The 279255-nt window shown below is 42.7% G+C and overlaps 7 protein-coding genes and 1 pseudogene across 9 annotated transcripts in view; 4 read left to right on the top strand and 4 right to left on the bottom strand.

Moving 5' to 3' along the window:
* The window catches only part of LOC129697342 (amine sulfotransferase-like), a 22800-nt gene extending 6993 nt beyond the window's left edge, over nucleotides 1-15807 (top strand). Inside the window, exons 4-7 of the mRNA XM_055635794.1 lie at nucleotides 3471-3597; nucleotides 6060-6154; nucleotides 9345-9516; nucleotides 13190-15807. Coding sequence (XP_055491769.1) covers nucleotides 3471-3597; nucleotides 6060-6154; nucleotides 9345-9516; nucleotides 13190-13305 — 510 coding nt within the window. The 3' untranslated portion in view covers nucleotides 13306-15807. The remainder of the gene's footprint in view (nucleotides 1-3470; nucleotides 3598-6059; nucleotides 6155-9344; nucleotides 9517-13189) is intronic.
* Nucleotides 15808-45095: 29288 nt separating this feature from the next.
* LOC129697341 (amine sulfotransferase-like) lies at nucleotides 45096-62058 on the top strand. Of its 2 annotated transcripts, XM_055635793.1 has the most exons (9): nucleotides 45096-45204; nucleotides 53250-53437; nucleotides 56919-57127; nucleotides 57341-57443; nucleotides 58098-58177; nucleotides 59511-59637; nucleotides 60461-60555; nucleotides 61014-61194; nucleotides 61661-62058. In XM_055635793.1, the coding sequence occupies exons 1-9, from the start codon at nucleotides 45119-45121 to the stop codon at nucleotides 61777-61779; spliced, it is 1188 nt and encodes a 395-aa protein (XP_055491768.1). In that variant the 5' UTR covers nucleotides 45096-45118; the 3' UTR covers nucleotides 61780-62058. The 2 variants fall into 2 exon arrangements, with proteins under 2 accessions (XP_055491768.1, XP_055491767.1); XM_055635792.1 differs by lacking the exons at nucleotides 57341-57443; nucleotides 58098-58177 and having other exon boundaries at nucleotides 45104-45204.
* LOC129697740 (U2 spliceosomal RNA) lies at nucleotides 46272-46376 on the top strand (annotated as a pseudogene).
* A 4446-nt stretch (nucleotides 62059-66504) lies between the features above and the next one.
* rwdd1 (RWD domain containing 1) lies at nucleotides 66505-99024 on the bottom strand. The gene is made up of 7 exons (XM_055635791.1): nucleotides 98847-99024; nucleotides 91170-91235; nucleotides 79234-79364; nucleotides 77037-77183; nucleotides 70904-71033; nucleotides 69501-69563; nucleotides 66505-66817 (listed from the first exon to the last, which is right to left on the bottom strand). Exons 1-7 carry the CDS (start codon nucleotides 98917-98919, stop codon nucleotides 66708-66710), a joined length of 720 nt encoding a protein of 239 aa, XP_055491766.1. The 5' UTR covers nucleotides 98920-99024; the 3' UTR covers nucleotides 66505-66707.
* Nucleotides 99025-103442: 4418 nt separating this feature from the next.
* LOC129697665 (calcium homeostasis modulator protein 4-like) lies at nucleotides 103443-118549 on the bottom strand. Its single transcript, XM_055636374.1, is given in 3 exon segments — nucleotides 103443-107301; nucleotides 110673-110810; nucleotides 118003-118549. Coding segments are annotated over 3 exon segments (1020 nt in total). The 5' UTR covers nucleotides 118399-118549; the 3' UTR covers nucleotides 103443-106815.
* Nucleotides 118550-143142: 24593 nt separating this feature from the next.
* Nucleotides 143143-174543, top strand: LOC129697339 (trafficking protein particle complex subunit 3-like). 2 transcript variants are annotated; one of them, XM_055635789.1, is made up of 6 exons: nucleotides 143143-143846; nucleotides 145983-146030; nucleotides 156615-156712; nucleotides 161423-161522; nucleotides 168002-168184; nucleotides 173681-174543. In XM_055635789.1, the coding sequence occupies exons 1-6, from the start codon at nucleotides 143805-143807 to the stop codon at nucleotides 173804-173806; spliced, it is 597 nt and encodes a 198-aa protein (XP_055491764.1). In that variant the 5' UTR covers nucleotides 143143-143804; the 3' UTR covers nucleotides 173807-174543. The 2 variants fall into 2 exon arrangements, with proteins under 2 accessions (XP_055491764.1, XP_055491765.1); XM_055635790.1 differs by lacking the exon at nucleotides 145983-146030.
* Nucleotides 174544-179286: 4743 nt separating this feature from the next.
* LOC129697338 (calcium homeostasis modulator protein 5-like) lies at nucleotides 179287-186529 on the bottom strand. The gene is made up of 2 exons (XM_055635788.1): nucleotides 183888-186529; nucleotides 179287-182278 (listed from the first exon to the last, which is right to left on the bottom strand). The coding sequence occupies exons 1-2, from the start codon at nucleotides 184425-184427 to the stop codon at nucleotides 181853-181855; spliced, it is 966 nt and encodes a 321-aa protein (XP_055491763.1). The 5' UTR covers nucleotides 184428-186529; the 3' UTR covers nucleotides 179287-181852.
* Nucleotides 186530-194178: 7649 nt separating this feature from the next.
* dse (dermatan sulfate epimerase) lies at nucleotides 194179-278354 on the bottom strand. The gene is made up of 6 exons (XM_055635786.1): nucleotides 278170-278354; nucleotides 258989-259453; nucleotides 232050-232303; nucleotides 207773-208012; nucleotides 206615-206822; nucleotides 194179-196634 (listed from the first exon to the last, which is right to left on the bottom strand). Exons 2-6 carry the CDS (start codon nucleotides 259399-259401, stop codon nucleotides 194930-194932), a joined length of 2820 nt encoding a protein of 939 aa, XP_055491761.1. The 5' UTR covers nucleotides 259402-259453; nucleotides 278170-278354; the 3' UTR covers nucleotides 194179-194929.
* Between the last annotated feature and the right edge of the window lie 901 nt (nucleotides 278355-279255).

The following is a 279255-nucleotide window of genomic DNA, read 5'->3' as shown; positions in this document are numbered from 1 at the left end:
GCAGACTTTCCTGGAGTCCGACCCGGAGCTTCAAGCCACAGGTGTGGCGCGGACTTACCATCGTAGAGTCTGGGATCTCTTGCCGAGGATCGCCAGTGTTGAAGCTCCGACCACGGGGCCTGTGGACTTTAACACTGTGAAGCAGCGGTCTCCAGTAAGAAGCGGCTGACTCTGGAACTTCTGTCTGTCCCGACACCGAAGTTTCGACTATCCCGACGCGAGGGCTTGAACATCGGACCGTCGGCAAGGAGGGTTCAAGGCCCCAACCACGGGTGAACAAAGGAGGAAGATGACTGAACTTAATTGTCTTCCATCACAGTGAGGAATGTTGATTCCACTGTGGTGGATGTTTATGTTAAACTTTATTTTATGTGATGTGTGTATTTTAGCTTATTTACTTAGTATGGCTGTGTGGTAACTCAAATTTCACTGTACCTTAATTGGTATATGTGAACATTAAATGGAATCTTGTATCTTGAATATTGGATTACTTTAAATAAAATACGATCACAGGTAGATAGGGTGGCCAAGAAGGCTTTCTACACATTAGCCTTCACAAGTCAGGGTAGTGAGTATAGAAATTGGGATGTTATGTTACAATTTAACAAGACATTGGTGAGGCTGCATTTGGATGAATGTGCTCAGTTTTAGTCACCCTGCTATAGGAAGCATGTAGTTAAGTTGGAAAGAGTGCAGAGAAGATTTACGAGGATTTTGCCAGGACTTGAGGGCCTGAGCAATAAGGAGAGGTTAGGACATTATTCCTTGGAGTGCAGAGGATGACAAGTGACCTGAGATGTATAGATCATGAGGGGAATAAATAGGGTAAATGCATTTTATCCTGGTAGAGCCTTTTACCAGAGTAGGGGAATCAATAACTAGTGGACATAGGTTTAAAGAGAGAGGGGAAAGATTTAATAGGAACCAGGGAATCATTTTCACACAGGGAGTGGTGGGTATATGGAACACACTGCTGGTAGAGGTGGCTGAAGCAGGTACTATAAAAACATTTAAAAGTCATATGGACAAGTCCATACATAGGAAAGGTTTAGACGAACATGGGCTAAATGTGGATGAATGGGACTGGCATAGATGGGGATTCTTGGTCAGTATGTGAAAGTTGGGCTGAAGGGCCCATCTCCATACTGTATGACTATAATTACACATGGTATTTTTTGTCTGTTAACCAACCTTGAATTACCTATAGTACTAATATTTATGTCTAACAATTCCATGAAGCAACTTATCAAATTTATTTTGTAAACATCAAATCCATTATTTCTGTGCAACTAACCACGTGAGATGGTTGTGGTCATTTGTAATTAGAGAACTGTAATTCTCTAAATACCAAAAATAATAATGTATTCAGTAGATTACATGGTTATGAGTCACCTAAAGTTGTTTGAATAACAAAAATCAATGGTGTTTTCAAAGTTTGTGTCCCAGAACCACAAACCAATAGGTTTTTATCACGGAATCCATTTCAGAGGTAATTTCCTAAGGCATCTTTCCTTGTTGCATGCTCAGTAAATAACCTCAACCTTTTTCACCAAACTTCAGGATTCATCTTGACTTTTTGGAACAATGCAAAACAAAGTACAGTAGGCAAGGGTGTGTTTTGCCTTTTTTAATGCAGAAACAACTCGTCATAATCACATAAAATGCATCCGAAATTAAAGTAAAAATATATAATGTTCAAAGATTTCAAAGTTCAAAGCAACTCCACTGCAGCAGCTCAGTGGTGCAGTGGTAGAGTTGCTATCTTATAGCGCCAGAGGCCCGGGTTTGAACCTGTCTATGGGTGCTGTCTGCATGGAGTTTCTACGTTCACCCTTTGACCACATGGGCTTTCTCCGAGTGCTACGGTTTCCTCCCACATTTCAAAGACATGCACGTTTGCAGGTTAAGTGGCTCTGTAAATTGCCCCAAGTGTGTAGGATGTGCGGTTGGGCCAACATCGAACTAGTGTACAAGTGATCGTTGGTCGGTGTGGTATTGGCCAGGTGATGAGCGGTGCCTGGTTTCTTCCAGACGTAAGGCTTGGCATTCAGGCCAAAGAGTTAAATCTTGGTTTCATCAGACCAGAGAATCTTGTTTCTCATGGTCTGAGAGTCCTTTACATGCCTTTTGGTAAACTCCAAGCAGGCTGTCATGTTTACTGAGAAGTGGCCATTCTATCAAGCATCACGTCTGGAGGAAACCAGTCACCGCTCATCACCTGGCCAGTACCATACCTACGGTGAAGCGTGGTGGTGGCAGCATCATGCTGTGGGGATGTTTTTCAGCAGCAGGAACTGAGAGACTAGTCAGGATCGAGGGAAAGATGCCCGGAGCAACGTACAGAGAGATCCTTGATGAAAACCTGCTCCAGAGAGTTTAGGAGCTCAGACTGGGACGGAGGTTCACCTTCCAACAGGACAACTACCCTAAGCACACAGCCAAGACAACGCAGGAGTGGCTTTGTGACAAGTCTGAGAATGTCCTTGAGTGGCCCAGCCAGAGCCTGGACTTGAACCCAATCGAACATCTCTGGAGGGACCTGAAAATAGCTGTGCATCGATGCTCCCCATCCAACCTGACAGAGCTTGAGAGGATCTGCAGAGAAGAATGGGAGACATTACCCAAATACAGGTGTGCCAAGCTTGTAGCATCATACCCAAGACGACTTGAGGCTGTAATCGCTGCCAAAGTTGCCTCAACAAAGTACTGAGTAAGGGGTCTGAATAATTATGTAAATGTGATACTTCAGTTATTTATTTTTAATTACTTTGTAAACATTTCTAAACACCTGTTTTTGCTTTTTTATTATGCGGTATTGTGTGTACAAATCAAAATGAGCGTAACGTAACGTAACAAAAGGTGGAAAAAGTGAAAGGGTCTGAATACTTTCTGAATGCACTGTATATCAATTTGATTGCCTAAAGAAGTTTCATGTCTCCAAGCTGTCTCAGAAAGTGGGATGTAAACTGAAAACGACACACTTTAAAATTGACCAGAAAAAGCACTTATTCAGAAAAGAAAGCCATCAGGGCCTGCACCCGGTTGAGATCCGGTGGTCTGCTTGGGTTGGTGGTTCCTCTGCGTCGGGGCCCAGACAGACCCTGTTGTCTGGTTGGGTCATCAGCTACATGAGGTTGAGGCTTCGACGAACATGTGTAGGCCGCAGGCTTTGCCAAGCAGGTTAGGCCTCACTGGTGGGGTTGGCTCAGGTCATGTGAGGCCTTCAGTTGCGGAGTTCATAGGAAAAACTGATGTGCAAGAATATTAAAGAAAATATCACTAGCACATTTAGAAATGGTGCTGTACTTACAGGTGGAAAGATTATTTAGAAGAGTAGGCTGATTATATTGGATGGTAGTAAATCCTTCTCTGGGTGATGAGCCTTCTGGATGAGGCTCCCGCGCCTTCTTGTAGAACCAAAGACTCTGTCTAATCATTCATATTCAACATTTCCAATATTTTACATTCAGGTTATTTACTTGACTCGAAATCCAAAGGATATTGCGGTTTCTTTATATCACTTTCAAAACTATGTTACTTTTCTGGAATCACCATCAAAGTTTGAAGACTTTCTGGAGGAATTCATTGATGGCGACGGTAAGAATTGTTTCCCATCTAGTACTTCAATGCATACCCTTTACAATATTTATAATCAAGTTTCAGCTCACCTTGACATTCAATTTAGTTGTGTGAATCAATTTTTGGTTCCTACATTCCACATTGTGAATGCCTCAGTCCCTGGTCTGAGGAGAGCCTCTCTTATTGCTATTCAGTGCCAGGGTTAGGGGAATGAAAGTAACTTGAAAGCACCTTCCCTGCATTTCTAGGAAAATCACTCTCACCTAATAGAAGGTTATAACCAAAACCAATTGCTCCCATTATTAAGTGCGTGAGCTCCTTCAGTAAGAGTCATACAACACAGAAACAGGCCGTTCAGTCCAACTCGTCCATGTTAAACAAGACTCCATGTCTAATCTAATCTACTTTACCTGCATTTTGTCCTTTTCCCCCTCACACTTTCCTATCAATGTATCTGTGCAAGTGTCTTTTAAATGTTTTTATAGCACCTGCCTCAACTACCTCCTCTGCCACCACTTTCTGTGTAAGAAAGCAATATCCTCTGGTTTTTGATTCTCCTACCCTGGGTGCAAGACTCTGTGCATTCACCTCCCCTCATGATTTTGCACACCTTTATAAGATCACCCTTAAGATTTGCTTTTTTTTATTTTTGGATAACCCTCTTCATTGTCTTCGATGCCAGCTGCTTTAGGTTCATCTGCAAACTTGATCAGCCATGATTGAATGGCAGAGTAGACTTGATGGGCTGAATGGCCAAATTCTACTCCTGTCACCTATGACCTTATAAATTATCCATGTACCTGCCGATTGGTTTGTTAAATGTAGGGATAGTCCCTGCCTCAACTACCTCATCTGGCAGCTTGTTCCATACACCCAACACCCTTTGTGTGAAAAAGTTACCCCTCAGATTCCGATTAAATCTTTCCCCCTTCACCTTAAACCTATGTCCTCTGGTTCTCGATTTACCTACTCTGGGCAAGAGACTGTCTAATCTAATCTACCCAATCTATTCTTCTCATGATTTTATACACCTCTATAAGATCACCCCTCATATTCCTGCACTCCAAGGAATAGAGTCCCAACCTACTTAACCTCTCCCATTAGCTCAGACCCTCTAGCCCTGGCAACATCTTGACATCTTCTCTGTACCCTTTCCAGCTTGACATCTTTTCTATAACGTGGTTCCCAGAACTGAACACTATACTCTAAATGCGGCCTCACCAACATCTTATACAACTGCAACATAATCTCCCAACTTCTATACTCAATACTCTGATTGATGAAGGCCAATGTGCCAAATGCCTTTTTGACCACTCTATCTACCTGTGACTCGACCTTCAAGGAACAATGCACCTGCACTCCTAGATCCCTCTGGTCTACAACACGCCCCAGAGCCCTACCATTCACTATATAGGTCATGCCCATGTTAAACTTTCCAATATACAACACCTCACATTTATCTGTATTATATTTCATCAACCATTCCTCAGCCCACCTGGCCAATCGATCAAGATCCTGCTGCAATTTTTCACAACCATCTTCATTATCTGCAAAACCACCCACTTTTGTATCATCTGCAAACTTGCTAATCTTGCCCTGTATGTTCTTATTGATATAGATGACAAACAGTAAAGGGCCCAGCACCAAACCCTGAGGCTCATCACTAGTCACATGCCTTCAGTCCAAGAAGTAACCTTCCACCATCACCCTCTGCTTCCTTGTGAAGCTACAAAAATTCTAATCATGACCTCGGGCTCCAGAATTTCCACAAAAGGTTAAAATATGTAGTAAAATACCTTGTTCATTGTTAGAAAATGCAAAATATAATTCACACTGAAAACTCACAACAACTTATTTTGCTGATCAAATATGATCAAAGAAGTTTGTGCAAAGAGTTCTCACTTTTTGATTGGCCAATGTGGTTTGTAATTAAAACACAATGTTCCAGTTTTTAGTGCTATCAGCCTATATGTAGTCCAGATAACTGTGTGAGTCAATGGGTTTGTAGTAGACATTAGTCGATGGTTTGTCCACTGTGATAGAGACAGAGATCAGGAGAGGGGAGTCAGAGATAGTCCAAATGAATTGAGGGCAGGTTATACATTAATGGCAAAATGAAATCAATAAGTTCTATGTGAGTGCTGGAGGAGGTAGTGATAGGCAGTCTTTTTAGGCATACTATACTAGAGCAGGCTGTTTAGGCACACTATAGCAAAATGTATGTAATTTGGACAGGTACATGGATAGATAAAGTTTCGAGGGATATGGGGAAAAAGCAGTCAGGTGGTATTAGCATGGTTGGAGCATCTTGGTCGGTGTGGGCAAGTTGTGTCGAAGGGCCTGTTTCTGTGCTCTATGATTCCATTGGCCATCATCCAATTGTCAAGTATGTGGAAATTTAGTAAATGTTAAGTATGTTGTACTCTTTAGAGGCCATTTACATTTGCCTTTTGAAATCATGCAAATATTTCTTCCAACAGTAATATACAGCTCTTGGTTTGATCATATTCGTGACTGGTATAACCACAAGGATGAATTTGACTTCCTATTTCTGTCCTATGAAGAAACCAAGAAGGTAATTCAGGCCCGTGCGAATCTTTTCAAAAAGGGGGGTGGCATGACAGGATTACAAAAAATTTAATGTGAAATAATGTGCGCGCTGCACACATCACGAGCGCGAAGCGTGAACCCCCAATGCCGTGTGCTTTTGCGGGTTACATTTGCTACCCGCCAATCCTCAGGAACTACTCCAGAATCTAAAGAGTTTTGAAAGATTATTACTAATGCATCCACTATTTCTGGAGCTCCTTCCTTAAGCACTCTGGGATGCAGCCTATCTGGCCCTGGGGATTTATCGGCCTTTAATCCATTCAATTTACCCAACACCACTTCCCGACTAACCTGGATTACACTCAATTCCTCCAACTCCTTTGACCCGCGGTCCCCTGCAATTTCCGGCAGATTATTTATGTCTTCCTTAGTGAAGACGGAACCAAAGTAGTTATTCAATTGGTCCGCCATATCCTTGTTCCCCATGATCAACTCACCTGTTTCTGACTGCAAGGGACCTACATTTGTTTTAACTAATCTCTTTCTTTTCTCATATCTTCTCTTTCTTTTCACATTTATGGGTGGAAAGGAACATAGGAAAGGAGGGGGAAGAGTGGGCTTGGGCAGATGGGTGAAGGAAAAATAGACACAAAGTGCTTGAGTAACTCAGTGGGTCAGGAAGCATCTGCAGAGAATATGAATAGGCGACATGTCACGGAGTGCTGGAGTAACTCAGTGGGTCAGGCAGCATTTCTGGAGAAATGGTATAGATTATATTTCGGGCCAAGACCGTTCTTCAGTAATATTCATGATGTGACATGCATAGACATTCCTGAATGTTACCCAAACCATCGTGAGCTGCTTTGTTACGGTGCTTGCCCTGTCCAATAACGTCTCTGCTGCCTTGGGTGATGCAGGACAGGACACAAGCTTTGGGACACAGTGTGAAGCTGTTGCCATCTGTCCCAGCCTGGTAAAAACCTGGATGGAGTGGATTTGGAGAGGATGTTTCCACTAGTGGTAGAACCAGTGGCCACATCCTCAGAATTAAAAGACATTCCTTTAGGAAGGAGATGAGCAGGAATTTCTTAAATCAGAGGATGGCGAACTGTGGAATTCATTGCCACAGACAGCTGTGGAGGTCAAGTCAATGGACATTTTTCAGGAGGAGATTGATAGCGATTCTTGATTGATACGGGTGTCAGAGGTAATGGGGAGAAGGCAGGAGAATGGGTTTGAGAGGGAAAGATAGAGACCGCATTTAGAATATTGTGTTCAGTTCTTGGCACCATGTTATAGGAAAGAAGTCAAACTGAAACGAGTACAGAGATCCCCATCCTGGATCAGTCCAATCAGGATTGTGTCGTCCGCAAACTTCAGAAGCTTGACAGAGGTGTCTGTGGAGGTGCAGTCATTGGTGTGGCGAGAGTAGAGGAGAGGGGAGAGTACGCATGTTGCGGTGCTCCTATGCTGAGCGTTTACGGGTCCGAGATATGCTTTCCCGTCTCACATGCAGCTTCCTGTCTGTCAGAAAGCTGGTGATCCACTGACAGAGGGGTTCAGGCACAGTCAACTCAGAAAGTTTGGAGCAATGGTGTTGAATGCAGAGCTAAAATCAACAAACAATATCCTCGCATAGGTCCCCTGGTGGTCTTGATGCTGGAGGATGAAGTGCAGGTCCAGATTGACTGCGTCATCCACAGATCTATTGGCCCAATTTGCAAAATGCAGAGGGTCCAGCAGGGTGGTTGTGATATTTTCCAGCACAAGCCTTTCAATGGTCTTCATTTTTTTTTTCCAAAATGTCTTCATGACTACAGAGGTCAGTGCGACAAGCCTGTACTCATTAAGACCAGTAATCCTTGCCTTTTTGGGTACTGGGGGACAATAGTGGAGGATTTGAGTTCAAGAAGGAACTGCAGATGCTAGAAAATCGAAGGTACACAAAAATGCTGGAGAAACTCAGCGGGTGCAGCAGCATCTATGGAGCGAAGGAAATAGATAACGTTTTGGGCCGAAACCCTTCTTCAGTCTGAAGGTAACGTTTCGGGCCGAAACGTTACCTATTTCCTTCGCTCCATAGATGCTATTGCATCCGCTGAGTTTCTCCAGCATTTTTGTGTACCAGTGGAGAATTTAAAGCAGCCGGTGGTGAGGCTCCGAAGCCACGGATGGAAATGCTAGACCAGGTGGGCAGACACCACACCGCGCACCGCGCATCCCCCCCCCCCCCCCCCCCCCCGCCGCCGCCGCAGCAAAGCAGCAGCCGCGGATGGAAACATTGGATTAAATACTCTGGGATGCAGCCTATCTGGCCCTGGGGATTTATCGGCCTTTAATCCATTCAATTTACCTAACACCGCTTCCCGGCTAACCTAGATTTCACTCAGTTCCTCCATCTCATTCTGTCTCACCTTGAAGGGCTCTATGGTGGTGAGGGAGGAAGTGTGCAGACAAGTGCTGATCCTCCTAGAGTTGCAGGACAAATACCATGGAACCAAGGAGAGTGGATGGGGAGGGATGAGCAGACTAGCGTGTCACGGGAAGAGTGTTCCCCACTGAAAGCAGAATGAGGGGGATAGAGGGTAAAGTGCCACTTGTGGTGGGATCCCATTAGAGCTGGTAGAGGTGGCGATGGATGCTAGTGGGTGAAAGGTGGGGACCAGCAGAACTTTGTATAGGAAGGAACTGCAGATGCTGGTTTAAACTGAAGATAGACACAAGAAATTGGAGTAACTCAGCTGGACAGGCTGCATCTCTGGAGAGAAGAAATGGGCGACGTTTCGGGTCGAGTGTCTGAAGAAGGGTTTTGACCCAAAATGTCACCCATTCCTTCTCTCCAGAGATGCTGCCTGTCCCGCTGAATTACTCCAGCTTTTTGTGTCTACCAGGAGAACTTTGTTCTGTCTGGTGCGGAGTGAGGTAAGAACAGACATGCAGACAATTAAGGAAATGTGTGTGGGGACTCCATCAACTGTGATGAGGGGAAAAGAAGGAAGACATTTCAGAAGGCCTCGTCTTGATGACATATTTAGTTTTTAGTTTTAGTTTTAGAGATACTAAAACACAGATCTGGTGGGGGTGGAGAAAGTGAGAGAGATTTACAGGAGGCATGATGGGTGGGAGATGCAGCTGTAACAGCTATGGGAGTCAGTTGGAACTTGTTTTTCTTACATCTCAAAGATTAATGTTAGGTAAACAATTTAATCCCACAGGATTTAAGAACCACAATTACAAAAATATGTGACTTCCTTGGGAGAAAGTTGGGTGAAGATAAGCTTGATATAGTGGTGGAGGAGAGTACCTTCAAAGCTATGAGCAATAATCCAATGGCGAATTACAAAGATTTGGAAAATAAAAACCCAAATGGGTCATTTCTCCGAAAAGGTAAAGTTTCTAAATTTCAATATCTTGCCTGGAAAACAGATAGCCAAAGGCTCATGGTACCAGGGTAATGAAACACAGAATAAATACTTGGTGCTGGACTGCTGTCCTTGTAGGAGGAAATATTACATTATATTTCACTTTTATGGCCTTCAATACATTCCGCTGGCCTTATGCCGAGGGAACTGTGGGACCTAATATACCTTTCAGTGAAAAGCAAATCTTGCCGTTATTTTTTTGAAGAGCTTGTTGTAGACTGCACTGATATCATTTGGAACTATTGTGAATATTTCTTTTTCTTTTTGTAGGCTCCTATAATAATACCTAGCCAGTCAATATGACAAATTGAGAGCTTGCTTCTACAGAGTAGGAAATGTGACAGTGCTTCTTGTGAGAGACCAACCATAATATAAGAAGAGATAAGGAAACCGTGAAAAGGGGCAAAAGAGCTATGATGATGGAAAGGTTTGCACTGAAGATTTAAGACTGACTAAAACATTTGCCAGCAACAGTTCTGGGCTATCACAGAGAGATAGGAGGTCTTGACAGGACCACTCAACCCCATTTTCACTCCTCATATATTCCCATGGCCCAGAACTATCACCACTATTCTCCTCACATTAAAGGCTGTGGAATCAAGAAAACAAACTGTCTGGAAACCTGGGCTCCTCCTGATCCTCAGCATATGAATATTTTAGGTGTTGGATGCTGAAATGTGAAAATGTTATCCAATGTTATCATGCACTGTGGAGCACTGGATGAAAACAGGACCTCTTTAGGCTGTTTCATCTGTGATCAAAGTAAGACAGAAGTTGAACACAAGGTTGGAGAGTGATGGAGATTTCAACACATACTACATGATTCTTATTGGATTACAGTAAACTAACCACATCAATGGCCATTATTTTTGCCTGTAGTCCATGGTCTGTAAAAGAGAAAGATTTTGCACTTTCAGAAAAACTGAACATTCCTCTCCCTCTGTGATTTTCAGAAAAGAAAGTAAACTAATTGCATTATGTCACCCATTCCTTCTATCCAGAGATGCTGTCTATCCAGCTGAGTTACTCCAGCATTTTGTGTCTATCTTCAAACTAATGGAGGTTATGACCATTAGGTGGAAAGAGGGAGCATCTTTGGCTTGCATTGGCCTCCTCCAATGTGTCACTAAGTTTGAGCTCAACAGAAGTGTGAAAAGTAACAACTGATCGTGCATAATGGTGAAATAATGGACAAATCAAACTGGTAAATGTCAGGGAGCTCAGGACTCACTGTAATCACGTTCCCATGCGGAGATCTCAAATTTACTAGAAGGGTCAGGATGCCAAATCTGTCTGCTGAGACTCCAGCATAGTTATATTGGGGGACCTCCTTACACATCCCATTCCATTCCAGGCACCGTACAAGATCAGAGAAATGAGTCGGTCGGGTACATTGAATTTTATGCAATTCACTGAAACTGACAGGACTGGATTCCGCTAATTCACTTGGACAGCCTCGCCAAATGAATTAGCAGGACCCAAAGACCAAGAGTAGTAAATCAGAAAACAAATGAAAATGAAAGACGCCAAAAACACTCATTGGGTCAGGTAACTTCTGTGGAAAAGTCAATGTTGCAGGTCTGTGTCTCTTTCCACAGATGCTGCCTGACCTGCTGAGTGTTTCCAACAATTTCTGCTTTTATTTCAGATTTTCAGCATCAGTAGTTTCTTGGAAGTTCAAGAAACTACGACTCTAAATGAAAGAAATAATTGGCTAAGAAAAAATATCAGAGCAAGCATTTGATTTTTCAAAATGTATTCCCGACAATTAAAATGAGTCCAGCAGTTCCTGAGGTTTTGCACAATTATTATCACTACTATAGTGCTACAGGCCCCAGGTAGTCAAGATGGGAGGGAATACATCGAAGTCCCTCACCCTGAGCACAGGATCGCCCCAGGGTTGTGTCCTCAGCCCCCTATTGTACTCCCTGTACACACATGACTGTGTGGCTAGGTTCAGCTCCAACTCAATAATTAAGTTTGCTGATGACACTGTGGTGGTGGGCCTGATCTCAGACAACGACGAGAAGGCCTACCGGGAGGAGGTGGCTGATCTAGCACTCTGGTGCTAGGATAACAGCCTCCTCTTGAACATCAAAAAAACGGAAGGAGATGATCATGGACTTTAGGAGGGCACATCATCTGAGGACGTACACTCCATTGAGGATAAATGGGGATCCTGTGGATAGGGTGAGCTGTTTTAAATACCTGGGAGTCCACATCTCTGAGGATATGACATGGACATCACACGCCTCAGCACTCGTGAGTAAGGCAAGGCAGCGCCTTTACCACCTCAGGCAATGGAGGAAATTCAGAGTGTCTCCAAGGATCCTCCAGTGCTTCTACGCAGCGGCTGTGGAAAGCATCTTGTTCGGGAATATTACCATCTGGTTTGGGAATTGCTCTGCCCAGGACAAGAAGGCTCTGCAGAGAGTAGTGCGTTTGGCCGAACGCACTATGGGAACTTCACTCGCCCCCCTGCAGGAACTATACATCAGGAGGTGCAACTCCAGAGCTAATAAAATCATTAGAAACCCCTTCCACCCATGCAACGGACTGTTCCAGCTGCTACGGTCAGGCAAACGCCTCCGTTGCCATGCAGTGAGAATGGAGAGGTTGAGAAGGAGTTTCTTCCCAGAGGCCATTCGGACTGTAAATGCCTTTCTCACCAGGGACTAACTATACTGAACGTTTTTCCTTCCAATATTTATTATGTAAAAGAATATGTGTGTTTATGATTGTGTTTATAGTTTGTTTGGTTGTCTTTTTGCACAAAGTCCGCGAGCATTGCCACTTTTCATTTCACTGCACATCTCATATGTGTATGTGACGAACAAACTTGACTTGACTTGATAATCTATTGATTATTGGGGTTTTTTAATTTCCCCCAAACATTGATTTTATAGTGATTTCTGAAGGTTGATAATTTACCAATATATAAGTTTATAATGGTTTAAAAGTTTTTTATAGCATTTTGAAAGCCATTACGGAGATTTTAGTTTAGTTTAGAGAAACAGTGCGGAAACAGGCTCTTCGGCCCACCGAGTCCGCAACTACCAGCGATCCCCACTAGGGACAATTTATGTAATACCGGTTTAAATCGATGGTAGACACAAAATGCTGGAGTAACTCAACGGGTGAGGTAGCATCTCTGGAAAGAAGGAATGGGCGATGTTTTGGGTCGAGGCCATTCTTCAAACTCATTTACACTTATACCAAGCCAATTAACCTATGAACCTACACGTCTTTGGAGTGTGGGAAGAAACCGAAGATCAATGTAAGATAAAGGAGATCTTTAACCTACTGCAGCTCAGCTATTTAGGTTGTCAGGGCCAATATCTTTGCCTGCTTTCATTTTTATGGAGAGAGTGCGTGTGTGATCAAACACATATGTTGTTGGGCCCTGATCAGGGAGATTACTGGAGATATACTTTTTTAGCAAACATTGCTGTTTACTTACAAACTGCTAAGTTCAAGAAAGTATATTATTTTGATGATAATGCCCTTCTATTTGCTTCTGCAAAGATCGCCTGTGGACTGTAGTTTTTCTCTAAGATTCATCCATTTTATTACTTATCACTCATGCAATTTAGTTTTGTAATCTCAAACGTTTATTTATTTTTTCTATTTCCTTTCAGGAATAATTGGAGATTGGAAAACTCATTTCACTGTGGCTCAGTCGGAGAAGTTTGACAAAATATTCCAAGAAAAAATGAAAGGATTTCCTTTTAAGTTCACCTGGGACAGCAAATAATGAAACAGATTATCCACACAACAGAGACCTAAGTTACAGAAATAAGTGGAATGATGTATTACAATACAGGCCGATGTTGTGTGAATGAGCATATGTTAGTTTATAAACAAGTAAACATGATGTTACAACTTGACTTGTTACATAGTGTGAGTAGATGGGAAAGTGGGATAACATAGTACTAGTGTGTATGGGTAATCATGATCAGTGTGGATTCAGAGCCAGCTTTCATGCTATATCTTTCAATCAATAATTTTTTTTTTAGTTGAGTTTATTGTCACGTGTACCGAGGGACAGCGAAAAGCTTTTATTGCATGCTATCCAATCAGCAGAAAGACAATACATGATTACGATCGAGCCATTTACAGTGTACACATGATAAGGGAATAATGTTTAGTGCAATGTAAAGCCAGCAAAGTCCAATCAGGGATTGTCCAAGGATCATCAAAGAGGTGGATAATAGCTCAGCACTGCTCCCTGGTTGTGGTAGGATGGTTCAGTTGCTGATAACAGCTGGGAAGAAACTGTTCCTGAATCTGGAGGTGTGCGTTCTGACACAATGATTTAGAGGAGAGCACCTAATGATATAAAAGTTATTAACAAAACAAGTAGAAATTACCTGTGTTTATTAAGTTAATATTCTCCAGAATGCATTGATTGAAAATGTGCTAGTAACATTCAATATTAAACTTCAAAAGTGAGTAAGATAAGCGGAGATAAGTTTACAGGCATGTAGTGATAAAGAATGGAATGGGACTGATTGGATAGTGTCTTCAAAGGGCCAACATCAGAACAATGAGACGAAACGTATGTATTTTGAATGTTGACTGTAAGAATATCTCTAACACATATTGTATTCCTCAATATCTTCAATAAACATCATGTATCCTCTTCACATTATATGATTGGCAAAACTTTATCTAGCCTGGTATCAATCAACCATTATAATCACACTAATTATCATGAATAAATAACTCAAAAAGGTTCTGAAATGTTTCAGTAATATGTAATTATCACTTGGCAGGAACTTGAAAAATCTAAATGAATTGAAAGAGCACCCACAATTCCAACAGATTTTTAATTCATTCTGACCTGTCGACTTCACAAAATATCATTGTTACTTTCTTTGTCTAATAATTTTTGTCCAGGAATGAGTAATTTGTGCTTTCTTTGTCTTAGATTGAAGACTGGATCTTGTACGCATTGACTGTCTGCAACCCACATCCAATAATTCTTGTCTCACAATCCCTAACAGGGAGGACACAACTGTATTATTGTGCCCACTTGTAAGAAGGACAGTTTAAGAACAATATTGTTCTCAGAGAAACGTCAGACATTGGCTGTTAGTAAGGAAGTAAGGTGTATACCGTAAAAGACCTGGCAATTATCATTTCTAATTAGAGAGGGGTCTAATGGCATTACCATCAATATCATGGTGATGATATTTGACCAGAAGCTTAAAGGGCCTGTCCCACTTACGTGACCTTTACAGGCGACTGCCAGCAGCCGTCATAGGTCGCCGAAATTTTCAACATGTTGAAAATTCTGCGGTGACCAGAAAGACTCTACGACTCTTTGGTACCTCTCAAGACCATAGGAGACCTCCCACGACCATACAGGCGACTCCTGGCGAGATGTCGCGGGTGACCTCTCATGACCATAGGAGATCTCTCACGGACATATAGTCTGTATGGTCGTGAGAGGTCTCCAAAGAATCAAGCGTCTTTTTGGTCACCGCTGAATTTTCAACTATGACGGGTGCTGGCAGTCGCCTGTAAAGGTCGCGTAAGTGGAACAGGCCCTTAAGAGGAGCACTCACGTAAATACTTGGTTACCCAAGCAAACTGAGTAACCTGTTTAAAAAAGGTCACCTCCTCACACCCCAGTTTTTCCACCATCTACAAAGCCTGAGTTATGTAATACTCTCTATTTGCTTGGATGAATACAACTCCGACAAATTTCAAGGGGTTTAACACAATTCAAGACAAAGTAAACATATAGTAAAAGGAACTGCAGATGCTGGTTTATATCAAAGATAGGCAAAAAATGCTTGCGAGTAACCCAACGGATCAGACAGGATCACTGGATTAAATAGATGAGTTACATTTCGGGTCGGGTCTGAAGAAGGATCTCGGCCCAAAACATCACATCCATTTTCTCCGGAGATGAAGCCTGACACGTTGAGTTACTCCAGCACTTTGTGTCTGTCCAGGACAAACCATCCTGTTTAATTGGCATCCCATCCAAAACCTTGAACCTATAATTTTTTCCTGCAATGGGTACGATTTATGAAATATGCTGCAGTTAATCACAACCCATCAGCTCTGTGAGAGTATCTTTACGGGAAGGATCGCTGTGGGCAAGGCATTGCTCACAGCTATCTTCCCAACAACATACATGGAAGGGCAATATGTTTTTGTATATCTGTAAAACAGTGTAATTGAAAGTTGATCTTTGTTTTTGGGAAACCATTGATTCCTGTTATGGCAATGCATCTGCAGCATAATGGACCAAAATAACACAAGGTTATCACTGAAGTATGGTTGGTCTGCATCAAATTATAATTAAGTGATAACGTTAATCTAGATTACATCAATAAAATGGCTCTGTGGAAATACGTTTTGTTTTACCGAATAGAAGTAGATGGAGACACAAGAGAATGGAGATGCTGGAATCTTGAGCAAAAAGCAGTATTGCAGGAACTCAGTGGGTCAGGCAGCATTTTTAGAGGGAATGGACAGAGGGCATATCAGGTAGCAAACTTTCTTTTGACTGATGAAGGGTCTTGACCAGATATGTCATATGTCCATTCCCTCCACAGATGCTGCCTGACCTGCGGAGTTCCTCCTGCACTTAGCATTGTGCTAAAAGCGGAGTTCCTCCTGCACTTAGCATTGTGCTAAAAACAAACATTGTGTCTATGGAACTGTCACGCTACAGTGCTGAGCACTATATTCTACACTCTGTACCTTCCCCTTTGGTCTATCCATTGGACTTGAGTTTGACTTGATTGTATTTATGTATATTTATGTATATTATTACCTGATCTGATTGGGTAGCGTGCACAATACCTTGGTATATGTGACAATGATAAATATAAACCTAAACTTAGAATCACACTGGTGATTCAATTAGAGATATTTGAGAGAATTTTAAAGACACATTAAGAACAACCTTTTAACATTTGCCTTGGGAAAAATAATCCATCTACAAAGTTTTCAAAAAATATGCCAGGAAATTTAAAGTTGTCCCCACTCCATTGGCCGGTGTTCCTCAGCAATGCCATAGAAGACACATTGATATAATCAAACAGGGCTTCTCTCACATTGCCAGAGTGTAATGGCAACTGCTCCAAAATAGTTATTGGCCTAACACTCCAAAGGAGGGCATAGAGATGGATTAAAAATATAACAAGTAAACATTTTGCTCATCAACTGGGAACTACCTATAACCGCTACCAGAGAAGTAATTGACAACATTGGTGGGCAGAGTTGGTCCAGTGAAAAGCGTGGGAAAATAATGAGTGCTCATTCACAGTCTGCACACGCTCATTTAGGCCCAAGACAAATATATCAAATCTCATTAGAATTCTCCATGCTATTAGTCAGAACAAGAACGTATAGAGAATAAAAACATAGAGGGGGAGAGAGGGGAAGAGAGGGGGATAGATGGAGAGAGGCAAGAGAAGGGGAGAGAATGGGGGGGAGAAGGAGTGGAGACATTTTTAAGAAGTATAATAAAGTTTAGTGGGCGTTTTACCTACCGGTAGGTTTTCCTGGGTCCTGTAAACTCCAATGAGCCAATCAAAATGCCCGGTCAGCAAAGGAGATTGCCTACGGCTGCCCTCGACTGCCTGTAACCAAATAGCGACCCCACTCCACTGCACTACGAATCAAAACGAACCATGCCAGACTTCCGGTTTGAGAGGTAGATAGAGTAGATGCACTAAGCGAGTGCTCTGGTAAACTTTACATTTTCACATCATTCCGCCCTCTAACTTTTACACCAGAACGAAATCAGCTTTTTTTACTCGTCTGACATTTCTTTAGAGTAAGTGTGACCGTCTCTCTAAATGGCTTCGTAGGAGGGTACAAGGTTGAGCAAAAAGGAGGACGTTGACGTTAGCTTGTAGGCTATTACCACGCAGCTCGAGCAACACGAGAAGCACTAGCCACCGAGTTTAGAACTTTGTTTGGTCGGCTCGACTCAAAGTTAGACCAAATTAAGCTTACAGTGGAGGACCATGATCAACGTGTCTTGTCCCTGGAACTTTCTGCAGAGGACCATAACCAGCAAGTCGTCAACCTTGAGAACATTTGTTCCACTCTGAGTGGTGACAATACTAAGCTAAAGGCTAAAGTGGCCGACTTGGAGGGCCGAAGTCGGCGATAAAACATACGCATCCTCGGTCTACCGGAATCCACTGAAAGCGGACGGCACACTGGGTTTTTCTCAAGTTTGCTGCGAGAGGTTTTCGGGAGCGAGACGTTAACATCCCCTCCAGAAGTCGACAGAGCCCATCGCTCCCTAAACCGGCCCCCAGCCAGAGACCGCGGCCAGTCATTCTCTGCCTGCATTGGTACCAGACGAAGGATCTCCTCATCAGATAGGCACGGCGGAGAGGGAAACTCGAATTTCGCGGCAAACCAATTCGGATTGTGGAGGATTACAGCCCTGAAGTTCAGAGCCAGCGGGCAGAGTACAGAGATGTCATGGCAGAACTTTACAAACTGGGACTAAAACCTGCTCTGCTATATCCAGCTCGACTCCGTCTCACATTGTCCGGTGGAGCCAGAAAGTGGATGGAGGAGGAGCAGAAATACATCGACAGCCTCCCTATGTCACCTAAACCCCCATAAAGATTCTGTTTAGGGATTTTGAACCCACTGGATGAGAGGTAATACTGTATAGCTCTACCTATTGGCACGACGTGCAGCATGTCAGCTAGCATGTGGTTTGTTTACAAGGCTGAACGTGCTTATTCATTCGGGCGTGCTGCTTATTTACTAAGATACTTATACAAAATGGCTACAGCCAAATATCACTATATGTGCACTGTAAATTAGAAACGATTTCTAGTTGGATTTTTGTGTGCTGTTACCACATATGGCCTGGCCCTATATCTGTGTGCTGTTGTGTTCTAACTTCGGCTCTTTAAAAGCTTTTATTGGCCAGTAAGTAACTTTCAAGCTGCAATCATATTTTTAAGGACATGTTAACCCATGTGAGTTTTCGGTTACGTATAACCATTTAGTTCACTGTTGACACAGTTCAGTGTTTGCCCTGTTCAGTTATTCCAAAGTTGATATTCAGTCTTCATAGCCATATTTTTTTGGGACTACAGGTGCACAACCTTTTATCCGAAAGCCTTGGGACCAGACACTTTTCGTAATTCAGAATTTTTCGGCTTTCGGAATGGAAGATTTTTAGCGTAGATTTTAACGGCTGGCTCAGTGGTAGAGTGCTCGGCTCGTATCCGTAAGGTCGCGAGTTTGCGCCTCGATCCTGGCAGTTACTCGATCGCGAGTTTGAGTCTTCAATGTAGTTTTTTCTTGCAGAATAGGAGAGAATAGGGAGGGTTAGGCTGGGATCATTCTCTGCGAGATAATCTTAGTGCGGGAGACAAGTGTGGAGAGGTGTACTGACTGTGTGGGCATTTTTGGAAGTGCATTTAACCATTCTCAAAATGCCGCTGTGTCTCCCTGTCCCTAAACTAGTGAGAGGAATCCGTCAAAGATGGGCCGCCTGTTACAAGTGGCAGTTTTTTTTTTTTTTTTCGCATCTGTAAAAACTCATCCGCAAACCGGAAATAGCTCTGGAGTTGGAGCGGGGCAAGGCTAGAGTCATATCCTGGCTGTGAGACAATGGGATCCCGTCTCTTGTCAGTTGGGCCTGGGGCAGGGTGTTCCGATGAGGGGGCGCAGCTCAGGCTGTGGGCGAACTGCGGAGTCGCTGTAGCGGCCCATCGGGGAGCGGCTTCTGGTGGTCCTGACGTCTCATAATGTGATCTCTGACCAGGGGGGTGGCCGGAGACGTCAGGACCAACAGGAACCCGCTCCCCGATGCGCCGCTACAGCGACAAGTGGCAGTTCGCCCACAGGTAGAGCTGCGCCCCCTGTATCCCCCTATGTAGGTTCCTCTGGAGTCGAGCGGTTATGGGCTAGAGTTGCTGCTGGCTGTGACCTGAACACTCCTCTCTTGCACTCGGTGTCCCGTTGGTCCTGACGTCTCCGATCACCCCCTTTTAATGGAGCGATCCTCTACTAACCCCAGTACAGTAAGTAAATCTGCTTGTGCAAACCAACTCCTTTCTCTCCCAGTCTCGGTGTCTGCGAGGTGTGGCGCTCGTCACATCCCAAGATGCGCCCCCTCATTTTTCAACATCAAGACCAATACGCACTTTAGCATTAACAGCAGCTTGATAACCACTTGGACCCCTGGTTCATTCCTGTGATCCATTTCTGGAATGGAACGGGGCTGGGCTGCTGCTGGCTGTGGGTCTCTGGGATCTCCCGTGCTTGCAGTGGGACCTGGGGGCCGGTGTCAACTTGGTCCTGACGTCTCCGGTGACTGGCACTAGCTCCGACGTGAAGACAGTGCAAAATAGCCGCGCCGGTGCAATCCACGGGGAGCTGGAGAGGGGAAATCTCTAGGGGATCACACACATGCCCTTAAGCAGACCTTAGGGGGCAGATCATATCTTACAGGGCTCGACAATTTGCGGAAATCCTGCCCGCTGAGTTAAAATCTTGCTCATGCAAATTGGACGAAATGTGTACAAGTCTAATATGTGGCAACTTTTTAACTTTTGGGATTTAAGCAATCAGATTGCAATTATTAACCCTCCCGCGCAATAACCCTAACAACAAGTTTATGAATGGGGATTTAATTCCCTTTCTTCTCACCGACCGGAGGTTCCGCTGTCACCTCTGCGGGCCGCCCTCGGTGAACGTTTTCAAGGACCTTTCTTCAAGGACTGAAAAAATGTCGCTATTCGGAGGTTTTCGTTATTTGGAACTTCGGATAAAAGGTTGTGCACCTGTATTTGGATAAGCCAAAATGTTATTATTGAGGTGCTTAAATGTATTTTTTAGTAGATAATACTGGAGAAATAGATTAACGTTAGACAGGAAGATTCGATTTGTAAAATGTTTGTTTGGAAGAGCTTGCTGCTTCTTTCTATAGCAGCTTTCTTGGGTGAGGAGGGGGGTTATGTCACTGCCAGTAACATTTTAGCAATTTATATAAACACATCATTACACACTAGTCATTTTCAACCTGCACTGACCCGTTGCTTCATTATCAGCCTGTCATTTGGTTCATTGTATTTACATTGCAACTTAACGTTTTTCTTTATTATGCATGGATAGACACATAAAGCTAGTGAGCTGGAATGTCAAAGGTTTAAACCATCCTGTTAAAAGAAGAAAGGTTTTTTTCGCATCTTAAACAACTCAAAACAGAAATAGCCTTTGTGCAAGGATCTCATATCCGTTGCTCAAACAATGGCCGTCTCTTGTCATGTTGGGTGGGGCAGGGGTTCCACTCTTCCTTTCAGGCTAAAGCCAGAGGAGTTTCAATCCTTATCAACCAGAATATTTCCTTTGAGCCACATAATGTGATCTCTGACCAGTTTGGTCGGTATGTAATTGTGACTGGAAAATGATACAATACACTGGTAGTATTTGTCAACGTGTATGCCCCTATGTAGGTTTTTTCGAGCGGTTATTTTCATTACTTCCAGACCTGAACACATACTCTCTTATACTCGGTGGTGATTTCAATTGTTGTTTAGATTCTCTTTTAGACCGATCCTCTACTAACCCCAGTACAGTAAGTAAATCAGCTTGTTTCATCCAAGCCTTTCTCTCCCATTACGGTGTCTGCGAGGTGTGGCGCTCTTTACATCCACAAGATAAGGAATACTCATTTTTCTCACATGTCCATCATACGTATTCTAGAATTGACTATTTCTTTCTTGATAACCAACTTGGACCCCTGGTTCATTCCTGTGACTATGAGAGTATTGTCATTTCTGACCATGCCCCTATTGCTCTGGCCTTGTCCCTTCCAGATCTCCCCGGGTCAAAAGAGTAGACAGTGGCGATATGATTCAACTAGGCTCTCAGATCTGCGATTAGAACAGTTTATGTAAAAAGATAGCCTTTTTTTCCCACTAATATATCCCCTGAAATCAAACTAGCCTGATCGTATGAGCGGCCCTGGCTTTGGGGGCAGATTCCCAAATGAAGCGGAATCCAGGTTTAGGTTTTGCTCATCAAATTGGAGAAATTGACAAGCAATATGCACAAACTCAAAATCCAACTCTTTATAAATGACGATTGGAACTCAAAACCAAATTTGACCGACTCACTACTCACTCAATTGAACACATACTTTTAAAAAATAAAGCCATGTTTTATACATATGGAGATAAAACTGACAAATTACTTGCAAATCAACTTAAAGGTGCTAAAGCGAGACAGAATATTTCTAAAATTTGCATGCTTAACTGCCAGTTCTCTTCGGATCACTTGCAAATTAATGACGCTTTCAGAGACTTTTATTCCCAGCTTTATACTTCAGAATCTCAACTGGATCATAAGGTAATGCACGACTTTCTGAGCAGTCTAAATATTCCCAAACTTTCATTAGATTTTAGGGAAAGATTGGATGAACCCATATCACAGGCAGAAATAGCTTCAAACACAGTTGTTTTCCATTCTATCTGCATCCTACAGACAAGGTTCTCTTCCTCCATCCTTTGCCGAAGCCTGTATTACTCTTATTGCCAAAAAAGATAAAGATCCAACCGAATGCGCCTCCGACAGACCTGTCTCCCTTCTAAACACGGGTGCTAAAATTTTAACTCAGGTTCTAGCTCGTAGACTAGAGAATGTCCTCCCTACTGTTATATCTGAGGACCAAACCGGCTTTGTTAAGAGCAGACATTCCTTCTTTCACATACGTTGATTATTAGATATTGTCTACTCTGCTTCTGAGGATGTCCCTGAATGTGTCATATCTATTGATGCAGAAAAAGCATTTGACCGCGTTGAGTGGGTCTATCTATGGGCTGTTCTGGACAGATTTGGTTTTGGATTGTTTTTGGAACCAAAGTGCTTTACAGAGATTTTAAATTAATAACAGATCAATGCAATAAATCCATACAGATCAGGAAAAAGAGAAAAAAGAAAAAAGACACAGAAAACAGTACACTATAGAAATCAACATGAAACGTCCCCCCACAGCAGAATTCACTGTGAGGGAAGGCACCAAAAATATCCAGTTTTCCCCCTCACCCGAGGTCGGGGCCTATATATGGATCAGGTTACTATACTCTTATCCCACAGCCTCAGTTCGGACTAATTTCCAGTTGTCCAAGTCGATCGACTTGCATCGTGGAACCCGCCAGGGGTGTCCTCTGAGCCCCATGCTTTTTGACTTGGCCATCGAACCACTTGCCATGGCCTTTCGCAGCTGTGAGGACATAGCTGGTATTTGGAGGGGCAGTACACAACATAAGGTCTCACTATATGCTGACAACCTTTTGCTTTTTGTCTCAAACCCAGGCACCTCTCTGCATTCTGCTATGTCACTGCTCAATAATTTTGGTCAATTTTCAGGTTATAAGATAAATCTTGGATAAAGCAAACTGTTTCCTATTAACTATGAAGTACAACCCTCGGATCTTACCAACTTGCCATTCAAAATTGAAAAAAACAAGCTCTCATACTTGGGCATTTCAGTTACAAGGAAATACAAGGATCTTTTCAAAGAGAATTTTAGCATTCTGTTAAACCAGATGAAACAGATGCTAACACAGTGGTCACCCCTGTCAGTCACTTGTCGGCCGGATAAATTCAATCAAAATGACCATTTTACCAAAATGTTTGTACCTTTTTCAGGCCTTACCGGTTTTTATCCCCAGGTCCTTCTTTGACCATCTTGATTTAGTTATTTCCTCCTATATATGGAGAGGTAAGCGGCCTCGTCTTAATAAGGCCCAACTTCAAGAAGCAAGGCTGCGGGTGGCCTGGCTCTCCCAAACGTTTGCTTTTATTATTGGGCTGCTAACCTGCGCTGCCTTGCATTTTGGTCTTTCTTTCACAGCCAGCCCGATTGCCCTGACTGGGTAGGCATGGAATTACACACAGATGATAATTTGTCCATACCTGCACTACTTGGTTCCTCACTTCCACTCCCCTCAATTAAATCTGTAAAAAATCCAGTGGTTAAACACTCTTTGAGGATATGGGTTCAATTCAGGAAATGTTTTGGGTTGCATAACTTTTCTCTACTGAGCCTTTTTAAACCATCAACTCAGGACCCTGGCTTTAAAGAATGGCATAGGAAGGGTATTGTGCGTTTCAAGGACCTGTTTATGGGTAACACTGTAGCATCATTTGAACAATTAAGCAACAAATTCAATCTTCCAAAGTCAGATTTTTTCCGATACCTGCAAACAAGACATTATGTGTTCTATAAACTTCCCAGCTCTCCTATACCAACAGACACAACCCTTGTTGATACAGTTCTTTCTTTAACACCATCTCAGAATAGACTTGTCTCAGCTTTATATGGCAGGATGTTGGATCTAAGGCGACAAGGCAGCATGGGAGGAAGACTTGGGCTTCTCTCTCTCAAAAGATACATGGAGTTCCATTCTTAAAGTGGTTAATTCCACCTCTCTATGTGGTCGTCACTGCCTGATCCAATTCAAAGTGGTACATAGGGCTCATATCTCAAAAGCCAAATTATCTGCTATTTACTCTGAGGTTAGTTCATTCTGTGTTCAATGTAAAATTTCTGAAGCCCCTCTAATCCATAATATATTGGTCATACCCCAGCCTTAACAAGTTCTGGCTAGAGGTCTTTCATACATTATCCCAGGTGTTAAACATCAAATTGGAACCAAAGCCTCTAATCGCTCTTTTTGGGGTCACTGGTGAGGAGGTTAGATTAACTGCAGATAAACGCCGCACTATATCTTTTGCTTCTCTTCAGGCTCGGCGAACAATCCTGCTCGGGTGGACGGAACCTACTCCGCCCACTCATACACAATGGCTGACAGATATTATGCCCTGCCTAAAGCTCGAGAAAATCAGATACTCACTTCAACATTCAAATGGAAGGTTTCAGAAAGCGTGGGGACCTTTTTTAAATGCACTCCAGGCTTTGTAAAAGCTTGATCATCAAGTACAGTTTAACAGCTTAACAGTCTACCCATTCACTTATCGTGGATTATTGTGTTGACATGCTGATATTTGCATATGCTCACTGGCAGTGACTGGGGAAGGATTATTATTTTTGGTAGCTCGTTTTTCTTTTATTGTTGTTGTCTTGTTATATGTTGGCATAAGTTGTTTTTTATTTATTCTTTTTGTACACTCTGTCTGTATCAAATGGACAACTTTGCACTTTGTTATGTCCTGAAAACCAAATAAAAAAGATTTTGATTTAAAAAAAAAAGGAACCATGCCGACCAAATTTTACTTGCAGAAAATTTTTAAACATGCTGAAAAAATTTCCGTTACCTAGCTGAGGCTACGAGTATTCGGGAACTTCCCTCGAGCATGAAGGAGAGTTCCAGTGACCTCATCGGACCTCCTAGGACCTCGTGTCGCCCATGCTGCGAATTTGAGTCGAGGGCAAACTCGTCTAAACTCGCAGATTAGGTCGCCGCAGTGGGACAGCCTCTTTAACAGCAGATGTGGATTGTTTTTCACAATCAATTGCAATGTAGAAAGCATTCTATTGGGATGTATCACAACTTGGCTTTGCAAAAGCCTTGCTCAAGAAGCAATAAGTTGCATAGAATTTTGGATATAGCCCACTTCATCACACAAATGAGCCTCCACTTCATCAACTCCATCAAGGCTTCATGCTGCCTCTGGAAAGCAGCCAGCAATCAATTAACATTTACACTCCAATCATTCTTCTCTTTTCCTTCAGGCAGGCCATACAAAAGTTCGATAGCACAAATAATTGAATTCAGGAACAGCTTCTTTCCCACTCCAGGTTACTAAACAGATATCTCCTAAACTAAGGGCCTACTACCAATCTCCCAATTTATCTCATTGCAGACCTTGCACTTTTTCTATCTGCATTTTCTCTCTAACTATTATGTTATAACACCATAACATTATATCTGCACACTGGTATTTTTCTCTTTGCACTACCAGTTGAACGTGTATGACTTGATTGTACTAATGTACAGTATAATTTGAATAAATGAAATAAGCAGTATTGAATTTAACTTTACTCATTATTTTGTATAACTTTTGTTAGTATTTTGACAAAAGGTCGTTGACCAGAAATTTCTCCTCTTCTTGCCTGATCTCCTTGAAATATCAAACATTTTTCTGCTTTATATTAAAATTATCACTTGGGTTTTATTTATTCATTTAGACTTGGTGACTGGCCAGGTCTGAAGAGCAGGGTGCTGTGTGCGGTCTTAAATTGCAGCAGTCTGTGTGGATACTTGAATCAATCATCTCATCTTGCGAACAGCCGCTAGTTAGCTGTCCTCTGAATGTTTCTCCTGACCTGATGCAGATCATGACTTTTTCTAGTGTTTATCCAGGAACACTAAATCATGCTAAATCATGCTGCCCAGAGGCATTTTTACCATCAGAGTACAAACATCTCTCAAGAACAGCTTGTTCTAAAACATTTAGTAAGCATCAAAAACTAGAGGACAGTTATTATAAGAATATTTTGAAGGCAGAGATTAAAAGATTCTTGCTTAGTACGGGTGTCAGAGGTTATGGGGATGAGTCAGGAGAATGGGGCTAGGAGGCAGAGATAAATCAGCCGTGATTGAATGACGGAGAAGACTTGATGGGCCGATGGCTTAATTCTGCTCCAATCACTTAATAACTCATCAATTGAAAATATTTGAGTGGAAATGAAATGGGTGATTCATGGTTCAAAGTGTGGAAAGGGACAAAACAATTAAAATTGTGCAAATATTGATTTGGTGGAAGGATAACTTCATGGAGTTGAGATGGTATCTGATTATTATGAATGGAAAGTTATTACACTAAATATTGTACCCTTTATCCTTTGTCTTTGCTCTGTGGAAGGCTTGATCATATTCATGTATTGTCTTTCTTTGACTGGATAGCACACAAACAAAAGCTTTTTACTGTATCTCATTATAATTGACAATAATAAGCTAAACAAAACAAAACTAAACTAAAGAATCTTCGGTACATGAAGAATATGGAACTTTAAAGGGGAATGGAAAGCATCAGAAATGAGAGCTAGGATCATGCTAGGATTGTGTGTGTGAAGGAGAACGTTAAGAGGCACCAAGGAGATATGGACAAGCTAAGTGACAGGTAGAATATAATGTTGCAATAGCAAGCTCATCAACTTTGGTGCATTATATTTTTAAATGCTGATAAATTAAGTAGTGATAATGTTCAAAGGGTCCCAATCACTGAAAACTAAACTGCTGATGAAGCAAGTGATTAGGAAGTCAAACACTTTGTAAGAGAAACCAAACAGAGGAATGAGGAAGATAGACACAAAATGCCGGAGTAACTCAGCGGGACAGGCAGCCTCTCTGGAGAGAAGGAATGGGTGATGTTTTGGGTCGAGACCCTTCTGCAGACTGAGGGTCAGGAGAGAGGGAAACTTGAGATGCAAAAAGGTACGGAACAAATCAGAGCCGACACAGATGGCCAAAGAGCCCACAATGGTCCATGGTTGGCCGTGGAGGAGGTGGATAACGAGGGGATATAAACAGTGAAACTAGCAGGATGACTAGCATGGGGGAGGGATGGAGAGGGTGGGAATGCAAGGGTTACTTGAAATGAGATAAATCAGTATTCATACCGTTGGGTTGTAAGCTGCCCACACAAAATATGAGGTGCTGTTTCTTCAACAGCTTTTGTAAATCTGATCACCTGGGTATGCTTCAGCTTCCTTGCTTCCAAGCAGAAACTGAAGCCTCCTGGTACAGTCATGTAGTGTTGGTCCAAGGACACAGATAACATCCTTTGCGACGGCTTTGAGTCAGTGGACTGGTTCATATTCAAGAACTCTGCGGCTAACCTAGCTGAAATGCTACTGCTGTCACAGATTTCATCAGCGAGTGTGTAGAGGACTGTGTGCCAAGATGATACATATGTTCTCAATTGGTAACCATAGATGAACCTATCGCAGGTGAAAGTTAACTCCCAGGCAAAGTCCAAGTCCAAGGTCCACAGCAGACACCATCTCCCTGGCCCTAGACTCATCTCTGGAACACCTAAACAAGGACTCCTACATTAAACTCCAATTTATCGACTATAGCCCCACCTTCAACCCCATAAACCCATCCAAACTCATCTCCAAACTCTTAGGAATCAGCAACAGCCTCTGCCACTAGATCCTCAACGTTTCAACTCACAGACCACAATCGGTGAGGAAAAACGACAACCCCCTCCACAATAATTCTCAACACCCATGCACCACAAGGATGCCTTCTCAATCCCCTACTATACTTCCTTTACACTCTCGGTTGTATTACCACATTGAGCTCTAAACCATCTTCAAGTTTGAAGACGACACCTAAATGGAGAGACGGAGTATAGGGAGTATTGGGAATTTAATATCATGGTGTCACTACAATCGGTCCTTCAATGGCAGCAAGATGAATGCACTAGTTATTGACTTCAGGAAGCGTGGTGGAGTACATGTCACAATCAACATCAATGGCGCCAAAATGGAAATAGTTGAGAGCTTCAAGTTTCTTGGTGTTAATATTATCAAAAATCTGTCACAGATGACACACAACGCCTCTACTTCCTGAGGAGATTGAGGAAATATGGCATGCGTCCAATGACTCTTACACACTTCTACAGATGCACTATAGAAAGCATGCTGTCGGGTTGTATCACAGCTTGGTTTGTGAACAGATTATTTCCTGCTGCACCCGCTGTGTTTCTCCAGTTTTTTTGTGTACCTTCGATTTTCTGCAGTTCCTTCTTAAACAGGTTATTTCTTCTTCTCCCTGCTCCCTTCCGGCAGAAGGTACAGAAGCTTGAAAGTGTGCACAACCATACTCAGGAACAACCACTTATCCCACTGTTATCAGGCTTATGAATGGTCCTTCCATAACTTAAGTATTGTTTAATGCATCTCTATCCTATTGCAGACATGCGACTTTGTCTAAGGAACTGATGTGCAACAATGCTGAGAACAAAATTCTGCACTCTGTATCTTCCGCTGTGCTCTATCTATTGTATTTGAGTTTGACTTAATTGTATTTATGCATAGTATTAGTTGATCTGTGTAGGAAAGAACTGCAGATTCTGGTTTAAATCGAAGGCAGACACAAATTACTGAGTTACTCCAGCGTTTTGTATTATCTGATCCGTTTGGATAGCATGCAAAACAAATGTTTTCATTGTACCTCGGATACATGACAATAATAAACCTAAACTTAAATCTAACCCTAATCTTATTGAGGTGTATGAAATCATGAGGGGAATAGGTAAGGTTAATGTGCAGAGCCTTTTCTCCAGGAGAGCAGAATCAAAATCTAAAGGGCATTGGTTTAAGGTGAGAGGAGAAAGATTTATTAGAAATCTGAGGGGCAACTTTTTCCACACAGATGGTGGTGGGTACAAGAAACAAACTGCCAGAAGTGACAGTTGTAGCAGGTAACATAACACCATTTAAAAAACATTTGGACAAGTATATAGATTGGAAAGGTTTGGAGGATGTGGCCAAATCAATGGAACAAGCTAAGAGGGACATTCTGTTTGGCATGGACAAGTTGGTTCGAAGGACCTGTTTCCTTGCTGCATGAATCGACTGTAGAAGATAAATGTAAGAGTAGGATTCAAGATCTGGATGACTGTGGATTTACTTGTATTTCTTATGTTTTATGTGTGGTTCATATTTCAGTAGAAAAACAAACTTAAGTTAAAAAGTGAACTTGAAAAGGGAAAAAAAGAGGTTATAGGAATTTATGAGATTAGTAAAGGGTCTGCCCCACTAGGTGATTTTTTAGGTAACTGCCGGCGACTGTCATAGTTGTAGCAGGTTGCCGAAAAAAGGCGACTGGACTAATGGGCCTGTTCCACTTAGGCGATTTTTTAGGTGACTTCCGGCGACTACGACAATGGAATTCACCAAATTCAACAATGGAATTCAGCACCGACGCCAACCTACACACCAGGCGACAACGTACGCCATCCTGGCAACAACCTACGCCATCCTGGCGACAACCTATGTCAACCAACGACAGCACCCACATCAGGAGAAGACAAGCTACGACAAGCCCACGGTTGCCGACTGTTGCCGTAAAGTTTTGAACATTTAAAAATCCAGTGGCGACCAGAAAAACTCTCCAACTCTTTGGGCAACTGAGGAGACGACTCACGACCATACAGGCGACACCCCGGTGACCGTGTGGCGATAGCCTAGTCACCAGCAGTCGCATAAAAAATTGCCTGTGGGACCTTTATAGAGTCATATTGCATGGAAACAGACCCTTTGACCCACCCCGTCCATGCCAACCAAGATGCCCCATCTAAGCTAGTCCCATTAGCCATATACCTGTAATAGTAGTATAAAGACATAAACAGTAAAAGAAAAATCAAAGATTTGATGAGGCCAACTAAGCTCCAAAAAGATCATTTTGTTATGCCAGAATTTGACTGAGGTACTAAATGAACAGTTTCAATCTGCTTTGCCAATGAAGGAAGGTTTTCATAAAAGCTGTAACTGAGAATGCAGAAGGAACATTTTTGGTGATAAAAATTGATAAAATGGAGGTAATTAAAATGTTGGCAGCACTGAAAGTGGAAAAGATAGCTGATGTGAATTATGTTTCCGGGACCAATGAAGAGAGAGTGGAGATATTGAAAGCTCTGTCACGATCTTCCATTCTTTCTTGTATATGTAAATGCTCATGGGACTGGTGATCTTCAGATGTTACAATTCTAGTCAAAACAAGAGGAAGAAGGTCTGGAACACCAGGCCAGTCAGCCAAATGTCAACGATGGAGCAATGTTTTTAGAGAAAAGATCTAAAAGAACAATATTGGGAAACTGGCATGAATTTGTGAAATCATCTTTAACTAATTTAATGGATTTCTTTGAAGCAGTGACAGAAAGTGTTTATCGACATAAAAAGCTGTTGCAAAAATTTGTTGCAAAATTTTAATGTACATTATTAACTAAGGTTTTTACATGAATAGTAACAAAAGGGACTGTTGTCCAGAGAATGTGAAGGTGCTGCCGGTAATTCGGAAAACAGAAACATCAGATTGTTGCAAAAATTTGACTGGTTCACTGATATTCTTCAACGGAGAAAATTTGTAAAATAACTATTCTTTATGACATTCTGTTTTTTTGTTTCCTACAATTTTGTATCCGTGCTGTCGGAGTCCTAATAATCACATGGACTTTAATTTTAGTTTGTGGCATTAGTCAAACCCTACTCAACACTTCTGCATATAAACACTTTCTGTGTAAGAAGGAACTGCAGATGCTGGTTTAAATTGAAGATTATCACAAAAGTTGGAGTAACTCAGTGGGACAGGCAGCATCTCTGGAGAGAAGGATTCAGATTCAGATTCAGAAAACTTTATTGTCTGTCGTAACAGAAAATCTTCTTTGACGTGGCTCAACATACAGACAGGACAATGTACTGATAAGCAGTCATACAACACAGATTTCTGCGAGCACACACAGTGTGTATCGATCTTAAAAGCAAATATAAAGATTAAAAACTGTAAAAATAGACAAGATAAAAGTTGTGGATACGTGTAAAATGACAATGCGTCAGGGTTAATTTGCCCATTGTTCATTTTTTATTTAAGCTGTTTATGGCAATGGGTATGAATGCGTTTTTGTGGATGTTTTTCTTGGATAGGGGGACTTTATATCGGCGGCCTGATGGCAGAAGTTGGAAAGACTTGTGCAGGGGGTGGGTGGGATACTGTGTAATGAGATTGGCTTTCCTTTTAACTGCCTGGGTGTGGAGTACTGATAATTGATTTTGAGTTTTGCCAGTTATTTTGCTTGCCTGATTGATGATCCGGGAAAGCTTTGATTTGTCTTTGACAGAGGTGAGGGTGAACCAGGATGTGATGTTAAAGGTGAGTACAGATTCTATAAGTGATTTATAGACAGCTGTTAAAATGTCCTGTCTGACATCAAAGCTCCTGAGTTTCCTCAGCAGGAACAGGCGTTGCTGTGCCTTCTTGTACACAGAGTCTGTGTGCTGGGAGAAGGACAGGCGGGTGTCAATCTCTGTGCCCAGGTATCTAAAGGCCTCTACCTGCTCAACTGTCTGCCCATTCAGCCTCAGAGGTTCAAAAAGAGGTTGGGGGGAAGATGTTCGCCTCCCCCCACAGCACAGCTCCTTGGTCTTGGAGATGTTAAGCTCCAGAGAGCTCTCTTTGATCCACAGCATCAGGGTGTTGACCTGCTGATAGTAGGCAGCCAGAGAAGTGTGATCCTTGATGTGGGCCACCAGGGCCATATCGTCTGCATACTTAAAAAGGGAAATGTCACTGTTATTGTTTGTTATGTTGTTTGTGTAGATGGAAAATAAAATCGGTGATAAGACACAACCCTGAAGGACACCAGTGTTTAAAATCATGTTCTTGGATTTAAAACCATTTACCACCACATGCTGAGGCCGGTCCTGCAGAAAGTCTTTTATCCACATGATAAGTGATGGGTTGACTTGTAGATCCAGAAGGCGGTTGCAGAGGGTGACAGTGTTAACTGTGTTAAAAGCTGAAGAAAAGTCCATAAATAAAATCCGTGTGTGGGGGTGTGGGGAGTCCAGCTGTCTGCTAACTGTGTCCAGGAGAGTCAAACAGGCATCCTCCACCCCACGCCTTGCCTTTTAGGCAAACTGGAGTGGGTCAAGCCTGCCCACCACCATAGCAGTGAGGTGATCACTTACCACCCTCTCCATACACTTGGAAAGAATGGATGTGAGTGCCACCGGTCTGTAGTCCTTCATCTCCCTGGCGTTAGATTTCTTTGGCACCGGTATGAGTGTGGACTCCTTCCACATCCGTGGGACACAGCTGGAGTCAAGGAGATGCTGGAATAGCTGAGTGATAACATCCCAGCTGAACTGAGCATTCCCTCAGCACCTTGCCCTTGAGCCTGTCCGGGCCAGAAGCTTTGTGAGGGTTGATGCGGCCCAGTATAGATGTAACCTTCCTTTTATCCACTGTGATTGATGAACTGCTGGTGAGGGTCCAGTCATTCTGGGGGTGTGTCCTGTCAAACCTGCTGTAATAGATGTTGAGTTGCTCAGCAAAGGTGGCAGGGTCAGAGCATTGGATCAGGGCCGGTTTCTGGACTCTGCCCATCATGGTGTTAAGTCTCCCTTGCATTGCCAGTGGTGAATTTTTCCTCCACTTTGTTTTTGTAGTGGAGTTTGGCCAGCCTGGTCTTCCTTCTCAGCTCACTATTATACTGTTTTACTCTGTGTTTGTCTCCCTGTAGGAATGCCACTTTTTTGTTGTTAAGACACTGCTTCAGGTCCTTGGTAACCCAAGGCTTGTTATTAGGGTACAGCTTGACCTGTTTTGTTGGTATAACAGCATCCACACAGAATGACAAATAGGAGGAGATAGAGTCTGTCAGCAGATTTAGGTCTCCCTCACAACTTTGTAAAAATATTTCCCAGTCAGTAATCTCCATGCAGCCCCTTAATGCATCGACAGAGTCATCGTTCCAGACTTGAATAGTTTTTGTTTGTATATTTTCTGTTTTTAATTATTGCCTGTATTTTGGAAGCAGCAGAATGACATTGTGGTCGGAACGAACGAGTGGTGGGCGGGGCTTAGAGACATAGGCTCCCGGTATGTTACCAAAACACAGATCCAGCGTTCTGTCAAGTCTGGTAGGTGTGGTAACATACTGCTCCAAGTTTGGAAGCAGTGTGGTGACATCGCATCTGTTAAAATCCCCGAGCAGGAAGACAGGCTGATCGCTGCTCGGATTGACAGCTCTGTTGAAACAGTCAGCAATGGGATGGGTGACATGAAGGGACAAGACTGATCAGTCTGAAGAAGGGTCTCGACCCAAAATGTCACCCATTCCTTCTCTCCCGAGATCCTGCCTGTCCCACTAAGTTACTCCAGCTTTTGTGATAATCTTCAGTTTAAACCAGCATCTGCAGTTCCTTCTTACACTATTTTCTCTAGTTGCACCGTGATTACAATAACATTTTCAATGTTAACACGTTAATATTAATGTTATTATTAATGTGTTAACATAGTATAACTTACAAGAATATTTCCACCACCAGGGCGAAACCAGGGGCGCCACCGTCGGTCGTTCAATCGTTCGTGTCGCTGCCCGCTGGTTCAGTCTTCTACAAGGTATATTTAAGAAAGAACTGCAAATGCTGGAAAAATTGCAGGTAGACCCTTCTTCAGACTGATGTGGGGGTGGGAAAAAGAAAGGAAGAGTTGGAGACAGAAGGACTAGAAGGAGAGCTGGAAAGGGGGAGGGGGAGGAGGGAGACGACAAGGGCTATCTAAAATTAGAGGTCGATGTTGATACCGCTGGGGACTACCCAAGCGAAATACCCAAGGCTGTCTCCTCACTACATTTACTGCTGGCTTCAGTCGCCAATCTGGGTTTTTGAGTGATCTGTGCAAGGCATTCATTGATGCTGGAATTCCACTGTGGAAATTGGAAAACAAATCTCTCAGATGATTTTTAGAGAATCATATACCAGGAACAAATACCAAACGAGTCATCATTTCGGAAAAATTATGTTGACAGCAACTTCAACATTGTTGTACAGAAAATTAGAAATTAAGTTGCATGCAATAAAATATGGATCTCAATAAACGAGATAACCGATGTTGTGGGGAGATATTTTGCCAATGTGGTCTACACTGGAGGCAGGTCAACCATCAAAGGAGTATTTGTTGACATGGGAAGTATTGGAGAAGTCAAACAACTCAACTATTGCTCAGTTGTTTACATCTTCACTTGCTGTATTTTGGCCAGAAGGTATAAAACACTAGAATGTTCTTCTGTTTGTGACTGATGCAGCTCCGTACATGAAAAAAACTGCTCGTTCTCTTAAAGTTTTATTCCACAATATGTTGCATTTGACATGCTTTGCTCAAGGACTTCATAGAATTGCCAAACACATATGTAGCTTGTTTCCAAATGTCGATCACCTAATTTCCAATGTCAAGAAAATCTTCCTCAAAGCACCAGCACATGTGCAGTTGTTCAAGGGAAGGCACCTGAGATTCCGCTACCTCCTCAACACATTTTGACTAGGTGGGGTACATGGCTCTCTGCTGTACTCTACAATGCTGCAAATTTTGAAAAGGTAAAATAAATTGTCAACTGTTTTGAAGAAGAAGAATCTGCTGCAGTCAGGATCGTCAGTGAATTCAAGCCGAAAAAGTCCTTCCACTTGTGTTTATTGCTTCCAATTTTCCAAACTTCCCACAAACTATCACTTCCCTTGAGAAACGTGGTGAAACATTAGTGAATAACTTGCAAGGTCAAGGAGAATTCATTTGCGAAGATCTGGGAAAATGGACCATTTATTTGAGCCATGACACCAACTAGACAAATGCCGAGCTAGATATGGGAAGATTGTGTTAAATAGAACTAGATGGTATGTTTGTGTGAATATTGAAATATCTCCAGATAACTAATCAATGTAACTTTTGTTTTAATTTGGTAAGTGAACCACACGGTCTTATTCCATTTTAAAATTTATTTAACCATATAACAATCACAGCACGGAAACAGGCCATCTCGGCCCTTTTAGTCTGTGCTGAACACTTACTCTCACCTAGTCTCATCTACCTGCACTCAGACCATAACCCTCCATTCATTTCCCGTTCATATACCTATCCAATTTATTTTTAAATGATAAAATCGAACCTGCCTCCACCACTTCCACTGGAAGCTCATTCCACACAGCTACTACTCTCTGAGTAAAGATGTTACCCCTAAACTTTTGTCCCTTAATTCTCTAATCATGTCCTCTTGTTTGAATCTTCCCTACTCTCAATGGAAAAAGCTTATCCACGTCAACTCTGTCTATCCCTCTCATAATTTAAAAATACCTCTATCAAGTCCCCCCTTAACCTTCTGCGCTCCAAAGAATAAAGACCTATCTTGTTCAACCTTTCTCTGTAACTTAGGTGCTGAAACCCAGGCAACATTCTAGTGAATCTCCTCTGTACTCTCTCTATTTTGTTGATATCTTTCCTATAATTTGGCGACCAAAATTGTACACCATACTCCAGAATTGGCCTTACCAATGCCTTGTACAATTTTAACATTACATCCCAACTTCTATACTCAATGCTCCGATTTATAAAGGCCAGCACAACAAAGGCTTTCTTTACCACCATATCTACATGAGATTCCACCTTCAGGGAACTATGCACAGTTATTCCTAGATCCCTCTGTTCAACTGCATTCCTCAATTCACTAGCATTTACCATGTACGTCCTATTTTGATTTGTCTTGCCAAGATGTAGCACCTCACACTTATCAGCATTAAACTCCATCTGCCATCTTTCAGCCCATTCTTCCAAATGGCCTAAATCTCACTGTAGACTTTGAAAAATTTACTTCATTATCCACATTATCTTAGTATCATCTGCATACTTACTAATCCAATTTACCACACCAACATCCAGATCATTGATGTATATGACAAACAACAGTGGACCCAACACAGATCCTTGAGGCACCCCACTAATCACCGACCTCCAACCTGACAAACAGTTATCCACCATTACTCTCTGGTATCTCCCATTTAGCCACTGTTGAATCCATCTTGCTACTCCAGTATTAATATCCAACAATTGAACCGTCTTAACGCACCTTCCATGAGGAACCTTGTCAAAGGCCTTACTAAAGTCCATATATACAACATCCACTGCTTTACCCTCATCAATTTCCCTAGTAACCTCTTCAAAAAATTCAAGAGGATTAGTCTAACATGACCTTCCAGGCACAAATCCATGTTGACTGTTCCTAATCGGAATCTGTTTATCCAGATGATTAAATATATTATCTCTAAGTATCCTTTCCATTAATTTGCCCACCACTGATGTCAAACTAACAGGTCTATAATTGCTAGGTTTACGTTTTGAACTTTTTTTAAACAATGGAACAACATGCGCAGTACGCCAATCCTCGGGGACTATTCCCGTTTCTAATGACATTTGAAATATTTCTGTCACAGCCCCTGCTATTTCTACACTAACTTCCCTCAATGTCCTAGGGAATATCCTGTCAGGACCTGGAGACTTATCCATTTTTATATTGTTCAAAAGTGTCAGTGCTTCCTCTTCTTTGATCCTAAGTTTCTATAGCTACTCTACTTGTCTCCCTTACCTCACATAATTCAATATCCTTCTCCTTGGTGAATACCGAAGAAAATAAATTGTTCACTATCTCCCCCATCTCTTTTGGCTCTGCAGATAGCTGTCCACTCTGACTCTCTAATGGACCAATTTTATCCCTTGTATCCTTTTGCTATTAATATAGCTGTAGAAACCCTTTGGATTTACTTTCAACTTACTTGCCAAAGCAACCTAATATCTTCTTTTAGCTTTTCTAATTTATTTCTTAAGATTCTTTTCACATTCTTTATACTCCTCAAGCACCTCATTTACTCCATGCTGTCTATAATTATTGTAGATCTCTCTCTTTTTCCGAACCGTATCCAATTTCCCTTGAAAACCATGGCTCTTTCCAATTATTACTCTTTCCTTTCAACCGAACAGGGATATAAAGATTCTGTACTCTTAAAATTTCACCTTTAAATGTCCTCCATTTCTCTACTACATCCTTCCCATTAAACAAAATGTCCCAATTCACTCCTTTTAAATCATTTCAAAACTCCTCCTCAAAGTTAGCCTTTCTCCAATCAAAAATCTCAACCCTTGGTCCTGTTCTGACCTTCTCCATGATTATATTGAAACTAATGGTATTGTGATCACTGGACCCAAAGTGCTCCCCAACGCATACCTCCGCCACCTAACCTGTCTCATTTCCTAACAGGAGGTCCAGCACTGCCCCTTCTCTAGTAGGTACTTCTATGTATTGCTGCAAAAAACTATCCTGCACACATTTTACAAACTCCAAACTATCCAGCCCTTTTACAGAATGTCTTTCCCAGTCTATGTGTGGAAAATTGAAATCTCCCGCAATCACTACCTTGTGCTTACTACTAATATCTGCTATCTCCTTACATATTTGCTCTTCCAATTCTCACTCCCCATTTGGCGGTCTATAATACACCCCTATAAGTGTTGCTACACCTTTCCCATTTCTCACTGCCACCCAAATAGCCTCCCTAGACGAGCCCTCTAATCTATCTTGCCAAAGCACTGCTGTAATATCTTCCCCGACAAGCAATGCAACACCTCCACCTCTTGCCCCTCCACTTCTATCACACCTGAAGCAACGGAATCCTGGAATATTTAGTTTCCAATCACAGCCATCCTGCAACCATGTTTCACTAATCGCCACAACATCATACTTCCAGGTGTCAACGCAGGCTCTAAGCTCATCCACCTTTCTTACAATGCTCCTAGCATTAAAATATACACATTTAAGAAACCCACCACCTCTTATTCTCTTCTTTTTTTTCCCCTATCTATTTATTTTTTTTATTTTGATTGTTATTTTTCTGATTTTGTTTTGTTGATGGTGATGGTGTTGCACTGTTTTGCATATATCTCTGTGAAAAATCAATAAAAATTTAAGTGAAAAAAAAAGAATAACTTGCAGGTTTTCAGCAAAGTAACTCACGACATTCATAAAGCTCCTGGCGATGTAGGAAAATGTAGGACATACAAGGAAAATGTGAGAGAGTGATTTTAACTAACAAAGATCTTGATGAAATACAAAACATAGCTAAAGTTCTCAAAGATAGTTGTAATACACACAATATTGACATGAATATAGAGTCTGTAGCTTGTTTCAGGTATGCACCAGTGACCTCAGCTGAGGAGAAAGACGTTTTTCCACAACTGAAGCATATTCTGTATGACAGACGGCATAATTTAACACCAGATAATTTGAAAAAGATGTTAGTAAATATGTGCAACCAGGCAACTTTGGTCATATAATTTAGTATACCTTTATATTATCATTTTTACCCATATTTTGGTGGTGTAATTACATGCCTTTGTATGCTTTTTTTCAATAAACGCCTTTATCGTGCCTTTTTTGTAATTTTATTCTGCCTTTTTGCCTGCCTATTTCAAAGTTTTTTAGTGCCTAAACATCCTGGCTCTAGTTATGTCTAATTGTTTACCTCACTGATGTCCAGAGGGATATGGGAGTCCAGATCCATGGCTCCCTGAAGGTGGGCATAATGGAAAAGAAGGAGCATGTTATACTCACCTTCATTGGTTGGGGTATTGAGTAGAAGAGTCAAGAAGTCACAATGCAACTCTATAAAACTTTGGGTAGGCCAATACTTGGAGTATGGCATGCAGTTCTTATAGCTCCATTACTGGAAGGATGTAGAGGTTTTCGACTTAGACTTCAGGAAGACTTGGACAAGTAAACAAGTACACAGTGGTAACCATTGTAGGGGGATGTTTTATTTGTGTGTAAATGATTATTTTATTCTGTGTCCAAGATGGCTGCCGGAAGGGAGAGTGGACGCTGGCACGCTTTAGCTGCCGCTGCTCTCTCTTCATATTGTGTTTTTGATTTTTGTCTTTGGATTGAATTCTGTCTTTAATTTGTATACTGGTGATGTCTTTACTATTTATTTCATTCCGCTTACATGTTTTTACTCAATTTGCTAAATTTTGTAAGGTGTCCTTGAGACTCTTGAAAGGCGCCCATAAATAAAATTTATTATTATTATTATTATTATTATTAAACTTCTCACTGGTGACACTTCAGCTGTTTTGTAGATTGCTTCTTGAAAATAAATTCAAAGAAAAAAATAGATGTGACTTCACGACAACAATAAACCTATAAAGACTGGAGAGACTGAGTTTTTCTTAGAAGGGAGATTTTTTAAATAATTTAGAATAAATTGCTTACATAGAAACATAGAAACATAGAAATTAGGTGCAGGAGTAGGCCATTCGGCCCTTCGAGCCTGCACCACCATTCAATATGATCATGGCTGATCATCCAACTCAGTATCCCGCACCTGCCTTCTCTCCATACCCCCCTGATCCCCTTAGCCACAAGGGCCACATCTAACTCCCTCTTAAATATAGCCAATGAACTGGCCTCAACTACCCTCTGTGGCAGAGAGTTCCAGAGATTCACCACTCTCTGTGTGAAAAAAGTTCTTCTCATCTCGGTTTTAAAGGATTTCCCCCTTATCCTTAAGCTGTGACCCCTTGTCCTGGACTTCCCTAACATCGGGAACAATCGTCCTGCATCTAGCCTGTCCAACCCCTTAAGAATTTTGTAAGTTTCTATATGCTCTCTCAATCTCCTAAATTCTAGAGAGTATAAACCAAGTCTATCCAGTCTTTCTTCATAAGACAGTCCTGACATCCCAGGAATCAGTCTGGTGAACCGTCTCAGTGCTTACATTGTCAGAGGGTCTGATGAACTAAAGCTGCAGATTTAAAGAGCCAGATAGAAAATGGAATTGCACACAATGAGTTGTGAGCTGGATTATGTTGCCTGAAAGGTTGACAGAAATAATTTGTACAATTGAATTGGATAAATAATTCAAGGGCAAAATTGTACAGAACTGCTGTGAGCAAGGAATGTAAAGGAACCAAATGATAAAGTTTTTAAAAACGTAGGAATTGTAGGCCAAATGCCCTCTTCTGTGAGGAATGTATTCAAATGATTCAAATTAAGTGCGTTCCAGACGGAAACTAGGAAAGGCTACTTCTAGTTTGATTAGAACTCCAATGTGCTTTAAACCCCTTTCTCACGGGGCGACTTGACGCAAGAGTTAACCAGAGTTGAACATTGTGGGAACCTCTTGCGATAACCGTACGGCATTCGTGGACCACCGTGGACCACCGTGGCGCTAACGGCAGGCACTCGTGTAACTTGCGAACAGTGAACCCGGACCATCGTGGACCACCGTGGACCACCGTGGCGCTAACGGCAGGCACTCGTGTAACTGCGAACAGTGAACCCGGAAGCTGGACAGAAGGGACAGAAGGTGAGTAAAAATTGTCTTCTGTGGGATTGAATTTAAAAAATAAAGATTTGCATCCGCATATGGACATCAACTTATTCATGAGTTATGTTAATGAGATTCAAGAAAATAACTATAATCTTTAAAAGGGACTTTACTGGAAGGTCCCGCATTTTTATGGTCCGTGAGAAAATTTTCACATGTACTTCTTTGAGAGATACAGCTCGGAGTCCTCGCCGACCAGCGATCGATGCCTTTCCGAAGCAGGGTCCGGAACGCTACCAATCAATGTTCTCCAGAGACCCGTGTAAAGGAGTGAACTGCACATGCTGGTTTAAAACGAAGACAGACACAAAAAGCTGGAGTAACTCAGCGAGTCAAGCAGCATCTCTGGAGAAAAATAGGTGATGTTTCGGGACGAGACACATCTTCAGACTCAATTCCGATTAGGATGTCTGAAGAAGGGTTCCGATTCGAATCGCCACCTATTCTTTTTCTCCAGAGGTGCTGCCTGACACGCTGACTTACTCCAGCTTTTTATGTTTTTCTTCCCAGATCTGACTTACCTGCTGAGTTACACCAACATTTTGTGTCCTTTTGTGCGTATTAACCAGCATCTGCAGTTCCTTTAGACATTAACTAACTTCAGATTTTAGAGATATAGCGCAGAAACAGGCCCTTCGGCCCACCGAGTCCGCGCCGACCACCTATTCTTATACACTCCAGGGACAATTTTACAATGTTACCGAATCCGATTAACTTACAAACCTGTAATCTCTGGAGTGTGAGAGGAAACCGGTGCACCCATGGTCAGGATCGAACCCCGGTCTCTGGGGCTGTGAGGCAGCAACTCTACCACTGTGCCGCATGTAGTCAGATTTAATAAATTGCTGGTGTTGCTTCCAAAGACAGAGGCACTTATAATATTAGATCAGAATTGCACCTTTCCGCTAATAGAGTCAATTATTAGTCAATTAATAATAGAATCAATTATTGTTGGTGACAGTTCACCTACGAATATCAGACTATTTTCGCAGAGGTAAGGGCCAATTAGGCATAGCAAAAGGTATGAACACTTTTAAACATTTTTTTCCGACTATTTTGTCAAATACAAATGCAGGGGGAATGATCAAAGTGCTCACATGGCTCACTCTGTTAGAAGCGTTCTGAGTTTAAATGTTCCATGTATTCCTTCTTAAAGTATAAATTTTTGTGTGGCCAGGGGTGCGATTGAGAACAGCTGGGAAAGGGCGGAGGGGGCGTCACGAATAACAGCGTTTCCCTGGCCATATTATGGCCCATTCCCCAACCGTAACATTAATCAAGCTTTGTCTAACTCCGCCTTCACACCATCCCCCTGTGACATGGGTTAGTCATCGCTGGGCGGGCTGTGGGCCGAATGGCCTGCCAACGGGAGTCAGAGACTTGACACTGAGATCCATTGTGCAGGAAGGAACTGCGGATGCTGGTTTTTACCGAAGATAGACACAAACACCACCTGTTCATTTTCTCCAGAGATGTTGCCTGACCCATTGAGTTACTCCAACATTTTGTGTCTGTGTTCACTATGAACATTGAATTATTTAATTTTAGGTAACTTACACTCTCTCTCTCTCCCTCGCCCACCCCCTCCTGCCCCCCAGGTGGGGGAGTCGAGGGAGAGGAGGGGGAGACAGATGGGGGTGTCTTCATTTACTGGTGACGGGTGTCTGTCACTGAAACAGGCAGGTGAGATTTCACATCCACCTTGTGTGTGCCTCTCTCTCTCTCCCTCCCTCCCTCTCACACAGGCTGAGAGACTCTGCCTCTGTGAGTGTACGTCTCTTTCTCTCCCTCTCCCACACACAGTAAGACCGAGGTACTGTGCTCAGTCCATCTGTCTCCCACATACACAGTAAAACTCTGCTTTGTGTGTGTATATACGTCTCCCCTCATTTCTCTTTCTCCCCCCCCACCCCTCTCTCTCCCCCCCCACCCCTCTCTTTCTCCTCCTCCCCACCTCTCTCTTTCTCCCCCTCCCCCACCTCTCTCTTTCTCCCCCCACACACAATAAGACCGATGTATTCTGCTTAGTCTCTCTTCGCTCCCACACACACAGATAGACCAAGGTCATGTGCGCTCTTTCTCTTCCGCCAGTCACCCCGAAGTACATCACACTGCCTCTGTGCCTCTCTCTCTCTGTCTCTCTCCCCCTCTCTCCTAAGTAATGTGGCATCTTCCTGCAGTAAAGTCGCTGCATTAGTACAGGCACGTCTCCAAATGAGCCAATTCAACCAAGGGAGGATATTTATAGTGTGTGAAAAAAAAAGTGACATAATTTGTGCCACATGATGATTTAATTACACTTGACAGTTCACAATGTCATTCAAGATTTAACGGGAAAGCTCGGGAGACGGACAAGTCACTCGCACAAATAACAGAAATGCCGAGTACCGTGGGAACTCTTTGTCTACCCCCCCGTTATATCGTGTAATATCGTGCTAGACCACGACCACTTCACTCTGGCTACATCTTGCGTCAAGTCGCCCCGTGAGAAAGGCCTATTACTAAGTCACAGGTACTCTAAAATTTAAATTGCTGCTGGTATCTATCCAAGTTGGCAACTTGTGGTAAACAGATCACATTTCCATTATTTTGCTGAGTTTGTAATTGCAGCTGAAGGTTGGAATGCTTGCAATGTGCAGCATAGCATCAACAGATATTATGTACCACATCCACTAGGGATCACAAGGACAGTGACCCTACATTCTGCTCTTATCTTGATGGTTCAAACCTCTTGTGTGTTCTTGCAGCTGCACCCATTCAAGGGAGAATCGAAGATAGCATCACATTCCACATGCAAGTTTTGAGGGGCACAACGCAGAATATCCAACTTAGATCCTGCTCGTGTTAAGGTATTTTTGACATCATGACATTTCTTCGTTCGGAAGACTTAAATCAGAGAAAGGGAAAGATTAAAGAATAGTTGCGAAGTGAAAGATACTGTATGCTTTATGGGTGAGCATGGATAGCAGGTTGGCTGGATGGCAGAAGACAAAGAGTGGCAATAAAGGGGGCTTTTTCGGGTTGACTGCCAGTGACGAGCGAACATTCACAAGGGTCGGTGCTGGGGCCGCTACTCTTCCAATGTGGTTGCATGTTCTTTTGCAGAAATAGTCATAAGTTTATGAGACGTTGTCTGAAAACCCTAGGTGAGCAGATGTGCATTTTGTTGATTATTCTGGTTTTAAACCTTTAATTCATGCAGCACAGATATTGTGCCAATACAAAAAGAATTAAGATTATTTCAATTGGCATAAATAAGTTATGACTCATTTAATGGCATCCTTTTTGCACAACTTTAAAAGCTACCAGATGTGCCTGTACTTATTGCCTGAATACACGCAAATTTATAGTTGTATTCTGATTGTTATTTCTTCGCTGTCTGCAGTGCTGGGAGATTGCCATTAACTCCAGGAATGTTAGCCAAGGCTGCTGGAATTACTAAAGAAGCAAGGCACTGTGAGTAGTTTGAAGTCTGACCTGCATTTTAAAATCACTGAATGTTTGTTCACAATGCTTTAAAGCTATCTCCAGGCAATTCAGATTTCTGTTTTCTGACAAACAGCCTTACCACCATATGTTCATCCTAAACGCAAATCTTCCTCTGATATGCGAGAGATTCTTAAGCATTTTTGGATATTATAGAGAGAAATGGTAAATAGATTTTTAATCCAGAGGAAGACAGAACTTACTTTCTGAAGGAGTGGCTGAGAAGGAATCGCCTTACATTTAAAAAAAACTGTAACGGCAGGGTTACACTTCGAATGCTGGAAGGTGAAGTTGTAGCCTAATAACGTTTCCATTGGCATCGACGTGATAACCAAAACAATCTCCTTCGGTGACATATATTTTCTGTGATTCTGCTTGCTGTGAGCAAACGAGGTTGACTGTCACTTTAACATGCATCTCTAACTCTATTGTACTCTTATGACTCAGTGTAATTATGCATCAGTGCTTCTTTAAATTTCCCTTCACAGCTCCCAACAGCCATTCTACATGTCCTGCCTCTCTTTGTCCTCAATAGACTGGAATTAATAGTGCGCAACTGGAAAACAGATTTCCTTCCTCATCTTAATTTTATTCAACAAATTCAATCCAATTATTATTTCCTGTAACACGTTCAGTTTTGTCCTTTTCAACTTTTCAACAGTGTATTACCCCACAGATAAATGCATCTATTTCTTGTTTACTTTTACATTTCCTCTTAATTAATACTATTGCAAATATTTAATTTCCCCTGCGCGCTCACCTTATTCATTTTAGAAAGTTTACATAAGTTTAGAAAATAATGAATAAGTAATGTGTGGAAAGTTATCACATAATAACGGTTCCTATTAAGCAAATTAATTAGTCTTTAACGTGTTTAAAAGTAAAATGTTCCATAGATTCTGCCGTTAAATGACTTCAAACATATTGAGAATGCAAAGAAGATGTTAGTAATTTTACACAATGTTCTGTCAACGTCAGAATAACTATCAAATATATAATTTTATAAACAACATGATGCAGTAGGTAGTGCTGCTGACTCACAGTTCCAGCAATCCAGGTTCAATCCAGACCTCTAGTAATGTGTGTGTGAAATTTGCACTTTCTTAATTTGACTGTGTGATTTTACTTCGGAGTCACGTGAGTGACTTCGTGAAGAACCCCGCTTCCACGCATGCGTGCCATATCGCTACACGCATTCGAACTCGTCATCGCTGGAGGAAGGACGTTCCTCCAAATCGGCAGGGGAACCTGCAACAGGTACGTAAGGGAACTTTGTTTTCTTTACTTACCCTTGTTTATCAAGAAGGCTGATGAAGCTGGCTGGGGAGAGTCTGCAGATCTGCAGGCAGCCAGCAGCGGCTGGGGCCCGTTAATTTATTTTTAAACAGGAACGGAGCCGACTTTAGCTCCAGGACAACGGTCGCTGGAGCAGAGAGTTTTCCCGACAATTCGGAAACAGCCCCACTAGTCATTTAGTGGATTTAATATTTCATGGGTCCGAGGGGCTGGAAGGTGCGGAACTGGCGCGTTAACGGGGGTTCCGCAGGTCTAAAAATAGCGGCGAGCGGTCAGTGCCCGAGATCACTGAGTACGCGTTGGACCCGCTGGACCGCGCTGGAGCACCGCAGAGGCAGGGGGAAAACAGACAGCAGCAACAGGCTGAACTCCCGTAATGGGAATAACTGTGCCAGACTTACCCCCCCGCCCCGACTTTTGCTCCTGTTTTTCCCTCCCGAATTTTGCTCCCAACTTCGCTCCGCGCCGACCACGGCTGGTTGGGAGAGGAAGGCATAATCAGAGTCGTGGACTTCGAGGAGTAAATTGAAAGTCGGGAAAAGCAGGTAAGAGACTCTGCGTTCCTTCCACTTACCTTTTAGGTGCAGACATGGACCGGGTCCAGTGCAGACATGGACCGGGTCCATGTCAGCTGCAGAAAGCCGGCGGGAGAACCGCGCAGTGCAGGCAGCCGGCAGGAGAGCAGCAACGGCAGCCGGCAGCGGCAGGAGCAGCAGCAGCGGCAGCGGCAGCGGCAGCGGCAGCGGCAGCGGCAGCGGCAGCGGCAGCGGCAGGAGCAGCAGCGGCACATCGATTCCCAGAGAGGGAAAACACCTGTGCCCGACTTCGCTCCCGCACCAGGAGAAAAATTAATTTTCTCGACCAGTATGCCAGTCTCGCTTTGGAAGCGAGTCTGGCTTCATGCAGCGCTACCGGCCAGCGCCGAGGCCAAGGACATTGCAGTGGACTTGACTGGCTGCAATCGACCGCGAGGGACCAGTACTGTGAGTACCGGGGTCGGTCCCAGCGGGTTTTTTTTAGTTACAGAGATCACTTCTTGGCCTTTTGGCTAAGATCAAGTATAGTATCTGTTTATTATCAGTTTTAATATCTAATACGTCCCTTATCTAAGGACCATATAAGCAGGAGTGCCCAGAACTGAGGGCATTAGAGTGGGGTTGACCGGCTGCAACGACTGCGAGGGACCAGTACCGTAAGTACGGGGGTCGGTCCCAGCGGTCTGAGATAAACAAGCAGCCAGGAGCACTGAGAGCGTTGGAGCTGGGTTAAAGAAATGGGCTAGATGGAATCAGCTGTGCCAGATGTCCTCCACACCGGCCATATCCACTCCACGGAAGGAAGGACAAAGCTGGAGAAGGAGGACCGTGAAGCAGCGGGCAGCCAGCGGCACTTGGATCAACCGTAGTGGGATCAACTGTGCCCGATGTCGGCCCCGCACCGGCCAGATCCATGCGGCCGAGCGGTAAGGCTAGACACAAAACAAACAAGGTCGTCGACTCAGAAGGGTCCGACTTTGCATAACCGCCGGCAACCAGCGCCCGAGAGCGCTGGAGCAGGGAGAAGCGGTGTATGGAGCCTTGCTCCTACGTGATAAACCCACAGCAGTACCTCTTTGAGGGCTGCACAGTGCTTCTACCCCATCAGAGGGGAGCACTGCGGGTCAGTTTCTGGGCTGACCTGCAAGAGGGGTCCGCAGAACAAAAGACAAGTGGGCAGGAGGTAAGCCCCACATGGGTACCCCGTACGGGACCCTAGAGATCTCTAACTCTATAAAAAAGAGTAGGCAGGACCCTGATGGGCCAGAGCCTGGTAATACAGCATCCCATGATCCTAACACAGCAGGGACTCTGCGGGACATGGTGGCTGATTACTTTAACCAAGTCAAACATGGGTAGACTTGGATCCAGGATGGCAATAGTATTACTATGTGTCTGGCCACAAACGCCAACAAGAAATATTTACAGAGATTGGCCAGACATCTGCCACCTGGCAACGGTGAGGCATTACAGGTGCCCAGTGTAAAACCAATGCATTTGGCAGCATATGGGGACGAACATCAGGAACCAGGACCTCAAGATCCAGAAAACCTTAAAGGGATTGACGGAAGGGATCACAGCATACACCCGCACCCTGGACTAAACGGAGATAACCAAAGACCATCAAGACACACTAGCTCGGTTTAGTAATATGCAATATGAGCTGAACTACATGTGGAAGGCTGCCATTCAGCCAGCACTGGACCCCTAAAATGCTACCATTTGCAAACAAAGAACCGTGGGTGGACGAAGCAAGACACTGGGGCTCATCAAGGCCAGCGCAAGGGCCTATTTTGGAGCACGATACCAGCCACATGCAAGGCCATAAAAAATGTGGCTCATACCAGTGGCAGTGCCAGAAATCAATATAACCCGCAGTAGCCTTTTAGGGTATGGCCAGGGCAGCACCCTGGCAGATGCGGAAGCCTCAAACCTCCCACACTACCCCGAACAAGAGATCTAACCAGAACCCCCTTTTCAAAAAACCAAGGAAATAACACAACCACCGGTAACCATGGAGGTAGGTGGGTGTGGTTTCTTCTGTTAAAAAGGGACCCACGATGGTGGGAAAGAGGAGGTTGCAACACTACAGTTATGTATGGCATAGAATCACTACAGATTCATATAATCTCAGCAGTATTCAGGGTTATCTGATAGAATTTACTCATCCCAATAACCCCAGTAGAACATACACCAGAATGGCATTTTGTCCTTACATAAACCAAACAATCTAAAGCCCACATGGTGCTACAAAAATTGTACACAAAAGGTGTGATTGAGCATACTTTTCATGGAACATTAGAATTTGTATCAAACATATTTATTAAAAATAAAATAGATGGGGGTTGCAGGATTATCATTGACTTTTCAACCCTAAACACATTCGTTCAAGATGTTCATTTTAAGATGGATACTTTTATTACTGATAAAGACTTGGTGTCAGCGGGGTTTTTCTTTATGGCAGGCATTGACTCAAAAAAGGGGGAACTTTGGCAATATAGAGCTTACCAAAGGGGCTAACATCAGCCCCAATATTATTTACAAAAATTCTAAAACCAGCTTGGCATTGTTATGTAAACAAAGCCATAGGGTGATGTATTTCCCCCGTTCTGCCCCATCAATGGGGTACTAGGGAATTCAACTAGACTCGGCATCTGGAATTCTGAGAGTACCCGACTGGCCTACTAAATCATGGTATTCGGCCATACAGGGGATGGTGTTAGAACCATGTTCCCTCATGAACATAGCCAAATTTATTAATTCATCCAGTGACTGGGGGCAGTCAACCAGGCCATAAGACTATGGATTTGTTGATTTGTAGAGTCTAAAAGACCCACTACACGGCATGGGGCTGTCAGACAGGACGATGAATCTCATCTCATCTGCGCTAAGACTGTCAACACGGAAGCAGTACCTTCGACACATCAAGAAATGGGGCATATACTGCTTGGACAACAACCTCGACCAAAAGGCCAAGAACATTCTGGCTGTATTGGAATTTTAACAAGCCTCCATTATGATAATCGATGGAGCTACAGTGCCATCAATAGTGCCAGAAGTGCACTCTCCAATTACCTATCACAAGGAACGGAGTGGCACACGGTGGGAACGCACCCCCTGGTAACAAAACTCATGAGGAGCATATTCAATGGTAATCCCCCTAAAACCAGGTACTCCGAAATCTGGGACGTGGGTGTCGTTCTAAACATGCTGAGGAGCTGGTAGCCCATAACAGCATTGTCACTTCAGTAACGGACCATGAAGATGGTTATGCTCATGGCGGTAGTTGCCGCACAACGAGTCCAGCCATTAAGCAAACTGAGCCTGGACTCCCTGATCATCTCACCCGAGAAACTGGTGCTTGTCATACAGGATTTAATAAAAGAAAACAGACCAGGTTCATCGGGTCAAGTGTTTGAATTTATGGTATACCCATATGACGAACGACTGTGTATAGCAAGACACATCCAACTATACATAGAATATACTAAGAGCATTTGAGGTCAGAGAATGCCGTTGTTAATCTCTTACAAGAAACCGCACAAAAGGGTCACGACCCCAACTATATCAAGGTGGCTCAAATATGTCCTAAAGATGGCAGGAATAGACACTAATGTTTTTTAACTCTCATTCAACCAGGGCTGCAGCAACATCCGCAGCAAAAATCCTAGAGGTACCCACAGACCAAATCCTCAGAATGACAGGATGGTCATCCGAAAGGGTTTTTTCCAAAGGGTTTTATAATAAGCCAGTTATATTTTGGAGCCATCATCGTGTTCGGAAACCATTTTATGTTCAACAATATAATTTGCCCGAAAGGTTACAGGGCTATGATTGTCAATTTAAAACATTTATATATTTTTCGTTATACCAAACAACTCTTTGTATAAGTGTGTTTTAAAATTACTAATGATACTCTCTCCCAATACCCAAGGCAGTTGTGAGCATGGACTCGTTCCACGGCATGAGGTCACAGAGCTTTGAAATCTTCACGAAGTCACTCACGTGACTCCGAAGTAAAATAGTAAGATTAAACGAGAATTTACCAGTTTGAAGTTTGATCTGTATTTTATGAGGAGTTACGATGAGGGATTACGTGCCCTCCGCTCCCACCCTCTTATGATCATATCAAAAACTGGTATCTCTTTGATAATCTTACTATGTTAGATCATTATAGGTTCCTGTGACCTCACACCGCTGCTTTGAAGAATGACACGCATGCGTGGAAGCGGGGTTCTTCACGTAATCCCTCATCGTAACTCCTCATAAAATACAGATCAAACTTCAAACTGGTAAGTTCTCGTTTAATCTTACTATTTTCCCTCATTTCCTCTCACATGCCAAAGATATGCTGGTTGGTAGGTTAACTGTTGTAAATTGTTGGTGGGTCAGTGGAGAAGTAAGATGGTGTTTAAGAAGGAACTGCAGATGCTGGAGAATCGAAGGTACACAAAAAAGCTGGAGAAACTCAGCGGGTGCAGCAGCATCTCTGGAGCGAAGGAAATAGGCAACGTTTCGGGCCGAAACCCTTCTTCAGACTGATGTCGGGGGAGGGAGCAGGACAAAGATGGAATGTAGGCGGAGACAGTAAGACTGGTGGGAGAACTTGGAAGGGGGAGGGGATGGAGAGAGAAAGCAAGGGCTATCTGAAGTTAGAGATTTACCCGGGAAGGGGATGGTTTGTGTGGGAAGGGACAAGTTGACCAGGGAGTTTCGGAGGGAACTGCGCTCAGGATGAGGTGTTCCATACCAGGGCATCGGAGATGTCCTCATTCTTTAGGAAATGGGGGTTCCCCTCATCCATTATAGGTGAGGCTCTCACTAGGATCTCCTCGATATCCTGCAGATCACCTTCCACCTCATCAGCCGTCGCATACAGCATATAATACTCCAACATTTTCGCCACCTCTAACGGGATCCTACTGCTGGCCACATCTTCCCATCTCCACCCCTTTCTGCTTTCCGCAAAGACCGTTCCCTCTGAAACTCCTTGGTCAACTCGTCCCTTCCCACCCCAACAACCCCAACCACCCCCTACCCGGGTACTTTCCCCTTGCAACCGCAGGAGATGCAACACCTGTCCCATTACCTCCTCCCTCGACTCCATCTCAGGACCCCAACAGTCTTTCCAGGTGAGGCAGAAGTTCACTTGCACCTCCTCCAGCCTCATCTACTGTATCCGCTGTTCCAGGTGTCAACTTCTTTACAACGAGCGCAGGCTCGGCGATCATTTCACTGAACACCTCCGCTCAGTCCGTTGTAACCTACCTGATCTCCCAGTTGATCAGCATTTCAACTCCCCCTCCCATTCAAAATCTGATCTTTCTGTCCTGGGCCTCGTCCATTGTCAGTGAGGCCCAGTGCAAATTGGAGGAACAACGCCTCATATTTCACTTGGGTAGTTTAGACCCCAGCGGTGTGAATGTTGACTTCTCTACCTTCAGATAGACTTTATTTTCTCTTTCCATCCCCTCCCCCTTCCCAGTTCTCCACTAGTCTTACTGTCTCCGACTACATTCTACCTTTGTCCCTCCCCCTCCCCTGACATCAGTCTGAAGAAGGGTCTTGAACCGAAACGTTGCCCATTCCTTCTCTCCAGAGATGCTGCCTCACCCGCTGAGTTACTCCAGCATTTTGTGTTTACCATTTAAACCAGCATCTAGTTCTTTCTTACACATGGAATTGATGGTAATGTGGGAGGAAATGGGTTTCAAGAAAATAAATAGGGGGTAGAATTGATGATTTTGCTTTGAGAGGTAAGATAGATGTATGGATTGAATGTGTCTTATGAAACAGAAAGAAATATGAGGAGAAAAAAATAATTGCCATCCTTAACACAATATGACAACTGACAACAGCATTTTATTATTTCTATTGTCTTGTTAATCTTGCAAGTAAAGAATTATAGAAAAGTCCATCTGAAAAGACCAACTGACTCTTTGATAGACACAAAATTTTGGGGTAACTCAGCGGGACAGGCAGTATCTCTGGAGAGAAGGAATGGGTGACGTTTCGGGTCGAGACCTGTCTTCAGGATCTGTGAGGAGGATGCTAGGAGACTGCAAGGCGACTTGCATAGGCTGGGTGAGTGGGCAAATGTTTGGCAGATGCAGTATAATGTGGATAAATGTGAGGTTATCCATTTTGGTGGCAAAAACGGGAAAGCAGACTATTATCTAAATGGTGGCCGATTGGGAAAGGGGGAGATGCAGCGAGACCTGGGTGTCATGGTACACCAGTCATTGAAGGTAGGCATGCAGGTGCAGCAGGCAGTAAAGAAAGCAAAAGGTATGTTGGCTTTCATAGCAAAAGGATTTGAGTATAGGAGCAGGGAGGTTCTACTGCAGTTGTACAGGGTCTTGGTGAGACCACACCTGGAGTATTGCGTACAGTTTTGGTCTCCAAATCTGAGGAAGGACATTATTGCCATAGAGGGAGTGCAGAGAAGGTTCACCAGGCTGATTCCTGGGATGTCAGGACTGTCTTATGAAGAAAGACTGGATAGACTTGGTTTATACTCTCTAGAATTTAGGAGATTGAGAGGGGATCTTATAGAAATTTACAAAATTCTTAAGGTGTGGGACAGGCTAGATGCAGGAAGATTGCTCCCGATGTTGGGGAAGTCCAGGACAAGGGGTCACAGCTTAAGGATAGGGGGAAATCCTTTAAAACCGAGATGAGAAGAACTTTTTTTCACACAGAGAGTGGTGAATCTCTGGAACCCTCTGCCACAGAGGGTAGTCGAGACCACAGTTCATTGGCTATATTTAAGAGGGAATTAGATGTGGCCCTTGTGGCTAAGGGGATCAGAGGGTATGGAGAGAAGGCAGGTACGGGATACTGAGTTGGATGATCAGCCATGATCATATTGATTGGCGGTGCAGGCTCGAAGGGCCGAATGGCCTACTCCTGCACCTAATTTCTATGTTTCTATGTTTCTAAACCTCAGAGTGTGTAGGAAAGAACTGCAGATGCTGGTTTAAATCGAAGGTAGACACAAAATGCTGGAGTAACTCAGCGGGCCAGGCAGCATCTCTGGAGAGAAGTAATGGGTGACGTTTGGGGTCGAGACCCGTCTTCAGACGGTTCTGTATTGACTCTTTCAAAGATAAATCAAATTAGTTTCACACCCCTGCTCTTTTTACACAATACTAATATTGTTTTTCCCCTCCCTTTGAAAATATATCCTCTACTCCAATAGCAGCCCATTCTAAACTCTAGCAACGTTAAATAAAAAAATATTTTCCTTACCATTCTTTTTGTTCAGCCATTCTGTCTAAACGTTCATGATTTAAAAAAAGATCCATTAAATCTCTTAATCCTCACTGATCAGCAAAGAACATTCCCAAGCTTCTGTATTCTATCCGTATAACGCCTTGACGCAAACACAAATACAATTATTTGTATATTTAAACTCATCACATATTAACCAGCAACGAGTTACTTATTAATTGCCTTTACGATTTACAGATCTTTGGTGCTTCTAACATTTTGGAGTGGAATAATGGCAGACAGTGAGAGTGATTTCCAAACAGTTAGGCTATTCAATTACAAAGGATGCAAGATGTCCGGCATTCACACCATTCAACGTTTGGATCAGATGGAAAATTACGAGGTGCGAGATTCTGACGTATTCGTGGTAACATATCCTAAATCTGGTGAGTAGTTCATTAGATGATCCTTGTTGGTCACATCTATGAAATACTGTACACTCCATGCTTCACCTGCAATCAAATAACAAAAAATGCGTTGTTATTATGATAATTAAGAATAAATTCTCTAGAAGTATTATTATCTTAATTCTATTATATTTAACAAGTCTAGACAATTCTGAGTTAATTTGTCATTTATCCCTGCTTTTACTGTGAAATCTGAAGACTTGCTTTCATTATGGACGTGGAGTGAAAAACTCTTCTTAATGGTAGTGCGCTGTTTTTTTAATTTAGAAGCATAAAACAGCACAGAATTTTCCACGGGTAAAATTTGATAAAAATGAAAGGCCCTGAAATCTAACTGGTTTGCCTGCATTGTCTTTCCTCTTCAATGTGGGAATGCCCAATTTGCCGCAATTTGCAGGCATTACCGAAAGGACCATGGCATTTGGTCAAAGGTAGACATAAAATGCTGGAGGGTGAGGCAGCATCTCTGGAGAGAAGAAATGGGCGACGTTTCAGATCGATATCCTTTATGTCGTTTGGTCAGACGACACTGTTTATTTCAGCATCATGTGAATGAAAATGTACTTTCCCATGATGGTAATTATTTCATGTCTCTCCAAAAATTCAACTCTCTGGCACACAAAGTGTCAACTGCTCTGAGTTCCACTTGTCCAGGTGTTAAACACCACACCAAATATGTATCGAATGAAAAATATTCTCACTAACTACCATTTATTTCACTCCATAAACTTTAGAAGGCCCAAAGGTCTGTAAATCTCAAGGACGATTAATAATTAACTCATTACAGGTTTATACTTGAAGAGCTCCAATATACATGCCCAGTGCTGGTAGTGCTATTTTGCTGCTGTGCCGATTACATTTATTATTATTTCCCATACCTTTGTGGTTGACGATTATTCACAAACCCATCAGGTTTTTATCATGCTCCGTGCTCAATAGCTGTGTTTTGAAGATCCACTCACATTGCCATTTGTAGCTTCAGCATTTCACAATGACATGCAGCCTTTTGTGGGGGACATCTGTGTGTATATTTGGTGTGATTCAAACTGCATTGCTATCATGAAAGCCTTCAGATTCCTGCCAAACACACCAGCCAATGAAGTTGAAGTTGCTCAAAGCAAATGGTAGCCATGTCATTTCTGAGTGTAGTTTACAGAGTTCTGGCCATGGAGACCAGTGCGTCCACACAAATAGAATCTTATATTTCCTGGAATGTGATGGTATTTCCTGAAATTTTCAAAAAATGCCCCCCTGCGGGCTATTTGTTGTTGGGTTATTTTTGTGGGCACACATTAACAACACAAAGAAGAACAAGGCAAAACAGGTATATATAACTACACCGTATCTGCCTGCTAATGTTACTCACTTGTACAGTGTTATGCAAGGCAGCTTTTATTGCCTCCTCCTCCAACAGCTTTCGTTGTTTTTTCAAATTCTCTGCTCCCTCTCTCTCTCCCTCTCTACCCTTTCCCTTCCTCCCACTCTCCCTCTCTTCGTCCCTCCCTCTCTCCCTCCCTCCCCCTCTCCCTCCCTCTCTCTCCTCCCTCCCCCCTCCCTCTCTCCCGTCTCCCCTCCTCCTCCCTCTCTCCCTCTCCTTCCTTCTCTCCTCTCCTCTCTCCCTCTCTCTCTCTCTCTACCCATCTCTCTCTCCCTCCCGCTCCCTCTTTTCTCTCCCTCCTTCCCCCTTTCCCTCCCTCCCTCTCTCACTCTTCCTCCCTCTCTCTCCCCCTTCCTTTTTTCTCCCTCCCTCGCTCCCCTTCCTCTCTCTCCCTCGTTCCCTCCTCCTACATTTCCCCCCTCCTTCCTCTCTCCGTCCCTCCCTCACACTCTCCCTCCCCTCTCCCTCCTCTCTCTCACTTTCCTCTCCCTCTCGGCCCTTTGAGCCCACCCACCGTTCTGTAACATCAAGGCCAATCCCAATGTAACTGCAATTCCACCGCCCACTGGTAAATTTCCACCACTAGGCTTATCCAGAATTCTACCACTGCCTGAAAAATAATTAAAGGCTCAACTTCCACTGAGAATGAGAATACCAAAGACTCAATGTTATACGAGAATTTTCCCCAAACAGCCTGTGACCCATAGTGCTGTGGCCATAGCGCTATGTTTAAAGCACATAACGCTGCAGCCGACAGCTCTTTGTTTAAATTCCCACGCGTTAAACTGACAGCGCTCTGATTAAACCATTGAGCGCCAAACCGGCAGTGCTGTTGTGTATTACCATTACACCCCTTTGCAGGCCCGATGCCATTATTCCATTATTCCATTTGCCTAAAATGACCCGAAGGCAACCAGAATCATGGCCGTCCAAAGGGGGGGGGGGGGGGGGGGGGGGGGGGGTGCGTTAGGTGTAACTGCACCTACCCCCAGTTTACCCAAAAGTCAGGCCTATTAAGGTCATAAACTATTGATGAATGAGGAAATTCCATTTCCAGTAGCTGAAGACTTGATGACAGTACGGAGCTTATACCCCAGCTTGTCTTCATGTTGGAAGGGAAATAGGGATGAACAATAAACGTGACCAAGACAGGAACATCCATTTCAAGAAAAATGAAATAAAGATATCAACATATGATAGAAGAAAAGATTTTTGAATAACTTGAAAGATGGCAATATGTCCATGGTGACTAACATTGAATATGTGTGAGAAAGAAGTTCACCAGGTTGAATTCTGTCAGTATTTTCAATTCCATTTACTTCAATGGAACCAATTGTTCAAAGACATGTACTGTAGGCGGTAGATGACAATAGATTGCTAGAGCTAATTAGGGCAGCACAAGGGTGCAGCAGGTAGAGCTGCTGTCTCGCAGCGTCAGAAACTCAGGTTTGATCCTGACCTCCGGTACTATCTGTGTGGAGTTTGCATGTTCTCCACGTGACTGTACAGATTTTCTTCAGATTCTCCAGCCACCTATCATATCCCAAAGACACGGCGGTTTGAAGATTCATGTGGTCTGTGTTAAATTCCCCCTATTGTGTAGGGAGTGAATGCTGAAATGGGACAACGTAGAACCAATATGAACGGTGATCACTAGTTGGGATCGACTTGATAGGCCGAAGGGCCTGTTTCCATGTTGTATCTCTAAGCTTTGCTAAGCTATGATAAATGAACACTCAAAAGATAAGCTTCTCCACTGCAACATGCAAGTTTACTGGCATGCTCGTGATGTTTTTGTTTCTTATGAGTTAAACAAAAAAAGCAAAATCTTGGAAAGGAAGTCCTGCAATCTAATCAAGGAGAAAACAGAAGCGGTAAATATAGATAAATCCCAGAGCCACAGAAAGAAATTCAAATCTTAGCTTATGTAAATACATTTCATATATTTTATATTAATATAGCAACATATGTATGCAGAAAGTGATATTTAATTCATTTCATTGTACATTCAATGTTTGCTTTAATAATTTAATAAATTAAAATTGGTTTGTTAAACAATGTTTTTGTTTATCGAACACTAAGGAACAATATGGATGCAGACAATTTTGATGTATATTTTTATGGATGACGATTTGCAAACAGGAGAAACCAAAGCATCTTTTTTCAAAGCACCATGGCTTGAGCTATCAATAAAAGAAATTAATACTGATGACCGTCCACCACCTCGCTTGTTTGTTACTCATTTGCCTTATCAACTCATCCCAAAAGCTTTGAAGAACAAAAAGGCCAAGGTAAGAATTATTTTTCCCAATCCCATTCAAGAGCACTTATATATTACAACATTAAAGATCCTGTGTCATGCAAAGTTCAAATATTGGTAAGCGATAATATTTTTGGCTATATAATCTTCTTAAACCTATCGAAACCCTGTACTCTGTGAAAATGTGCCATCTTCCACTGTATTATTACTACAACTCAGAGATAAACTCCCTTCACCTTCACAGGGCTCTTCTGCTGCAGATCACATCAAGGAGCAGACATCAGCCACTGACTGGAATAAACTGCAGACTGTTATTCAGGCTGACAACAACTTTAACTTCTGCAATTGTGTATAAGAGATTTCATTTGCTGATTGAATGTGTAAAGCAACTGCATGCTTTGGGTGTGTGAAACTGAAATGCACTTAAAAACACAATCAAATGCTTCTGTGCATGTTTGGGGCATTGGCTACTAATTGCATTCAGAGTTCAATTTTGCACTAGTTTAATCCCACTGCATTGCTACATTGAATTAAGGCCAAGATTTATAATTAACTAGACCAAGTGCAGACCCATTGGGTCTGCTCCCCCAACGCAAGATTCCACCACTCAACCGTTCCCCCAACGCAATATTGACCGTCGGATGTGTGAAAATGGGAAGGCTGTGGCCTAGCATTTGGAAGAAGATAGGAAAAGCAGATTGACACATCGTGGGCAGAAACAAGAAGAGTTTTATTATTATACTAGACTAAGTGGGACCCATTGGGTCCCATGTTCACATGGGAGGGCTGGTCCCCCAATGCAATATTCCACCTCTCCACCAATTCCAATATTGCAGCTCAGTCACTCAGGCCTGGTGGGCTGGCAGCTCAATCACTCAGGCCTGGTGGGCTGGCAGCCCAGAAACTGCCAGAAACCCTGCCCAAAACAGGTGAGAGACTGTGAGGGAGAAGGGGGAGAGGGTGGAGAATCAATTTTAGACATTTTTCATCCTTTTTTGCAGATCACAGCAATGAAGGAGAAAAGTCTATCCTGGCCTGGATCTCACAGGGAGCAAATGAAGGGAGGGAGAAAAATACTGGGGTGAGGTTTTATACTTGCAGGGGGAATACTTACTGATGGGCCGAAGGGACTCCTGGACTAGTACAGGCCTGCTGGGCCGAAGGAGCTCTTTTAAAGAAAATCTGTGAAATCTCAGTGAAAGGCACTTTTTCTGGATTTTTCCTGGTCTGGCACGGGCTTTTTGGGCCAAACTGCTCCTCCTGGGCTAATACGGGCATGTTGGGCAAAAGGGGCTGGTTTCTCGGCTAATAGCGGCCTAGTGGGCCGAAATTTGTGGTTTCAGGCAGGCCAAACAACTCATTTCATTTAATTTCCAATTGCATTGCAGTTTCAAGCACAGGGCACAGCGAATATCTCATTGCATTTTCATTTCACTTCCATTGCCAATGCAGTTTCATGCACAGGGCAGGCCAAGCCAAACAGCTGATTGCATTTTTACTTCATTTCCATTCCTAAATGGAGGGCGCATGGGGCCGTGCTACCAGCACCGGCCGATCAATGTCAATATGCGCCGGTTTCAGCCGCGCAACCAAAGCACTCACGCCGACCCCCCATGTCCAGGACAAAAGTGGACGAGCCATGTTCCAGGACCCGGAAGAGACCATCGTACGACCGCTGGAGGGGTGTTCGATGAGCATCCGTGCGTAGGAAGATGAACTGGCAGTCCTCCAGAGCAGAGGGAACATGCGGACAGAAGGACCCATGACGAGACGTGGACACCGGCACCAGCTTGCCCATCGTCTGCCGGAGACGTTGCAGGGCGTCCGAAGGCTGCTCCACCCAGCTTCACGCCGGACGGGAGGAACTCCCCGGGCACCGTCAACGGGGACCCATACTCAAACTCAGCGGAGGAGGAGGCCAAGTCCTCCTTGGGTGCGGAGTGGATCCGCAGCAAAATCCACGGCAGAGCGTCCACCCAGTCCGGATCATTGAGCCGTGCCTTCAGGGCATCCTTGAGTTGACGGTGAAACCGCTCCACCAGTGAACTGAGGCCCCCGGTCGGATGTTATGTCCAGCGGCATCCCGAACCGGGCAATCCAGTGCGCTGCCAAGGCCGCTACTGCTTCATCACACTTCTCAACCTCCATGCGATGACCAGTGATCAGGTGGAAAAGCAGGCGCATGATTGCAGCCGCCGCTGGCAAGAAACGGTGATAAAACACAACTCTTGAAAGCATCCAGAGAACCGGCTTCCACCTGAGGCAGAGAATTACAGACTCACAACTCTCTGTGAGAAAAAGTGTTTCCTCGTCTCCATTCTAAATGGCTCACTCCTTATTCTTAATTGACCCTGTGTAGATCAGTTGTGCAAAATGAGCATTATCATTAATTGCAATCTTGTTTTACTTAACAGGTTATCTATGTATACAGAAATCCCAAGGATGTTGCAGTTTCTTATTATCATTTTCACAAGTTTGCTAATTATCTAGAAACCCCAGAAAACTTTGGTGCCTTTCTTCAGGCATTTCTCGAAGGCCAAGGTACGAAACCACAAAATTACTAATGTTTTAATAAATGTCATTGCTTAGAACATAGACTGGAACTTGATATTACACCAGGTAGCAATGAAATTAGTATGTCCTATTCAAATTTTGAGTAGAAGAAACGTGTGAGTTTATATAATGACAAATGTTGAAATATTTTTGAATCTTAGTACATATTTATGAACGCTTCTAGATTTACAGAGCCTTTATTTAAATGATAAATTCATTATGTAAGTATAATTTATTTATTAATAAGAAATTAATTTTATTATGTCAATTTCATGCGTCTTATATTTAACAGGTTAATATAATAGCTGTAGCACTGCAGGAACTAAAATCTGATCAACAGGATTAACTTAATTAGGATTAGTTTGGAGGGATGTGGGCCAAACACATGCAGGTGGGACGAGTAGATAGGACATGTTGGTGGTCAGTGTGGGCAAGTTGGGCCGAAGGGCCTGTTTCCACTGTATTAAGCTATGACTCTATAATTACAGTTTTGCTGTATTTCTTCAGCAAGGCACTCCCAGCAAATCAAAGTTAATACTAATATTAGCCAATTGGTTTTATAATGCACAAAAATAATTTTGGATTTTTTTAGTATTCATTCATTGTATTTTAACTTATTAAGTATTGAAGCTATCTGAGGAAATGTGTGGTGTTATGTCTGTCTTGAAGCTGTTGTGGCACTGTAATTTCCTGTAAAGGATTATTAAAGGTTATTCAATTCAATTCAATTCAATTGCTTTAAAATTACAAATGATATGTTATGTGCTTGATCATTTTATCTGGTTCAACAATATTATCTATTTTATTATAGTGGATTACGACAGCTGGTTTAACCATGTCAAAAACTGGTACAATCACAGAGAAGAATTTAACATTATATTCCAGTCTTATGAAGAAATGATCGAGGTAACGACTATTTAAAATTGTGTATTTAAATTGCTATTTTATTAGTACACAAGGTACTCAAACTGACGCTGTATCTTTCCTTCAAAACTGCTAAGCATCCCACGCACTTTTAGAATAATAGCTTTTATTCTAATTACTCATTACATTTAAAAACAATCTTATTTCCTTCTCTGGATCACGTGTGCACTAACTACACATTGTTACCTTGCACCCAGAAGAAGAAATGACAATTTTCTGTATTGCACGTTACAAGATAAGTAATATATTCTCCTGTTGTTAATTCCTGGCCATAATTCATAAGAAATGTTCAACAGCTTTGATATTAAAATGCACCGCAAGAAAGGTTAATAGCGACCAATGTAATAGCTATACTTTCAAAGATTTAAGGTCACTAATTCTCTATTAAATTCTCTCTCGTACACAATGGAATATTAACTATTACTGCTCTTGTACTCTAGGACCTGAAAATGGCAGTACTGAAATTCTGCAAATTTCTTGGAAAACCTGTGGATGACAAAAGTGTTGACGCAATCGTAGAACACTCCACCTTTAAGAACATGAAATTAAATCCAAAAACAAATTATGAAACTGCAGGATTTCCTCTCTTCAACCCATCACTTCCAGGTTTCATGAGGCGAGGTACTTAAAAGTTGTAACTGAATGACTACAGTAAATCAACAAATAAATTAATCATATTGGCAGTAAGACTTTTGACTTTTACCAATGCTAATCCTACAGAATAAATCCCACAAGTCCCACCTGACCCATAATTAATTCAAAATCTACATTACACATTACCATGGGTAAGAAATTACTATCTCTTTCCTCAGATGAAAGGTCAATGACCTGAAACGTTGAGTTTTTTTTGTTTACCACAGAAGCAACCTGATACGGGTATCAGTTACGGGGAGAAGGCAGGAGAATGGGGTTAGGAGGGAGAGATAGATCAGTCATGATTAAATGGCGGAATAGATTTGATGGGCCGAATGGCCTAAATCTGCTCCTCACATGATAAGCTGACTATGTCCAGCATTTTCTATTTTTTTATTTCTGATTATTAACATCTATAATTGTTTCCTTTTCAATCTCTCTTTTTTTTACTCAGGGATAATAGGAGACTGGAAAAACTATTTCACTGTGGCCCAAAATGATATGTTCAATAACATATTCCAGGAGAAAATGAATGCCATTCCTCTAAAGTTCATCTTTGAAAATGTTGAATAATGGTTTATTTTAACAACACTGAATGCTGGATGTTGGTCAAAATGTTTCCAGGCAACTAAAAAAATTGCATAGTAACTCTGCAATCATTTTAATTGTTAAGTCGTATTCCTATTTCATTGTTTGTCCTTAATTTACCCAGAGAAATGTTATCAGTACATATGTAATCCTTTCCTGCTAGTGACTAGTTTTATAATGTGACGCTTTATTTCATTTACCTACCAAACCTTTAAAAGTGGTGTTGATTTAGTCAAAAACTTTATAATAAATGCATCATCTGTATATTTCTGCCTTGATTAATTTGAGCAATGATTGATGTTGAAGAAACGTAAATAGAAGGACGCTTTTTAAAAAAAATTCAGATATTTTATAATAGCCATGTTTTGGTTATGTATTTTAAACATTTTTTACAACTCCAGTTCCATAACATATTTTACAACTCCAGTTCCTTAACGCAATAGCACAACAACATAAGTAGACTCATATTACAATTGATCTTTCCCACAAATATTGCCAATTAAATTAAATTCCTGACTTTAATATCATAGTCTCGGCTCTCAATAAGCACACAAAGCTCATTTGTATCCTGATACAGAGGTGTATGTGCATATCATGTAATTCGAGAAAATGTGCAAACAAATGCAAGATAGCTTCAGCAATGACAGATAGAGTTAGAATAAACAGGCCATTTTTAGTCTGTAATAATTTAAGTAGAAGGGTGCTTCAAGAGTCTGTTCTTGCCCCACAACTACTTATTTATACCAATGACCTGTGGTGGGGGAGGCTCACAGGGGACACCCAGTGTCAAGTCCAGGTCTCTGGACTAATGTATGGGTGATCGCTGGTCGGCCTGGACTCAGTATTTCCATGCTAAATCTCCAAATTAAACAAAGCTAACATGGTTTAAAAACACCATTTATTCAATCCGCCTAGTGGTTATTCCATGACACACCAAACTCTGTCTACAATAGATTTGGTACGCTATAACCAAAATCCTTTAAGATGACGTTTGTTAACACAAGGGTTTACGCACTGTATTGTTGCAACCGGACAGCTTACAGGCGAAGCCATCAAGTCACGTATCAAATATCCTTTATTGTCATTCAGACTTTTCAGTCTGAACGAAATTTCGTGCCTTGCAGTCATAACATAGAATAAAATAACACACACACAATAAACACAGATTTAACATCCACCACAGTGAGTCCGCCAGGCACCTTCTCACTGTGATGGAAGGCAAAAGTCTTAAAGTCCTTGTCTCTTCCCTCCTTGTTCTCCCGCTGCGTTGAGGCGATCCAGGCCTCCGATGTTGTAATCCTGCCAGGTGATGGTAAGCAAGTCCCGCGGCTGAATCTGAGCTCCGCGAACGGGCCGGTTCAAACTCCGCGGCCCGGGGCGGTCGAAACTGCCGCCCTCCAGTCCAGCGGACAAAGCTGTTGTTGCGGGACCTCTGGAAAAACAGGCCACCAACCTGTGACCTGTGAGCTCCCGACAATGTCATCCACTGGGCCTGCGGCCGAGCCTCCGAAGTCAGGTCGCCGCCGCCGCCGCCGCAACGCCGCTACAGCCCCGAAGTCGGCCAGCCTCGCGTTGGTAAGTCCTGGCTGGCTCTACCTCCGGAGCCTCGAGGTATGTATCCTAATATGCCTTTCCCATTTAAGTGCCTCTCTAAATCTTGTTTATGGTGATTGTATCTGACTCCACCATCTCCTCTCACAGCAAGTTCTAGATGTAAACCACTCTGTGTTTTAAAAAAAAACAACTTCAAGGGCCCTCAAATCCCATTGGAAACTCCTTTCACCTTAAACATAAACCCTTGTAATACAATTACTATGGAGAGAAAAGATTCTGACCTTGTACTCCAATCATTTACTTCAATCCAGTCCACATCCATGTAAAAGTCCTTTGGACTTTTTGTAGTTATTTCACTTTGCAACTACATCCTTTCTACATGTGTTTAAGAGGGAACTGCAGATGCTGGAGAATCGAAGGTTACACAGAAAAGCTGGAGAAACTCAGCGGGTGCAGCAGCATCTATGGAGCGAAGGAAACAACTATTCCTTCGCTCCATAGATGCTGCTGCACCCGCTGAGTTTCTCCAGCTTTTCTGTGTAACCTTCCTTTCTACATGTGTAGTGTTCCAAAAGTGCAGCCTAACCAGCCTATGTAAAGTTGCAACATAATGTCACAACTTTTATGTCCTATGCCTTGATCAATGAAGGCAAGCATGTCAGATGCCTTCTTCACTACCATCCTTATGTTGCCACTGTTGGGAAACTTTGGACTTGAACCCCAGGGCCCATCTGTTCATCAACCATTTATAGTACCCTACCATTAACTGTGTATGTCCTACCCTAATTTGACTTCCCAAAATGCATCATCTCACACTTGTCAGCATTAAGTTCCATCCACCAACCTAAATTCTTAAAACAATGAGGGATGATTAAATAGAGAAATACAAGATTCTGAGGGGGCATGTCAAAGTGTTTGCACCGGGAGAATGGCAAACAAGGAAACAATGTTACATTTGGGGCAATGTTTAAAACCAGAAGTGCAGGAATAATTTCGCATAAAGGCTAGTGAATCTCTGGAATTCTCTACCAAGATGTGTTTTAGAGGCTAGACTGCTAGGGGCATGTCAGGAAGTAGACCTTTTTTGAATGATCAGGAAATTGGGCCATGGCAAACTCACACAGAAGAGAAGCGGCCTGGGGAAGATTAGTTAATGATCATATAGAATGATGGTCAGACTTGAGGGGCTTAATTGTCCATCCGCGCTACTAATTTATCAACGTTATTCTACGTGGACTTAAAATCACATATATCTTTATGAAAATTAATGCTCAGGGACAACAAAAATTACATCCAAATTGCGTTAAACACAATCCTGAACATTTAGTTTCCAAATTTCACTTAATTATAAGGTTAACCTTAACATATGTTGCACAGTAATTGAAATTAGTTTCAGTAAGTTAGGTTTTTAGAAAAAAAAACAATCCTTTTCTCTGTTAGTTAATACTGATAGACTCAATAATTCTGAAGGGTCCCAAACTGAAACATCGTCTGTTCATTTCCCTCCACAGTTGCTGCCTAACCCAATGAGTGTATTTTGCAGTTTATTTGTTCAAATTTGCAATAGAGGTGGGAGAATGTTTTCATCAAGATATCTATATAACTAAGTCTCATCTTGACCACTTCCAGTCTGCGCTGCATATTGATTTTGGAAAAAACGCTACCCGTTATCGCTGATTTTTGGCCATCATATTCACAGTCCTCCTCCGCTGAGGCAGCCCCGAGGATATTTCCGATCGATGAAAAAATAAAAAAGTTATTAAAAAAAAATCTTGAGATCAGCTGATTGGTCCTATCGCCTGTCAATCAACATGATAAAGGTAACGACCCTTCTGGGGGGAGGGCGGGACTATAAAACCTCGGATGCCTGGACGTTAGTCAGTCACTCTGAAAGATCGCAAGGGAGAGGCCACAACTCTGATTCTGTGGTGAGTCTACTGAACTGTGAATTTACTGAACTGTAAGTTTACCCGTTATGTGCTTTATGTGGTTATGTAGTTTATGTGGTTATGTGCTTTATGTGGTTAACCCTTTATGTGCTTGCAATAAATGATTTGTTAGCCGGCAATGTGCTTGCAATGAATGATGATTTGTTAACCCTTAATGTGCTTGCAATAAAAGATTTGTTAGCCCTTAATGAAATGAGTTGTTTGCCTGCCCTGTGCTTGAAATTGAAATGAAATTAGTTGTTTGGCCTACCCTGTGCTTTTGCTTTGCTTGAGCTCACCTGAACTGAAAGCAAATGGATTGTATTGTTGGCTGGCCCCGTCTGCCCTGTGCTTTTGCCTTGCTTGAGCTTGCCTGAAATGAAAGCAAATGGATTGTATTGTTAGCTGGCCCCGCCTGCCCCGTGCTTGACGACTTGAAATGGATTGACTTGACATGAAATGGATTGTTGGCCCTGCACTCACTGTGCTTGACTTGACCCACAACACCCATGCTAGCGCTCCAGAACCCACCCCCCCCCATTGGCCACCAGTATTGGAATCGGTGGAGGAGTGGAAAATTTTGTTGGGGTATCAGCCCTCCCATGTGAACCTGGGACCCAACGGGTCCCACTTAGTCTAGTATACATTTATGAGGGGTTAAATAAGACAAATTGGTAAAACGTATTTCCCTTAATAGAGAGGTCAATAGCTAGCGTGCATATATTTAAGGAATTTAGTAGACTGATGGAGGGGAGAGACACATGATGAGGGAAAAAATATAATGAAACTGATATTTCTGGAAATCAATGTTTGAAAGGGTGTCAAGGCAAAAGTCCTGAATGTACAGTATTTGAAAGTAAATTGATACGGCATTGTCAACAACGTGAGCTAGGAAGTGTGAATAAACTGAAATATGCTTTATGGGCAACAGGGCATAAAGACGGTCTAAATGGCTTTCTTTCATAATACAAATGTTTATGAACTTGGAGAAACTTCATCTGCATGAATGAAAGATTGAATATATGTTCTTCTTATAATATTATTATTATTATTGGCACTTCAAATTATTAATTACTAAAATATTCCAATAACCTTGAATTACAAAAAGAAATTAATAAACTTTAATAAATTAACCATTGATTGTACATATAGGTGGAAAAGACTAACAAGTTATGAGTAAGGCTAACATTCCCAAGGAAAATAAATATTTCTTGCCAGATTCAAAATATTGACTTTTGGAGTAAATTTATTGAACACAGTGATGAAACCATACAGAAATGGGCATTAGATAAAAAAAGCTTTGTATTTTTTCTCTGCTTGCTAATTGCAATACAAGTAGTCACAGATACTGTGACTTAATTCTCATTCACTGATGTCTTTAAATCCTGCCATTTGTAAATGGTGACTTTTCCCAAAATCATTTCTTTGAATTCAGTCTTCATCGCTTACTAAATCAGGATTATAATCTGGGTCATCATCGTCATCTAATTCTAGATCATCCATATCTTGGAAAAGGGATTCGTCAACTTCCACATTGTTACCTGTTGTAAATGCACACAGAACATTCAATTACAATATAGTCATGCGGTTTAAACAAGTGAAACATCAATACTTTATTCATGCTTCCTGAAACATAGAAACATAGGAAATAGGTGCAGGAGGAGGCCATTCGGCCCTTCAAGCCAGCACCACCATTCATTATGATCATGGCTGATCGTCCACAATCAATAACCCGTGCCTGCCTTCTCCCCATATCCCTTGATTCCACTAGCCCTAGAGCTCTTTCTATCTCTCTCTTAAATCCATCCAGTGATTTGGCCTCCACTGCACTCTGTGGCAGGGAATTCCACAATCACACTTGTGATTTCTTCTGGGGTGGCAATATTGCTGCTTCACAGCTCCAGATGCATGACTGCTTGATCCTCCTACAATAGACTCCTAAGAATACAGTTCCACCTTCAACACCTTAGTCCTTTCGAAATCCACCTCCAAACTCCTAGACCTAGGAATCAGCACCTCTCTGCCACTGGCTCAACTTTCAGATCCACAGACCACAATCAGTGTGGTGGAATACCTCCACCACAATAATTCACAACACCAGTGCCATTCAAGGATGTGATTTTAGTCCCCTACTATACATCCTATACTCATGACAGTGCGGTCAAATTCGGAGCTGTGGTGGGCCAGATCACGAACAATGATGGGACAGAATGCAGGATGCTGATAACTTGGTTATATTGTGTCAGAAAAATATCCTCTCCCTCAATGTCAGCGAGATGAGGGAGCTAGTTAAAAGGTTTCAGAAAGCATGATGGAATACATGCCCCAATCAGATTCAATAATGCCAATGTGGAAATGGTTGAGAGCTTCAAGTTCCTAGAATTTAATATTACCAACAATCTGTCATAAAACAACCACATTAATATGACTGCAAAGAAGTACACCAAGTTGAATGAGGAAATTTGGTGTGTCTCCAATAACTCTTATAAACTTCTGACGATGCATCATAGAAAGCATACTGTTGGGTTGCATCACAGCTTGGTTTGAGAACAGCTCTGACCAAGACTGCAGGAAATTAAAGAGAGTTATTGATGCCCATCAAACAAACAACACTTCCCTGCATGGACTCCATCTACACTTAACAATATCTCAGAAATGCAGCCAACATAATCAAAGACTTGCCCCACCCCGATCATTCTTCCTTCGCTCTGCTCCTGTATGGCAGAACGTACAGAAGCTTGAAAGCATGCACCGCCAGACACATGAACAGTTTATTTCCCCTCAGTTATCAGGCTTCTGAACGATCCTTCCATAAGGATTTGGGCATGGAGTCATGCAGTGTGGAAACAGGCCCTTCGGCGTAACACGCCAACACCAACCCAACATGTCTCATCAACAATAGTTCTACCTGCCTGCGTTTGGCCCATATCCCTCTAAATCTATCCTATCCATATACCTGCCAAATGTTTCTTTAACGTTGCAATAGTACCTGCCTCAACTACTCCCTTCGGCAGCTCGTTCCATTCACCCACAATTCATTGTGTGAAAAAGTTACCCCTTGGGTTTGCATTAAATCGTTCCCCCCAGACCTTAAAGCTATGTCCTCTGGTTCTCAATTCCCCTATTCTGGGCAAGAGACTCTGTGCGTCTACCTGATCTATTCTTCTCATGATTTTGTACCTCCATAAAATCACCCTTCATCCTCCTGTGCTCCAAGGAATAACTACGGAAATCTACAGAACTGATGAACGATAACGTAGAGAACTACATTCTTAACTCTGTACCTTCCCCTTTGCTCTATCTGTTGTCATTGAACTTGACTTGATTGTATTTATCAATTGTATATCTGATTTGATTTGATAGCATGCTAAACAAAGCCTTTCACTACACCTCGGTACGTGTGACAATAATAAACCTAAACCTCGAGTGAAGTTTACGTGTTCTTTCTGCGATTATATGGGTTTCCACAAATGCTCTGGTTTCCTTCAGTGGTGCAGCTGGTAGAGCAGCTGCCTCACAGCGCACCAAAGTTATATCCTGACTTTAGGTGCTGTCTGTGTGGAGATTGCATCTTTGCCTTTTGACTGTGTGGGTTTCCTTTGGGTGGTCCGGTTTCCACCCACATCCCAGATCCATATTTGTAGGTTGATTGTCCTTTGTAAAATGCCCCTCGTGTGTAGGGAATGGAAGAGAAAGTTGCATAACCTAGAACCAGTATGAATGGGTGATCGATGGTCAGCATGGATTCTGTGGGCCAAATAGCCTATATCTTTCAATCAATTCAACATGCTAAACACCTGCTGGGGTAGTAGGTTAATCAGCTACTGGAACTGCAGGGGGATTGGAGAACCAGGAGAAATGGTAAGGATACGAGTGAAATTGTGTTGATGGACAATGTAGATACAGGACTGAATGACCTGCTTCTGTGCTATATGATGCTAACATTAATTTGGGATATAGTTTAAAAAGTGTATTTTTAAAGTAAAACATCACCATAAATCATAAAAAGTCAAAATACATATTTGCACTTATAACAAATTGATTAAAAGGCAAACATTACACTAGAGAAACAGAAAACTGAAAGTTTGTAGTCCTTCCTCTGTCATATTCATATCTACAATTAGACACACAGTATGCCCAGGATTCTCAAATTAATAATAAATATTAGACACAGTAGCAGACTCAGTAAAAACCATACAGAAATGTAAATACATTGTACTTTACCTTCTTCCAAGAACTGAATGTCAGATGTATCAAGGTTGTGGTCAGTTTCAAACAGCTGCTTTCCTGAAAAATAAATACAACTTCAAAAGTGCAGGATTAAATTTCGTCAGATTTTTACAGCTCATTTGGACTAAAAAATGTCTGCCAAATGCATGAAATATAAATATCCATCTAGTCTCAGGATTAGAGTCGTGGACATTAGGAAAAAGATATCGAGACAAAAATCAGGAAGAATTACAAAGATTTTGCCGTAAAAGCAAAATGCAAGTAATGTCTTGAAGCAAAATTTATCTAAAAGAAAATGTTTGACAAGATCTTTCAAGACACGAAGCATGGTTAGCTGAAAGGATAGATTCCAAAATGGTGGGGATAAATTAGACTTTATTCTTTATTTTACTTTAGAGATGCAGCATGGAAACAGCCCACTGAGTCCACGCCGACCTACAATCACCCCGTATACTAGCACAACCCTACACACTGGGGAAAATGTACAATTTACAGAAGCCAATTGACCTACAAACTTGTATGGTGTTAGAGAGTGGGAGGAAACTGGAGCACCTGGAGAAAATCCACACGGTGACAGGGCGAATGTACAAACGCCATACAGACAGCACCCATAGTCAGGGTTGAACCTGGGCCGTTGACGCTGCAATGCAGCAATTCTACCACGTGCCATTGTCCCGCCACTGATTTTTTTCGTTTTGTAATTAAAGAAAACTTTGGCTACGATAAGTATAACACAAGGCAACTAATTTAATCTATAATTTATACTTGGGAGGGTGATAGAGGTTCAAATGGTAATTGGAGCAACCCAGTTTGCAGATGACAACGGTCAAAAGTAAACAGTGAAAGTATACATGAAAGTAAAAGTCTTAATCAACGCAATAGCTGCCTCGCCAACAGTCTGTGTTAAATGTATGTTTTAATGTTCCTTGGCTTGTTTTACGAGGGGGGTGGGGGAAACTTAAAAAAAATCTCTTATCTCGACGGAGATGTGATTTTTTCCCGTATCATATCTCTGTACGCACTGTGGCCTAACGTCGAGGAGCTGGCCTTTGCTGGAGACCGTTTTCAGGAGCTCCAACCGCGGAAGGCTGCGGTCTTTAACATCGTGGAGCTCGCGGTGTCTGGTTAGAGACCAATTCGGGAGCTCCAAACTGCAGGAGCTTCGACCGCCGGCTGCGGGAGCTTCGATCGCCCAGACGGATGGTTCGACTGCCCCGACCATAGGAGAAAAATTAGTGCTTTTTTTTAGTGTACCTGTATGGTAATACGAATATCACTGTACCTTAATTGGTACACGTGACAATAATAGACCTTTGAAACCTTTGAAGAAGGAAACTTTAGCACTGAAAAATATTCCAAACAAAATCAAAGTAATTTCACATTTTCAGTTCACAAACCTGTCAGTTTAACTTTTCCAGCCTGCTCCTCTTCCTTTTGATTTTTTCTTATTTCAATTAACTCTGCATCAAATCTTGCTTTCCATGACAAGAAATTTTCAATTGTTAGAGGCGTACCATGGAAAACAGCCTAGAAAGAGTTTGCAGAAAACATTTGACTCTTACATGTAAACGCAGAAGACCAAAAACTCAATTTAAAATATCAAAAAAACGATCTTTACTACTGACAAGTTAGAATTACAATTTATTATGCAGTTTTTGAATCCAAGGTCAAATCAAGGCTTCACTGTTATCCTATGGATACAGATAACTTTAAAAAATATTTCAAGAGTTACTTTTCCAGTTTGGTATGGATCATGTGCCTGCAAAATACACTCATGTATTTAGCTATAGATTGTAAGCCTTTATTTCAGTAACCCAGTCATATTATGAGGGTCGTTGTTCCACATAGGTATTGCCTTGTATAAGATGAAGCAGATGAGTGACTGTCAAGATTAGGTTAGATTTAATTGATATTTTGAACCACATTGTCAAAATCTGAACTTTCTTAATGCAGTTTTAAGTAGATTGTCCAAATGTTTTGGAACATAGAGAAGTATAAGCACAGGAATAGCCCGCTGACCTGTGCTGACCATGATGACAATCAAAATTAGTCCCATCTATCTGCTCCAAGTCCATATCGCTTTACTCCCTATCTGTTTCTAAAACACTACTATTCTATCTGATCCTTAGGTAGGTATAATCGCTCATGTCAGCCGCTTCCCGCAAATCCTTAAATTCTGACAGCGCGATCAAGGGGCCAATTGAGGTTACTCGCTGTGGGAATTTAAGGATTTGCAGGAAACGGCTGACACGAGCGAAGCCAGTGAGTGCAGGTGAGAGATGTTCAGACGGAGAGCGCTGACGGAGGCGGGCGGCAGAAGGCGCTGATGTGGTGGCCAGTTCTGCTGTCCGGCCCCTGCGGCCGCTCGCAGCCATCCGAGCTGCTTCCCTCCCCGGCCACAATGCGGTGGCTCCGCGCCCGGAGCGCCGCGGCAGTCTTGAGTGAGTGGGTTACTGGCATGATCCCCGACCCCCTCCTTCTCAATGCTCCTGCCCTCTCCGCAACTTTACCCCTGGCCAGGCTCTCCACATGATGTGAAAGGAGCTCTTCCCCCAATTATAATTAGTATAAACTTATTAATTAATTCATTCGTCATTCAATAAGATCACAACTGATTCAACTGGTCCCGGTGTGCTCCCGTTTTTCCCACCATTTATCCACCCGCCGTCACCCTCCAACCTCCACCACCCCCAACCCCCACCCATTCAGTAATTTAGAATGAAGGAGATTTGGAAGCCTTGGGCAAAGTGAATTGTTACTTTATTTATTTTTATGTTTTATTTTTACGGAGATGAGAACAATCTGCGCATGCGCGGTTTAAGAATTTTATTTAAAGCCGACTGACTGCCTACCATGAGTAATTACTCACAGCACGTGCCTGACCGATATGCATATCCTTATAACTATAAAACTCTGATCTTGGATGCGTCTGTGTGTGTGTGAGCGTGTTTGTGTGTAATCACATCTTCTCAAATTTTTTTTTACATATTCCGATAGATGTTTCCAATGGTCAAAAATCACCTTATCACAAAATGTCATGCTTTATTTCTCGTTATTAATGAAAATAATGAAAAATCTCAAAAAACTTGGGAAAAAATAACTGCTTATTCCCTATGCTTGCAGCTGTGACGTCACAATGGGATTATAGCCCTGCTCGCAATATTGTTGCTAACCAAGTACACTGGGTCCTGCTAGCACTAGTAAGTGCAAATGCGTTTTTTTAAGTCACAGTACACTGAGTACTGCTAGCTAGCAAGTCCAATTACATTTGTTTTAACTTTAAAAATGAGGGAGAGTGAATAAGGTGAAATGAGCTGCCCCTGCACAGTTGTCGGCTATGGGTGAGTGGTGGAATATTGCGTTGGGGAACGGGTTGAGTTGGGGGACCAGGCCTCCCGTGGGGACTATGGGTGAGTGGTGGAATATTGCTTTGGGGAACTGGGTTGCGTTGGGGGACCAGGCCAACAGTGCGACAGGGGCCCAATGGTTCCCACTTAGTCTAGTAACTATTAAAAGTCTTATCTTGTGTGTGTATTTATTTATTTGTGTATGTGTGTTTGGGTATAATCACATCTTCGCGAAAAAACGACGAGCAAACTGTAACATTTTTACATATTCAGGTAGAGATTTTACCCCTGGAGTTCAAAATCACCTTATCTGAAAAATTAATGCTTTATTTCTCGAGTTATTAATGAAAATGTTCACTAATCTGGCAAAACTTTGAAATAAAAACGGCTGTCTTTCGCTGATTACGTCACAATGGGTCTGCGCCGTCTTGCTCGCACTGTGAGTGACGTCACCCCCCACCCGTCCCTCCTCCTTTGGTTGATGCCTGCCGCCCGCTCCCCCCCCCCCCCCCCCCTCCTCCTCCCCCCCCCCATCTCCACTGCCCACACTCCTCCTATCCCCCTCTCCCCTCCACTACCATTCCATCCTCTCCCCCTCCCCCGGCCTCTCTCCCCTCTCCACCATCCACCTACCCATCCTTCTCCTCCCCCCCCCCCCCCCATCTCTCCTCCCCCCCCCCCCCTCCTCCTCCTCTTCCTCTACCCCCTCCTCCTGTCCCCCCCCCCCCCCATCCCTCTCACTCCGTCTCTGCCCCTCTGTCTCTGCCCAATGGTCTCTGTACCCTCTCTCTCTGCCCTCTCTCTGTACCCCCGTCCCTCTCCAGAAGCGCCTGCAAGTTGGGGGCTATGCGTGAGTGGATGGGTCGGGGATGGGGTAAAAGGAGCGAATGAATAATTTTAATATAATATCAAGGTGGGTGGTTAGTGTGTGTGTGTGGGGGGTGGTTAGTGTGTGTGTGTGATGCCGCAGGCAACCCCCGCAACCGGGCGTTGAGGGGACGGAACCCAATGGGTCCCACTTGGTCTAGTGATCTTATAAACCTCAATGTCACCCCTCAGCCTTCTGCGTTCCAAGGAATAAAATTATTGCCTGTTCATAACCTCTACCTATAGCTCAGGCCCTCGAGTCCTGGGGAAATTCTCATAAATCCTCTCTGCATTTTTTTTCCAGTTTCCTGGCACCTTTCCTATAACAGGGTGACCAAAACTGAACAGAATACTTCAAGTGTGGGCTCAGTCATAGTAAAGCATGTCAGCAAACAGATAAATTGCCATGATTTAAATCAATTATATGATGAATTGAGAACACATTAAATGTTCTACTTCAAATGATTATAATTTGGCCCAAAATAGTAGGAGATGTTATGATATAACATAGTCTACTAGAACTTAGGAAGAACATACACATCACATACAACAGACACCAGAGGGAAATACAAAAATGAGTAAATTAAACCTGTACTTGATTACGCTGCCAGCAGTAAATTTGAGTGTGCTATTCCAAAAATACCAGTGTGGAAATCAAGCTTTGGTATGAAAGGGAAAATCATATTATTGTAAAGTACATATATCACACAAGTGTAAAACACAGGTGCCTGTAATGTCAAAGTCCAGTTTAGTGTCACGTGTACGGAGGTACAGCGAAAAGCTGTTTAGCTGCACGCTGTCCAGTCTATACCAGGGCTCGAAATTAGCGATTGCCCGGGTGCCATTGGCGACCTAAAGTGCCGCTAGGCAACATGAATGCAATGCCATTTTGCCCGGCTTGGCAAACAACTGGGACACCTATCGTTTAATTCTGAGCGCCCCCCCCCCCCCCCCCCCTCTATCTCTCTCTCTCTCTCTGTCACTCTCCGTTTCCGCCCACCATCCGTATGCGTGTCCGGGTCTCAGCTCAGTCCTCATCCGCCGGCACGGCCGGCTGCCTTACACATGCGCACTGCCACGGCCTGCACATCCTCCCCCTACACATGCGCACAACCACGTCCAGCACATCATCGGCCGCGGTTGTGCGCATGTGCTGCCCTGCACATGCGCACTGCTACGGCAACTAGTTGGCATCGGACACTTTCTCCCTCCCTTTGCATTGTGGGAGATATGGCCACCATTGCTGTCCGGTCACCGCCTCACCGCGACAACTGGAAACCAACACAGAATCACTCCCTGGAGCTGGAGTAACTCCCTGGAGTAACTTGCTTCTTGGTTTCCTGGTCCACCAATAATATTCCAAATGGAATTTAAACAGGAGTGGACCCACCACCAACAAACTCCAAACTCTGAAAAATAACAACCTATTGCACTTTATCCGTTTATTTATTGTGTATATATATATATATATGGTATATAGACACACTGAACATTTATCTCCTGTTCTGTATTATGTTTGCATTTATGTTGCGCTGCAGCAAGCAAGAATGTCATTGCCCTATTTGGAACACATGACAATAAAACTCTCTTGACTTGGACTTAAGCAAAAAAGGGATCTTGGGAAAATAAAGAGTTATTAGTTTTAACAAATGTTGAGCATCTGGTTCTTGAAGGCCACACCCGAAGACTATATAAATGCCCGGAAGTGTGCGGGGGAACTCCATGGAGCAGTCCGGCATCTATAGAAGAAATTGAGGGGAAGGTAGAGGCCATGTCTTTAGATTTCCTCTGGTTTTAGTGTGAATAACACTAAAGATGTGACAGGTTTTAACAGGCCAGAGCCCTTAATGTCCACGCCGACCACCGACCATATAGTTGGAATAGTTTTAAAACATTAGCGATGTCAAGAGTGTTTTATTCTCTTTAGGTTTTCCTTGGCAAATGTCAAATAGTACTGTAAACAATGTTGCCAGTTTGGTTTGGAAATGCAAAACCTGCGTTGCCTAATTAAAGTTGCCTTGCCTAATTAAAGTTGCCTTGCCTTCTATATAATTAAAAGTCTAATCTTGACCACTTCCTGTTTGCGTTTTATATATGATTTTGCTCGCATTGTATCTATGGCCATATGTATTGTATATCTTTATTGTGTCCTTTTGCATTCCTTTTGATTTTTTTCCCCATCTGTTTCCTGAGTATTCGCATACCATTTACATATGCCTTTGCAGACCTGGTGAACGTTCCATGAAACAAAAAAAAGACGTAGAAGGAGTACAGAGAAGGTCAACTAATTCCTGGGATGTCAGGGAGAAGAAAGACTAGATAGACTCGGCTTGTACTCGCTAGAATTTATTCAGTGGGGTTGGACAGGCTAGATGCAGGAAGAATGTTGGGAACAAGGGGTCACAGTTTAAGGATAAGGGGGAAATCTTTTAGGACCGAGATGAGAAAAACATTTTTCACACAGAGAGTGGTGAATCTCTGGAATTCTCTGCCAACAATTGGCTATTTAACACCCTCTAAGGAATCTAAGACATTCAACTGAGCCGTTCATATTGAATGGTGGTGCCAGGCTCGAAGGGCCATGTACTACTGTGAATTTTATGTTTCCCTCTCCTCACCGCTCACCCATCCCTCTACCCCCCCAGAAAGCTCTCCACCTGAGTACCCCCCCTCTTCCGCTCATCCCCTCAGGTCCCCACTCTTCCAGTATTTTTCCCATCGATGAAAAATAAAAGTCATTAGTGTTTAAAAAATGTTAAGATTCTCTCTTCTGTCAATCACGCCATGAAGGCCACGCCCATTCTGGTGGGAGGGGAGGGACTATGAAACCCAGAAGTGTGGGCATGGCTCAGTCTCTGCAAGATGGATGAGGGAGAGGTCACGACTCGCTGTCTTTAGAGGCCTTGCACCCTGCTTGAAATGGTATGATACTGCACGAATTTGGTGGCCTTGCACCCTGCTTGAAGTGGTAAGAAATTGCACTTAAATTTGGTGGCCTTGCACCCTGCTTAAAATGGAATTTCAAGGAATAGCCGTGAGTCAACTGCCAGCCCACCAGCCGTGAGTGAGTGAGCTGCCAGTACAACAGGCGTGAGTGCCTGAGCCGCCAGCCCAAGAATCCATTCGGCCCACAATGTCCATACTAGTCCTCTGGAAACCAGTCCCACCAGCCCACAAATTTGGTGCCCCCTGTACTAGCACTCCAGAAATAGCTCCCCCTCCCCCAGCTTCCCTCCCCAGGGACCTGACCCCCGCCCCCCCCCCCCCCCCCCCCCCCCCCCCCCCACCACCTCCCCCCCCCCCCTGGTCTGCAAACCTTTTCAATTTCTTCTTCAGCTTCTTTTTCTTGTAATAACTTCACCATTTCTTTGCGAGATTTCATTTGATCCACAATTTCATTTAATTTTTCTTGAACAGCTGTCACTAAAGTAAATATCATCACCATCCCAATATTTTCTTGTGCCTGAAAGACATGTTGTACAACAACAAAAGCACAAGATGAAGAAATAAGATATGACAATTCTCATCATACAAGGTTGATCAGAGATCTCTCATAGCAGGTAGCTGCAAATCTCAGGATGGGATTAAAAATTTAACTGATGACATTGTAGTCTGTTTAAACAAATGAATTTCACCAGGTTTGAACTCAAATACTTAGTTCGGGAGAATACAGCGTACCCGGGCCCGGAGTCCAAAATAGGGCCCGGGAGCCGAAGGAGGGGGCGGGAATTTCCTGCATGGGTCTTCCCTGTAGGAGGGGGCACTTGGACCCAGCAGTCATCACTACTGATTGGGTCTTCTCTGTAGGAGGGGAGGAGAGGGCACAAGGACCCAACAGAGTCAGACCACGTGTTGTCTGCATGGTGGAGGTTGTGGGCCTGGTGCTGAGCTTGGAACTCTGGTGAGATGACGGCTCTAGACCGCTGGTGGCCGATGGAGAGGCGAGGGTCGGCGGAGTCGCTGATGGAGGCTCGTGGGGAGCTGGAGTAGAGATATGGGCAGTAGCATCGGTGGCTTTCTGAAGACAGTGAAGGTCGGCAACTGTGGCTGGGGTGGTCTCGCCCGAGGAGGAGGCGAGAGATGGCAGCTGCGGCAGCTTCTGTGGTCCGAGCCTGGGTTTGGGTGTGACTGTGTGTGTGGGAGGGTGTGAGTGAGTGGGAGGGTGTGAGTGGGAGGGTGTGAGTGGGGGTGTGTGGTGGAGTGTGGGTGGGGGTGTGTGTGGGTGGGTGTGTGAGAGTGTGTATGTGAGTGGGTGAGTGGGTGAGTGTGTGTCTGAGTGTGTGTGTTAGTGGGAGGGTGAATTTTGTAGATGCAGTTAAAACCATTAGATCTGTTGAACGTTAACCGAGTATAGACTTGGTGACCTGTTTCCAAATGCTTGTGTTAGCTTAAGAATACTATTAACAATTCCAGCAACAGTAGCTTATGCAGAGAGTTCATTTAGCAAACTCAAGCTGATTAAGAATTATTTAAGGTCTACAATGTCTCAGGAACGTCTTGTGGATTTGGCCAGGCTCAATATTCAAAGTCAAAGTCAATTTTATTTGTCACATGCACCCAAAGGTGATGCACTTAAAAAGAACACACAATACACAACAAAATCTAACACAAACATCCACCACAGCATTCTTCACTGTGGTGGAAGGCAACAAGGTTCAGCCAGTCCTCCTCCTTTAAAAAAGCCAGGGAAGAGCTCCTTCGTGAAGATGCGCAGCTCAAGAGTGATTTCATGGAACAAAAGCTCACCACGTTTTGGCTGAAAGTGAAGGACGGTCCTGTTCTTTCGAAGAGGGACCTGACCCTATTGGTCCAGTCCCCCTCAACTTAACGCTGTTAGGCTACATTCTCAGGCATGGTAACTATGAAAACAAAGGTACGCAATAGGTTTGTGATCGACGCTGACATGAGGTGCTGCCTGTCGAGCATTCGTCCTCGTTTTGATTGCCTGATAGCTGCAAAGCAATTTCAGCCATCCCATTGACTGAGCATTGGCAGACATGTTTTAATAAATCCTGTTTTTTTCTTCAATTTTTGTTTCGGGAGTCACGGTACTGACCAAGAATGTCTGAAGGGGTCGTGGGGCCAAAATGGTTAAGAACCACTGATTTAAATGATAGTTGCCATCTGCTGGTTAGCCTTTGAATAGCATACACGATGCAAATAGGAGATAGAAACTAATATTTATAATTATGAAATGAATATCATGTACCAGAATCATTATTTTATTCCAGTCAGTTCAGTTCCCTAAGACATCATTTCATGTGACCACAATATAATATTTACGATGCTTTATGCAAGAGATATAATAGAGTTGAATACTTTCAGCTTTGTTTGAGATAAAGCATTTCCTGAATTGTGTTTTTTAAGTCTCCTACTTTGAACAAGAAGAATACTTAAGGTAAAATAAGATGGCTTTCTATAGGAATGTAACTCATGTTGTCCAATTTCCTTCAATAAGTCCACTTAACAATGTTGAAACAGAAACTTTTATTTTGTGTATTTAATTCACTTACCTGGTCATTTAACAGTGACATTATATCTGCAATATCAGACGTCTGAAGATTCTCATGTGCCGCAATTTCAAACTTTGGAGGATCATCTGGATATTTTTCCACATATGTAAATTGGAGCGTTGATTCGACAGCTGATGAGATAATTAGAATAATAATATTGACAGGTTAGAGTATTTTCAGAAAACATTCAATTTAAATAAGGAATTAGGCATGTACAAATTGTAATTACTGCAAAATCTATTGGACTAATACAGACACAACTTAAAGGGGGTTTTGGTCCGAAACGTTGCCTATTTCCTTCGCTCCATAGATGCTGAGTTTCTCCAGCATTTTTGTCTACCAACATCATGGTAATGCAGCTTTAGACTCAAAGTTAACCAAAGGCAATAACGCTATCGGAGTTAGGAAAAATTAGCTCAACAGAATCAATAAAACTTAGCAGCATGTCATTTCAAATCTATTGTCTCTATTGTTATTTCATACGACTTATGTTTTTAATTTTTTTAATTAAGTTTTTTAACTGTTAATTTCACTCTGTTCCCCTTCCCCACTTTTGTTAGCGTCAAGATAATTCAGAAAAATAAATGAACATAAAACTGCCTTGCAATGTGTTATGTGTTAAGATGGACGATAAAAAAAAATTAGGATTGATTATTGATTTTTTTGTTTAGTGAAGCTTCATTTCAAAGAGCAACATTTATACAATGATACATCAAAATAAAACTCTCAGAGGTAAAGGAAAAAACTTAGTAATTCATCGACAGCAAATATACACATGTTCTCAATCCCTACAAACTTAGCTTGTTACTCCACAAGATCAGCAACATAGAAAATAATATGTGTAGGAAGGAAGTGCAGATGTTGGTTTAAACCGAAGATAGACACAGAAAGCTGGAGTAACTCAGCAGGACAGGCAGCATCTCTGGAGAGAAGGAATGGGTGATGTTTCTGGACGAAAGAAGAATTTCAACCCGAAACTTAACTTATTCATTTTCTCCAGAGATGCTGCCTGTTCCGCTGAGTTACTCCAGCTTTTTGTGTCTATCTTCAACGGAAAATAACTTTGAACGAGTCATGTAACATTAGAGAGACTAAGGCTTGGACATTACGTAAAGTACAGTATTAGTACGAGCAGAAGGAAGGGGAAAGGGGAAAGGGGGAAACTGCCTTTCAGGGTCCCTACCTGGTCGGAGAGGCAGCTTTTCTCTGGGCTGCAGCTTCGACCCGTCCTCGCGGCCTACCAGCGGGTCTGGAGCGGCGTTTCCTGTCACAGACCGCCCAGAACCTCGGCTTCGGCACAGCACTGGAGCGCTATCGTGGAGCGGGCGATGCCTTGTCTGGGTCGCCGCGCTGGAGCTCCGGTGAGCTGAGACCGCCGGGAACAACATCGCGGAGCTGCGGGACTGTGGAGCGGCCAGCTGCGGGCGGCGGCGCCGAACTTTACACTGGGAGCCTGGGATCTCGCGACGAGATCGCCAGTTGTGGAGCTCCATCCGGCGCGGCCTTGTCGGCTTCGGAAGCCGCGGCCTCCAGTACGGAGGCGGCCGCTCCAGGGTTCCCATGCTGCTGTGAGGACTCTCCCTACGCCGGAGCACCACCACCCAGCGAGAACGGCCAGGAACATCGGGCCTCCGTAGAGGCAACTGTGGAGGCCTCAATAGGCCCGACTATGGGTGAACTGGGGTGGGGACTGGACTTTGTGCCTTCCCTCATGGTGGGAGCCATTGTGGTGGGATGTTCTTTGTGTTTAAGACTCTCATTGGTGTTATGTCTGTATTCTCTTTTTTTGTGTGCTGCAAAATGGCAAAAAGCATTTCACTTCATTACACCTCGGTGAATGTGACTAATAAAAACCTTTGAATACTTTGACGGCATATCTCGCACACATGGTTGATACAACATTTTCAGTCATAGTCATAGAGTAATACAGGCCCTTCGGCCCAACTTGCCCACACTCGCTGACACGTCCCAACTGAAAAAAATATCAGATCCCATTCTTATTTTGCAAGTTTAAATATCTTGGCATTTTCCCTGTAAGATGTGTCCTTAAAGATTAAACATTTATTTAATCCGTTAAAAGAAAATTGGGACCATTTAGAAGAAATTAATATTTTGCAGTTTGGTTGTGGGTATCTATGGAGGGAGAGGAAGGGATACAAGGTTAATTGTTGTGGAGGAAGGAACTGCAGATTCTGGTTTAAACCGAAGATAGACACAAAAAGCTAGAGTAACTCAGCGGGACAGGCAGGATCTCTGGAGAGAAGGAATGGGTGACGATTCGGTTCGAGACCCTTCTTCAAAGTTAGTTATTGATGTCTTTTAAAATTACTGATCCTTAGAAGTGCTGCAAAGGACAACAGTATGAGGAAGCAAAATGAAGTTGTGTGCAGGATTCAAATCACCTTTTTCATATTGCATTTGATTCTCATTCTCATTGCTGAAATAGGAACCAAATCAAAAGAACAGGAAATAGACACAAAAAGCTGGAGTAACTCAGCAGGTCAGGCAGCATCTTTGGAGAAAAGGGATAGGTGAGTTGATACCGTTCTTCAGTGAGAGTCAGGGGACTTTCTGGGTCTTGATTGGAAACGTCACCTATTCTTTTCTCCAGAGATACTGCCTGGCCCGCTGAGTTACTCCAGTTTTTTGTGTCTATCTTCGGTTTAAACCAGCATCTGTAGTTCCTTCCTATATATCAAAAGAACAGGATTAATAACAGGATTAGGTCACAGAGCCTTTCAAATTTACTCTGCCATTCCTCAAGATTATGACTGGTCCACCTATTTTCTGCACTAACCTCATACCAAAAATTCCATGAATATCAAGAAATCTATCAATCTGTTTTGAATGAACTCAATTACTTGGCCTCCACAGCCCTCCAGTTTCTTCACCCTTTTACTGTGGAAAATCTCTCTTCACCTGTCCCAAACAATCTATTCCACAAATGTGACCACTGGTTCTAAACCCCCAGTCAGGGTAAACTTCCTCCCTATATCCGGTCTTTTGTAAGAATTGTAAAACTCCAATTCTTCCAAAATCAAGAGTACGCAGTCCCAGTCTACTCAATCTCTCCTCATTGACTAAACTCACTATCACAGTAATTAGTCTGGTGAATCTTTTTTGTACCCAATGGCATTTTTTGTTTACTTTCAGATTCAGATTCAGATTCAACTTTAATTGTCATTGTCAGTGTACAGTACAGAGACAACGAAATGCAGTTAGCATCTCCCTGGAAGAGCGACATAGAATATGATTTCAATAAATAAATCTATTTACATGCATACAGTCATAGACTTCTTTTTTTCCTGTGGGAGGAGTGTCCGGGGGGGGGGGGTGATTGGCAGTCACCAAGGTACATTGTTGAGTAGTGTGACAGCCGTAGGGAAGAAGCTGTTTCTGGACCTGCTGGTCCGGCAACGGAGAGACCTGTAGCGCCTCCCGGATGGTAGGAGGGTAAACAGTCCATGGTTGGGGTGAGAGCAGTCCTTGGCGATGCTGAGCGCCCTCCGCAGACAACACTTGCTTTGGACAGACTCAATGGAGGGGAGCGAGGAACCGGTGATGCGTTGGGCAATTTTCACCACCCTCTGCAGTGCTTTCCGGTCGGAGACAGAGCAGTTGCCATACCATACTGTGATACAGTTGGTAAGGATGCTCTCAATGGTGCAGCGGTAGACGTTCACCAGGATCTGAGGAGACAGATGGACCTTCTTCAGTCTCCTCAGGAAGAAGAGACGCTGGTGCGCCTTCTTGACCAGAGTTGAGGTATTGTGGGTCCAAGAGAGGTCATCGGAGATGTTGACCCCCAGGAACCTGAAGCTGGAAACATGTTCCACCTCCGTCCCGTTGATGTGGATGGGGGTGTGCCCGGCCCTAGACTTCCTGAAGTCTACAATGAGCTCCTTGGTCTTCTTGGAGTTAAGGGCCAGGTTGTTGTCAGCGCACCATGCTGCTAGGAGCTGGACCTCCTCCCTATAGGCCGACTCATCGTTGTTGCTGATGAGGCCAATCACCCTTGTATCATCTGCATACTTGATGATGGTGTTAGTACCATGTGCAGGTGTGCAGTCGCAGGTGAAGAGGGAGTGGAGGAGGGGGCTCAGCACACAGCCCTGTGGAACGCCGGTGTTCAGGGTGAGGGTTGAAGAGGTGTGCTTGTCTAACCTAACAGACTGGGGTCTGTTGGTTAGAAAGTCCAGTATCCAGTTGCAGAGGGAGGGGTCGATGCCCAGGTTACCGAGTTTGGTGATCAGTTTAGAGGGTATAATGGTGTTGAATGCTGAGCTGTAATCGATGAACAGCATTCTTGCGTAAGTGTCTCTGTTGTCGAGGTGGGAGAGGGCGGAGTGAAGTGCCGTTGAGAAGGCATCCTCCGTACTCCTATTCTGGCGGTAGGCAAGCTGATAGGGATCCAATGTGGGGGGTAGGCAGCCTTTGAGGTGTGCCAGGACCAGCCTCTCAAAGCACTTGGTGATGATGGGGGTAAGTGCAACTGGGCAGAAGTCGTTGAGGCTTGCCGCAGTGGAGTGTTTTGGCACCGGCACGATGGAGGTGGTTTTAAGGCACGTGGGGACAACTGCTTGGGCAAGTGACACTTTCTAGATAACGGGACCAAGGCTGTATGTAATACTCAAGATGTGATCTCAGCAAGCCCCAAATAATTACATTAAGATATTTTTACTGCTGTATTCAAAAGTATTGCAATACAAGGGGAAGATACCAGTTACCTTCCTAATTGCTACTACATCTGTTTGTTGGCATTCAGTCACACATGCACAAACTTTCACCATAAAGAAAAACACTCCTATTCTGTTTTCTGAGGGGTCACGTTGCTAACTGGCCAGAAACTGGTGACTATTCACATTTCACCACAAAGTTGTAGCATTTTTATTTCCAATGTTTTAAAAAGTTTACTGAAGAAAGCTCAGGATGTGTACGTCCCCATTAGAGTGAAGGGAAAAGCAGGCAAACGTAAGGAAGCATGGCTGACAAGAGAAATTGAGATGTTAGACAAAAATAAGAAGGATGCATGGAACAGGTATAGGCAGCTGGGATCAAGTGCATCCCTGGAGGAGTTTCGGGAACTAAGGAGTATACTTAAAAAGGAAATCAGAAAGGTAAAAAGGGGCCAGGAGATAACTCTGGCAAGCAGCATCAAGGACAATCCCAAAAGATTATATAAATACATAAGGGGGAAAACGGGTAACTAGAGAGTGGGACCTCTCAGGAATCAAAGCGGTCACCTCTGTGTGGAGCCACAGGAGATGGGCAAGGTCGTAAATGAGTATTTCTCCACTATATTTACCGAGGAGACAGTAGGATGGAGGAAATTGGAGCAGTCACTGGAAGTGTTTTGAGAGCAGTCAGGGTTACCGTCGAAGAGGTACTGAAGGTACTGTCGTGTTGACAAATCACCAGGGCCCGATCAGATATATCCGAGGACATTGCGGAAAACTCGAGAGGAAATTGCGGGAGCCCTGGTTAAAATTTACGAGTCGTCCTTAAATACAGGAGAGGTGCCGGAAGACTGGACGGTGGCAAATGTTGTGCCTCTTTTCAAGAAGCGCTGCAGGGAAAATGCTAGGAACTATAGGCCGGTGAGCTTAACATCTGTAGTTGGTAAGTTACAGGAGGGTATTCTGAGGGATACATTATACTAGCATCATCCATCCAGGGCTCGAAATTAGCGGTTGCCCGGGTGCCACTGACCACCCAAAGTGCCGCTGGGCAACCTAAACCCCGAGTCATTTTGCCCGGCTTGGCACTGAATATACTGGCTTATACCGAAGATAGACACAAAAAACTGGAGTAACGCAGCGGGTCAGGCAGCATCTCTGGAGAAAAGGAACGTGACGTTTCGTGTCGGCAACGGCTGTAATGCGTGGGAAAGATGTTAAGTGTGGCGTGACGGAGGGTCAAAGCGAATGGCAATCCCGCACAGCAGCGGTTCCATCTCTTCCTCCTTCCGCTCCCCGCCCGCCATGATAGCGACTGCTGCGTGCCACTCCGCCAACGGCGCTTTCAAAACAAACCCTCTCGCACGCTGAGGCCGGGAGGAGGGAGAGAGGGAAGGAGGAAGGGGGAGGCCTCCACTCGCCGTCTGAAGCATCTGCACCGCTCGGCCCTGCACCTTCCTGTTGGTTGGAGGAGGAGGGGAAACGGTGGCGAGGAGATCCCAACTGCCTCCCCCTTTGGCGGCGGCGATGGACAGGGACGGCGAAGGCAGATGATGCCGGTGTTGTCCGAGGAGCGCTGACCTTCCTTCCCAATTCCTCTGCCCCCTTCCTCTCTCTCTCTCTCTTGTACGACCCCCTCCACCCCCCTTATCCTGAGACCCCCCTCTCCATCCCGCACTGATCCCCATTCCTGCCTCTATTCAGTCCTCACTGACATCCCGTGTGCTCCCCTCATCTACCCCCCCCCCCATCTATTCATCCTGCACTGATCACCCTATCCACCTCGCATTGATTCGCCTGCCACCCCCATCCATCCTACAATGGTCCCTAAATTCATCCTATACTGACCCCCTTTCCCATCCATCCTGCACTGCTCCACCCCTTCATCCTGCACTCGCTCCCCCATCCATCCTGCACAGATCCCCCCATTCAACCCCACCGTCACCCCCACCCTCTCCCCTCACACTTTTACCTACTCCAACCAACATGCACCAATTCCCCTGCTTCAATCTATCCATTCCGCACCGATTGCCTTCTCAACCCCCCCTTCCCCCCCCCCCCCACCCCCCCACCCCCGTAGGGGTGGCCAGAGACGTCGGGAGTCAGACTGGAGCGCTGCCCCCCAGGCCAACAGCCTGCGCAGCGCTAAACCCAGTTCAAATCTGCCTGTCCCGCCAGGTTAACCTACAGCCCTGCCTGGACTTATGGGAAATATGGCCCAGGTTTACAGCCAGCGCGGAGAAGCAGCGCTGGTGTCCCATCAGTCCAGGCAGGGCTGTAGATTAACCAGAGTTGAGCTGCATTTAGCGCCGGATTGAGCCTCCGAAGCAAAGATACTAGTATCTTTGCTCCGAAGCCTCGCGCGTGTGTGAGTGCGCGCATGCGCGCACGGCCGCCAAGAAATTGTGTGTCCCGTCCCCTCCATATTTTGATAGTGATTTCCGTGCCTAGTCACAGCTACCATTGACACGCTATTACAGAATTCCTTTATAACGGCAAATCAATGCTCTTAATATGGAGTATCAGTACTGTAGTTATTTAATGAGCAACATTCACAACTATACGTTGAATTTATCCAGGTTTTACTTCTACAGTCAGTCATTTACATCACAAATTTGGTCAGAAGATATTTCAGTTGAAATTTTAACGTTAATTCTGAAGTGGGAATGATGGAAAAAGCGTTTATCAACAATTTTTTTTTAATTTGGTGCTAACAAACTGGGTATCTTCATTGCTGTTCACAACACATACATCTAATCTGAATGCCCGATAATGTGGCGTCTTGACACCTTTAAATATATTACCAAAAGAACATTTGCTGCAGTTATGTCCTTTGGCCATCTCTTGTTAGTTAGTGTAATGTTTAACCTGTCAGATGGGTATAGTCAGTTTTAACAGCTATTATCATAAAATGCCTTTAGAAAATTCCTTGCAACCTGTATATTTTGTTGTGGATAAATTATGTGGGAAGCGAGAGTGTTTCTGTACCAATAGCAATAACGACTCATGCTATGGCCATGTCATGATAATGTTTGGTCCTTCACAGAAAACATGCTTGCATCAATCTGTAGTGTGCATGGTTAAGCATATATGTTATCATGGTCCAGGATTTATTGACACGTTGATCATACGCTGAATAATCCAACCACATTTTTGTTTGGAAGTGGAAAAAAATAATAGAAATTGCATTAATTGCAATGTGTAAAAAGAGTTGAGATACTATATTATAATTTTGCTGCATGTCATTGTGGTATATATCATGTCTTGATTGGTGAATATGTTTAGTTTGTGACTTTATTAGCAAAAATAATATGACTGCTTCATTGAGCATAATTCCGACTGGTAACTACGCAAATCGTCTGAACACATTATCGCATGCGTCATGCAAGCAGGGCTCGAAATTAACGTTGCCCGGCAATGCTCCCCCATCAATCCTGCACAGACCCCCCTCCCCCCCCCCCCCCCATTCAACCCACTGTCATCCCCCGCGCTCTCCCCTCACAATTTTACCTACTCCAACCAACACGCACTAATTCTCCTGCCTCAATCCATCCAATCCACACCGATTGCCTTCTCAAACCACCACCATCTATCCATCCTGCACTGATTCACACATACACACACACACACACCCCCTCCCGACCCTATTGTGCTGGAAATGTCTTCAGAGCTTACATCAACTATGTTTGATAACGGAATGCAATCAAATATGTTTTAGAAACATAGAAACATAGAAATTAGGTGCAGGAGTAGGCCATTCGGCCCTTCGAGCCTGCACCGCCATTCAATATGATCATGGCTGATCATCCAACTCAGTATCCCGTACCTGCCTTCTCTCCATACCCTCTGATCCCCTTGGCCACAAGGGCCACATCTAACTCCCTCTTAAATATAGCCAATGAACTGGCCTCAACTACCCTCTGTGGCAGAGAGTTCCAGAGATTCACCACTCTCTGTGTGAAAAAAGTTCTCCTCATCTCGGTTTTAAAGGATTTCCCTTAAGCTGTGACCCCTTGTCCTGGACTTCCCCAACATCGGGAACAATCTTCCTGCATCTAGCCTGTCCAACCCCTTAAGAATTTTGTAAGTTTCTATAAGATCCCCTCTCAATCTCCTAAATTCTAGAGTATAAACCAAGTCTATCCAGTCTTTCTTCATAAGACAGTCCTGACATCCTAGGAATCAGTCTGGTGAACCTTCTCTGCACTCCCTCTATGGCAATAATGTCCTTCCTCAGATTTGGAGACCAAAACTGCACGCAATACTCCAGGTGTGGTCTCACCAAGACCCTGTACAACTGCAGTAGAACCTCCCTGCTCCTAAGTTTTAATTCCCAATGTTATTATTTATTTTAATCCATTGGCAAATCAATGATCTTAATATGGATAATCAGTACTGTAGTTATTTACTGAGCACCATTCACATCTATATGTTGGATTTTCCAGGTTTTACTTCTACAGTCAGTCATATACATCACAAATTTGGTCAGGAGTTATTAGAGTTGAAATTTTAACGTTAATTCTGAAGTGGGAATGATGGAAAAAGCATTTATCAACAAATTTTTTTTTAAATTGTTGCTTACAAACTGGGTATCTTCATTGCTGTTCACAACACATACATCTAGTCTGAAGAAGGGTTTCGGCCAAAAACGTTGCCTATTTCCTTCGCTCCATAAATGCTGCTGGATCCGCTGAGTTTTTCCAGCTTTTTTCTGTACCTTAGATTTTCCAGCATCTGCAGTTCCTTCTTAAACACACCTAATCTGAATGTCCGGTAATGTGGCGTCTCGACACCTTTAAATATATTACCAAAAGAACATTTGCTGCATTTATGTCCTTTGGCCATCTCTTGTTAGTTAGTGTAATGTCAGATGGGTATAGTCAGTTTAACAGCTATTATCATAAAATGCCTTTAGAAAATTCCTTGCAACCTGTATATTTTGTTGCGGATCAATTATAGAAACATAGAAAATATGTGCAGGGGTAGGCATTCAGCCCTTCGAGCCTGCACCGCCATTCAATATGATCATGGCTGATTATCCAACTCAGTATCCCGTACCTGCCTTCGCTCCATACCCCTGATCCCTTTAGCCACAAGGGCCACATCTAACTCCCTCTTAAATATAGCCAATGAACTGGCCTCAACTACCTTCTGTGCCAGAGAGTTCCAGAGCTTCACCACTTTCTGTGTGAAAAATGTTTTTCTCATCTTGGTCCTAAAGGATTTCCCCTTTATCCTTAAACTGTGACCCCTTGTTTTGGACTTCCCCAACATCGGGAACAATCTTCCTGCATCTAGCCTGTCCAACCCCTTAAGAATGTTGTAAGTTTCTATAAGATCCCCCCTCAATCTCCTAAATTCCAGCGAGTACAAGCCAAGTCTATCCAGTCTTTCTTCATATGAAAGTCCTGACATCCCAGGAATCAGTCTGGTGAACCTTCTCTGACTCCCTCTATGGCAAGAATGTCTTTCCTCAGACTTGGAGACCAAAACTGAACGCAATACTCCAGGTGTGGTCTCACCAAGACCCTGAACAACTGCAGTAGAACCTCCCTGCTCCTATACTCAAATCCTTTTGCTATGAATGCTAACATACCATTCTCTTTCTTCACTGCCTGCTGCACCTGCATTCCTACTTTCAATGACTGGTGTACCATTACACCCAGGTCTCGTTGCATCTCCCCTTTTCTCAATCAGCCACCATTTAGATAAGTCTACTTTCCTGTTTTTGCCACCAAAGTGGATAACCTCACATTTATCCATATTATACTGCATCTGCCATGCATTTGCCCACTCACCCAGCCTATCCTCCTCACAGCTAACATCCTCCTCACAGCTAACACTGCCCCCCAGCTTTGTGCCATCCGCAAACTTGGAGATGTTGCATTCAATTCCCTCGTCCAAATCATTAATATATATTGTAAATAGCTGGGGTCCAAGCACTGAGCCTTGCGGTACCCCACGTCACTTCCTGCCATTCTGAAAAGGACCAGTTTACTCCCACTCTTTACTATGTGGAAAGCGAGAGTGTTTCTGTACCAATAGCAATAACGACATATGCTATGGCCGTGCCATGATAATGTTTGGTCCTTCACAGAAAACATGCTTGCATCAATCTGTAGTGTGCATGGTTAAGCACATATGTTATCAAGGTCCAGGATTTATTGACACAGATTGATCATACGCCGAATAATCCAACCACATTTTTGTTTGGAAGTGGAAAGAAATAATAAAAATGGCATTAATTGCAATGTGTAAAAAGAGTTGAGATACTGTATTATACTTTTGCTGCATGTCATTGTGGTATATATCACGTCTTGATTGATGAATTTATTAGTTTGTGACTTCATTTGAAGCAGAAATAATATGTGAATGCTTCATTGAGCATAATTCCGACTGGTAACGCACTTTGTCCGAGCACACGTCATGAAAGCCATCTTAAATGACCGCCTAAACTGTCATTTGGCAACCTAAAAGGCTGCCAAGGTTGCCCGGCTGGCAATAGGGAAAAAAAGTTAAGCGAGAGCCCTGGCAAGCTATCTTAAATGACCACCTAAACTGTCATTTGGCAACCTAAAAAGCTGCCAAGGTTGCCTGACTGGCAACAGGGGAAAAAAGTTAAGCGAGAGCCCTGCCATCCCATACTTGATTACCTATCTTGACCTATCTTGATTGTCCTTAATGCTGGTCCTATAATGTTTCCAATTACATTTTAATTGCTGGAAAATATCTAGTTGAAAACAGGAAATACATTTGTAACTACGCAGATCAGCAAATGTGGCGAGGAATCTAATAATTCCATGCTGAAAAGTCAATGGCTACAAAGTATAGGATAAAACACAATGCTAATAGTGGGAAATTATGCAGTATTTATTTGAGGTGATGCAGGGAACAAGTATTTCTTGTGGGTACACAAAAATGCTGGAGAAATCAGCGGGTGCAGCAGCATCTAAGGAGCGAAGGAAATAGGCAACGTTTCGGGATGAAACCCTTCTTCAGACTTTCTTGTGATTGTTCTGGGCTCAAGAATGTTAAATTGCATACATTTCACTATAATACAAATTGATGCATTGCTTTGAGGGAGTGGGTCCAATTGTGTTTTTTCCCCCCATATTATTTCATACTTGCATCATAAACAAAATGCAAATTACATATATAATGCAAGTAGCGTAAGTGGACGTTGACATGAAACTTACATGACATGATGTTAAACAAAATAACTAAATAAGTTACTTGGAGATATTATTGAACCAAACTTACTTTCTTCATTTTCACCTGTTTCAGACGTTACCCTTATGGTAAAACTTGCAGGATTCTCCAACACCACTGGAAGAAAAAATAAGTGTCAATACCCTATGGAGAATATCCTAGATAAATGGAAAATCAGCAAATAGGTACAGCAGGTAAACAATCAGCATGTATGTAATAACAAATAATGAGGAAAGCTGATATTGTAAGTGCTACAAAGCATATAACAAGTAACGTTTTGATGCAATTGTACAGGCTCTGGTGAGTGCGCCAGAAGTCTTGTGTAGTTCCACATTTCTGAGAAAGAATATACTTGTATTGAAAGCAGTTCACAGCAGGTGCACTAGATTAATTCCGAGCATGAAGAAGTTGATGTATACATAAAGGTAGTGGACCTGGGTCTGGACAGACTAAAGTTTAGGAAAAAATGAAAGGTGATCTTACGGAAATAAATAAAGATCCTGAGGGGGGAGTTGAAAAAAAATGGGGTTTTGAGCGGACGATTCCCTCAAAGCAGTGTTATCCAGTGCTAGGGAGCAAGTTTCAGAATATGGGGTCACCTACTTAAGATGAAGATGAGGAGGGATTTTTACTCTCAGAGGGTAGTGAATCTTTGGAATTGTCTATTCCACAGTGCAATAATTGAATATTTTCAAGGTGAAATAAGCTACAAGGATACAAGGAGTATTGGTTGAGAGCGAGGAAATACTGACGAGGCCACATCTATTTCAGCCAGAGCTTACTAAATGGTTTGATTTATCAACTCCGACTTGTGTTTTTAAAATACTTCATGACAATATTAATTATAAACTTAGTTTAAAACATTCATTTTTTTCTCTTAATTCAGTCTAAACAAATTCAATCATTATTGCCCTGAGTGCTTAGCATAAAACAAAGCAAAAGCAAAATATCTAAAATGACTGGAGCATCACACATCAATCAATCCAATCTTCCTCAGCATTGCAGAACAGTAGAAACATAAAAGGAATAGACCATGCACCCATTTGGGCAAGCTTTACCATTCTACACATGGCTTTTCTGTCTCCATACCAAATTGGCACTATTTACCCACACCATGATGCCTTTGTATCTCCTTTTTTTCATTTTTTTCATAAATGTGGCCTTCCCATCCTTCATTGGCAGACCATTCACTCACTGAGAGACCAAATTCCTCCACACCTCATTCCTAAATGTCTTGCCCTGCATTTTGAAACAATTACCCCTCATTTTATTCACCCCTTTTAGAGAAAACATCCTTGCATCCAGTCTGTTTCGTCCTGATAGAGTTTTGGACGTTTCCACTAGATCACCATAAGATTCATCAGAATTCTCACTGGTTCATCAGAATTCTCACTGGTTCAATGTTGTCATTTAGCATTTAGGGAAAGACACCAGGTCCTCATTTTGTCTTGCTCACATTTCAGCAATACAACAATGAAAAGTCCTCATCTTCATTAGACTCTTGGCTCCTTAACATTTCTGGAAAGTTAGTTTTCAGACAAGAGATTTGCTTGTCTCCCACACAAGTGTGCAAAATTAGAGCACATGGTATTGAGGGTAGGCTATTGACATGGATAGAGAACTGGTTGGCATACAGGAAGCAAAGAGTAGGAATTAACAGGTACATTTCAGAATGGCAGCAGTGATTAGTGGGGTGCCACAAGGCTCAGTGCTGGGACCCGTTATTTACAATATATATTAACGATTTAGACAAAGGAATTAAATGTGGGTCACGTCTCTCAGTCTGAGCTGTGAATACCATGAACACATGTCTACTAAACTGTGAGTGGTTTTACTGACCTGTCAGTGCCCTTAATGTGGTTTGAAAATATAGTTTGGAAATGCTAAAGCTGTGTGTTGCCTTTGGTTTGGTTTGGAAATGCTAAAGCTGTGTTGCCTTTGGTTTGGAAATGCTAAAGCTGTGTTGCCTTTGGTTTGGAAATGCTAAAGCTGTGTGTTGCCTAATTCAAGTTGCCTTGCCTAGTTAAAATTGCTTGCCTAATTAAAGTTGCCTTGCCCAATTCAAGTTGCCTTGCCTTCTATATAATTAAAAGTCTAATCTTGACCACTTCCTGTTTGCGTTTATATTAATTTTAGAAAGAAACGCCACCACATATGGCTGTGATTTTTGGCCATCTTACTCAGTCCCCCTCCACTCATCAGGTGCCGAGGATTTTTCCCATCGATGAAAAATAAAAGTTATTAGTGTTTAAAAAATGTTGAGATTCTCTCTCATGTAAATCACACCATGAAGACCACGCCCCTTCTGGTGGGAGGGGGGATTATAATACCCAGAAGTGTGGATGTGGCAGTCTCTGCAAGATGGAGGAGGGAGAGGTCACGACTCGCTGTCTTTAGTGGCCTTACACCCTGCTTGAAATGGTATGAAACTGCACTCGAGTCTGGTGGCCTTGCACCCTGTTTGAAGTGGTAAGAAACTGCACTTGAATTTGGCGGCCTTGCACCCTGCTTGAAATGGAATTTCAAGGAATAGCGTGAGTCAACTGCCGGCCCACCAGCCATGAGTGAGTGAGCTGCCAGCACAACAGGCTTGAGTGACTAGCCCTCTGGAAACCAGTCCCTTCTGCCCACAACACCAATACTAGCGCTCCAGAAAGTGCGCCCCCTCCCACCCCTCCACTGGCCACCAATATTGGAATTGGTGGAGAGGTGGAATATTGCGTTGGGGGACCAGCCCTCCCGTATGATGCTGGGACCCAACGGGTCCCACTTAGTCTAGTAACATATAACATTTTTAAGGGATTGGACAGCATAGATGCAGGAAAAATGTTCCAGATGTTGGGGGAGTCCAGAACCAGGGGTCAACGTTTAAGAATAAGGGGTAGGCCATTTTGGACTGAGATGAGGAAAAACGTTTTCACCCAGAGTCGTGAATCCGTGGCGTTCTCTGCCACAGAAGGCAGTGGAGGCCAATTCACTGGATGTTTTCAAGGAAGAATTAGATATAACTCTTAGGACTAACAGAATCAAGGGATATGGAGAGAAAATGGAAACGGCATACTGATTTTGGATGATCAGCCATGATCATATTATATGGCGGTGTTGGCTCGATGGGCCGAATGGCCTACTCCTGCGTGTATTTTCTAAGTCTATGTTATCTTCTTTATGTACCAAAATAACCAGTAATTTTTCATTAGATAGCACACATCTCCAGGGTTCGTGCTGCTGCCTTACTGCTCCAGCAATCAGCTTTCAATCTGATTTTGAATACTGAGTGTATGGAGTTTGTGCGTTTTTCCTGTGTCTTCATGGGTTTACACCGGGTGTTTGTTTCCTTCCATATCCACTTACCCCTAATGTAAGTGGACAGTGAAAGTGTTGATGGGCATCAAAGCTACTTGTGGGACTAAAGTTACATAAATCATAGTCATGTCTGAATTTCATTGGGACATTTAATTATGGGTGAACACTTTAACATGGGGAGTGGCAAAAAGTGTCTGTCACGACATCAGCATTTATCATAATGGAATAGTGTTTTCTAGCAAATATGGGGTCAACGTGACAGTCAAGTTAAGCAAGATAAACAAGTTCCTACCTTTCCTAATTCCACAGCAATTTCTCAGCCAACTAAATAATTTACCTTTAATTCCAGAAACAACTAATTTAGTTAACAAAGCCTTTGTTGAAGAATATTCAGGAATCATGAAATTTTGTGGATAGCACGAATTAAGTCAATCGAGAAGCAGCCTTCAAAATAAAACTGTTCACAATGTAACTTCCACTGGGGTGGCACAGTAGCGCAGCAGGAGAGTAGCTACCAAGTGTCAGAGACCCAGGTTCAAACCAGACTAAGGGCGTTGTCTGCATGATGTTTGTACGTTCTCTCAATTACCACGTGGGTTTTCTCCGGGTGCTCCAGTTTCCTCCCACACTCCAAAGACATACAGACTTATTGGTTAATTGGCTTCGGGAAGAATTGTAAATTGTCCCCGGTAGTACGATATTGTTAGTGTATGGGCGGCATGGACTGTCGGGCCGAAGGGCCTGTTTCTGCACTGTATCTCTAAATTAAACTAAATTAAACGGATACTTTATGACCATGGAAACCAGTAATCAAGTGTGGAATATTCTGATTCTGTACCACTGTAACTGGGGAAGACCTTAAATGAATGTTCATATTAATCTGCCCTCACGTAAACTCTTATGATGAGATCAGGAAAGACATTAAATGGCCACCTCCTGTATTAACACGTCATACACCTCCTGTTTTAACACGGTGTCTGGTGCTTTGTGCTCGGAACCCCTCGGACCAGCCACTGGTATTTGAATATTCGGAGGGATTCTGCCAGTTGGGATGTGCTCCTGTGAGAAAGGGGTTAATAGGGATGGTTGATTTGTACTAGAACTCTGAAATATATAACTTAGAAAGAAATGAGCTGTCAGCAGAAGCCAGACTGCTGGTAGAATAAAGTAACAATATACAGGACAGAGGGTAAAACAATATACAGAACAGGAGGACAAAGAAGAGTAGAGTTTTAACAAGAACTTGTTTGACATCAGTGGTGGGAAATAATGGAAAGGATACTAAAGACAATATTATAGGAATTTGGATATATAGGGTAGGATTAGGAAGAATTAGCATGGATTTGTGATTGTGACATTTGACTAATCTTGATTTTTCTTAGGAACTTCGGTAAGGCCTTTGACAAGCTTCAATAAGGAAATAAGGTTGGTTAAGAAGAGGTTAGTAAGGAATAGCAAGATGAATTAAAAAGTGGCTGTATGGGAAATGTCAGAGAGTAATGGTGGATGGATGTTTATCAGGTTGGAGGTCAATGACTAGAGGGGTACCTCAGGGATGTGTGTTGGTTCCACTGTTGTTTGTCATGTGAATCAATAATATGGATGTTGGTGTGGTAAGATCGATTAAGAAGTATGTAGATGATACTAAGATAGGTGGTGTTGTGAATAATTAAGTAGATTTTAAAAATGTACAGAGAGATTTAGGTCATTTGGAAGAGTGGGTTGAAACATGACAGATGGGTTTAATGTTGATAAGTGTGAGGTGATACATCTTGGCAGGACAAATTCAAATTAGACTTACATGGTAAATGATTGTAAATTGAGGAATGAAGTTGAACAGAGGGATCTAGGAATAACTGTGCATAATTCCCTGAAGGTGGAATCTTGTGTAGAAAGGATGGTAAAGAAAGATTTTGGTGTTTTGGCCTTTATAAATCAGAGCATTGTGTATAGAAGTTGGGTTGTAATGTTAAATTGTACAAGGTATTGGTGAGGTCAATTGTGGAGTATGGTGTATAATTTTGGTAGGCATAATTATAGGAAAAAGTTAACAAAATAGAGAGTACAGAGGAGATCAATTAGAATGTTCACTGGGTTTCAGCAACTAAGATAAGAGAAAGGTTGAGCAAGTTAGGTCTTTATTATTTGGGAAAGATAGAAGGAATACCCACCATGGTAGTGATGTTTTCTTAAGGAACTGTTTACTGGCAGTATCTCGTTCTATTACAGAATTAAAAACCAAGGGGCTGCTGGCACAGAGTCCCCATCTTGACTTGCCAATCCATTCTGTGAAAGCAGAGAACTGGGATCTTGTAAAATCATGGAAGGAAGAAAAGCTTCAACCTAGGTGGACTGGACCCTACCTTGTGTTATTAATCACCGAGACAGCAGTACGAACAAAAGAAAAAGGGTGGACACACGCAAGCCGATTTAAGGGTCCTATGGAGGCCCCACCGGACAATATCAGCCCATGGACTGTGCGTGAAGGGAAGGAACCATTGACTTTGTGCCTATTCGGATGTTGTATCATTCCCTGCGCACGGGGTCTGGCTCAGCGATTGATAGAGACAGCCCTGACAAAGAACAGCGCCGTCATGATGGCCTTCAGAACACAGTATGACTAGCGAGAGGAGGATAGGGAGGCGAAGAATCTGCTGCTAGCACTAGAAAAGGAAGATATAGTATAAATCAAACGATGCGTAGCAAAAAGAAAAATGGTGGATTGTGAGAAAAGGGTTAATAGGGATGGTTGATTTATACTAGAACTCTGAAAAATATAACTTAGAAAGAAATGAGCTGTCAGAAGCCAGACTGCTGGTAGAATAAAGTAACAATATACAGGACAGAGGGTAATTCTAGATAAAGAAAGTAACAAAGATAAAAACTCCAGCAGAAGCCTTTGACATCTGGAGATGTTCCGAGACGTTCCTGGACATTCTCGTGGGAATGTGGGCTTTATGTTATGATTGGACGAAGCTCGATGGGGAGACATGAGGTAGTGACCATAGTGAAGAAAGTTATAAAAGATAGATACAATCTCCATTTTTGTGTGCCTCTAGGGGACATCAGAGGAGAGGCACCTATTCTGCAGAATATGAAATTAAAAAAAACACTTCTTTGTCTGAATTTGTCTCAAGAGCATTTGTGATTTTTGAATCTCACACTCCCATTGTAAATATGTAATTCTGTAAAGTTAGCCAACAACATTCAAATGTTGATGTAGGTCATTACAGCCAAAAATAGCTGTAGGTATTTTTTTTATTGGTTTATGTGGTGAAACATTACTGTATTTTGAGCTTGCCGAGTTTTTACTCAGAAGGTCTCAAGGGGATGTCTGTTTGTATTGCACTAGCATACGATACAATAGGATAGAACTTTATTAATCCCAGATCTGCCAACAGTCATAAAATACAAGATAAGTGAAATGAAATTAAAGTGACGAGTGGAAATGATTTGGGAGGGGGGAGGTGGTCAGTCTACCCAACAGAAGGGGGAGGAGTTGTACAGTTTGATAGCCACAGGGAAGCACAAATACTGACACCGTGGTCAGCATAAACCAACAACCTCTATGTTTTCAAAGCCTCCTTCAGAAAAAAAAGGCCATGCCCCCACAGACCCTTGGGAACCGACTGACCGATGACAACTTAGAGGAGAAGCAGCTTTCAGGAAGGCACTGAGAGGCTGGAGACCACGTGTACATAGAGGCTGGAGTCAGCAGAAAGTGCAAACCAAAGATCCTATAGCAAAGGATCTTTGGTGCAAACCTCCTCTCCAACGCCTCGCCCATCCCACTTGTGGGAGAGTCGGTGGCCCCCACACTGGCCTCACCTGTCACTTCACAACCCCTGATCGCGAGTGAGTGAGTGAGTGAGTGAGGGGCAGCTTTTCTCGATCCCGGGGGCTCGGCTCGGGATATTTTTTTTAATAAGTGACCATTGTAATTTTCTAATACTGATGGAAGTGGCTCTCCCCGGGGCCTCCATCCCCTCACCACCTCCACCGGGGGGGGGGCTGCATCTCCATCGCCTCTTCTTTCCCTACCCACCTCCGCCAGGGGCCTCCTCCATCAGGGGCTCTGCCTCCTCCTTCTCTAGTCTCCAACTCCGCCAGGGGCCTCCCCCTCCCACATCTCCTCTGCCACCGAGGGCCTCTTCCTCCTCCAATCTCCTCTTCCTCCGGGGCCTCCACCACCTCCCTCCCCAACCAACCCCCATCCAGCCGGTCCCATCGGATGTCGGCCTTGCGGCGGCGGCGGCGGCGAGCAGTAGGAGGCGGGCGGGTCCTCCGGGGCCTCCACCACCTGTGTCCCCAACCAACCCCCATCCAGCCGGTCCCCATCGGATGTCGGCCTTGCGTGCGTGTGTGCGGCGGCGAGCGTGTGGAGTGTGTGTGTGTGTGTGTGTGTGTGTGTGTGTGTCCACCCACCTGTGAACGAGTCGGGGTAGATGGACTCGAGCGCCTCCAGCTCGTTGCGCTGCTCCTCGCCGTGATCCGTCATACTGCGAGCTCGAGCCCGAGCAAGGCCATGGACACGGGACACGCGCCGCCGCCACCGACCCGCCGCCGCCGCCGATCACACGACCCGCCCACCGGCGCTCGATTGATCACGTCGTCCCGTCGGCCCCGCCCACCGGCGCTCGATTGATTACGTCGCCCCGTCGGCCCCGCCCACCCGCCATCGACTCGCCAGCGTGAGCGCGCCTCGGCTATGACGTCATTGGTTTATGGAACGCGGCGCCAGCGAAGGAATTCCCCCGGAAAGGTCGGGCACGCGCGGGGGTTCCCCAACACTGGACCCCAGTCTGTCATCTGCAGACCCCGACAGCAACCGTAGATGCTCGTTTGCACCGAAGATAGACACAAATTGCTGGAGTAACTCAGCGGGTCAACAGCATCTCCGGAGACAAGGAATGGTTGGCGTTTCGGGTCGAGACCTTTCTTCAGACTAGTCAGGGGAAAGGGAAACGAGAGATATAGACAGTGATGTAGAGATATATAGAACAAATGAATGAAATATATCCAAAAGGGTAACGATGATAAAGGAAACAGGCCATGCTTAGTTGTTTGCTAGGTGAGAATGAGAACTAGTTGTTTGCTAGGTGAGAATGGGAACTTCCTCAACACACTTAACACCTTCTTCAACCGGTTTGAGGAGGACAACACCATCACACCAACAAAAGCCCGTCCCTGCACAGACCATGAAACACTTCGCCTGGACCCAGCTGATGTGCGGAGGACCCTACTCAAGGTGAACCCCAGAAAAGCTGCAGGTAATGACAACATACTGTGCTCGGAGACTGTGCTGAACAACTCACAGATGTTCTCACTGACATCTACGACACCTCTCTGAGCCAAGCCATCATACCAGTATGCTTCAAAGCCACCACCATCATACCGTTACCCAAGAAATCCCCAGCCTCAACACTGAATGACTACCGGCCCATAGCACTCACGTCCATCATGATGAAGTGCTTTGAAAGGTTGGTCAAGGCCCACATAACATCTAGTCTCCCCTCTACACTTGACCCATTCCAGTTTGCATACCGTCCCAACCGTTCCACTGATGATGCCATAGCAACAGCACTCCACCTAAGCCTGGCTCATCTGGAAAACAATAACAGTTACGTGCGGGTGCTGTTCATCGACTTCAGCTCCGCCTTCAACACAGTCATCCCCCAACACCTGGTGAATAGAAAATAGGTGCAGGAGTAGGCCATTTGGCTCTTCGAGCCTGCACCGCCATTCAATATGATCATGGCTGATCATCCAACTCAGTATCCTGTACCTGCCTTCTCTCCATACCTCCTGATCCCTTTAGCCACAAGGGCCACATCTAACTCCCTCTTAAATATAGCCAATGAACTGGGCTCAACTACCTTCTGCGGGAGAGAATTCCAGAGATTCACCAGTCGGCGAAATAGGCATCAACACCCCACTATGCAACTGGTTACTGGACTTCCTCACCGACAGACCACAGACAGTAAGAGTTGGCAAAAACTCATCAGAGACCACCATCATGAACACCGGGGTCCCACAGGGATGTGTGCTGAGCCCTCTGTTGTTCACGCTGATGACACATGACTGTTGTGCCAAACATAATTCGAACCACATCATCAAGTTCTCAGATGACACAACAGTGGTGGGTCTCATCAGCCACGATGATGACTCAGCCTACAGAGAGGAGGTACAACAACTCATCAACTGGTGTGACATCAATAACCTTCAACTCAATGTCAATAGAACAAAAGAAATAACTGTGGACTTCAGGAAGAAACAGACAGCACACACCCCACTCACCATCAATGGCAGTGCAGTGGAGTCTGTGAAAAGAACCAAGTTCCTGGGAGTGCACATCACAGATGACCAGACATGGTCCACCAACACCATCTCCCTAGTCAAGAAAGCACAGCAACGCCTCCACTTCCTTCGACGGATGAGGAGAGCCGACCTCCCCCCTTCTGCCCTCACCACTTTTTACAGGGGTGCCATTGAGAGCATTCTTATCAGCAGTCTCTCAGTCTGGTATGGCAGTTGCTCTGCTGCTGACCAGAAGGCCCTACGGAGAGTGGTGAGGACAGCGGAGAAGATCACCAGATCACCACAACCAGCAACCCAGGACTTATACCCATCTCGCTGTCGCAAGAGGGCAACCAATATCATCAAAGACACCACCCACCCAGCACACAAACTGTTCATCCTCCTACCATCCGGCAAGCGCTACCGCAGCATGCGGAGCAAAATCACCAGATTCAAAAACAGCTTTTTCCCTCAGGCCATCTGACTACTCAACACACTCAAGAAAATTCCATGAACATTACACAAACTAAGATCAATTGACTGTCAAAATAACTTTAATTCAATGTCTGCAGTATGCCATTTGCACTTTTCTATATTGCACCTTTTATTATTGCACCTTAATAGCATACCTCAAAATTTTACTACACTCTGGCACACTGTGAATATTTTATATAATGTATATGTCCTGTCTATTTTTATTGGTATATAGTCTGTCTGTGTTATAAATATTACTTGCACATTTGGAGTATGGGGAAACGCAATTTCAATCCTCTGTGTAACTAGTTGCATTATTTGAACTGACAATAAAGTTTACTTTACTTACTTTACTTTACTTTACCCTGGTGCGACTTGGGTGGGGGAGGGATGGGGAGAGAGGGAATGCAGGGGTTACTTTCAAGTTAGAGAGATCAGTAGTCATACCGCTGGGTTGTAAGCTGCCCAATCGAAATAGGAATAGGTGACGTTTCGGTTCGAGACCGCTCTTCAGACTTCCGACCCCTGCAGCCTGTCGGATCCCATAAACAAGGAAGAGTTGGTTCAAAACGACACAAAGTTACTCAGAAGGTCACGCTGCATCTTTGGGTGTGACATTTTGTGTTTCGTGTCAAGGCCTTCGGATAATTTTTGCAGTCCGGTTATGCGGCTCATGCAGTAAGTTTGCTCTTAAATCGAATTGGTGCTTTCTCCCTCCTATAGGGAGGTTTCACAGCAGTCGGGTCACGACCCATGACCCGTACTGTTGCTATGCTACGCCAAATGGAGTACACGCGATGAACTGCAGGTAGGCACTTACCATTGTTTCCAGCGTAGCGGGCCCGTTTAAACCCGCCGAAGTCCATTTTTGCGCTGTAAATAATTATTGAAATCGGGATAAGCGTGTGAGACATTTAGCCTACTTCAGAATTCCAAAAGTGAGGAGAAATGACCGGAGATAGAAGCGAGAGCTGAACAACAGCCAGAGTGCTTGGCGAACATTGGCCATTTGCTCACTGCATTTCATCAACTAAGGCATTATTTGTATTTTTTCTTGATTCCTTTGGCATCTAAAAAGTTTCAGAAGTGATAAATCTGGCTGTAAAATTTTAAAATCGCCCATGGTTCTCAAGTGGGTTTTTACATACAAAAAGGAAAACGCCTCTGAAGCAAAATTTACAGCCAGATTTATCACTTCTGAAACTTTTTAGATGCCAAAGGAATCAAGAAAAAACACAAATAATGCCTTACTGTTGATGAAATGCAGTGAGCAAACGCGATAATTCCCAATATTTTCAATTCCGATATGTTTGCCAAGCACTTTAGCTGTTGTTGTCCCTTTAGTTCTCGCTTCTCTTTACCTTCATTTCGCTTCACTTTTGGAATTCTTAAGTTGGGTACATGTCTCTCACACTTACCCCGACTTCCACAATTTTTGACAGTGCAAAAATTCAACATGTTGGCAGTTTTTAACAGGTAGGAAAGTACACATTTCTTGCATTAATAACATATACCAGAAGTTACAGATGTCCTCCAGATGGATTGATCGGCTCCGTGCGTCAAGCCCTATGATCCAATTACCTTACATGCAACCCCCCTATTACAACCAGTCAGAAGAAGGGTCCTGAAATGTCGCTTGTCCACATCCTCCAGAGGTACTTCCTGACCCGCGGAGTTACTCCAGAACTTTGTGCCGTACATGGTGTTTGACACAGTCTATGCAACTTCCAAGGCTGTCACATTCAAAAGACCAGCAGCAATTGAAGATCGTTGATTAGAATATTTCGTTAAAGGCCCAGCAGCACTCGGTGGCGAGGCTGACGAAAGATTGAACAGAAATAGAAGAAAAGTGGCAAGAGTTTAAAACAGCAGTTAGAAATTCAAAATGACCTTTTCAGATAATTTTATTTATTGGTTTTTCAGAACCTGGGTGTCACTGGCAAATGTTGCGTTTATTACACATCCCTAACGATCCTTTACATTGCAGTAATGGTGAACCAACTTCAAACGCTCTAGTAAAATGTTAAATGGAGAGTTGCTGGAGGAACTCAGTGGGCCAGGCAGCATCTGCAGAGAAGTGGCAGTCAGCATTTCAGCTTGAGACTTTTCATCAATACTGTATGAGATGTATAACCTTAGAAGAATAAGCTTTAAGCTAAATAGAAAGTGAATGATTTTAGTTGGGAGGAAAATCGTTGTAAAATTTTCACAATCTTTAATGAATAATTAGCATGATGGGACCATGTGCCATGTATTCTAGCTTGTTGAAAATTCAAAGCTAGGGGGCAGCGTTGGCTACAAAGAATGCAGATCGACTGCAACAGGATTTTGACTGGCTGGGTGAATGGGCGGGAACATAGCAGATGAAATATAATGTGGAAAAATGTGAAATGGTCCACTTTCGTTAAAGCAAGTGGAAATGCAGAGTATTTTTTAATTGTGAGAGATTGAAAGGCATTGGTTTGCAAAAGGACATAGGTGTCCTTGTCAACAAATCATTGGAAATGTAATATGCAGATTGGGAAAACAGTTGGGAAAGCAAATGATGCATTAGCCTTGATGTCAATTGAATTTGTGTATGAGTAGAGGCATATTGCTCCATTTATATAGAATCCTAATGATGCTTACAGATTAGCGTGTATAGCCTCCCTGTCTAAGGATGGATATACTGTACTTGTGATGGATGAATACAACATTAGATCACTAAATGGGTTCCAGATGATGGGTTAATTATAGTATAAAGGTTAAGCAGAAATATATTTTTTAATGATCTCAAGAAAAAGTACAACATTCTCAATGGGCTTGACGGGGTAAGTGGATGGTTTTACTGGCTGAGGTACCAAGAATCAGGCTTCACCGTCTCACAATAAGGAGTTGGCCATTTGGAACAGAGACGAGGAGAACATTATTCACAGGTTAATGAATCTTTAGTTTAGAGATACAGCATGAAAAAAGACCCTTCTGCCCACCGAGTCCACACCGACCAATGCCTGCATACTTGTTCTATCCTACAAACTAGGGTCAATTTACAGAATCCAATTAACCTATAAGCCTGTACGACTTTGAAAGGTGGGAGGAAACAGGACCACCCAGAGAACACACATAGCCACGGGGAGAACATACAAATGCCGTACAAATAGCACCTGTAGTCAGGATTGAACCCAGGTCTCTAGCGCTGTGAGGCAGCAGCTCTACCACTGTGCCATGCTATGGAACTCTGCATCCAAGAGGGGTGTGAAAGCTTAGATGGTTAAGTACATTCATAGCAGAAATCAATAGGTTTTTGGATATTAAGGGAATCAGGATATGTGGTTAGTGCAGGAAAGTGAGGTAAAATAACATGATTTGATTATACGGTGTGGCGGGCACAAGGGTCATATAGTCTACTCCCATTTCTTATGTTCTACATTGAAATGCTTATATAAATGCTTATATAAAAACTTCAAAATTGGTAATTAAGAGCCAAAAATATGCAGTCCTGCAGTTTGGCAGTAGGGATAAAGGTATAGACTACTTTCTACATGTGGAGAGAATTCAGAAATCGGAGGTGCAAAGGGACTTGGGAGTGCTGGTAAAGGATTCCCAAAAAGTTAATTTGCAAGGTAAATCAGCAGTAAGGAAGGCAAAAACAATGTTAGCATTTAATTTGAGAGGACTAGAATTTAAAGACAGGATATAATGGTGATGTTTTATAAGGCACTGGTTGGACCATAGAAACACAGACCTAGAAAATAGGTGCAGAAATAGGCCATTTGTCCCTTCGAGCCAACACCGCCATTCAATATGATCATGGTTGATCATCCAAAAACAGTACCCCGTTCCGGCATTTTCCCCATATCCCTTGATTCCCTTAGCCTTAAGAGCTAAATCTAATTCTGGAAAACATCCAGTGAATTGGCCTCCACTGCCTTCTGTGGCAGAAAATTCCTCAGGTTCACAACTCTGGGTGAAAACGTCAGTCCTGCCATCCCGGGATTAACCTGGTGAACCCATGCTGCACTTCCTCAATAGCAATAATGTCCTTCCTCAAATTAGGACACCAAAATTGCACACAATACTCCACGTGCGGTCTCACCAGGGCCTGTACAACTGCAGTAGGACCTCCTTGCTCCGAAACTCAAATCCTCTCGTAATGCAGGCCAGCATTGGCTTTCTTCACTGGTTGCTGTACCTGTATGCTTACTTTCAGTGACTGATGTACAAGCATACCCAGGTCATGTTGCACCTTGCCTTCTCCTAATCTGACACCATTCAGATAATAATCTACCTTCCTGTTCTTGCCACCAAAGTGGATAACCACATTTATCCACATTATACTGCATCTGCCATGCTTCTGCCCACTCACCCAACCTATCCGTCACCCTGCAGCCTCATAGCATCCTCATCGTAGATCACACTGCCACCCAGCTTTGTGTCATCCACAAACTTAGAGATGTTACATTTAATTCCCTCGTCTAAATCCTTAATAGATATTGTAAACAACTGGGGTCCCAGCACCGAGCCTTGCAGCACCCCACTAGTCACTGCCTGCCATTCTGTAAAGGACCCATTAATTCCTACTCTTTGCTTCCTGTCTGCAAACCAGTTCTCTATCCATGTCAATACCCTACCCCAATACCATGTGCTCTAATTTTGCACACTAATCTCTTGTGTTGGATCTTGTAAAAGACTTTTTGAAAGTTCAGATACACCATATCCACTGGCTCTCCCTTATCCATTCTACTTGTTCCATCCAAAAGATTAGTCAAGCATAATTTCTCCTTCATAAATCCATGCTGACTTTGACCGATCCCGTCACTGCTTTCCAAATGCGTGGCTACAACATCTTTAATAATCGACTTCAGCATCTTCCCAACTATCTGGTGTAAGGCTAACTGGTCTATAATTCCCTGTTTCTCTCTCCCTACTTTCGAGAGAACAATGGAAAATGATCACCAATGCATCCACGATTTCGAGGGCCACCTCCATGAGTACTCTGGGATGCAGACCATCTGACCCTGGGGATTTATCTGCCTTCAATCCCAACAGTTTACCTAATACCATTTTCTGACTAATGTGGATTCCCTTCAGTTCCTCCCTCCCATTAAATCCTCGATCCCCTAGTATTTCCGGGAGATTGTTTGTGTCTTCCTTAGTGAAGACAGAACCAAAGTACTTGTTTTGTTCTGCATTTAACATATTGTGAGTAGTTTTTGGGGCCCATATCTGAGGAAGGATATGCTGCTGTTTGAGGGAGACCTAATTTAAATTTACCAAATAGTGAAAGGCTTGGATAGAGTGGATGTGGAGAGGATGTTTCCACGAGTGGGAGAGTCTAGGACCAGAGATCATAGAATAAAAGGATGTTCCTTTAGATAGAAGATGAGGAGGAATATGTTTAATCAGATGGTGGTGAATCTGTGGAATTAATTGCCACAGAAGGCTATGGAGGCCAAGTCAGTGGATATTTTTAAGGCAGAGATAGATAGATTCTTGATTAGTATGGTGTCAGGGGTTATGGGGAGAAGGCAGGAGAATGGGATTGAGCAGGAGAGTTAGATCAAGCATTATTGAATGGTGGAGTAGACTTGATGGGCCGAATGGCCTAATTCTGCTCCTATCACTTATGAACATGATTAATTCATTATGCATCAACCACCACATCATCAACTGAAGTGTAGTGATCTCTTGGAGTTGCTTCATCAGCCCACATATGCAGGAGGCTATATTGACAGGATTCTTGGTCCAATTTAGTAAACATATCTATGCCTTAGATCATTCTCCAATCCTTTCTGGTAGGCAAGTATATTTTCTTGACTTGTTTCTCTTCTGGCGTAAAGCCAAAGAACTTCTTGATGTGCTTCAAAGCATACAGTTGAGAATGTTTATTCGATGTCTCATGAAAGAGTGCACCTTCATTTTCTAAGTACGTAACCCAGTAGTTGAGGTGCAGTAAGCTGTGTGGAGAGCAGTATCTTGGAATACAGACAATCAGAAAACCAACGATGGTGAAACACGCTATCAAAATCCAACCAGCAACCTGTGGAAAAAAAGAAACAAGAATCGAGGAAAACCTAATAATATGAAGGCAGTTACATTCAAATTCTGGGGTTACGTATTTATTTAGGGTCAAGATCATTTAGATCCCAATAGAACGTGATTTATAGATGCTAAAATGGATGCCAAATTTGATGAATGCATTTTGGAGTATTTTTGACATTGCACAGCAGTGCAAGATGAGAGATAACAGGACAGTTCTCGATTTTACATAATTTTTGATTTTGTTTCCAAGATTTACTCTGTTATATGGAAAAGGCTCCATTGCTAGACTAAAAATTAGCAGTTTCTATAATATTGCCCAGCTACAAATTCTAAGTTTAAATAATTCTTGAAATTGATTAACAATCAGTGAATAATTCTGCAAATCGTTTTCACACTTATGTAGAACTAAAGGAAGAGAAAATGTTTAAACAGAGTATTCATTGCTACAATGGTTTGCCACATGATGATCAAACAAAAAAATTTAGAACACAATTAGTGAGTTACTAAACCTTGTAGAGAAGAATCCAATTGTGCATGATATTCAGAGAGATCTGGCACATCCAAATTGAAGCACACTTAGCGAGCAGGCACCAGAAGTAATCACACAAGCAGAAATAAGAACAGGATACCAGAAACACTCAGCAGATCATGCAGCATTTATGAAGCGAGGAACTGAGTTAATTTGTGTGAAAATGTCTTATTAGGTACACATCTGATGGAAGAAAGATGTCGACACGCTGGCAATAAAAAGCACATGTAAATAGTCGTTCCAATTTTTGCAACTTTGATACAACTTTAGATCAGTCAATAAACGAAGTTTAGCAGAAACAATTTCTCAGGGATTATGCAGTTGGGTGTAAAGCTGTATAGTTTCAGAAACAAATGTGCACAAAAAGTCGATGATTAGTCAACTATCATCGTTGGTAGAACTTGATTCTCTGAGTCAAAGTCCCACTCATGAGAATTGAGTGGAAACTTTAGGCTGATAGTCCAGTCCCGAAGGACTGCTGCAGTACTAGACTATAAATTGTGATGCCCACTGTTATGCGCTCCCTCTGCCGGTGTTATATGGTACTCACCTGTTTCTCTGTTTTCTCCCGAGTGCAAGCCTCGTGGCTGTGAGTCAGAAATCACGGGGTTAAAGGCTCCTGTACCTGATTGGCCAAGCTGCATCATGTGACTCGTCCAAAGCTTAAAAACAGAGTCTCCCAGCATTCCCCCTCTTCGCCCTGCAAAAGGCAGTGAGCACCACGGCTGGTGTGAGCTGTGGGGGTTCTGGCCACATGGCATAGGAGTTTATGTATCTTCCTCAGTACATGTTAACAAATATTGACTTGGGAAGGATGAGGGCTGGCTTTACTGTTTTCGTGTGTTTGTTTCAGGATTACATATCTTTTAGGCAGGTTTAGAGTCTCCGGTCCGACGGCCCATGGCGTGGCTGGCTGGAGCAACTGTTAAAATTGTTTGTCAGTCCATTCACCTTCCTGACTGTGTTGTTTGAATCAGGTTTGGGTTTTTGTCCATTAAACTTGAACCTGGTTGTTGACTTATGTTACTCGGCTCTTGAAGTACCTGCTTTTGGGAGTCGTAACAAAATGGGGGCTCGTCCTAAACTTTAAGAACCCTAGACGTTTTGGGGGTTTTTTTGGTAGGCTTCTGGTGGCTGTGGAAGTCTGTGTTGTGAGAGAAAAAAAATGTTTTCTCTGCTTTGTGGTTGCATTTGTGAGCGGTGGAATAGCTTGTGATTTGGTGCTACATTAGAGATGGAATTTAAGGTGAAAGAGTTTGTTGAGGCTCCTAGTCAGGAGATATTTGATAGGTGTACTAAGGAGAATTTGATTGTGCTGGTGGATAACTATGGCGTGCCTATTGATAAGCATTCGAAGAAACAGTCTATAAAGACGGAGTTATGGAGCACTTCAAAGCAGTGGGAAGTCAAACCTGATAAAACTGACAGTGATTTGGGGGCTAAGGACAGTCCAATGTGTTTCTACTGTAAGGAGAGAGGGCACATTTGTAAAACGTGTCCCATTCTTAAAAATAAAAAAGCGAAGCCGGTGGTTTGTGGTCAACACACAGAAGGCACATGCAATCCCTGTGGTGCCTGAGACTGATGATTTGGTGGATTTTTCTCCTTTTGTCATGAGGGGTTTTGCGTCTATGGAGGATGGGGACAGTAAAGTACCTGTGACAATCTTGCGTGATACTGCTGTCTCTCAGTCCTTCATTTTGGAAGATGTGCTACCATTTTCAGATGAATCATCTGTTGGTTTTAGTGTCCCAGTTGTAGGGTTTGGTATGGAGGGCATGGGATTGCCATTGCATACTGTTAACCTTGAGTCTGAGCTTGTTTCGGGTCGAGTAGCTGTGGGGATACGGCCACGTTTTCCCATAAAGGGAGTGTCGTTGATTCTGGGTAACGATTTGGCTGGGGGTAAAGTTTTGGTCACTCCTGAAGTGACGGCGTTTCCTATGTTGCAGAGTCCTGATAAACTTGCCATGCAGCATCCGAAAGTTTTTGCAGCATGTGCTGTCACTAGAGCTATGGCAAGAAACCAAGCTACGTTTGATGATGTAGTTGACTTGAGTGAGAGTTTTCTTGGGGAGCAGGATGGTGGATCCTGTGTTGCGCAGGGTGTGTCTACATCACAAGTTGGTGAGGTGTCAAAGACTGGGCCGGTGTCGATGTCACGTGACCAGTTGGTTGCTGAGCAGAAATGTGATGCCGATTTGTCTGATTTGATTGACAGCGCAGTGCCAGAGGTGGAAGTGGATTCCTCATCAAAGGGGCATTTTCTGAGGGATAACTTGCTAATGCGTAAATGGTCTCCCTTGAATGCATCTGGTCAGGATGACTGGAGCGTTGTTAAGCAGATTGTAGTGCCACATAGGTATCGGAATTAAATACTTACTTTGGCTCATGATAATCCTCTTGCTGGCCATTTAGGAGTTAATAAAACATATGACCGTATATTACGACATTTCTTTTGGCCTGGGTTAAAGAGGGATGTAGTGCAGCATTGCAAGTGTTGTCATGCATGCCAAGCAGCAGGTAATCCAAACCAGACTATCGTTCCTGCACCCTTGTATCCGATACCTGTAGTTGGTGAACCTTTTGAACATATTATGATAGACTGTGTGGGTCCACTGCCTCGAACGAAAGCTGGCAACAAGTTTTTGTTAACCATAATGTGCGCATCTACCCGTTTTCCAGAGGTGATTACATTACGGAAGATAACTGCTCCCACTATAGTGAAAGCTCTTACTAAGTTTTTTTCCTTGTTTGGTCTACCTAAGGTGATACAAAGTGACCAGGGATCAAACTTTATGTCTAAGTTTTTTGGTCAGGTGTTGAAGCTGTCAGATATCAAGCATTGTCATTCCAGTGCTTATCATCCTGAGAGCCAGGGCGCTCTCGAGCGTTTCCACCAGACATTGAAGGCAATGTTGAGAACGTACTGTCTGGAGTTTGAGAAAGACTGGGATGAGGGCGTTCATCTGGTTTTGTTTGTGGTGCGTGAGGTCGTGCAGGAGTCTCTGGGTTTCAGTCCTGCGGACTTGGTGTTTGCACATACTGTTCGTGGTCTGTTGAAGGTCCTGAAAGAGAAGTGGTTGCAGGAGGGGATGAAGCAAAGTATTTTGGAGCACATCTGTACATTTAGGTTTAGACTACGGCAGGCATGCGAATTGGCGATGGTAAATCTTACATCTGCCCAGACCAAAATGAAAATCTGGTTCGATAGGAAGGTTACAAGAAGGGACTTTTCTCCAGGTGACAAGGTTTTGGTGTTGTTGCCTGTTCCTGGGTCAAGTCTGCAGGCTCGTTACAGCGGTCCCTATCATGTGGTAAAGAAGATAGGTGAGAGAGATTACGTTATTGCTACTCCTGATCAGAGGCGTAGGAGTCAGCTGTGCCATGTTAACATGCTGAAGCAGTATCATGAGTATTTTGAGACGGAGGTGCTGTGTCCAACACTATCGTCCAAGCCTGTTTTGGCTGCGGTGGTGCTGCCCCCTGACACGGGTGGTGAAGTGGGTGAGGCACGTTTGTCTGTGGCGGTGACGCATGGTAAACTGTCTAATTCAGAGGCGTTGAAATCACTTCCATTGCGTTTGTCTCATTTGACTGAGAGTCATCGGAGAGATCTGATTGATTTGGTTAACTCGTGTAAATCGCTGTTTTCTGATGTGCCATCTCAAACTTCCATTCTAGAACATGACATTGACGTGGCTGATACTGTGACCATTAAGCAACACCCATATCGTGTCAATCCAGACAAGCGTCAACGTCTAAAGAGTCAGGTTGACTATATGCTGAGCCTAGCTGTAGTGCGTGGAGCTCTCCTTGTCTGTTGGCTGCCAAAGCTAATGGTGAGGACAGGTTCTGTACTGATTTTCGAAAAGTTAATAATGTAACCAAACCCGAATGTTACCCTCTCCCACGTATTGAGGATTGCGTGGATCGTGTGGGAGGTGCCTCTTTTGTTACAAAATTGGACGTATTGAAGGGGTATTGGCAAGTTCCTTTAACTAGGCGTGCGAGAGAAATCTCTGCATTTGTTACACCTGATAATTTTCTGCAATATACTGTCATGGCATTTGGTATGCGTAACGCGCTGGCAACATTTCAACGGTTGGTAAACATTGTGCTGTCTGGTCTGTCGTATTGTGAGGCATACCTTGATGATTTGGTTGTGTGCTCCAGGTCGTGGATCGAACACATCGCTCACCTGAATGAGGTATTTCATCGTCTAGCGGAGGCTAACTTGACCATCAATCTTGGGAAGTGTGAGTTTGGCCAGGCCACGGTAACGTATCTTGGTAAAGTGGTGGGCCGGGGTCAGGTTCGCACTCTCGAGGCTAAGGTAGAGCATATTGTCACGTTTCCAGCTCCTACCTCTAGGACTGAGCTCCGGCGGTATCTGGCAATGGAGGGGTACTATAGAGGGTTCTGTCCAAATTTCTCTGCAGTGGCTGCTCCTTTAACGGATCTGTTGAGTCCGAAAGCCGCTTTTGAGTGGTCAGCTGTGTGTCAAACTGCTTTTGATCAAACAAAGAGCCTTCTGGTGTGCGCACCCGTGCTTGCGGCACCCGATTTTGAGCGGCCATTTAAGTTGGCAGTTGACGCTAGTGAAAATGGGGTTGGTGGTGTTCTTCTCCAAGATGGTTCTGATGGGGTGGAACATCCAGTTTCATACTTTTCTAAAAAGTTTAATCGCCATCAGAAATGGTACTCTACCATCGAAAAAAAGACCCTTGCAATGTTAATGGCTCTAGATCATTTAGAGGTATATGTTGGCTCCTCGAATGTTCCCGTCGTCGTATATACGGATCACAATCCGCTGGTGTTCCTACATGTGATGAAAAATAATAACCGACGGTTAATGAGCTGTAGTTTGCGAATGCAGGACTACAACCTGAAAGTCAGGCATGTCCGTGGAAAAGATAATGTCTTGGCTGACGCATTGTCGCGCTAGTGATGTCTGTGCTACTGAATAGTTTCTGAAATTTGGTGGTGTTCTTTAGTTCGTTTTCAGAAACTTATTCAGTATCTTAGGGTGGGGGTTGTTATGCGCTCCCTCTGCTGGTGTTATATGGTACTCACCTGTTTCTCTGTTTTCTCCCGAGTGCAGGGTTCGTGGCTGTAAGTCAGGAATCACGGGGTTAAAGGCTCCTGTACCCGATTGGCCAAGCTGCATCATGTGACTCGTCCGAAGCTTAAAAGCAGAGTCTCACAGCATTCCCCCTCTTCTTCGCCCTGCACAAGGCAGTGAGCACCACGGCTGGTGTGAGCTGTGGGGGTTCTGGCCACATGGCATAGGAGTTTATGTATCTTCCTCAGTACATGTTAACAAATATTGACTTGGGACGGATGAGGGCTGGCTTTACTGTTTGCGTGTGTTTGTTTCAGGGTTACATACCTTTTAGGCAGGTTTAGAGTCTCCGGTCCGACGGCCCATCGCGTGGCTGGCTGGTGCAACTGTTAAAATTGTTTGTCAGTCCATTCACCTTCCTGACTGTTTTGTTTGAATCGGGTTTGGGTTTTTGTCCTCAAGTGAAGTAATTAAACTCTTTTTGAACTTGAACCTGGTTGTTGACTTATGTTACTCGGCTCTTGAAGTACCTGCTTTCGGGAATCGTAACACCCACTATTCCTCTTGCGTGAAGTTTAAAGATCCCATCAGTATTTGAAATTCTCTCCAGTGATTGATCCAATATTAGGGCAGTACTGTGCAGCTGGTGGAGTTGTTGCCTTACAGTGCCAGAGACCTGGGTTCAATCCTACCTCAGGTTGTTTGTGTGGAATTTGCACGTTTTGCCTATGACCATGTGGGTTTCCTCCGGGTACTCCAGTTTCCTCCCACCTCCCAAAAGGTTGTAGGATAGTTGGCTTTGTAAATTAACTGTAGTGTGTAAGAAATGGACGTGAAAGTGGGATAAGATAGAATGTGTGAACAGGTGATTGCTGGTTGCCATGGACTTGGTGTGGAAGGGCCTGTTTCCGTTCAGTGTCTTTCAATCAATCAATAAATTTAGTCCTCTAGTGACATTGCGAAAATACATTTCACTTGGTTGTTCACTTATTTCAGTTCATGGATGTATTAGAGTACAAATTACATGCAACATGTTTTTTATTTCAGGCTTGAATTTTCTGTGTTTAATCTTCGTCAGTTCATGTTGATCCTTTCAGTCCGACTGTGAGCTCTTTAACTTATGAAGTAACTGCAGATGCTGGTTTAGTTTAGTTTAGAGATACAGCACAGAAACAGGCCCTTCGGCCCACCGAGTCCGCGCTGACCACTGATCAGCTCCACTTAATTTCTTGCAAAGCAATTTGGATCTCATATGGAAATTGCCAGATATGTGAAATCCTTCATTTGTATTGGGCAAGAAACCAAACCTCAACCTTCCGTTAAATTTGAAGTCCAGGATGTGTGTAGAATTCAGAAGTTGCTTATCTTTCAGCCAGCTCATGCAATGAAGTTCCTGAATCTATTACACTTCCAGAAACTGAGCACGAATAATATATTTATATGTATTCAAACAGAAGCACCTAATTTAACAGTTTCCAATAACAATATAAATATGATTGCTGAAAAGTCAGATCTGCCTTTCTCAAAAGGAATAATGAAAATGTTCTTGAGTGGAGCTCGGAGGCAGATTGAAAGTAAACCTAAACTGAATAAGATAAACAATATTACTTTGTAGAAACAAGGAACTGCAGATCCCAGCATACAAAAAAAAAGACACAAATTGCTGGAGTAACTCAATGGGTCAGGCAGCATCCCTGCAGGAAATGGATATGTGACGTTTTGGGTTGGGACCCTTCTTCAGACTGACAATATAACTTGTTCCCTGTAGATCACAAATAGAGTTTTTTTTTTAAAGTTTTAAAGATACAATACCGAAACAGGCTGAAGATAGACACAAAAAGCTGGAGTAACTCAGCGGGACAGGCAGCATCTGTGGAGAGAAAGAATGGGTGACGCTTCAGGTCAAGACCTTTCTTCAGACCGAAACAGGCCCTTCGGCCCATTGAGTCCACGCCCACCAGCTATCCCTGTTACACCAGCACACACTGCACACTAACAATTTACAATTCTTACCAAAGCCATTAACCTACAAATCTGTACAAATTTGAAGTGTGGGAGGAAACTGGAGTACCCGGAGCAAACCCAAGCGGTCACGGGGAGAAAGTATAAACTCTGTACAGACAGCTCCCGTAGTCAGGATCGAACCCAGGAAGAAAGATTCTAATGGGAGCAAAAGGGCAACTGTGGCTGACAAGGCAAGTTAGGGAAGGAATAAAACTAAAAGAAAAGGTGTATAACATAGCAAAGGGTAGCAGGAAGCTAGAGGATTGGGAAACTTTCAAAGGGCAACAGAAGGTAACAAAAAGGACAATACGGGGTGAAAAGATGAAGTGCACGGGTAAGCTGACCAAGAATATAAAGAAGGATAGTAAAAGCTTCTTTAGGAATGTTAAGAGAAAAGGATTAGTAAAGACAAATGTGGGTCCCTTGAAGGCAAAAACAGGTGAAATTATTATGGGGAACAAGGAAATGGCAGAAGAGTTGAACCAGTACTTTGGTTCTGTCTTCACTAAAGAAGGTACAAACAATCGCCCAGGTGTACTAGAGGACAGGGGATCTAGGGAGACAGAGGAACTGAAATAAATTTGCATTAGGTGAGAAATAGTATTGGGTAGTCTTATGGGACTGAAGACTGATAAATCCCCAGGGCCTGATGGTCTGCATCCCAGGGTATTCAAGGGGGTGGCTCTAGAAATTATGGATGCATTGGTGATCATTTTCCAATGTTCTATAGATTCATGATTAGTTGTGGATTGGAGGGTAGCTAATGTTATCCCACTTTTCAAAAAAGGAGCGGGAGAGAAAACAGGGAATTATAGACCAGTTAGCCTGATATCGGTGGTGGGGAAGATGCTGGAGTCAATTCTTAAAGAAGTATTAATGCCGCATTTGGATAGCAGTAAAAGGATTGGTCCAAGTCTGCATGGATTTATGAAGGAGAAATCCTGCTTGACTATTCTTCTGGAATTTTTGAGGAATTGACAAGTAAAATGGATGGAGAGCCAGTGGATGTAGTGTATCGGACTTTCAGAAAGCCTTTGATAAGGTCCCGCACAGGAGATTAGTGGGCAAAATTAGAACACATGCTATTGGGGGTAGGGTACTGACATGGATAGAGAATTGGTTGGCAGACAGGAAACAAAGAGGAGGAATAAACGGGTCCCTGTCAGAATGGCAGGCAGTGGCAAGTGGAGTGCCGCAAGGCTTGATGATGGGGCCGCAACTATTTACAATATATATTAATGATTTAGATGATGGGATTGAAAGTAACACTAGCAAATTTGCAGATGACACAGAGCTGGGTGGCAGTGTGAACTGCAAAGAGGATGCTAGGAGGTTGCAGAGTGACTTGGACAGGTTGAATGAGTGGGCAGATACATGCAGATGCTGTATAATGTAGATAAATGTGAGGTTATCCACTTTGGCGGCAAGAACAGGAAGGCAGATTATTATCTCAATGGTGTCAGATGAGGGAAAAGGGAAGGGCAACGAGACCTGGGTGTCCTTGTACAACAGTCACTGAAAGTAAACGTGCAGTTACAGAAGGCAGCGAAGAAAGCTAATGGAATGTTGGCCTTCATAACAAGACGATTTGAGTTTAGGAGTAAAGAGGTCCTTCTGCAGTTGTACAAGGCCCTGGTGAGACCACATCTGGAGTATTGTGTGCAGTTTCGGCCACCTAATTTGAGGAAGGACATCCTTGCTATTAAGTGCAGTGTAGGTTCACAAGGTTAAACCCCGGGATGGTGGGACTATCATATGAGGAAAGATTGGAAAAACCTGGCTTGTATTCACTGTAATTTAGAAGAATGAGAGGGGAAAGGACTGGACAAGCTAGATGCAGGAAAAATGTTCCCAATGTTGGGGGAGTCCAGAACCATGGGCCATTGTCTAAGTATAAAGGGGAGGTCATTTAAAATTGGGATGAAAAAAAAACCTTTTCATCCGGAGGGTTGTGAATTTGTGGAATTATCTGCCACAGAAGGCAGAGGAGGCTAATTCACTAGATTAATTTAAAAGAGAATTAGATAGAGCTCTAGGGGACTAGCAGAATACAGGGATATGATGAGAAGGCAGGCACGGGTTAATGATTGTGGATATTCAGCCATGATCACAATGAATGGCGGAGCTGGCTCGAAGGACCAAGTGGCCTCGTTCTGCACCTATTGTCTATATTTCTATGTCTCTGGTGCTGTCAGGCAGAAACTGCACTGCTGCACCTCTGTGCCACCCTAGTGGGCTTGACTAAATTTATTTTCATGCTCCCATAGATCATGCTGACTAATCATTTTATTTTACATTATCATTTAATAGTGTGTTTTTCTACCCCCATTTGGCAAATGGCATATTGTAAAAGCTCAATCCCCTTGATCTGAAAGTACTTGTGTTTGGCCAGTGAACTCCTGAGGAAGATTTATTCAGCACCATCAGCTGGAAAAGTAGATGAAATCCTTATTGATTTCTTTAGATATGTTCTGCTGGCAGCCACACTGTAGCCAACTGTGTATTAAACTGTTCTACGTTGTACAAATGCACAGACATTACTTTTTTACCTAGATTTTGTTTGACATCTGATATAATAGAACACATAATCAGAGCTAAATGACATTTGAAGAAATTATTTTCACAATTTATTTGAATTAATATTTATTAATAGTTACAGGAATAGTGGAGAGAGCTTAGTGCTATTACTAGAGATAATTATGTCTATCATTTAGCTACATTTTTTCAAGAAGTACTACAGTTAGTACTGTATAACACTCTTAGCAAGAATGAGAATCATTTTTTAGCAAGTTTAGTGAACACTGAACTGCTTTTCGAAAGCAAATTGTCACTAATCCATTGTGTAGGGTTATACAGTATAACTTATTTTATTTAGTAAGTTTGCTAAACTAGGCAATTTTAACTCCAATAAAGAATCATAAATATAGATGTTTTTAAAACAAATTTCGGAAATAGAATGGCATAAATACATTTTAATCTCTATGGATCCGCATATATAATGGCAACGGTAAAGAAAACAGTTGTTCAGCCTTACATACCTGTGACTGGAACAGAAGAATACGATTGCCTTCATTCCTTATTTCACTGATGTTTTTTGTTTCTGTAATCTCCACATTTGGACAGGGAAAGCGAGCGAGAATGTCCCTCTTTGCATGAAGACTCATATTCTCAAAAACCTTTCAGCCGTCAACTGGTAAAAACTCACTGAAGGCGCAATTGTAATACAAGCCTTTTATCAGAACTACTGCTATCCAAGTTATTGGAGCAACTAAAGATGTTAACATTATGTTGACAAGGATATAGCAGATCAATTTGAATTTTTTACGCATCAAATTTGAGCGATTTCTTAAATTCATTATTAGTATCCAGGTCAGATTATTAATGGCAAATCCAATAATCAGCAACACCAGGGCAGGAACTATTGAAAAAGACAGGCCGTAGTATAGATTTATCCTTGGCTTGCATGGACACTTGAAAGCAAAGTAAGAAACGGCCTGCTGCCCAAAGACTGTTGCCAGAGTAATCAATGTAGTTAGAATTGTTGTCTGCTTGCCTTCCAAAAAAGACTTGAAGTTGGAAATCAACATATTTTTCAAAAAGGTATTCTCTCGTTATCTGATACTGCAGGTACTGTATATACCACAGTACTGCCTTCAACTCAAAAGATGGGTTTATAAAGTCAAACACAGTAAACTCAACTACTTAAAGATATGCAATGTCATTTCCTTTGTGTAATCTCATTACCATGTGGAGGTGTTTTATAATCAGTGGTGAAACAAATTGATTTGCCTTCAAGCTTTAGATATTCTATGTGATCTTTTTTTACTTTTCATTTTGATTTGATTAATTACTTACACTTTTCCAATTCTTTATTTGTGGATAATGTTGCTTCAACAGTCACAACCTGCATTGAAATAGTATTTTTTACATAGTAAGACCTTAGTAACATTGAAGAGGTTAAGATAAGGTCTGAGTTTCTGAATGCAATTAAGATCTTTTCTCATGACTATTTCCCCAGTGCCCCAATTTTGGTTTATTTAACCATGATGTTGTGCTCACATAAGAGGGTAGTGGGTATAGGGAACAAACTGCCAGAGGAGGTATGTTCCATAACAGCATTTAAAAGACACTTGGAGAGGTACATGGGTAAGAAAGGTTTAGAGGGATATGAGCCAAATGCAGGCTAGCTAAAATGGGGCATCTTGGTCAGCATGGACAAGTTGGGCCGAAGGGCCTGTTTATCACAGTAATGTGACTGAAACAAAATACTAGATCATAGTTTGAACAAGTGCCAGAACTAACATGCCAAAACACAAAGTGTTAGAGGAATTCAGTGGACCAGGCAGATCTGTGGAGGGAATGGATAGGCGATGTTTCAGGTTGAGACCAATCTTCAGGACTGATTCAGACCTTCATAATAATAATAATAATAATAATAATATCTTTTTAGGTGCAACGAGATTTTGTATCCAGCTTCCATCCGATCGTCATAACTTAAACAACTAATAAAATGTAGTACCCCGAGAAACATGATTTATAAAAAAATAAAGAGAACAGTAAAACAGTAAAACAGTCTAAAGTGCAAATATGTCAGGGCTCTCACTTAACTTTTTATCCCTGTTGCCAGCCGGGCAACCTTGACAGCTTTTTAGGTTGCCAAATGACAGTTTAGGTGGTCATTTAAGACGGTTTGCATGAAGCATGTGATAATGTGCTTGGACAAAGTACGTAGTTACCAGTTGGAATTATGCTCCACGAAGCATTCACATATTATGTTCAAGAAGGAACTGCAGATGCTGGAAAATTGAAGGTAGGCAAAAGTGCTGGAGAAACTCAGCGGGTGCAGCAGCATCTATGGAGCGAAGGAAATAGGCAACGTTTCAGGCCGAAACCCATCAGTCTGAAGAAGGGTTTTGGCCCGAAACATTGCCCATTTCCTTTGCTCCATAGATGCTGCCGCATCCGCTGAGTTTCTCCAGCACTTTTGTCTACATTCACATATTATTTCTGCTTCAAATAAATTCACAAGCTAAACATATTCACCAATCAAGACATTATATATACCGCAATGACATGCAGCAAAATTACAGTACAATATCTCAACTCTTTTTACATATTGCAATTGATGCAAGCATGTTTTCTGTGAAGGACAGAAAATTACCATGACATGGCCATAGCATGGGTCGTTATTGCTATTGGCACAGAAGCACTCTCGCTTCAACCCATAATTTATCCATAACAAAATATACAGGTTGCAAGGACATTTCTAAAGGCATTTTATGATAATAGCTGTTAAAACCGACTATACTCATCTGACAGGTTAAACATTACACTAACTGACAAGAGATGGCCAAAGGACATAACAGCAGCAAATGTCCTTTTGGTAATGTGTTTAAAGGTGTCAAAACAAATAATAACATTGGGAATTAAAACACATTTGATTGCATTCCGTTATCAAACATAGTCAATGTTCGCTCTGAAGACCGTGAAGCACAATAGAGTCAGGGGGTGTGTGACTCAGTGCGGGGTGAATAGATGGCGCTGGGGGGTTTGAGAAGGCAATCGGTGCGGAATGGATGGATTGAGGCAGGTGAATTAGTACGTGTTGGTTGGAGTATGGAAAATTGTGAGGGGAGATGTCAGTGGCTTGGAATGGGGGGTCAGTACGGAAGGATGGGGGGGCGGATCAGTACAAGATGAATGGGAATAGACAAAAATGCTGGAGAAATTCAGCGGGTGAGGCAGCATCTATGGAGCTAAGGAAATATGCAACGTTTCGGGTCGAGACCTTTCTTCAAACTGTTCCGCCCATTCTTCTTGAATGGGGGGTATCAGTACAGGATGGATTAGGGGGGGAGGGGGAGGGTCGGCACGGGTGGAATGAGGGGGAGCGGTACAGGATGAATTGGGGGGGGGGGGTCAGGACAGTGTGGATCGGAGGGTCTGTGCAGGAAGAATGGGGGATCACTACAGGATGAATGGGGGATCAGAACGGGATGAATGAGGGGATCTGTACAGGATGAATGAGGGGATCAGTACAGGATGCATGAGGGGATCAGTGCAGGATGAATGGAGGATCTCTACAGGATGAATGAAAGGATCAGTATAGGATGAATGGGCGATCAGTACGGGATGAATGAGCGGATCAGTACAGGATGAATGGGTGATCAGTAAAAGATGAATGGAGAGATCACAACAGGATGGATGGGGGGATTGGTCCCAGGGTAAATGGAGGGTGGGTCAGTACGGGATGAATGGAAGGACCAGTGCAGTATGGATGGGGGGAGAAGTGCAGGATGGATGGGAAGGGGGGGTCAGCACAGGATGAATTGGGGGTCCAGTGCAGGATGGATGGGGGGTGGCAGGAGTATCATTGTGAGGAGTATAGGGAGATCAGTGCAGGATCAGTGCAGGGTAGATGGGGAGGGGAGCACAAGGGATGTCAGTGAGGACTGAATAGAGGCAGGAATGGGGATCAGTGAAGGATGGAGAGGAAGGGTCCCAGGATAAGAGAGGTGGAGGGGGCGTACGAGAGGGAGAGGGTGGGGTGGAAGGTGCAGAGGAGGTGGGGAGGAAGGAAGGTCAGCGCTCCTCGGACAACATCACCCCGCTGCCTTGGCCGTCCCTGTCCCACGCCAAAGTGCCACCGCCTCCCCTCCTCCGCCAGCCGACAGCAAGGAGTGGGGCCGAGCGGTGCAGCTGAAAGATCCTATAGCTATAGGATCTTTGGTGCAACTGCTTCAGACGGTGGAAGGAATTCTCCCCCTCCCTCCCTCCTCCCGGCCTCGGCGTGCGGGAGGGGTTGTGAAAGTGCCGTTGGCGGATTTGCAAGCAGTTGCCGTTATCAGGGCGATAGCGGCCGCAAATCTGCCAACGGAGCTTTCACAACCCTTGCCGCACGCCGCGGCCGGGAGCAGGGAGGGAGGGAGGGAGGGAGGTTCCTTCCGCGGGGCAGAGGTGCGGGAGGAGGAGGCGATGGAGCCGCTGTTGCCGCTGCTGCCGCTGGGTCGGGGCTGTCATTCGCTCCGATCCTTTGCCACCAAGCAGCCAGTATCAAAGATACTAGACGAATACAGCCGCCGCCGACACGAAACGCCACGTTCCTATTCTCCAGAGGTGCCGCCTGACCCGCGGAGTTACTACAGTCCATTAGCAATGTTACAAAATTTTGAGATTTTTAAAATCAAGTCTGCAATTTATCCCATCAGATATAGCACAAAAATAAGTTTAATTTGACACCTAATTCACTTTCATATCTTCAGTATTAAAAAAAACTTATGGCCATTTTCATACTCGGAAATTAGCATCTTGTTCCCTATTGATTTTCCATTGACTTAACACAAAAGCTGTGATCGAGGACAGTGAAATGAAAATTAAGAGAACTGAAATAAATTTTCAGTTATTATAGATTGAAGCATTCTGAAACAAATATGAAACAATCTTACTTGGATGACCTGAAATTAAAGCATATAATTAGTTAGTTACCCAATTGTAGCTAATTCCAAACTTCAATTACTAGATCTAAACTTCTATCCATTTCTTAAGAACACATTAACATTTTTAAATAGCCTAAGTGTCCAAATAACATTCACAAAGAATTCACAATAAAACATGATTTTTAAATCTCATTTACATTAATTTATAGGCCAAATGGAAGGAATTTAGTGTTCAATTGCTGTAAATTAATGGCCATTTAAATCAGCTTTCGAGTGGGATCCTGTGGAACTCTGTGGAACGCGCTGGTTTGGAACGTTCCCATTGCGGTGGAATTCTACCCCTATGCCCAGAAAAATACAGCGGGATTTGATGGGGCCCCAAATTAGCTACTCGCAACATAAAACTTTGTATAAAGGGATCTTAAGAAGCCCTTTTTAATGAAAAAATTAACAACCTACCTTTTGAATTGAATTTCCTTTATTGTCATTCAGACCTTACGGTCTGAACGAAATTTCGTGCCTGCAGTCATACATACAATGATACAATAATAAACACAAATTAACATCCACCACAGTGAGTCCTCCAAACACCTCCTCACTGTGGTGGAGGCAAAAATCTTAGGGCTGCAGTCTCTTCCCTCTTCTCCCTCTGCGCTGAGGCAATTCCCCACCGGGCGATGGTACAAACAGTCCCGCAGCTCACCGAACCCCGCGAACGGGCCGGTTCAAACACTGCGGCCCGGGGTGGTCGAAGCCGCCGCACCTCCAGTCCAGCACACGCAGCCGCCGGCCCGCGGCTGAACCCAGGACTCTGGACCCCGCCGCCAGAACGTCGTCCCAGCCACCGGAGCACCGTCCCAGCCCCCGGACCGGATCGCCCTCACGTGAGTACCGTTCCACCCTCAGGCTGGGCCTCTCCAGCGGGAGTGCCGTTCCTCCCTCGGGCTGGGCCACTCCGACGGTAGTGCCGTTCCTCCCTCGGGCTGGGCCACTCCAGCGGGAGTGCCATTCCTCCCTCGGGCTGGGCCACTCCAGCCCCTCACCATGCCGCTCTCACGGGAGCACCGTTCCATCCCGGGCTTCTGTTGTCCCCTGTATGAGATCCGTCCCATTGTCGGCGGTCGCGGATTTAGAGGATAATTTTTAACCTACTATAACAACTAAATTAACCAATTAAGTTTAAAAATAGCTGCAGCGAATGAACCTCGCAGCGATTTTTCGTCAGCAATTAAGTAGGCTGAACAACCTCGATTTGAATAGCCTAGGGAAAATTGCGTTTTAAACCCACCCCCCTCTCAACGGCGCCAAAATCACGCACACGGCAGTGACAGATCTTCAGCCCTGCTGAAGGTAGGGTTTGCAACATACCTATGTCTATCGGTATAAACCAGTGTTTGATTGCCAAGCCGGGCAAAACGAGTCGGCATTTAGGTTGCCCGGCTGCAATTTGAGTGGTCAATGGCACCCGGGCAACCGTTAATTTCGAGCCCTGTCTGTGCCGGGTTGATGTGCGTGAATACAGTTCATGGGGGTGGGGGGCACTCAGCAGGGCCAGTTCAGAGCAGCGATAGCTCTGGGGATGAAGCTGTTCCTGAGTCTGGAGGTGCGTGCGTAAAAGGCCTTGTAACATCTGCCGGAAGGAAGTAGTTCGAACAGACTGTTACAAGGGTGTGAGGAGTCTTTGTGGATGCTGACAGCCTTCCTGAGGCACCGTGTGTGGTAGATGCCCTCCAAGGCTGGTAGCTGTGACCCAATAATCTTCTGCGCCCTGTGACGACACGCTGAAGAGTTCTCCTCTCCGCCTCCATGCTGCTGAGATACCACACAGAGATGCCTTGTGTTAATATGCTCTCTGTCATGCTGCAGTAGAAGGTTGTCAGCAACTATTGGGGCAGGTCCCAACCTGGAATATTGCCTGTCCATTCCCTCCCCAGATGCTGCCTGACCCATTGAGTTCCTCCAACACTGCGATTCTAAGATTCCAGCATCGGCATTTCCTTGTTACTCCTGTCTATAGTGCAGTTTGCAGCTGCCACCTGAAATCTCAATGCCCAATGTTCAACTGGAAAACACAAGGATTACAGAGCTCCTATAATTGTGACTGCCAGCCAACAGTGGTTTTTCAGACCCAGAGACTCCAATGTATTTCAACAATGCAAGAAACTGGCTTTGCGTGCTGACTGAAGTCATTCGGTCCCATTCCTTTGCCAAAACATTGTGAGATGTGCCAGCATGGATCCCAACCAGAAATATTTGATTGAATTTCGCTGCTGGATGAATTTGATTCGGAAATGGACAGAAATGTGAATACGCAAGGTTTTCTTATCCAACTTCTGGGCATGCAGTCTTTTCAAACTGAAATATTCAGGCCATCCACTTTAAAGGGTCTTCTGAACAGCAGTATCTTGTTTCACATTAACCAGCAGTGCTGTTCCTCACTTGGTTCCATTCCCCTCTTTTGACCCCTAAATGGAGCAAGCCACAGGCTTTCATAAAATGTTTTACAGTCAACAAAGTACTTTTGAAGCATTCTCTAATATAATGCAGGAAATTTGGCAGTCAATTTGCATTATTCAACATACCACAGAAATCAATGTGTTAAGCAGATTTTCTGTGTTTAGCTATCTTTTGAAGGATCAATATTGACCACTGAATTGAATTCTCTTTCAAATAATGCTTTGTTTTTTATTGTGTCTCTCTTGAGGAGAAGAGGGGCTTCGATGCACATCTATCTATACATAACTAAAGCTCTGATCTTGTTATCTTCCGGTTTGCGCGGTCATTCTATTTGTGCAAAAACGGTACGCGATAGCGCTACGATTTTTCGCCAGTTTACTCACCGTTCTCCTCTGCTGCGATTGCACCAAGTTGTTTTCTGATCAGTGGTCTAATGTAAAAGTTAGCGAGGTTTAAAAATTGCTGGTGCGCAGATCGATCTACTCTCCTGCCAGTCGGCGCCGCGTGGATTGGTATTTTCTCCTGTCACTCCGCGGGATGGTTCGCCCCTTCCTGCACCATTGCATCTTTACTGGAGCTGAGGGAGGCTCTGGATGGCCGGCAGAGGTCTCCAACCAGACACAATTTTCGGAGGGAGCGGAAGTGGCCCAACCCAGCCCGGCACGGAGTCCGAGATGTCGCCAAACAGAAAACGGAGACTCTGATCCTGGCAGAGGAAAACGTCCAGTGACCAGCGCCCGCTGTGAGTCTACATTGCCTGCTGTGAGTCCTCCAGCCCCTTCCCCTCTGGCCCCCTTGCTGGCGCCTACCCCCCTCCCCCGCGATACCTCCCTCTCCCCCACACCCCCTGTCTTTTCTCCGAGCTCGCCTCCACACCCCAGCTGATTGGTAAGGATGACACAAATGACGTTATGCACGAACTTAGCGCGTGAACTCCGCTTCCGTTTTGGTCACGCCAGACGCACGCAATTGCATGCAAGTGGGACAGGCCCTTTAGTCTAGTCTTAAATAAATGTCAACACTTCTTACTCATTTCAGGCTTAATAACATGGTCAAAGATCAGGACTATCGAGGTAGGCATGTTCATGTCCAGTAAAGACTCCTCACTGTTTTCAGTTTATCAGCCACCCTCACCTTTCGTGAACACCTGAAGAGGATGGCTGATAAACTGAAAGCAAGGGTCAACATCATCAGGAAACTTGCAGGCAACAGCTGGGAATCCAATGCATACACCCTCCGTTCCACAAGCTTAGCCGCAGTCTACTCAAAAGCCGAGTTTTGCTCACCAGCTTGGGCTAATAGCTGCCACATCAAACGAGTTGACACTGTCCTTAACTCTGCAATGTGGGTCATCACAGGGACACTTAAGTCAACACCTTTGCAGTGTCTCCCAGTCCTCTCTCATATCGCCCCTCAAAGCATATGCAGAAGGGAGAGGATGTTGAAAGATTAGTGCACCATTGAGGCTAACCCTGACCATCCCATCCATGCTGACTTGAACAATCTGCTCAATATATGCCTGAAGTCCCGCAAACCCTCTGGTCTTCTGTTAAATCCCTGGAAGAGATGATTCCAAGACTGAGTGGCGAAGAGGCTGTAAAGATGCCAACACCAACAACGGAGAGGTCATCACAGACCCCATTGTGAATCAACCGGGTTTTGACCTCCATCGCATGCAATGGCTAAACACTGAACATGAATCCGTACCCTCCATGTAAGAACAGCCCTGCTTGCGACTGCGGACATCCCACACATCGGGAATGACTGCCCACTGAGGCTTTTCCCTAGGGGTATCAAAGCCATCCACCCAGTAACTGATGCTGTCCTGGCCTGGATGTCTACCCTTAACCTACAACTTTAGGCTGTGCACGCCATACGCAAGAAGAAGAAGGCTGTTGGTTGTGTTGTAGGATAACACATCTGTACCATCTGGGGATTTATGAAAGAGGTATCAGAAATTTTAAGAAATTACAAGAAATGTTTGACTGATCAAACAGTCTCTTCAAACCATTTTGGAGCTCTCTTTAAAAATGATTAATTATTATTATTATTGAATGCGTTATTCTTAACCTGTACCTTCTATTGTTAATGTTATTGCATTTAATTTCAAGTTCTCTTTTTCATTTAGTTTTGCATGACAGGGTGATTACATAACATTTTTGAAAAGGAAATGTTCCAATTGCTGGCCCAACTGAAAATTAACAGTCACCCTAATATTTCAGCGGACACTTCTCTAAACTGATGTTGTACTCTGTCTCCAGACTGATAAGATTAATTCAAAGGCCCACCTTGGATCACATAGGAATTCAGCCACACAAAAGCTCTGCTGAAACAGTGGGCATGGGGCAGGGCTTGTCAGAATTGGACATGCAGGGAATGGTTCAGATCATATCAGGATTTCCACCCTAAAAATCACCATTTCCATAATTCCAACAGTCAGGTCAAGGCTTAACCTACCCACTTTCTCTTCAACAACTGTTTGAATAATCCATGCATATTGGATGACATGGTCCATACAAAATTCCCTGAACTGTTCTTTCCTTTAAGTTTGTTTAATATTACTTTTAACATTTGTTTACCCTATGCATAACTATGACTCTAAAATCAAAACAGTTGGAGTTACCAAAACCTGCTGAATAAGGTGGAAGTACATACTTAAGGAAATATTGCTAAAGTTGAGGTCACTATTGCAGAATTTTGGCTGCTCAATTAGATTGAACATCAAGAATGGTAATATTTTTGTTCTTTTTGAACGCAAGAACTTTCCAACCATTTAATTTTTGGTAGAAAATGGAAACAAATATTGCATTTGCCATAGATGTTCCCCCTAATCAGTATAGTCCCAAATTGGGAAAGAATGTAAAAAAAAAAAACGGAATTGAAATCCCTTGTTTTGCACTATTGCCAGAAGTTAAAATAATGCCAAATAAGGTAAATGCTTGGCTATCCAATGAATTCTGGACACGACAGGAGCATTAATCAGATATGCTGGTTAGTCTAATATTGGCCTGCACCCTCGCTCATCGCTGTATCATAATCAGCTTAGGTGCCCCGTCAGCACACTCGGTAAAGTCCCGATGTCAGAAATGCTGGTTTCTGGAGCATACCAGTTAGTGAAGTGCCAGGTTACTGCCAATTCTGATGCAATTGCTAGCACTTTCCTATATTTTAAAGCATTTGTTGCAGATCTCTGCTGCTGATTGATTTATCTCTGCCAATATCATTGATGGGAATAAAAACATTCTTGTCCGTACCACCTCAGGGACTAATGCTTACTTCCCATCATTCAACCTGCAAGTCTTAACACACATTCTTCAGCTAAAAGGTTTGAATTGTTTTTTCTCTATTGATCCAATTCTCTGCAGTGCATTTTAGAGCACTCCACTTGGTAATGGTGAATTAGAGAATAGCAACAAATGACAAGGGACAAATTATATAGCATTAATATATGGAAACAGGACATATAATCCAACCAGTTCATTTTGGAGACACTAGTAACCACAGAGGCTAGAATCTTGAGTGAAACACAAAGTTCTGGAGTGGTCAAGCAGTATCTTTGGAGGACTTGGGTCAGGGTCCTTCTTCATAGAAACATAGAAACATAGGAAATAGGTGCAGGAGGAGGCCATTCGGCCCTGAGCCAGCACCGCCATTCATTGCGATCATGGCTGATTGTTCCCAATCAATAACCCATACCTGCCTTCTCCCCATATCCCTTGATTCCACTAGCACCTAGAGCTCTATCTAACTCTCTCTTAATTCCATCCAGTGGTTTGGACTCCACTGCTCTCTGTGGCAGGCAATTCCACAAATTCACAACTCGCTGGTTGAAAACGTTTTTTCTCACCTCAGTCTTAAATGGCCTCCCCTTTATTCTAAGACTGTGGCCCCTGGTTCTGGACTCGCCCAACATTGGGAATATTTTTCCTGCATCTAGCTTGTCCAATCCTTTTATAATGTTATATGTTTCTATAAGATGCCCCCTCACCCTTCTAAACTCCAGTGAATACAAGCATAGTCTTTTCAATCTTTCCTCATAGGACAGTCCCGCCATCCCAGGGATCAATCTCGTGAGCCTACGCTGCACTGCCTCAATCACAAGGATGTCCTTCCTCAAATTAGGAGACCAAAACTGTACGCAATACTCCAGATGTGGTCTTACCAGAGCCCGAGACAACGGCAGAAGAACCTCTCTACTCCTATACTGAAATCCTCTTGTTATGAATCTGACTCTGGAGAACAGTTCCAGCCAAAATGTCACCTTTTAGTTTAGTTTAGAGAAACAGCTTGGAAACTGGCCCTTTGGTCCACCGAGTCCACACTGACCATTGATTACCCTATACACATTAGGGACGATTTACAGAGGCCAATTACCCTGCACATCTTTGAAATGTGGGAGGAACAGGAAAAGTCTACGCGGTCACAGAGAATGTACAAACTCCATACAGGCAGGATTAAAACCCAGGTCACTAGTGCTGCAAGGCAGCAACTCTACTGCTGTGCCACTGTGCCGACCTATCCATGTCCTCCACATTTGCTGCCTGACCTGCTAAGTTACACCAATACATTTTGGTGTACATTGCCCACACAAGCACCATCTACTTGTCCATTGTTGATTACATATTATTTTATCTTTCTTCCTTCTTTTCACTCCCCTATGCACATTATTTAAATGTGGCCACATTTGTTTCTGTTGAATAGCCACAATTTTGGTGAGCGATTAAGAACCCGGTAAATATTTTACAATGCTTAATTTCTAGCACTCTGAAAATTCCCCCCAAAAAATCATTGCTTTGGTCACCAACTCCTGTAATGCATTCCACAACATCACAACTCTCTAATCAAAATAACACTCCATTATCCTCCCAGACCATAACTACTTGCATTTGATTTTGTACCTGTGATCCTTTTTCACATGCCTCATTCATTATGGGGGGGTTACTTGTCTCTATCTGTAACAGCACTATGGAATAGAATTATACTCACCACAATCAGCTGACCAAATAAACATTTAATCATTGTGTTTGTAATCTTTCTTCCTTGTGATTCTTTATGGTTTCTTATTCCAAACAGCACCCTGACAAATTTACACTTTGCTCTCTTCTATGACATTAATATTCTTCCAACAGAGCATAAACCGATACATAATGGCTTTGTCCAAAATCACCATTACAGCAAGTCTTTGGCTTTAAAACCAGGGGCTTCATTAGATTACTTGATGCCCTTATATCACAGGCCCTGCTTCGAACCAAAGAGCAAATCCATCTGCTTTACCGCACCCCTAGTTGTGTCTGCTTCAAAGTCAGAGTTGTCCCTATTAATAGTATCCCCGCAGCCTAAAAAAGCAAAGACCTAAAACCTAGCTTAAAGCAAAACATGGTCATGTGCTTCTCCTTGAGTTTATATTCAGAGTATAGGAGGCCAAGGAAAGAGGGGTCAGAGTGGGAGTGGGATGGTGAATTAAAGTGAAAGGCAACTTGAAGCTTGTTATTGTGTCCGAAAGGTAAAATTATAGAATGATTGAACATTCATGATTGATGGAGGCCATCTGAGCCCTTGTCCTTGTATCAGTGAAAAATATATTTTCTAGCCTAATCCCACCTTCCAACACTTATCTGTGGCTCTGCAGGTCACGTACACCACACTTATTCCTGAAACAGATTGAGGGTTTCTGTCTCTCAGGCAGGGAGGTGCCAGTTTTAGGGTAAAATATTTCCTCACTTTCCTTCGAAATCTACGTCCCCTGGATTTTATGGAAATTGGAAATTCCTATTTACACTATTTAGGCCCTTCATAATTTTATACACTTCAATGAAGTCTTCCCTGTGTCTCCTCAATTCTATGGGGGAAAGCACCCTCTAATTTTTCTCGTTTCGGGTCGAAACCTTTCTTCAGACTGAACTGACTGAAGAAGGGTTTCGACCCGAAACTTTGCCTATTTCCTTCACTCCATAGATGCTGCCTCACCCGCTGAGTTTCTCCAGCAATTTTATCGACCGCTAATTTTTCTCACTTGGTTTTGTCCTGTCAATATCCTTATAAATTTATTCTGCTCCTTTTCCTGTGCAATTGGATCTGTAGGACACCTTCATTCAACATACATGGGTGACCCTGAACTTTCAATTGTCTGTCACTAATTTTCTATCATTAACTTTCCACTCTAACTTTTGTGTTCCAACATAGCTCAATATAATCTCACTATCATAAAGTTAGCCCCTCATCTTTTGAATTGCATACTATTCAACAATATCAAATAATCATCTTTCAGTCTTGAATCTTGCACCTTCAGCGTTATTCTCTTATATTTCCTTTTCTGTTGCTTCCAATGTTATCGTCATCATCGTTGAAAGCATCAACGGGCACGATGCCTTACAATGCTATGTACGACAGTGATCGCAACTTCTACTGAAGTGTGGATGGCCGTTGGCTCGCTAGGAGGTCATCCGCCCTTTGACAGGTCTTGTTTTTGGTTCTGCTCGAGGTCCACAGCCCCCTCCTCACCTGGCAAATCAAATGGGGGAGTCTGTATAGTCACCGAGTATCCGACCATGGAGCAGATAGCACGGGATTACGTGGTACCCGTGGCGGGGGGAGCTCCAATATCAAAGATTTAAAACTTTAACCTAGTTAAATTTTCCTAACTTTACTAAGAAAAGTTACTACTCTTTTCCTAGTAATGCCCCTCCCAGACATAACTTCTGGTTATCCATTAGGATTCCAGCCCGCACCTACACTACTTGCACTAATCACTCACTCTTCATTTTCACCTATCATCGATTTTCTCTCTTGCTCGCTCCTTTTTCACTGCAAATTAAAAAGTCTAATTTCCAACTTTCTTAGTTCCGATGAAAGGTCAGCTAAAATATTAATGGTTTCCCTCCCCATAATGATGCCTGATGTGCTGAATATTTCCAATATTTTATGTTTAATCACCTAAAATTTAGAAATAAGACAACATTTTTTTCAAGTATTTTACTGGAATTAATGGAAATAGATGATGGGAAGAATACATTTAGCCATGATGTTTTGTAATCATTTTCCCCAGGAGCTATCCATTAACTATAAAAATAACTGTACACACTGAACAGTTTTTTTTTTCAGAAAGAACCGTATTAGTCTTGTTGTCTACTTCACAGTAATGCACATTTAATGTTTTTTTTTTAATGATTCTTCATATCGTTGCAGATTTACAACATTCAAGGTGGATTTCTGCCTTTTAAAAAGTACAAATAATACATATCCTATAGTTAGCAATTATGCAAACGACATCTAATAAAACAGAAATAAAATAGGGTGACACAGTGGCGCAACTGCTGCCTCACAGCGCCAGAGACCTGGGATTAATCCCGACCTTGGGTGCTGTTTGTGTGGAGTTTATACATTCTCCATGTGACTGCGTCGGATTCCACCAGATGCCCGGATTTGCACCCTCATCCCAAAGACATGGGGGTTTGTAGGTTAATTGGCCTCAGTAAATTGCCTCTAGTGTGTAGGGACTGGATATAAAAGTGCGATAGACAATAGACAATAGGTGCAGGAGTAGGCCATTCGGCCCTTCGAGCCAGCACCACCATTCAATATGATCATGGCTGATAACATGGCGATAACATAGAACTAGTGTGAATAGGTGATCAATGGTCAGTGTGGATTCAGTGGGCCATAGGACCTGCTTCCATGCTGTAACTCTAAACAAAATATTCTTTTTTTTTTTAATTGTCCATTCCTCAGCCCAGCAGATCAAAATCCCACTTAGTTGTTGATAACCATATCCACTGTCTGTGATACCACCTGTTTTGATGTCATGTGCAAACTTATTAATCATGCCTTGTACATTCTTCTACTAATCGGTGATATAGATGACAAATAGCAATGAACCAAACACCAATTCCTGAGGCACACCACTAGTCCAGGGCTCCTGAAAAAACAACTTTCCATCGCCACCCTATGCTTCCTATTACAAAGCAAATTTTACACGCAGTTAGTTCTTTCTGTTTCCCAGGGATCAAACTTCAAGAACTGCCAATCATCATAATCATAATCATACTTTATTAGTCAAGTATGTTTTGCAACATACGAGGAATTTGATTTGCCATACAGTCATACCAATAAAAGGAACAAACCCCACAAAATAGTAAGATTAAACGTGAACTTACCAGTTTGAAGTTTGATCTTTATTTTATGAGGAGTTACGGTGAGCGATTACATGAAGAAGCCCCGCCAGTCCGCGTGTGTATCAATCTTCAAAGCAGCGGTGTGAAATCACAGATAACAGCAGTCGAAGTAACATAATAAGACTTAGAGAAGACTAGAACTACCGAGTGATCTTTATGAGAGAGGGCAGGGAGCGGTGGACACGTAATCGCTCATCGTAACTCCTCATAAAATAAAGATCAAACTTCAAACTGGTAAGTTCTCGTTTAATCTTACTATTTTACTTCGGAGTCACGTGAGTGATTCTGTGAAGATTTCAAAGCTCTGTGATTTCATGCCGTGAGAAACGAGTCTCCACAACCACAACTGCTTCATTGACAGATGAGGGGAACATGTACTTATTTATTTATTTATTTGTTTGTTTGTTTATTTGTTCCGAACAAGTAAAGACATAAATAGGAATAAATAACAACAACAAAATCAAAGTAGTCAAACAATTGGACATTCCAGGCAATATTTGCAAAGCAATGAAAAGCATAAAACAAAATTTAAATGTCCAACACTTTTTCTTTACAAGCTCGAAAAGGAGTGAGAAGAAGAATAACTTATTTAATCTCACCCCTTCTCCCTAAACCCTTCTTCCATATTTAATAATTAATCAATTAATAATAATAATACCCTAGACAATTTTTAGAGATGCATACAGTCATATATATGCATACAACTGATATACACATGCAAGTAATATGTATGAAGTAACCAAAAAACATAATAAATAAATAATAAATAAAATAATAAATAAACATTAACCCCTGTTTGTCAACCATCCCCTTCATCCCTGTACCTTGTGAAAAAAAGTTTTTTGTATGTCATTTTGAACTGGTTCATATTTGGACATTGCTTTAACTCCACATTCAAACTGTTCCACAATCCTACTCCACAGACCGAAATACAAAAAGTTTTTCTGGTCGTGCGGACTCTTTGTACCTTAAAATTAAATATTCTTCTTAAATTATAACCCCCCACTCGCTCATTGAATAATTTTTGTATATTTCCAGGTAAGTTTTTATTTTTGGCCCTAAACATTATCTGTGCTGTTTTAAATGCAACCAAATCTTCTAATTTTAATAATTTTGACTGTAAGAATAATGGATTAGTGTGACCCAGATACCTGACATTGTGAATAATACGTATTGCTCTTTTTTGCAGAATAGTTAATGAATGTAGCGAACTTTTATAGTTATTGCCCCAGACTTCTGCACAGTAATTTAAATAGGGTAAGATTAGTGAACAGTAGAGAATGCGGAGTGATTTGTGATCCAGAACCTGCTTAACTTTGTGTAATACAGAAATGCTTTTTGACAGTTTGGATTGTACATGTTTAATGTATGATTTCCAGCTGATTCTATCATGCATTATAACCCCAAGAAATTTATTTTCATGAACTCGTTCAATTTCAACCCCATTTATCTTTATATTTGCTTGTGTAATTGATCTGCAATTACCAAATGACATTATTTTGGGATTGCTCAAGTATAAAGATATTTTGTTCCTGTCAAACCATGCTTTCAGTTTACCCATTTCTTTTGTTATTTTGTCCAGTAATTGTTTTAAATTCTCCCCAGAACAAAAAATATTTGTGTCGTCTGCAAACAAGACCAGCCTCAAGGCATTGGACACATTACAAATGTCGTTTATATACATGATGAATAGTTTTGGACCCAACACTGACCCCTGGGGGACACCACAAGCAATGTCCAAACATGTAGAACTGTAGCTACCCAGCTTCACAAACTGTTGCCTGTTACTTAAATAGCTTTTTATCCAATCCAGCACTATACCTCTGATGCCATACCTTTCTAATTTTTTTAATAAACTATCATGATTGATCGTGTCAAATGCTTTCTTTATATCAATAAATATCCCAGCTGCATATAGTTTATTGTCAATAGTGTTTGTGATATCTTCAATTGATTCTATTATTGCAAGTGATGTTGATCTGTTTGATCTGAATCCATATTGACTTTCAGTGATTAATTTATGCTTTTCTACAAATATGTATAATCTATTGTTAAACATTTTTTCTAGTATTTTGTAGAATTGAGGGAGTAAAGAAACAGGTCTATAGTTTGTGAAATGATGCTTGTTCCCAGTTTTGTATATTGGTATGACTTTTGCTATTTTCATTTTGATTGGAAAAGTACCGGTTTGGAAAGATAAATTACAGATGAATGTTAGAGGTTTGGAAATCCCCTCAATGACCATCTTAACTAACGACATGTCAATGTCGTTGAAATCAGTAGACATTTTGTTTTTATATGTTTTAACAATGTCCAACAGTTCTTTTTCATCCACTGCCATAAGAAACATAGAGCAGGGATTTCTCTCCAATAAATTCTCAGGAGTTTCTCCAGATGTCCCTGGATCAGGGATTTGTTTAGCCAGGTCTGGTCCAACATTTACAAAAACATTCTTAAAGCTATTAGCTACATCCTCCATATTATAATTTTCATTGCCCTTATCAATAAAATACTTCGGGTAGTTTGTTTTCCCCGGGCCATTTCTGATAATACTATTAAGTATGCTCCATATTCTTTTTATGTTGTTTTTGTTATCATCTAATTTTTTCTTATAATAATCTTTCTTGCTTGTTCTTATAATATAAGTTAACTTATTTTTATAATTTTTATATTTATTTTCTGTATCTTTAGTTCTCTGTCTTATGAAATCTCTGTATAGTGCTTTTTTTTTGCAGGCATTTTGTAATCCCTTTGTAATCCATGGACATTTAGTATTTATTGATTTTCTGTTATATTCTTTGATTGGACAGTTTTTTTTTATCATATAGTGACTTAAACATAGTAATAAATGATTCATAAGCACTGTCAATGTCTCTTTTTTGGTATATTATGTCCCAGTTTTGTGCCAATGTCCTTTTTTACTGCATTGATACCTACCTCCGATTTCACTCGTCTATATTCTGTTAATTTGTATGGTTTGTTGTTCCTGTGGATGTAATCATAAACTATGAAAACTGGCAAGTGGTCACTTATATCGTTGATTAATAATTCACTTACTGTTTTGTTTTCAATGTCATTGTTGAATATATTGTCAATGAGTGTAGCACAATGGGAAGTGATTCTACTGGGTCTGGTGATTTTGGGAAATAGACTGATATTGAAATCTCCACATAAAAACACTGATTTGCTACTTGTTATTGAAAACATACTCTCCATCCAGCCCCTGAAAATTTCAATACTTGACCCCTATATTGGTGCCCTATATATGCAGCTAATGATGACATTTTTATTTCTACCGTTGTATATTTCTACAGTTATGCATTCCTGCAGATTGTCAACCACAGTTGTCATATTATCTAATACCCTATAGTTCAGAGTTGTATCCACATATAGTGCTACCCCTCCTCCACCCTTACTTTTTCTGTTAATGTAATTAAGGTCGTATCCATCCAGCTCAAAGTCGATTCCTTTTTCCTAGCTGATCCAGGTTTCAGATATTGCAATAACATTGAATGGTTGTGAAAATTTGTGTATATACTCTTTGATGTTATTGAAATTCGCATAGAGGCTCCTGCTGTTGAAGTGGATAATCGATAATTTGCCTTTTGATTTAATGTTCTGATTATACTGTTCATCAGTGGAGTAGCAGCAGATATTATTGTCATTAGAATTGGAGTAAAAATTATTGTCCAGGTCTATATCATGTTCCAAATCCTGTAGTTTGTGATCGGTGTATTCAAATGGTTGTAGCTCCAGTTGTTTCTGCTCGCTTATTATTTCAGTTACTTGGCTGATGTTTCCAGATGTGAATGAGTGAGTTCCTTCAGTGTGTGTCATGGTTGTGTATGTAGATGAATTTTACCTCACAATCCAGTTGCTGATCATTGGTATTTGTCCAGGTCTGCAATGTCTCTGATGACCAGCACTTTGGCTTCCTCTGGTGTTCCGTTTAATTTGATAAAGATTTTGCAGTTTGCAGTCCAGGTGTTTTGTATTGTTTTCTGTTTCTTGAGGTGTTGTGCTTGTCGGGCTATGTCAGCGTTGCGTTTTGTTAGATGTTCGTTCATGAATGCGTTTGTTCCCTTCAGATGTCTTCTTGTTTTAGCAGACTAACTTTGTTTTTCCTATTGACAAACCTTATTATGATGGCTGGTTTGTCATCGCTATTATTATCATCGCTGGATTTTCTCCTGAGCAGGGGGTGACAAGCCTCGATGTTGTCGCAGTCCAGGTGTATTCCCTTGGACTGCAGGAAGGCCGCCACCTGTTGCTCCGTGGAGCTAGTATTCATTCCCCCGGGATCCCCCCCATTGTCGTTGGTCACCGCCCGCGCGTATGACCGGGGCTTTACACTGAGCCCGGTGATGATGACGTTGTTCGCTCTGGTATACTGCTCCAGGTCCGCAACTCTGCTCTCCAGGAACGCCAGGCGCCGGTCCTTTTCGGCGTTCTGGATCCGGAGAGCCTTTACCTCCGCCACCAGGACGAGGATGGCTTTCTGCTGCTGTTTGACGGCAGAAATCTCCTCCGTCCTAAAGTCCAGCGCTCTCTTTATTTCCTCGCCTTCCTACGCTGTTATTGCCTTCTTTTGAGGCATAGCCGCCCGCCGGTTAGCCTTTCACGCGGGTCCACAGATAAAGCGGGGCCTCACCGCCTCTGTGACTCCATGCTTGACTCCATCTTGTTTTCAAAATGAATAAATAATAGTAACTCCTCTCATTCGGGAGTAAACTAACCACTGAACCTAAAATAGAGTTGGCAAATAACCCTGGTCTGGCAATAGGTTATTATGAAATGTTCAGAAGTTCTTTCGCCCATCCTGCAGTCGCCAGGATGTGGTCCAGCGGAACGTACATAATGTTTGCTGCTGATGTTGTAGCAGCCCTGGTGGAGTGAGACTCGAAAAAATATCTGTATCTACTCCTGTATGAGCCAAACCCCATTTCAACCACCTGGAGATGATCCAAACCAATATCTTTTTATAAAGTTTTTTGTAATTAACAAACATTGCTAGTTCAGAGTCTCAAAGGCTCTTTGTGACCTTGACGTATTGTTGTATATGGGTGACCATACACAACCGAAGGTTCATGAGGTATGCCATGAAACTAGCTTGAGACTTCACGTCTGCTCTGCTTAACTAAATATTAAAATATAATATTATTTGCAGATGTAACCATCCTATCCAGTCACAATATGTATTGAATGAACCCGTTGCGCTGAGACCAACGCCATGAGAAACTACCTTATGAGAGCCGAGCCAAGCTAAGGATGTAGCTGGAGCCCCCTAGTGAAATAGTCATAATACCACATCAATATCCCATACTGCCCTGTGCTTGTCCTGGGAGAACTTGTGTGAAAGATATCCTTGATAACTCGGTATCAGAGGGTGAAACCCGGCAGAGTGGGTCCCTTTTGCTGCAGCAAATATGATGGGAAGGCACGTTGGGCACAGTTAATGGTCCTATTACTTAATTTATTGTCAAAGACCCATTTGAAACGAACTCCAAGACGTCAGTTATCTGTACCATATTAGATGTAACTTAAGTATTTAAACAAATGCTTCCTATCTCCTGAAGAGGAAATGTAATGCTTTCCTTTCTTGGTACTATCCCTGCATTTTGCAGCGAGCACATACATGGATCGATCTGACAATCCGAGCCGCAGGAGCAGTCATAGAAACATAGAAACATAGAAATTAGGTGCAGGAGTAGGCCATTCAGCCCTTCGAGCCTGCACCGCCATTCAATATGATCATGGCTGATCATCCAACTCAGTATCCCGTACCTGCCTTCTCTCCATACCCTCTGATCCCCTTGGCCACAAGGGCCACATCTAACTCCCTCTTAAATATAGCCAATGAACTGGCCTCAACTACCCTCTGTGGCAGAGAGTTCCAGTCGACTCAGAATCTATGTCAATAATTGATTTATCATGCATTGGCTGGTTTCCCGAGCCACAGGCTGAACCAGCAAGTTTTATGTTTAGAATAACCGTAAAAGGTTGTATTATTATTCCCGACTAAGCCGGAAGCATGGCTGCATATGCCAGTCAGACAGAACGACAACCTAGAGCGGGATCCTGCTGACTTTATTGCAAGACCCGACTAATGAGGCAAAATGAAGGGAGACAAACATAACTTCTTTCTCCTTGTAGCGAGAGTGTATTTTTTGCCACTGTTATGCCACATATTTTTGCAACCGGTAAATGAGCCTGGAAACAAACATATCAATTCGGTATTCCATTGAGCCATAATTTCATTAAATGCTTTGTGATCCAACATCCATTTTGTGTTGTTATTGATTATACGTGATGATATTCTAACTTAAATTGAGATTAGGTAAATTATTACAGGATATTCTGTCTTGATCGCACCCATGTGACTAACATACCACCATAGTGTATGAACTTAATGTTGAGCATGCAGATTATGCATATTCACTCAATTTAACCTATAGAATGCACCTAGTGTCTATATGTAGTTCATACCAATAACTGAATAATTGTTAATTGATGCAAATCTCCTCCACCTCTGAACTAGATGGCATTCATAATTTTCCACCTTAGAGCCCCATCAGTTTAACATAACTGAAATTTCACTGACCAGATTACCTGAGCAATGCTGAATACTGTTCGTCTACCATAATGACCTTGGTAGCTTCAGCTGGTAATAGCATAAGGTCTGTCACAAGACCTACATGGCATTTGAGAGATTACTACTTTGCACGATGTAAGTCCCCCACTTGCACAGCTGAATTACAGCCACTATATTGCCAATTATACTTAATGAATAGAAAGCTGTTTTATCACAACAAGATTGTTTGAGGCTCCTATTAATTCCAATCTCTTACCCCAGGGCGGAGTCACAAGCTAATTAATAGTTAAAGGTAAATCCCAATGATGAACAAATCTAGTTGGTATCACCTTCATTTTCTTAAACATAGTTTGAGGCTGAAACTGTTTATTTTAACAACATACAGCATTAGAACATCCTCCAGACAAGACATAACAAATGTTTTTGAGCTCTGAACAGTGCAAGTATCGGTTTTAGTAATCTGGTAAATAACCTGGGAACTGAAGTTAACCCATTTTGCAATGTTTTATCATTGCCTTATCCAGCTAAATTTCAAAATATCTCCGGTGATCTCTGTAAATGGGAGCATCCTAAGGAAATCAGATGTGAAGTTTCCTGTTTTTAGTACTACTTTGGGTTGACCTTTTCCTACAGCCTTTGAGTTTTTCATCCACAAAATGCTTTCTGAATTTGCACCCTGTTTATCCACAGTTCTCAACATTTAAGTTAAATTTTGAACACCAAGTGAGCTATAGACAGCAGAGTTCTTACTGTTTGCGTGCTTATGCAGCAAGTCTCATTTGGCGGCTATCATTGCGTACATCTATTCTCCTGAGGAAACTCACTTTCTGAGGGTTTTATCTAGGTTAAAATGGCTGCCTCTCAAAGGCTAGAGAGAATTTACCTTTTGACATTACACTAGTTCGGATGCACGGAGTATTCTGTGCCATGATATACGTAGGCTGTGAATTGAACTGAAGAGAGTGCAGAGGAGCTTCATCAGGATGTTGTGTGTAGGAAGGAACTGCAGATGTTGGTTTACACTGAAGGTAGACACAAAATGCTGGAGTAACTCAGAGGGACAGACAGCATCTCTAGATAGAAGAAATTGGTCATGATATTCAAAAGAGGTGTTTTTGTCCCTTGATGCCATCTATCAATTCCTCCAAATCAAATAAGGTGGTGTTTTCATATAGGTCTTGGATAATTTTCTAGCTTTATAAATGTGTTGATATTCAGTGATACATTCTAGTTCGTGCTGCTCCAACTCTATCAGAACATCAAATAGATGGTGGTACTTTGGGACAAAGATAGACACAAAAAGCTGATGTAATGGGATGAAGGAATGGGTGACGTTTCGGGTCGAGATCCTTCTTCGGACTAGTCAGGGGAAAGGGAAACAAGAGATATAGACGATGATGCCAAAAGATAAAGAACAATGAATTAAAGATATGCAAAAAAGTAATGATGATAAAGGATCGCAGAACATCTTCGCTCAGTCTGCCTGGACCTACCTGATCTCCTGGATGCTAAACACTTTAATTCTCCTTCCCATTCCCACACTGACCTTTCTGTCCTAGGTCTCCTCCATTGTTAGAGTGAAGCTTAGCGCAAATTGGAGGAACAGCATCTCATATTTCGCTTGGGCAGCTTACAACCCAGTGATATGAAAATTGATTTCTCTAAACCCGGCATTCCCTCTCTCTTCACCTCCCCCCACCCAAGTCAGAAGGCCAGGCAGCATCACTAGATAGAAGAAATTGGTCATGTTTCCGGTCTAGACCCTTCTTCAGACTCTTTACCAGGATGTTGCTTGTTTTGGAGGATTTAATTATGGCGAGAGATTGGCCAGATTGAGTTTGTTTTCCCTGGAGCGAAGGGGGCTGAGGGGTGCCCTGATAGAATATATGATTATGGAAGACAGGTATAGATAGTCAAAATCTTTTTCCCATGATAGAGGTATTAAAAGCAAAAGGGCATAGATTTAAGGTGAGAAGAAAGGAGTTTAAAAGAGATCTGCAGGGTGTTTTTTTACACTGGGAGTGGTTGATATCTGGAATTTGGTGGCAAATAGTGGTACAATCAGGTACAATTACTACATTTAAGAGGCATTTAACCAGTCATTTGAATAGGCAGAGCATGGAAGGATATGCTCCTGACGCATGCATATGGGACATGGTGGGGCACATTTCTGTGCTGTTTCTGAGAGGGACATTGCAGAGCCATGCAGTGGGTCTGTGTATATTTATGTAGCTCAGGACCAAGTATTGGACAACGCAATGGTACAGCTGGTAGAGCTGCTGCCTCACAATGCCAGAGATCCGGGTTCAATCCCGACTTTAGGTGCTGTCCGCGTGGAGTTTGCACCTACTCCATGTGACCATGTGGGTTTCTGTTTAGTGCATTGATTTTCTCCCACATCCCAAAGACATGTGAGTTCATAGGTTAATTCTATAAATTGCTCCTAATATGGCACGAGTGGATAAGAAAGTGGGATTTCATAGAGCTGGTGTAAATTGGTTGATATGGACGGTGGGCTGAATGGCCTATTTCAATGCTGTATCTTTAAACTAAAGTAAGAAGCAGCACTCTTACTTCATCTTTGTAAAGGTTAGAAATGTTTTAAGCCATTTTTTGAGTACTCTTTGATAATTACGATAAATATCTATGTTCATGTTACAAAGCATCTCTCAAGGCATTCTTAAGGCCTTACCCAAGAAAGTGGTGCCTGAGGGGTTATAAGCAATCTGGTAGCTTTTCCAAGCTGATACCATGTAATTTGTACCAGGCAACATTGTTCAGATCAGCCTCACCACTGTCTCACCAAAATATCAATTTGTTAATTGTAAAATGTTGTAGAATGTCACAAGATGATTATGTGCAAGTTCCTTCTTTAGTAATTGCAATTGAATAGTTTTTGTGGGGTAAAATTATTTATGCCTCAAAATATTAAGATGACTTACCATGCAATTTTCATCCAGGAAATTGCCTGGATGAATTCAAGTTGTATTACTTCTGGCCTTTATGTGGATTATAATAATTAAGCGCACACAAATGTGACCTTTGCGACAGAGACTGTCACTCCCGCATTGGTCTCTTCAGCCACAAGCGATGCTGCTCTAGCCGAGGTTTGGAGCAAGTGGCCAACAACTAGGATGCATCACCCATGGTCAGTCATGACCGAGGGGGGCCTAAGAATAATTACACACAAATTAAATTCAGTAACATAATAGTATTGGTATGATATTCTAAAGAGGGGGTTTGTCCCTTGATGCCATCTATCAATTCCTCCAAATCAAATAAGGTGGTGTTTTCATATGGGTCTTGGATAATTTTCTAGCTTTATAAATGTGTTGATATTCAGTGACACAATCTAGTTTGTGCTGCTCCAACTCTACCAGAACATCAAATAGATTGTGGTGCTTTAGGCCGAAGATAGACACAAAAAGCTGGAGTAATGGGATGAAGGAATGGGTGACGTTTCGGGACGAGATCCTTCTTCAGACTAGTCAGGGGAAAGGGAAACAAGAGATATAGATGATGATGTCGAAAGATAAAGAACAATGAATTAAAGATATGCAAAAAAAGTAATGATGATAAAGGATCGCAGAACACCTTCGCTCAGTCTGCCTGGACCTACCTGATCTCCTGGATGCTAAACACTTTAATTCTCCTTACCATTCCCACACTGACCTTTCTGTCCTAGGTCTCCTCCATTGTTAGAGCGAAGCTTAGTGCAAATTGGAGGAACAACATCTCATATTTCGCTTTGGCAGCTTACAACCCAGTGATATGAAAATTGATTTCTCTAACCCCGGCATTCCCTTTCTCTCCATCCCCCCTCCACCCAAGTCACACCAGGTTCTCATTTTCACCCACGAAATAGATAACAATGGCCTATTTCCTTTTTCTTTGTATTTTTTTTGCATATCTTTTATTCATTTTCCTTACCTCTCTACATCACCATCTATATCTCTCGTTTCCCTTTTCCCTGCCTGAAGTAGGGTGTCGACCCGAAACATCACCCGTTCCTTCTCTCCAGAGATGCTGCCTGTCCTGCTAAGTTATTCCAGCTTTTTGTGTCTATCTTCGGTTTAAACCAGCATCTGCAGTTCCTTCCTACACTTTGGTACTTTGGGCCTATAGGGGGAGATGTTTCTAAAGGTTTTCAAAGATTTGAATTGGCATCATTTGTGACACAAGTCTGCTTTCATTACTTCAATGCTCTTGATACCTTCAATAAGAAAACAAATCAGAAGGAGCTGCCTGTCTCCCAACTGATCACAGGAAGAGAGAACTACAAGATTTACTTAAACTGAACAGCGGGATAAGAATGTTATAATACATTTTAATAAACCATGTCTCGACAATCAAGTAAAAGAACAGAAAAGCCAAAAATAGTAAGATCTGTCTTTTTTTTCCTCGTGTTTATATATAGTTTTATGCTTGCAAAATTGGAGTAGGAAATGGTTCCTCCACCATCTTCGCATGTTGTTTTGAGTAAGTGTGAAGCCTAAAATAAATAATAGATATTGAGATTATTTCTACAACTAATGTAAATAAAAAAGAAATTGAAGAATTATATTGCTTGCCATAAAAATGTAAAATTAGTTATTTTATAGATGAATGGAATATACATGAAGAAATACTGTTAAAATCTTAATTGAAGTGCGATGCCATATTTCAGACTGGTTTACATTGTATATATATTTCAGAATTATTTATATTGTATGAATAATGCTCTATTGATTTTTCTAGCGCCTATTTCTGATATTAAAAGCATGGAGTTGCAAAGGAGCTGGTAGGAACGGTTTGTAATTGGATTTAGGAAATATAGAAATAATTGGTGGATTTGCATTAGCTGGACTTATTCTGATATGAAAAAGCTATAATTTGAAACACAAAATGGATAAAGATTTTTTTCATGATAGCAATGTGGCCTTTAGTAGCTCATGGTTAGGGAATCGAGACTTGGTTATCCGTTAGTATGAAGGCTATCAAATCTAAAGTCTGCTGCTTTTCTTGAACTTAGAGTGCAAGCTCCCGGTGAAACGTGCTTCACATTTGGAAAGCAAAGGCCACTTCAGTTCTTTATTGAGATCTGATGAAAATGCATAATGACCTTGAGAATGTCATACCATTCATTCACATCATAAATAAGGATGTACATTTTTTGCTGTTCTAAATAATATTTTCTTACAGCTCTAATGGTGCATGGTGCATTTCTTTTATGATTGGTATGAATGATACAGCATTAAGTGAAATTAACCATGTCTTCCAAAGTCCAACAAACTGCACAGTATCAAGAAAGAGCAGCCCAATTTTTGTACCAAGCTCAAAGTCACCTTCCCTGTCCACATTAACATATCGCCTTAAAAAAAACACCTTTATTTCCCTAAAATGCATCATCCAAATTTTAAAATGCAATATGCTACACTTATGCTTTCTCGGTTATGCTGGGCTTGACTTTCAAGTGTGCACTATGGATTGTAAACTGGCAGAACCTACTAGATCCTAATACATTTCTGTTTCATTGATTTCAGTGGCATTGTATCAAGTTACTTTAAAAAATGATGGATGACATGTTCCATTAGATAACTTCCAAGCAGTAAAATTGAAAATGATTAGATTACAGCTAAATGTACATTAACCTCTCATTATCTGTGCAGCATCCATGTATTGTGAACCTAAAACCCATCTTAATGAAAGTCACTCTAGAGTAAAACATAATCTGGGTGCTTAAATATCTCATAAAATCTCTTCTTTTTAGCCTAATGTTTTTCAAAAACTCATTGCAGCATTGATAAGCTTGAAATTTAGAAATTGAATCATTTGAGCTGTTCATTGGGCTTCCCAAAGTACACTCCAAGGATTCATCAGATGCTAGAATAATTCCTTTAACAATATAATGCATGTACCTAATTCCAAGTATCAAAGTAATTAATTGCATTGATTTTTACATACAGGATGCCAGTATTGTTCCCAAAACTATGTACTACTTGCAATTAGGTATTAATTTCAAAAAATTAAACATCTCTTTAAATGCTAACTGAAGAAATCGCACCTGCATGGCTAACTGCGGGCAGATGTGTAATCATTGTATACACAGTGCTGGAACCACATACCTCCATGTAACAGAGCTAAACCAGAGAACACTTTTCTGGAGATTTTACTGTTAAGGTCTCAATCTTGAAAAGCAGCATCAGGCAGCCACATAGCACCACAATAGCACCGGTTACAGATAATCAAACTGTTTTCTAGTCAATTATAGTTGTTAAAATTGAGATTGTTAATTGATGCTAATACAACAAATCCATACAATTTACATTTTTTTATCAGAAAATTATATTAGATTTCCATAACAATACACTGAAGCGTTCAATCTGAGCGAATGGGTTGTGCATTTTTCTTATGTGTTTTGCCTTCAATACTTTATACATTAGAAGATCACAGATATCATTTGAGGTTCTAAAATTGCAACAAACTTCATCTGGATTGTCATTAAGAATCAGTCTGTTATGTGCTCTGTTCTTTAGGATTGGCATTTGCCACCTTCGTCATCTACAGGCTCAGCACATCACATGGTATGTGTGAAATCTTCATAGATTGCAACTGATTCCTTTAGATCAATAATTTAAAGCCAAAAATGTTTGCAGCTATCAAGAATGAAGTCAAAAGTATTTAATTGTCGTATGTACTGACAAAGGAACAATGAAATTCTTGCTTGCACAATTCTTGCACAACAGGCCTTGAAGCACAATAAACATGGATAATATATAATATGCAACATTTCAATAAATTAATAACCACAATACCAGTGTAAAAAAACCCCAAAGTCTTAAGTACAACCAAAGAAAGTCCACAGAAGTTCATAGTTAAAGTTAGTGTTGTGTAGTATTGAAAAGCCTGATGGTTATTGGGAAGAAGCTATTCTTTAACCTGTTGGCCATGGTTTTTGGATTCCAGATAGTAAGAATGAAATAAGAGTGGTCAGGGGGAGGTTTGGCTCTTTGATGATAATGTGTGTGGAGGTTAGTACCTGTGCCTGGGCAGAATCTACCACCTATGGAGAGTAATTTAACCAACCAATTCCGGTCTCCACCTTCAATTTAGCTAATTTAGTTTTCAGGGTCAGATTTTACCTTTCTACAAGTGCAGCAACCTGTGGTCGATAAGCACAGTGTAATTGCTGCTGGATGCCCAGCTATTCGCAAAACTCTTTATTAACTTGCCCAATAAAATGTGAACCATTGTCTGAACTAAGTCGAATAGGGAAGCCAAATCTAGGGACAATTTATTTCATTAACACCTTGACAACAGTAGCCACTTTGTTATCAAGGGTCGGATAAGCTTCGATCCACCTGCTGAATACATTGACTATGACAAGTACATATCTGTATCCCTGGCACCTTTCTAACACTGATGTAATCCATTTGCAATGTCTCAAAAGGACCCATGGGCAACAGTGTCTTTCCATCTTCACAACCTACTCCTTTTCCGAGATTGTATTTCTGGCAAACCAGGCAACTACTACATACTTTTTGGGCTAATGTTTGTAACCTTGGATGCCACCAAGTAGCCAAAAGAATGTCTCCTACTGCTCTCGCACCGCAATGAGTTGCATAGTGCATGCACTCTACAACACACACTGCAAGAGGATCTGTCATGCAAGTTTGCCCTGCGGGAGTGGTACATAATCCTGTCATACAATCTAGTGTACACCCAAGTTGCTTTTATTGTTCTTTATCCCTTTCAGTAGCCTCCTCCTGCAACCGAATAATCTCTTGGATGGTTGGCATTGGCTTCTCTGAGGGGGACCTGTTACTTAAACTTTTAGTCTGCCTCATCATCTTTGGTACCACCATCTTACGTTCCCGGGATACTTCCTTTGATCCCTGATCGACAATGATTGACAATGTCTGTTGGTGTCTGTCCTCTTGTGTGTGCACTACATTTCATGACTGAAATGTGTCTGGGCATCAGGGCCTTTAATAAATCTGTCACCAATTGTTTGTTGGATATTTGAGTCTCCGCCGAGGTAAGAAATCCTCTATTTCTCCATAATTGTCCGAAATCATGTACTACTCCAAATGCATATCTAGAATCTGTATATATGTTCACACTTAAAATTTCCCGCATAATGCAAGCCCTAATTAAAGCAAATGATTCAGCCTGTTGTGCTGAATAAAGTGACAAAGGCAGCTGCTTCTACGTTTTCCCCATCTTGATTGATTGCATACCCAGACAATTTCTCACCACACGATCCAATGGATGCACTCCCATCTATGTACAATGCCATGCCAGGATCCTTTATAGGTGTGTCTTTCAAGTCCTCCCCCACAGATGTCTCCTCCTCGATTATAAACAAACAGTCATGTCCCGCCTCTGACTGCTCCTCTGCGGGTGAAACAAGAAAAGATGCCAGATTAATTGTTGTACAATGCCTAAACTGAAGCTTCGGGTTATTTAATAAGTAAATTTCATATTTGTTCTGACAAGCCATTGTTAGGTGCTGAGTCTGGAGTTGCCCTAACAAGGCTGCCACTGAATGCAAACTATATACTACTATCTCCTGCGTTAGCGTCAAATTTGCAGCAGACTGTAAATTATTATAAATGGCGGTCAGAATTTGGGTGCATAATGGGTGTCCCCTTGCTACTGGGTCGAGTTTAGATGAATAGTAGGCCACTGGTCTATGACTATCGCCGTGGTTTTGAGCAAGGACTGCCGTCAAGCATTCAGAGAGAATAGTGCAATAAAGTTGGAAGGGTCTGTCATAAAGTGGTCTTCCCAATGCTGGGCCTGCATCAACGATTACTTCACCCTCTTTACTTGTATAGGATGACAGCTCTTTAGTTTCTAAAGCAATGTTAGGGATCCAAGGTCTACAGTAATTTACCACACCAAGCCATTGCCTCATTTGTTTTGCTTCTTTAGGAATCGGGAATTCACAAATTGGTTCGAGTCTGCTTTTTTCTGGACTACTTCCTGTTGCTGAAATTATGACTCCTTTCATTTGGGCCATCAGTACCTTTGCCTGGGAGACCACATATCCCAAATTCGCTAGATGATTTAGTAATTGTGAAGTATCTTCATGGTTGCTTGGTTCATCCCTGCTGGCCACTAATAAGTCATCGACGTACTGCACTAAGGTAGATCTTCTTCTAAAATCTTGAAAAAGGTTGAATAAGTTAGGTCTTTATTCTCTGGAGTGCAGAAGGTTAAGGGGGGCACCTGATAGAGGTCTTTAAAATGATGAGAGGGATAGACAGAGTTGATGTGGACAAGCTTTTCCCTTTGAGAATAGGGAAGATTCAAACAAGAGGACATGACTTCAGAATTAAGGGACAGAAGTTTAGGGGTAATATGAGGGGGAACTTCTTTACGCAGAGAGTGGTGGCGGTGTGGAATGAGCTCCCAGTGGAAGTGGTGGAACAACCAGGTTCATTGAAGATCATTTAAAAATAAACCTGGATATAGCACATTTTTTGAGAAGAAATGGAGGGTTATGGATGAGTGCAGGCAGGGCTTTTTGAGAAGGGGGGCAATCAAAAAAAAGTGCTCGGCATGGACTTGTAGGGCCGAGATGGCCTGTCTCCGTGCTGTAATTGTTATATGGTTATAGATATGGTTAAAATTTAAAGTACTCAATTGTTCCTGTAGACATCGGGAAAATAAGGTAGGCAAATTGATGATTCCCTGAGGCAATCTGGTCCAGGTGTATTGCTGGCAAAATCGTACTTAGACAAGAAATTCTACCACTTATTACTATCATGCAAGAACACACTCCAATGTACTACACAAGCATTCATCTAATATTGCATTCGCTAACTGCACAGTCCAAAAAACAAATCACAGTATATTTTAAACCCAAATCGTGCTGTTTCCAACCAACGGATACAGGAGACTTTCCCTTCAAACTACTTGTACGCTGAGTGGTACGTTCCCGTCAAGATACTCTTCTCTAACAGGTCCACTTTCCTCTTCTAAGTTTAATAGTGGTACACTTCCCATCAAGATACTCTTTTCTAACAGGTACGATTTCCTCTACCTCAGTTACTTTTTCCACTAACAGGTACTGATCAATGGATCCAAAGGATATGAATCCTTGATTGAACAGCCACGATTCCGACTCCAATTATAACAGTAGTCTTAATCACACTATATTAACATAGTCACAATTCGAACTAGGATTACAACAATGTATCTAACACTCAAAACTCTAAATCAACGGCTAGACACAGTAAATACAATAAAGCAACGGCAACATTTTATACACACTTTAAACTGTAAATCAACAAAATCTTAAAAATTCAAACAATATATTTTTATTTCACACAAGATAACCAACGATTTAATATATACACTTTTATTTTACTTCGGAGTCACGTGAGTGACTACGTGAAGAAGGGCCGTCCGTCTGCGTGCGCGTCATTACATCTGAACACAACGCGCGCGACGGACTGGCAGAGGCACTGTGTCCTCCCAGGACGTCGGGATGGGCAGGTAAGGAAAGTTGAATTACTTGCCTGCGTTCTTTCGGGCTTGAAGCTTTTTGTAGTTTCAGGGTCCAGATGTCGAGGAGACGGTCCGCGGGGAAGTTGGCCGTCGAAGACCGCAGCTTTCCCAGTAGCGGTCGACGGTCTTTTTCCCGACATAGCGCCAGCAGCAGAACCGGCAGGAGACTTTTAGCAGGAGGAGGAGCTCCGTTGGTGGTCCTGCAGTACGTAAAACCACCCGCAAGTCAAACAAACCCGTTGACTCAGATGAGTCCGGAAGGAAAAGGGATACCCTCCCTCAATGGAGAGCATCTGAGGACGACTCTCCCACATGGAGCAACTTTTTGGAGAAGTTGCTCCAACAATGACCTGCTCTAAAGGAGGGAGCTGTGTCAGCCTGGGCCTACTGCAGGCAGTACCGGGAGTCTCACACATGGGGCAGCCCAATGTCTTCCCCATTGGAGGTGGAAGTACATATGGAAGAAACCACTCTGAATCAGAGTACAAAAGCAGGGGGGGGGGGGGATTTTCCCAGGGACAAGCAGAAGAAAGGAAGTATATAAGTAACTTTTACTTATATAGCACTGTTTAAGTTAACTTGCATTGACACCAAAGTGCTTTACATAAAATGAATAATAAGCACAAAAGAAAAGAAGTACTTCTGCAATCATCCAGGTTCTACTGGGTGCTTCCCTGGATAGAGATCTAGCAAATGTCTCCTGCTCTGAGAAGAGGAGCATTCACGATCAGTTTCAGTCTGACCCAAAACAATAATCTCATTTAGGTCTGCTGGAGGGGCCATGTCAGCGCAGGTATCCTCAAGGGCTGCCTACAAATCTCACTCTCAGTGGAGGGGAGTGTGAGTGATCAGTAGGTAACTGATCTCAAATTAAAGTATGAACATACTGAAGCACATGCATATAGCCTCAAGAGACAGCAGTTGGCAGAATATCCGCACGCTACAAATGCCGGCAAGGGAACAGCGCTATCAGGGTGACTTTGGAGAAACCAGCCGCCGAATCCTCTCTTCAGGTAACACCAGAAGAAGGAAGCAAAAGCTGTTGGACCAATCAAGGTACCAACAACAAGCAAAACTTAATCAGTGGGCGACAACACACCCCACACCTCCATAGGGGGTAAGTGGTTCACTGAAGCCGGTGGTAGCTTGAAAGCTGGGCACGGAAATATGATCAGTCGTCTTTCAAAGCAGACTCAGAATTATGGCCAGAATTGTCCTACAAGGCAGGCTCAGTATGATGAGGTTTTCAGACCAAGACCCAAGCAGAGGTCAGGAGAAACATGGAATCCACGCTCCCTACCAGTCCTACTCCCAATCAAGGAGAGAAAAGGAACCCGCATCAGAGGCATTTGGGCTTACCACAAGACCACCGGTAGCCATGGAGGTAGGTGGGTCTGGGTTTACTGAAACAAAGGATTGTGGACCAGTTACATGTTGGTAATTTTACTCTTGTGTTTTTGTTTAAAATGACAATAACATGAATTTCAGATCTGGTTTTAAAAAACAGATAACAACATGTGATTATGTTTTACAGCACAACATACATAGGTTCCAAGCAGACTTGGAACTCGGACCGGAGTTGGCTTCAAGGCAGGCCCAGTATTTTGGGCAGGATTGCCTTTCAGGACAGGTGACAGATGGAGGATGTCACTTCATCCAGGTTTAACTCATTTGTACAGTACAGGCTTTCAGAACAGCAACTTTTTGTTACGGTCTAACTGTTTAATAGGAGTTTCCTAAGCATCAACCTCAAAGATGCATACTATTTGGTGTCTATTCACTAATAACAGGAGATATTTGAAGTTTAACTGGATGGCATAGCTCTGCCAAATGGGTTGACATCAGCTCCTAGACTATTGACTAAACTACGGAAACCAATTCTGGGACTACAAAGGTAGTAATGGCATATTTGGAGGACATTTTCATTTTGGAGTCACCAAGAATTGGCAGAAGCATCAGTCAAAGCAAACCAAAACCCTGTTTGAAAGAATTGGTTACCTCATCCATCCAGTTAAATCAAAATTGACACCTACAAGGGTAATTGATTACCTAGAATTTACTATCAAAAACAGTAAATATGTTGGTGACTTTGCCTAGGGGCAAACAACAATATTTAATTAAGCCTGCTATGACCTGATAGTCAAATACTAGCCATCTATCAGGCAAACAGCGAGTGTAATTGGCAAATAGTAGCTGCATTCCCAGCAGTACGTCACGGGCCTTTGCATTACCAGAATTTACAGCAAGCAAAGGAACGAACACTCAGATTCCATGCACGCCAAATTGGCAAACTATGGATTGCCAGCAGAGGCCGTTGTTGAATAACTATGGTGGATAACGAACGTGAGACAGCTCAAGGGAAATTCTGCTCGAAAGCCATCGGGGGTTCTTCAGACCTATAAAAGCGGCTAAGGATGGGGAGCCACCAACACAGTCTAGAGCTGTGGGGGCAGATGGAATGAGCAGGAATCTGTAATTCCCCAACACATGGAATCAATTACCCAGAATTGTTGGGGGCACAATATGGACTCAAGGTTTTCTGTAGCGATGTGCAACCGGTGCTTGTTCAAATTCAGATTGATAACACCACTGCGGTGGCATATATACATTAACAAGGGTGGTGTAAAATATGTATCTTACGACAGATCGTCGAACCTCATTTGGCACTGGTGTATCGAGAGGAATATTTGAGAAATCTATGAGGTAGTTATAACAAGGTGACAGATGCTGGATCACAAATGTTTAATAACAACACAGAATGGATGTTGAATCAGACAGTATTTAACGAAATAACTACACGATTTGGCATACCAGATATTGATCCGTTTGCATCTAGACTAAACCATCAGTTACCCAGATATGTGTCCTGCGAGCTGGATCCAGGAGCAAAGGCAGTGGATGCTTTCTCGCTCTATTGGGGAGGAATGTTTATGTATGCTTTCCGGCAATTTGTCTCACAAACCGTTGCTTGACCAAAATCAAGCAAGACTAAGCCACAGGCATATTGGTAGTGCCAGATTGGCCTACTCAAGCCTGGTCCCCAAAGATTTTGGGAATTATAGTCCAGCCAGTCATGGCTATACCCAAGAGCAGGGACCTCCTAGTTAACCCAGTTACAGGGAGTAATCATCCACTACATGAACGTATTAACTTCTTGGTCTGCAGATTCTGAGGAGGCCATTTCAAGGCATAGGACTGTCCGAACAAATACAACACAGTTCGAATAACGGATGTCTTGGAGTTCCTATCAACTCTGTACTATAACTATAAACAAAGTTATAGTGCAATCTATAGTGCCAGAGGAGCACTCTCCTCCTATCTGAAGCCAGAAGCAGGGCACGGGTCGATAGGAACGCACCCCTTTACAACAAAATTCATGAAGGGAATTTACAATTTAAGATCTCCAAGGCCAAGGTACACGGACACATGGGATGTGAGCGTGGTACTAACCCTACTTTGACAGTGGGGACCGCCTAAACTAACCCTGAAGGTGGTATGCTGACAAAGAGTCCAGACACTGCAAAAACTACGGTTGGACCACATGACCACCAATATGAACAACATAACATTCGTAATCAGGAACCTGATAAAACAGAGCAGGCCAGGAATACCAGGGATGGACATCCAGTTCTTGGCATATCCAGAGGACCAACGGTTGTGTGGGTGGTAACATACTAACACCACTATCTGAGAGTTACGGAGAACCTCAGAGGCTCAGAACAATCGGTCCTCATCAGCCATAAAAAACCGCACCAAAAGGTGTCAACTCAAACCATCTCCAGATGGTCAAAGGAGGTAATGGCGGTAGCAGGAGTAAACATTTATATGGTTAAATCTTACTCCACCAGGGCTGCATCTACGTCGGCAGCAAGAGCTATGGACGTGCCCCTTGACGACATTCTAGTGGCTGCAGGATGGACGAATGAAATAACGGTCCACCGGTTTTACAACAATCCCATAACCGGACTGGGGGTGTTTGCACGTACCATTTTAAGTTCTGTCCCTTAGTTTCCCCCCAAGGTTGGGAGGGGTAACTATTTTTTTAAACTTTTCTTTCATTTAAAGCATCAGTGTCTTTACTTAACTACGTAATGTCTGAATGCTTTAATGATTACACGCATCCATGGTCAATCCATTCAGTGTGTGACGCCTGGATTCGTAACCGGCATAAAATCACAGAGCTTTGAAATCTTCACGTAGTCACTCACGTGACTCCGAAGTAAAATAGTAAGATTAAACGAGAACTTACTAGTTTGAAGTTTGATCTTGATTTTATGAGGAGTTACGATGAGGGATTACGTGCCCACTGCTCCCACCCACATACTATCAAGGTCATATGGAAGTTCTAGTTTCTTCACAATCTTACTATTCTCAGGTCTTCTTTTTATCTGTGATTTAACACCGCTGCTTTGAAGATTGACGCGCATGCAGACGGACGGCCCTTCTTCACGTAATCGCTCATCGTAACTCCTCATAAAATCAAGATCAAACTTCAAACTGGTAAGTTCTCGTTTAATCTTACTATTAATGTACAGTAACCAATGTCCTCAATATGAAAGCCTACAAGCCAATCACAAATAAAGATAATATAATACATTTATTGATAGTTCCCTAACCCCATCACAAAGTACCCCATTACATTGTCTCCACAGAAGGTTCTAGTTGGAAGACAGTTCAGCAAAGTAAAGAAACAGCGACCTTTAAGCTCGATGGCACTCGCCTGAAAAACCTCGAGCTGGATCGACCATCAGCAATAAAACCATGAGCCGGATTGACCATCAACACACAATCACATACACGTGCGCGCACGCACACACACACACACACACACACACACACACACACACACACACACACACACACACACACACACACACACACACACACACACACACACACACACACACACACACACACACACACACACACACCGCAAAGGCAGGAGCCAGGGAAAGTGGGGGAGCTGTCTGAAATTCACACCCGCGATGAACAGGAAGGTGAAAGACAGCTGGCACAGTTCCGGTAAGTCCTTTAGAGAGAGCAGAGGGGGGGGGAGAAGGGGGGGGGGGGGGGGGGGAAGAAGTGGAGAGACTTTTAAGAAGCCAGACGACTTTTAATAAAGTTTAGCGGGAATTTAACATTACCGATCGGTTTACTTACCTTTTTTTTCTCAACGAGCTTTACCTTCGATTACCTTCATTTGCCTTTGATTACCTACGATAGCATTATGACCTACTACGACCTACCTCGACTAAACCTATGAGTAAAAAAATATTGATTTTTCAATGGCAACCTTTCTTTACTCGCGGGCATTTTTCAGCATGTTGAAAAAAACACCGCGACCTAGCTGAGGTCTCGAGTACTCGGGGACTACAAGGAGAATTACAAAGACTTCCTAGGACCTCATGTCGACCATGCTGCGAGAATGAGTCGAGGGCAAACTCTTCTAAACTCGCGAATTAGGTCGCCGCAGTGGGACAGGCCCATAAACAATTTGAGCAAGGCTCCATACTTTAACCAATCACAAGATAACAGTGCAAATACTCTGCAACAAAATTAACAATACTTTCTATAACCAATCCTGATCATGCATTTGCAACCCAGCCCTGCTCTTTCTGCAAAACTCTCATACATATTAACAATAGAGAGGACATCTGGACATCACCCTGTGCTTGACTTCCTCCCAGGGTCCAGACAGTCTGGAGTCATAAGACTCATGGCTTTGCAGCTTCTCACAGAAAGAGGACAAGCAGGCTGCAAACGCAGAGATCCTCCAATTTGTGACATATTTATTTGGCCAATATTATCAACAGTGGAGCAGCTGGTAGAGGTGCTGCCTCGCAGCGCCAGAGACCTGGGTTCGATCCTGGCTTTGGGTGGTTTCTGTGAGGAGTTTGTACGGTCTCCCTGTGATGCATGGGTTTCATCCCGTTTCCTCCCATATCTGAAAATTGTACGGGTTTATAGATTAATTGGCCTCTGTAAATTGCCCCTAGTACAGGGGGAGTGAATGTGAAAGCAGGAACATTTAGAACAAGCGTAAATGGGTGATCGATGGTCGGCGTGGACTCCGTGGCCCAAAGGGCCTGTTTCCTTGCTGTATCTTTCAATTAATCAATCAACAAAGTAATTGCTTTGTTTTTTAATTGTTTTACTTTAGATTAACATTTTTGATGATTTGTAAATGATTTAATGTTTACGTGATTTCAATAGTAAAAGTAAAATCTTATTAATAACTATTTACAGTAATATTAACAGTTTCTAAATACCTTAACATGATAAGGAAAACGGAAAGTATATTCCCCCTGTAGATTTGCCTTTTACCAAAGCTGACCAAAGGCAAGCTGAGGGCAGTGGTGCTGGATTCATGCCGCCTGATGCCGAGTAGTTGCAGAAGCCAGGCAGCAACTTTCTGTACACCTCCTGGAACAGAATGCCTACCTGTACATTTATAACAAGTTAGTCTGGGTGTGGGAAGATGCCATGCGGCAAGTCCTGGCAATGGGCCATTTCCAGCACAGTTCAGTGTTTCAAAATGTATTGAGGAATTGACTGGTAAATGTGGCACAATCTAAATCATTTACAAAGATAATGAATCGATTGCTTCTACCAAAATGTCACTTTCCTAAAGTGCTCTCATTACTCTTCAGGGCATTGAACTTTTTGTACTCACATATGGAACTGTTGTAGCACAGCTGTGCAAAGACTATGAAAATGATGAGGATATCAATAAAGAGCTCGATAAAATGTGAGTAATATTTATAGCGCTGTCAGAAATGATTGGAGCAAGATTTTGGGTGGCACAGTGATGCAGCTGCTAGAGATGCTGCCTCGCAAGCCAGATACCCAAGTTCAAACTTTTACTTGTGTAGAGTTTGCATGTTCTCCGTCTGACCGTGTTGGTTTTCTCCCAGATTCTGAATAGTCTTAGTTAATTGCCTCTATAGGTTGTCAATAGTGTGTAGGGAGTGGATGTAAAAGTGGAATAACATAGAACTAGTGTGAATGGATGATTGATGGTTGGTGGGCCAAAGGGCCTGTTTCCACGCTGCATTTTTCAATTACAAAGTTAGATGAAGAATTGCCTGGGCTTGATGCCAGTATACATTATATTACATTAAGTGGCTTTCACTGCAACCGAGGTTGAGTGGTGCCATCTGCATTTAGCAGTTTTGCTCAAGGGTAAGCTGGGCGGATGAGCAGTCCTCTCCCAGGATGCCAGTATAGTTCCCATGTAAATATGCACTCCTTAAATGTCAAAGAAGAATGGCCAAGGAATTTCTCTATTCCCCTTCATCTCTTTATACTGATTATCTCCCTTCTCCAATCAGTCCTGATGCAGAGTCTCAACCTGAAACATCAATTATCCTTTTGTCTCCTTCATTATGACACCATACCTTACCAGGAGGGTTCTGCCTCAAAACGTCATCCATCCATTTCCCTCCACCGACACTGACCTTCAGGATTCCAGCATCTGCAGTCTGTTGTGTCTTCCTATCTTAACAGAAACGTTTGTGGGTGCAGTGGTCAAGTATGGTGAATTGGATAATACCTCCAGCATCCATCAGCTTAATTATGTTATCTCCTTCCCTAGCGAGCATCAAAAATCCAAAGGTGTCAATTAAGCAAGCATTTGACTCAAAGTTTCTCACAGCATGTTGCAACGAAATTTCACATGAGTCTGAGGAAGGGTTCTGACCCTTAACAATACCTGTTCCTTTTCTATAGAGATGCTGCCTGACCTGCTGAGTTGCTCCAGCACTTTGTGTTTATCTTCGGTATAAACTAGCACCTGCAGTACTTTCCTACATTTCAAAACTGCGCCTTATTTTTTTGGCATGGCACAAAGTTAATTCCTCATATATTCATTAACATATTTGTGTTAGATGTCGATGCTGGCTCTCTGAGCAACCCGTCAATTGCATTCCCCTACTAATTTAGCAGTAACCTTTTCACACCCACATGCCCATCAGCTCCATTCTGATACAGTGGTCAATTTAACCTACTGGCCAGCACGTCTGTGGCATGTGGGAGGAAACATGTACCCTCATTGAAACTCCACACAGAAAGCATCAAAGATTAAGATCAAATCTGAGTCCTTGGAGTTGTGAGGCAGCAACTGCATGCTGCAGCACTGTGTACCCAATATTTCAACATGCTAAGTTATCTTTATTGTATAGATAAGCTGGAGTAACTCAGCAGGACAGGCAGCATCTCTGGAGAGAAGGAATGCGGGACGTTACGGGTCGAGACCCTTCTGTGCTGTGAACACTTAAGATGTTATTTGCACACTGGAACTCCCACCATGGGCTGTCTAGGGAAGCTTAAATCTTGCAGGTAGTTCAAAATGCGTACATTATGAACCCTGAGTGATGAGGGGGAGATTCAGCAGAATGTGCTTTAATGGTTTTGGAAATCCTGAACATAGAATTTATTCTTATATTTGAGGATGCAGATCTATCCAGTTTTCACTCCAGTCAATCCACAAGACAAATGAGGATGCAGGTAGGTTGAGAATTTGTTTGTCAAACACTGTCCTATCCTCACAGCTTCTAATATCTTAGCATGAATTTTTTTCCAATTTTGTAAAGATATTTTTTCCTGAAATGTGTTCCAAGTTTACTTCTGACTAATTTCCATCTGTGCCCTCTGGATCTACTTTCCACGCAACTTGTCGATGGAATAATCTGTTAGCAATGTAGGGTCAATTATGGATGGTTCCATTGCAAGGCAGAGGTGCAGGTCCGAGAACGGACTACAACACCATTTGTTGTTTCTCAAAGCTGTGCTTCAACTAGACAGGACTTCTGACCACTAAATTAACCACTTACCAGTACATAACACGTTACGTTCTTGGATAGAGTACTCCTCGTGCGTTTTATGAGATATTTCTTTCAAACTGTACATTAACGTTTCTAAGAACCAGCAAAGACGTTTTGTAATAAGTTTGTGAGTAGCTCAAGGAAAATTATTATTCGATAATAAATCATTTGATTGCTTAACAAATTTATTATTGAGAATGCTTTATTTTTTAGTGAAATATTTTAACAACAATAATTATTTGACTCATTTTAAGGCATTTTAAACACATAGTTATAATTTTGTTTACAGTGACTCATAGATGAAAGCAAGCCACAAATTAAACCTTTTCATTTTACGTAGGATTTCCTGTGATGAAATAAATTTCCTGTAAGTCATTTATAAAACATCTGTATGATAATGTTAGATGGAAACATGCAAGACTGATTATCCTGGAAGTGGGAGATTATAGTTCCAGACTTCAGGGTTAAAGCCACAGTTAAGCTTATTTTCTGTTGTTGGCAATGATATGCGAGTCAAAGTATTTTGAGTGGCTAATTGGCACAACATAAAACAATCGTTGACGAAAGTGGAAAGTTGGCTGAGTCTCTGAGGAGAATAAGGCTGGGGTTTAGAAAGGGTAATTTCCTTGTTACAAGCTCCCTAAGCAGTGTTTGAATATACAGCTGAAATATTTTCTTCAGAAAAGGGGATTTCACATTTGTCTCCAAGAAGACAAGCCTTATAAAAAAAGGAATAAATTTTGTCCACTTAATTAGCAAATTCATTAACATTTTAAGAAGACATATTGGCAGGAAACTGCCAGCTTAGTCCAAGAACAGCAACTAATTGTGTAATGGAACTGTGATTTGATGATAATCGGTATATTCCCTCAGCATAGCCCTTCCCAACTTCATGCTGTGAATCTTTAAGTTGCTGCTTGTGCATGGCACACGCCAACAACTCAGTGGTGTCTGGTGAGAGGTTTCAAATTGCAGGGGATTCAAACCATATATGTAACAGACCTTGACAATGGTGTTGAGGTTTAGTGGAATGTGGTTTGTGAGCTTGGCAGACTTTAAATGTAACTCCACAACCTCAGCACCCAACCCATTCACCCCCACCATTTTAATAACTATATTAATTTGTTAAATTGTGAGCCACCCTGATTAAAATAGCAGAGGGGCATCAAATAGATTGATTTTTTTAGGACAAAAAAATATATAGTTTGCTGTTCCTCAATGTCTCATCATATAAACATTCAGAGATATGCTAGCTCTTGGAAATGTAAGGATAGAAATTCACATGACCTGATTATTGTTGAAGAAACAAAGAACTTCAGATGCTTGTTTACAAAAAAGGACACAAAAGTGGTGGAGTTAATTAGTAAGTCAGGCAGAATTTCTGGAGAACATAGATAGGCAACATTTCAGGTCAGGACCTTGCTTCTGACTAAAACAGGGCCTTCTTCAGATTAGTTTGGAGAAGGCTCGTGACCTCAAATATGGTTCCAAACATTTTCAGCCTGTTACAGTTGGGGATGGTATTGAAGATTCATGTTTTGCATTAGCATCTAAGGGCATGACTTGGCCTCCCCTAATTAAAAACTGAAGGAAATTGTAGATTATCCAAAATTGGGTGTTGGACGAGTGACAAGTAAACACGGAAGCTATGGGCAGATTGAAAGAAGAAGTGGAGATGTACCACTACACCATGAGTCTACGTGGGCAATCAGACTTCATTAAGTGTTTAGGAGGAGGTAACAGTCTGGGAATGGGAACAGAAAACTATTGGTGAAAATGCTCTGGTTTTGAGACACAGATAAGAATGGAATGTATTCCGAACACGCTACACAGAAAAGAAAGATATTTTGCTCAACCATGTCAAATGCTGAGAAATAGCAACTTTCTAAAGATTTTAGACATTGAGCTCCAAGAGGGCATAAAAGGAGGTGAACAGAGAGGAAACCATTCATTTTAAGACCAGGATTGGAGGTATCTCAATGACACTTTATTTAGGTACCAGAAGAAGATGGATGATACAGATAAGGAAAAAGGCGTAAAGCAGCAGAGGCAACTGAAAAGACACCAGGAGAGGATGGGTGAGACAGATAAGGAAACAATTCTAAAGCAGCAGAGGCAGCTGTAAAGACGCCTTAAGGCTTTTGTTGGGTCAATCACAGTAATTTAGGGGAAGACTGGCAGAAGTATTAGAGAGACATATAAATGAAATTTCCAGAAGTCACTAACACTGATCAAATACATTTTGAAGAACATTTTTTTTTTCTGAGGCTGGTACAGGGGGAGATGGGATCAGAAAATAAATGGAGTGTGATTGGAGAGGCATAGAAGCAAGTCATCAGAGTTGGTCTTGCCTCAAATTAAAACCACAGGAAATGTTTGCTTCTGCTTAGTAGGTTTGCCAAGTATTCATCAAGGTCTACAGTCAATATACAACAGACAGAGGCGATAGGTACATCATGAATGTCTTCTCAGTTCTTTCTGCCTTAACTCAGCTTTTCTTTCCATTTTCTCTCATTTACTGTTCCAGTATCCAAGCTGTTCATGTCATATCGCTTCCTGTGGGAGTGAGTTGTACATTTTGACCACTACTCACGCAAAGGAATATCTCATACTTGTTCTCTTCATTTTCTTTAAAGGGGACAAAATATAGGCTCAAGGCTGGTGGAAGATTTTCTTGCTCGCTCAAGCATCACGCAATGCCGTAATTTTCGTGAAACAGCAGATGTCATTGCAAAGGTAGCATTTTATTGCACTTAATAGAAGTCATTTTAACCTCAGACATGGATGGGTTGGGGCCTCGTGAAATGTTAAGACATTAAAAATCTCAGACCCATGCCCAGACAATCCTGATGTGGTCATTCAGTTTTAAGGAAAGCAGCAAAGCATGGCCAATATATGTCAAGAATTGAGAGCTTAATGTAAGTTTTATTTCGAAGTCTCGTGACGAGACTACGTGAAGAACCCGCCAGCCCGCATGTGCATCAATACGTCATCGCATGGCGCGAGATACAGATGTATTTGGAAATGCTCCATCAGAGCTTTAACGGTAAAGGTAAGGTTTTTTGCAGGAACGGTACTTCTAGTTTCAACGCGGGTTTGATTTCCGAAAATGGACAAACCAAGAAACAAGAAGAGATGTGAGATGTGCCGCTGAAAATTCAGCGGGGAATGACGGCAATGAGCGAGGTTGGTGGCCGTTGCTATCGAGCTCCGAGACTCTAACAGTGGGCTCGGAGATGCTGGCAGGCACGACCTGCACATCAACCTCCGCTAAAGCTCCGAATGGGAGCAGTTGGCCCACCCTGGTCTCAGAGTTGCTGGCAGGCAATACCTGCACAGTAACCTCCGTGAAAGCTCTGAAAAGGAGCAGCTTGTTGACCTGGGCTCGAAGATGCTGGCAGGTGTGGCCTGCACAACAACCTCCTCAAATCAGATGTTATTTGTAGGTACCTGCCCAGACTGGCTTCATAAACCTTAAGCAATTAAAGGGAAAGTTACTGCCATGTGTAGATGGTAAGCTCCTATGTTCACATTAGGCAGGGATTGGTGTTGGGTGGACTGATGTGACTGAAGGCTGATAAATCCCCAGGGCCTGGTGATCTGCACCCCAGGGTACTTCAGGAGGTGACTCTAGGAATTGTGGATGCATTGGTAATCATTTTCCAATGTTCCATAGATTCAGGATCAGTTCCTGTGGATTAGAGGGTATCTAATGTCATCCCACTTTGTAAGAAAGGAGAGAGAGAGAAAACAGGGAATTATAAACCAGTTAGCCTGACATATGTGGTGGAGAAGATGCTGGAGTCAATTATAAAAGATGAAATAGCGGCACATTTGGATAGCAGTAACAGGATCGGTCCAAGTCAGCATGGATTTACGAAGGGGAAATCGTGCTTAACTAATCTTCTGGAATTTTTTGAGGATGTAACTAGGAAAATTGACAAAGGATAGCCAGTGGTTGTAGTGTACCTGGACTTTCAGAAAGCCTTTGATAAGGTCCCACATAGGAGATTAGTGGGCAAAATTAGAACACATGGTATTGGGGGTAAGGTACTGACATGGATAGAAAATAGTCAAGGTACTGACATGGATAGAAAATAGAAAATGGCAGACAGGAAACAAAGAGTAGGGATTAACGGGTCCCTTTCAGAATGGCAGGCAGTGACGAGTGGGGTACCACAGCTAGTTACAATATACATTAATGATTCAGATGAAGAGATTAAGAGTAACATTAGCAAATTTGCAGATGACACAAAGCTGGGTGGTAGTGTGAACTGTGAGGAGAATACTATGAGGATGCAGGGTGACTTGGACAGGTTGGGTGAGTGGGAAGATGCATGGCAGATGCAGTTTAATGTGGATAAATGTGAGGTTATCCACTTTCGTGGCAAGAACAGGCAGGCAGATTATTAAGGGGAAGTACAACGAGATCTGGGTGTCCTTGTACATCAGTTACTGAAAGTAAGCATGCAGGTACAGCAGGCAGTGAAGAAAGCTAATGGCATGTTGTCCTTCATAACAAGAGGAGTTGAGTATAGGAGCAAAGAGGTCCTTCTGCAGTTTTACATGGCCCTGGTGAGATCACACCTGGAGTATTGTGTGCAGTTTTGGTCTCCAAATATGAGGAAGGACATTCTTACTATTGAAGAAATACAGCGTAGGTTCACGAGGCTAATTCCTGGGATGGTTGGACTGTCATATGTAGAAAGAATAGGCTTGTATACACTGGAATTTAGAAGGATGAAAAGGTATCTTATTAAAATGTATATGATTATTAAGGGATTGGACATGCTAGAGGCAGAATGTTGGGGGAGTGCAGAACCAGGGGCCACAGTTTAAGTGTAGGCCATTTAGAACGGAGATGAGGAAAAACTTTTTCACCCAGAAAGTTGTGATTGGTGGAATTCTCTGCCTCAGAAGGCAGTGGAGGCCAATTCTCTGGATGCTTTCAAGGGAGAGTTAGATAGAGCTCTTAAAGATAGCGGAGTCAAGGGATATGGGGAGAAGGCATGAACGGGGTACTGATTGTGGATGATCAGCCATGATCACAGTGAATGGCGGTGCTGGCTTGAAGGACCGAATGGCCTACTCCTGCACCTATTGTCTATTGTCTATTGTTTATTGCCTATTGCTTGTGAGCTATTGTGATCCATGGTCCCGTGCACTACCCTATGTCCCATCCATTTCTTTGGTACTTCAAACTAATCTACCTGTCATGGTATTCCCAGCCTGTCTGATCTCTATGTGCTGCCCCACACCTTGTCCCTGATTCTTGTCCCTTCTTCCCTTCTCTGCTCTTCCCCTAACATGCTTCCTAATAATCTTTCCGATATTCCTTAACTATTTCCTCTTCCTTTTCACCCATCTGATTTCTCCCTCTATTATGATCCTTCCAATCTCACACTGATATCTCTGGCCTAACAACTGTGCTTCAATCTCTCCACCCCACTGACCTTCCACTCTGACCTCCTCTCTCCAGCCTCTACCCCCACCTCCTATCAATCCCTCACATTGATCTCCCTACTCTTTGCCCACTAATTCTCAGTCCACCATAACCAACCTGATTTTTGATCCCCTCCTCGTCCTTTCCTGCATTACAGTCTATTCACAGTGCATTTGCCGTTCCACCAGCCTTTATGTTCTGTTTGGCTGTATCAGGTGCTTCCATTAAGTTGGACGAGCTTCCCAAATACGACACATTCTAGTCCTCCCTCCTCGAACCCCCTGACCAGTGACATTGGCCTGTTGTTTATATGCACATCCAAAAAACGCAAGATGTTATAAATCCTGATGTTATACATAGATCAGTTTAAATATTAATTGCTTCTGAATAGCATAAGTATTATTTCAGTCAATAAAGTACATTTGCATTAATAATAAAGCTGCAATTCCTGTACATTGACCATTGCGCAGAATGCCAAGTGGAAGTTCAGAAATGCTAATATCATTCCTTTCTTAGCTGACTGGCAAATCAGATCAGTAATGTTGTCCTAATACCTTATTGATTCCATCACAATTTTGCAACTCTCGACCCAAAATTTGATTTGGGATTCTAATGGGAGTTGTATCTGGTCTCTATCATTCCTTAGGGCCTTGTGAGAAGCAGAGTCGGTACTCATTCCTCCCAAGGTCAGTGGGGCCAGCAACTGGGCAAGTGGTATGGATTTGCTGAGTCAGGAATCCCTAGTCCCTTGATTTAGTCAATGTTCAATGCAAGAGATCCTATGCCAAAAGAGAAAAGGCATGCCACCCTTCCTGGACAATAATCTTCCCCACTAAGGTTAGGAAGCAGAAGTCACCCATTCGTCCCAACCCTTGCACAGTGGTGAATTGGCATCAGATTGTCTGCATATTTTAGCCAGAGACAGCCACAATAGCAGATCTCCACTTTCAGGGACAGTTTCTTCTCAGCTGTGATCAGGCAACTGAACCATCCTATCAACAAATAGTGAGTGGCCCTGAGCTACTATCTAACTCATTAGAGACCGTTGGACTGTCTTTAATCGGACTTTACTGGTCTTTATCTTGCACTAAATATAATCCCTTTATCATGTATCTGTAAACTGTGGATGGCTTGATTGTAATATTGTATAGTCTTTCTGCTGACTCGTTAGCACGCAACAAAAGTTTTTCACTGTACCTCGGTACATGTGACAATAAACTAAATTAAACTAAAAAGAGACCACCTGGCTCAACACATATGAAGTGCCTTCCTGATGGTCCACCAATCTCATTGACCTCAGTGATAGAAGATGCACATCTGCATAATCTCGGGGAGGGGACCACAGCTCCACAGACTCTCCATGTTTTGTCTTTGAATGTTCCGTCTCATTGCTTACCTTATGCAGGGATTGATTTACTGCTGGAACAAAGTCACCCCCTCCAGTGGTAATTTCTGAACTCCCCACAAGACCAGGCTCTGATGGGAGGATGGACAGCAAATGTTACAAAACCAAATAGCCAATTCTTTAAGCACATTAGAAGCAGAATCAAGCCAAATCAGCTTTTCAAGTTTGCCAGTCATAAAAGTAATGGGTGAATGGATCTTGGTCTCAACAACACTCTTCTTTTCTCTCCCCAATGCTTTTATCCTTTGTACTTCAAGCATCTATGGATTTCCAACTTGAATATGGCTCCACCTCCACTGTCCTCTGGGGAGAGACTTCCATGAATCATGAGCCTCTAATTAAAGATATTGTAGCGGCACCTAGTGGTTGGACATTGTAGCTGGACATTCAGAACCCTCGTCATTAGTCGGGATTGTCACGTGACCGGGGGTTTGTTCGCGGGCTTTTGAGAGCTAGTAGTTAGTGCTCCTCGCATCGACAGGAGCTTTAATCGTTAATTCTTGACTAGGTACGCAGCAGTTCGAGCATTTCTTATCGTTAATAAAGAATATTTCGCTCAACCTGCCTGGTCTCACTACAATATTCCTTCTTTTAAGGGCAATGCCGAACTTTGAAACCATGCCCCCGTGATCTTGCTCTGTTATCAGCTGTCAACACCATTTATGTTGTACGTCATCAAATGCCTTCTTGAAATGCATCCATGCTGTCATTTGCTTTTCTAAATGTTCTGCTATTTTGTTCCTTATAATATTTCCAGCATCTTCCCAATAGCAGATGTTCGGCTATCTGGCATTTAGTTTCCTGCGCTTTGACTTCCTGCTTTCTTTAATTATGATGTTATGGTTTCCAATCTTCTCCAGAATCCAAAGACTTTTGGTTGATTACAGCCACAATCTTTGCAGCCTCTTTCTTTGTCTTAGGATGCACACAATTAGGTCTAGAGAACTTGTCAACCTTTAGCTCCATTAATGTGCTGAATCCTCTTTTTTTTCCAAGTGATTATTTTGTGCTTTCCTCTCTTTGGTCCCTTGATTATGTGTAAACTGCAGTATTTTCTAGTTTTTCTACAGTGAACACCAATCCATTTATTAGTACCACATTAGTCTCCTCAGTTAGTTATCAATCTCCCAAATCCTTTCTTTTTCATTGTCATATACCTTTGTGGAGATGTATTAAATATTTTCCTAAATGTCTACCGCTGCTAATTTATCACCTTACACTTTAATCTATTTCCCAGTCCTACCCTATCCTTCTACCATTGGAAATTGAAGTTAGTACATAAGTTTCAGGCACAAGTTTCTCACCTCAAACTGAATTGAATATTCTAGTATGCTGTGATCACTCTTTCCAAGGGATCGCTTACGATGAAATCATTAATTAATCTTGTCTAATTACAGAAAACCTGTTAGTTCCTCAACATATTGCAAAAAGAACCATCAAGAATACGTGCTACAAACTCTTCTTCAATGCTATCCTCTCTATTTTGATTTGTCCACTCTATACGATAATTAAAATTTCCCATCACTATGACAGTATATTTTATTCAATATTCCATTTTTACTTAATTTATACTCTGCCCTGCAGCAAAGCTACTGTAACAAGTCTGAATTGACTCCCACTAGTGACTTCTTATTCTTTTTCTTATTTCCACCCAAATGGGTTTTACAAGGTGAGACAATATAAGTCCTCACCATTGAAGTGATCTCATCCTGTATTAAGAGAACTACTCCATCTTCAAGTTCTTTTTGTCCACAGTTCCTAAAAGTCAAACAGCCCTGAATATTCAGCTCACAGCCTTCGTCATCTGTAGGCAATGTTCCTGCAATGTCAAGGCTACCTGATCATTCCCATTTTTATTCTGTTTGTGCCATCTGCTGTGATGAATATTTAAAACAGTCAGATAAAGATCTTTTAATTTTGCTTTAACATTTCCCCCTGCCCTTTCTGCTGGTCCATTGTTATGATTGCACACCCTTCTTGACACATCCTGGTTTAATTATCCGTGATCATTACAATGGACTATTAACCTCCACATTCTCTGCTTTCCTAAGCTCCCCTTTGCTCGAACCCTATCTTCTACTAAGCCATTTTCCCTTGTGCTTCAACCCTTTGATCTCCAACCACGTGTCAAGTTCTCCAACAGCAGGAGGAAACTCCTTGCATCCATTTGGATCATAGAGGTCTCGCGTCCCATCCAATGGTCCCAATTCCAAAGCAATCTAAAGCCCTGTTGTATATACATCATCTCTCCAGCCACAGTAGAAAGTGCACATTGCAGGAGGGCTTTGCTCAAGGACATTTTTGATATTTATATTTTTTGGCTAGTGCCATAAAATAGACTAATATTTCTGTATTTTTGGTTATCAGATTGCTTTCAAGATGTATCTTGGGGTGACTGCGAGAGTGACTTTTTGGACTCTAGCCGGAGATGACTGCTCAATATTCTTGGAGAAGAATCCACTGATGGACTATGCGGAAGTACCCAACAAGCACTCCTCTCTGCTCTACTCCAATATGATTTGTGGGATCCTGAGAGGGGCACTGAAAATGGTACAAGCACCAAGGCAGCACAGAAAAGAGGAGTATATTTTACAAAAGTTTCATTGGTGCACACATAATTTGCAACATGGAATGTTCAAAACACTGACCAGTTTTTATAAGAGAATTAGATATATACTCAAAGAAGGAAAATTATAATGAGAGATTATTGTGGATTGCTGTAACAAAGGGTAGACTTAAATACATGTTGGCACAGAGGACCATGAATGAACTGTTTGTCCATGTAATGTGGGTTCAAATATAGTTCCAAAACAGAAGAAAGGGTTAACTATAAGGTTGGTGTCAGAGGACAGGAATATTGCAAATACAACATTCTTTATTAGAAAATGGGTAAATATAAATTCAACTGATGCCAGCTAGTTTAGATACCAGTGAAGTAGCAGGGGGACGAAATGTGTAGGAAAGAATTGCAGATGCTGGTTTAAACCAAAGATAGACACAAAAAGCTGGAGTAACTCAGCGGGACAGGCAGCATCAATGGAGAGAAGGAATGGGTGACGTTTCGGGCCAAGATCCTTCTTCAGACTGGTTAGAGATAAGGGAAACAAGAGATATAGACGATGATGTAGAGATAAAGAACAATGATTGAAAGATATGCAAAAAATTAACAATGAAAAAAGAAAGAGGCCATTGTTAGCTGTTTGTTGGGTGAAAACTGGAAGCTAGTGTGATTTGGGTGGGGGAAGGATAGAGAGAGAGGAAATGCCGGGGCTACCTGAAGTTAGAGAAATCAATACATACCACTGGGCTGTTAGCCACGCAAGCAAAATATGAGATACTGTTCCTCCAATTTGCATTTAGCCTCACTCTGACAATGGAGGAGACCTAGGACAGAAAGGTCTGTGTGGGAATGGGAAGAATTAAAGTGTTTAGCAACCAGGAGATCAGGTAGGTTCAGGAAATTGATGAGGTCAGAGTGATAAACACAGACTTCTGAACGTGCCTAAAGGGCCTGTCCCACGAGCATGCAACTGCATGCGGCAAACGCGACCAAACCAGAAGCGGGGGCCGCGCGGGGGTCGCGCGGAGGTCGAGTGATCCCCGTACAGGGCCGGTCCCACCAGCATGCGACTGCATGCGGCAAGCGCGACCAAACCAGAAGCGGGGGCCGCGCGGAGGTCGAGTGAGTGACGTGAAGTTCGAGCGAAGTTCGCACGTGACGTACGGCATCAAGACGCTGCGTATGCCCGTCGAGGCGCTGCGTACGGCCTCAATGTGGCTGGGGGCCGGCAGGCCATTGCCGCGGGGAATTATTGAACACTGTCAGTTTTCCGGAACCCCGCGCAATGTCGGGACCAGCTCCGCACAACCATACGGCTCCAGCGATCGAAGTGGGACCGACCCCGCGAGGCCGTACGGCTCAAGCGACCACGTTGGGTCGCGCTTGCCGCATGCAGTCGCATGCTTGTGGGACAGACCCTTTATTCAGCAAAGTTTTAAATCAAAACAATAAGGATCAATGGCAGTATGCATAAGAACCGGGCTTATTGACAAGAAGAAAGAGTCCTGATGAATAGTTTTGTTGGATTGCATATTAGTGGCTTCCTTTGAGTTGCAGCTGAGACCAGTTTTTTCTAATATATGACTTAGATATGGATGTATAGGGGATAACTTCAAAATTTGCAAATGCCATAAACCTTGCATTTGCAATCTATACATAACTAAAACTCTGATCTTGTTATCTTCCGGTTTGGCGGACTTTCTATTTGCGCATAAACGGTTTGCGATAGCGCTGCAAATTTTCACCAGTTAACTCACCGTTCTCCTGTGCTGCGATTACACCAAGTTTTGTTCCGATCGGTTGAATGTTGTAAATGTTAGAGAGATTTTAAAAATATTTAAAACGCTTGTGCGCCGATCGATCTCTTCTGCCAGTTGGCGTCGCGCAAATTAGTATCTTCCCCTGTCACTTCCCGGGACGGTCCACCCCATCCTGCGCCATCGCGTCTTTATTGGAGCTGAGGGTGGCCGGTGGAGGTTTCCAACCGGACTTTTGGAGGGACCCAAAGCAGCGCAGCCCAGCCCCAAGCAGCCCAGCCCCAACAACCCAGCACCAAGCAGCCCAGCCCCGCCTCAAGCAGCAGCCCAGCGTCGGAGACCTGACCCAGCCCAGCCCAGCGAGGGAGACCCAGCCCAGAGTTGGAGACCCAGCCCAGAGTTGGAGACCCAGCCCGGAGTCGGAGATATCACCGATGTCGCTAAACGAAAGCGGAGACTCTGATCCCAGCGGAGGAGAACTACCAGCGAACAGCGCCCACTGTGAGTCCTCATCGCACTGTCAATTCCAGCCACTAACCCTCTGGTCCCCCTCGCTGGCTCCTCCTCCCTCCCCCGTAATGCCCTCTCTCCCCCATGGCTCTTCCCCCATCTTTTCTCTGAGCTCACTCCACCCTCTCCCACAAACCCCCCACGCGCACCCCTCCCACACACACACACCACACACACACACACCCCCTCCCCCACACACCCACACACACCCACCCCCCCCCACCCCCACACCCCCCCCCACCCCCACCCCCACCCCCCCACCCCCCCCCCCCCCCCCCCCCACCCCCCCCCCCCCACACACCCCCCACCCCCCCCCCCCCCCCCATACCCCCCCTCTCCCCCCCCACCCTACTACACTTCCCTGTCCACACACAACCCTCCTCCCCCCCGCCACACACCCCATTTTCCACCCCCCTCCCACACATGAAGAAGAGGGGGAGGGAGTGCTCGGGGATGAGGGGAAATGAGCCGTGCCTGCGTAGTTAGTGGCTATGGGCGAGTGGTAGAATATTGCGTTGGGGGAACTGGTTATGTTGGGGGAACGGGTTAGTGGTTGATTATTGCGTTGGGGGATGGGTTGCGTTGGGGGACCAGGCCTCCCATATGACCAGGCCTCCCACTTAATCTAGTAAACAATAAAGAGGATAGTGAGATAGTGAAGATTGTAGATCAAAAAAGCTTTTCACTGTACCTCGGTACACACAGCAATAAACTAAATTAAATTGAACTAAACTAAATCACAAACTGGTGGAATGGATGGAATGTGGCAGATGAAATTTAACACAGAAAATCACAACGTCATTTAGTTGTAAGTGTGAGCAGATGGAACCTAAAGAGTTCAGTTCCTAAGAGCCTGCAGGAGCTGAGAAACTAGGGTGTATATGTGCACAAATTATGATGAAAATGATGTTGAAAACTGTACTTCATAACGAGAGATAGAGTAAAAAGCTAAGAAAGTTATGATAAACAGCAAAACAATGGGCCACAGCTAATTGTCACACTTTAAGAAAGATATGAAGGTCTGGCAGAGGTTTTAGGTAAGATTTATTGCAATCATTCCAGGATGTAAGTTCTAAACTACAGATTTATAGATAACTGGGAAAGTAATTCAAGGTGAGAAGAGTAAAAACTCCCTTCGTGCAGCAAAATTGTAGATTTAGAATGTCTTGCCTGACATTATGATGGAAATAAATTGGATAAAGATTTTCAAAAGGGAACTAGAACTTGAAACTTGAAAGAACCCAGAACCAGCAATTCTGGGTAGGACACTTGTAGAGCATTAGACTTTATCTGAGGGTCCAGGGTTCAAGTCCCCGTTCAGGTGCTGGTTTTCAGTCTCAAAGTTTATGCCATATTTCAATGCTCATTAAACGTTTATGGTTTCCTCCAGGTGCTCTGGGTTTCCTCCCATATCTGCAAAACAGGTGGAAATGTAGGTCAAATTGGCCTCTCCAAATCGTCCCGAGTGCGTAGATAGTAGATGTGAAAATGGAATACATAGAACGAGTGTGAATGGTGCGTGAATTTGGTGGGTTGTATCTTACAATTCAATCAAGAGAGAGTGGGAGTAGTTCCGTTCCTCTTGCCAAGAGCCACCTTAAAGGCAACTGGCCTCCTTCTAAGCTACTAGCATTGTTTGATTGCATGCCAAGTTGGATAAAATACTACATTTTATGTCATTGAGTAAATGATGAGAATTTTCCTTGACTCTTTGCCCACATTTCCGAGAAACTCAGTGCAATAAGTGCCCAAAACTTAAATGAGTCATAGTTCAAACTCAAAATAAAATTCCATCTCATTTACCTTACTTTAAAAGTATGGAGGAAATTAGTGGGTTACTGTATGGGTTTTTTTTCTAAACATTTCCCCATCTAAGTGATTCATCATTATCAAGCTCAAACAATTTAATTCCTTCTGTCATGTTTTCTGGAGAGAATATTTGAGGGATAGCTAAGATTCACAGATTGCAGTGAAATTCAATGATATGTCATTCATAGTGCAAGGGGAAAATCCCACATCCTACATCTGGGACCATTTATGTTCACTTAGTCACCAATCATAACAAAGATTGTACAGTCTGCTCTTCTGAACTGCACAAAAATGTAAAGAAAGAAAGGACAATGAACCCAATTTCTACAGACCCTGGGGATATGACTGGCCGTTAATCCAAGGAATAGGAATCACTTAAATAAAATATAGAGATGCATAGGCATTACAGATGCTTCAAGATGAAAACATGAACAATACATCTTTACTCTCCTGGGGAATACACTGAAGTGTTTATTAGGTCACAGATATAAGTTACCAAATGCCGGCAGTCCTGCAATCTGCAAATATTGAATGAAGAACCCTGGTCTCTTTAACCATTAGTGACTGCCAGATCTTTTATTTTACTCAGGTAATGATTAAATTATAGAATCCTATTCTAATGATCTGCTCTTGGATAAATTCAAAATGCCAGTATTTGCATTTTTTTGTTGTTGTATTATTTTTATTTTTTTGCATTGTACCTGATTTGGCTTTGAATTCACCCAGTCTGGTTTACCTTTCTTCCTGTGTATTTCCACATTTTACTTCTCAGTCCTTAAATCTCAATGCTTCTTTACTCTCACACAATGCTACTTCTCATTGCCCTTGGCTCATACTTCCATCAATTTACAAAGCAAAAGAGATATGCTGGAAAATAATTGGCAGGGCATGTGCTGAACTAATCACTCTAGCAACGTCCCACCCTTTGTGTTGTGTTATTCAGTGTGAGATGCTATTAGGTCTGATATTAGGGCTATTAGGGGGGGCACGGTGGCACAGTGGTAGAGTTGCTGCCTTATAGAGCCAGAGTTTGTATGGGTGTTCTCCGGGATCTCCAGTTTCCTCCCACACTCCAAAGATGAACAGGTTTGTAGGCTAATTGGCTTGGTAAAAATTGTAAATTATCCCTTGTGTGTGTAGGATGGTGTTAGTGTGCTGGGATTGCTGGTCAGCGCATACTTGGTGGGCCGAAGGGCCTGTTTCTATGCTGTATCTCTGAACTTAACTAAACTGATGTGTTGCAGCTAAAGTTCCCAAGTGCTCCTGTAACTTTGGCAGAAATCATTATTATATGAACAGTACAAGTTTTTGCTGAAGGTCCTGCAGCAAAATGGGAGAATTTTCCTGAAGCATCTCATCATCACACGAAAAGCACAACAATCCCTGAGAGCAGTATTTCTGTATTCCCAGGTTCGTCTGCAGGTCGATGTCCAACTTCTTCAGGACACAGGGAAAGATAACAAGATAACTGAAATAAGAATGAGGCTCCTGAGAAGACGCAAAGTGGCTCTTGCTGTTGAGAAACAGAATGAATAATACTTCAAAGAGCCAAGCTCTTTCAGATATTTGTCGCTGCACTCATTTTGTAATTTGAAATAGATAACTGTTGAAGGAAGGTTATAACTGCAATGGATGAAGAATAATAACCATTATATCCTGGTGATTCCTAATTTATGATGTAAATAACACTGAAAAATGTTAGATATTAAAAACTTGAGCCATTAATGCTGCATGAATTAAAGCATAATTATTATTAATAGTGTAACCAACAAATCATTATTAATTTGAAATAAATGTTAGTGTGCTTTAATATGATTGTAGGATAACAGTATTAACTGAATACCAACAGAATGTACAGTCCAATTAATTTATAGTACTAATATTAAAATGATAGAACTGTAATGCATAGGACTATAATATAAATACAAAAACACTTAAAATGTTATTACTATTTATACTTAATAATTAATAAATGAATCAACTTTAACCAAAAACCATTGTTAATTGTTTTTGCTCAGGGAAGTGGGACTTGACCTTACAGGTGGGTTCCCCTCCCCTTCTAGCTGCCATTGCACCTCAAGGTCCATTGATGGACCTTGAAATTGGATACATCCCGATGGACCAGTGATGTGATGTTGAGCAGTTAACGGCTTGCCCCTCCCGTACATTGTCTCAGTGAGGTTGACCTTGAGAAGGTTGTGCTTTGAGAGTTGGACAATGTGGAGCTGTCTGGCACTTGGTCTTCCTTTGCTGTGGAGTTAGGAGCAACTACACTGAACTTTCTGTCTCCATATTCAAAGACATTTGGTGGCAGCTTAGAAAACATAGAAACATAGAAAAATAAGTGCAGGGGTATGCCATTCAGCCTTTCGAGCCAACACCACAATTCAATATGATCATGGCTGATCATCTAAAATCAGTAACCTGTTGCTGCTTTTTCCTCGTATCCCTTGATTCCTTTAGCCCTAAGAGCTAAATCTAATTCTCTTGAAACCATCCAATGAATCCCATCCGCCTCTCCCTTCTGTGGCAGAGAATTCCACAGATTCACAACTCTCTGGCTGAAAATGTTTTTCCTCATCTCAGTCCTAAATGGCCTACCCCTTATTCTTAAACTGTGACCCCTGGTTCTGGACTCCCCCAACATCTGAATCATTTTCCCTGCATCTAGCCTATCTAATCATTTAAGAATGTTTCTATAAGATTCCCTCTCATCCTAAATTCCAGTGAATATAAGCCCAGTCTACCAATTCTTTCATCATATGTCATCAGCAGCTTCCAGTGTTCTCATCAGGATTGATGGTTTGGCTGCAGGCAAACCAAAGTTCCAGTCTGCTGTTACAAACTGCTACTGATTGTATACATCCACATTCTCTTGCAATGGATTCAGGAGACTGGCTGCACTGATCTTCTATATCCAGGAGACATCCCAGCAAGCAGTGTAGGCTGTAAGCAACCATTAGGCATCAAGACAGATATCCTAACCCCCTTTTCCCAATGTGCTTTCAAGCATTTAATAGTATCAACTATAAATATGTGAGTCACTTTTTTAAGGGACAGTTTGATGCTAACTATCTTAAGGTCTCTGATCAGATATAAATAATTTTAAAGTTAAGAAACTGACCAACAAAAACACAACCCTTAGAATATTAGAAATTAATTAAAGATATTAAGATAAAATAAATTAAAAATCTTACCTGCACCTACTATTTTACTCAGAGTTGGCTAATGAATATGATTGCATTATCTGCACCAAAATGGCTGACATATAGTAGAAGGACAAGATGTACATTTGTTCTGCAACACTGGACTCGGTGTAATGGCGGCTGACCATCATCTTGTCTCCAGTTACAGCTTTTCATTATGCAGATATAAATATCAGAGAGCTGTTAAACAAAGAGGATATCTAAAGATGAACATGATCCATCTTGTTTCTTTGAACAATGAGCACCAGCAAAATCTAATTTTGCGATCAACAAATGTTAAACACTCTACTTCCATTGTCAAGAGACCTATCGCCTGCCTCATATGCAGGTAGAGAGCAAAACACATCGCCTTTGTCAAACTTATAGGTTCATCCATACACGATGATGAGGAAGGGGGAAATGGGCCTCAGAGTTGGAAGGTAATGAGGATAATGGAGAATGATCCATTGTTTGTGTAGGGAAAGAAGGAGTAAACTGAGGGACATTTCAAATTTTTAGTTTATGCTCAAATAAACAACCACTGGATTTCTTTCAAATTCAAGGGAGAAAACAGAGAGTCATTCTTCAATTTAATTACTTACAGCAAGTTGCTCGTTAAGTACTTAAGATCAGCATGGCACTATTATTCAGAACAATTACTGTGTTATCTTCTGCATTGACTCATTGAATGTTGGCAGAGCATTTGCTCGAGTACAATATTAAACCATTCTGGTCAATTAACCATGAAATATTTTTTTACATGCAAATTCTGAATGGACCATTGTTTTAATCAAAGCTCCTCTAGGTTCGTTGCTGGTATTTATCAAAGTGAACGACAAGAAAGAACGAGAAGAAATGCTGAAAACATGAAATTAAAGCAGAATTTATGTGGTCAGTTACTCAGTTCCTGTGAAGACTCGCATAGGTTAGTGTGTTTAATGGGATTTTATCAGTTAAGCCGATGCAAAAACAAAATAAACTGCAGATGCCGTAAATCTGAAATAAGACAGTGCTGGATCTCTACCAGTCAGGCAACATATGTGGAGACCTAAACAGATCATGTTCCTCAGAATTGAGAACATTTAGAAGTAAAATCTGCTTTAAATTGCAGAGATGGGAAACATAGAAACATAGAAAATAGGTGCAGGAGTAGGCCATTCAGCCCTTTGAGCCTGCACCGCTATTCGATATGATCATGGCTGATCATCCAACTGAGTATCCCATCGCTGCCTTCTCTCCATACCGCCTGATCCCTTTAGCCACAAGGGCCACATCTAACTCCCTCTTACATATAGCCAATGAACTCTGTGTAAAAAATGATCTTCTCATCTCGGTCCTAAAAGACTTCCCTCTTATCCTTAAACTGTGACCCTTAGTTCTGTACCCTGGACCCCCCCCCCCCAACATCAGGAATAATCTTCCTGCATCTAGCCTGTCCAACCCCTTAAGAATTTTATAAGTTTCTATAAGATCCCCCCTCAATCTTCTAAACTCTAGCGTGTACAAGCCGAGTCTATCCAGTCTTTCTTCATATGAAAGTCCTGCCATCCCAGGAATCAGTCTGGTGAACCTTCTCTATACTCCCTCTATGGCAAGAATGTATTTCCACAGATTAGGAGACCAAAACTGTACGCAATACTCCAGGTGTGGTCTCACCAAGACCCTGTACAACTGCAGTAGAACCTACCTGCTCTTATACTCAAATCCTTTTGCTATGAATGCTAACATACCATTTGCTTTCTTCACTGCCTGCTGCACCTGCATTCCTACTTTCAATGACTGGTGTACCATGACACCCAGGTCTCGTTGCCAGGAAGGCGTGCACAATATAAAAGGAGCATCTATCTATCCATCATATACTTATTAAAACTCTGATCTTGTTTGTGTGTATATGTGTGTGTATATGTGGTTGGCTTAACATCTTCGCAAAAACACTAAGCGGTAATGATTACATTTTTACATATTCCAATTTACATTTTTCCCCTCGAGGCCAAAATCACCTTATATGAACATTTCGCGACCAAAGCATGTTATTCGCGATTAAAGCTTTAAAACTGCCAACTTTCACAAGATTTTTACATATTCTAAGCCACATTTTTCCACTCTAGGTAGATATCACCTTCACTGAATATTTTATGCTTTCTTTCTCAACCTATTACTGATTAATTACTAGTCTATAATAAAATGATGACCGAGAGAGACTGATTGACACATTAGTAATTGAGACAACCAAGAGATGATGGTGAAGGCCTGTTATTTGGAAACTAAAGGAATTAAAAAGAAAAATGAAGGAAACAATAAACAATACTGGAACTGGAAAATAAACAGTTGAAAAAGGCAGCACAGAAGGAAAATATTGTGGATGCTGAAGTTACAAAGTACTGAAAAATCCTATCTACTGCCTGCCACTGCACATGGCAGCAGCACCCCCCCCCCCTCCCCTCCCCCCCTCCCTTGCATTCCCGGTGGCCCCCCCATGACGCTTCCCCCAATGTTATCAACGGCCCTCCACCAGGTCCCTTTTGATCTTGGCGACACACTGCTGGGTCCCCCCATTGTACTCACCAGTCCACTTCGATCTTGGTCCCTCCTCAGCATTACTTTACACTTAACTTACCTATGGAATCCCCTGAAATTTTCCTTTACCTGTTTGTAAGATCCATTTCACATCCTCCATTTGTCCTTGTGTTTGCCTTTTTATGTGTACAGGTGAGTTCTGATACAAAGTACAAAGGATGATTACCTGAAATTGTTCACATCAGATTGAGAGTGGAATGGCGAATTAAAATGTCAGATAACTTGAAGTTTAGAGTGACCTTACAGATTGAACAGAATAGTGTTCTATTAAACATGCATCCAATCTGCGTGGCTTTGTCCAATTCAGCAGAGACCACTCTGTAACTAGGAAGAAATAAAATTGTACTGTTGGTCACTAGGAAGTGTTTGGATCCCTGGATGATGTGAAGGAAGGATGTTTTGCATCTCCTGCAGTTCCATAGGAAGGTGCCATGAGAAAGTGATTGAGCACAAGGTCAGAAGTCATAAGTGACAGTAATAGAATTAGCCCATTTGGCCCATCGTCTACTCTGCCATTCAATCATGCTGATCTACCTTTCCCTCCTAACCCCATTCTCCTGCCTTCTCCCCACAATTATCACCTGTGCTAATCAAGAATCTATCTATCTCTGCCTTAAAAATATCCACTGACCTGGCCTCCACAGCCTTCTGTTGTAAAGAATTCCACAGATTCACCACCCTCAGACTAAAGAATGGGGATTAGTGGAAGAGATGGGAGAGTGGAGTAAGGAATTATGGAGTGCTGAAAGAGGAACGGAAGGTGTGTTGTAGTTAGATCACTTGGATGGTGGTCAAGATAATAGAGAATGACCCATTGATTGTGCAGGCTCTTAAGGCAGGGCAGGTAAATGGAGGGCAAGGGAAACCGTGTGCGAGAAGAGAGCCAAACCAAAGGAAATTACATGAGGGGGCATGGAAGTGAAGCTCTCAACCACAGTAATGAGTAAAGCCCCAATAAGGAAAAAGGAAGAGATCTTAAGAGCATGATATTGACATTTTGGCTGCTGACTAATTAGGTAATTGTTTCCAAAATGTTATACATTTTCCCATGGCTTAACATATTATTTTAATTAGATTCCCTCCTCAAAGACATGGTCATGTAAATAAAGAGACCAGATTTTGCCAGTTCATGTCTCTGTCAGGATGTCATCTGAAGGAAGAAAATTAGGCTCCCAAAAAATACAAATTGATAGATGTTTGTAATGAATAGTCATTGCTCAAGTAATTTTTTACATGATTTTTTATTTACTAATAACACGAAAGAATGAACATTGTCAGTAAATATTAACAAAACAATCTTATTGTCTGTAGAAAATAACATATTTTGCCTCTACATTCCTATATAACACTTGTAGTTCCATAAATGAAGATGTAGTAAATTGATAAATACAATGACAGCCAAGCAATATAACTTGTTTAAAAAAACGTACAAATGTTCTTATTCACATATGTCATACATTAACACATCAAAAAATTATATATTTAAATAAACATTGACTTTTTTTGCTTCCACATGTTTATAAATTTTACCTTACCATCGATAGAATAATATATTACTATTTTGTGTAGTAGGGAGAAAACAAATGACATTGTAATTCACATTAGAATGTCAGGTTTATATCGTTACATATCGTTATATCGTCAGCGTTACAGCCACAAATTGTCAGGGCAGCTCCTGTGCTGTTTTTTGCTTTGTAACTCTTTTTATGATTCTGATGAGTTGAAGGTGCAGAGTAAGTGTGAGGAAATTTTCACCAATTTTCTTCGGCTTAAAGCTTTTACCTGAAAAAACTAAAATCTATTTTGCATTATAAATATATACATTTCTGATTTTTTTTCTCCTATAGGTACTACAAATATTAACAATGAAAGCATTTTGAAAAATGTATGCTTGAAATTATAAAGTATATGTTAACATCATATCAATAAAAATATTGCTGCAGTTTTTACTCAGTAAATTGATGTGATAAAATATAATCTAATTTAGAATCAAAGTTAATTGAATAAATTAATAGGAGATAAAAGGTGCAAAAAAAAGCTTATCTGGCAAAAAGTGCTATGTACTTTTGGGTAGATAAAAATGCTGGAGAAACTCAACAGGTGAGGCAGCATCTATGGAGGGAAGGAATAGGTGACGTTTCGGGTCGAGACCCTTCTTCAGACTTTTGGGTCACCTTTTATATTTTGGTCCCATCTTTTTTCGATATTTGGATTAAGATATTTTTGGTCGTCTGAGACTATAATATAAATCTATTAAAAATACTTTTGTGTTGCCTCCCTGCTATAGGTAATTGCAAACAAAATGTTGAAATACAAAGGATCTTCAATTCTGCAAATTGCTGTAGTCTTCCAAGTACTTATCTCAAAGGAGACCATGTAGTGCACTGACTGGTATGGGTTTCATCAATGGGCATTTGCCTAGTTATAAAACAGAGGTGATCATTTCAAGGCAGAAAGATCTTACCAGTGCACTGGGTCCCATCAGTCCCGTTTGAAAGACAATGGCTTTCTAATAAATTAAGGGATTATAATTGTGGATTTTTCCCTTTTGTAAAACAAAAAAAACCCTTTAGCCTTCATTTGCAGAGAAAACAATTTAGCTGGAGATGTGGTTCTAGGCTGATTATAATGCCATCTGTGCCCATTGTGGCTATCTCGTTACAGAAATGCTATCAAATACATGTGGATTAACTGAATCTTGACACATGGTACAGTGATTCAGCAATCTCAATTACGGTTAATTCGATCTTCATTTCATTCAATCTCAACGGATGGTCACACGAGATAAATTGGGTTTCCATCCATCTCATTCCCTTCAATCATGATTCCTTGGAATTAGGACATCTACACAACATATGAACCTTATCCATCAGGTTCAGTGTGCAATCTAGAAACATTATTTTAGCAATTGCTATTTAGTAATGCATGAATTGGATCCGAGGCTTACAACCATTTTGCCTTGAGGGCCTCAAACCCTCAAGTTTAGTTTGGTTTAGTTTATTGTCACGTGTACCGAGGTACAGTGAAAAGTTTTTGTTGTGTGCCTACCAGTTAGCGGAAAGACAATACGATAACAATCAAGCCATTTACAGTGTATAGATACATGATAAGGGAATTACTCAAGCTTGGAGTACATCTAATAAATCTGTTCACGTGCTCTGATTTATGAATATCCATCTACCTATCTAGCAGCAGTGGTAAAACCCTGATCCAAATGCATTTGACTAATAAAATCAATTCAATACATCATCAAATAATGTGCAGATAAGGTTGATTTATCAGTGTTACAAATTGGGACTATCATTGACTCAATCGCAGCTCACTGATGGAAATAATGCTTATCTTAATTTACTCTTTAGTATTCTCACTAGAACATTGAACATGTTAGTGAAGGGAGAGTTTAAGTATGCAGTGCTTTTAAGCATTTAAGTAAGTATATAAAACATCCAATAATTGTTTACATCAAACATGAGAACTGGAAGATATGAAAATTTAACAATAAGCTTTCATGATATTCTCTCTTTATAATTTTCTGTCTGAATTAACATATGACGGTAACCTTCTGCAACAAGGTAGAGGAGTCCTGCTTCATTTCCTCTGGTAGCTCCCATTCAGAGTCAGCCCATATTCGATGATAAAATTATTTCTCAAAAAAAGATTTTCTACGTAAATTTATGAATTGTTAAAAAAATAATCCACATTCAAAGTACCATTAAAGGCACCATTTAAACAAATATTGTTGCTTACTTTTGGCATACAAACATTTGAGGCCCCAGGCAAAGCTTAACTTTACTGCAGATGCTCTCATCTGAGCGTTAGTTCAAATATGGGAGTCAGCTGGATATTTGCTCCCATCAACAAAGTCCAGCACAGCAGGTACGTCCACATTGACAAAGGTAGATGACGCATGGGTGTTTTCAATCTTCTTTTCTGCATATTTATGTATAGTGCTGTAGTATTGGTCAGTTTCGCTGTAGTTATACAGCATAGAAATCTCCTCCCATGCCACTCTGGTTGGAGTTTTGAACGCCTTTGGTGCAACGGATTCGAAGAAACTCTTCACATTTCTCTCTGCCATTTCTTTAGCATGTTCAACCGATTTCTTCTCCAGCACTTCGTTCTCTTTTTCCTTGTAGGTTTTCCAAAACTGCAACTGGAGGAAGCTGACTGGAGAGCAGCAGCGTACAATGCAGGTGGAGGCCAAGGCAAATACTGTGATGGCTGCTATCAAGCTCCATCCGATTATCTACAAATAGGAAAATATTTAGTACTTCATGTTATCTACTCAAACAATGCATATAATCAATCACTTTCTAGTGTAAAACATGGGAAGTGTTTTGAGACCGATTTCTGCCAATTTCAACAACTGAATTTGATGTTTGAAGGCAGGACAATTCACAAGGTATAAAAGAGGCGGCATAAACGGTCAACTAAGCATATCCTTATGCTAATTTGTAGAGAACCTGAAATTGCTTTCCATTTTGTTGCTTAATGTTTTTTTAAAAGGATGACAATGTTGACTCTGGTCTTCATAGAGCCCAGGATAACACAATAATTCTATTCATTCCAGAGGCATTTGAAAAGAAAAATATTCTTTCAACTGTTTCTGCACTTGTAGAGCCCTTGCAATCCAGTAATGCTGTCTGTCAAATGACTTCACATTCTTTCAAATTCTGCCCAATAAAACATACCAAGTTGTTTGAAAGTAAAATCTTGTGCCAGCTCTTACAATTTCCAAGCTGAAGGAACACCCAGAAAAGTCTAGCAGCAGATCACCAGCCAGTGACAATAATTTGGAGATGAGGACAACTAACAGTTGTGATAGCAAGGAATTGTTAGGTGTTTAAAACTGTTATCAATGGAATTATACAAATAACAGTGGGACAAGAGCAAAACAAATAAAATACTACTTCTGTGCTGCTTGTACAATATTTAACTATTAGACCACCTTTCGTGCCTTGCTGGCATTAGAAAATAAATTCCAGATTGGCTATTGCAAGCTATTATTAAAGATGTGATCTGCTTTCTCAACAAACCCACAGCATCGAGTCTCCTTCATACATGCCAGGTGATAATCACGCTCTTCAATAATAAAATTAAAGTGCATTTCAGGCACAAATTGTTCAACATTAAACCTGATTTCTGTTCATAGTGTTCTCCAGCCAAATCTATCTAATATTGTTAGTAATTTCATGCATGGTCTTTTAATAATTGGGAAACTAATATTCATTAATCATGGTGACAGAATAGAAACAGTTAACACATAGTTTTAGTTACTTAATATAGTCGTCCTTGAGTGCTCTGTGACCAACTAGAGTATTTTTAAATCTTTATGCACACTGTTTTTTTTAACTGTAATAAGTTAAAAATGGAATGTAACATCTAGTTTAGAATGCTGTTCCAGCTATCATCAATGTTTATACTGGGTGGCAGAAAAGTGTATGTTAATCAACAAATTCCATCCTAAAGACCAAAATCAGAAATAAGCAGACTTCAATCAAGTCTCTTCCCAATTCCAAAGAGGAAAACGTGAAATACTATGACACATTCTTAAATATGATTAGCAATTCAACATGGGAAGAATATATCCATTAAGAATAATCAAAGCCTTAATGCGCAACAAGTTGAGACACATTTTCCACTTGTACACGCCCCCTCATCTTCAACACGAGCTCTGAGAATCTAAACACATTACTGGTGTGCTAAGTGCGTTTGGATGTATACAGTTATAGTAAACATGATGAACATATTTCACTTGGCTGAACGTAAAAGCACAGGTTCTACACATAATGGCAATTCAATCTGCAGAAGAAAGTACAGTAACAATAACATCTGCCACCAAATGTGTTTCTTACCTGGGAGTGTGCATGAAGTAGTTGGCGAATATCAGTTTGGGTGGACTGAGGCAAAGATGAATGACCACAGGGCACATAATAAAGGTTTTGATGGCATTTTTTGTCGGAAGAGTTACTGCAGAATGTGTTTAAGTAATTGTTGTAGGAGCCAGACATACCACATTCATAGATCATTCCATTCAGCAACGCAACAGAAATCCACGTTACTGGGGCTACTAAAGTTCCCATGGTGATTTGTACAAAAATCTTTATGCCACGCAAAGTGATCCTTTTAGAGCATCGTTTTGCTTGATTGATGCAGCAGCCAGTAAACAGCTTCCATGTTCGGTTGCTTATGAAATAGCCCAGTAAGAATAAAACCAGGGCTGGGACAAGAAGAAAAACCATGCTGTAGATGAAATTCCATGAGTTACAGGGACAGCTGAATACAACAACAGAGAACAGTTGTTCCCCTCCAGCCGTTGCTAAAGCCAGAAAGCTGTAGCCCAGTGTAGTGTGCTGCCTGAGGACAAAATTCAGCAGGGTCTTAAATTTCTCCATCTTCCGAGCACGCAACGGACCTAATGACTGCTGTTGCAACTTCCTTGCCGCCTTTCAGACCTTCTCAGTGTGCTTCGTAAATAATTTATATCTGCCGTTTACTGGCGATAACCATTTATAGGAAAGGGGTTGGAAACATGAAACTAAATCTAATTAAAAAGCAGAGCACTGCAGAGTGCTATGTGCCTGCCAATACAGCCTTTCAGTAACAGATTCCATATGTCAGTCTGAACGAATATCAAAAGAGACTGCAGCTCGGTGTAGATGATGCAGTCATTCTTGACAAATAACGGCAATTCCATCATGACCAATTATCTTTATGAGTTGTTCATTGCTCTCCCCTGGAAGCATGCTATCTTTTGCATCAGTTTTCTTGCAAGTGAATAAGATCTTTAACATTATAACCCAGGCTGGCTGTTGTGGGAACATCAGCATCACTGCAATCAATATTTATTTCCATTACTGAAATTAAAAGCAAAGGGTTTGGTGCAGGGTGAAAAGTGATTTCAATGTTTTAAACTTCTGCCTCACCCGCCCACCCAAAATTTCCATCATTTTGCAATCTCGTCAAACATCTGGTGATAGAAATGATTTTGTGTTTTGAGTTTAGTTTAGTATGTCACGTGTACTGAGGTGAAAAATGTAGTTTAGTTTAGTTTAATTTAGAGATACAGCGCGGAAACAGGCCCTTCAGCCCACCGAGTCTAGCGATCCCTGCACATTAACCCATTCCTAATCACTTGAGGGACAATTTTACATTTATACAGTCAATTAACCTACAAACCTGTACCTCGAGCCAGCACCACCATTCAATGTGATCATGGCCGTTCATCCCAGAATCAGTACCCTGTTCCTGCTTTTTCCCCATTGCCCTTGATTCTGAACAATTCTATTCTACAGCATGAATCATTAATCTTTTGAATTGAGATAGGAGGGCTAACAATAAATCTGGTCGAAATTAGTTCATTTTTCCTGCATCAATGACAACCAAACCCAAACTCAGAGGATGGAAGAGTGATCGAGGGAACACAAAGCTAACAATGTTGGAATTTCAAATATTAGACAATAACAAATAAGGTATGTTCAAAATGCACACTCAGAAAATATAAGCCTTGAGTTCTTATGGTACTTATGGTTCGATGGATATTAATGGACAGGGAGAAAACGGGTACTGAACAAATACTGACCAAATGAACACAAAAATAGGAGTTGACCATTCGGTAGAAACAAGCAACTGCAGATGCTGATTAATACACCAAAGGACACAAAGTGCTGGAGTAACTCAACAGATCAACCAGCGTCTTTTGAGAACTTGGATAGGTGACCTTTTCTGTCTCAATGCTGCCTGACCTGCTGAGTTACTCCAGCAATTTGTATCCATAGTCTATTTGGTCCATGGTGTCTTGTATTGTATTCAAATTTATTTATTGTCATTGTCTCAATTTGAGACAACGAAATGAATTTCCCTTACAGGCAGTATCGTTAAAAACAAATCACAAGAAAAATAATAAAAATAAATAATAAATAAATAATAAAACATATTAAAAATAAAATTGAAATTGAATTAAAAAATTTTAAAAAGCACAAACACAGAAAGTCCACAACACAACATAACATAAATGGCACCCAGGTGAGGAAGGCACCATAGTCCAGCCAGCCTCCCCTCCGTGTTCATCCGTGGTCGGGGCCTTCCGAGCACCCGCAGTCGCCGCCCCGGGTGGCCCGATGTTCAGGCCCTCACGCCGGGCTGGTGGAACGCCGACGCCGAACCCCGACGGTGAGCAGCCTCCTCCTCAGCGGCCCGGACCTTCTGATCAGCCGCCTCCCGCTGCCGGAGTCTGCAGCTCCTGAGTCCGCTGGCCGAGCTGGGCAGAGTCGCAGGACCCCGCGTTGTAGTCAGCGCCGCCCGCGTTGGGAGCTCTGCAAACCGCAGCTCCATGATGTCGGCAGCAGGTCCGGCACTCCGGGCTCCAGACGGCGACCCCCGGTAAGGCATCGCCAGCCCCGCGATGTTTCAGCGCTGTCCCGCCGCTGCTGGAGCTCCGGTCGATCCCGGCAGGAAAGGCCGCGCCAATCCAGGTAGGTAGGCCGCTGTGGGGGGAGGGGGGGGGGGGGAGGGCGCGACGCGACTCGAATAATAGTCGCGTCCTCACCAGGAAGCGGCTGAAGGACGGTATCCCCCGCACCGTGCCCTCTTCCCCCACATAAAAACACCAAAAAAACACAAAAAAATACACACTTTAACATAACTAAATAAACAAAAAAACAAAAAGATACCGGGCTGTAGGTGGAGGCTGCTGGCACCAGCGCCACCGGAAGTACAATCTTTTTGATTGTATCTTTTTAAATAGTCTGCCACACTATTTAATACAATCATAGTTGATTCTTACCACAGCACCAATCTCCAGTGCTAACCTAATATCCTTTGATTCCCTTAATATTCAAAGTTCTATCAACCGCAATCTTGTATCTTTGCAACAATTGAGCCTCCATGACAGTTGAAATTCCAACGATCTACTACCCTTATGTACACACATGTCTTCTCTCACCTCATGCTTTAACAGTTGCCCCTTTTTGTTTCTAGCCAACCTAACTTTGGGAAACTTAATCTTCACATCTCTCTAGTCAAGCTCTGTAAGTATTTTATGTGTTTCATTGAGATTGCTTCTCATTCTTCTAAGCATGCCAGTCTAGGCCCAGTTTGCTTAATTTCTTCTCACAGGTCAAACTCACCAAACTAGAAGTCAATCTAGTGACTCTTCTATACATTCCCTCCATTGCATATGTACTTCCTTAGGTAGGGAAACCAGTCCTGTTCACTATATTCAAGAACCAATCATACTAGAGTTCTGTTTAAATGGAGCAAGATGTTTCTGGTCATGTTCAGAAGAATCAGCTCGGATCTTATTGAATAGTGGAGACAGGGCCGGATTTAAATGAAGAGAGGCCCTAGGCTATTCCACTTGTGAGGCCCCTCCCAATCCCCCACCCCCACGATGAGTGGAAGATGGAAGAGTCCACCAGATTGACACTGATTTGCAGCCGAACGTGGCCAATGAGATAAGGGCTGGAAAGCTGCGCTTTTTATTTATTGCCAGTGCTAGTGTCGAGTTATTGGCTTAAAACACTATTATTCTGAAATGGAGGGCAAGGAAAATTACTGAAGTGTTTAGAGACTACAGTGCGTTGTGACAGCATATGTAAGAAAGGCCTATGACAGTGTCAAAAATATTATACACCAGGCCAGTATGAAGCTTTTCAAAAATGGGGGTGACATAGCAGGATTACAAATATTTTATGTGAAATAAGTGCACGCAGTGCATATCATGAGCGCGAAGTGCAAAGACCCTTGTGGCCGGGGTCCACCTAAGGGCCCTGGAAGCTCTGGGGTTTTAGATGCTCTGGTCCCCTCCCCCCCCCCCCCCCCAGCCTGGAGAAACGGCACAACCACAACTTACCTGGAGTAGACACCTAGGATCTTTGGTAGACACGAGGCATCGAGGTGATTGTGTGGAGTGCAAATGGAGATCTGAACCCGCCCGGGCCCACTGCGCACGTGCGGAGAGACAGCACCATTTTGCGTCGCTACTGCATCACCGGCTTCCCCCAACTGCGCAGGAGCAGATGGTCGCAATTATTTCCCCCAAAACTTCCAGCAGGCCGGAACCAGAATATCGGGTAATTTCCATCAAAGTGGAAACGCTGATAGCGCTCCAATTTTTTTTCCTCAGTATTTTTTTTACTCTGGGAAAATCACCTTTGCTGGAGTCCCCTAGAATCTGAGGTCCTAGGCTTCAGCCTATGAAGCTGATAGGTAAATCCGGCCCTGCAGGGGCCCCCCTAGATCTCGAGGCCCTAAATTTAAGCTTGTGAAGCTTATACGTAAATCAGGCCCTGAGTGGAGAAGGCTAAAAAAATTTGTAGCAATCAGCAAAGCATAGGCCGATCAGGCATAGATACAAAATGTTGGAGTTACTCAGTGGGTCAGGCAGCATCTCTGGAGAAAATGGACAGATGACTTCTCAGGTTGCGACTATTCTTCACATTTCGCTCCTTCCCTTTTTCTTCAGAGATGCTGCCAGATCCGCTGATTTACTCCAGCATTTTGTGTCTATCTTTGTTATAAAACAGCATCAGCATTTCCTTTTTATTTCATGTTCAGGAATGGCTTGATAAGTAAAATTTGCACCGCCAAAATGCCAGGTATCAATCATATCCAACAATGTTACTGTATAGAGGGATCAGATGGTCAATTGGTTTAATATTTTCACATGTACCATGATCCATTGGAAACATCAAAACAAAATGCTAATGCAATCTTGGGCTTTGGTGCAAGGGGTAGTGAGGATGGAAGTTTTGATTATATTTTTACAGGGAGCTGGCGAGACTGGACATGGAATATTGCATATACTTCCGATAATTATTGAAGTACACACTTGCATGGAAGGCAGTGCAAAGCAAGTTCACTTTGCTGATTTCTTGGATGAAGGGGTTAACGTAATAAGAGGTGGAACATATTGGGCCCAAACTTATAGGAGAAAGGGTGGTGGTCTCATTGAAACATAAGATTCTAATAGCGATTGGATGTGGAGAGCGTTTCACCCAGTAAGAGCATCTAGATTTAGGAGTCATCGTTTTCCTATTCAGGCAAAGGAGTAATTTCATCTCTAAAAAGGTTATGAGATGTAATGTAAAGAGTGGTGGAGACGGGATTGCTGCATATATTCAGGATGGAGAGTGATAAACATTTAAACTACAGGGGTCTGTTGGAGACAGAAGGCATGGAGATAGAATGATAAAGTGTTGAAAGAAAGACTGAACCAGCCACAATCTCATGCAGAGTAGGCTACAGGGTCTGACTGGCTTCCTCCTTCTGTTTCTTACATTCCTAATTGGCCATCTTTGATATTTAATAGCATTTCCATTCCCCCAAGTCCCACAACATCAACATTCTGAGGAGGTCTGGACACCATTGTGTATTGTGTATGGTTGTGGGCTTTCTCTCCTCACTAGCACCTCATCTCCTTACATTACATCTGATGGTCTAGCCCACATATGTGAATGATTCTCTTTCTGGTTACTCTTAAGCCATTCCACAAACGTTCAAATCAACCATGATGAAATACTCTTTACTTGCCTCTTTAGTCCAACAACTTTCAAAAAGCTCAACACCATCCAGGACAAAGCGGCATATTTGACAAACCATCCATCCACTCTGAACCTTCATTGCCTCCACTGGAAAATGCACAGAAGTTACCCACTTTGGCTACTCCTACTGCGAGGAAAAACGTTTTCAACCAGAGAGTTGTGAATCTGTGGAATTCTCTGCCACAGAAGGCAGTGGAGGCCAATTAACTGTATGTTTTCAAGAGAGAGTAAGATTTGACTAAGGAAGGCTAAAGGAATCAAGGGATATGGGGAGAAAGCAGGAACATGATACTGATTTTAGATGATCAGCCATGATCATATTGAATGGCGGTGCTGGCTCGAAATGCCGAATGGCCTACTCCTATACCTATTTTTCCATGTTTTCTATGTTTCTATGTTTCCTCACAACCCAACAACCTTTATAACCAAGAAGGACAAGGGCAGCTCGAGCCTGTAATGTTAGTGCTCATGCATCATTGTAATATGGAAGCATATCACTATGTCCTCAGTACCACAGCGTCCTAAATCCTGGAGCTACCCTGACAGGGGCACTGTGGGCGTACCTTCACCAGATAGTCTGCAGCAGTTCACAAAGATGGCTCACCACTGCTTTCTCAAAGGTACTTCGGGATGGGGAATAAAAGGCAGTCTTGTCAACAATATCCACACCTAAAACAATTTGACAAAATAAATTAAAATTACCTCCTTATTTTTTTTTCTACTTTCTTAGACTGTGGAAGACATATTAATGATTGGTGAATAATTTGGGTGAATAATACCAATGCATGGGCTGTGTCTACTGTGGTCAAGCTGGTAAATAGGTAAACCTCATTGCTTTTTAATCTAGCTCTGTTTTCTTAGTCAATTGGCATCATTTGCTGAACAATATTCACTGAGCCATTCACCCCCCCCCCCCCCCCCCCCCCCCCCCCCCCATCCCACCTCCAACACATTGGCTGATGTGGTGTCAGTAATACACTGATAAATAAATGAGTGTTGTATCAGGAGAGCACAAAGTTCCTCAAGAACAATTCAGGTGCACTACTGACCTTACCTCTTGCTAGGTTGTTCCATTATAACTTCAACAGTGGCACTTCCCAGACAATGTAAAAAAAATGTCCCAGAAAATTGAAAGATTGGAAAAAGTAGTTAGAATACACCAACATTTGTGCTAGCTATTCTTCATTGGTCAGACTTTTTAGGTAACGTAGATTCAAAAATGTTCAACCAATGTCCAAAGTACAGGATAAAATGGGTAAACACACAAGATAGTATTTATGTAAGTAAAAGGACACAAAATGCTGAAACAATTCAACGGGTCAGGCAGCATCTCTGGATAGGTGACGTTTCGGGTTAGGACTTCTTCTGACTGATTGCAGGGGGGCAGTAAAGAAAGCTGGAAAAGAGGAGGGGCAGGCCGGAGCATGGCCAGTCAGTAATTGATTCTTTAATAGGTAAATATATCCTTAATAATTGCTAACTGACCCACTAAGGTGCTCCAGCAATTTGTGCCTTTTTATGGTATAAACCTGCATCTGTAGGTCCTTGTAATTAAATTATGTCAAAGACAAGTTGTCTTTAAATTAATGTAATGGCTCTTTCTCACGGTGCGACCTGACGCAAGACTTAACAAGAGTTTAACATCGTGGGAACCTCCTGCGATAACAGTACGGCATTCGTGGACCACCGAGGACCTCCGTGGCGCTGACGGCAGGTAGTTGTGTAACTTGTAAGGTCGGGAGAAAATTCAAACATTTTTGAATTTCTCCAAGAGTGACTTGAGCACATTTTGGTGAGCGTTGCAACATTGTATGAACGCAGATGCCAGTGCGATATCCATGCGATATCCGTAATGACCCTTGCGGGTACCGTGGGAACTCCTGCGAACGGTAATATGGGTTGAGCACAACACCGGCTGAAAGGAGGCCATCGAGAAGCAGATGGACGCCTTTGAAAATTTTTTGCCATTGGCTTTTTTAAATGTTTTATGTAATTTATGTTTTTATGTGTCTTGAGTTCTATGTGCTTGTGATGCTGCTGTGAGCAAGATTTGCATTGTACCTATAGAGCTCTTAAAGATAGCAGAGTCGAGGGGTATGTGGAGAAGGCAGGAACGGGGTACTGATTTTGGATGATCAGCCATGATCACAGTGATTGGCTGTGCTGGCTCGGAGGGCCGGATGGCCTACTCCTGCACCTATTGTCTCCCCTTCACATTCTCAGTCTTGATGCAGATTCTCATCCCGAAATATCAACCATACCTTTCCCCTCACATACGCTGATCAACCCGTTGAAGTTTCAGAAGTTTGGTTTCTTTGTGCTCCAAGTTCCGGCTCCTTGTTTGTGCTGATTAAGTTTCATGTATACAATTCATCTATTGTTAAGGTTTGGGGTTTGAGTAATTTAAGATGAATTGTTAGTTGCTATCATGATAATGATGGAGGAAGAATGTGTGTGTTATAAATTAGGTATGCACAGTGCAATTAAACATTATTATTCTGCAATTTGCCAACAAAATTCACACTTTAAAAGGACAAGAAAAAGAACACTGATTTTGGCACAATTCCCATTCAGTCAACAACATCACCATTAGAGGAAATTCAGCAAAGCTTTTATTTGGGACTAACCTAATTAGATTCGCAATCTTTTGTTCAGGATATGGTGGAGAATCGGTTGACGATTCATGTAAATTACCTTATCTTTTTGAGTTTACAGTTATTGCGGCTAGGTTTATGAAGGGGCGAGAGTGCGGTGATCATCCTCTTCGGGCCAGTGCAGGGGTGTGAGCGGATGGCCAGCGAAGACCACTGGCAGCAACGTTACCCCACCCACGTGGCCGATGTGGCCCTGGTGCGCCGGCAGCTGTCCGAGCGATGGCTACAGGTCAGTGCCCCTCCTCCCCTCCCTCTCCAATGCTCACACACCCCCCCTCGTCACTCACCTCCCCTCTCCATACCATCACTCACCCCCCCATCACTCAATCCCCATCCACGTGCCTTGATGTGTCAGCAGCTGTCCGAGCACCACCTGTGGGTGTAGAGCCCCAACCACCGATCCCCTCCCTCTCCCCCACCCGGGAGAGAGGGAGGGAGGTGGGTGGGAGTGGGGAAGTGAGCGAGAGGGAGAGATGGGGGGGTAGAGGGAGAACAGTTGACTGTAAACTATCACAGCTGGAATCTTGCTTTGCTTTACTGTGCGGTCCCTCTGCTGATGCGGAATACCTCCCTACTGGACTCCTCGGTCAGTGGGGTTTTCCACTGGTCTGGCAATCAGCAGATGACCAAGTTCCAGATGGCTTGCACCATGGCAGACGTCTTCAGACTCCCCAATGCCTACCTGCGCCCAGTAAGTGTGTGTGGGTGGGTGGGGGGAGGGCAGGCTAGAGTGGCTGAGTGGCCTCTGGCATCCTGCTTCCAATGCTCTGATGCCTGGAACTGAAAAGGAGTTGCACATAGTACTCAAGACACATAAAAACATAAATTACATAAAACATTTAAAAAAGCCAATGCCAAAAAATTTTCAAAGGCGTCCATCTGCTTCTCGATGGCCTCCTTTCAGCCGGTGTTGTGCTCAACCCATATTACCGTTCGCAGGAGTTCCCACGGTACCCGCAAGAGTCATTACGGATATCGCACGGATATCGAACTGGCATCTGCGTTCATACAATGTTGCAACGCTGCTCAAGTCACTCTTGGAGAAAATCAAAAATGTTTGAATTTTTTCCCGCCTTACAAAGTTACACGACTATCTGCCGTTAGCGCCACGGAGGTCCTCGGTGGTCCACGAATGCCGTACTGTTATCGCAGGAGGTTCCCACGATGTTAAACTCTTGTTAAGTCTTGCGTCAGGTCGCACTGTGAGAAAGCCCTTTAATTAGTTAAATACTTTAAATGAATTTAATTGACATTAATTACAAAATAAAACAGTGGATTTGCATACATTAATTATCAGAATTATCTGGCGAAGCGTTTCGGCCCGAAACGTTGCCCATTTCCTTCGCTCCATAGATGCTGCTGACCCGCTGAGTTTCTCCAGCATTTTTGTGTACCATTAATTATCAAACCTTGCTTACCTGTGTACATCTATCACTTGCCAGGCTTTGCTCTCCCTGACCTTTTTTCCAGCTTTCTATCCCCTACTAAAATCAGTCTGAAGAAAGGAACCAAACCAAAATGTCGCTTATCCTTGTTCTCCAGGGAAGGTGCCTGACCTGCTGAGTTACTCCAGTATTTTTGATAATTAATTATCTTAGATTGCATGTTGGATTTTTATAGGAACTTACTTTGAAAATGAAGTGAAAATTGATTTTTCATGGGCATTCATTTAGTCAAAGGACGGACATAATAATGTGTAAGAAACATTAGGATATGCTGATGTCCAATAGAAAACACAGATAAGCATACATCATCCTATAGCATTTCATGAAAAAAATATTGAATGGAAGTAAGGCTGCTTTTTTCTCACGGCACATGTTCAGGCAAATGTGTACTGTTCTAACATGCCAGTCTATCATTTTTGTCACTCTCACTTTCATCCATTAAAAATAAAGAACAATAAATCATAACTCCAATGCCTTATTGAAAAAAAAAATCCCAGTATACACTTTTAGGAGTTTAAGGAGTTCTTTATAACATTGTGCTTTAATGAGTGATCTTGGAAAGAATGACAAACTGATTGATCCAGCTGGAATCAAACTAAGGCAATGATTTTTACTTAGATCTTAATATTAGCCAGAGGAATTATGACAAAATAATAGGGTGCTTCAAATTAAAGGCACAGTTCCACCTGAACATCATTTACACACAAATATATATATCTCAAAAATACATCACGATAAGTCAAAATCAAAACAATGAAACAATATCTTGTTCAATACTCTGTACATTTTAGTTTGATAGTATGCCTTGAAACAACCCAATGAAATAAACATTCCTGGTGGAATATGAAGGCAGGCAGATGATCAAACCTCTTGACATTCTGTTTTTTACACTGCAGAATGCCAAGAATTAGGAATGAAAAATAGAGTACAAAGAAAATATATGATTCAATCCACTAAGTGGAAAAAGGTAGAAAATAGCTGTGCAATGAGACAATTTCATCCAATGCCTTCCTCAAGGGTAATTCAGGTTAACAGGAGTTCAGATAACAGAGTTTTCTTTATTACTGATGATCTTTCAAATCTTTGGCTTTCCTGTTAAATACCTTTTCTTTTAAATCTGATGTGCAAATCTCGTACTTGCATTAAGTACATCATTTAATAAAATTTCTGCATATACTTAATCTCTCAAGAGATAGGTTCCATGAGCTAGCACTGTGCTTGGGAACAAGAGGAATACAAGCAGAGTAGCACAAAGCTATCCAAAAGGAAGAACTGCATATAGAAATCTTTGGGCGTGCAAGCTTGGTGCTTTCTGAAACCGAATTAGCTGTAAAGCTAATAGGAAAAAGAAAGTTGCAATATTTAATATTAAGAAGACTCTTGTGTAGGAAGCTGAAAGTGATTGTGCAGTGCTTCGAACAGTGGTTCCTGGTTTGAAATAACCATGTTTTACGTTTTTGTTTGTCCCTTGTTCTTGTTTCACATAAGAATTGTCCACAAAATCAAAAATCTCCCTCAAATTGCCACTTTTCTCATCGGAGGATTCGTCATGCCTTAGCTGCAATAATTTCTGTCGCTCTCTTTTCTCAGTCTGTTCAATTTGTGCAAAAATATTTGGAAGGCTGTTGGAAACTTTGAGATTGTCACCTTTTCCTTTTTTTCCTTTTTTTGCTTTGTTTTGCTGAAGCGGGACGGAAAAGAATTTTTCAATGGCTTCCGCTGTCTTCCTTTTGTCTGATTGTCTTAAAAGATGCTCGGCAGTCTTTCGGAAGTTATCAGTGTTCAAGACCCGAGCTAAGATCTGTTTCTCCAACTGCTGAAAAACTGGCTTTGCATGCTGTAGATTTTCCTCAACAACACTCACATAATCTCGTGCCTCCTGCACTGAAACATCCCTGATTGCAGAAGCCTTGTCAAAAACAATTTTCTGGTGGTTAGCTAGTACCATAGCAAAAAGTGGTTTCACAGACGTTTCGCCAGTCGAGAGGTAAACTGTATAGGTGTTTTCACGTGTTGAGAGAAATACATCGATTCGATCCAAATCTCCTCGAATGCTAAAACTTTGAATCTCCACTGAAGGCCCAAAGAAGATATAGGCTGTTCTGGTTACTGGGTACCTCAGTGTTGTTGTAACATTCACAAAATGCGTTCCATTGTATGAGTATCCACGAGGGTATGCCTTGAATGCCATTGAGCCTTTTTCACTTTTGCCGTTATCATCCATCCACAACATTGTATACTGACCATCTTTTTGCTGAACATATGCTCCATTCACTCCGTCTTTTGTGGTTTCCTCAAAAGCCACATCTGTATTATGGAAAAATGCACTCATTTTCTCCAGTGGGCTATCTTCTTCCAACTGGATCTGATCCACTAACAGTAAAAGCTGCGGTTCGAGGAGGAGGAGGTTCCTTTGGGAACTCTTCAGTTTTAGGCTAGGATTGTAAGCATGCACAGCCTCTCCACGGATAAAGACCACGCCACTCTGCTCCAAAGCTGCAATGACTTGGCCACGGCAGTCCGCAGAAATGCCATTTTTATATTTCAACCACTTTGAGTTGCATGCTTCAGTCACCTGCCCTTCCCAATGCTTGTAACACGTTTCTGAGGTGGCTGGAGAAAACATTAAAGCATTGTTGAGGAAAGTGTACTTTGGGCCATACAAGGCCTCTGTGATGAAAGGCACACCATTAGGCACAAAGGTGAAAGAGTTCTGATCAGGATGTTCGTGCCCAGCATTAAAATTTGTCCATCCTTTAATCCACTGTGAATATTTCTTCTCGTGAACAATGTCATAGATTGCACGGCCTCCCAGTTTACCCGATTTGAAGGACAGGAAGGGGCGGTTAACTCCTGCTGGTAAAGCACCACCATATGTTACTACTCCCCAGTCTTCAAAATAATGTAATGTCGGTAACCCATGATCAGCTGGTGGGATTGGAGTCAAGGAACTATCGTACCTGACGACAAATAAAGAGAAAGCAGAAAATGAGCAAATCATGCCACGGAACCATTTTTCAAAACATAGACTTAACTTTTAAAATATGCATTAAAAAAATCTTTAATTAACAGATAGGTTTACACTGTATTTTTGAATTGCTGATTTTTAAATCAGCATAATCAGAATTAAACAATCATCTTTGAGTCGTAAATGTTTATTAGAACCATTCGTTTTCAAACAGATTTGACTGGTTTCTTTAAAGCTATCTTTTGTTCATTTAGCTGTGATCTTGAAATTTGGCAATATGTCCACTAAATCATATCCATGGAACAATATCTTTGTAAAGCATTTTTAGATGAAATGTAACGCAGCCGTAAAATTCCCAACTCAAAAAGTTGACTCAGCTCCACTATACATCACTTATTGCCTGTGTATATACCACATCCACTTCTCACACCAACCATCTTGCAAGATCAGCAAACACTGCCAGTCAGTGATGTGATTGGGATCATTTTATGCAGTGTTGTCAAGCCCATTAAAACAAATTTGAGAAATCTCTATTAATTTCATGTAGAATGCTTGTGGCAATTTTGATGCCCAAAATAGTTATGAGCAGTCATCAGATAAAGGGAGATTATCGTGCTGGTGCTATGTTTTCTTCCAATAAGTTTTAAAATACTGCTACACTAAAAATAATTTCAAAAAAAACAAAGTGCTGAAGGAACTCAGTGGGTCAAGCAGCATCTGTGAAAGGAATGGAGCGATGACGTTTTGCGTTGGGACACTTCCTCAGACCTTAGTGCCTCCAGCATTTTGTTTTTTGCTCAAGATTCCAGCATCTGCAATTTCTTGCATTTTCAATTTATTTCAGTTCATTAGGAACTAGAAGACCTGCACAATTTAATGAAACTATTCCTCAACATTAATGCCAATGAGCAATGACTACGTGACACAAATGTGTCCCCCCCCCCCCCCCCCCCCCCCCCCCCCACCCCCCCCAGCTTGATAGTGCTTCACACATGCCGTCATATTTGTACATTTTGTTTTTATACTGCTTCAAGAAACTAAACATGCCATAATAAACCATTTTACTCCCTGCCCAAATGTAGCTTAAGTAAAGTAGTCGTGCTATCATCTATTATAGCAGCTGGACCAAAGCCAAGGAAAGCCATAAACTGTAGTTCACTGCCAACGTTAAAACAAACAATTCTGGTGATATTTAACAGACCTGTTTTCTCTGAAATTAACTAAGGAAGTGTGAAATAAGAATGTTTTTAAAATGTACATTATTATCTTGCACTGATTAGTTAGTCATCTTAAAAATATTGGCCTGTAGTTTACTGGTAAAAAGGTCCACGGTACTGCTCTTTAGTGACGGCATTTCACGGGATTGACAAAACCAACTAGCCATGTCCATGGCCACATCCTTGGCTGTGCTGCCTACTGCACTCATCACAGAGTCAAACTATGGAAAATAGACACAAAATGCTGGAGTAACTCAGCAGGACAGGTAGCATCTCTGGATAGAAGGAATGGGTGAATCATCAATGGGTGAAGGAGTCATCAAACTATGGAGCGTCACCTTGTGGAATGTCCCCAGAGTGCAGTTTAGCACAAACCATGACAACATTGATTTGACGGAGCTTGGCGGGCAGTGGAGAAGAAGGGCAAGCAGAAAGACGTTCAATTTTTTTGCAATATGCCATTTGTTTAATATGCCATTATATGCATTTGTTTATTATTTTTATTATTTAAAAACTTTCCCATTGATTCTTTGATTTTGAAAGTTTCCCAAATAATGTAGAACTAACAGAAACATTCAAAATCTTTAAGAAGCATGCCAAGAGACAAGCATGTGGTGTGATGGTTATGGCAAGGAGTGGGGTTGGCTTTCCCAGCTGTTGATGTGTTTTAAGGGAGCTTTGTCACATGTGCTTCTTCACAGCTTGGTTTGTAGCCTTAGTTCAATGCAGGGCCTAATCATCAAACTGGGATATCGCAGGAAAGCATGAAAGGCCTGCATCTCCACTGGATAAATTCAGAAAAAATGCTGATTGCCAGCAGCAATATCCTGGCAATATAGTTGCTTATATCACATTAATAACACAACTGATTTAAAAAAAAATTGTCTAGAAATTCATACATGGTGCAATATAGATTAATGGCTGCACGTTCAACTCCACTTTTGAAATATAGTTCAAAATGATAACTTGGAATGAATTTTAGTGCCTGTATCTTATTAAAATCATAAGCAGCTTCCAACATAGTACAGATTAAATATGACTATTACATTTATTAACTGTTGTTGCTATAGTTGGTGAGGAATACAGGATTGCATTCTCATAAAATAGTGAACAGGTGTAGGGCCTTTATTTCCCCATGAATTCGTAATCAATAAAGTTGCCAGTGTGTAGCTGTAAAATAAAATATTCCTTAGATAAACCAAAGCAAGCTATTGCAATAGCTTATCCAAAGCAACTGAATGCTTCTCAAAATAAAATAATCCTGCCTAGCTTGATTATTTGCACAAACCTTTCTTGCCAGAAATCTCTCACAAATGAGATAAACTCAATTTACTTCCCATTTCAGGAATCCATGGAATGCAAGAGATATTTTTCTAATCCATTTATGAGACACAAGACCAAAGTAGGAGGTGGGATTAAAGCCAAATGTAAAAATTATTTTTGGCAGTAAGTTTTTCAGTTTACCCTGACCTGCCATTGCATATCCCAGAGCTGAAATCAGCCTCATACCAGGAATATCTCTTTACCAAAGCCCTTCACACAACGCTCCGTACTGAGCAAATGTGTGATAACTAAACCCGCTGCACAGTACTGCACTTGACCACCTCAAACATCAGTGTGCCTTCATGATGGAAATGGAATATATCCCCCTCATTCTATCATGATAAAAACAGATCAAAACAGAGCCACCAAGAACAGAGTCACCTAAGGGACCCAGCGGAGAGCCACTGAGATCGAAAAGGGACCCGGCGGGCCAATGTGGCCACGTGTGGCAGCAAGCCTGGTTTGCCACTGTGAGAAGATAAGACAGCACTAAAAACTTTTGAAACTTTGTTGGCACCAGAAACATGGCGACTCTTTGTGTACTGCCCAGGTGAAGTCTGCTGCATGGTTTTACTGGATTGTATGCAAAAACAATGAATTTCACTGTACCTAGGTACATGCAACAATAAAATATCATTGAATCATTGAATATCAGACGTATAAAAGAAAGTCCCAAACCTTGGAGAGAGTTGACACATGTTAAGATACACCGTGCTTGTATCCTGATATCTGCGGGATCTAGTGATGCTGGGGAGGCAGTCAGCTGCTGCTGAAACCCCACAACTTTGGAGCTGCAACTCACAAACTCAAAATAAGGGATAGGTCATCTAAGTGAAGTTTCTTCACTCTGGTGACCCTTTAGGGTACTCTACACTGTTGTGCTGTAGAAACTCAGTCATTGTTTTCATTCAAGGCACGGTGGCGCAGCGGTAGAGTTGCTGCCTTGCTGCGTCAGAGACGCAGGTTCGATCTTGACCATGGCTGCTGTCTGTACGGAGTTTGTATGCTCTCCCTGTGACCTGCATGGGTTTTCTTTGGGATCTCCGGTTTACTCCCATACTCCAAAGGCGTACAGGTTTGCAGGTTGATTGGCTTGGTATAATTGTAAATTGTCCCTAGTGTGTATAGGATAGTGTAAGTGTGAGGGGATCGCTGGTTGGTGTGGACTCGGTGGACCAATGGGTCTCTGTGCTTTATCTCTAAACTAAATGTGAGACCTGTAGATTATTAAACATTAGATTAAGCATGAGATAGTGGGACAAAACAGGAAAACATGTTATAACTGAAGATTTGTCAGGACCTTGTTGAAGGGTGAAGCAAACTTGAGTGGCTTAATGGCCTGTTTCTGTTGCTATTCGTCATGTTTTTCCGTGTAGAAACATAGAAAATAGGTGCAGGAGTAGGCCATTCGGCCCTTCGAGCCTGCACCGCCATTCAATATGATCATGGCTGATCATCCAACTCAGTATCCTGTACCTGCCTTCTCTCCATACCCTCTGATCCCCTTAGCCACAAGGGCCACATCTAACTCCCTCTTAAATACAGCCAATGAACTGGCCTCGATTACCCTCTGTGGCAGAGAGTTCCAGAGATTCACCACTCTCTGTGTGAAAAAAGTTCTTCTCATCTCGGTTTTAAAGGATTTCCCCCTTATCCTTAAGCTGTGACCCCTTGTCCTGGACTCCCCCAACATCGGGAGCAATCTTCCTGCATCTAGCCTGTCCAACCCCTTAAGAATTTTGTAAGTTTCTATAAGATCCCCTCTCAATCTCCTAAATTCTAGAGAGTATAAACCAAGTCTATCCAGTCTTTCTTCATAAGACAGTCCTGACATCCCAGGAATCAGTCTGGTGAACCTTCTCTGCACTCCCTCTATGGCAATAATGTCCTTCCTCAGATTTGGAGACCAAAACTGTACGCAATACTCCAGGTGTGGTCTCACCAAGACCCTGTACAACTGCAGTAGAACCTCCCTGCTCCTATACTCAAATCCTTTTGCTATGAAAGCCAACATACCATTCTCTAAAGCAGTTTGATATGGATTATTTGCAGGCAAATGAGTTGGTCTTGGCATCATGTTTGGCACACATATTGTAGACTAAAACACTTTTAGTGCGTTCTGGAAGTCATACTGTTCATGAGGAACTCCTGACATCTTTTGTATACTCTATTAGAACTCAAATGTAGATGTGCCAATTAACTAACTCACGCCTTTCAAAAGACATTTGGGCAAGGGCAGTAATAGGGTTGCTGCCTTACAGTGCCAGACACACATGTTCAATCCTTACTAGCGGTGCGCTCTATACGGAATTCGTACATTTGCCTTTTGAATGTATGGGTTTTTTCCAGCTGCTCTGGTTTCCTCTCACATTCAAAAGACATGCAGGTTGGTAGGTTGATTGGCTTCTGTAAATTGTCCATAGTGTATAGGATAGAACTAGTGTATGGGTGATTGCTGGTCGACACGGACTCTCTGGGCTGAAGGACCTGTTTCCACGCTGTATCTCTAAACTAAATCAAAATGTATGAATAGGAATGTTTATGGGCCAAATGCAGGTATATGGAATGAGCCCAGAATGCCAACTTGGTCAGCATGGACAAAGGGAGGTAGGGATGGAAAATTAGCCTATTTCCATTCAGTATAGCTTGAGCACTCTATAATAATTGATTTTACTTCGGAGTCACGAGAGTGTGAGTCATGTGAAGAACCCGTCCAGCACGCATGCGCGACATGAGCGTTCATGCAGTGCAACAGCGACGAACGGGAGTATGGGCGCTCCCGCTACAAGCTTGAAAGAACGGACCGTCAGGTAAGTACTTACCCACAGGTTCGAATTGACAAACTTTGCTCTTCTTTGTGCACCAGATGAAAGCTGGAAAGAGCAAAGCAGCACAGAGAAAAACCGCCCCCGTTCGACTCCAGGGAAGGAGCGTTCCGTCAGTGGGTGGGGGCGAGAGGCTGCACCTGGATTGCACATGCTGCGGTCCACAGTCACGGGTACCGAGCCGAGCCCAGTCCGCTAGCGCTGCCTGACCAACAGCAGCGGACTGGATGGAAATCAAGATACAGACCGGCCGGTAATCCCTGCATACTCCAACAAGGAGACTCGCCGTGACAACGACAGAGGCAGCCGCCTGAGCAAAATTGGCGACCAGTCGCAGTGGGCTGGAGACAGACACACGGAAGACGGACAGACCAGCTCATTCAGAGAGCCGGCACTTCAAACTACCGCCCGAGAGCGAGAAAGTGTCTGTTTCCAAGCCTTAGAGAAAGGTCATGGAGTAAAAACTCCAGCGAGACTTGCCTCGGGAGCTGGGGCAAGCTCGCCAAGGGAGCACAAACACTCCCGTTCCAGTGCACTAACAACAATGGCCATCGCATCTCCATCATCAGAGGGGATCGGTGGCGACCAGGGCTGGGCTGGTCAAGAAGAGGGGTCACTGGCTGAACAACATCGGGAGTATGCTTGAGGTACAGGACCAGGAAGAACTGCTGGGTGTGAGATACCGCTACGTGGCTACACCACGAGCGAGATGGCCGTTACAGCCTAAATCTGGCGGCCAGCTTACTACCTGTCCTTTAAAAACCTCTCCAAGCCAGGTAGTCATGAGGCGTTGGACTTTATCACGCCTCCCAAAAATTGCATTTGCTCAAAGTGCCTACCATTATTGGGGGTACATTGAGCAGGGCATTTAAAAACCCCAAATCTTAATTTGCAATAATGATACCCCTGACGTCGGCTATCATTTCGCATGCTCATTCCAGAGGGGCAGGGTAGTATGGCAAAACACCTGGTTTTGGAAGCATGAAGAACTATCACACTTGGTAGTTATATACCAAAAGTATTCAAGGATAAAAATTGAATTTAAGAAAAACTTGCCACCAGTTCAGCATGAACCCCAAAGGGGTTTTACCCTCTCACTAAAAAAGAAACATGAGGGACAAGCTGAACTGGAGAAGACATACAAAGGGGTCATAAAGAAGTCTAAATATGAACCTTTGGAACCGTATTAATTTACCAAAAAAACAAAAAAGATGGTGAATGTCGCACCATCATTGACTTAACCACTTTGAATACTTTCACCAGGTATACACACTTTAATGGAAAACATTTGTAACTGCCAAACATGGATTTCCTAAAGATACTTTATGGTAGGCATCGACTTAAAAGATGCCTACTATTCAGTACCTATTCATAAAGATCATCGGAGATACCTAAAATTTACCTGGATGGGGAACTATGGCAGTATAAATTATTGACCATGGGCTAAATATGAGCCAAAACTGTTTTCCAAGATATTCAAACCAGCCCTGACACTATAAAGAAAACATATTGTCTGGCATATCTGGATGATATTTAACAACAGACAAAACCATGGAATTAGCTAAATCAGCAGCATTAGCTACTAAAACTTATTTAGCCTGGGCTTTGCCATACAATCCAGATAAATCTACGTTGACACCATCCACAACTATGGACCATCTGGTATTCAATTAACTCAGTCCACATGTCTATAACGTTGCCAAAAGGAGAATCAGCATAATTGGCACAAACCTGTAACAAATTAATGGTTAACAATCAACCAACCATTCGACAAAGTGGCAAGAGTAATTGGGAAATTAGTAGCAGCATTACCAGCTACTTAACTTGGACCTTTCCATTAGAGCTAAGGTGCTAGCGTTTAAACAAAATAACCCATATCCAGAACAGGTGGTAAATGGACTAATCTAGAGTCATCACCACTACAGACACTGGACATAAAACCTAGTTGGAAATGTTGGGTGCGTTCTATGGGTTAAAAGCATATTGTTCAATAGTGCACCATTTTGCATGTTCGTTTATAATTTGACAATATCACAGTGGTGGCTTCACTAAACCACATGGGCGGAATAAAATCGATATCATGCGATAATTTGATTAACACAATTTGGTAATGGTATGTCGTCAAACATATTTGGCTATCAGCAACCTACCTACCAGGTGAGCTAAATACTGTGGCAGACATGTTAAACCAAAGTATTTGCTGAAATTACAAAGCAATATGGAACACCAGATATCGATTTTGTTGTATTCCAACTGAATCAACCATGTACCAATGTATGTCGCATGGGAACCAGACCTTGAGGCAGCAGCGATGGATACATTCTCGCTGAACTGGGGGGGGGGGGGGGGTTTTTCTCCCCTTTTCTACCTCATCAGTCAGGTACTACGCAAAATACAGATGAATTTTGCTTCGGACTTTTTGGTAGTACCCGACTGGCCTACACAGCCATGGTTCCCAGTGATCCTTGAGGTCATTGAAAACCATCATCCCCACGGACCATTCTACCATCCAACCATGATCAGAATAAGTCACCCATGCCATGACAGAATAAGCCTACTGGGTTGCAGATTCCAAAAATACCTTTTGATGGACCTGGGATTGTCAAATAGGACCATGAACATGATGACAGCATCTCACCGACCCCACGAAGAAACAGTATCTCTCCATTATACAAAAATGGGAAACATACTGCTCAAGAACAGAGACAACCTACTAATCAACCACCATACCTATGTACCGGAGTTCCTGGCCAGCCTTCGCCACGACGAAGGTCTGAACTATAGCACTATCAAATGTGCTAGAAGTGCACCGTCAGCCTATCTAAGGCAGGCACCAAGGGAAACAGGCCATAGGCCTCGTCCACTGGTGGCCAAATTAATGAGAGGTGCCTTCTATTCAAAATCCCAAGACCTAGATATACCAGATCTGGGATGTCAGCGTTGTCCTGACATACCTAAGGGATGGCCACCAGCCAGATTTCTTACTCTGAAAACAGCTACCCTGTATACGGCCATGCTGATGGCTTAGTCTCAGCATAAGGGTCCAGTCTTTTTACCTACACAGACTGGACAATATGGTCATAACATCAGACCAAATAAAATTCACCATTCAGGAGCTGGTGAAACAGAGCAGACCAGGAACTTCAGGACTCATTATGGAAATTCCGGGCGTACCCACCTGACCACCGTTATATGTCATGACTCACCTTCTACAATATATCAACACAGCCTAAAATTCCCGAGGGAGACAAAATGGGTCAGCCACAAAAAAGCCACTGGGTCAGGGTACCGAGTCAAACCTTCTCTAAATGGCTCAAACAGGTATTAGGAGCTGCTGGAGTGGATACCGATATTTACACATCTCACTCCACCAGAGCAGCATCCACGTCGGCGGCTAACAGTATGGATGTGCCACTGGACCTAACCTGGTAACAGCGGGGTGGTCCATGGCAAGAACTTTCAAACATTCTACAACAAGCCATTAAAACCTGTTTCACTTGCAGTGAGTATTTTAGACGCTGCAAAAAATATATAATTTAGCCCGGGGGAGCATTAATTTCTTTGTTATTATTTTCAAATAATACCATTGTTGTTTTACAAACAGATTCAGGTTTGATTACGATAACATACTTCCTCCCTTGGATGACTTCGGCAGCGAGTGAAGTATGGACTGTTACACGATTTGAAATCACAGAGCTTTAAAATTTTCACGTGGTCACTCACGTGACTCCGAAGTAAAATAGTAAGATTAAACGAGAACTTATCGGTTTGAAGTTTGATCTGTATTTTATGAAGAGTTACGATGAGGGATTACGTGCCCTCCGCTCCAACCCTCAATTATAGAGATCAACTGGTATCTTAGTTCTCCTTTTCTTTACTATGTTTATTTCAATTATTGTGTTTCCTGTGATTCCACACCGCTGCTTTGAAGTATGTCGCGCATGCGTGCTGGATGGGTTCTTCACGTAATCCCTCATCGTAACTCCTCATAAAATACAGATCAAACTTCAAACTGGTAAGTTCTCGTTTAATCTTACTATTAATGACTATCCTTTTTCACAATACTCCAGATAAAGCCATAGAGATCTACAGCACAGAAATATGGCCCATCACAACCATGCTGGCGTTGTTAACACCGCACTTAATCCCATTAGTTCACATTAAAACCATATCCTTCTATGCTTTGTCTATTTAAGTGTCTATCTAAATGCCTCTTAAACATAGTAAGTGAAACGGATTCTACAACCTCCTCTGGCAACATGTTCCAGATATCAACCATATTGTGTCAAAAAAAAAACAACCCCCTTAGATGTGAACACAAGGAACTGCAGATGCTGGTTTACAATGAGAAAAGACACAAAATGTTGGAGTAACTCAGCATGCCAGCCAGTATCTCTGGAGAACATGGATAGGTGAGATTTTGGGTTGGGAACCTTCTTTGTGATAATCAAGTTCTTCAGTAGATTTCTGACCTGAAATGTCACCTCTCCATGAAACCAGAGATGCGACCTGACTCACTCTATTACTCTGGCACTTTGTGCCTTTCTTTAATCTAATTGAATTAAAATTAGATCTTCAATTATTTTTTTTTTAAATTATCAACTTACCAAAGAAACTCGGTGTGGAGTGTGCACCATCTCTGTGCTTTGGCTGGTGCGCCTGGTCCCCGCTGAATTCGATTCTTTCTGACTTGCTCTGCCAGCCAGTTGCCACTGCCATTACGCATGACATAGGTATCCAGAAACACCAGCTGACTCTCGGGCCCATAAAACCAGTTGTAATTTGAATCAGCAATAGCCACAGTTCGCTGAAAACCTAAAAATGCATTGTAAAATTGAAAATTCAATTCCAAGGAGAACTGAAAGAAAAGTAAATTGATAGTCAAAATTGAAAGTTTTTTAGAGCAGGATCACCAAACCAAATCCACTGACTCCCACAGTGATCTGGGCTACACTTCTGCCCTCCCTGCCTCTTGCAAAGACTCTATATCTCCTGCTCCCAATTTGTCCATATGAGATGTCCTCAAGGGAACAAGGGAACATCCACAACTGCAATTTCTTGCAGTCTTGGGCAGAGCGGTTCCCAAAACAAGGAGGGTGGTCTTCAGGTACGGAAGGGTATTGATGAGTTGGTATGATGGAAAAGAATTGCAGATGGAAGTCGATCCTGAAAAAAATGAGGTGATGCATTTGGGGATGCATAGGCTAGGATAAAAACAAAAAAATCGCAGTGTTGTTGTATTGAGGAACAAGACCCAAAGACTCCTAAAGGCAGCTGCACAGGAAGATAAGGCAATTGACATTGGATTCATTGGCCGGGACAGAATATAAAATCAGAGAAGATATGGTATAAAACATTAGTAAGGCCGCAGTAGGTATACTGTGTACTGCTCAGGCAGATCACTATAGGAAGGCATTATTCCTCTGGAGTGGGTATAGAGGAAAATCACCGGGATGTTATCTGAATTGGAATGTTGCCGTTTCGAGGACAGATTTACGACGTTAGGCTTCTTTTTCACAGAAGGGGTTTAGGAATGATATTTTTCACCCAGTAGATAGTCAAAATACAAACCACACACTATCTAAAGGAGAGGTAAGTACTGCCATAGTATTTAGCATAGATGCCTAGAGACTAGAAAATGGGATTAGCATTAAGTGGTTGTTGATGGCCAGCATTGGAACTGTGGGCTGAAGGACCCGTTTCCATGTTACATTATTCCATGACAATGATATGATAGCATTTTAATTTCAATCCTCGATCCTTACCTGGGTGCACAGTCCTATAATAGAATGCAAAATGTTGCTTAATCCAAGGATGGTTGAAGTGGCTGATGTTGAAATGCCTTTGCACCAGAAACATATACTGAAAGAGAGATCTCGTGGTGTAACTGCCATAAGCCACACCTTCATTCAATGATCCATCCTTAATATCCTTCAGTAAGACCATCGATTTCTCCAGAATAAAGATAACTTGTTTGGCCCATAAATAAGCTTCTTGTAGGAAACCTGAAGGTCACAATGAGAAATAATGCATTAGAGTAAAGCTAACAACATAATATGTTTGCCCACTTCAAAGCATTTGAAATATCATTTATGAACAGATGCCAGATTTTTGTTCAATTATGCTAATTAGAATCGGGAAGAGTGCCAGAATACTGGGAGAGAGTTCATTTAATTCCTTCCTTTGAAAGAGGAGATAGAACAAGCCTGAGAATTTATTAATGTCAATGGCAAAAAATAGTTTGAAAAGATTTGCTTTTATGCAGCACCTTTCATAAACTCTGGAAGTCCCAAGACACCTGGGTTCATCACTATGATTCAGGAAAAATTGAAGCCACATTGCTGACTATCATCAAATGTGACAATGACCTGACCATCTGGCTTTTAGTGATGTCAGTTGCAGGTCAAGTCTTAGATTAGAACACTGAGAGAAACTTGGCTGCTTTACTTCAAAATAATGTCATCATACTCTTTGTCCCATCTGATGGAATTGAAAGACCTCAGTTTACCATCTATCTATACATAACTAAAGCTCTGACCTTCTTATCTTCCGGTTGCGCGGTCATTCTATTTGCGTAATAACATTACATGATAGTGCTATGATTTTTCGCCTGCTTACTCACCGTTCTCCTGCTCTGCGATTGCACCAAGTTTTATTCTGATCGGTGGTCTAATGTAAACTTTAGCGCGGTTTAAAAATCTTAAAAAATGCGCGTATGCGTAGATCGATCTCTTCTCCTGCCATTCAGCACCACATGGATTGTTTTTTCTCCTGTCACTCTGTGGGACGGACCGCCCCTTCCTGCGCCATCGCATTTTTACTGGAGCGGTGAATGGCCGGCGGAGGTTTCCAACCGGACACAATTTTCGGAGGGACTGGAAACGGCCTGGCCCGGCACGGGAAATGTCGCCAAACGGAAAGCGGAGAATCTGACCTCGGCAGAGGAGCACGACCAGCGACCAGCAGAGCAGCGACCAGTGACTGCTGTGAGTCCGCTCCAGCCCCTTCCCCTCTGGTCCCCCTCGCTGGCTCTTGCCCCCTCCTCCGTGATTCCCCCCACAACCCCTGTATTTTCTCCGAGCTCCCCCCCCCCCCCCCCCGCTCCCACAAACCCACCCCACCCACACCCACACCCCCCCCCCCCCCCCCCGCCCACAACCCCTTCCCCCACTGTAGTGGGGGGGGTGAGGGGAGGAGGGGGGATCATGGGCTTCACAACGGGAACCCGTCTGCCGCACCTGCGCAGTTAGGGGCTATGGGTGAGTGGTGGAATAATGCATTGGGGAACAGGTTACATTGGGGGAAAGGGTGAGTGGTCGAATATTGCATTGGGGAACGGGTTGCATTGGAGGACCAGGCCTCCCGTGTGACTGGGACCCAACGGGTCTCACTTAGTTTAGTCTCATCTAAAAGCAGCACCTCTGACAATACAGTATTACCAGGGTGATGGGCTGGACAGCAACCCATTGATTCATGTGCAAGTGTGACCAACTGAGTCACTATTGTCTCTCAGAAACTAAAGTGCAAAAAATAATGGAATCCTTACTCAAAGATGTAATGGCAAAGTATCCAGAACAGAAATCGTAACATGTTGAGCCTTCAGTTCAAAAGGGAAGATCACATTTCAGCAAATTCATTAATTTAATTGATAAAAAGTTAAGTACTTTCATGAATAATATAACGTATATGTTTGGGGTTTCAAAAGATCTTTGGTCAGTATTGCACTGTAGATGCAAGATTCAAGGACCAAGCGTTATGGCAGGCTGGATCTGATAGAACAGCAGTAGTTTAACTGCAGAAATAAGCTGAGTATGTGGGCCAAATACTGTGCAGGTTTCCAAATGGGAAACAGTGCTCCAGAGATTTGTGCGCAAGCAACTAGGAAAATCAGTTGTTGAGTCAAGTATTTACGACTGTCCACTCCCTATATTAGAACTCAAAGAAAATTATTTATTTAACGTAATGCTCTTTTATTGAAAAATATCCCCCAGTCCGTCACCTCACGTCAATTTCATGAACTACAGTAATATAGAAAGAATAGTCGATTTCAACAGTGATATATTAAATAATGGCTGGCCCTGTACTTTTTATAACCGTGATTCAGAGCTTGTGATTAGTACGGGTGTCAGAGGTTCTGGGGAGAAGGCAGGAGAATGGCGTTAGGACGGAGCAATAGATCAGCCATGATTGAATGGATGAGCAGGCAGAGTCATATAGTCATGGAGTGATACAGTGTGGAAAAACCTTTGACCCAACTTGTCCACATCGGCCAACATGTCCTAGCTACACTAGTCCCACCTACCTGCGCTTGGTCCATATCCCTCCAAACTTGTCCTATCCATGTATCTGTCTATCAGTTTCTTAAACGCTGGGATAGTACCAGCCTTGACTACCTCCTCTAGCAGCTTGTTCCATACACCCACCACCCTTTGTGTGAAAATGTTACCCCTCAGATTCCTATTAAAATATTGCTTGAGGGGCCGAATGGCCTAATACTGCTCCTATCACATTGATATGTCGTGGAATAAGTCGATTTTAGAATAAATATTTTGAAAGGACTAATTGACACATTTTTGGTCAAATGGTTTCTTTGTTGATTGTGGTGAGAGGGTATATGATATGAAAATGAGAATGATTGAAAATGTAGGCATAGATATAACAAAGATATTCTCTCACCAAACAACTGTCAGTGGGGTTAGTGGATCTCCTGCTCTGAAGCAGATTTAAGCAGTCCAGTACGGAACTTATGGTATTGTGATCTCAATGTAATAGCACCCCCTCGTGCACCAGCTATTTGTAGCTTTTCATGTGCCCTCATATTATTGTAAAAATCCCTTGAAAAGTAGATTGATTATACATCTGCAAACATGATGCGAGACTCAAATCATTACATCAAGATTCTGATCAGACTCATTTAAGTCATTTAACATGTCACCGTGCAATCGTAAGATGCAAAAGCACCCGTGGATTATACTGATTGATTGAAATACTAATCACTTTCTGTCCTGGTGCTTATATTTTATGCCTGACTGCTTTTGCATTCTTTGTTATACTCGACTAGTTGCCTGTGATTATCTGCCATTTAACTCTCCAGCCGTTTCGAGGCCTCCCGTGCCTGCTGAAAAAAGAATGTCAGTCTTAGCTTTCATGGTAAAACATTTACTGCCCTGTCGCTACTCCTGATCCTCTTGTTTCATCAAGGACATTGCATTGCTAGATTTGATTCCTACCTACTTAAGGCGGGACCCGACTAATAATACATCAAATGGGGTCAAAACAATATACATATATCAAGTCAGCAATGCAATTTTGAGGCATCAGTTGGCAGAATAAGCAGTGTGCACACCTTTTATGCCCAGCTCATCTGAGCCTTCCATGAGAGCTGGAGTCCAGATCCTGCTGTATCCAGACTTCTCTCCCATAATACAATAATATAGTACGATATTTATTCAATGTCATTTGAACCTCAGTGAGGCTCAAACAAAACTCTGTTTCTACAGCCATACAAACAAAACAATTCCTACAAGACACACAAACAATTCAATTCACACAAACATCCATCACAGTGTATCTCGTCCTCACTGTGATGGAAGGCAAAATATTTTCTCTCCCCTGTGCACTATTTTTCTCCCGATGTTGAAGCCCCAGGCGGGCGATGATAAGTTCCACGGTCGATGTTGAAGCCATGCCGGGCGATGTACGGACCCGCTCCTGGTCTAAATGTCACAAAGTTGGAGCCCGGCGGGCGTTGGAATGTCCCACGGCCATTAAAGCCACGCTGGGCGATGTACGGCCCCGCTCCGGGTCGTTCCAACACCGCGACACGGGCTGGAGAAGTTGCGTTGCGGGAGCTCCGAAAAGCGGTCTCCCACCCGGACCCGCGAGCTCCCGATATCACAGTCCACCGGAGCCTCCGAGTTCCGGAGTTGGGCCGCAGCAGTGAGCCACCACTGTTCCGCACACTCCGAGGCCGATCATAAGTCCGCAGCTCCGCGACTGGAGCCCCCAGGTCATTCCAGTTGGAGGCCACTCCACAGTGTTAGGCCCCAACGACATCGGAGACCCGACAGGGAAAAGGTCGGGTTTCCCGTGCAGGGAAGAGATTTTAAAAGTTTCCCCCTCCCCCCCATGCCCCCCACATATACACAGTTAAAAACAGTATATTAAAAAAAAATACAACAACTATTTAACAAATATGTTTTAAATACCGTATCAGCACCTCAACTACCACCTCTTGTAAATTGCTCATACTAAGCTTCCCCCCAGTCAAGTTTCAGTCAAAAATCACTGAGTCAAGCAGTTGCGCATCTAAACTTTATTTTGAAAAACACAATTACAGATCAGGGAAGGACTTGATGCACTGACCATACAGGGTTCGATTCATATACAGAACAGAAACAAGCCCTCTAGGCCAAACTCAAACCATGACCTTCAGAGATGCTGCCAGTCTAAGCGCTAGTCCCATTTTTGCACATTTGACCCACACTCCTCAAAACCTTTATCATGAATGTACCTGTCCAAATATTTTTTAAATACTGTATCAGCACCTCAACTACCACCTCTTGTAAATTGCTCATACTAAGCTTCCCCCCAGTCAAGTTTCAGTCAAAAATCACTGAGTCAAGCACTTGCTCATCTAAACTTTATTTTGACAAAACACAATTACAGTTCCAACTACTGTATCTAACCACCATGGGTTCGATTCTCATATCTGCCTGATCAAGCCCTCTAGGCCTCGCTCAAACAGAGACACTCCAGAAGGTCATGCAGTCCTAAGCGCTCTCCCAGAAGATCGACACAGGACCTCATGGTACCAGACATCGAGGGGCCGAACCACATGGGGGTGGTCTCTTCACAATCCAATTACAGATATCGATTAACCCCATACATGACAGACATTTCTCTAACCCAATAATACAGTGGCTAATACATTGTATTCAAACAGTATTTCTCAGAGGAAATGAACATTGCAACATGTGCCCTGATATGCAAGAAAACCAGACAAGGTTCAATCCAATCAACATTCAGCAAAGTAAAGTTTTGCAACATTATTTACAATGTGTATGTCTGGTTTGCATTCATCCAATCCATTCTATGCATTTTGCACCTAATTGTCAGTGTCTGCAGATATTTCCATTCTCTTCCTAGCAGCCCTGAAGCCTTTACTCAATGGCCTCTACAATTTGGCCAGGATTAACACTCTGGCAGCTCATTCCAATTAATGAGGTTGATTGGCAGTCAACTAGATTAACTGTTGTTTGAATCATTTTTTTTTTGTAAAAAGAAATTATTTGTTAGCATTTCAGTGTTCAGCAATTTTAAAATTATTTCCTCATGGATTAGTGGGTAAACTGGCCCTGACTTTGGGTGACAGCTATCCTTGGCGATGTCTGAAGGATGGTCCGCAGACAGCGCTTGTAAGGATAGACTCAATCCATAAATGAGGAACCTGATGCGTTTCACCAGTAGTCTATTTTTTTTAAATAAGATTCCTGCACCTCCAGATTCTTGCACCCCTCTTATAAAAAGTCCAATGTTTGTGCCAAGCTGTCAAAGGCCGTCAGGTTGTTCTGGGGTGGAGCTTCATCGATGAAACTTACTTGGCATTGCGGAATCCCCCTCAGCAGTGGTCGGTCAGCTAGTTTGGCCAAAGGGACAGGTCCAGCATGATATGGCTCGTTAACTGTCTTTTGTCTCATTGTCCTTACTGGCATAGAAACCCTTGATTATGAAGTTATTAGGTTAGACATACAGCATGGAAACAAGCCCTTCAGCCCACCGAGTCCATGCCAACCATCGATCACCCATTCACATCATTTCTATGTTATCCCACTTTCTCATCCACTCCCTACACACCAGGGACAATTTACAGAGGCCAAACTCACACGTCTATGGGATGTAGGTGGAAACCGGAGCAGAATCAGAATCAGATTTTATTCGCCAAGTATGTTTTGCAACATATACGAGGAATTTCACTGGCCAGGTCAGTCATACAATTAAAAGCAACAGACTCAAAAACACATTTTAACATGAACATCCACCACAGTGACTCCTACACATTCCTCACTTTGATGGAAGGTGAAATAAAGTTCAAGTCCTTCCTTTTGTTCTTCCTTGGTCGGGGGCCTCGAGTCCACCGTTGACGGGACGGTCTTAACTCCCGTAGCCGGCGACTTTCGGGCACTCTGCGTCGAGGCACTCAGCTCCTGCATCAGGGGGTTGTCAGGTCCCCCGCGTCGGGCGATCAAACCTCGCGTCGGGGCTGGTCGAACCTTCTGCGCGTTGGAGCTCCCGACTCAGTGTCTCCCGAGACTGCGAGCCCTTGATGGTAAGTCCGCAGGCCGTGGTGGGAGCGATCCCAGGCAAGGGATCCGCTCTGATGTTAAGTCCGGTGGGGCTAACGACAGTCCGAGGAGGCCTCCAGCTCCAGCGATGGAAGGCCGCAGAGCCCGGAAAATGTGATCCGAAAAATTGATCACATCTCCGGGAAGGTAGGAACTTGAAAAAAAGTTTCCCCCAATCCCGTCCCCCCTCTCCCCACATAAAACAAACCGAAGTACATTAAAACAAACTTTTAACAAACGCTAAAAATAACACAAAGATGAAAAAACGAACAGGCTGCTGGCAGGGCTGCCATCTCCCCGGCGCCCCTGGTGATCTTTAGAAACCCACACGGGTACAGGAAGAGCATGCAAACTCCACATAGACAGCACCCGAGGTCAGGATCGAACCCGGGTCTCTGGTGCCGTGATGCAGCATCTCTGCCAGTTGTGCCACTATGCTGCCCTCGTACTAAATGAGCTAGTCAATGCTCCTGAGAAAGCGGTTGCTTTAAATTACCACGCATTTGGTGATTATTTTTGGGAAAGCTGCACAAAGCAAAGTAATTCAGTCAGGAAATACATTTCCATCTCAAAGATGATGCAAGTGTCTAACTCTAAACTCCAGCGAGTTCAGGCCCAGTGCCGTCAAACACACATCATATGTTAACTCAATCATTCCTGGGATGATTTTTGTAAACCTCCTCTGGACCCTCTCCAGAGCCAACACATCCTTCCTCAGATATGGGGCCCAAAACTGCTGACAATACTCCAACTGCAGTCTGACCAGTGCCTTATCAAGCCTCAACTTTACATCCTTCTTTTTATTTTCTAGTCTTCTCTAAATAAATGCTAGCATTGCATTTGCCTTCTTTATTACAGATTCAACTTGCAAATTAGGAAAAATGCCATTAAACTGGAAAGAGCGCAGAAGCGATTTTGTGGAGATGTTGCCAGGCCTCGAGTTCCTAATCTATAGGGAGAGTTTGGACAGGCGAGGATTTTATTCCTTAAAGCGCAGGAGGCTAAGGAGGTGACGTTATAGAGATGTATAAAATTATTATTTGTGGAAGTGGTGGAGGCAGGTTCATTGGATCATTTAAAAATAAATTGGATAGGCATATGGATGAGAAGGGAATGGAGGGTTATGGTACGAGTGCAGGCAGGTGGGACTAAGGGGAAAAAAAAATGTTCGGCATGGACTTGTAGGGCCGAGATGGCCTGTTTCCGTGCTGTAATTGTTATATGGTTATATGGTTATTAGGGGAATTGGTGGCGTGAATGCGCAGGGGCTTTTACCCAGGGTAGGAGATTCAACAACTACAGGTTTAAGGAGAGAGGGGAAAGATTTACAAGGGAAGGGACTATTTTTTCCCTTATTGAGGGTGGTGAGTAGATAGAACAAGCTGGCAAATGAAGGAGCTAAGGCGGGTACAATAACAACATTTAAACGGTATTTGGACAGGTGTATGGATTGGAATCATTTGGAGGGTTATAGGCCAGGCTAATGTGACTATCTTGGATGGGACACCTTGGTCAGCATGGATGAGTTGGGCCAAGGGCCTGTTTCCTCTATCCAACAATAGACAATAGGTGCAGGAAGAGGCCATTCGGCCCTTTGAGCCAGCACCGCAAGTCACTATGATCATGGCTGATCATCCACAATCAGTATCCCGTTCCTGCCTCCCCCCCCCCCATATCCCTTGATTCTGCTATATTTAAGAGCTCTTTCTAACTCTCTCTTGAAAGCATCCACAGAATTGGCTACTGCCTGATGCAGAGAATTCCACAGATTCACAACTCTCTGGGTGAAATTTTTTTTCCTCATCTCTGTTCTAAATGGCCTGCCCCTTATTCTTAAACTGTGGCCCCTGGTTCTGGACTACCCCAACATCGGGAACATTTTCCTGCCTCTAGCTTGTCCAATCCATTAATAATCCTATGTTTCAATAAGATATCCTCTCATCCTTCTAAATTCCGGTGTATACAAGCCCAGTCGCTCCATTCTTTCAACAAATGACAGTCCCGCCATCCCAGGAATTAGCCTTGTGAACCTACGCTGCACTCCTTCAATAGCAAGAATGTCCTTCCTCAAATTTGGAGACCAAAACTGCACGCAATACTCCAGATGTGGTCTCACTAGAGCCAACATTTCTTACAAACCGTTGAATCACAAGTGTGTGCACATCCTGGTCACAAAACATGTCTTGCCAAAATCTACAAATAAACATTACTCCCCCTTAATGTCAAGTGGATTGTGTGTTAAACTAACATAATGCAATCGGTGCACTTACATTATGAAGATGCAGTGATACCTCTTGGTTGAGATTACAGTAAACTAACATTAGGTGGCGCCATCTGCCATTTATTTGGGTGATGATTTTCTAACCAGTAAAGAATTTTACGTGGCATTTCCTTCGGCAATGTAATTGCTAGCAGCTAGAAGAACTAACAAGTCTCATATGAATTAACTGCACATCCGGAATTCAACGAACGCTTTTGATCAGCCTTTCCGTTGGTCTGTAGCCAGAACTAAACCGAGAACCAGTGCCACAGGAGGAGCTTGCACACATTATGTCACGGACAACAGCACCAGCACCAGCGACCACAATTGCTGCTGGGCAGGCAGCCTGCAGGAGGCCTGTTGTTGCGGAATAACTTTATGCCTGAGATCCCAGAGACCTCTGATGTGACATTAATCCCATCCAACTGGGGAGTTCACCCGCTTTCCTCTTATGACCGGCCTTACTCCAAATGGGCCTGTCCCAATTAGGCGATTTTTTACACGACTAGGCTGCCGCCACATGTTCTCCGGTGGTCGTCTGGGTGATGCCTGTATGGTCGTGAGTAATCTCCTCAGTCGCCCAAAGAGTGGTAGTGGCTTACTGATCGCCGCTGGATTTTCAACATATTGAACATTTTTCAGCGACAGTGGCGATCATGGATTTGACGCCAATGAGCGTATCCTGACATAGGTGCTGTCGTAGGTTGTCCCCAGGTTAACGTAGGTTGTCGCCAGGATGTCGTAAGTTGTTGCTGGTGCTGTCTTCGGTGAATTCCATCGTCATATTCGCCGGCAGTCGCCTAAAAAATCGACTAAGTGGGACAGGCCCATTAGTCCAGTTGCCGTTTTTTCGGCGACCTGCTACAACTATGACAGTCGCCTAAAAATCGCCCAAGTGGGACAGCCCCATAATTCTACCACCTTCATCTGCACGGGTGTCAGAGGTTATGGGGAGAAGGCAGGAGAATGGGGTTAGGAGGGAGAGAAAGATCAGTCATGATTGAATGGTGGAGTAGACTTGATGGGCCGAATGGCCTAATTCTACTCCTATCACTTATGACCTTATGACTTCTTCTGATTTCACAACGGCAAACTAATTCACCCTGATGTTGCCTGGAATGAAGGGCTGTAGATATAAGGAGATATTGGATAAGATTGGTTTATTCTCACATAAGATGTTGAGGGTTGACTTTATCAGGATTCTAGATTTTGAATGGCATATATAGGCTACAAAATATTTTTTCCTGGAGTGGGGAAACTTAAAACTAGAGTTCATAGGTTAATTGTTAAAGGTAATAGGGCAGATAAATTTAAAGGGGATAGAGAGATTGATGGTTGTATGCAATGAGCTGCCAGAGCGGATGGTAAAGTCAGATACAATTACAATGTTAAAGAGGCATTGGGACGGGTACTTGGAAAGAATTGGAGACAAGGTATGTGAGATTAATGTGAGCTAAAGGGATTAAAGCATTAGTCAGCATGGATGAGTTGGGCCAAAGGGCCCAATTCAAGCAGTACAACTCTGATTCTGTGGATAATGCCATATTATGGCGGGTGAATAAACAAGCCACATGTGGTGAATCAAAGAGATCTTTATTGTCAAAGCAAAGAGAACGACACACACACGAATGGGGAAAGGTTGACCCGAGGTTCATGTTACATATACTGGGGGTCACCCCTGTACCTCGTGATCACTCCTCCCCGCTATTACCCAGTCACGTGACCCTATCCCTGACTGCTGAGGGTTCGCATAGTAAGTGGCCTCACCACCACCTGGCACCACAATATCCCCAAAACCTCAACTCTTACTCAACCTTCATACATTTGGTAGTTCTGGCCTTCTCGATCTTTTGGTCTGAAGAGGGGATCTGGCCAGAAACGTCACCTATTCCTTTTCTCCAGAGATGTTGCCTGACCCCACTGTGTTACTCTAGCAATTGTGTCTAACTCAGACCCGTCCTACTCACCTGACCTGCTCAGTCAGTGAAAGTGAAGAGTCCCTTTGAGAAAAATAGGAAGCCAAATATCAGAAATTGTGGAAAATGAGAAGTATGCGTTCACTCTAGTTCACCTCTTTTAGTTTCATTCCCTAGAAATTTGTTAAATCTTTCAAACTACCAGACACTGAACAATCACTCAGAAATCGACCCTAGTCACCATTTGAGTAATTCACAGAAAAGCCAATTCCTTTAATTTTCTTTTGCTTACAATTCCCTTTTCTTCCAACAATCCATTCTAGAAATGTGACCACAAAAGTTTCAGTGCTACTTCATTGTAGAACTGAAGGAAGTGCTGCATGTTTGTACGCAAAGTTTATTATTGACACAGTAACCTGATGCCTGGTCGGTTTTCTCAGATGAACTGTTTGAAGAAAAGCAAGAGAATACTCCCTAACGTGTGGGCCAGTGTAGAATCTGTCCTTCCACTTGGTTGATATATTTCCATATTAACAATGACTCGTGTATTAGGACAGCTGTACTCCACTGAACACCAATATCATTCAATCATTCAGAATTTGAAATATATATTTAGCCTTTCAATTTTTTTCTACCAAAGTTGTTCATCTCAAATTTTTCCATGTTATTTTCGATCATGTTTTCTGCCATTCACTTAAACTATTCATAATTAGCTTAATTTAGAGATACAGCACATAAACAGGCCCTACGGCCCACCGATTTCACGCGACCCCTGCACACTTACACTATCCTACCCACCAGGGACAATTTACAAATATACTAAGCCAATTAGCCTACAAACCTGTACGTCTTTGAAGTGTGGAAGGAAACTGGAGATCCCGGAGAAAACCTACGGAGGTTACGGAGAAAACGTACAAACTCCGTACAGACAGCACCCGAAGTCAGGATCGAACCAACGTGGGTATCCAGCATTGTAAATTCTATCGCTGCGCCATCGTGCCGCCCCTTAACCAACAAACCTTTCTGCATTCTCCATACGCTTGTTCCCAGTGGCAAGAAAGTCCAGAATCAGGGGTCACAGTCTAATAATAAGGCATGAGCCACTGAGGACATTTTAGTGGCAAATTTTTTACCTAGAGAGTAGTGAAACTGTGGAATTCTGACACAGAAAGCTGTTGAAGATAGATAATTAAATATTTTCAAGGAGGATGTTGGTTTTTGATGTTGTTCTAACGGCTGGAGTAATCAAGGGATATTGGGCGAATACAGCGTACTGAATTTGGATGATCAGAAATGACCACGTTGAATGGTGCTCAGACTAAAAGGGTTGAATAGCCTACTTCTGCCACTATTTTCTGTTTCTAGACAGCTCCTCAGTATTTTAACATGAGCAAACCCATATAGTAGGTCCTATTTCAAATCCCTGATGTATATTGTGAACAATTGGGTTCCCAGCACAGATCTCTATGCTGCCTCACGAGCCACAGTCTTGCAACCAAAAAAGATTTAATTCCTACTGTTTTCTTTCTGCAGCTAATCTATATTCTGCAACTGTATATTGCCTTCTATATTTTAGAGTTATAGATTGATACAGTGTGGAAACAGGCCCCAACTCGCCCACACCAGCCAACAATGTCCCAGCTACACTAGTCATACCTGCCTGCACTTGGTCCATATCCCTCCAAACCTGTCATCAATGTACCTGATTAACTGTTTCTTAAATTATGGGATAATCCCAGCCTCAACTACCTCCTCTGACAGTTTGTTCCATACAGCTCCCACCCTCAGTGTGAAAAAGTCACCTCTCGGATTCATATTAAATCTTTTCCCCTTCACCTTGAACTTTCTCTAGTCCTTGATTCCCTTACTCTGGGCAAGAGAATCTGTGCATCTACCCGATCTATTCCTCTCATGATTTTGTACACCTCTATAAGATACCCCCCTCATCCTCCTCCAATCCACCCAGCCTACTCAACCTCTCCCTATATCTCACACCATCTAGACCTGGCAACATCCTCGTTAATCTTTTCTGAACCCTGTCAAGCTTGACAATATCTTTCCTATAACCTGGTGCCCAGAACTGAACACAATATTCTAAATGTGGTCTCGTCAACGTCTTATACAACTGCAACATGACCTCTTAATTTCTATACTCAATACTCTGAATGATGAAGGCCAAAGTGCCAAAAGCCTCTTTGACCACCTTATCTATCTGCAACTCGACCTTCAAGAAACCATGCACCTGTACGCCCAGATCCCTCTGCTCGACAACATTACCCAGAGGCCTATCATTTATTGTTTAGGTCCTGCCCTTGTTCGACGTCCCAAAATGCAACACCTCACACTTCTCGGTATTAAATTCCATCAACCATTTCTCATCCCACCTGGCCAATTGATCCAATCCTGCTGCAATCTTTCACAACCATCTTCACTGCCCGCAAAACCACTCACTTTTGTATCATCAGCAAACTTGCTAATCTTGCCCTGTATGTTCTCATCCAAATCATTGCTGTAGATGACAAACAGTAAAGGCACCGAACCCTGAGGCACACCACTAGTCACAGATCTCCAGTCCGAGAAGCAACCTTCCACCATCACACTATGCTTCCTTCCATGGAGCCAATTTGCTATCCATTCAGCCATCTCTCCTTGGATCTCATGCGATCTAATCTTCCAGAGCAGCCTACCATGCAGAACCTTGTCAAATGCCTTGCTGAAATCCATGTACAGAACATCTACAGCTCTGCCCTCATTGACCTTTTTGGTCACGTCTTCAAAAAAATCAATCATATTTGTGAGACAAGACCTCCCATGTACAAAACCATGCTGACTATCCCTAATCAGCCCTTGCCCATCCAAATGCCTCTATAACCTATCCCTCAGAATACTCTCCAGTAACTTACCAACTACAGATGTTAAGCTCACCGACCTATAGTTCCCAGCATTTTCCCTGCTGCCCTTCTTGAAAAGAGGCACAACATTTGCCACCCTCCAGTCTTCTGGCACCTCTCCTGTATTGAGATTTCAACCAGGGCTCCCGCAATTTCCTCTCTAGTTTCCCACAATGTCCTCAGATATATCTGATCAAGCCCTGGAGATTTGTCTACCTTCATACATGATAGTATCTTCAGTACTTCTTCCACGGTAACCCTGACTGCTCACAAGACACTTTTATTGACTGCCCAAGTTCCTCCGTCATAATGTCTTTCTCCTTGGTAAATACAGAGAAATACTCATTGTGGACCTTGCCCATCTCCTGTGGCTCCACAGAGGTGACCACTTTGATTCCCGAGGTCCCACTCTCTCTCTAGTTAGCCTTTTCCCCCTTATCTCTATAATACTAAAACTCTTCCTGTTGTTTGTGTTTGTGCCGACGATGTGTCAATCTACTTTTCCTATCTTCTTCCAAACGCTAGGCCACAGCCTTCCCATATTCACATATCCTACATATTTTTCCCGTCGAGGTGATAAACATCTTCCCGTTGCATTCCCACCTATATTTCTGAACTTAATAATTGTTTAAAGTTTAAAAACACCCCAAAAATTCACCCATTTCGGAAAAAAAACCCTAGTGATGTCACAATGCTATGGAACGGAGGAAATAGGCAACGTTTTGGGTCGAAAGAAGGGTTTCGACCCGAAACGTTGCCTATTTCCTTCACTCCATAGATGCTGCCTCACCCGCTGAGTTTCTCCAGCATTTTTGTCTACCTTTCATTGTTCTCTTAGTTGTTCACCCGTGGTCGGGGTCTTTAGAGCCTTCCGTAGTCACCACTATGGCGGCCCGATGTTTAGGCCCACTCGCCGAGATGATCGGAACTACGACATCGGAACGGAAGAACATTCTCAGTGACTTGGTGTTTCCGAATCGGCCATTTCTTTCCGGAGACCACGGCTCCCGAAGTCTACAGGCCGAGTGGGCGGAGATTCAAAATGGCGGCCCTCGGCAAAGGCATCCCAGGACTCCAAGTTGTTAAAGTCAGCGCCGCCCATGGCTAGAAACTCCATAACCACAGCTCCACGATGTTCAAGTCAGCTGGCCCAACACTCCGGAGCTTCAACACGGTGAGGCATCGCCCGCTCCTCGATGGTAAATCGGTGCTGCACCGCTGAAGCTCTGGTCGGTCTCTGGCAGGAAAGGCCACGCCAATCCAGATGGTAGGCTGTGAGGGGGGGAAGGTGAAGACGCGACTCAGAGAATAGTCGCATCCTCGACCAGGAAGTGACTGAGAATCCTTCCCACTTTCCCACTTCCACCCCCCCACATGAAAAAGACTAAAAAACGGCCAAAAACATACATAAAAACTAAAAATAACAAAAAGATGAAAAAACAGACAGACTGAAGGCAGAGGCTGCCATCATACGGCACCCGCTGGTGGATTAGTCACATTTATTATTCACATTTTTTTAATTAAAAAAAATAAAACAGCGCCCCCATTTGCTCCGCCCCTCCCGTCTTTACTTGACTGGAGTCAAAAGGACACCCCACGGGTCCTCAGCGCGGCCTTTCCACAATTTCAGACCGCCATCTTTTTTTCCTCGCTTCACAACGGGGACGCAACGCCTCCACGGGTAAGTTCCCTTCCATTTCACTGCTGCTCCGGGCCCGCGGCCCTTTCCCTCCCCTTCTTCCGGCTCTGCGCGGCTTAGCTCGTATCACCCAACAGCCCCCACCCCAAGGAGCGGCACCAGGCCCGTGAGGAGGAAGAGCACAGGGAGTGAGAGGAGCGGCACCGTTGGGGGAACGACTTGCGTTGGGGAACCAGGCCTCCGGTGGGAGCTATGGGTGAGTGGTGTAATATTGCATTGGGGTCCAGGCCTCCCATGTGACAGGGACCCAACGGGTCCCAGTTGGTCTAGTGTATTTATAAAATCTTTTGGGATTTACTTTAATGCTACCCACCAGAGCTATCCCCTGGCCCCTTTTTGCCCTTCTGATCTCCTTTTTCAGTTTACTCCTTAGTTCCTGAAACTCCTCCAGAGATGCAATTGATCCCAGCTGCCTATACCTATTAATTTATTGTTTCATAAATTCTTGTACAGCTGCTTCCTGAAGAGCTTCAAATACAGCCGATAGCAGACTGGCTGTTTTGTCTGTATCTGGTTTGCTTGTTACAACCTAATAAACATTGAATAAAGTTTTATAAAGATAATGTCCTTTTTGTAAATCCATGCGGACGCTGCCTACTATTATTATTTTCAAAGAGTCCCATTATTACTGCTTCAATAATGGATTCCAAGATTTTCTTTTCCTTAAATAACGGTCAACGTTGCATTCTGTTACTTTTTAACCTGTGGGAACCATTCTTCAATCCATACATTATGAAAGATGACAAATGATGCATTCATTTAGCCAAGGGCACATCTTTTAAAAACCTTGGGATGTGGAGATGTATTGGCTTTCAATCTGAGTAATTCTTCTAATACCTTTTTGGCTGATACTGATTTCTCTGAGCTCGTATAGTCTCGACCAATTATTCTCCACTATTTCCAGCTAATTTTCTGTTTTCTTTGAGGCCAGTCACAAAATATTTGTTTATTTTTTCTGCCATTTTCTCTTGAACTAGCAGATCATCAATTAACCCACTCTCAGCACAAAGAAATCCTGTTCCTGTATGGCTTCCTCAGCATATTTAAGAGAAAACCATGAATACTCGGTTGAATCCATTGCTGCTCACTTGGTTTGCTCAGTCTATATGTAGATTAAAGACCCCATGAAGATTGTACTGTATTACACTTTGTACACATTCCTCAAATATCTTGATTATATTCTGCCCTACATTGTCACTTGAGAGGGAAACAAGGTACTGCAGATGCTGGTTTACAAAAAAAAAGACACAAAGTGCTGGTGTAACTCAGTGGGTCAGGCAGCATCTCTGGAGAACACGGATAGGTGAAGTTTCAGGTTGGGCCCTTCAGATCAGTTGAAGAAGGGTCCCGACTCAAAATGTCAACTATCCAGTTTCTCCACAGATGCTGCCTGATCCACTGAGTTATTCCACCACTTTGTATATTTTATTTATCACTTGAAAGCTTCTGCAGAATTCACCTAAATGTTGTTATCCATTCACCATTTTTTAATGCTACCCAAACTAATTCCATTTCTCATCTGGTCAAGATCCTTCCTTTCTATCTCCTTAATTGTATTGTATTGTATTGTATATCTTTATTGTAATTTCCTGAGTATTCACATACCCAGAGGAAACAAAAAAACGTTGCTCAACCAGTGTCCATTCAGTGTGCATTAAAAATAAATAGAAATAAAAATACATGTATCATGAACAAATTTAACACTCTACTAAACATTCAACAGGCGTTCCGATCGGCAGCGGCACAACAGTGGCTCTGCTGCAGTGTGTCCAGGTTGGTGGTTGGTGCGCGATACTTGGCAGGGGGCAAAGTCCATTTAGCAGTCTTATAGCCTGTGGGAAGAAGCTGAGGAGCATCCTGCTGGTTTTGCAGCTAATGCTCCTGTACCTCTTCCCAGATGGCAGGATGGAGAAAATGTCATGCGATGGGTGGTAGGGGTCTTTGATGATGGAGATGGCTCTGCTGATACATCTCTTCCTGTATATGTCCAGCAGGAAAGGGAGTGGAGCACCAATAATCCCAGTCTTGATTTAACAGAGGCCTCCCCTGCCTTCTTTGCCATTTTGCCAACAGCTATTAAAAGTGAATTAAGCTGGAATATTTAATTCCTAACCGTGATCATCTTGTAAAAATGTCTTTGCATCGGCTATTAAATCATATCCATATTATTCCATTTGTCTCATTAATTCTTGTTATGAATGTTGCTTATATTCATATAAATAACATCTAGTTTTATCTTTGTACCATCTGTCCTCGATCAGACAGTTGTTGGATGTACATTTAAGCCCCTGTCCCACTTTCACGACCTAATTCGCGACCTCTGACGACCTTAAACGACCTAAAAAAAATCAAGGTCGCGGTAACCTACGACCTTCCATGACTATGTCTACGACCTCCTACAATTAGGTTGAAGACCTCCCCAACTATGTTGATTACCTCCAACGACAATGAAGAAGACCTCCTTCTACCTCCTTCGACTATGTTGAATACTGGCTTCAACCATGTGCGTTTTACTGCTGTTTGCAGTGGCCCTTTTGCTTCAGCAGCCTTGTAAGAAAGGCAGAAGGGGAAGAGCAAGGGTGAAGAGGAAGCACAAGAAGAGGTCTCAATGGGTGAATGGAGATGATGTGATGGACTGTCCCAGTGCACCAGATGACTGGAAGAGAGTGGCGCTGGGCTTTGACAAAAGATGGAACTTTGAGCACACATGTGGGGCAGTGGATGGCAAGCATGCCATTCTTGTCCCTGTCCCTGTACCCCTCATTTTCCTTATCGTACAGGATGGCATTCTGCTGGGACCATTCCTCAAGGTCCCCCTCCTGCTGCCTGGTGAAGGTGTAGGGCATAACCTTCCTCCAGCCCTCGCTCACCACCAATGGGGCATCTGCCTCTGATGCCGTGTCAGACACAGGAGAAAGGGCTGCTTTGCTGGCTTCAAATGAGGCAGTGAAGGATGGGGTGGTGGTGGGGACATATACTACCACCCTGGTGTCCTCCTCCAGGGGTCTCTCATGCAAGGCTACCTCCTCCTGCACTATCACCCCCTGTGGCATCACCTCCTGCCACTCCTCCTCCTGGGTGGGCAACATCTGCATGGCAGGTTTTTTTTTAGGGTTGTGCCCTCCCCCTGCGCTGCTGCCTTTTTGGTGCCATCTCCAAAACACAAGTCTACTCTCCAAAAAACTATCCAGCTATGAATGAACATGCCTTGGAGCGACAGAGGTCACGTTCTGCTGTTTAAATTATCTTTTTTTTCTACTGACCTTTTTTTCACCCCGGAGCTATTACCTTCGACTGCCTCCGACCACCTTCGACTACCTACGACCAGCATCACGATCTACTACTACCTACCTACGACTTACCTTACAGTAAAAAGTATCAATATTTTCCATGCCAACCTTTTTTTTACTCGTGGACATTTTTTATCGGGCTAGAAAAATGCCACGACCTACTTGATGCCACGAGTACCTATGACTAGCATCATAGCCTGCTATGACCTACCTATGACCTTCTACGACCTCCCATGATCTTGTGGCGACCATGCTGCGAGTATGAGTTAAGGGCAAACTCGGCAGAGGTCGTGAATTAGGTTGTGAAAGTGGGACAGGGGCATCGCTTACCTACACTGGAGCCACTTGGGATTTAATCCGCTGATTTGACTAGCCAAGGACACAAATGCAAAACCAACACGTCCACTTTCATAACTGTATATTGGGTGCTGGTGAGATCACGGAAACCTGACTACAATGTTCATTTGCCTGCTTGAACAGGAATTCACCATACATTGACTATTAAGCCAACCTATGAAGGGGATAGGACAAGAAAGGACCCAACAAATACATAAACAAAATGTCTGCACCTTCGAGGAGTTGCCCAGCAACATTTATCTGTAAACCTAAGTGGCTATAGATGCTGGAATCTGGAGCAAAATATAAACTACTGAATTAACTTTGAGCATGGCACGAAGGCATGTAGCGGTAGAGACTCGGGTTCGATCCTGACTACGTGCTGTCTGTACGGAATTTGTACATCCCCTCCGTGACCTGCGTGGGTTTTCTCTAGTTAAGGTGCTTGGTTTCCTCCCACACTCCAAAGACTTACAGGTTTGTAGGTTACTTAGCTTGGCATAAATTTAAATTGTCCCTAGTTTGTGTAGGATTGCGCTAGTGTGTGGGGATCACTGGTCGTACGAACTCGGTGGGCCGAAGGGCCTGTTTCCACGCTGTATCTCTAAACTAAACTAAAAACTAAACTCAATGGGCAACCTCTGTGGAGGCAAAGCGGTGGTTGGTGTTTTGGGTCGAGACTTTCCTATCAGATGGAGTGTGTAGACGAAAGAAAGGAGTATATAAGAATGAGGGGGAGCAACAAGACAGTTGGTGGATGTCAGGTGGAACCAAATCAAGGGGGATGTTGGGCACATGGAGCCAGATGAGGGTGGGGATTAGTAAGGTCAACCAAGGGAGAAGAAACACAGGTGGAAAGATATGCGAGTGATGGGCAGATGAAACCAGGTGGGGTGGGCAATATGTTGAGGTAACGAAGGGCAAAGAATGGAAAAAGGTAAACAGAGATCCTGGGTGGACAGGTGAGAATGGGACAGGTACACCGACAGTCCCCGTCTCAGAGTAGGTTACCTGAAATTGTGGGGGAAAAAAAAGATTTTCATACCATTGGTCTGTAAGCCACCCAAGTGGAATGCAAGGTGTTTGTCTAATAACAAATGGGCTGAGCTAACATATAGCCATACAAGGCAGATTAGGCACACTACCACCAATCTGCATGTTCTATGGAATGATCTAAGCATCTCTCATGGTTTTGGGGGAATAACTGCCAGGAAGTCTGATTCTGGAATACTGTCATATGTAGAAAGAAACTACATGCACTGGTATATACTGAAGATAGACACAAAGTGATGGAATAACTCAGCTGTCTGAAGAACGGTCAGGACCAGAAACATCACCCGAGTCTGAAGTCTCATAGCAAAAGGATTTGAGTATAGGAGCAGGGAGGTTCTACTGCAGTTGTTCAGGGTCTTGGTGAGACCACACCTGGAGTATTGCGTATACAGTTTTGGTCTCCTAATCTGAGGAAGGACATTCTTGCCATAGAGGGAGTACAGAGAAGGGTCACCAGACTGATTCCTGGGATGTCAGGACTTTCATATGAAGAAAGATTGGATAGACTCGACTTGTACTCGCTAGAATTTAGAAGATTGAGGGGGGATCTTATAGAAACTTACAAAATTCTTAAGGGGTTGGACAGGCTAGATGCAGGAAGATTGTTCCCGATGTTGAGGGTGGCTGAGGCCAGTTCATTAGCTATATTTAAGAGGGAATTAGATGTGGCCCTTGTGGCTTAAGGGATCAGGGGGTATGGAGAGAAGGCAGGTATAGGATACTGAGTTGGATGATCAGCCATGATCATATTGAATGGTGGTGCAGGCTCGAAGGGCCGAATGGCCCCACTCCTGCACCTATTTTCCATGTTTCTATGTCTATGTAAGGGTCTCGACACTGAAACGTCAACCATCCTTTTTCTCCAGAGATGCTGCCTGACCTGTTGAGTTACTCCAGCTTTTTGAGTATTTTCTGTATCACCATCAACCTTGAGGGTGAGGGTGGATTAGTTGACAACATCTGATTGAGACTCGGGTGCTAAAATTATTTACATCTCTCTCTGCCATGGCAGAAACTTCCAACTACAATTTCTCATCATATCCGAGAGCAATCATGATCAAACGTGCACATTCACTGCACAACAATGGCCACATCAAAACATTTCCCACACATTAGTTTATTGTACAAATCAATGTGGATTTATTACTGTAATTTCAATGCTGGAAAAAAATATAGGAAACTCCTTTGAAATATTTCCATTCTACACAAGTTTACTCCATCTGTTTCTCATAAACAATTATTGCCATTAGCACTTTTATGGCAGAGATATCAAAAGGGATTGAAAGCTTTATATGTTTTCATATGCACGTGGTGGGGGGATGCAAGACACTATGAGAGGTGGAGTAATCACTGCTTGCCAAGATGCTAATACCGAAGATGGGTTTTCTCTCCCTCTCTTTATGAGCAAGATATTTTGTTTTATTTTCTTATTGGCAACATACAGTTGAAAGACATTTTTTCCTGACATATCCCCCGGAAAATGTTGTAATATTTCTGACTTCTAATACTGTTGTAGATAATAGGAAATAGTGTTGTTAAAAATAGTAAAAGTTTCAAGTAGGGCAGCTGACACCAATGAACTCTGCTTAAGAATGCCCTAGACGCCATACCACTTAACTTATTACTAATAAACTCCACAACCATGATGCAAGCAAAATGTGCTTGTGGCTGGCACAGGATTGCAAGACTTTTTTCATAAATTCAATGGTCTTCCAACAGCACATTGGGAACTTAGTCAAAAGGATAATGGCATTCTATAGATATAGAATCCATACCTGTGGGTTCCTGTAATCACCACATATGAACCCCTGATGTTTCCCTGGATGGTATTTGTGAGGAATTGAATAAACTGAGGAGAGTATCAAAAGTGGGATTAGGTGGCAGAGATCAGCCATGATTGAATGGCGGAGTAGACTCGATGGGCCAAATGGCCTAATTTTACTCCTATAATGTGAACATGTATGTTAGAAGAATGAGAGATCTCACAAAAAATAAAATTCTTAATGTGCTTTCTAGGTTAGATACAGAAAGGATGTTTTCCCTGACTAAAGGGGCTGTCCCACTGCGGCAACCTAATCCGCGAGTTCTGGCGAGTTTGCCCCCAACTCATACTCGCAGCATGGTCGACACGAGGTCCAAGGAGGTCTTTGTAATTCTCCTTCATGCTTGAGAGTAGTCCCCGCGTACTCGAGGCCTCGGCTAGGCTGCGGCGTATTTTTCAACATCTTGAAAAATGCCTGTGAGTAAAACAAGATTGCCGTGGAAAAAATAGATACTTTTTTTCCTCGTAGGTTTAGTCGAAGTACGTCGGCATGTTATTTGTAGGTAATCGAGGGTAGTCCAAGGTAGTCGTGGATAGTCTTCAACATAGTCGAAGGTAGGTCGAAGGAGATCGAAGGAGGTCGTTTTCACTCTCCACAATTCGGTGTCCAATATTCCCAAAGCTAGTCGAATCTAGTCTTCAACATAGTCGAAGGAAGTCAAAGGAGGTCTCCAACATAGTCGAAGGAGGTCTTCAACACGACATTGCAAACTCTCCTAAACTCTTCTAGTGCTGACTTGCCAATTAGGTCGCCGCAGTGGGACAGCCCCTTCAGGAATATAGGATCAGAGATCACAGTTTGAGAATAAGTGGTAAGCTTTTAGACGGTTTGGACTATTTCTTCGGGAGTCTTTGGAATTCTCTACCCGCAAAGTAATGTTTGAGTTCATTCAAAAGAGAGATCGATAGATGTCTGGATATTAAGGAATCCAAAGAAATGGGCGACGTTTCGGGTCGAGACCCTTCTCTCCAGAGATGCTGCCTGTCCCGCTGAATTACTCATGCTTTTTGTGTCTATCTTCGGTATAAACCAGTATCTGCAGTTCCTTTCTACACATTGTCTTTCCGTTGACTGGTTAGCTTTTCACTGCATCTCGGTACACATGACAATAAATAAAACTTACTACTGAATTTGTCAATCTTTAGATAAACCACTTATCTACAGATATTTGAAAGATACCAGTACACTGTCACACAGCCTCTATTTAAATACTATTTGTAACATAACATAAAATGATTCCCAAGGCTGCACAATAGTTAATTACAAAAATTAGCAGCCAATTACTTTTTATATCAGTCAATTATATTTGGACTGATGATGAAAAGGTTGGTCAAAAGAGGTGATTTGAAAGAAAGATGTTACAGAAGAAAACGTAAAGAGAGAAAGACAGAGAGTTGAGGGGGTTGGCAGCTAATGGTTGAAAGATTAATTAAAAGGGCAATAAGCCTGGATTAAGGCACCGTGTGTTATGAACAGATACAGTTTTAGATTACCTCACATTTACAAGCATTATCAGAATTTTGAACTATGACAGAAAGGTGCATTAATATGATGGATTTCATGAACTGACCGTCTAGATATACAAAAGTATGTAAAAAATGTCCGAGACTATACAGATGTACAGATGTGGTCTCCCACGCTATAGGATGGATGTGATCAAGCTGGGTGCAGAAAATATTTACAAAAATGTTGCCTAGACTGGAGGGCTTGAGTTATAAGGACAGAGCTGACCTTGTAGACATTTATAAAATCATGAGAGGTACAGATAATAATAATAATAATAATGTTTATTTATATAGCACTTTTCAACAAAACCAATATTTGAACCAAAGTGCTTTACAGAGATTGATTAAATTAATTGAACAGATCAAATGTCAATAAATCCATACAAAACAAAAAAGAAAAAAAGAAAAAAAAAAAAAAAAAAAAAAAAAAAATGATAGATAGTCTTTTTCCCCAGGATAGAGGAGTCCAAAACTAGAGGGTAAAGAGTTAACGTGATAGGGGAAAGTTTTAAATGGAATCTCTGAGTGATGTTTTCCACACAGAGTGTATTCGCTGCCAGAAGGGGATTTGGGCCAAATGCAAGCATATGCGATTTGTTTAGATAGACAACTCACTCAGCTTAGACAAATTGGGCCAGAGAGCCTGTTTCTGTGTTGTACAACTCTATAAATCAATAAATCACCTTTGTGTAAACCATAAAATCAATGAAATTCATAGATAATAAACCAGATAACTAGAATAAAAACAGGACTAAGCTATTTGATGTTTAAGCTCCCAGATACAGCAATTATATGGTAGATATTAACGTTTGTAAATTGACAGGACATTTCATAGCTCTTTAGATTTTTATTTCCATCATTCATTTCGGGTTTTATTAACATTTTTGGGAAACATTTCATGCTTTTAAACATCAGCTTAGCGTACCTTGATTTAAGAGAACCAGGCTTCCTGTCAACAAGGCCACACAGTTGGTAGGTTGATGGTTGTGTAGATACTGAAATCCCCATCCACGGGTGAAAGACTTCTCATACATGTACTGAGAGACGTCACTGATAACTTCCAAATATTTTTCCTGTTGAGTTTTGTTCAAATGGTTGTACAGGAAGTCATAAGCGGTGGCGAAACTCACTAGTGAGTGAGCGAGTGGAACTTCATCCCAAGCAGCATCCTTGACAAGCCTTTGAAGAGGAGAAATACCATGAACACAATGCAATATTAAAACCACTCAATTGATTAACCACTATGAAACCTGCAGCTTTTGTTCATTGCTACATCTCTTCTATAAATACCCCGTCAACAGTTGGCTTGAGTTGTGTAGTCAGGGACTTGAAATCACAGTAATAAGTACTACTAGTTGAACATATGGCACAGATCAGTTTCATTTGCTGTTGGTGTGAGCCACATTAATCAACTGAATGTTACAAATGGAAATATGGCTTAATTTCAATCTGCTGCCAAACAACGACCAAAGCAGCATAGTTCTAACTTGTTCAATCAAATGTAATATTGCTGGCCTCCCTTGATCTACACTGGAAACTTAAGGGCATCTAAAATGTGATGCCACAACTTTAATAATAATCTGTCCTTCTGGCAGGTCATTCTGGTCACCCACCATTCGGTGTGCAACACTTGACCCTGGATCCCTTTAAACTTTCCCTTTTCACCTATAGGATAGAAAGGGATATGGGCCAAAAGCGAGCAAATGTGCTTCCGGGTGTCAGGGGTTATGGGGAGAAGGCAGGAGAATGGGGTTAGGAGGGAGAGATAGATCAGCCATGATCCGTAAATTCCACCAGCATGTGTAGTGCCCTACCAGGGGCTCAAACACGCTGGATAAAGTGTACACCAACTTCAAGGGCGCATACAGAGCTCTCCCCTGCCCATCCCTGGAACAATCCGATCACCTCTCACTGTTTCTACTGCCTGCATACAAAACCCTCATCCGCAAGACCAAACCTGCAATAAAGACGGTCAAAATGTGGACAGAGGACGCAACCCTACAACTCCAGGACTGCTTTGATCGCACCAACTGGGACCTGTTTGTACAACAGGCTACCAGTGGTACAGAGGTAGACCTGGAGGAGTACACATCCACCGTGCTCTCCTACATCAACTGCTGTGTGGAGACTGTCACAGTGGACAAGCAAATAAAGATGGTCCCAAATCGGAAACCCTGGATGAACAAGGAGGTTCAGGATCTGCTAAGGGCACGTAACAATGCCTTTAAATCCAGGGACACTTCTGCCTACAGTGCGGCCAGGTCGAACCTGAACAAAGGCATAAAAAAGGCCAAAGACATCCACAGGCAAAGGATGGAAGACCACTTCAATACCGCGGACACCAGAAGCATGTGGCAGGGTGTCAGGGACATCAATGACTACACGAGCAGCCCCGCCTGCCCCCACGGTGGAATAACCCCGGCCATGGCGGAGGGACAGGCCTTAACACTGAGCACTCAGGAGGTACAGTGCGTTCTGCGTAGGATCAATCCACTCAAGGCTGCAGGCCCGGATGGAGTCCAGGGACGGGTACTAAAGGACTGTGCTGTACAGCTAGCGGAGGTATTCACGAGGATCTTTAACCTGTCTCTATCTCTGGCAACGGTCCCCAAGTGCCTGAAAGCAGCTACCGTAGTGTCGGTGCCGAAAAAGTCCAAAGTCACCAACCTGAACGACTACCGCCCAGTTGCCCTAACTCCAATCCCAATGAAGTGCTTTGAAAGGCTGGTCCTCTCCCATATCAAATCCAGCATCCCTGCCTCACTGGACTCTCATCAATTTGCATACAGAGCAAATAGATCAACAGAGGATGCCATCTCTCTGGCTCTTCACACTGTCCTGACTCACCCGGAAAGACAGGGCACGTACGTGAGGATGCTCTTCATAGACTATATCTCTTCATTCAATGCGGTCCTCCCCACCAAGCTCCACCAGCTAGGCCTTAGCTCGCCGATATGTGATTGGATCCTGAATTTTCAGGCAGTGAGACTGGGGTCGCACCTGTCCTCCACTATCACCCTGAGCACCGGCACACCACAGGGCTGTGTACTGAGCCCCATGCTCTACTCCCTCTTCACACACGACAGTGTTCCTGCATTCGACACCAACACCATCAAGTTTGCAAACGACACAACAATGATCGGGCTGTTCACCAACGGTGATGAAGGAGGTCAACGACAGATAGCACAGAGAGGAGGTGGTGCCGGAGGGTACCTGGCGGCATACTGTCGTGTCCTTGGGCATGTAATAACCCACCTTTGTCACTAAACGGCGGCACCTCGGGCAACCGCGACGCCCTGTGTCCCCTTTCAAGGGAGATGATTATTTCGTTGACTACTGTCAGGAGGACACATAATGGATTTTTTTTTTTCATTTCATAATGGAGAATACGCCCCAATCTACATTTACGGGGACAGTGTGGAGAGAGTGTCCAGCTTTAAGTTTCTGGGCACTCACATCTCAGATCATCTGACACGGTCCAACAACACCGCTGCGCTGGTCAAAAAGGCACAGCAACGACTGTTCTTCCTGAGAACATTGAAAAAGACTGGTCTGCCCCAACAGCTGCTGACGACCTTCTACCGCTGCACGACAGAGAGCATACTATAGCATCTCTGTGTGCTATCACAGAGCGCAGAAGATTATTGGGACAGAGCCACCAGCCTTGGAGGGCATCGACCACACACGGTGACTCAGGAAGGCCGTCAGCATCCATAAAGACTCCTCACACCCTTGCAATGGACTGTTCGAACTCCTACCTTCCAGCAGACGTTACAAGCCCTTCTACGCCCGCACCTCCAGACTCAGGAACAGCTTCATCCCCAGAGCTATAGCTGCTCTGAACTGGCCTTGCTGGGTGCCTCCACACCCCCATGAACTGTCTCCCTCGGATGGTCACGACGCACAGACACATTTGCACTTTAGAATGTTTTGACTGTTTTACTGTTCTTTTTATACAAACCATGTTCTCGGGGTATCTAAATCTAAATTTTATTGGTTGTTTAAGTTATGACATCGGATGGAAGCTGCATACCAAATCTTGTTGCACGTATGTGCAATGACAATAAAATATATTATTATTATTATTATTATTATTGTTGAATAGCGTAGACTTGATGGGTTGAATGGCCTAATTCTGCTCCTGTCACCTATGATCTTAGATGAGACATCTTGGTCGCATGAACGAGTTGGGCCGAAGAGGCTGTTTCAGTGCTGTGTGACTTTATGACTCTGACCTGCGTTAAGTCCATCACGTGTGTTAACTGTCAAACACTGACTCTTCAAATTAAAAATACTTCCATCCTTTTCAAATCTCAATGATTTTGCTTGCCCTTATCACTGCATTGTCCCCAAGCTCTGTAATTCTCTGAGATGTTTGCATTCCTCTGAATTCGGTCCTTCATTCAATCCTGAATTTAATCATTTCACCAATAGTACCAGTGCCTTCAGTTCCACAGCCTTAAGGTTGAGAATTCCCTCTCTAAACATGTTTCTGTTTTCTTCATTAAGACAGTCTCAACACAAATCACTTTCACCAAGTCTTTGTTTATGTTGTATCACGTGGCTTAATATCAACCCCAGTTTGATAGCACACCTTTGAAACGTGCCATATAACAGTAAGATTAAACGAGAACTTACCAGTTCAAAGTTTGATCGTTATTTTATGAGGAGTACGTTGAGGCAATACGTGAAGAACCCCGCCAGGACGCATGAGTGTCATTCTTCAAAGCAGCGGTGTGAAATCACAGATAACTGTAATGACTGAACATAGTAAGATTAGAGAAGAAAATACCAGTTGAGTATATGATCAAGGGTGGGAGCGGAGGGCACGTATTCCCTCAACGTACTCCTCATAAAATAACGATCAAACTTCGAACTGGTAAGCTCTCGTTTAATCTTACTATTTTACTTCGGAGTCACGTGAGTGACTACGTGAAGATTTCAAAGCTCTGTGATTTCATGTCGTGGAAACGAGTCCATGCATCACATCTGCCTTAATTGACTGTGGGAGGAATTGTGTTAACATGTTTAGACATGAATCCAGCATTGAAATCCATGATAAATTGTTAACAACAAATTATAGCCCCTATTTATGGGGTGAAATTATATTACAGAACTTAAAATTGGCTCTGCAAAGTTCCAGTTTAACTACTGGTTTGTGGTGGAATAGTTGGAACATTTTCCCCTGATCCATCCTGCTGTCTCGAGGATTTGGTTCATTGGTACATCCAACTCCATAGCTGCCGATGTAGTTGCAGCCCTGGTGGAATAAGATTTGAATATGTTAGTATCCACCCCAGTTGTTGTTAAAACCTGTTTCAGCCATCTGGAAATAGTTTGAACCGACACTTTTTTGTGGGTTGTTTGTGGCTGATTAGTAGTGTCATCTCATAGCCTCAGATGTTTTTGGTGTTCTCCATATAGAACAATAATTGTCTTATTATACAGAGACGATATCTGTAGGGTAATCCCTAAATTCTATTTTGAGGCCTGATGATCCCGGTCTGTTCTGTTTGACTAATTCGTAAAATGAAAACGTTATATTCCTGTTGAAGAAGTCATATAGTCCAGCCTTAACTTATGTACGACTGTACCCTTAGTGCCGTGACCAAAGCCATCAGCATGACTGTTTTGTGCGTCAGTCTTAGCAGGGACAGAGCTGTTGCTGGAGACCAATTCCTTAGCAACGTTAGGACAATACTCACATCCCATATTTGAGAGTACCTGGTTCTTGGGGGATTGATATAAAAAATTCCCCTCATAAGTTTGGTTACCGGGGTGAGTCCCAACAGAATGACGCTCTGATCCTCGCCATAGATATGTTGAAAGGGCACTTCTGGCGCAGTTAATGGCACTGTAACTGAGCTCCTCATCATAATGAAGGCCTACCAGGAATTCGAGAACAGACATTATGTTCATCAAATTGTAGGTGATGTTGTTTCTGTGACAATATATCTCCCATTTCCTGATGTATACCAGATACAGTTCTTGGTGGACTGTCTGTGGCCCGCTGAGATAATGTTCAATGTTCGGTCCGCCAATCCCAGTTGCAGTAGAGGTTTCTTTAGACTCTCCAAATTGATAGGTTTGTTGTTTTTGACATGGATGGATTCCCCTGTTACAGGATGAACCAATAATCTGGTTGTTTCAGGATGGTGATGCATGGTTAAAACCCATGTTGAGTATCACAGGGAACCATGGTTAAGTAGGCCAATCGGCACTACCAATTAACAGATGCCGAGTCTTGTTGTATTTTTCGTAATACCCAACTGATGATGTAGAAAAAGAGAGAATGCATAGATAAACAATTGCCCCCTCAATGCAGTGAAAAGCATCTGTCCCTGCTGTCCCAGGGTCTGGTTCCCAAGAAACACAGTTTGGTAACTGGTGATTAAGTCTTATTTTATTTAATTTGCGTGACCTGATATCTGTCACTGAATTTTGGGTTACTTGGTAGGTAAGTAGCTGATATTCCAATATTTCTCTGGATACACCATTACCAAATTGTATTAGTCAGATTGTCACTCAGTAGTCTAACATGCTGGTGATTTATCCCAGAGCAGTATGACTTTAGGCCATAGAACGCACCCTACATTTCCAGGTAGTTTATGCCCAGTGTCTGTGATAATGATGCCTCCTGTGCCTTTCATCTACCTCCACAGATGGAGATGGAAAAAATTGGTAGTACCCCAACCAAGTGCATTGGCATCAGTTTGTAGCACCACTAAGGGTTTGCTGATAACGATAGGGTTGGAACAATGCCGAATGTTATCCCTCCACCATTTTAATTCCATAAGCTTTGATTGGTGGCTTATTGGTCTGTCGAAATGACCAGTATTAACTTTGAGTGTTTGTATTTTTGCCCTTTGTAGATTTTTGGTAATACAAAGGTCCAAATTGTGTGGCTGGAAAGGCAGACACTATATGCCAATTACCCTTGCTACCAATCTGATAGACGGTTCACTGATGGCAGTGGAGTTGTTGCAGGCCTCAGTTAAGACTGTAGCCTTGTCCTTTGGTAAAGTCACCGACATGTGAGCTGTCAATAGTGAACCCCAAATAATCCATTATGTTGGTAGGCGTTAGTTTAGATTTAACTGGATGGATGATAACCCCAGTTTTCACCCAATTGTATGGTGGCTGTTACAGCTAGTTAGGCCAACTCCAAAGTTATGCCCACAATTAGTATGATCATATGATTATGTATTTGGTAGAGCTCTATACTGCCAGAGCTGCCCCATCCAGTTGAATTTTTTAAAATAACGTTTGTGATCAGTCCGTGTAGGCACTGAATAGTAAGCATCTTTTAGGTCGATGCTAGCCATGGAGTAGACTTTGGAAATCAGTCCTTTAGCAGTTACCAGTTCCCATTTTGTACTGAATATATAGTACAATGTATTCAATTTGGTCAATTCGATGATGATGCGACTGTCACCATCTATTTTGTTTTTGGTAAAGATATAAGACACAAATTCCAGCCAATCGTGTTGGGTTTACCCATTACCCCTTTTGCACAATTCAATGGTATATCCCTGGATACTGCTTAGGATATAAGTGTCTGTAGTTAATATACACCATGTATCCAAAAGAGTGTAATCTCCCACCAATGTGTGTATTATCCACTCTTCCTATAATTTGTAAGGGACCAGACCTACCTACCTCAATTGTTACCAGTGGAAGTTTGCTTCTTCTGTGTGGTCTTCGTGGAGGTTGAGGCGCCGGTGACTGGGTTTGTTTTTGGGTTGGGGGTTTGTGCATCTTCCAGAAAGGCCGATCTGGGCTATGGTCTAAAAGACCGCTGTACTGTATGCCCGGCCTTTGAGCTTTCACCAGCTTACTCTTGTTCTGCTGGTGGGTGCATAAGGGTGCTGTCTTTGGCTGTAGGAGATCCTTAATGTTGTCACCTTTATGAGCCCCAGGGCTTTCCTAAGTCCTGCTCCGATATATTTCCAGATGCTACTTCCACGATTGAACATTCAGGGATGCGCCGTTTCCTGGTCCCAAGTATTTTTGCAGTGGTGTCCATCGTGATCTGGCTGTATGTATTTGGACACCATGACCAGTAGATTTTGCCTTCCTGCACCCCCTGCACACTTGTAGTTTTGTTCGTCAAAACCCCTCTTCAGGGTCAGCCCAGAATTGACCCCCCAGTACTCCCCTCTGACGAGTGAGATGCACTGTGCAGCCCTACGTTGCTGCTGTGGGTGTTTTTTATATCCCCACGGTGACTAGACTCCATCTCCCGGAGTCTGTCATGTTGGAGCTCTGCTCCATAAGCCGCTCCAACCGCTCCAACCGGCTCCAGCGCTCACAGTCGCTGACCGCTCGCGGCTGCTCAAAGTCGGACTCATCAGTCAACGACTCTTTTGGTTTTCTTCTTGCCTTCCCGCCCAGATGCGGTGTTTAATCTGGCCGGTGCAGGGGCGAAGTCGGGCACAGCTGTTCCCTTACGGGTGATTCCTGTGCCGCCAGCCGCTGCTGGCGTCCACAACTCCGCGGTCTTCCCCCGCCAGCTTTGTCGCAGCTCTGGTCGGCTTCTTTGCCTTGTGCATGTTTCCCCCACCTGTAGAACAGTATGGGAACAATAAAGACCGCAGTATCACTTACCTGCAGGTCCAGGCTTAAAACTTGCCGTTAAGGGGGAACGTCCTTCCACCCCTCCTCCTGCCGTTTTGACTTGTCAAAGCCAACGGCTCCATTCTGTAAAGTCTCCCGCCCAGCCATGGTGTTTAATCTGGCCGGTGCGGGAGCGAAGTCGGGCACAGCTGTTCCCTTCCGGGTGATTCCTGTGCCGCCTGCCGTTGTTTGCACAGCTCTCCATGTTTCCCCCACCTGTGAAACAGTATGGGGAGAATAAAGACCGCAGTTTCACTTACCTGCAGGTCCAGGTTTAAACTGTCGCTACGGGGGAACGTCGTTCCACCCCGCCTCCTGCCGTTTCGACTTGTCAAAGTCGACGGCCCCATTCTGAATAGTCTCCCGCCCGGCTGTGGTGTTCTGGCCGCGGCGGGACCAAAAAGTCGGCACAGCTGATCCCTTACGGGCTTGTGCCTTTAGCTGCTGCTGGCTCCCACAACTTTGCGGTCCTCCCCAGCCAGCTTTACTCGCAGGACTTGAGGACACTATTTTGTCCAGCTTCCCCCACCCTGTGTAAAAACAGCGCGTGGACAAAAAACTACCGCAGAGTAAATCACTTACCTCCAGGTCGCGGTTTCAAACTTATTGCTGCGGGAGAACGCTCCACCCCGCCTGTCGTTTCGCAAGCGTGAAAGCGATATGACACACATGCATCCTGGTGGGGTTCTTCACGTAGTCACTCATGTGACTCCGAAGTAAAATTAGTAGTTCACAAGTCATACATTAATGTTTACCCCAAGGCTAGATAACATTACAGAAATTAAATATTATTGTGTAAGTCCCAGAAGGTTACATGGAATATATAGCAGTGTTTTACCAGAAACTCCCTATTTCAAACTCCCTACGCATCAGTTAAGCATTTAGCAGTTCTAATGCAAAACCACAATTCTGTGCATTCCCATCAAGTGCTCCCAGGCACTGATGGTCTTTCTTACCGTATGCAAAAATAACTCATTCAGTTACATTAAATCAGATTTACTTGATTTTTTCATTTCCCCCAGCAATAACTGGCACTTAATATTGCATTACCATGGCAGTCACTATGCTTCCTAGAACCATATTAATAATAGAGACAATAACTTTCATAACAGCTTATAAAGGCCCAAAAAGATAAAAATAGGAAGATCACTTTGTACTGAATATTTATGCAGGAGAGTGTGCCACTACCTACTGTCAGTACACATCTTTCCAGAATAACGGAAAATGGAACTCAGTTGTCCTATTAATAACTGGAGAAAATAAATAATTCAATGATTAAATGAGCAGTGAAAGAATCGGATTAAGAATTGGATTAAAGAGCAAAAATGTATCATATAAATGAACTTGTCTCACTGTTTAAATATTTTTGAGTTCTCACAAGCATAATGTAGGTAGGACTTTTGCTTTTTCATTATATATTTTTGCTTCAATTTGAGGGTTTTGGTAGTTATCCAAGACTGGAGAATTCAATGTTCATATTGTTGGGTTGTGAGCTACCTTAGATATACGAGGTGCTGTCTTCAATCGGTTGTCTTAAAGAACCCCAAAATACATATCGTTGGTTGTAAGTTACCCATGCATTTCATATCTTTGGGTTAAAATTTACTTTTCATACCGTTGGGTGGTAAACTACTTTTTATACCATTGGGAGATTGTTACTGTTGCAGTTGATGACCTTAGATCAGAATTGGAATAACGTACTGAACACAAATTGAAATGACTGGGTAACAGAAATTATTTAACTCAGTGCAGTATCCCACGGGGATTGGAACATGCCCGGGTGGATGAAGAGATGCTGTTGCTCAGAGTTACACAAAAGAGGTCAGAGTGAGACCAGAATGCATAAGATGGGTTCTGCAAAACACTCATATACAACTTTACACAGTGAATGGTTGGGCTCTGGGGAGTGTTGTAGAGCAGAGGGACCCAGGAGTGCAGGTACCTACAGTGCCCTCCATAATGTTTGGGACAAAGAGCCATCATTTATTTATTTGCCTCTCTGTATTCCACAATTTGAGATATGTAATAGAAAAAAAATGCATGTGGTTAAAATGCACATTGTCAGATTTTATTAAAGGGTATTTTTATACATTTTGGTATCACCATGTAGAAATTACATGTGTTTATACATAGTTCCCCCATTTCAAGGCACCATAATGTTTGGGACACATGGCTTCACAGGTGTTTGTAATTGCTCAGGTGTGTTTAAATGCCTCCTTAATGCAGGTATAAGAGAGCTCTCAGCACCTAGTCTTTCCATCACACATTTGGAAACTTTTATTGCTGTTTATCAACATGAGGACCAAAGTTGTGCCAATGAAAGTCAAAGAAGCCATTATGAGACTGAGAAACAAGAATAAAACTGGGAGAGATATCAGCCAAACCTTAGGCTTACCAAAAATCAATTGTTTGGAACATCATTGAGAAGAAAGAGAGCACTTGTGAGCTTACTAATCGCAAAGGGACTGGCAGGCCAAGGGAGACTTCCACAGCTGATGACAGAAGAATTCTCTCTATAATAAAGAAAAATCCCCAAACACCTGTCCGACAGATCAAAAACACTCTTCAGGAGTCAGGTGGGGGTTTGTCAATGACCAATGTCTGCAGAAGACTTCATGAACAGAAATACAGAGGCTACACTGCAAGATGCAAATTACTGGTTAGCAGCAAAAATAGGATGGCCAGGTTACAGTTTGCCAAGAAGTACTTAAAAGAGCAGCCACAGTTCAGGAAAAAGGTTGGGGACAGATGAGACGAAGGTTAACTTATATCAGAGTGATGGCAAGAGCAAAGTATGGAGGAGAAAAGGAACTGCCCAAGATCCAAAGCATACCACCTCAACTGTGAAACACGGTGGTGGGGGTGTTATGGCCTGGGCATGTATGGCTGCTGAAGCTACTGGCTCACTTATCTTCATCGATGATAAAACTGCTGATGGTAGTAGCATAATGAATTCTGAAGTGTATAGACACATCTCATCTGCTCAAGTTCAAATAAATGCCTCAAATCATTGGCCGGTGGTTCATTCTACAGCAAGACAATGATCCCAAACATACTGCTAAAGCAACAAAGGAGTTTTTCAAAGCTAAAAAATGATTTATTCTTGAGTGGCCAAGTCAATCACCCGATCTGTACCCAATTGAGCATGACTTTTATATGCTGAAGAGAAAACTGAAGGGGACTAGCCCCCAAAACAATCACAAGTTAAAGATGGCTGCAATACAGGTTTGGCAGAGCATCACCAGAGAAGACACCCAGCAACAGATGATGTCCATCAATTGCAGACTTTAAGCAATCATTGCATGCAAAGGATATGCAACTAAATACCAAACAGGTCTATTTTCATGTACATGACATTGCTGTGTCCCAAACATAATGGTGCCCTGAAATGGTGGGGACTATGACGAGCTACAAAATGTCAACCCATCACTAAGCCCGTTCCATAATTTGACTCCCAAAACTGAGACACATCTAAATTTTACATTGGTTCTCACTTTACATGTTTCAAAACTACACAACCCTCTTAAATTATAATGTCCTTCCCTTAATGAATTTTTTTTTTGAATACTATCAGGAAGGCTTTTATTCCTCTCGGAAAAATATTTCTAATATCCAAATGCACAATATCCAAACATTTTAAGGTACCGGACTTTATGAATAATGGATTTGTAGTTTCACAGTAAGAAGCTTTATGTATTATTTTTACATACTGAAATCTATTACTTAAATAACTTCCCAACCAATTTTGTGTGACACCTCTTTTACCATAACGTTCCAATTTCTGCAAAAATAAGGAATGATCAATTGTATCAATAAATACACCCACAGTGTGTAGTTTCTTATCTATTGTTGTTGCTATATTTTCTATAAAATCCATCACCACTAAAGGTGTCGATCAATTACTCCTAAACCCATATTGATGATCACTCAATAACTCATATTTCTCAATGAAGTCATCAAGTCTATTCACAAATAGCTTTTCAAGTAAATTGAGGTAGCAAAGACACAGATCTATAATTTGATACAATATGTTTGTCACCATTTTTATAGATTGGAATCACCTTAGCCATTTTCATTTTATTGGGAAAAACACCTTTTAGAAAGGATTTATTGCATATATAGGTAAACTGCTTGAGGACACAATCAATTACTTCTTTTATAATTGGCATATCAATGGAGTTACCATCAGTTGATTGTTTTATCCTTAAACTTTCTGACTACTTCTAACACAGCACTCTCACAAACTCCAACAAGGAACGTTGAATTGCTGTTGTTAAGTTCAAAATCAAAATTTATGTTTTCGTCTCAAGGAAGGTTAATTTCCTTTGCCAAATTTGAGCCTACATTAACAAAGAAATCATTCAACTGATTAGCAATGTCCTCTGTATTTTCAATAATTGAATTGTCATTTTTTACAAAATATGTTGGAAAATCCATTTTACTACTATTTTTAATTATATCATTAAGTACACTCCAAGTCAGTAAGTCTGTACACAGTTCCCTGAAGGTGGAATCTCATGTAGATAGGGTGGTAAAGAAAGCTTTTGGTGTGCTAGCCTTTATAAATCAGAGCATTGAGTATAGAAGTTGGGATGTAACGTTAAAATTGTACAAGGCATTGGTGAGGCCAATTCTGGAGTATGGTGTACAATTTTGGTCGCCTAATTATAGGAAGGATGTCAACAAAATAGAGAGAGTACAGAGGAGATTTACTAGAATGTTGTCTGGGTTTCAGCAACTAAGTTACAGAGAAAGGTTAAACAAGTTAGGTCTTTATTCTTTGGAGCGCAGAATGTTAAGGGGGGACTTGATAGAGGTCTTTAAAATGATGAGAGGGATAGACAGAGTTGACGTGGATAAGCTTTTCCCACTGAGAGTAGGGAAGATTCAAACAAGAGGACATGACTTGAGAATTAAGGGACAGAAGTTTAGAGGTAACATGAGGGGGAACTTCTTTACTCAGAGAGTGGTAGCTGTGTGGAATGAGCTTCCAGTGAAGGTGGTGGAGGCAGGTTCGATTTTATCATTTAAAAATAAATTGGATAGTTATATGGATGGGAAAGGAATGGAGGGTTATGGTCTGAGTGCAGGTAGATGGGACTAGGGGAGAATACGTGTTCGGCACGGACTAGAAGGGCCGAGATGGCCTGTTTCCGTGCTGTAATTGTTATATGATTATATTAATGTTCTGGTAGAAGTGGATCTCTGGATCACTGTCATTTTCCAACACATAATGTTTGTGATCTTGAAAGTCAAAAGGCTTAAAGTCTGTGTATTCACACATTACCTTATACCAGATTTGTCACTCGCAAACAATATTTCACCAGATTCCACCTCTCTACCAAAATGTGCCTCATTTGCATTTATATTGATCAAGTTCTCTTATGTCTCTAATGGCTGTTACTTTAGCCTGTTTTGGTGTCCCATTCAGTCTTATCATCACTCTACAGTTTCTTGTCCAAGCGTCCTGAATTCGCTTTTCCTTTTTCAGGATTCTGGCTTGTCTTGCAATTTCAGCATTTCTCTTTGTGAGATGCTCATTTACATAGACCCTTGTGCCCTTCAATTTTTTTGCAAGCTTTAGCACTTCAATTTTATGTTTTCTACTCACAAATCGAATGATGATATTCAGCCTGTTGTCCTGTTTTTGAGGCATGGTATGGCAAGCAGCTATATTTTTACTGTCTATAGGAATGTCTTTGCCATTGAAGAACTTAATGACTTGCTGCTCAAGTGAGTGTAATTCACCTCTTGGTGCCTCCTCACCCTCCTTATCACCTACAGTGACCCGTGCATAGGTGCGGTGGGTTGTCTCAAGTCCAGATATCACAAGGTCATCCATCCTTGTGTACGGTTCCAAATCTTCTACTCTTCTTTCAAGCTCTTCAATTTTCTTATCCTTTTCTTTAATCACAGTCTTCAGTTGTCGCAATTCATCAATTAAGTCATGTAGGCTCATCTGTTGTTTGGCTACCTTACTTAGTTCCTCTGACATGAAGTTCAGAGATTTTTTTAACCTCTTCCATTACTTCTGCTCATTTCTTAGTAGCCATTTCTTTGGTTAGTTATGAAAGTACAGAGAAATTCCAGGAAATCCAGTTCTGCTGATTCCAGGTGATCCAGTATTGCTGGTGTGTCAACACATTTCAGCACATGTCATCAAAAGTCCCCAAAACCTCAAAAATAACAGAAAATGGTCCTGCAGATAGAAACTTAACTTTCTTATAAAGCTGTAAAAAAATTTGACTGCATGGATGTCAAGCCATTTTCATGATTTTTGATGGATTTGTAAAAGAATATTTAATTTTAAGGTACAAAGAGTCCGCACGACCAGAAAAACTTTTTGTATTTCGGTCTGTGGAGTAGGATTGTGGAACAGTTTGAATGTGGAGTTAAAGCAATGTCCAAATATGAACCAGTTCAAAATGACATACAAAAAACTTTTTTTCACAAGGTACAGGGATGAAGGGGATGGTTGACAAACAGGGGTTAATGTTTATTATTATTTTATTTATTATTTATTTATGTTTTTGGTTACTTCATACACATTACTTGTATGTGTATATCAGTTGTATGTATATATATGTCTGTATGCATCTCTAAAAATTGTCTGAGGTATTATTATTATTAATTAATTAATTATTAAATATGGAAGAAGAGTTTAGGGAGAAGGGGTGAGATTAAATAAGTTATTCTTCTTCTCACTCCTTTTCGAGCTTGTAAAGAAAAAGTGTTGGACATTTAAATTTTGCTTTATGCTTTTCATTGCTTTGCAAATATTGCCTGGAATGTCCAATTGTTTGACTATTTCGATTTTGTTGTTGTTATTTATTCCTATTTATGTCTTTACTTGTTCGGAACAAATAAACAAATAAATAAGCTGAAAAACACAATGCCTCTAACCAGCAGCCATCTTGAATCTGCTGGTAATCAAAAACCAGAGGACATAGGTTTAACATGGGGAGGGAAAGATTTAATAGGAATTTTAGGAGTAACATTTTTACATGAAGAGTGGTGGGTATATGGATTGAGCTGCCAGAGGGGCTATTTGAAGCAGGTGCTATTACAATGTTTAAGAAACATTTAGACAGGCACATGGATAGGGCATGTTTGGAGGGATATCAGACAAACGCAGGCAAATGGAAACTTCTGTAGATGGGGCATGTTGGGCAGTGTGGGCAAATTGGTCCGAAGGGTCTGTTTCCACAGGATATGATTATGACTTGCTTGTTCTAATTACTGCTGGCGCGGTTGGTCTAGCTCATTTGTGGTTACTGACAAAGTGCCTTTCTCACTGCTTCACAGCACTATATTTCAACTGCATTAAAATTCACAACGTCAATCAGCATTCATGCTCTTCTGCACAACTGTGAATTCAAAAGTAACTAATTAACTGTAAAGCATCTTGGAATATTCAGCAACCGAGAAAAACATTTGATTTTCACCCATTATAGTTATTCTTTTATCACAGCTTTACGATGAACCTCCTGTGATGAGATGTTAATGCATTGGCAATTTATTAAAACTACAGTGTCCTCTGTGCAAAACTGGACAAAATGGGCACATGCATGAGATTAATGCCAGGCTTATTGACAAGAGTGCACATTCTAAAAATGGAGACCTAAGGTCAAACAGACAATCTGTCATCAAATTTCACCAACATAATGAGGCTGAATCATTAAATAACATTAACTAACAACACATTAAAAATAAATCAATAAGAAACATTAAACATTAAACCAAGGAAAATAATCAGAATCTCTTACTATCCCATCTTCTGAGCCACATATTCATATCAAATTGAATACATTATCTTGTCCTACACCAGTTCCAACTGCTATTATTTTAGTATACTATCCAGAGATGCTGCGGGTCTCGCTGAATTCCTCCAGTATTTTGTGTCTATCTTTGCTATAAAACATTACTGAAAGTAAGCATGCAGGTAGAGCAGGCAGTGAAGAAAGCCAATGGCATGTTGGCCTTCATTGCAAGAGGATTTGAGTTTAGGAGCAAGGAGGTCCTACTGAAGTTGTACAGGGCCCTGGTGAGACCGCACCTAGAGTATTGTGTGCAATTTTGGTCTCGTAATTTGAGGAAGGACATTATTGCTATTGAGGGAGTGCAGCGTAGGTCACCAGATTAATTCCCGAAAAGGCGGGACTGACGTATGATGAAAGCATGGGTCGACTGGGCTTGAATTCGCTGAAGGATGAGAGGGGATCTTATAGAAACATATAAAATTCTTAGAGGATTGGACAGGGTAGATGCAGGAAAAATGTTCCTGATGTTGGGTAGTCCAGAACCAGGGGTCACAGTTTAAGAATAAGGAGTAGGCCATTTAGGACTAAGATGTTGCAAAACGTTTTCACCCAGAGAGTTGTGAATATGTGGAATTCTCTGCCACAGAAAGCAGTGGAGGCTAATTCACTGGACGTTTTCAAGAGAGTTAGATTTAGCTCTTGAGGCCAAGGGAATCAAGGGATATGGGGAAAATGCCAGAATGGGGTACTGATTTTGGATGATCAGCCATGATCATATTGAATGGCGGTGCTGGCTCGAAGGGCCGAAAGGCCCACTCCTGCACCTATTTTCTATGTTTCTGGTTTCTATGTTTCTGGCCGTTCACCACGGTACATCTGGGGAATCCTAAGCACAGTTCATTGATGGGCCAATGTGACAGATGTGTTTCCAAATGCTAGGTTAATGATGAATTCACAGATATCTGGGATTTTTATTTGCATGGGAACAACTAAATATCAGAGGATGCAAAGTATGCTGGAAATCTAAAATCAAACTAGAAAATCCCTGGACTATACGTACTCAGTAGGTTAGGCACTATATGTAGAAGGAGTTGACATTTCATGTTTAAGAAGGAACTGCAGATGCTGGAAAATCGACGGTAGACAAAAATGCTGGAGAAACTCAGCAGGTGAGTCAGCATCTATGGAGCAAAGGAAATAGGCGACATTTCGGGTCGAGACCCTTCTTCAGACTGGTGTGGGAGTGGGGGCAGCACGAAGAAGAAAGGAAGAGGTGGAGACAATGGGCTGTGGGAGAGCTGGGAAGGGGAAAGAAGGAGAAAGCAGGGACTACCTGAAATTGTTGAAGTCAATGTTCATACCGCTGGGGTGTAAACTTTTTGACATTTCAAGTTGGCGATCTGTTATCAGATGTTTTTAAGTTGCTGACAAGTTTAGGCAAAGCCTAATGCAAGTTTCAGAAACTTCACCTTCTGTTCAACCACATTACAGTCCTCAGGATTCTATATGGATTTCAACAATTTTAGATAACCATCATTTCCTATCTCAGGACTGATCAACTCTGATGAGAAGTTATCCACATGTTTCTCACTTGGATTTGCTACCTGACCTGGTTTTAAACATACTTTATAGCAACTGATGTGTTCTGTGTCACATGATTTCAGCAATTTTGACCTTTCAATTGCTCTCATTCATCTCCCTCCTTTTACACTCCTCCAGGCAGATCACCCACTTTAAAACAGCTTTAATCGCATTTTTGCCACCTGTATTCTCCTGGACTACATTCTATCGCTGATATTCCCCATGTGTTTCTTCACCCCTCTTCTCTGCTATATTAAGTACACTTACTTTTCTAGTTTATTTTTCAGTTCATTTCATCAACCTGAAATGTTAACTTTCTTCTTCTCCCACAGCTGACTTGCTGAGTCATCTTGGCATTTTCAGTTTTTTTGTTTTTAATGCCAGAGCAGTTCCCTCAGGTGTGGCCAACTGCACACAATTATATACAATATACAATAGACTATATGTGATGTAGTAGGCCATTCGGCCCTTCGAGCCAGCACCGCTATTCAATGTGATCATGGCTGATCATCCCCAATCAGCATCCCGTTCCAGCCTTCTCCTCATATTCCCTGACTCCACTATCTTTAAGAGCCCTCTCTAGCTCTCTCTTGAAAGTATCCAGAGAACAGGCCTCCACCACCCTCTGAGGCAGAGAATTCCACACTCACAACTCTCTGTGCGAAAAAGTGTTTCCTCATCTCCATTCTAATGGCTTACCCCTTATTCTTAAACTGTGGCCCCTGGTTCTGGACTCTCCCAACACCGGGAACATGTTTCCTGCCTCTAGCATGTCCAAACCCTTAATAATCTTATATGTTTCAATAAGATACCCTCTCATCCTTCTAAATTCCAGAGTATACAAGCCCAGCCACTCCATTCTCTCAGCATATGACAGTCCCGACATCCCGGGAATTAACCTTGTAAAACTACGCTGCACTCCCTCAATAGAAAGAATGTCCTTCCTCAAATTAGGGGACCAAAACTGCACACAATACTCCAGGTGTGGTCTCACTAGGGCCATGTACAACTGCAGAAGGACTTCTTTGCTCCTATACTCAACTCATCTTGTTACGAAGGCCAACGTGCCATTCACTTTCTTCACTGCCTGCTGTACCTGCATGTTTACTTTCATTGACCGATGAACAAGGACCCCCAGATACCTTTGTACTTCCCCATTTCCTAACTTGACACCATTTAGATAATAATCTGCTTTCCTGTTTTTGCTACCAAAGTGGATAATCTCACATTTATCCACATTAAACTGCATCTGCCATGCATCTGCCCACTCACCCAACCTGTCCAAGTCACCCTGCATTCTCATAGCATCTTCCTCACAGTCCACACTGCCACCCAGCTTTGTGTCATCTGCAAATTTGCTAATGTTACTTTGAATCTCTTCATCTAAATCATGAATGTATATTGTAAATAGCTGCGGTCCCAGCATCGAGCCTTGCGGTTCCCCACTAGCCTTTGCGGAACCCTAATAGCTAATGCTGTCATATCAGATTAGTTCTTTATTGACTAAAGGGAGCTATACTGTCGCATTGAGGTTTTTAACTATACCATCAGAAAAAACATTTGTTAAAGAGGTAAAGAATGATTCAGCAAAGAAAGACATTTGGTGAATAATTCTTGTGTGGTATCTTTAGTAGAACTAATTATTACTAGTTCCCTGCGCTTCTGATATTGTAAAAATGTTGATATGATTTTGCATTTGTTTCATTGGAGACAGTATTGTTACATGAGCGGGATTCTTTAATCCTGGTTTGAAACCCTCCCAAAACAGTGGATGAGAAGCTATAGAAATACTGCCATTCATCTCAGCAGTGGATACAATGATCAAAGGACAATTGATGTATTTGGCAGTTTAAAGAGTAGTACATAAGAAGTAGCTCATTGCTATGAACATTAAATGAATAAGGCCTTACACTCTCTGTGCTATAAAAACAGGGATGTAATGATAAGCCCGCATTTGAAGTATTATGAGCAATTTTGGGCACTGGCACTGGAGAGGTTTCAGAGGAGGTTTACGAGAATGATCCCAGGAATGATTGGGTTAAGATATTATGAACGTTTGACAGCACTTGGCCTGTAATCGCTGGAATTTAGAATGATGAGGGGTGACCTGAATGAAACTTATTGAATACGGAAAGTCCTGGATAAAGTGGATGTGGAGAGGATGTTTCCACAGTTGGAGATTCTAGGACCAGAGGCCACTGGCTCAGAATAAAAGGATGAGCCTTTAGAAAGGAGATGGAAGAATTTCTTTACTTGAAGGATAGTGAATCGGTGGAATTCATTGCCACAGAAGGCTGTGGAGGCCACCAATGGGTATGTTTAAGACAGTGATTGATAGATTCATGATTAGTAAGGGTGTCACAGGTTATGGGGAGAAGGCAGGAGAATGGGGTTGAGAGGAAAAGATAGATCAGCCATGATTGAATGGCAAAGTAGACTTGATGGGCCGAATGGCCTAATTCTGCTCCTATAACATGAACGTAAACCGGAGGATCAAAATTGACAGTTGTACAGCATAAGGTAAGAATTATATTCAATTCTGGGCACCAACAAAAGCAAAATTGCTGAAATGTTTTTAAAGAGTCCTTATTCATACGGCTTTACCAATTAGAATTATAGGATTAGTTATTTTTAGTGTTAAATTAACTATATCACATGTATTGCTGTTAATTGGTGTATGAATCCGTTAAAAATTGAGGGAGAAAAGTAATTATCTGACCATATAGCTTAGACTTTGAATGGCAAACCAGGAAACAATCAGCTTTTATTTAATAATTATACAAACTTTTGCGCAATATTCGGTATTTCTACATGGAATAAATATAAGTCTGTACTTCACAAAGCATGGGAGTGGACTGTTAGAGACTGAGATAAAGCAAGTTCCTATCCAAGGTGGTTTAGACAAATAGAAGGGCAACATTTTTACCAAACTAGGGAAGGAACAAACTAAGCATAAAGCAGTGCACAGGTTGCTTACTGTTGTCAGAGCTGACAGAAATGAATTGCAGGTTGAATACAGAATGTTAGTGGTTAAAGCCCTTCACCAAGACAGAAGAAGAAGTCAAGGAACAATTGGTTTAGGAATCCTATATGAATCTCGGTTAACTCTAGTTGGCAAGGTTATTTTGGATTACTGCTTTGTTGGTAAGCATGAAGGCTAATCTTATCAAAAAATAAACAAATTATGAAACAAATTACCACCGATAGTTGTCCAAATCTGAAAAGGGCAGGGAAGGAACTATTCAATACCCAATTTCTTGTAGACGCTTTTTCCTTTATATATTCAACTTTTAATTGGTTAATTCATTTTCTTTCATTCTCCTTTCAAGCAGTGCTTGCATCCTATATTACAAGATGTGCAAGAACACCTCTTCATATTATCGCTAATTCTTACACCTTAAAATAGTGTCCTGCTGAATGACCTGTCTATAAATAAAATCACTTTTTTTGTCAACTTTAGTCAAACCTTTTTAATGACTTAGAACATATCTACTTTAATAGCAGCACTACCGTCTTTGTCTATAGTAGTCTCACAACTCAAAGACTACTTTAGCAAATCATCCCTGCAATCTCCCCAAGGCCATGATTAACTTAATAAAGTGCCTAGAATAAAACCCATTGCACCACTTGAGATCTAACCACTGCTAAATACAGACTCGATAGATTATCCTCAATCTTGTACTCTATTCCAGCATTAATAGAAATGTTCTTAACTTTGCCTGTCACCTTCAAAGATTTGTGCGTCTATACACCATCCTGTTTCTCAACTTCTACATTTGCGTTTAAATTGTACCCTCCCCTCATTCTTCTTACCAAATTGAAGCATTGCGTATTTTTTGTTAAATTTGCCACAAATCTGCTGAGGTTTACTTGGACTTTGTGTTTTTTTTCTTTCCCAATGTCTTCAGTTTTCAAAATCACTTTGCCATTTATTATCTGAATTCTTAAGGGGTTGGACAGGCTAGATGCAGGAAGATTGTTCCCGATGTTGGGGAAGTCCAGGACAAGAGGTCACAGTTTAAGGATAAGGGGGAAATCTTTTAGGACCGAGATGAAGAAAACATTGTTCACACAGAGAGTGGTGAATCTCTGGAATTCTCTGCCACAGAAGGTAATTGAGGCCAGTTCATTGGCTATATTTAAGAGGGAGTTAGATGTGGCCCTTGTGGCTAAAAGGATCAGGGGGTATGGAGAGAAGGCAGGTACAGGATATTGAGTTGGATGATCAGCCATGATCATATTGAATGGCGGTGCAGGCTCGAAGGGCCGAATGGCCTACTCCTGCACCTATTTTCTATGTTTTTATTCACTGATTTAACTCCCTACTTTATGCACAAAACAGTATTTTCTGTCATCCACCAACATAATTAATTTTATTATCCCTATACTCAATTATGCAAGGTAATCCTAATATCACAACCTATGAGCATTAACTTTTAACTATTTCCCTAGCTACTAGAAGTGACAGAAACTTTCCCCCTTAGTTTGGCAGTTTAGAATAGTGAGAAGCTTGGATAGAGTGGATGTGGAGAGGATGTTTCCACTAGTGGACGAGTCTAGGTCATAGCCTCAGAATCAAAGGACGTTCTTTTAGGAAAGATGAGGAGGAATTTCTTGTCAGAGGGTGGGAATCTGTGGAATTCTTTACAACAGAAGACTGTGGAGGCCAAGTTAGTGGATATATTTAAGGCAGAGATAGATAGATTCTTGATTAGTACAGGTGTCAGGGGTTATGGGGTGAAGGCAGGAGAATGTGGTTAGGAGGGAGAGATAGTTCAGCCATGATTGAATGGCGGAGTGAGCTTGATGAGCCGAATGGCCGAATTCTGCTCCTATCACTTATGATCTTCCCACATGAACCACTGTATCTGGGCTGTTCCATCCCTCAATATGTTCTGCAACCTCTCCAGATCACTGACTGCAGAAACAAGGGCATCGTTGCCGTCTCCTTCAACAATACCTGCTGGATTTCATCTGTATGATATTACAGAGCCAGAGTTTTAATTGATTTTACTATTGATAAACACAGATAATAGCTTCAAGCCACATGAAATTCTAAGGTGTCTTTACATCAGGAAAGGAAGTAGGTTCTATTTTTGGAATTTACAGTTATGAATCAGCTATCAGATTGCCTGGAAATCGTTAAGCGTATCTTAAAATCTTACTCTTTCGATTATAATTATCTCTGGATAATTATAGAAAAGGTCAAATGAGTTTTGAAAATGATTGTAAATATGACTTTGGTTGTATGGACAGTGTGCCACAATATTACATTTACACTTGTCCTTCACAACAAAAGTTCAATTAAAGTATTGACTGCAGAAGACAACACATAAAAGCCACAACGTTGAACATATTGTATGTGAAACCGGGAACGAACTTCTACTACCATGTACTCCTTGAAAATTGCATTTATTTGTGTTCACGACTGGAGATGTGCATATCATCGGAAGATGTTTAATGCGATGATACCCTTCAGCATAATTTTCATTACTCATACTTCATGAAACTGCAAAATAAGAAATGCATTGACAGCCAATTTTAAATGGAAACTGCAAATGTTATGTAATCAGAACAGATTATTTACTGGACATTGCAAGTTTCCATTTCTCACCATCCTCCTCCCCTATTGCAGGTGTTGATGCTACCAAGTGCAGTGTTGGTTACTCTGTTATCAATTGCCTTGAAAAGATACCAATTCTGGTACAATATAGTAATGCTCATCCACTCATCTCGACAGGCTTTCAGATAACAATAATGGTCTGATATATGTCATCTCGTGCAAGAATGCTCAAGATAGTTGCACCATCCATATGGACAATCCCAAAGTGCTTTTTAACTTAAGAGCCTGTCCCACGAGCATGCGACAAGCGCGACCTAACATGGTCACTTGAACTGTACGGCCTCGCGGGGCCGGTACCACTTCGATCGCCGTAGCCGCATGGAGTTGTGCGGAGCTGGTCCCAACATCGCGCGGGGCTCCGAAAAACTGACACTGTCCAAAAATTCCGCGCGACAACGGCCTGCCGGCCCGCAGCCGCATTGAGGACGTACGCACCGCCTCGACGGGCGTGCGCAGTGTCTCAACACCATATGCAGTGTCTTGACGCCGTACGCAGCGACTTGACGGCGTACGCCTAGCGCGAACTTCCCGCGGACTTCGCTCGAACTTCACGTCAACTTGCACGGGATAACTCGACCTCCTCGCGGCCCCCGCTTCCGGTTTGGTCGCGCTCACCACATGCAGTCGCATGCTGGAGGGACCGGCCCTGTACGGGGACCACTCGACCTCCACGCGGCCCCCTCTTCCGGTTTGGTCGCGCTTGCCGCATGCAGTCGCATGCTCGTGGGACAGGCCCTTTACCCTTCAGTCACTTGCTCTCCCTCGTTCCCCAAGAGGAGATCAAGTACTGCACTCTCTCTAGTAGGACCCTTTATATATTGATTAAGGAAGCGTTTCTGAACACATTTATCAAATTGCACCCTGTTCAAGCCTTTTGCACTGCAGGCGACCAAATTAAGATTAGGGATCTTTAAGTCTCTCACCAATGCTACCCAATCTTTCCTGCAGCTATCTGCAATATATTCCTGTGCATCTGTTCCTTGAATTCCCATTGACTGTTTGGGGGGGGGGTTGTAATATTTTCACCAAAGTGATCCTTTCTCGTTTTAGGCTGTGGGCCGAGGAGCTTTTTTGTTCAAGTTCGTGACCCAATCACGGAACTGCCTGAATTTTTTAACATATTGTGTAAAAATATTATATAAATCATACCTGAAACTCGTCAAGACCAAAACCTGCACATATTTTAAAAATATGAGAAAAACTTCCAATTTTCCAAGTAGTAATTGTCCAATCAATGCACGTTTGACATTGAGTTCGGACCAGTGGGTGCTACGAGGGATCGGTCAGGCTGTCGGTAGGCCGATGTTGCAGCGCGCGAGCGGGCCATCTGACGGAGCTGGCGCTATGGTGGTGCTGAAGGTCGCTCAAGGTATCTAATATCTTTGCTCATCACCAGTAAAGTGTCCAGGTGAGTGAGGGGAGACCCGCTACTCGTCCCGCTCGACGGCCTGAGGATAGAGTTGGGGGCGGAGTCGGGGCTGGAGGTGAGGTTGGGACAGGGTGATACAGTTGCCTTGTGGTCTTCTCCGGACCACCCTGGGTACAGGAGCAGGAGGGGTGCAGTGCGGAGCGGAGCCGCCTGGGTTGCGGCTCAGTGGGAGACCTCCGCCAGAGGGTCGTGCTCCCCTGGTGCCGGTGTCTCTTCACCTCTTGTGTTCACGTATCCAGCTTATCCTCTGGAACGAACTGCAATGCACCCAGATCCCCATGCGTGCATCTCACAATCGCCTGACCCGCTGAGCTACTCCAGCGTTTTGTGTCTATTGTCAGGGTAGAATGTCAGAGATGTTGCCTGACCCGCCGAGTTACCTCAGCATTTTGTGGGTATATCTTCGGTGTAAACCAGCATCTGCAGTTCCTTCCTACACACTTGATATCTACCCTGTAACTCCCAGTGATGTCACCGCTCATTCTCCTAAACTTGAGACAGTTCAGGCTGGAGTTAGTCTGTCGCTGCAGGAATCAATGTGAAAAACCTTCCCTGCACTTCCTCATTCACAACCACATGCGTTCTTGGACTTATTCCTGTTGTGGTCTAGTATCTTTGGTGGTGCTCCCCACCATCATCACTACGATGATCAAGAAGGGCATGCTGACCGAGGTGGACGCGCTGCAGGGCCACACGTACGGAGCCCGCAGCCGGTCCCAAAGGGGCTGCACCTCCAGCGGTGGGCAGCTCTGGAAGGGGGGCGAGTTAGGGTTAGGCATTTTCCTGTCAGCGGAAGATGCCTTAGCCTTCCCCCAGCCTGGTACTGGCCCAAGTCCCACTATGGCCGTGACCCCCACTCTGCACACTGGCAGTCAGTGGGGTTCAGTAAATGGGGGAACCCAGAGGAACTGCCCTCACCCATTAATTAGGCAGGTTCAGGAGTCAGACCTCTGCGGCAGTCTCATTCAAAAAACACACTCACAATTATATTCATTATATTATTTTTATATAATATAATTAAACATAATTATATATGATTAGATGGCGCTTACTTTTTTGATCTCATTTTCTAATTAGTTTAATTAATTAATGTGCAACTTTTATCACTGACGAGTTATGAAGGGGTTGTCCTACTTTGGCGACCTAATTGGCGAGTTTAGAAGAGTTTAGGAGAATTTGAAAAAATGTCTTGTTAAAGACCTCCTTCGACTATGCTGAAGACCTCCTTCGACTATGTTGAAGACTAGCTACAACTAGCTACCTGAAAATTGGACACCGAATAGTGGAGAGTGAAGACGACCTCCCTTCGACTATGATGAAGTGTATCTACGACTACCATCGACTACCCTTGATTACCTACGACTAACATGCTGACCGACAACAACCTACTACGACCAAACCTACGAGTAAAAAAAGTATCGATTTTTTCTATGGCGATCTTTTTTTACTCGCGGGCATTTTTCACCATGTTGAAAAATACGGCGGGACCTAGCTGAGGCCTCGATAACACGGGGACTACTCTCGAGCATGAAGGAGACTTACAAAGACCTCCTCTGACCTTGTTTCAACCATGCTGCGACTATGAGTCGAGGTTTTGATGCTAGGCCCACAGCCTCTTTCTAAGCTCTACCTATGTAACCTCACTGAACATTCCCACGAATATCCTCTCTGTACACTATTGTTAAATCCTCCCTCATCAAAAAGGCAACTCCACGTCTTACCTCTGCCTTTATTACACCTGTAGCATCTGTACCCGGGAACATTAAGCTGGTAGTCCTGTCCTTCTCTCAGCCATGTTTCTGTTATGGCTATGATGACCCCCCCCCCCCACCCCAGAAGGGGGGCGAGTTAGGGTTAGACATTTTCCTGTCAGTGGAAGATGCCTTCGCCTTCCCCCAGCCTGGCACTGCTCCAGTCCCACTATTGTTTTGTTTTATATCAATTTATATTGATATGAAACAAAACACCAGCCAGCATCTCTGGTACCACAATCCCTTTTCTCCCCAAGTTAATCATGATATACTGGGGGAACATTGATATTAATGTTATCTGTGCCAGCAATTATAAAACTGTAAGCAAGCTCATGGGTTACACTAATATCTTTGATTCAGAAATCCATAGGCACAGTTGCAATTCTGGGTAAGTTCTTCATTGTTACCGTTGCCAACTTGCAGATACCAAAATATGACCCTGCATGCTTGTCCTGATATATACCAAACATGGCATTATTTGAAGAACAGACAAGTAATCTTAAAGTTCTGGCTTGGTATCCTGCCCAGACTGGATATATTCCTGAGAAGTTTCATCACATGGCTTCCCACCCTCAATATTTAATGTATCCCTATTCATGGCACTGCTTTGCACCAACTCATAACCCACATAATAGGTGCATTTATCCATTTAAAATCACTAAAGTAATTTTTATATTAACTAATATATATGAATGTAATTGAAAAAACACAACTTTAAACACATCTATATTTTTTCCTCTGGTTGTCAACAGCAGTGATATAGAGATTGGCCTTTAGAATGTACTAATTAATCAGACTTGCATAAGCCAGAAAAATGACAGTATCTTGAGAATTAACGTATTGTGAATAGCAGACAGAAAATCATTTAAAATATAAAATATGTGCAGAAATAAGTTGATGCCAATTCAAAACTTCCACCCATTTTGGCAATATAGATCTTTTCTCTTGTACACAAAATAAAATTGGAGAGTTCGCATTAACAGTCGGTCAATTGTTACTAGAGCTGATCTTTAGAACTGAAGTTTGTGCATGCAGCAAAATTAAGCCACTCGATTAAAAAAAAGAAACACATGCCTCAAAATAAAAATCAAAACAGAAATCTACCAACTAGGCTGAGATGCCATCCTCGCCATGTAGTCCATGGCAAACTCCAAAGCATCTGTTCTTTCCGGAAACAATACACAGAACATAGAAAGTACTCCCAGGTTGTTGCCATAGATTTCATTCCATCGAGCACTAAAACGTTTGGGATCCCAGGGCGGTAGGTATTCCTTTGGATTTGATAGCATGATCTGTACAGCATCCCAAATATTGTCCGCAATGTGCCGGTGAGTACTTTTTGCCTTGAGTCGCAGATCCTGCACATCTCCTTGATTGAAGTACAGCATGGGGTGACCATCATAATTCCCATTCATAAAGTGGATGCTGCCACCAGGTTTCTCACTTGCAGCAGGTGCCAATAGGGAGAAGAGATTTATGAAAAATATGACTGGTACTCCATGTGTATATGTCTTCATTGTGGCATCAGGTCCCCAAATCCCACTTCCAGCCAAATCATCTTCAACAACCCTGGAAAACAAAAACAAAAATACACATCACAAATCAATTATTATAACTCCAAACTCATGAATGATGGCAAGATTGGGATTCCACCCATGCATAAATAAGCCTGACAACCATTGATGCTTAGAAACTGAAGAATGGCCCCGACCTGAAACGTCACCCATTCCTTCTCTCCAGAGATGCTGGCTGTCCCGCTGAGTTACTCCAGCATTTTGTGTCTTTCTTCGATGCAAATCAGCATCTGCAGTTACCTCTTACACATTGATGCTTAGAAATCGAAATACCAGTGCCTTATATGGCACATTATTCAGGAGTAGTCAGTTGCTTCATGTTGGGAAGGAAGAAAGTTGGAATGGGTTGAAAGTTTAAGAAATACACTAATCGTGAAAAAAACAAAACAAATTCCAGTTTTCAGCAGGGTGGTATAAAATAAAAGTGAACGTTAGTGCAAAATCATTACTCACAGGCAAGTATGGTTTCTGAGATAGAGGTTGTTTCATATTATTAAAATGACAAGGAAGGTTGTGTTTCTGGCCAATACTATTCTTCAATTTGGTCTGACCGAATCACACAATTTGGAGGTCCTAAAAGCCTCTTAGCAGAAATGCACTACAGAGACCATAACCAAGCCTTTGTCTAATCTACCATTACAGCACAAAGGTGATCGATGTACATACTTTGCGATGTTGAAAAACGAGACAAAGATATAAGAATCGATTTTTCTTTTGAGTTTATTTATTCACAAGATGAAAATGTTGTTCCAATTTTCAATTAAAAAATGCAAATTCTCTTATTTAATTATGTGGATTGAATCAATTAAATTCGAATCCATAATCCATCCATAAACATTAATCTCCTTCTGTCTTCCATTGACTAACATTCAAAATTATCAGATGAAATCTTATACTGAAAATTACTCTCACATGCTCATCAACTTCCCTTTATTTATTATGTCACTTAAAGTGATAGTTTACAGTAGGCAATTGTTGAAGATGGAAGAACCTGGAGGCCCTTCCAGAAGGTCACAGCAAGAATATGCATGCTTCATCTAGACTTCAAGCTACATATAGATTGGGCGAACCAAATTGGTAACAATGCTGAGGAGGATTTCCTGGAATGTATACGGGATGGGTTTTTAAACCAATATGTAGAGAACCCGACTAGAGGGCAGGCCATCCTAGGGGGTTTTGTGTAATGAGGAAGGGTTAGTCAGCGATCTTGTTGTGCAAGGCCCCTTGGGCAAAAGTGACCACAGCGATGGTGAAATTCTGCATTAGGATGGAGAGTGACACGGTTAATTCAGAGACGAAGGTCCTGAACTTGAATAAAGGAGACTTAAGGTATAAGATGGGAATTGGATATGATAGACTGGCAAACTATACTTAAAAGATTGCCAGTGGAGATACAACGGCAAAGATTTAAAGAGCGCATGGATGAACTCCAGAAATTGTTCATCCCTGTCTGGCGAAAAAATAAAACTGGGAAGGCGGCTCAACCGTCGCTGACGAGGGAAGTCAAGGATAGTGTTAGATCCAAGGAAGAGGCATATAAATTGGCCAGAAGAAGCAGCAAACCAGGACTGGGAGAAATTTAGAACTCAACAGAGGAGGACAAAGGGGTTAATTAAAAGGGGGGAAAAAAGAGCATGAAAGAAAGTTTGCGGGAAATATAAAAACTGACTGTGAAAGTTTCCTTGGGTATGTAAAAAGTAAAAGATTAGCGAAGGTGAATGTAGGTCCCTTGCAGTCAGAGACAGGTGAATTTATAATGGGAAACAAGGAAATGGCAGAACAGTTAAACAAAGACACTAAGGAAGACACAAACAATCTCCCGGAAATACTAGGGGACCGAGGACTAGCGGGAGGGAGAAACTGAAGGGAATCTACATTAGTCAGAAAATGGTGTTAGGTAAACTGTTGGGAATGAAGGCAGATAAATCCCCAGGGCCTGATGATCTGCATCCCAGAGTACTCAAGGAGGTGGCCCTAGAAATCATGGATGCATTGGTTATAATTTTCCAATGTTCTTTTGACTATGAATCAGTTCCTGTGGAATGGAGTGTAGCCAATGTAACTACACTTTTTAAGGAGAGAGAGGGAAGAAAACGAGGAATTATAAACCAGTTAGCCTTACATCGGTAGTGGAGAAGATGCTGGAGTCGATTAATAAAGATGTTATAACCGCGCATTTGTAAAGCGGTCTAAGTCAGCATGGATTTATGAAGGGGAAATCATGCTTGACTAATCTTTTGGAATTTTTTGAGGATGTAACAAGTAGAATGGGTAAGGGAAAGCCAGTGGATGTGGTGTATCTGAACTTTCAAAAAGCCTTTGACAAGGTCCCACATAAGGGATTAGTGTGCAAAATTAGAACATATGGTATTGGGGGTAGGGTATTGACATGGATAGAGAGCTGGTTAGCAGACAGGAAGCAAAGAGTAGGAAATAACGGGTCATTTTCAGAATGGCAGGCATGATTTGTGAGGTGCTGCAAGGTTTGGTGCTAGGACCCCAGTTATTTACAATATATATTAACGATTTAGAAGAGGGAATTAAATGTGACATCTCCAAGTTTGCGGATGATACAAAGCTGGGTGGCAGTGTGATCTACGATGAGGATGCAATGAGGCTGCAGGGCGACGTGGCCAGGGTGCGTGAGTGGGCAGATGCATGGCAGATGCAATATAATGTGGATAAATGTAAGGTTATCCACTTTGGTGGCAAGAACAGGAAGGCAGATTATTATCTGAATGGTGTCAGATTAGGAAAAGGGGAGGTGCAATGATCCCTGGATGTGCTTGTACATCTGTCACTGAAAATAAACATGCAGGTAGAGCAGGCGGTGAAGAAAGCTAATAAAGTTGGTCTGCGAGAGGATTTGAGTTCAGGAGCAAGGAGGTCCTACTGCAGTCGTACAGGGCCCTGGTGAGATCGCACCTGGAGTATAGTGTGCAATTTTGGTCTCCTAATTTGAGGAAGGACATTATTGCTATTGAGGGAGTGCAGTGCAGGTTCACCAGGTTAATTCCCGGGATGGCAGGACTGATATATGATGAAAGAATGGGTCGACTGGGCTTGTGTTCGCTGGAATTTAGAAGGATGAGAGGGATTCTTATAGAAACATGTACAATTCTTAGAGGATTGGACAGGGTAGATGCAAGAAAAATGTTCCCGATGTTGGGGTAGTCCAGAACCAGGGGTCACAGTTTAAGAATAAGGGGTAGGCCATTTAGGACTGAAATGAGGAAAAACGTTTTCACCCAGAGAGTTGTGAATCTGTGAAATTCTCTGCCACAGAAAGCAGTGGAGGCCAATTCACTGAATGTTTTCAAGAGAGAGTTAGATTTAGATCTTAGGGCTAAGGGAATCAAGGGATATGGGGAGAAAGCTGGGACAGGGTACTGATTTTGGATGATTAGCCATGATCATATTGAATGGCGGTGCTGGCTCGAAGAATCGAATGGCCTACTCCTGCACCTATTTTCTATGTTTCTATGTAGACATCCACTGAAAAGGATGGATTTATTTTTTTTACAAATTTACCACAAAAACATCAGTCAAAAACTCTGTATCAAATCCATGAAGTTTGCATCATGTTAACTAGCCTGGGGCTTCAACCCACTAATGAACAAGAAGAAACCTTTGATAATATTGTTATGTTTGTCAATTCTGGCAAACATTCATAAAAAACAGAACGAGAAAGTTAAAAATTATGGAATAATGCAGCACGGAGGAACTCATTCACCCCATCTGGTCTCAGGCATCTCTTCAAAATCTTTTCCAGCACTATAGATCAGTAGATTTATCCTTTTCAACTGATCATCCAATTTCACTCTGAAAATTACTACCGAACCTGCTTCCATTACACTTTCAAGCTGTGCATGCCAGATCCAGTGGACAGTGTATTAGGAATTCTGGTGCCCAGGTTAAAAAGGTCCTAAAAATAACATTAAGGCAGGAGCAGATAATTAAACGCCGTTCTTTGTGAGATGCTGTCATTGCAAAAGAGTTGCATTGGTACCGATGTTAAACTTTAAATAATAGAAATATGAAATATGTTCAGATACATTACTGAAAGGGCTGTAAACAAAAGTATTATATGTATAGAAATTATTATAAGGTCCATTAAAAAATATCTGTGGTTGGACCCCAATTTGTATACATTGACAAAGCACTCATCTGCATCAAGAGGATAACATAACCTAAGTGAAAGCTAAAGTCTCTGGAGAGCACACCATAGTGGCACAGGATTGCATAGTAAAATTGCCAACCTGTCTTCACTGGGAAAATTAAAAAAAAAAAGCAATGCCAATGAACAGATAAATAATTTGTTAATAACAGTGTGTGGAAGGTCACATTAAGCGTAGGCACACAAGACTGCAAATTGTGGAGCCTGCAACAAAAAACAAACAAACGCGCAACTTGAATAATTCAGCGTATGACAGCGTCTATGGATGAAGGATCTCAAGCTAAAACATCAGATGCTCATTCTCCTCCACCTGACAAGTTCCTCCAGCTGCTCTATTTTTTTGGCGCCAGAAGTTTTTTGCATCTGCTCATCATGTTATCTCCCACACTGATGTACCAATAAAACAATCCTGCTTGCTTGAATGACGTTTGATTTTTACCCCCACCAGATTTGATGAGCAAGTAGACAGCACATCATGGGAACAATTACATTGTCAAGAACATTATTTTCTGTTCATATCCTTCTGTGGATCAATTTTACAAAGGATAGGTCACTGCATGCCTTTTTAGCTGGCATATAAAATATTTATCCATCGCACGTATTCTAGAAAGAAAGTGAACTTTCCAATAAAGTATAAAACTTTGAATCAGAAAAAAATCAGAATCAGAAAAAAAGAGTTTCCTTGGGTATTGGATTCCCTTGTATGGGAAGAGAATGTATTTTGATCATGGAGCACAGTACGGGTACTGATTGGGAATGATCAGCCATGATCACATTGAATGGCGGTGCTGGCTCGAAGGGCCAAATGGCCTACTCCTGTACCTGTCGTCTATTGTCTATTAGCAGAAACATGTAAGGAGGTGAAGTTGACAAAATAACACAACTTCTCAAAAACCTTCTGAATTTAAGCAAGAGGTAAATATACCAGTTTTTATATCTGATCTGTGTTATATCCAATCATAGCCAAAACATCAGTAGAGATTTTACAAATGCACCAAATACCACTTGGTTCAGATAGACAAATGAAGTCAAATGCACTCACAGGCTGAGTGTTACATGGAAATATAAGTTCAACCACCATGACATTAATTTTACGCAAACTCAAATTTGAAAACGAGTATTGAGCACCTGGATCTATCGAGATCTTCTCTCAAAAGATCTGCCTAGAAAAAAGTGAAATGTATGAAGTTATCATATGGTGTGCGGTGAAAAGGTCTAGCAGCCCTGCTCAACGACTTTCAGCCACTGACTTGCTCAAACACACCCTTGCCTCTTGGTCTCCAGTAAAACTCCATCAAACCATTATTTGTGTCCTGAAGTCTAAGGGACACAGATTTTAATGGGCAAGGCTCCAAACTCATTTAGCAATTCGTTGCCAGATCTGACTGGACAGCATAGAAACTCCTGTTTTCAACTGCTGAAATTGTTTTCTGCACAGCTAGGTTTGTTTTGGAAAGATAACCCTCAACTTTTTCTGCTGCAAACTGTTTTTTTTAGATTCTTCACCATCTCCACTTTGAAATAAAACTATTTCCCATGAGTTCATGACTGCCCAGTCTGCTGATTTGCATTGTTCCCATAAAAGTCAAACTTGTGATGCTCACCACATTCCTGGCCCTTAGAGGAACTTGAATCCTTTTATTTCTCTTCTGGCTGCCAAAACCTTCTGCAAGTTCCCTTTGATCCAAGACCTACTTCCGGCTCAGTCAACCCATATCTCACAAAACTGGTGATTGCCCAAGTTCGGTTATGCCCCTGTCCCACTTAGGAAACCTGATCGGAAATCTCTGGTGACCTTGCGCCCCACCCAAGGTTTCCGTGAGGTTCCCAGAGGTTTTGGTCACTCTCCCTAATGGTCGAAAGTGGTTTCCACGTAGTCGAGGCTTCTTCTATGTTCCTGCAATTATTTCAACAAAATCAAAACTGGCCTCAACTAAAAATAGGTTGCCGTTTGGTCGAAGCCAGTGGAGTGGGGTCGCTATTTACTTACAGGCAGTCGAAGGCAATCTCCTTCGCTGACCGGACATTTTGATTGGCTCATTGGAGTTTTCAGCAAAGATCCTATAGGATCTTTGGTTTTCAGGACCTAGAAGATCCGCCGGAAGATAAAATGCCCGCTAACTTTATTAAACTTCTTAAAACTGTCTCCACTCCTTCTCCCCCATTCTTTCCCCCTCTCTCCCTCCCTCCCACGCTCTCTAAAGAACTTAATGTGCTGTGGCAGCCGTTTAGCTGCCTCTTCATCGCGCAGACAACGCTCCTCCGTTGTCCCTGGCCCCCACCTTCGCGATGTGTGTGTGGTCGGTAGCAAAGTCCCTGTAGGATCTTCAGTCGAGGCTTTCCAGGCGAGTGACCAAAACCTCTGGCGACTCATGGAAACCTTGGGTGGGGCGCAAGGTCACCAGAGGTTTCCGTTCAGGTTTCCTAAGTGGGACAGGGGCATTAGGCTGCAATTGGAGTACTGCATGCAGTTCTGCATACCCCATTACAGGAAGGATGTGAAGGCTTTGGAGACTGTGCAGAAGAGCTTTACCAAACCGATGCATGGATTAGAGGATATTAGCTGTAAGGAGAGCTTGGACAGACTTTAATTATTTTCTTTAAGATGCTGGAGGTTGAGATGAGACCTGATAGAAATATATAGGATAGACATATCATTTTTACCAGAAAGGAAATATCAGATTAGAGGGCATAGTTTTCAGGTGAGAAGGGCAAAGAATCTTTACATTTTTTTTAGTTTGTCCAAAGTATGTTTTAGTGTTTCTCTGCATGTCATGTGTGGGGGGGGAAAGAGGCGGAAACCGTTTTCAGTTACCTACCTCGACAGAGAGGCGACTTTCTTCCTTGTCGCTTCTTCGCCCCCCTCCCGGCGGACTTACAGCTGGTTTGGAGCAGCCTCTCCTGGAGTCGGGCCCTGACCACGGGTGAACAAGGGAGGAGGAGGAGGAGGACCGTCTGAACTGTATTGCCTTCCACCACAGTGAAGAATGCTGTGGTGGATGTCTGAGTTGAATGATGTTGTGTATTATGTCCTTTTTTAATTGTAAGGCTGCATGGTAAATCACATTTCACTGCACCTTGTGGTGTCAAATACATTTGAACTTGAACTTAAAAGAGGTGCTCGGGGAAGGTATTTTTTCTTGCACACAGAAGTTAGCAGCTACCAAGAACACGCTGTTGGATGGTGGAGGAGCTAGATATGAGAGTGGCGGGCAAGAGACTTTTAGATAGGCACAGAGGAGGAATATGGATCAGGAAGATGAGATAAGCTTAGCTTGGCACTATGTATGTCACAGGTGTTATGGGTCATAGGAGCTGCTCCTGTGCTGTACTGTGCTCTAAACCTGCCTCTATATCAACTGATTTTTTAAAATGTTTTTCTTCTGCTCAGGTATTGTTCCACTCTCCTTTGTCACCTAACAATATTCTCCACAAAAAACAAGCATGATCCTTCTATCCTTGTAAACGACTAGCTCAATTGCCAGCTTATCCTTTCTTCAGCAAAAAATTCAGATTTTGTAAGCTTCCTGGATTTCTCCCCATCTTTTTCAGTACCAACTGTAGATTTAAACTGTCCTGTCACAGCACCAAAAGCAGCTTCAGTCAGAATCAGTGGAACTCAATAGATAATGAAATTATGAGAAGAAAGTAACCTTAATATCAAGATTCTGTAAAAGCTGCTGCATGCCAAAATTAGTGAATATTTTTGGTGTCCACCATCACACGCGTAACACCAGCATTTTGCCGTAGCTATATTTCCATCAAATTATGTACCTGCAGTCTCTTGTTATGTATGGACAATTATTTCCATAAAGTTTATTCAAAACATGTGAAAGAAATTACACAAAAAGCAAATACTGGAAGAAACAGCTACTTTCATTTGGTGCCCAACATTGGACATTGTGTAACACGCATAACGCATGTTTCAGTAGATACCAGGAATATTGCTCATTTGGTCACATACTCCATGTTTATAGCAAGAAAGTACATTTGTATGTTGAAAAACAGCAAAAGTGAAGAAATCATCTATCATGCTTTAGAAAAAAAAGACTTTCTAAATTTCATGTAACGGTTGTTATGGTGGACACCAAGCATAAAGTGTAAAAAAACACATAGAACGCATGTTCCTACAGGGAATTTTGTTCATTAATGAAATTTTCTCAAATTTCATGAACTATCCCTCCCTGTCATGTACTGCCGCTTTGAGGGTTTTTGATTAATCTGAATCATGTTAAAATAATTTATTTGTGAACTTCAGTTTTATGTATGATGTAACACTTTTTGTACCCAGTATTGTAAAAACACACATTGAATGGTGGTGCTGGCCTGAAGGGCCGAATGGCCTACTCCTGCACCTATTTTTCCATGTTTCTATGTTCCTAACACTCCTCTGCAAGATCATTTGAAAAAAGTGTTTGGTTTAGTTTATTGTCACAGTGAAAAGCTTTTGTTGCGTGCTAACTATCCTTAGCATACATGATGAAGCTCAAGCTTCTTATCTTTTTGTTCACTCTATTGCCCATACATTGTCGCCACATCAGGGCTATAATGTAGCGATCTCATCCATTTGGTTCCAGTCAAAAACTCCATTCCTGGTTTCCTAATTAAATCTCACTCTGATAAATGACGAACCAGAGTGTAACTTTACATCACCCAGTGTGGATGTTTGGTCTCCAAATTCATGCCATCTCCAAGAAAACTCCATCCTCATCCCACAACATCTCGTAAAACTAGACCTTCCCCAGAGCAACTGTTTTGGAAACTATATGTTGCTCATTTTAACATTCAAACATAACTTCTTCAACTCTCCCAGGTGGTCTTTTTGCTCCTGCTGTCCATAAATGAAGGTCTTATAAAACTGTGCGGTCCTGTTCTAATTCACAGTCCTTTTTATCCACGGTTCCTTTGCTTTCTGACTCAGTTAAATAGGAGCCCTGTTTTTGTTTTAAAGTGCTTTCAAATCCCTCCAAAATCTGGTCCCTTATTACTTCCATAATCTTCTCCAACCCTACAAATATATCACCTCTACTCTCATTCAATCTTCATGACCATCCCATTAACAAGTCCATCACTGACTGCCATGCCTTCAGCTACCAATGCCCCATCCCTAACCCTCCACTAAACAGATCCTTCTGCCTCCTTAAAGATATCCCGTAAATCCAACCTCTTTGCCTCAGTGCATCTCAGTGCAAATTTTTTCGGGGGGGTGGGGGAAAGAAATCCAATTTCTTCTGCTTATCTTTCTGCACAAGGTAGCTGCCAGAAATAGTTAGTCTTAAGGAAGCACTTTAAATATATTTAAGAAGGAACTGCAGATGCTGGAAGATCGAAGGTACACAAAAATGCTGGAGAAACTCAGCGGGTGTAGCAGCATCTATGGAGCGAAGGAAATAGGTGACGTTTCGGGCCAAAACCCTTCTAGAGACACCCTCAACAACTTTAGGTTTGACTCCTCCCATTCCCTCCAAACACAAGGCGTAGCTATGGGCACACGCATGGGCCCCAGCTACACCTGCCTCTTTGTCGGGTACGTCGAACAATCCTTGTTCAATACGTACCAGGGCCCCATCCCCGACCTCTACCTCCGTTACATTGACGACTGCTTTGAGGCCACCTCTTGCACCCACACACAACTGACTGACTTCATCCACTTCACCACCAACTTCCATCCAGCACTCCAATACACCTGGACCATTTCCGACACTTCCCTACCATTCCTTGACCTCACCATCTCCATCGCAGGGGACAGACTTCTGACCGACATACACTACAAACCAACTGACTCACATGGCTATCTGGACTACACGTCTTCCCACCCTGCCCCCTGTAAAGACTCCATCCCCTACTCCCAATTCCTCCGTCTACGCCACATCTGTTCCCAGCATGAGATGTTCCACTCCAGGGCATCAGAAATGTCCTAGCTCTTCAGGGAATGGGGATTCCCCACCTCCACCATAGATGAGGCTCGCAACAGGGTCTCTTCCATACCCCGCAACACTGCTCTCTCTCCCCATCCCCGCACTCGCAACAAGGGCAGAGTCCCCTTTTACTAGTCCTCACCTTTCACCCCACCATCCGGCAAATACAACAAATAATCCTCCGCCATTTCCGCCACCTCCAATGTGACCCCACCACTCGCCACATCTTCCCATTTCCCCCCATGTCTGCCTTCCACAAAGACCGCTCCCTCCGCAACTCCCTTGTCAATTCTTCCCTTCACTCCCGTACCACCCCCGCCCCGGGCACTTTCCATTGCAACCGCAAGAAATGCAACACCTGTCCCTTCACCTCCCCCCTCGACTCCATTCAAGGACCCAAGCAGTCGTTCCAGGTACGACAAAGGTTCACCTGTATCTCCTCCAACCTCATCTACTGCATCCGCTGCTCTAGATGTCAGCTGATCTACATCGGTGAGACTAAGCGGAGGTTGGGCGATCGTTTCGCCTAACACCTCCGCTCAGTCCGCAATAACCTACCTGAACTCCTGATGGCGCAGCACTTCAACTCCCCCTCCCATTCCCAATCCGATCTCTCTGTCCTGGGTCTCCTCTATTGCCAGAGTGAGCAACACCGGAAATTGGAGGAACAGCACCTCATATTCCGCCTGGGTAGCTTGCGTCCGGATGGCATGAACATTGAATTCTCCCAATTTTGCTAGCCCTTGCTGTCTCCTCCCCTTCCTTAACCCTCGATCGGTCTCCTCCCATCCCCCAGCCCTCGGGCTCCTCCTCCTCCCTTTTTCCTTCCTTCTCCCCCCCCCCCCCATCAGTCTGAAGAAGGGTTTCGGCCCGAAACGTCATCTATTTCCTTCGCTCCATAGATGCTACTGCACCCGCTGAGTTTCTCCAGCATTTTTGTGTACCGTAAATATATTTATGCTGTTTGAACATTAAAATGTATATTAACAAATACAGCCTTTGTCCATCTCAGGCTAATAAATGTCTTGGAAATGTCAACATCATTTTGGATTTCAATTGTGGTTAAAACTGAAACAAATTAATAATTTTAAGACATGCAAATTAACTGAAAGACTCACCTCACTCCCTTGGTGCTGCTCCTGTCTACTGAAGCGCATGATTTGGACAGATTCCCAAGTTCAGATGGTGAAATGCCGGGGAACAGCCATCACGTTTTGAACTACCATTTTCGCAAGTAGATGTGTGAAGACTATAAACTTGTTCACACTTCCATGGAGAAATTATGGAAGTTTCAATAATGTGATGCTCCAAAAAGCTGTATGAATAGATTACGATTAAAAAAACCTCACAGCTCTGTTGCTGTGATTAACTCCACTCAGTCAAAACAGCTCTTTTAGTTTACTTTAGAGATACAGCACGGAAACAGCCCTTTTGGCCCACAAAGTCCATGCCGACCAGTGATCCCCATCCGATTAGCATTATCCTGCACACTAGAGACAAATTGCAGTCTTTACTGAAGCCATTTAATGTACAAACCTGTTCGTCTTTGGAGTGTCGGAGAAAACCAGCGCACTCAGGGGAAACCCACGCGGTTAGAGGGAGAGCATACAAACTCGATACAGACACTACATGTAGTCAGGATCTAACCCAGGTCTCTGGCACTGCGAGGCAACAACTCCACTGCTGCGTCACTGTGCCGTGGATTTAGAGTTCTTGAATATTTTAACTGAGGTATAGATTCTTGATAAACAAAGTGGTGAAAGGGTACCGGTCATAGGCAGAAATGTAGAACAGAGGTCACAATAAGATCAGTCATGATGTTACTTAATGTCAAAGCAAACGTAAGGGCCAAGTGGTTTACTTTGCAAATGCATATGCGCATATGTGTATCGCCTCCTCCTTTGGAAGCTCATCTGATCCCTTTCACCTTAGGCAGATCAGCCAGGAGAGGTCAATCCTCAGCATCATTGGTAATGGCCGGGTCCAATTAGCTGACATCAGATTGGCCCACCCAAACCACATCAGCCTACGCCTCACAAAAACCCAGGCTTTCCAATCAGAGGAAAGAAGGGTGAGAGAAGAAGCAGGAGAGAAAGAGGAAGAAAATAGTAGGAAGAGAAAAGAAGGGAGAGAAAGTGTGGCGCCTCCCTGCTAGCCATGTTCCTCTGCTGCAGGTTTGAGGAAAAGGGAGCCACTGGAACAAACCGGAGCCCACCAGCACCACCATGTGGTCAAGACTGGGCTGCCAGGAAGAACCCCTAAACAGACAGCACCTCTACTGAGGTTAAGACTGAATGGCCAGGGCCAGCCTGAGGTACCAGTGCCTCTGTCAATGAGACAATGAAGGAATGTGCCGCCCCACACAGAGGCAAAGACTGAGCTGCCAGGATAACTCGGAGACTGCCAGCGCCGCCTTATCAAGCCCAAAGCTGAGCCACCAGGATAAACACGAGACCGTCAGCACCTCCGCTCGAGGCAAGGGTGAGTTGCAGGGAGACGTCTGAGATCACATGGCCTCCTCCTTTGCCAGCACTACTACACATGCACCCTGACAATGAAGGACAGCTCCTCCAAGTCTCCAGGTTAAAAAAATCATCTACCTCCATTCTGCCTCTGAACTGCGTCAATTTCCGATAGGCTTGCCCTGGATCCCATGTAATAATCAACGCGAAAGGTTAACATTAGATACTGCCAGACCTATTGGGCATTTCTAGCATGTGCTGTTTTTAACTTATTCTAAAAATTTCACAAGAAATGAAAATTAAAATTCAGTATGCACTTCCTAAGGTACAATGGCAGAAATTGTCTAATGATTTCAGTAAAATAAATTAATAAAAATCTCTTCTAGTCAGAATAATAATAATAATAATGTCTGTGGACAAAAGAATATACAGAAATGCAACATTGTTATTTAGAAGGAATTTCCTCATATGCACATGCAATTTGTTTTTTCCCCCCATAAGTGATAGATGCAGAATTAGGCCATTCGGCCCATGAAGTCTAATCCGCTATTCAATCATGGCTGCTCTACTTTTCCCTCCTAACCCTATTCTCCTGCCTTCTCCCCATAACCCCTGACACTAGTACTAATTAAGAATCTATCAATGTCTGCCATTAAAATATCCATTGACTTGCCCTCCTCAGCCATCTATGGCAATGAATTCCACAGATTCACCACCCTCTGACCTAAGAAAGTCCTCCTCATCTCCTTCCTAAAAGAACGTCGTATAATTCTGAGGCTATGACCTCTGGACCTAAACGTCCCCTCCACATCCACTTTGTCCAGGCCTTTCACTATTCGGTAAGTTTCAATGAGGTTCCCCCTCATCCTTCTAAACTTGAATGAGTAGAGGCCCAGTGCCGTCAAATACTCATCAAATGTTGACCCACATTCCTGGGATGATTCTCGGAATCCTCCTCTGGACCCGCTCCAGCGCCAGCACATCCTTCCTTAGATATGGGACCCAAAATATCCCTTCTACTTTGACTAGTTTTTCCTCATTTACTTCCCATAAAAGAGCTAATTTCCTTTCTGGAACATAATTCCAAGCTGCTACCCATTCAAATAAAAAAATTCCAATACTTAAAATAATCTTTGCATTTTTAATTTAAATGAAATCCATAGCAGATGCTATTTTTCTGGACCTATACTCATTCGTGGGTCATCTGAATAATAACACCTACAGCAGACTCCTATTCATTGACTACAGCTCTGTCTTCTGCACCAAGAAGATTCCAACTAAACTCATCTCCAAACACCTGGACTTGGATCCAACCCCCCCCCCCCCCCCCCCCCCCCCCCCCTCTTAATAATTTGGCAAACAATACCAGCATTTGAGAGGATTTTAGATGAGCACATGAAAATGCAGGGCATGGAGAGATATGGTACACACAGCATGGAGGCAGAGCAGACTAGTTTAACCTGGCATCATGTTAGGCTTGATGCCAGGTCGGCTGAAGGGCCTTTTCTTGTGCTGTACTGCTCTATGTGCCTGCATTACCCTAAGCTTTACCTCTCCATGTGCCTATCCAAATGTCTATCAAATATTGTTATTGTACCTTCCTCAACCATACTTGTTCCATATACTCGCCTACCTCAGTATGAAAACTTTGCCCTTCGGGTTTCTATGAAATCCTTCCCCTTTCACCTTAAACCTATATCCTCTGGATCTTGATCACAAGACAGGAACAGAATAGGCCATTCAGCCCATTGAGGGTGCTCCACTATTCGATTATGGACAATCTCTTTGTCCCTCCAAATCCCATGCCTTCTCCCCATAACCTTTGACACCCTTACTAATCAAGAACCTATCAATCTCCAAAAATATTGAATGATTTAGCCTCCACATCCATATGTGGCAATGAATTCCATAGACTCACCAACCTCCAGTTAAATAAATTCCTCCTCAACTCGATTCTCTAGAAATTGATCATCTGCAGGCTTGCCTCTTGGTGACTCCACCATCTTAACTCGGTAAATTGCCATTCCTTCATAGTAACTGGGTGTAAATACTATAACCTTCTCTCCAGCCTTATAGTTGCACTTTCATTAGAACTCTGTGTTCAGCAGGACAAGCCATCTTCTTAAAGGGGTTTAGTGATGGAAAATAAATATTGGCTTTGTCAGATGCATCAAATTAGTAAATTGTGGCAGTCAAAAGCTTAGATAACAAGTCACAGCAATTAAAATTAGGAAGGTAAATTAGGCCAAATTTGATGGAACATAGGCAATCCAAAAATTGCCGTGTTAGTAAAGAATAGAGAAGGACGGAGAGGCATTCCTAAATGGGAAAACTAGTATTATAGCATTATCATATATACACAAATGTCACTGTACCAATTGGTACATGTGACAATAAATGTCCTTGTCTTGTCTTGTCTCTTGTCCTGTCTTGTCTTGTCTTGTCAAATGTTCAAGTTAGTTTGGGCTAACTTTGTACCTTCCCCTTTGCTTTAACTATTGTACTTGAATTGGACTTGATTGTATTTATGTGTGGTATACCAACTTGTTTGAATAACATGCAACACAAACTCTTCACTTGAAAATAAAAAAATAAAAATAAAACCAACTTGAAGACTTTTGATCAAAACTGGTTCCGGCTGAAGTAGAGTGTGACAGATATATATTGCAAACAGATGGAAAATAAGTCTGAAATATCATAACAAGAAAGAGAAAATAAAATCTGAACAGTGGAAATTTGACAAGACTACACTGGTTGATTTTCTGCTAATGTTGAATTCAATGTTGGGTCCCTAAGGCCGTCAGTTGAAAGATGAAGCTGCAACTCACTTATGTTGAGCTTTGTTACAGGATGGAAACGAGTAGGAAAGTTCAAAAGGGGTGGAAATTAAAGTGACAGTCAGCTATGGTCAACCTTGTGGAGAAAATGGGGGGATTCTGTAAAGCAGTCACCAGTCTGTGTTCCCAAAATCTAAAGGGAACCATGCCTTGAGCACCAAATACAATACAAGTACAACAAACAGATTATTAATTCATCTGAAATGTGTTTTGTTACATGGAAGGATATCAAAGTTTGCAGCAGGATCTAGATCAGTTGGAAGGTAGGCTATGGAATTTAAATCTGACAAGTGTGAGGTGTTGTGCTTTGTTATGTCAAACCAGACAGGACATGGTCTGAAGAAGGGTTTCGGCCCGAAACGTCGCCTATTTCCTTCGCTCCATAGGTGCTGCTGCACCCGCTGAGTTTCTCCAGCATTTTTGTGTACCTAGGACATACACAGTAACTGGTAGAGTGTTTTAGAACAGATCTAGGTGCATTGTTCCCTGAAAATGCAGTTCAGGTGGGCAGAATGGTGAAGAAAGTGTTTGGCATGTTTCCCATCTTTGGGAAATGTATAGAGTACAAAAGTTGAGTCATCGTGATAAAGGTGTACAAATCATTGGTGAGACCACACTGCAAGGATGTCATTAAGTTGAAAAGGATGCAGAAGATATTCACTGTATGGATGTATGTATGTTACTTAGATTTGCTGGCCAGTTATAAGATTGATAGGCTTGGACGTTTTCCTTTAGAGTGTAGGAAGTTGAGGGATGAGTTTCTTGAAGTGTACATCATAAGGAACATGGATAATGTGAACACTCCATCTTTTTCCCCAGGATAGAGGATTCTAAACTGAAGGGAATTAAGGTGAGAGAGAGAGAGAGAGAAAGATTTAGGATGGCTTCAGAGGCAAATTTTGCCTCTCAGATGGGAGTACACTTTGGGAACAAGCTGTCACAGAAAGCTAAAGAAACAAATAAAATTATAACTTTCTAAAGACATTGAAACAGACATATTGGTAGGAAGGAATGGAGAGTACAAAATATGTGTCTCAATCACATTGGAGATGCGATGGAAATTACAGAGGAGAAATGTTGAAGGTGAAATTTGGTGGGAGGGTAGCTAATGACACGGAGAATCTTTTAGTTTTGGATAAGAGAGCGGATGGAAGCACAGATGCAGAGCTGAAACGTCACCCATTTATTCTATCTAGAGATGCTGCTTGTCCCTCTGAGTTACTCCAGCATTTCGTGTTTTTCAGTTGTGGTTGAGAGCCAATGCAATTAAGATACAAGGAAAACCTTAGCTGAAGAAAATAATTACAAATCTGGTATGATTAGGACAGATGTGCCAGATACTGAGAAAGTAGGAGAATAAAATGGGTGGCTGCAGAAAGCAAGATAGAAGAAAATATTGTCAAGCTATTTGTGGAACTTAATGGGCTTGAATGGACACTGGTCACGGATCTATTCCTTGAATTACAGAGAAGCCAAGTGAAGATTTAGAGAGGGATCAGGAAGAAATTGGCAGCAGATGATCAAGTTCTGTAGAAAACAAAACAGATTTTCTCCCCCTCCCTGTTTCTGGTGTTTCAGATTTCATTATTCTTTTATTTATACCTACTCTAGACATGTCTTTACCAGTCCCTTTCAGTTTGCACCTCAATCTGCATCTCTCAATCGCTCTGCCTCCTTATCTTTTGTTCTCTTTGACCCTCCCATTTTCTCTGCAACTTGTTTAATTTTGAATTTCTTCCCAATTTTAAAGGTCATTGATCTACAAAGTCAGCTTTGATTATTTCCATGGATGCAGCCCGACTTGCCATTTACAGTATTTTCTGTTTTTATTTCAGATTTCCAGCGTCTACAGTACATTGCATTTGGACTACCGCACCATCATGCCCTGATCTATATTCGCTGCTGAAATACTAGAGCGTGACAAGCTTTTAATTTATTGTTTGAAATAGGTTTCAATCAAGCTCTTTCCTTGTGGTTTAAAAAAAAATATTTTCGAGTGAATGTCTGCCTTGGGCCATCGCTGTAAATGAAAACGTTTTACAGATTAGAAACGGGCGAAATGTGAATTCAGAACTGATGTCCTAACTTTTGGAATGTCCTTTATACATCTCAATGGATAGGTAGGTCTCTTTTAAAATATCATCCTCAATAATGGCAAAAAGGCCATCGCGGTTTACACAGTAGTGAAGTGCCAGCATTAACACAGAGGGCCGAACGTCCCCCTTCTGAAATGCAGAAAACCGCAGCTCAAAATGCATCTGATGAGTTAAAGACATTTTTAATAAGGAGCAGATGTTACCTTTTTTTGTTTCTGCAGTAAGACATAATTTCCATAATTGGGTAGAACGTGTAAACTGATTACTATGGGGTCAATTAAAAAAAAGTAATGCAAACTGAAACTGCAGAATACAGTATCAATCAAGAATCACATCATCCAAACAAATGAGATTTCATTTATTTTGGACTCAACATTTACATGCTCGTCCGCCGGGACTCTTCATGTCTTGTCGCGATCAAATACTGGCAATGATCAGAGAGCATGAGAATAACCCTGCCAACTCTCTTCACCTTCTTCACCGCCGCACTGTCCCGTCTGCGGCTCTAACTTGCCGGCAGTTGCTCACTCTGGGAAGATCGTAAGCAGCGCGGAGAGATCTAGATCTTGAACTCTCTCTCTCGCTCTCAGCCCACGGTTACAAATCAGGCTGCCGAACCCTGAACGAAATTCCCCTTCCTTTCCACCCACCCACCACCCTCCACCCTACACCCTCCCCTTCACCGCACAAGACCACCCGCCCGGAGATGGTCTTAAATGGCACCAGTGGCCGTGGCACAAAAACTCCCCCACACTAGCGAGCAATGATGGGTCGCTAACAGTGAGTCAGTCTCTCGTTCGTGTCTCCTCACTGAACCCAGCAAAAGTCCACCGAGAACCCCCGCACAAAAGTTGCTCCACTCCACAACCCCGGGACTCCCAAAGGCGGCTGAACCGAGCAGATTCCTTTTAAACCTCCGCGTTAACCCGTCGTGTGTCTGGAGTTGTGGGGTTTAAAGGCTGGCGGCGGGTTCCCGTCAGTCAGTCAGTCCGGCGGGCGGGCGGGCGGGGAAAGCCCGGGGTGGGAGCCCCTCTGAGCCGCTGCCGTTCCTGTTCCTCCCCCAGACTCTGGCAGCGACTCAGACAAATCCCGAGGCGCCGGCACTTCCTCCTCACTTGGATGGGAGAGAGGAGAGGAGAGGAGAGGAGAGGGGGATATTAAACTTTTAAACGCGCGTCCACTCACTCAACGCTCACACACGTCGCTGGAAATGCTCGTTACCTTTTCAATTCTCCGCCGTGGGAAGCGAGGCGATGTTTGTTTTGCGAGACCCGGCGTTGTTCAAGGGGCGAGAGTAAAGGGCGCACGTCGCTGCCATTCCTCAGGACAATGCATTCCCAGCTGATGGGTGAGAGCGGGAGCTTCCAAGGAGAAAGGAGTGAGGGATGGTGAGGAGGAGAACGGCGACGTCAACCTCCAGTGATTGGAGTCTGGAGGAGGGGAGGAGGAGCTGGGGCGGAGGCGGGGGGTGGGCGCTACAACTAACCCACTGACAGACCCACTCCGACCGGGGTGGAGGCGAAGTCCCAGGTTAAATCAAACGGCGGGACTCGATGTGCGCCCCCAAACAGGAAAAATCCATCCCTCGCCTAAAGCGCGGTGAATATTGGAAAGACCAAAATAAAAGGCAGGTGTGGATGGGCATAAAGGCGGCTTTGGGAGAAAAGGTGCGGACAAATTGGGGTCAGAGATTAGGTAGGAGGGGGTGAAGGAGGGCGAAGAGCTGGGAGCAAACGGGGAAGGTGGCAATCAGCATTTAAAGAGGCTTCGTTAGGGGGGTGGGGGGAGGGAAAGAAACACAGCAAAGCACAGCGAGGAGAAGGGACCAAAGTGAACACATGTGGACGGGAGATGCCTATTACCAAATTGCGAAAGCATTACGTTAAAATGTGAAAAACAACCCGAAGGTGGGAATGGATATTATATTTTTTTAAAGTTGGCTGCAGTTACTGGACTGTCATGAAAATAATTTGCGAGGCGGATAGATTTTGTCAGTTACTGAAGGGAAATACCGTAGATCCTGGAAACTTGAAATTAAAAACAAATACAGTAAAAGTCAGGCAGTATCTGAAAAGACTGAAGCCAAGTTGATATTTTAGGAATAGCAAGAAGAAAATTGCAGATGCTGGAAAACTAAAACAAAAAGCAGCAGCATTGGTACAAACCTGCCAGGAAACGTGCTGTGGAAAAATAATCTGAAATAAATAAATTCCCCAACACTTACCCCTGTCACATTTACTATTATTAAACTCACCAACCTAGCAATAAAGTTAATAAAAATCATGCAAACATGTATCAGCAAATGTC

This window comes from Leucoraja erinacea, chromosome 5, assembly GCF_028641065.1.
Source record: "Leucoraja erinacea ecotype New England chromosome 5, Leri_hhj_1, whole genome shotgun sequence".
NCBI lineage: Eukaryota > Metazoa > Chordata > Chondrichthyes > Rajiformes > Rajidae > Leucoraja > Leucoraja erinaceus.
Note: the sequence above shows the minus strand (reverse complement) of the source record. Positions and strands in the feature narration are given on the sequence as shown.

Bases quoted from the DNA above. Each gene is read 5' to 3' on its own strand.
- LOC129697341 (XM_055635793.1), top strand. From the start codon at position 45,119: ATGCGTGCCATATCGCTACACGCATTCGAACTCGTCATCGCTGGAGGA. The intron at 58,178-59,510 runs GTGAGGTTTTAT...TTTACTTAACAG, and splicing joins GGAGGGAGAAAAATACTGGG to GTTATCTATGTATACAGAAA. The intron at 61,195-61,660 runs GTACTTAAAAGT...TTTTTTACTCAG, and splicing joins TCCAGGTTTCATGAGGCGAG to GGATAATAGGAGACTGGAAA.
- rwdd1 (XM_055635791.1), bottom strand. From the start codon at position 98,919: ATGACGGATCACGGCGAGGAGCAGCGCAACGAGCTGGAGGCGCTCGAG. The intron at 91,236-98,846 runs GTGGGTGGACAC...TTTTTCTTCCAG, and splicing joins CTACCCCGACTCGTTCACAG to TGGTGTTGGAGAATCCTGCA. The intron at 79,365-91,169 runs GTAAGTTTGGTT...TTATCTCATCAG, and splicing joins AACAGGTGAAAATGAAGAAA to CTGTCGAATCAACGCTCCAA.
- LOC129697339 (XM_055635789.1), top strand. From the start codon at position 143,805: ATGTCTCGACAATCAAGTAAAAGAACAGAAAAGCCAAAAATA. The intron at 146,031-156,614 runs GTATGTGTGAAA...ATTACTCTTCAG, and splicing joins CAGGCTCAGCACATCACATG to GGCATTGAACTTTTTGTACT. The intron at 156,713-161,422 runs GTGAGTAATATT...TTTTCTTTAAAG, and splicing joins AATAAAGAGCTCGATAAAAT to GGGACAAAATATAGGCTCAA.
- LOC129697338 (XM_055635788.1), bottom strand. From the start codon at position 184,427: ATGGAGAAATTTAAGACCCTGCTGAATTTTGTCCTCAGGCAGCACACT. The intron at 182,279-183,887 runs GTAAGAAACACA...TCCTATTTGTAG, and splicing joins TACTTCATGCACACTCCCAG to ATAATCGGATGGAGCTTGAT.
- dse (XM_055635786.1), bottom strand. From the start codon at position 259,401: ATGAAGACATATACACATGGAGTACCAGTCATATTTTTCATAAATCTC. The intron at 208,013-232,049 runs GTACGCTAAGCT...TGTGACCTTCAG, and splicing joins CCTGGTTCTCTTAAATCAAG to GTTTCCTACAAGAAGCTTAT. The intron at 196,635-206,614 runs GTAAGTTGATAA...ATTTGTCGTCAG, and splicing joins CTCCACACCGAGTTTCTTTG to GTACGATAGTTCCTTGACTC.